We start from the raw sequence: 247,116 nt of genomic DNA on the forward strand, positions 1-247,116 counted from the left end.
AAGAAGGAGCTGGGTCAGACAAACTTACCAATCGTGCTATGGGACAAAGGCTAGGAGAGTGGCCATACTGCTCAATAAGAGAACTCTCACAGTGATAAAGACGATTTCAGACCCAGGAGGACGGTATGTCATGGTTAGCGGTATCCTGGAAGGGGAACCAGCAGCCTACGTAAACATGTATGATCCTAACTGGGATGATGCGGAATTCATGAAGAGAACATGGCAGAAATCCCCGACATAAACACCCACCCGCTTATTATGGGCGGGGGGTGGGGGTGGGGTATTGGACCCATGGACGATCAGATCCAGCCCAAAAGCAGGGAAACTATCAAGCATGGTGAGAGAGTTGAACGCCTTAATGGAGCAGATGGGGACTCCTGGAGGTTCACGCACCCAAGGGAGAAGGCGTTGTCCTTCTCCCAGGCCCACAGGGTCCATACTAGGATCAACATCTGTGTAGTAAGGAAAGCGGTGCTTCCAGGGATAGTGGGAGCTGAGTACTCCGCAATAGTAATCTCCAACCATGTTCCACGCTATGTAGATGTGAGGTTGGAGATCATCCGGGCTCAACGCCCTCCATGGAGGGTGGACATGGCCCTCCTCACCGATAAGGAATTCTGCAAACGGATACCACAAGCCATTGACAGGTATGTAACCAGCAACCAGAATGGGGAGGTTTCACATTTCCACAAGTTCTGGATACTTCAGCTACACAGAGGAATGAGGATGCCTCTGTGTAGCTGGAAGTATCCAGAACTGGTGGTGTTTATCCATTACCTCATAATGGGAGCGCTGGACAGTAGCTTCACCCAAGAGATCAATCCTAGCCCAAACCCAAACTTTGTCCAGTCGTGGGCTATTTGGATGCCCAGGTAGCGGAATTTTGATCTGGGCAAATTTGAACACAGTCTCCCCAACACTAACCCTTCCCTCTGCGGGTTCATAGAGAAGATTTTGCTCTTGCTCAGGTTAAGTTTGTAACCTAAGAAGGCTCCGAACTCCTTCAGGAGTTTCTTTATTCCTTCCATTCTAGCTAGCATGTTCGAGATGTAGAGCAGCAGGCCATCTGCATAGAGTGAGACTCAATGCTCTGTCTCCCCTTTAGATAATGCTCCATCCTTTCGCCACTCTGAGTGCAATTGCCAGTGGCTCGATTACCAGAGCTGGCCAATCACACTTCAATCCCCCCGGCCGATACTCAAAAAGCCCAGTAGTAGTAGCCATGCTCCGAACAGGGAATCAAATGAGACAGCACTTCGGACTAACCAAAATGTCCACCATGGCCCCCCATCTCCAACAATCACAGCTTCACTCCCGCAACAATGAATGCCTCCTTCCAAAGGCGGAGACAGAACGAGGGGACACTGATGGTTAGGGGCATGTACACGGACAGCAGCGTAGCGACCCTGGGGGAACTCACAGAGAAATTCCAACTCCTGAGAGGGAACAACCTAAAGTACATACAGGTTCCTCCGCAACAAAACGTTGTACCTCCAGATACCAGGACATTTACTACTATAGATACGACTGAACATGGACAAACTGAGAGGGGGGAGCTGTGCGGCCATGTATGGCTGACACTGGAGGAGGAACGGTTACCTCTGTACAAGACAAGGCAAGGGAAAAGAACGTGTTTCAAGACCAGCAACCAAAGTGAGGGGAAGGTGGGGGAGATACAGGACAAATTTTGGAAGGTGGGGGAAGAGCACCAGGACACACACAAATGCACCCAAGAACATGGGACAGGTGGAGAAGAAGATAACAGCAAGGGACTGGTTGCTTGCAAGACTGGCTGCTTGAACCACACTGTATGTAATTTTTTGTGAATACTGTTTTGGTCCATTCTTGCCATGTGAAGTTTTCAATGAAATGTGAAAAACCCTCTGCGGAAGGTCAGCACTGCTGCTTCACGGCGTTGAGGTCCCAGGTTCGATCCCGGCTCTGGATCACTGTCCGTGTGTAGTTTGCACATTCTCCCAATGTTTAGGTGGGTTTCGCCCCCACACCCAGAGATGTGCAGTGTAAGTGGATTGGCCACACTAAATTGCCACTTAATTGGAAAAAATGAATTGGGAACTCTAAAAAAACTTTTAAAGCCTCAAAACTTAAAAAAAAAAAATCATTCTCCCACTTTAGTCATGATGAAGAGTCAAGCAGACTCAAAATGTTAACTCTGTCTTCTTTCCCGATAGATTCTGCCAAACCTGCTTGGTTTTTCCAGCATCCTCTGTTTAATTAAGATTCCGGCATCCAGCATTTTGCTTATTTTAGTGTCAATCTATATTGGCTGCTTGAAAGAAAATGGCAACTTGTGATTTATATACCAAATCTCTTTTCTTTTCGATTTGAATCTTGATTCATGTGATAATGGAATTTTCATTATTGATCTTGGAAGCTCCAATTGACCCCGGATCCAAACCAATTCAGGGAGGTCATTCTCCAGGGGCTGGTTTAGCACACTGGGCTAAATCGCTGGCTTTTAAAGCAGGCCAGCAGCACGGTTCAATTCCCGTACCAGCCTCCCCGAACAGGCGTCCGAATGTGGCGACTATGGGCTTTTCACGGTAACTTCATTGAAGCCTACTCGTGACAATAAGCGATTTTCATTTTATTTCATTTCAATTCCCCTATGACAATCAGGTTTGTGGCGTGTCTTGTTCCTGATGACGAGTATCTTAAGGGCTGAAGCTCATTTTTAAAAAAACAAATACAAACGAAAGCAAAAACAATGAGGGTCACATGGAAAGAATGCATTTTGTTTAATTATGCTTACTAACTCAAAAGGTAATTAGTACTGTGTCATTGAGGTTGGAAACACTATTCACTGATAGGATGAAGCAATTTATTAAAAATGCTGATATTACAATCTTAAGATGAAGTGGTACATGCATTGTTTGGTCTAGTGTAAACTTGTGGCAAGCAACAATCACCAAAATACCCCATTCCCCAGTATTTTCCACAAAAGCAAAATCAGAGTCAAAAAGCACCCAGAAATCAAACATTTTTGCTGCGCAGAAACCGTGCTTGCCCAAGCAGAACTAGAGTGCGGCGTGTGGGTCCTTGCACTGCCATCGTGTGCAGGAGTTAAAATCTACAAATTATTGTTGGGAGATTTTGCAAATAAAACATGTAAAGCATTCTCAACTCGTTCTGCTATTCATTATTTTAATGCAAGCGTTCCAATTTAGCTCAGGTTAATTGCTGGTGTCATGAGAATGTCGCTTTAAGAAATGTTTGGCTGCTCATGTTACTGCAGTGATGTCAGAGCGTGGGTGGAGTTGAGCTCCGAAGCTCAGCTTTTTAGTTTCACTTTGAGAAAAGCTTGGGTGTGTCTGTGTCTTTTTGGTTTCGTTTTCAGTGTTGGAGCTGAAGCCAGACAAAGCAGCTGTACTGCTGTTCTCTTTGCCATGAAAAAACTATCTCTTGATCATTTGGTGAATTCAGAATTATAAATGTTTTCAGTAGTGACTTTAACCTGATGTGATTCTGTTAAAGGTTTTGTTTTTAAGTTGTATGGATGTTAAAAGGAAAGCTTAAAGGATTACTTAGTCTTTGGGGGTTGTATTTGAATTAATGGTTGCTAAGATGTTCAGTGTATGTTTTAAAAAGGTTAATTTGAGTTCATGGAATAAACATTGTTTTGCTTTAAAAAATACTTTTCCATTTCTGCTGTACCACACCTGTAGAGTGGGCCGTGTGCTCCCCATGCCACAATCGAGTAAAAGCTGTGGGTCAGGTAAACTCCATGATACACTTTGGGGTTCTCTAAACCTTGGCCCACAACACTAGCCTCAAGTACATCAGAAGTCAATGGCGGAGATTGTTCAAAATCTGGTTATTTTACTGACCACATGAATCACAGCTGCATGAACAAAATAAAAAGGGCCAATTGGTGAAGATTATGCAGGTGCTTTGAATTTTTCATACTACTGAACAGAGCAGATAAATATTTAATACAGCCATGGTAGGACTGTAATGAGCAGTGTTGTGCCGATTAATGTTTTTTTGTTTTCCTAAGAACAAGGTAATAAAAAACTCCAAGCAGCTAACCACATTACTTTTATTTAGTCATCATTTCAAGGAACATAAGCACATGAAAAATAAATAGTTATTTTATAACTGTTTCCTGCAAAGCCTTTTGCTTTCAAGTTGAAGCATCATTAGATTGGAAGCTGGAAATTCACATTGACTTGAGCTTCTTTGGCCAGTGAAACGATTTCTGAAAGTTTTACAACCTGCGTGGGGAAAAGAAGATAAAAGTAAGGTGATTCCAAATATATATGTTCCATAAATTGTAATGACCACAGATTTCTACAAAAGCTGTTTGAAAATGTGACGAGTTCTTTTAACTTATGATAGGTTTGCTTTTTAAACTATGGATACAGAATATAATGATGCTGGCAGCTGTTCTTGGAAGCTTTGATTGTTTGCATTGAAAAGAAAATAACTACTGTTACCATCTCATTGCTAATGATTACTTATGATCTTAATTAATGGAATCGGAGAATGACACATCACACAAGGTAGTCTTTTGGCCCAGTGTGCTTATGCTGGCTCTATGGTAGAGTTATAAATTCATTTTCTGCTCTACCCCACAGCCTTGTTTCCCCCCCATCCTTAAAATATTGATCCAAACTTATATTGAATGTTACTATAGAATCTGCCACCAACAGTGAGAAAGGAGCAGCAGAGCCATTCACAGCGAGACAGGAGTAATGCAGCTATTCACAGCAAGAGGCTAGTGCTACCCATATGATGCCACCACTGCACTTTATGAATCCGAGGGAGAGACGTTCTATGGAAAGGAGAAAGGACAGTAAGAGCATGTGTGTTTGTATGTCCTAGAACCATACAGAGGATCATGGTCTCCAGTCGTCTTGGATCCCCTTGCCAATGGACCAATGCCTTCCTCTATCAAGTCGGAGTGGTAGTTGGTGTAGAAGGGCCACCCCATGTTAAAAGAACTCACGCACAAGCATCTTTCACCCCTTAAAATTACGTTTAGGACCCTCATGGACAACCTCAACAGAGACAGACCAGTACAGCATTGCCCAGAAGCTCAGACATTTTGAAATTGTCACCCAAAGCAAGACCTGGCGGGCAAGGGAAGGCCATCTCAAGGAACAAGGTGATTGTTACACCTTCTTCTGGGAAGAAGATGATGGTCACCTCCACATGGTAGGCGTCGCCATTATAAACAAGCTCATTTGCAGTCTCAGAGATTTATCCCTTGAAGGATAAACTAACACCTCATGACCCTTCAGCTCACTCTAGCTCAGAACAAGTGCCCTACAATCCTCAGCATTTATGCCCCAACATTGGAAGCTACAAAAGAATTCAAAGGGGAATTTGACTCCAATCTTGAACAATCCTTGGCCTGAGCCCCAACGGGTGACAAGCTGATCCTCCATGGTAACATCAACACCAGAGTTGGAAAGGACAGAGACCACAGAGGAGTTGTAATTTGCAGCGACGGGTAGGGAAATCCAATAACAACATATGCTGCTCACCCGCACTATGACAGCATGCTGCGACTACTGGATGGACCACCGTCTAATCTGCTCTGAGATCAACATCAATGTAGCCCCAAAGCAGCGACGGTAACTGAAAAAATGCCACAGTGTCGAGGAGCCGGGTTCGATCCTGGCCCCAGGTCACCGTCCATGTGGAGTTTGCACATTCCCCCTGTGTCTGAGTGGATCTCGCCCTCACAACGCAAAAAAGATGCGCAGGGTAGGTGGATTAGCCTCATTAAATTGACCTTAAAAATATTTGGATACTGTAAATTTATATTAAAAAAAGAAACAATGCCACAGGTAAATCAACACTGAAGCACTCAAACCCTATTCAGCTTGCATCTCACTGCCAACTTCATGACTTCCAGTGACCCAGACGAAGAATGTCCATAGCGCCTGGTCAGTCCTCAAGACCTCCATAATCAGTAGCTGTGAGGAGACTCTTTGTCACTTGACCAGGAAATACCAAGACTGGTTTGATGAAACATTGAGACGGTTGAAAGTTGGGTCCTGAAAAATATCCGTGACCTAAAGAACAGATGGTGGGTGGAGAAAGTGCAGGAGAACCAGCAGTGCTTTAGCACATAAGTTATCCTCGACTTGGAGGGACTGCCGATTAAGAGATGACTATGGAACCTACTTACATCATGTTATCAAGACAGTTGCATTGCAAATCACAACAGCTCCAGTGTAGAAAAATGTTTCTTCATGTCCTCTCTGGTCTTTTTCTCAAACTCCTTAAATGTGTGGCCTCTGTTCACTGAACCTTCTGGCACTGTAAACAGTTTCTCCTTATTTACTCTAGGAATGCATTGATAAAATCCTCTCTTAGCCTTTGCTGTTTTCCAGCTCAGTTTCTCCAGTCTTTCCACATATCTGAAGTGCTTCATCCCTGGAACCATTCTAGTAAGTCCCTTCTGCACCCTCTCCAATGCCCTGAGATCTGTCCTTATGTGTGGTGCATAGAATTAAACACAATACTCCAACTGAGAACTAACCGGTGTTTGCTCAGCATACTTTCCTTGCTTCTTTGCTCTAATCTTTGAATAATAAAGCCAAGGATCCTATATGTCTTTTTTGAAAAGGTTTGAAAATTTGTTCTGCCTGTTTGTGCACACACACCTACCTTCCTACACCTCCTTTAAAATGTACCATTTAGTTCATATTACTTCTCCATGTTCTTTCTACCAAAACATATATTTCACAATTCTTTGCTTTAAATCAGCCATGTGCAAATCCATTTTATTAAATTCAGGTCACTGATATATACAAAAGAGAGCACCGGGATTAATACCAAATCCTAGGAAACACTGCTGTATGCTTCCCCCCTGGCTAAAACAGATCTGTTAATCTGTTCAGGTACAACCCGCCCACCTTCAACAGATACTTGCTGCCACAAAAGTAGGTTGTACAAATGTTTTTTTTTGGTTCATCAATATAGCCAAAACAATGAAAATCATTGCAACACTAGTAGTGAGCACTGTTTATAATAATAACGTATCGAAATGGGAGGACGACCTGGGGATTGAAATAGGGTGGGGACTCTGGAGCGAAGCACTGCATAGGGTCAACTCCACCTCCACGTGCGCAAGGCTCAGCCTGACGCAACTAAAAGTGGTACATAGAGCCCACTTAACAAGAACCCGTATGAGTAGGTTCTTCCCGGAGGTGGAAGACAGATGTGAACGGTGCCAAAGAGGCCCGGCCAACCACGCCCACATGTTCTGGTCTTGCCCCAGACTCGTGGAGTACTGGACAGCCTTCTTCGAGGTTATGTCCAAAGTGGTGGGAGTGAGGGTGGAGCCATGCCCGATAGTGGCGGTCTTCGGGGTTTCAGAACAGCCAGATCTATTCCTGGGGAGGAGGGCGGACGCCCTTGCCTTTGCCTCCCTGATCGCCCGCCGTAGAATCCTGTTTGGCTGGCGGTCAGCAGCACCGCCCAGAGCTGCGGACTGGCTGTCCGACCTCTCGGAATCTCTCCAAATGGAGAAAATCAAATTTGCCATCCGAGGGTCGGACGACGGCTTCCACAGATCGTGGGAGCCATTCATGCAACTGTTCCGGGACCTATTTGTGGTCAATGTACAAGAGGAAGAATAGTCGGGGGAAGGTAGCGGGGGGGGGGGGGGGGGGGGGGGGGGGGGGCTACAGGTTCGGTACGGGGGTTCGATGGCTAGCTAAGGCCCAAAACCAAACTAAATAAACATGTTGAGGGGGGGGGGGGGGGGGGGGGGCGCAGTTACTACTACGAAGATGCTTACCTGTAAATATGTATGTTAATTTTTGCGTGTTTGTTTTTTTTCCTCTCCTAACAATTTGTAATTTGTTCAATATAAAATATGAAAACTGAATAAAAACATTTATAAAAAAAAAATAATAATAACGTATCTTCTGAGCAGAGGGTGTGTATTTAATAAACTTCACAGTACATCAATGCAACTACTAAATCATGTTGCAAGCTCTGCAACACATCAAGAAGCACTCCGACTCGATGGGCCGAATGGCTCTTTCTGCACTGTAAATTAGTGACACAGTGGCACAAATGTTAGCACTGCAGCCTCACAGCACCAGGTGCCCGGGTTCAATTCCGGCCTTGGGTGATTGTGTGGAGTTTGCACCGTCTCCCTGTGTCTGCGTGGGTTTCCTCCGATTTCCTCCCACAGCCCAAAGATGTGCAGGTTAGGTGGACTGGCAAAGCTAAATTGCCCCTAAATGTCCAGGGTTATGCGGATTAAGCGACGTTACGGGGTTGTAGTGATTTTGCTCACACAACAAATAACTTTTATTGCTAATTTTAAAAGTTAATACCAGAGTCAACTACTCCACAATAGTTTGTTTCATTTTAATTTAAATTGGTTATTACAGACCAGCGAACTGAGGAAGCACCATTAGAAAATTAGAGGAAAATAAATCTAAGGACTGAAATATAATTTTTTATTTAAAAAAATAATAAATTTAGAGTACCCAATTATTTTTTTCCAATTAAGGGGCAATTTAGCATGGCCAATCCGCCTACCCTGCACATCTTTGGGGTTGTGGGGGAGAAACCCACGCAGACACGGGGGGAATGTGCAAACTCCACACGGACAGTGACCCAGAGCCGGGATCGAACCTGGGACCTTGGCGCCGTGAGGCAGCAGGGCTATGTAATATAATTTTAAAAACATTTAGTAATTAAGTTGTCCAGATGTATAAATAAATTATTCAAGTAGGAATGAATTGATGAAGCGATCTCGACACAGATTAAGTACTTTCACGCATAAATAAATTACATTTCTACCAGAATGCTCACTGTGACACTGAGAGGACTTAGCAGTCTGGGGAAAGCTCATAAATAACAAGAACCAATTCTGCTTTCAGTCAAAACTATTGTGAAGGAACAATTATTATACAGAATCCCAAAAAATCTTTTGTTTGAATTGTTTTTTGCTGACTGCCTCAGTTTGTGTTTGTTTAATTCACGTTTTAGGAGAATTTCATCTGTGATGGCTCCCTGTTTACCATGTTCAAATTGGCTCCTTTAACCTGTTAGCAGAATCCTAGTTTTGCCACAAGATTTTGCACGATTCTGCTGAAGGGCTGAGTGTGCTGGTATGAGTGGTTTAATTCACGATGGGAGGAGGGCACACACATGTAGCTTTCCTGCTGATCTATGCAGCATATTACAGTCAATGCCAAATTTCAAAGTTTTGCATTTGTGCAAGGAATATTACCATTCGAGCGGCATCATCTAGATCATCACAGGCAAGGATCTTCAGACTGCTCGCAGCAATTATTGCTTTTGCATCATCAACACGTGTGCCTGAATGACAAAGAACCCAATAAAGCTGATTAAAAACAACCTTTTAATAAAATAATCAATACAATTCATAAAATAAAATTCACTATTTGTTAATTGGCACCAATACACTGTAGTTCACCACTCTTCTCTCCACTACCCAGGATCATATTGTCACAGAACATGGTCATTGGTGGCAAACAACTCCCATGAGTAAATTGCCAGTTCCACTGATGACTTGGCCACAACCACAGTATTAATCAATTCAGCTAACTATCAGCTTTCCACCAAATAGATAGAATATAGAAGGAGCAAAGAAAGCTATAAATTATCCAGGTAAAAATCGGGGATTGGTGCATTAACTCTATTTCACAGATCCTGTAGTCATATGGAGATGCAACCTAAATATACAACAGGAATCTTCTTTAAACTACTTTATATGTTCAAGTTTAATAGCTTTTAAGCTGAACAACTCCAGTGAGACTTACTTTACTTGTTGGAGCTGGTAAGACATTTGGAATTGGGTTAAGGAATGACTAATAATGAGGGCTTGTGAGAAGAACACAAAGTTAATCATGGGTGATTTTAATACGCATATTGACTGGATTAATCAAATTGACAAGGGTAGCCTCGAGGGGGGGGTTTCATATAGTGCACAAGGGATTGTTTCCTCAAGCAATATGTTATGGAGCCAACCAGGGAGCAGGTTATTTTAGATTTAATATTATGTAAGGAAGAAGGGCTGATAAATAGTCTTGCCATTAAGGATCCTCTTGGAAGGAGTGATCACAGCATCTGGAATTTCAAATTCAGTTTGAGCGAGATAAGTCAGAGTGCCAAACTAGAGTTTTAGCGTTAGGCAGAGGTTATTATACAGAGGAAAGAGTTGGTCCAAATAGACTGGGCACAAATAATTGAGGGTAGGACAGTGGAGGAACAATGGCAGATGTTCAAAGAGATATTTAGTACATCTCAAATAAAGTGTATTCCTAAGAGGAATTGTAAAAGGGAGAAAAACATTCCATGGCTAAACAAGGAAGCCAAGGAAGACATAAAGGCAACAATTGGGTGCACCATACTGCAAAAGCTGGTGGTAAATTGGAGGATTGGGAGAACTTGGAAGGTTTAGCAAAAGGCTACTAAAAATAAACTAAGAGCTAAGATGAACAAAAAGGAAACTAGTAGAAAACGTAAACACTGATGCCAAAAGCCTCTATAAGCAAATAAAGAGGATGATACTGGTGAGGATCACAAAGATGGCAGAGGCACTAAACCAATTTTTAGTTCTGTCTTCACGGTAGAGGACAATAAAAATTTTCCAAAAATTGCAGTTAATGCAGAGGAACTTTTGTAATAGCCATCACTAGGGAGACAGTATTGAATAAACTAATGGGATTAAAGGCAGATAAGTCTCCGGGACCTGATGGCCTGCACCCTAGGGTATTAAGGGAGGTGGCAGCAGCGATAATGAAAAAATGAAATGAAATGAATGAATGAAATGAAATGCATTGGTTATGATATTTCAGAATTCCCTGGATTTTGGAAGTCCCGATGGATTGGAAACAGGCTATTGTGACGCCCCTATTCAAAAAGGGAGAGAGGCAAAAAGTCGGAAACTATAGACCGGCTAGCTTGACAGCCATGGTGGAGAAGTTGCTGGAATCAATAATTAAGGAGATGACTGAACATTTGGAAAGACAAAGCTCAATACACCATTTTCAGTATGGTTTTATGAAGGGTAAGTCATGCTTGACAAACTTGTTTAGTTTTCTGAGGACGTAGCCAGCAAAGTGGATAATGGGAACCTGTAGATGTGATATATCTAGACTTACAGAAGGCGTTTGACAAGGTGCTGCATAAAAGACTACTCCAGAAGCTGAGATCGCAGGGAATTGGGGTGGAGTACTAGATTGGATTGTGGATTGGTTGACTGACAGAAAGCAGAGGGTTGGGATGAATGGGTCCTTCTCTGGCTGGAGAACTGTCACTAATGGGGTGCCGTAGGGGTCAGGCCTCAGACCTCAACTGCTTACAATCTATATAAATGATCTGCAAGCAGGGAAACAGTGTAACATAACAAAATTTGTGGATGATACTAAAATAGGTGGGAAAGCAGGCAGGAAAGAGGAGATAAAGATTTTACAGATAGATATACATAGGCTAGGAGATTGGGCCAAAATTTGCAGGTGGAGTTTAATGTGGATAAGTGTGAGGTTATCCATTTTGGCCGAAAAAATAGAAAGACAAATTATTGTCTAAATGGAAAGCAGATTCAAAATGCTTTTGAGCAGCGGGATCTGGGTGTCTTTGTTCATGAATTGCAGAAAGTTGTTATGCAGGTACAGCATGTAATTATTTATTGCAAAAAGGACCAGAGCATAAATGCAGAGAAGTATTGTTGCAATTGTATAGGGTTGCAATTGCAACCCTATACAATTGCAATTGGTGAGACCACATCTGGAGTGCAGGAGGCCATTCAGCCCATTGAGTCTGCACCAGCACTTGGAAAGAACACCCTACCCACGCCCACACCGCCCCATCCCCGCAACCCAGTAATCCCACCCAATCTTTTTGGACACTAAGGGCAATTTAGCGTGGCCAATCCACCTAACCTGCACGTCTTTGGACTGTTGCTGGAGTTTAGAATGAGGAGAGGGGATCTGACTGAGGGACATCAAATACTAAAAGGGTTTGATAAAGTAAACACAGACCAAATGTTCCCCTTGTGAGGCATTCTGGAATGAGAGGTCACAGATATAGGTTGAGAGGTAGTAGATTTGGAACTGAGATGAGGAGGAACTACTTCTCGCAGAGGGTGGTGAATTTGTGGAACTCGCTGCGCCATATTGCGGCGGAGTCAGTCAGTAAATAGTTTCAAGTTTGAGATAGATATACTTCTGATTCAAAAAATGGGTTAAAGGGAGATGGGGAACAGGTAGGGAGGTGGATTTGAGAAAAGGAAGAGATCAGCCATGATCTGATTGAATGGTGGAGCAGGCTCGAGGGGTGAATTGCCTATTTCTGCTCTTAATTCTTATGTTCCTAAGTATACAGCAGACTGTGGAATCTTTTGATTACAATTAAAAAAATCTCTTTTCATCTTTCAGTATAATTTTTTTCCATGCCTTCAGGATTGTTGATTTAATTTATAGCAATGTTTCAGAGTGGTAAGCACTGCAAATATCGAGTGATAGAAATGCCTTCCTGGATCGTTGATGATAAGCATTGTACTGGAGGTCTAACACTGTGCATCATTGTTTCAAAAGCAAAGAAGAGATAAACAGCACTTACACACCATTCAGCCTAACCTCTGTGGTGAGCAAATTATTGGAAACATTTCTGAGGGACAGTATAAATCCTCATCTATAAAAGCACAGATTGGTAAAGGGCAGTCAGCATAGATTTGTCATGGGATGTTCATGTCTGGCTAACTTGACAGTTTTCTGAGGAGGTAGCATGGAGGATTGATGAAGATAGCACATTTGATGCAGTCCATATGGATTTCAGAAAGGCTTTTGACAAGGTCTTACATAGCAGACTGTCAGAAAAGTAAAACCCATGGAATCCAAAGGAAAATGGCAAGTTAGATTCAAAATTGGTTTTAGTTTTGTGAATGAAGGCTATTTCCAGAAGGGTTCCGCAGGGTTCAATACTAGATTCCTTGCTTTTCATGGTATAAAATCAATGATTTCGCATTAAATGTAGGGATCGTGATTAAGAGAGCATACAGGTGATCCAAAAAATGGTTGTGTGGTTGATAGTGAGGAAGAAAGCTACAGGCTTCACAGACTAGTCTGGTGGCCAGAAAGGTATAAAATGAATTCAATCAGGAGCAGTGTGAGATAATGCATTGAGAAAGGGCAAACAAGGCAAAGGAATACACAGTAAATGGGAGGTGTGGAAGAACAGAGAGATGACTTTGAAGTACATGTCCACAGATCCCTGAAGGTAACGAGCCTGGGTGCCATGGTAATGGCACCGTTGCCGCTCTCCCCTAAGAGGTTTACCACGAGCCCGGTGGTGGCGGCGACCCTAAGAATCTGGGGACAGTGGAGATGGCATCGGGGGGAAACAGGGGGCTCGATGGAGGCTCCACTGGGTGGCAACCATCGGTTCATCCCGGGGAACACGGATGGGGGATTCAGGGGGTGGCAAAGGGCGGGCATCAGCAAATTGAGGGACCTGTTTATTGACGGGAGGTTTGCGGGCCTGGGGGAACTGGAAGATAAATTTGGCCTTCCCCAAGGGAACATGTTCAGATACCTACAGGTAAAGGCGTTTGCTAGGCGACAGGTAGAGGGATTCCCTTTGCTGCCCTCGCAGGGGACGATGGACAGAGTGCTTTCAGGGGTGTGGGTAGGAGAGGGGAAGGTGTCTGACATCTATAAGGTAATGCAGGAGGTGGAGGAGTCATCAGTGGAGGAGCTGAAGGTGTAAGGGAATTTGTACTGGATATTGTATGAGTTAGATACGAAGTTTAGAATCATAGGTTTTAGTGAAATAATAAAGTAAGATTTAGGTGAGTATTGAGATGAGTGTGAACTCAGGATAACTTTGTGTGACCTAATGTAATCAAGTATAGTTAATATGATTAAAGCAGCAGACCCAGAGAAATAGCATTTAAAATACAAACAGTCACTTGGAAGAACAATGAACAGCTCAGGGCTTAACTAAAATGGTTGGCCATAAATAAGGGCCATAAAAAGACAGGAATGAAGGAAGCCTGTTTTTGTATACATTCGGCCTTGGTCAGCAGAACTGTCTGTTTCACAAGAAGAAAGTTTAGACAAAGATGAGATAAGAACTGACTTATGGCTGCTAGGCTGAGAGGCTTAATGTAAACAATAGTGGCCAAAGTAAGGAAAGCAGATAAGACGGCTGTAAATTAAGATAAGAGCTTGCATCATGGGGTTAAAATGAACATAAAAGGCGGTAAGCCCTGAAGCTTTTTAGATTGCTCCGGACAATCTCAGCTCTGTTTTTCTTATGCTAAGAAAAATAAAGTTCACTGCTTGGAAGATCGCTCCTCAGACTCTCTGTGTTTTAATATTTGAATAGGTACAAACAAATTGTCGTCCTGGGGAACCACGACAAAATTGGCGCTGCGAAGCAGGGTTGGTGAGAGATCGCCCAGAAAAGCATCTGGAAGGAGTGGCGGAGGCGAAGGTTCGACCGGGGCTGGACATCCCAAGCCGGCATTCTGACAGCAAGGTAAGCAGATTTGTATTGCACGTAAATCCTTGTTGTCAGAAAAGGGATCTCGAGGCCCGGCGCACTCAGCTCTTTGCTGGTCTTGAATCTCCCCAACCACAAAGATATCCTGCGTGACTAAAACCAAATTGGGTAAAATAGTTTTGAGAGACTGAAACTGATCTGAAGAGTAGAGTTTTGCATGCAAAGCGCACTGTAATACTGTATTGTCTGTGAGTGGGTAAAAAGGGAGACGAGAAAAAGGCCGAACGCTAAGGTAATGCAATTAGGTTAAGTCAACCGGTTTGGAGCGGGTTTTTCCAGGATACGACTTGCCCAGAAGAGAGTAAGTGTGGGGAAAATCTGCCAGTCCAAACCTACCCAGGACCTCGGGTAAGAGACGTCAACCGAGAGGGAGAGAGATCAGTGAGAGATCACTCTCTGACCTAATACGGTAGTCAAAAGCATAGGAGGGGAACCTAACCCCGGAGGGGGGGATTAACAGCTAGAATAGAGAAAGTAAAAGACCAATTTGAACAAACTGGTCTGAGACAGCAGCGTGGAGGGCAGAAATAAGAAGGAGAGTCGGAACACAGGTAGGGTAATAACTAACAACGTGGAAAGGTCACACTGACAAAACCGCCTAGCGGAAAGAGGGGTATAATCGATTGGGAAGGAAGATTAGTTAGGGGATTAAGACGGGATAATAATAAAAACGGAAGCAACACTGGATTGGGGAAAAATTACACATATAACTAACTTAAAAGAGGTAGAGAACGAATGGCCGTATGTAAAGTGGGAAAGAATAGCCGATAGGAATTGGATAGACGAAATAAACTTGGAAACTCTAGGGAAATTAATAAAGGAATCTGATCGATATAGGGTTTCTATAGACATAGACAAGCACGTAAAAACCTACTACCCTCTAGCCCGGGAAAGGAAGATAGAGCCGGGACAGGGGACTACGGGGAAGTGGATATCGAGACCCCGGTTAGAATTACAGATATTGTCAAGAGAAACCCAAGAGAAAGGTAAACAGGGGACTGAACACGGAAAAACGACACAGCAAGTAATAATCACTGTAACACCCAACTCTGACGGATTAAGTGATAAAAATTGTGACAGTAATCCGAAAAGACAAGTAATGGCACACCAAGTTAAAATACCAGTGGAAACATTAGGGGATAAATTCCCAGCCCTCAGGGGAGACATAAAACACGTTTCTAAAAAATGGGCCAACAGAACAAGTAAAACTAATACACCGTGGCCGGAGGAAGGCACTTGGTGCGTAGAGAGATGTGAGGACCAGAAGGGAATGATAAAGAACTACAAAATAAAAGATAAATCTAAGAAAAGAAAGGAGAAGCGAGAAAAAGAACTAGAGATACTGGCATTGTTTGAAAAGGAAGGGAAAGAAAGGAGAAGGGCATGGAGGGAAATATGGATGCAAATGCCAGTGCAACTTCAGGAAAAAGCAAAATTAGAAGATCCAAATGTAGTCCCGCCCCCATACTCAGAGGAACAGGGTTCCACGGGACTGTACCCAGTTATATCAGGCACGATGAATTTTGAGGGAGCATTTGACACAAAACCGATGACGATGGAGGATTGGGAACGAAGGGAGCTAGAAAAGAAAAAAGGTGTAGAGGAAGAGACGAGGAAAACAGAAGAGGAGTTGGATGAGTTAAGCCAAAAGAGAAAGCAGTTGCAGGACGAAGTAGATGTAATAGACCTTTTGGAATGGGCAAAAAAGGGAATGGAAAAAGAAAAGGAACGAGAAGAGGAGGGAAAGAATGATAGAAGAAAAGATGAGGGAAAAACAAGTCCTGATCCTTGCGAGGGTGAAAGTGAGGCGTCACAGGGAAAAATAGAAGGAAAGAGGGTCAAAGCCAGCAGAAAGGAAAGAGAAAGAAGAAGAAGCATAGAGGAAACATGTGGGAAAAGGCGCAAAGAGGCAGAAAGACGAGAAAAGGGGGAAGCGGAGATGGAGGCCAGCCCATCGTAACCTATAACATTTCTGCCTTCCCACTGCCCATAAACCCAGAAGCCCACAGCCTAAATTATCAAAACCGATACGCCCTACAAAATCAGACTGACTGGAATAAAAATGGGAAAGGACAGGGAGGTGGTAGGCCACCCTTTCAGAATCAGAGAGGACAGGGACAGGTTAATTATCAAACTCCGAGACAGGGACCACTGCCTGGCCCTCCAGGTGTGTGCTGGGGGTGCGGGGAGACAGGTCACATAAAAAGGAATTGCCCGCGGAATTCCACCAGACAGGGAGAAAACCAGCAACAGGCAGGCCAACAGCTGATCCAAGGGTCGCCGAACAGCGTCCTGATGTTTCAAGGGCCGGGGAACCATCAGAGTTTCGCATAGAGAGGCCCAGAGAACCCCGAAATGGTAGGACAGTACGTACAAATAACAGAAACCGCAGAGCAGGAACCTATAGTTAATGCTAGAGTAGGCAGGATCGAGGTCCCCATGATGATAGACACCGGTGCCACCTGTACGTGCATACAAACGAAATATGCGGATCACCTACCATTGTCAAACCGGTTTGTAAAAACTGTGGGGTTCTCGGGGAAAATAACACTAGCTCAAATGACGATGCCGGTGCCTATTACCATTGGAAATAAAACTACCCATGTACCTATTTTAGTATATGATAAAACTCCTTTAAATCTATTGGGAAGGGACGCAATCCTAGGTCTGGGACTGAAATTAGAATGTACCGAACAAGGAATTGATTTGATGGGAATGTATTCACTTGAGGTACCAGGAAAGGAAGGGGTTAATGTATATTGGCTGGGAGATATAGAGGAACAAATTAAAAGACAGATCTGGACAGTCTGGGGAAAACTTATAGACACTTGGGTTCCACAAGCCAAGTGGCCGAGAACAGAATTACATAGTACAATGATATTTGATGAAGGACAGGCACCTGAAATACAAGAGAAATGGGAAAAGGAGGCAGGACGAGAACAGGAAATAAAGTCAGGAAGTATTTTAATTGGACTAGAGGGAGTGGCCCTCGCAATCGTTAGGAATGAATGGATTGACAAATGGTTCTCGGTACCTGGGGCGGAGCCACATGTCACATTGAAAGTTAATCCGGGATATAGATCAAAGGACCTAGGACCCATGGTGTTATGAGCGCAAGACTTAGAATTTGTACAGACAGATAGTGCAGATATTTGGACGTCCAGCGATGGACAAATGACAAAAATAATTTTGGATGTTAGGATGCTTGGGACACCAAAGCAGATAACAATAGGAGTGCAAAGTGAGAAACAGGAGCGGGAATGGAGAGAGAGCTTAGAGCAGGATTTGAACTCCCTCCCACAGGAGTTGTGGTCCAGACAGGACACGGATGTAGGGAGGGTTAAAAACGCTAATCCAGTTGAAGTCAGACTAAAGACAGGGCGCCAGGGGCCCTATAGACCGCAATACCCAATCAAGACAGAAGCAATTGAAGGAATTAGAGAAACGATTAAGGGATTGATAGAAGCAGGGGTATTAAAGGAAACCCGGAGTAGGTGTAATACCCCGCTCCTACCAGTAAAGAAGGCGGACAGAGAAAAATGGAGATTGGTGCATGACCTAAGGGCAATTAATGAGGTAGTGGAAGATATGCCCGTAGAAGTTCCAAACCCTTACACCTTGCTGACAAATATACCACCTGAAAGTAGATGGTTTACGGTAATTGACCTATGTTCAGCATTTTTTAGTGTGCCACTAGCTCCAGAAAGTCAGTATCTCTTTGCATTTACGTACGAGGGGAAACAATACACATACAATAGAATGCCCCAAGGATTTAAACATTCCCCACATGTATTCAATCAGGTGTTGAAAGCAGATTTAGAAGGAATACAGTTGGAAGGAACACTGCTACAGTATGTGGATGATTTACTATTATGCACAGAGACACAAGAACAATGCAGGAAGGATAGTTTAAAACTTTTGAAAAGACTAGCAGAGGGGGGTCATAAAGTATCCTGGAAGAAGCTGCAGCTGTGCCAGAGACAGGTAGAATACTTGGGGAGAGAAATATCAGCAGGACAGAAGGGGATAGCTCCACAGCAAATAGAAGCAGTACTGAAAATTCCGAAGCCACAGACGGTGGGACAAATGATGACATTTTTGGGAATGACAGGCTTCAGTTCAGAATGGGTGGAAAACTATGCAGAAAAAACGCAGGCACTACGAAAGATAATGAAGGAAGCAGGGTGTGACGAATTAAAAGCCAAACTAAAATGGGACAAAGATGCGCTAGAAGCATTTGAGAATATAAAGAGTGAAATGGCACAGGCACCAGCATTGGCTTTACCGACCTATGACAAGCCCTTTGATTTATTTGTGAGTAACAGAGAAGCCGGATTTGCTACAGCAGTGTTAACACAGGAAAGTTGCAAGGGAAGGCGAAGGCAGACTGTAGCATATTATAGTACCAAGCTAGATGACGTAGCAATGGGATACCCGCCGTGTTATCAAGGCCTGGCAGCAGCTTGGTGGGCGTACGAAAAGGCAGCTACGGTCACAATGGGATATCCGATAAACATACATGTATACCATAAAATAGCTGAATTGATTGAAAAAGGGAAGTTTGTTCTGACGCCGGCTAGAATTCATCATTTTCAAATGCTGACCACATTCCCGGACATTACGATAGTAAAGTGCAATAGGGCCAACCCAGCTGACTATATGCCATTGCCACATGAGGGAGAGGAGCATGAGTGTGTGAGAGAGACAAGAGCGTTTATGAAACTGAGGAAAGATCTGAAGGCAGATAGGTTAAACACAGAAGAAAAGAGAACGTTGTATGTTGACGGCTCGTGCCATAGGGATCATAGGGGAAATCATGCTGGCTATGCAGTAGTTGAACAGAAAGGGAAAACATTTGAGGTAGTGGAGGCAAAAGAATGTGAGCAGCCATGCTCAGCCCAGTTAGCGGAGCTTGAAGCACTGACCAGAGCATGTGAATTAGCAAACGGGGAAGCAGTGGAAATTTATACTGATTCGGCCTATGCCCACGGGGTTTGTCACCTGTTTGGGGCAATATGGAAGCAAAGGGGATTTATGAAAAGCGGAGGAGGACCAATTCAACACGAAGTTCAAATTAGGGCTTTAATAAGGGCTATGATGGGCCCAAGGGAATTAGCCATAATTAAGTGTCAGGCGCATAAAAAGGGAACAGATAGCATCACACAGGGAAATACCAAAGCCGACAAGGCAGCTAAAGAAGCGTCAGGATACATTGAGGCTACGATAGCCCCAGTAGAAATAGCAAGGCCGCACCCAGGGCCAGGTGTGGGGAATATCGAACCTCAAATCACATTAGAAGATGTGGCACAATTACAGGAAGAAGCCCCTGTAGCAGAAAAAACAATGTGGAGAGAGAGAGGAGCATTACAGGGACAACATGACAAAATATGGAGAAATGGGGAAGGGTTGATCATAGCACCCACATCGTTACTAACCGTACTAATTAGTGAAGCACACGGGGTGGATCACTGTGCGAGAGGAGAAGTGGCTAGGAAGATTAAGAAAGAAGGATTCTGGTCACCATACCTGCAAAACTCAATTGACTACATACTAGGTCTGTGTGAGGTGTGTGCTCAGAATAATATCAGGAAGGGCATTACTGCCCCAATAGGGCACATACCCATTCCAGAAGGGCCGTTTAAACATCTATGCATGGACTATGTGGATATGGGAAAGGTGGTAAGAGGGAAAAGATACATGTTAGTGATTATTGATAGATTCAGCAGATGGATAGAAGCAACGCCATCCAAAGATCAAGGATCTGGAACGGTAATTAACTTCCTGTCAAAAGAAATTATCCCAAGATTTGGCATACCCATGCAATTAAGTTCAGACAATGGATCTGCTTTTATAGGGAGGGCACTGAGAGAGACACTCTCAGCACTCCGTATAAAGCAGAGGTTTGGATGTGTGTATCATCCTCAATCCCAAGGAATGGTGGAGAGAGCAAACGGAACCCTCAAGGCTAAAATAAGCAAAATTTGTAGTGAGACAGGAAAAAACTGGATAGATGCTCTGCCATTGGCTTTAATGCAGTACAGGAGTCAGGAAAACAGAATCACACATTTAAGCCCGCATGAGATGATGACAGGAAGAGTAATGCCGGTGCCAAAGATCGGGGGAACAGGGGGCCCCACATTGGAGTGTTTAGATCAGGATGCAAGAGAGTATGTACGACAATTAACTTTTATACATAGAACTATTTTTGAACAGGAAAAGGCCAAGGAGGAGGAGAGCCCTGCCACGGAACACCAGATCACACCGGGAGATCAAGTATACATCAGAAAGTTCCGGAGACGTTGGCATGAACCCAGACGAGAAGGGCCGTTTGAAGTCACCAGAGTATCTCCCACGGCGTTGCAAGTAGAAGGCAGTACACTGTGGTATCACTTGAACCATTGTACCAGAACGGTACCTGGGGTAGGGGAGAGAAGGGAGACTGAAGTTAGAGGTAGGGTGGATAGAAGTAGCAGCGAGGAAGAGATAGCACTACACGAGGAGAATCGTGAGGGGGAGGAGCAGAGCCAAAGTACAGCAGAAATAATAAATGATGATGAGAGTGGTTCTGTGCATGAGCTGGCTGATGATACAAATGCCCAGCCTGAGCCTGTTAGTCACGGTGCCGAGGGAGGTGAGGACGGGGAAAGGGCCTCGTTCCCCACATGGGACTTGGAAACTGTTTCCCTGGGGGACTTCCTTGACCCGTAACAAGGGAAAGCGGGATGCAGATGATATAGGGGTGCGGAATCAGGAAGGTAGAGTATTAAGACAAACAAGACGTAGGCGATCAGTGAGTACGGATGCTATTTGGGAGAAAGGAGGGGTCTGTGTTATGTTTGGAGATCAGTGTTGCACATTTATCCCTAACAACACTGATCCAGAGGGGTCGTTTACACGGGCCATGAATAAGTTGAAGAATCTTAGGGCAGAAGTGAAAGAAAATGCTGGGTTTGGGCATGAAGCCTGGAATTGGTTGGATAGGATGTTTGGAAGATGGGGGGCATGGTTCGCCAAAGCTGGAGCTGTAGCAATCACAATCATAACCGTTCTAGGACTCATATTTTGTTGTTTTCTACCCGCCCTGAGATCCTTCCTTACCAGAGTTGCAACACGGCAGATGATGGTTACAAGCAGCTCACGCTCGCGAGGAAAAACAGAGGAACGGGAAAACCTTGAGCTGCCTCCGATGAGCGGATTCACCATGACCCTGGTCGAGATGGAAACTCGTCACTCTGTGAAAGGACTATAATAATGGACGATTGCTTTGTACCAACAACAGCACCTGACTGAAATTCGCAAAAGACTTGGAGAACTTAGTCTGTACACAGGAATCAGTCTTTTTTCCTTCCCTTGACAAGGGTGGGAAGGTTTTTGGCTGATGGCTGTTAGGAGCAAGCAATCTGGGGGAGCGACCCGAGAATTCGAATCTGGATAGATGAATTATGATAAAGAAGAATTAGGGGCGTTGTTCCCTGACCAAAGTATTCGGCTCCTCCACATTGCCTGCAAAAAGTGTTTAAAATAAATTGTAAATGGGATCCAGTAAGGGGATTATTTGAGCTTGGTAATTTGTGTGAGGCTAGGGAATAGCCTCAAAGGGGGGACATGTAAGGGAATTTGTACTGGATATTGTATGAGTTAGATACGAAGTTTAGAATCATAGGTTTTAGTGAAATAATAAAGTAAGATTTAGGTGAGTATTGAGATGAGTGTGAACTCAGGATAACTTTGTGTGACCTAATGTAATCAAGTATAGTTAATATGATTAAAGCAGCAGACCCAGAGAAATAGCATTTAAAATACAAACAGTCACTTGGAAGAACAATGAACAGCTCAGGGCTTAACTAAAATGGTTGGCCATAAATAAGGGCCATAAAAAGACAGGAATGAAGGAAGCCTGTTTTTGTATACATTCGGCCTTGGTCAGCAGAACTGTCTGTTTCACAAGAAGAAAGTTTAGACAAAGATGAGATAAGAACTGACTTATGGCTGCTAGGCTGAGAGGCTTAATGTAAACAATAGTGGCCAAAGTAAGGAAAGCAGATAAGACGGCTGTAAATTAAGATAAGAGCTTGCATCATGGGGTTAAAATGAACATAAAAGGCGGTAAGCCCTGAAGCTTTTTAGATTGCTCCGGACAATCTCAGCTCTGTTTTTCTTATGCTAAGAAAAATAAAGTTCACTGCTTGGAAGATCGCTCCTCAGACTCTCTGTGTTTTAATATTTGAATAGGTACAAACAAATTGTCGTCCTGGGGAACCACGACAAAGGCTAAATGGGAGGAGGAACTCGGGGAGCAGATAGAGATCGGGACTTGGGCGGAGGCCTTGGAGAGAGTCAACTCTTCCTCCTCATGTGCGAGGCTTAGTCTCATCCAATTTAAGGAGCTGCACCGGGCCCACATGTCCGGGGCTAGGTTGAGTAGGTTCTTCGGGGGTGAGGACAGGTGCACCAGATGTTCGGGGAGTCCTGCGAACCACGCCCATATGTTCTGGGCATGCCCAGCACTGGAAGAATTCTGGAAGGGGGTGGCGGGGACGGTGTCGAGGGTGGTTGGATCCAGGGTCAAACCAGAGTGGGGACTCGCGATTTTTGGAGTTGCAGTAGAGCCGGGAGTGCAGGAGGCGAAAGAGGCCGGTGCCCTGGCCTTTGCGTTCCTAGTAGCCCGTCGAAGGATTCTGTTACAATGGAAGGATGCAAGGCCCCCAAGCGTGGAGACCTGGATCAGTGACATGGCGGGATTATAAAATTGGAAAAGGTCAAATTTGCCCTGAGAGGATCATTACAAGGGTTCTATAAACGATGGCAGCCTCAGAGATAGGTAACTTGGTCAATAGAAGCAGCAACCCGGGGTGGGGGGGGGGGGTGCATTATTGTAGTGTTTATTCTGTAACTTTATAGTGTGTTAATTTGCGTTGTTGTTAAAATGCTGGGTTGTTCATGGGGATGGGGCGAATGTATATGATTGTTAATATTATTGTTATTTTCGGTATTTTACTAAGGTGCGTCAATAGGGGCAGCACGGTAGTTAGCATAAATGCTTTACAGCTCCAGGGTCCTAGGTTCGATTCCCGGCTGGGTCACTGTCTGTACGGAGTCTGCACATCCTCCCCGTGTGTGCGTGGGTTACCTTCGGGTGCTCCGGTTTCCTCCCACAGTCCAAAGATGTGCGGGTTAGGTGGATTTGCCATGCTAAATTGCCCGTAGTGTCCTAAAAAGTAAGGTTAAGGGGGGGGGGGGGGGGGGGGGGGGGGTTGTTGGGTTAAGGGTATAGGGTGGATACGTGGGTTTGGGTAGGGTGATCATTGCTCGGCACAACATCGAGGGCCGAAGGGCCTGTTCTGTGCTGTACTGTTCTATGTTCTATGTTCTAATGTATAAAATCAAAATTTTTCAATAAAAATTATTTTTAAAAAAAGATCCCTGAAGGTAGGACAGGTGGATAACAAAATTAGGATGACATGCCTTGTTACCGGATACTTTCCTTGAATGGCCGAGGCATAGAATATCAGAATAGTGAGGTTATGCTAAAATTGTATAAAATACAAGATAGGCTTACGGTCAAGTTCTGGTCACCGCAGTAAAGGAAGGATGGAGTCGTACTGAAGAGGGTACAGATCATTTATAAGATTTCTGCTAGGAATGGAAAATTTTAGCTGTAAGGAAAGATTAGGTAGTTTGGGATTGGTTTCTGTGGAACAGAGGAGGTTGAGGGAAGATTTAAATGTCCTGTACAGAATTATGAGGGACCAAATTCAAGTAGATCATAGGACATACAGTGCAGAAGGAGGCCATTTGGCCCATCAAGTCTGCACCAACCCACTTAAGCCCTCACATCCACCCTATCCCCGTAACCCAATAACCCTTCCTAACCTTTTTTGGTCACTAAGGGCAATTTAGCATGGCCAATCCACCTAACCTGCACGTCTTTGGACTGTGGGAGGAAACCGGAGCAACTGGAGGAAACCCACGCAGACACGGGGAGAACGTGCAGACTGCGCACAGACAGTGAAGGGCAGCAAGTTCCACAGATAGAAAGGGTCTATTGCAGGGCAGCACGCTGGCCCAGTGGTTAGCTTTGCTGCCTCACAGCGCCGAGGTCCCAGGTTCCATCCCGGCTCTGGGTCACTGTCCATGTGGAGTTTGCGCATTCTCCCCATGTTTGCGTGGGTTTCGCCTCCATAACTCAAAAGGTGTGCAGGATAGGTAGATTGACATGCTAAATTGCCCCTATTAATTGGGTACACTCAATGTATTTAAAAAAAGAAGGGCCTATTTCCTTTAGCAGAGAGGTCATTAACCAATGGGCAGAAGTTTGAAGTAATGGGCAGTAATATTAATAATAAGAATAATCTTTACTGTCACAAGTAGGCTTACATTAACACAGCAATGAAGTTACTGTGAAAAGCCCCTAGTCGCCACATTCCGGCGCCTGTTTGGGTACAAAGAGGGAGAATTCAGAATGTCCGAATTATCTAATAGCACATCTTTTGGCATTTGTGAGAGGAAACCAGAGCACCCAGATGAAACCCACGCCGACACAGACAGAACATGCAGACTCTGCACATAGTGACCCAAGCCAGGAATCAAACCTAGGACTCTGGTGCTGTGAAACAACAATGCTAACACTGTGCTACCATGATTAGAGGGGAGTTGGGCAGAAATATTTTCACCCATAGGATGATTGAATCTGGAACTCATAGTCTAAAAAGGTGATGGGAGCAGAAACGCTCATCACATCAAAAAAAAATTTGCATATGCACTGGAAATGCCATGGCCTACAACATAATGAATCAAAAATGTGCAACATAGATCAAACTAGATAGCCTTTTATTGATTGGCACGATGAATGGTCTCTTTCTGCAATATTAATTTTCTGTTTCTAACTTAAAGTATAAGCTTGAAATACCTTTCATTAGTTAGATTTTTATTGCTGGAAGTTAAAGAGGATCTCATACCCATGAACCAAAACACATGGAGTTCTGCTGCTTCTATTTTTTCTCAGTAATGGTGTGAATTGGATGTACTGATGTCTGGAGGAAAAGCAGCAAACAAGGATACCACGAACAAGTCCAACTGGTCTGGGAATGGGATCAATCACAAAACTAAACTAGCCAGATACCATAAAAGAAATTATTTCCTGGTAGGCACATTTAGCTTTGCATTATCACTGAAAGAAGGATATCTATGTCTAGTCCCAAGATCTAAAGAAAGCTCAGAAGTCTGACAATCTGGCCGTCAAAACCCAGGCCATGTGCTACTTATGCCGTTTTCTTATTTGCTGCCTAATTGATGGATAAATGTCACATTGGTACACTAAGATCTGTTAATACCAATAATTTGGACACACACACGCACACATACACAACAGAGGCAATAAAGACAAGTGTTTAGATGTCGCTGAACTAATGCATCACTGTAAATTTCCAGAAAATTCATTCTGTAGCAATTACAAAATGTATGCATTTCAAAATCTAGTAAAAGTCATTTGGTACTCAAAAGATCAAGCTACAACTGTATTTGTGTAGCTCAAATTTATCAAGTGAAATTTCATAAATGCCATACAAAAACTCAAGAATTCATTCAGTGTTAAATCATAAGACCATAAGACATAGGAGTGGAAGTAAGGCCATTCGGCCCATCGAGTCCACTCCGCCATTCAATCATGGCTGATGGGCATTTCAACTCCACCTACCAGCATTCTCCCCGTAGCCCTTAATTCCTCGCGACATCAAGAATTTATCTATCTCTGCCTTGAAGCCATTTAGCGTCCCGGCCTCCACTGCACTCCGCGGCAATGAATTCCACAGGCCCACCACTCTCTGGCTGAAGAAATGTCTCCGCATTTCTGTTCTGAATTTACCCCCTCTAATTCTAAGGCTGTGCCCACGGGTCCTCGTCTCCTCGCCTAACGGAAACAGTTTCTTTGCGTCCACCCTTTCTAAGCCATGTATTATCTTGTAAGTTTCTATTAGATCTCCCCTTAACCTTCTAAACTCCAATGAATACAATCCCAGGATCCTCAGCCGTTCATCATATGTTAGACCTGCCATTCCAGGGATCATCCGTGTGAATCTCCGCTGGACACGCTCCAGTGCCAGTATGTCCTTCCTGAGATGTGGGGCCCAAAACTGGACACAGTACTCCAAATGGGGCCTAACCAGAGCCTTATAAAGGCTCAGTAGCACATCGCTGCTTTTATATTCCAACCCTCTTGAGATAAATGACAACATTGCATTCGCTTTCTTAATCACAGATTCAACTTGCATGTTTACCTTTAGGGAATCCTCGACTAGCACTCCCAGATCCCTTTGTACTTTGGCATTATGAATTTTCTCACCGTTTAGAAAGTAGTCTATGCTTGGATTCTTTTTTCCAAAGTGCAAGACCTCACATTTTCTCACGTTGAATTGCATCAGCCATTTCCTGCACCACTCTCCCAAACTGTCTAGATCCTTCTGCAGCCTCCCCACTTCCTCAGCACTACCTGCCTGACCACCTAACTTCATATCATCGGCAAACTTTGCTAGAATGCCCCCAGTCCCTTCATCCAGATCATTAATATATATGGTGAACAGCTGTGGCCCCAACACTGAACCCTGTGGGACACCGCTGGTCACCGGCTGCCATTCCGAAAAAGAACCTTTTATCCCAACTCTCTGCCTTCTGTCAGACAGCCAATCCTCAACCCATGCCAGTAGCTCACCTCGAACACCATGGGCCCTCACCTTACTCAGCAGCCTCCTGTGTGGCACCTTATCAAAGGCCTTTTGGAAATCCAGATAGACCACATCCACTGGGTTTCCCTGGTCTAACCTACTTGTCACCTCTTCAAAGAATTCTAACAGATTCGTCAGGCACGACCTCCCCTTACTAAATCCATGTTGACTTGTTCTAATCCAACCCTGCTCTTCCAAGAATTTAGAAATCTCATCCTTAACGATCGATTCTAGAATTTTACCAACAACCGAGGTTAGGCTAATTGGCCTATAATTTTCCATCTTTTGTCTTGATCCTTTCTTGAACAAGGGGGTTACAACAGCGATCTTCCAATCGTCCGGGACTTTCCCTGACTCCAGTGATTTTTGAAAGATCTCAACCAACGCTTCCGCTATTTCTTCAGCCACCTCCCTCAGAACTCTAGGGTGTAGCCCATCGGGGCCAGGAGATTTGTCAATTTTAAGACCTTTTAGCTTTGTTAGCACCATCTATTTTGTAATGGCAACCATACTCAACTCAGCCCCCTGACCCTCTATAATTTTTGGGATATTACACATGTCTTCCACTGTGAAGACAGACGCAAAGTACTTATTAAGTTCTCCAGCCATTTCCTCGTCTCCCATCACTAGCCTTCCGGAATCAGTTTGAATTGGCCCAATGTCTACTTTGGCCTGTCGTTTGTTTCTTATGTATTGAAAGAAACTTTTACTATCATTTCTTATATTACTGGCTAGCCTGCCTTCATATTTGATCCTCTCCTTCCTTATTTGTCTCTTTGTTAACCTCTGTTTGTTTTTGTAGCCTTCCCAATCTTCTGATTTCCCAGTGCTTTTGGCCACTTTATAGGATCTCTCTTTTTCTTTGATACATTTCCTGACCTCCTTTGTCAGCCATGGCTGTCTAATCCCTCCCCGGATAATCTTTCTTTTCTTGGGGATGAACCTCTGTACAGTGTCCTCAATTATGCATACAAACTCCTGCCATTTTTGCTCTGCTGTCTTCCCCACTAGGGTCTGCTTCCAGTCGATTTTCGCCAGTTCCTCTCTCATGCCCTCGTAATTACCTTTATTTAACTGTAACACCATTATATCCGATTTTGCCTTCTCTCTTTCAAACTGCAGACTGAACTCAACCATATTATGATCGCTGCTTCCTAAGTGTTCCCTTACTTTAAGATCTTTTATAAAGTCTGGTTCATTACATAGCACTAGGTCCAGAATAGCCTGCTCCCTTGTGGGCTCCATGACAAGCTGTTCCAAAAAGCCATCTTGTAAGCATTCCATGAATTCCTTTTCTTTGGATCCACTGGCTACGTTATTTATCCAATCCACCTGCACATTGAAGTCCCCCATGATCACCGTGACCTTGCCTTTCTGACATGCCTTTTCTATTTCCCGGTACATGTTGCGCCCCATAGTCATGCCCTGGAAAAACAGTTTTGAATTTGGCTTGCGCTGATTTCCTGGGTAAGAATTACAGTTCATACTCCTGTGAATTATTAGAATTGATGACTTCAGACCATGTGAATGGTCATTATGCCATTATAAACAGAGATGCAGATATGCTTGAAATTTCCCAAACTGGAACACAAGAACATAGGAATTTCTAGATTATGAAAAGATCAAGGCCCATCTAGTTCACCTTCTACTATGTAATACAATATTAATGTGGATGACTAATCATTACAATCAATCTCCATCATCTAATCTACAATAGATGAAGTGAGGAAAGTTTTGAGTGTTGAAAAGCTTTGGGAAATATAGATCCGAAGTCATCTGCTCGTCCCAGGCATGCTGCACTTAGCACGTCATGTCTCAAATTACTCATAGTGTATCCCAAAATATTATCCATTGAAACAAGTCTAACAAATTTGCATATGAATGTGTAAGTATCATCTGCTTCCACCATCTATCTCGTGAGCCTGTACAGCAAGATGTACCATGCTTGGACTGAAATAATGCTTCCTCGGATATGTTCTGAAATTTAAACTCAGGCCGTGGGTTCTGATTGTATCGTTCTGGCCAACATTATTTAGTCCCTTTAGGATTGTAAAAACAGCAGTGGTATCACTTTGTAGCCTTATCTCCTCCAGTGACAACATGCCCAGTTCTCACATTTGTTCTTCTTGATTGAATATTGCTGTCCCCTCAGCCATTCTCGTTGTCCAATTCTGCAACTTTTCAATAAGTACAATATTATCTTATAATGCGGCCAACAGGAACTGTACAAAATAGTCAGTACCCCTTGGTTTATAATGTTACAGGATTTCTTGGTTATTTCAGTTCAACATTGGTCTTTTAGTACATCCCATGAAAGTAGCCCAATCTATCACGCAATCCAGCCTCTCATCCATTGACTCGGTCTACAATTCCCGCTGCCTCAGAAAGGCAGCCAGCATAATTAAGGACCCCACGCACCCCGGACATACTCTCTTCCACCTTCTTCCGTCAGGGAAAAGATATTAAAGTTTGAGGTCACATACCAACCGACTCAAGAACAGCTACTGCCATCAGACTCTTGAATGGACCTACCTCGTATTAAGTTGATCTTTTCTCTTCACCTTGCTGTAACTGTAACATTATATTCTGCAGTTTCTCCTTCCTTCCCTATGTACAGTATGCATTGTTTGTATAGCATGCAAGAAATAATACTTTTCCTGTATACCAATACATGTGACAATAATAAATCAAATCAAATCCCATAAAATGACTCTTCCCCCCCACCCACTCTCCCCAACTCTTTCATTTTCCATGCTCACTGTTGTATTTCTAGCCCCCTCTTCTTGGATCTTCTGTCATTTGCACCTCTTTATATTGAATTTCATCTGCCACTCCTCTGCCCAATTTCAAATCCTCCTGTCATTTATCTTGTTCAGCTTCACAGTCTACCACACACGTTAAATTTGAATTGTTTGAAATATAACCATAAATGAACATCATATTCAGAAAATATTGCACAAAGAACCCAAAACAGAACATTCACTGTAGATTACAAAATATGAGCTAATCTTCTCTATATGAAATTCTTAGGAAATTATGCTTCCTAAGAAATAATTACAGAAAATAATAGCTAAACTGAAGAAACATGATTTACAGGGTAGCTATAAGTTCTTGCTGAAAGAAATAACTTGCATTTATAATCGCACCTAATCAGGTCCTCAAAACTTTCTAAAATACTCTACAATGTTGCACAGTCTTAAAGGGTAAATCTAATTTTATTATGTGCATTTAAAGTTTTAGAGATATCTATGTACCTGTGTCTACCTTAAGTAGACCTTAAGTATTTACCTGACATACCAGTCTAAATATTCCTTGACTGTTCTCATTCTAATAGTTGGTGGTTGCTACTCTGGTCATAAGTTTGAATTCAAGACCATTCTGCTGTCAGTTGGGTTATTCTGTAATGTTTTTTCTTCACTTTTGTTCAAAGAAACAGTAAAATTAATCATCATGTAGCCAGACATAAACAATCAGCAAATTGATCAAAGACAAAATATTCCAGAGTTTTAAAATAACAATGTCTTAAAAAAAATGATTAAAACTGTAGACAGATCAATATAATTGCATAATCTGATATGTACAATCATAAAAGTTTCCCTCTACAGCCGTACAAGCCGTACAGATGGTAGGTAAATGAGAGAATGCATCAATACACTCTACTTTGAGGAGATTCTAAAGCTGACACTGCACAGATAGCCAGCAAAGTAAAGGAACTCAAAACAATCATACACCCTGCAACAAATGCAAACTCCTCGGTTGTCAAAAGAAACCAAGAAGGATATTTCTGAGTCACTGGTTTCTGCCAAAGGATGGAATTGTACTCTTTAAAAAGGTTGACAAAACTGACCGAGACAGCCACTGTCTTATTAACCTACCATCAATTGGAGATGAAATTATGATATAGGCTGGAGGAATACCTACAGAGCAATCATTTACTCACAGCAGACATACAAATTGAAGGGGAGGATTTTCCTTAACAAACCTCTGTAAAAATTAAGCACACCACATGATTATTCAGAAAAAACTTCCGTCAATGACTTCTGATTAAAGGAATTGGAAGGAAGTCACAAATAGAATCCCATAAGGATCAGTCTTTTGACCTTCACAGTTTCTAATCTAGAAGTGATCTGGGTATTGAAATTATTTAGCAGAATTCATTACACCGAACAACGACAACAGCAGTAAGACTGATCATAATTTTAAGGGGAGTACGCTTGAGGAAAGTTTAAGTAAGCTCTACGGTATAGAAAGAAGGCTGTTCTTCAAAAGGCATGACAAAGTTAATGGCCAACATGGATTATTATTTCAAAGTTTATCAAGAAAATAGGACCAGAGGTCATAAATGGAAATTTAGCGAAAAATAAATTTAGAATAGATAGAGGGGAAACACTTTCCCACAATATAAATATTTGGAATGATTTATCCGAAAAGGAAATAAGCAGATGCTTGAAGGGGAATTTCACTTAGAGGGGATGAGGTTCCATGGGCATAATAACCTCATGAATTTCATAATTTCTACAATTCCTGCCTCAGTTCTTTCTCCAGACCACACTCCAAAATGTTTTAACATTTTCCCCTGCCTGGAGTCAATGAGACCCACCACATGCTCCCACCAAGGCCTATGTTCGCCAGGCTCCTCCTAATCCTTCAATTTCCTTTGTGATGGAAACATCGCTAATACCCCTCACCAGATGTTGTTTTGCCACCTTTGAAACTGATAAAATTTCCCTGTTTAAATAGACCTCTCGACCTACCATTCTCTAAAGCTACTGTGCATGTCCCCTCCCACTTTCTTTTTAAAGTGCTCAGCATTACCCGGTCCTGTTAATCCTCTTTACTGTACTGACACTAGACTGCTCAAAAGTAGCCAACGTTCCACATGACTGTGAGAAACAGCCTTTCTTGACTGATCTGCAAGTGTCAGAACAGTCAGTCCTTCTATCCACTCGATTTGTTCAATGCACTAACCATCATCTGCCCCAATTCTAATGTAAATATCTTATCTATTACAATGTCTTTCTCATTTACTGCCACAGTTCCAGTCAATTTCTCCTAGTTCCAATTTCCCCAAGGCAGTGACCAAATATAGGAAATGCCAGTCAGTACCTGCACAGGGAAAAGATAAGCAAAGGCTTCAGGTGCAACTCTTTGTTACAAATCTGGCACATACTGATAAGCAAGGGTTTGAAATTTATTGATATTCTCACCTTGCAATCGAACAACAATGGGAACTTTCATGTGCAGATCTGACACAGCAGTAATAATTCCTTGGGCAATTATATCGCAACGCATAATGCCACCAAAAATGTTCACCAGAACTGCTTGGACCTGCAAGCGAGACAAATCATCAGGTAACTATCCAGCAGTTTTCCTGAAACAAATACATCACAGTAAACAAAAGCTTTTGATTTATGACTTTAAATAATAAGTCTCTGCACAATATAATCTTAAGAAAACAAAAACAAAGTGGCAGCAGCTCCCTCCATTAATGAAAGGCATAAATATATACAGATAATGTAACATTATAATGACATTAAATTATAATTTCACAATGTATCTTTATGATTGTGGGACTAAAATTTTCTTGAGTAATGATGCATTTCACTAAACCAAAATCTGGGTAGGTGTCCGTTCAACAAAGTTTAAATAGTAATTATCTGAAGTTAGTTCTTATTCAGCAATTTCATGATAATCAAAATTTCCAGCTTGCTTGTTTTAAATGCTGCACTGTTGTGATATGATAATTGAAGTATCGTCAAGTCTTTAAGAAAATTATTAAAATCATTAAACAATTTGAAGCAATATATAACAGAATGATAAAGTAACATTTAATAGGATGGTATTTTAACATGGAAAATGCTGCTATATTGCAGTTCATCTAAGCAATCTGATCACAAAGGAATTCTCAAATACCACTAAATTTACATTGGTAAATAATGTGCAGTTCCCAAACTAATTAAATCAATTGGCACAGATATAAACTGCTGTCTTTTCCCTCCCTGAAAGAAAACATCGGGATTTCTGTGCTTTCCAGCTGAGGATGTATTGCCTGGACAATCAAAATTTCATTTTAGGCCACTCAAGTTGTCAAAACAGAATGTGGCCAGATCAGGTATAGCAAAGCCAGATGCAAAGTAAGAATGTTAACTTTATCATTAAGAAGACCTTTGCCAGAGTAAATAAAGATAAACGGTTTCCTCTGGCGGGAGGATTCAGTAACGAGAGGACACAGATTTAAGCTAATTGTCTAAAGAACCAGAGGAGAGACGAGAAGTCTTTTTTTTATGCAGTGAGTTGATGCGGTTGCAAATGCCCTGTCTAAAAATGTGGGAGAAGCAAACTTAATAGTGACTTGCAAAAGTGAATTTGATATTGGGCTGTTTGCACTGCTGCCTCACAGCTCCAGGGACCTTAGTTCAATTACAGCCTTGGGTGACTCTCTGTGAGGACATAGAACATAAAACAGTACAGCACAGAACAGGCCCTTCGGCCCTCGATGTTGTGCCGAGTATTATCCAAAACCAAGATCAACTATCCCACTGCCTGTCATTCTGGTGTGCTCCATGTGCCTATCCAATAACCGCTTGAAAGTTCCTAAAGTGTCCGACTCCACTATCACAGCAGACAGTCCATTCCACACCCTAATTACTGAGTTTGCACATTCTCCCCATGTCTGCGTGGGTTTCCTCCGGGTGCTCCTGTTTCTTCCCACAGTCCAAAGGTGTGCAGATTAAGTGGATTGACAATAATAAATTGTCCATTAGTGTCCAAAATGTTAGGTGGGGTTACTGGGTTTCGAGATAAGGGTAGGGGCGTGGGCCTAGGTAGGGTGCTCTTTCAGAGGGTTGGTGTAGACTTGATGGGCCGAATGGCCTCCTTCAGCAATGTACGTATTCTATGATATGTGCTTCAAAAAAAAAGGGAATAATCTACAAGGAATTGAAGAAAGTGAAGTTAACTGGATCACTCGTTCATAGAGTCAGACATGATGGTCCAAATGGCCTTCTTCTAGATTTCAAAGATGCTTTAGTTCCAAGCTCGAAACAACAACCTCAACTGGACCAATGGATTTCTTAACTGAAGGTAGTATCGCAAAGTAAGATTTTTGTTGTTAATTTGACCAATTATGGTGGGCTTGTACGATATGAACTAACGGCTTGTAAATGGCTGCTCCACTTGATTTTCATTCTTGGGAATTTGTACGCAGAGGGCCAAATGGGGCAGAATAAAAGTGATGCGGATGAAAAGTCACAGTGGAAACAAGTAAAAGTATATAACATTTTGAAATGTACATGAAATGAACGAGGAGAGCTGTAAACCTGCAAGAGAGCCAAGAAACCAATGAGATAATGTCACCATGATTGTGAATCATTCACTGCAGTATAATTCTACACCATTTTTTTTTAAATCCAAGGAAATAGTGCAGGAAAGCTTCACTCAAGTACTTATCAGTAGTAAGTGAAGAAAGACTTCTGACAAGCCAAGAAAAACAAACATTGATTAAAAATCTTATCTAACAGTTATTGTTCCTTCACCTCGAGTCCTCCAGGATATTCTTCTCTCTTTCAAAACTTCTGATCCTCCTAATCAGTCAGGTTACTGTGCCTCTGCATGAGCTCATCTGCTGCTGAAACCATACTTTGGGTACACTTGACTATTTCAATGTACACTGTCTTCCGTAAACCTCAGGTCATTACGTTCTGTTAGTCCTGTTAGGGCAGCACTGTAGCACAGCGGTTAGCACAGTTGCTTCACAGCTCCAGGGCCCCAGGTTCAATTCCCGGCTTGAGTCACTGTCTGTGCGGAGTCTGCATGTTCTCCCCGTGCTCCGGTTTCTTCCCACAGTCCAAAGATGTGTTGCCCATTCGGCTCATCAAGTCTGCACATAAATTGACCTCAGTGTTCAAAAGAAAAAAGATTAGGTGGGATTACGGGGATAGGGTGAAGGTGTGGGGATAGGGTGGAGGTGTGTGGATAGGGTGGACGTGTGGGTTTAGGTAGGGTGCTCTTTCCAAGGGCTGATGCAGACTTGATGGGCTGAATGGCCTCCTTCTGCACTGTACATTCTATGATTCTAGTCCATCATTCCTTAATTGCTGGTTTACACTGGCTCCCAGGTAAGCAACGCCTCAACTTTAAAATCCTAATTGTTGCTTTCAAGTCCTTCCAGCACCTCGCCCTTCCACATCCCTGCAACCTCCTCCCACTCTCCAACCCTCCAAGATATTTGTGTCCCTCCAATTCTGGCCTCATGAACATCGCTAATTTCACCATTGGTGGCCACAACTGTCAAGGCCCTAAGAGAATTCTCTCCCTAAACCAATGGGCCCTCTCAGGTCCACCTGTGAACAATCTGCAGTAATCTTAAATGTCCCACATATGCAAACAGGTCAATCACAACAGCAAGTTTGAGGCAGAGCTGAACGTCAAATCCCAGGGGCAAAAGCCCAAGTATCTACAGGGAAAGAAGGAAAAACTGAAGTTGTGATTAGAAGAGACGCGATCATGCAAGAGAGGGAATCTGTGATAAAATGGGCAACAAGCTGGAGTGGGCAGCTGGTGGTAGTTCGAGTGTTCAGATGTACAGCATGTGGTGAGAAGGGCAGGAGGCAAGGAGCCAGAGAGGGCTTTGAAGGCCGGGAGAGGCTGACGGAGAGACCTCTCCAGATTCATCCTTCGGTCCAGGGTTACAGTTGGGGCAAGGGGAAAGAGACTTGGAAAAATATCTCAGTAGCCAATTGTCCTGTGAGGGGAGGGGAAAGGAGGGGTTGAGCCAGGTGAAAGAGATGGGATCTGCAGAGCATCTGATTGCCAGACCTGCATTAAAGCAAGACTCAGGAGTGCCCTATTCAGTAGCTCTCAAGCTTTCGGTGCCCTAACATTTATTTGTGGCTCAGTGCCAAATCTGACTCTATAATACTCCTATGAAGCACCTTGAGACATTTTATTACATTAAAGGCATTTCATAAATATAAGTTGTTGCTGTTGTCACACCTCCTCCTTCTCCCACTCAACTTTCTATCAATAGGAACCAAGTACTTGAATGACGGGTATGTTTCCTTAGCAACTAACTTAAGAAATAAAAGCTTCGAACTCTGGCAATGCTGTATTAAATCATATCCACACAACGGATCACACAGTAACAATTACAAAACTAAATACCAATTCTGAAGAGAAAGCATTACTTTACAAAAATCTAATGAGGTCTTTTAAATTATTGACTGGTTTAAGGAGATCAAGAAACGTCAACACATTTAATTACATGGATTCTGCATTTCCATCCAATTAGACCCAGGAATGGAGTTCTATGCAGACCGAGAAGGAAACACCACTTTATAAAATATATTTGGTTGCATTTTATGATGTCACTATACAGTTTTGTTATGCTATACATAAAAACAGAAGTTACTGAAGGAGTTTATTGTAGTGAATAGGGTCAGGTTAATTTGGCAGCATCCCTCAGGTTTAGCTGAGGCAGGGAGATCTGAAGTATCCTGCCCGTGTAGAAGTATCATGCAACCCAAATGAATGGAAGTGAAGGCTTCAAACTGATTCTCCCTCTTCTAACAGTCTGGGTCAAGTAGATTTCCAGGATGAGCACAATCAGTGTTTGAAGCAACGTTTGCAGGCACACTTTTCTAATTATTCAGATCAGGACAAACTTACATATCAAATTTAGCAAGAAAATTCAGGTTTAAAATATTTATCAAAGAGGGCAGCACGGTGGCGTAGTGGTGAGCACTGCTGCATCACAGTGCTGAGGACCCGAGTTAGATCCCAGCCCTGGGTCACTGTCTGTGTGGAGGTTGCACATTCACACCGTGTCTGCGTGAGTCTCGCCCCCACAACACAAAGATGTGCAGGGTAGGTGAATTGGCCACCCTAAATTGCCCCTTAAATGGACAAAAAAAGAATTGGGCACTCTAAAAAATGAAAAACAAATTTATCAAAGTTTAGCTTCCAATCACTAATGCTGTCCAAAATCGCGAACAAATGTAAATAAATCCGTAAGCAAAATCAAAAGTGAGCACACAAGATATTTATCAAAAATATCAGAGACATTACTCTTCCAAAATAAATTTGAACTTAGCTTAAAATAGCATTTGCCTGACTTCCGGTTGTGGCTATGCCAAGGTAGGTCGCAGGGTCGGCAGCTCCCACCGATAACGGTCTTTTGGGCCCTTTTACGGAGCTCCAGCGGTACTTGGACGATGATTCCCGGTGTGGGAAGGAAACAGTGAGGGTCCCCCAGCGCTGTCTGGAGTGGATCAGGAGTGGGGCGATCAAAAAAGCGGCTTTGGAGAAGACAGGAGAACGGGCGCAAAAAGACAAGATGGCGGCCAGCGGGGATTAGGCAGCATGGGCCCAGCGGTCATGGGAGCAGCAGGAGTTTCTCAGAAGCTGCTTTGCCGAGTTAAAGGCGGAGATGTTGGCCCCTATGAAGGCTTCTGTTGAAAGGTTGGTGGAGACCCAGAAGATGCAGGGAACGGCGATCAAGGAGGTGCAGCAGAAGGCTTCCGATAACGAGGATGTTATGTTGGGTTTCCTCCCCGTGTTCTCTTTTGTTTTTGTTGCTCCCTGTGCCCTGGGCCCTCGGGGTTCTGGGTTGGGTCGCAGTTGGGAAGAGCTGCGTCAGAGGTGATGGGGTCGGGCCAGACAGTGAGAGCAGTTTATTCGCTCAACGTTGGGGGTAGCATCCGAAGTTTATTTGTTTGAGAGAGTTGTGTTTTTTTTTTCTTTTCTTTCTTTTCTCTCTGTACACCCAGGTGGTGTTAGTGAATGTGTATGCTCCGAACTGGGACGATGCAGGGTTCATGAAGCGGATGTTGAGTAGGATTCCAGATTTGCAGTCAAGCAGTCTGGTAATGGGGGGGGGGACATCAACACAGTCCTGGACCCGGCACTGGATCGGTCTAGGTCTAGATCAGGTAAGAGACTGGCAGTGGCCAAAGTGCTGAGGGGGTTCATGGACCAAATGGGGGGGGGGGGAGTGGATCCGTGGAAATTCGCTAAGCCAAGGGCGAAGGAGGAGTTTTCTTTTTTCTCCCATGTTCACAAGGCGTACTCGCGGATTGACTTTTTCGTGGTGAGTAGGGCGCTAATCCCGAGAATGGAGGGGGTAGAGTACTCAGCCATTGCGATTTCGGACCATGCCCCGCACTGGGTGGAGTTGGGGCTGGGGGAGGAGAGAGGCCAACGCCCTCTGTGGAGACTGGACGTAGGACTATTGGCGGATGAGGAGATCTGTGGGCGGATTCGGAGGAGTATCCAAAACTATGTGGCGACCAACGATACTGGGGAGGTTTCAGTGAGTGTGGTCTGGGAGGCGCTGAAGGCAGTTATCAGGGGGGAGCTAATTTCAGTCAGGGCCCACAGGGAGAAGAGGGATAGGATGGAGAGGGAGAGGTTGGTGGGGGAGATACTTAGGGTGGACAGGAGGTATGCGGAATCCCCCGAGGAGGGGTTGTTAAAAGAGCGCCGGAGTCTGCAGGCAGAGTTTGACTCTTACCACAGGGAAGGCAGAGGCTCAGTGGAAGAAGGTACAAGGAGCGGTGTACGAGTATGGGGAAAAAGCAAGCAAGATGTTGGCGCACCAACTATAGAAGAGAGATGTGGCCAGGGAAATTGGGGGAATTAGGGACGGGGGTAACATGGTGCTGAGTTCGGCAAGGATCAATGAGGTCTTCAAGGATTTCTATGGTAAACTGTATGAGTCAGAACCCCGGGGGAGGGGGGGGGGGCCTGAGGTGGAGGAGGGGTGGGTAGAGGGATTGGGGGCCCCGGTTAAGATGGAGGAATTGGTTAAGGGTTTGGAGGGTATGCAGTCGGGCAAGGCCCCGGGACCGAACGGATATCCCGTAGAATTTTATAAGAAATTCTCAGAGCTGATGGGCCCGTTATTGTTGAGAACCTTCGAGGCTAAGGAGAAGGGAATCCTTCCCCCAACAATGTCACAGGCAATGTCACAATCTTGCTCATCCTTAAGCAAGATAAGGACCCGTTGCAATGTGGTTCCCACAGGCCGATTTCGCTCCTTAATGTAGATGCCAAACTGCTGGCCAAGATCCTGGACCAGAATTGAGGACTGTGTCTTGGGAGTGATCAATGAGGATCAGACGGGGTTTATGAAGGGCAGGAAGCTGAACACGAATGTGCGGTGGCTCCTGAATGTGGTTATGATGCCCTCGGAAGGAGGGGATGCAGAAGTGGTGGCAGCAATGGACGCGGAAAAAGCCTTCGATCGGGTGGAGTGGGAGTACCTGTGGGAAGTGCTAGACAGGTTTGGATTTGGCGAGGAATTCATAGGGTGGGTTAAATTGCTGTATCATGCCCCTGTAGCGAGTGTGTCGACGAACCAGCTGCGGTCGGAGTACTTTAGGCTGCATCGAGGAACGAGGCAGGGGTGCCCCCTGTCCCCCCTGCTGTTTGCCCTGGCAATTGAGCCGCGGGCCATAGCGCTGAGGGAGTCTAGAAACTAGAGGGGGCTGGTTCGGTTGGGGGGGGGGGGGGGGGGGGGGGGTGGAGAGAGAGGAGCATCGGGTTTCACTGTATGCGGATGATCTGCTCCTGTACATTCTGGATCCGGTGGAAGGGATGGGGGAGGTAATGAAGATCCTTAAAGATTTCGGGACTTTTCGGGGTGTAAGTTGAATGTCAGGAAAAGCGAGCTTCTCGTGATACATGCGAAGGGCCAGGGAAAGAGACTGGGAGAGCTACCACTTAAGATGGTGGAGAGGAGCTTTCGCTATTTGGACATACAGGTGGCTAAGAGTTGGGATGCCCTGCACAAGCTCAATCTAGCTTGGCTGGTGGATCAGATGGAGGAGGACTTTAAGAGGTGGGACATGCTGCCGCTTTCCCTGGCGGGCAGGGTGCAATCCTCCGTGAAGATGACGGTCCTCCCCAGGTTCTTGTTCGTCTTCCAGTGCCTTCCCACCCTCATCCCCAAGTCCTTCTTCAGGTGGGTGAACAGGATTATTACAGGGATTTGTGTGGGCAAACAAGATCCCACGTGTTAAGAGACTGTTCTTCGAGCGCAATCGGGGGGGGGGGGGGGGGGGGGGGGCTGACGCTGCCGAACTTCTGCAGCTATTACTGTGCAGCGAATATATCCATGATTCGGAAATGGGCAGTGTGGGGGTGGGGGGTGGCGTGGAAGCAGTTGGAGTAGGCATCTTACAGGGATACTAGCCTGAGGGTATTGATAACGGCACCGCTGCCGCTCCCGCCGACACGGTACACTACGAGCCCAGTGGTGATGGCGACATTGAGGATTTGGGGCCAGTGGAGATGGCACAGGGGGGAGGTAGGGGCCTCAGTTTGGACCCCGATAACAATCACAGGTTCGTTCCAGGTAGAATAGACGGTGGGTTCCTATGCTGGCACAGAGCGGGTATCAAAAGGATGGGGGACTTGTTTATTGACGGGACTTTTGCTAGCCTGAGGGCGCTGGAAGAGAAATTTGGGTTGCCCCCAGGGAATACCTTTAGGTACCTGCAGGTCCGGGCTTTCGTGAGGAAGTAGGTGGGGGAATTTCCGCTGCTACCGGCCCGGAGGATAAAGGATAGGGTGGTCTTGGGCATGTGGGTAGGGGACGGAAAGGTATCGGACATATACCAGGAGCTGCAGGAGGTGGAGGAAGCCTCGGTGGAAGAGCTGAAGGGCAAGTGGGAGGAGAAGCTGGGTGAGGAGCTGGATGAGGGCCTGTGGGCAGACGCCCTGGGCAAGGTTAATTCCTCCTTATCTTGTGGCAAGCTTAACCTGGTTCAGTTTAAGGTGGTGCACCGGGCGCATATGACAGTGGCGAGAATGAGCAATTTCTTTGGGGTGGAGGACAGGTGTGTGAGGTGCTCAGGGAGCCCAGCAAACCATGTCCATATGTTTTGGGCATGCCCGGCACTTACAGAATTTTGGAGAGGTTTTGCAAAGGCTATGTCCAAGGTCTTGGACACTCGGGTAAAGCCGAGCTGGGATAGCGATATTTGGGGTGTCAGAAGATCCGGGAGTGCCGGAGTCGAAAGAGGCCGAAGTCTTGACCTTTGCCTCCTTGGTAGCCCGGAGACTGCTCTTGCTAATGTGGAGGGATGCAAAACTCCCAAGTGTCGAGATTTGGGTCAGTGACATGGCTGGGTGTCTAAGTTTGGAAAGGATAAAGTTTGCCTTGAGGGTCCTTGCAGGGGTTCGCCAGACGGTGGCAATTGTTCCTTGACTTTCTCGCGGAAAGTTAAGTGGAGATCAACAGCAGCAAACCAAAAGGGGGGGGGGGGGGGGGGGGGGGGGGGAGGAGGTATAGGTGTTGGATTGATTTTACTTGTAAAGGGCAGATACCCACCTTGCTTTGTTAAGTTATTAATCTGTTTTTCTTTATTATTACTATTATGTTTTTTGATGTTTTCTTTCTGTAGTGGTTTGTAAAATTTTGTAAAAATTTTGAATAAAAACAAATTTTTAAAAAATAGCATATGCCTGCTTTAGTACAAATGAAGCCAGCATACAGCTGATATTGATCTGACTACAATTTAACAGAAGGAAATTTAGCAATAACTGCTCAGCTCAAGACACAAGTAGGAACTTGCATTTTTATAGTGCCTTGTCATGTCCTCAGGATCGCTAAAATATCGGGGGGGGGGGGGGGGCAGTTAATTGAGCACCGTCTTCTTTGAAGTTTACCTGTTTCTCAGCATCTTTTTTGGGGCACTATAAATGGTCTATTGGAAGGAATATGCGTGGTTGGCAAAAGGCCTTTTTTTCCATATTGCCCTCAATTCTTGCCCAACTAAAGGTATTCTTCTCAGATTGGAATGTAAGTACATTACTGAAACATTACACAAGGGGATTTACTTCACATCCAATTAGTGTCACACTTGGACTTAATAGCACTGGATACTGACAATGGACACAAAAATGCTGCATTCCTCTCCCCCATCAAAATCTTCACATCAATAAGGATTTTTTAAAAAAACAAGCCCAAAAAGGGATCAAAGTTCAATAGGACACGGAGAAGCTTTTGTACAACAGTAAGCTCTATGGTGCCTCTGTGCCCTGGTTTTGAACAGCATGTCAGTAGTTATCAGAATAAGGGTCAGAACATGATTAAATTCATCACAAACTTTGAAGACAAAATCCCTTCAACTAGAACAAAACCAGTATCATCTTATTCAGACTTTATACCTTCTTTAACATTCTCTAATCAATAGCTTTACGTGTACAAACTGCACAATATACTTGTCTGCAGTAAAAGTCTTCACACCTAAATAATCTAATTCAGCGACAGTGAGCTATCACTTCAGTCTATGAAGATCCCATGTGCCTTTTCCATCAATGGAAGATTAAAGATCCTTCTCACATCATTTCACATAATGAGCACAATGGTTAGATAGTATTTGCTCTCCAGTCAATAAAATCCTCTAATAGAGCAAATATCATTGTGTTAAATCATATCAAATAAAGCTAGTCAAAAATTGAAGAAAGCGAGTTTCAAAGACTTCAAAAAGATACAAAAGCCATACTTTGACTGTATGTTAATCAAAAGCTGTGAGGCGTGAAAAATTATTGTTTAAGCAACCCACATGAATATAAACTTTTAATTTTGTCTGGTATTTTTTCACTATATTTTAAAAACTTGTCAGAGCAAGTTCATAAAATAAGTCTACCGTGAAGTAAAAAAGCTTTCTATCTATTACTGACATGAAAGTTTGATTGCTCTGGCAGAATAAAACAATTTCATATTGACAGCTGACATATAATTCTAGTAGTCTGCAAGATGCAAGGTTAGTTGTTAAGTTAGATCACAATCTGTGTTTTATCAAGCTACTAAAATGAAGTAATGCTGCACTGCAGAGGGTTTGAAAATTATTCAAACAAGCTAAAAATGGCAAGAAAAGTATCTAAAGGCAGACAAGTGCACAAGGAGAGGAAAACAATCCTTGTAGGTGGAGGGAAAGAACTCCAAAACATTTGATTTTATGCACACCATTTAGATCATTATAAAATAGTTTGTAAGAATGTGCCTGTTATTGTTTACAAGATGCCTAATTAAACTTGTGTAATTTGATAAAACTGTTGAATTTATCAGGGTTCATAACGCATCACCTAATTCTGATATAATCAATAAGAACACAAAACAAAAATCATGTTCCTTTCAAATCTCCAAGTCGACAATTTTCAAGCACAGCAAAGAAAATCAAGAAAGAGTAAAGCACAGCAAGAACTAAACTGCATTGGAAATGAATGCTACAACAGAGTAACAGCCATCATTTGGGCACCACAATTCATTGCATTGATGTGCACTATTTGCACAGAGATTTGAGTGCAACGGTTCTATGGATATCATATCAAGGGCTCACAAGAGGCCATAATTGGTGAAACAAAGTTCTCGGACGGATGTAGGAATGGACAAGGTTATAGACATAAGGAGTGAGGCCATGGATGGATTCAAATGCAAGGATAAGAATTCAGAATTTGAAGCACTGCTGGACCATTCCATCTGTGCATGTTGCACCAGTTTAGAAACACACCGTGCCAACTCAATCCCAATTCTTATCACATATTCACTATCTGGGAGGGGAGGCAGTAGCGTAGTGGTATTGTCGCTGGACTAATAATTCAGAGACCCAGGGTAATGTTCTGGGGACCCAGGTTTGAATCCCACCAGGAAAGATGGTAAAATTTGAATTCAATAAAAATCTAGAATTAAAAGTTATAAAAGTTAAGATGGCCATGAATTGTCGTAAAACCCACCTAAGTTCACTAATGCCCTCTAGGGACAGAAATCTGTCAGCCTTATTGGTCTGGCCTACATGTGACTCGAGACCTACAGCAATGTGATTGGCTCTTAAAATGTCCCCAGGATGGGCAATAAATGCTGACCCAGTCAGCATTTCCATGAACAAATTTTTTAAAAAACACCTTCCAGAGCAGCTCAGAAGATGGAGGGAGACTCAAAAAAAATAGAGATTGTATAGCTCACAGAAGTTTCCACAGATATGGATTTTGAAATATGGGGATCTTAGGTACTCTTTGATCCAACGGGTACAGCCACGAATGCTTCTATTAGCAGCATGGGTTTATTAAACTCAATCAGTATATGCAAAATTGATACTTAACAACGGCAGTAGTTGTAACAGTAAACTCTGGAGCTTGCACTCCAAAGCCATTGGGACATGTCTGCTGGGTTATGTTCTGTGTATCCTCTTTCTGTGCTGCAAATGACTATAACTGCATAAGTCAGCTTCGACATGATGTCAACCCAATAGAAAAGAACATTACTGTGGATGCTAGAATCTGAAAAGTCTGGATGCCAAGCCACCAGGTTCTACTGCTCCACCATTTCTATCAACCCTTCCAGAGATGATACAGAAAATGAGACCATCTAATTATCTAGATTTCCAACTAATCCCACTCTCTCAATCTTTCCCAGGAAGCTATATTTCAAGTATTTATCCAATTCTCTTTTGCAAAATATTATTTAATCTGCTTCCACTACTCTGTAAACAATTCATTCATACATATGACTGCACAGAAAAAGTTATGGGGTCATTTTTGATTCTTTTGCTCACCACCTTAAATCTGTGCTGTCTGGAAACGGACCATTCTCCCATTGGAAACAGTTTCTCCTTATTTACTCTATCAAAATCATTCATGTCTTTGAATATCTCTTAACCTTCTCAATCTCTTAAGTTTGAACTGAGGGGAAGGATAGAGAGGTTCTACAATTCATGGGCATTATTCATTATGCACTTTCAAGAACTGGATATCAAACATTAGTTGGGGGGTGGGTGGGAGGGGCGTTGTGTGTTAATGGTGGCTATGGGTGATTCCTGATTCCTTTTTGTCATTTGTTTATGTGAACATGCGGGCGAATGTTTGGGGTTTGGTAGGAGGATGGGATCGTTGTTATTGATATGGGAATTGACATCTTTGTTACTGATTATTGTTTATTGTTGGAGGGTGTAAATTGGGGAGAAAATGTGGAAAAGGAGGAGAATAAAGAAATATTTTTTTAAAAAAACCTTCTCCTTCTCCAGAACAACTCCAGCTCCTCCAGTCTCCCCACAGTAGTCATCCGTCTCTTTTACCATTCTCAGAATTGTTTTCAGTTTAGTTCTATCAGCGCTTGTGTGTCTGGTTTGAAATTGCTTACTTTGCTTTAAGAGAGTGGATCTAATGATTGGGAAATACCTTTTTATTTTGATTATTACACTGTGGTCTGATAGGTACATAAATCCTAAATTAGAATATCTTACTTTCTTTGATTCATCAGCTTAATACATATGCAAGTTGGGAGCACTCATTTAGACTTTGTGTGTGCCTTATGAGGTTCCAAGTATTCTTGGTATACACCCAAGTGATCCATAAAGTGGAAAAGCTTGGATGAGCTGCTGTAGGTCTAGTCACAGCATTGTTATCTCTTTCACAATGTGATTGTTGGCTTGTGGCAAATTTGTCGCAAAATAAAAATCAAAACTTCCAGGTTCAAACTTAAATGTCTTAAGTTTTTGATTATCTCAGAAAACTGCTGGCAGCAAAATCCTATTATCATAGATATGCATTGCTAACCCAGGTTCCTGCTGTACCATGCAGATTATACGAGAATTTCAAGTGCATCATTGAAAATAAATGAAATTATGCCCAGTGGGCATTTGGAAGTGTCAGCTCTATACAAAGCACATGGGGCTCTGTAATGTCACACAGAACCCTGTTAATCGGATCTGGTATTATTAAGTTTCATTTTGTAAAACATTTATCTTGGGTTTTGTACAAAATACACACTCCAGGCTTACATTTTACCAACATCAATCTTGGCATAATCAAGGAAAGCAACTTAATTTTAACTTTGGAATGAATACATAGAAGGAATCCAAAATAAATAAAGATTTTGTTTGGACATTTGAAATGAGAAATGGTTTGTGTCCTCAGTAGGATCTCTTCTCGCCCTTCCGCGTGCGCCGCCCCCCCCCCCCCCCCCCCCCCCCCCCCCCAAATTGCAGTACCTAAAAACAAGGTATTTTGTACAGTTTACCAGTTGTTTGAAGATTTTGAAGTAAAGGTAGCTTACTGTGAGCCATTTGCAAATGGAGAAACATTGTATTACCCACACTTGTCACTCTAAATAACAAACAGACCAACAACTTAGAAAAAAAAACTAGACAGTCCCAAAGTAATGACAACTCAAATATAGGCCTGAAGATACAACATTGCAGAAACAAGTAGTTCCGAAGCTCAGCTTAATTTATTTAGGCTGTCATAATTTGAGCGGCACAAACACCCACTGTTTAATCACATGTGCCAAGTTAGAGAAAATGGACTTGGACGAAAGTATGGTTTGTAACAGTAGAGGATTTAGAAATTTCTAAAAAGAAAATAATGTCAAAGGCATACTTATTTTCTAGAAGAGCAGGACCCATTTCCCCTCAGAAAATTTCGACTTCCTTTAGATGCATTTTGGCATCTACCAAAAGTCTGCCTTTCAAACCAAAGATAATTTGTCCTCAAAGTCTTAAATGATATTTTGAATGTGAAACTAAAATAGTTGCATAGATTTCAACATGGCGTATGACCATGAAGTTGATTAATAAACTGAAATATTTCACAATGCACATCTATAATTAAAAAAATAAGCTTTAAATGCTCACAGCACTCACCAGTGCAAGTGTCAGCTTGGTTTTGTTTGGTTGATGGGACTCACATTTGCATCAGAAGATATAGCTACAAGCCCTCTTCAGGACTTCAGTACAGAAACACGGTTGGAAATTGAGCACAACAAAGTGAGTACATCGCTGTTGGAGATGCTAGCCTTCAGTTGTGATGTTTTAAACCCATGCCCCATCTGCAGGATACTGTTGGAAGGACAGAGTTTTTTGGTATTTCCACCAATTTTGCTTTCAACCAACACCATGAAAAACATTAATTGTCTTTCAGTGTGGAACTTTGGTGGGATTTTATGACGTGTAAGATTATAACAAAAATCTAATGCTAGTACTTCAATCAGCATTAGGTTTCCATCTTTAAACTACAGTATAACCTCAAGAACTAATCTGACTTAAATTCTGCATTTATTGTTCAGCCCTAGTTTTCCTGAAATGGTGGTGATGGGCCTTCTTGATCCACTGTAGTCCACTTGGAGGTGGTGCTCTCACCAGTGTTATTCTGTAGGGATCCCAGGCTTTTGATAATAAAGAAATTCAAACAACTGCTCAGTCAGAGGAGGCCATCTGGAAAAGCTATTAATTCTTCCAGGTAAAAGATTAAAGTGTTTTCTTCAGGTGATTTATTTTTGGGTGCAGCCATCTTATACAGAAAGAAATTCAGAAAAGTGAACAGAAAAGCTGCAATGAGCTGATAGCAGGACGTTGACTGGAATACATAAAAGCAAAAAATTCAACTCCGACTATGCTGTATCCTAATTCTCAATGTTGTCAAGATTCTGCTGAGGTTCTCGGGTAAATGTAGTCCAAACTTTGACAAATCCTGGATCCCAATTACTTGTTTTGTCATTCCTACAATGTAATCAATTCTTAGCTAATGCCAGGAGTTGCAGATACCTTGCTCTGGGCTGTAAAAGCTTGTGTATAGAGCATGAAACAAATCAAAATATTCAATACAGTTTTTCCATTCTGGACCTCAGCTTACAGCCTGTGAAAGTTAGAAAGATACTACTGTTACGTCTGGCACACCTTACACCTGGCAGGATCCTTCTGTTCTCCAATCCTAAATAAAATAAATTAAGTTGAGGGTACTACGTAGCCCAATTGTACTAATTTTCAAAAAGCTAATTGTAAAAATAAATTAAGTCACGGTGCAAAGAAATCTCCCAATTTCATTTAATTCTTTTAGTCGTGCTACTGCTTGGTTAGCAACACACAGAGGCCAGAGTGGGGAAACCCTTTTCCCCTCTCACCAAAAGGCAAGAACATTAGATTGAGGAGAAACAGATGTTATGCCCCGTTGAAACTGCTCTGTCTTTCAATATGAGCATGGATAGGCTTGGACTTCAACTCTATTACCTCTCCTATTCCCCAAACGCCTCAATTCCCTGAGGAAACTAACTCAGCTTTCTATATATATCCAATGTTAAAGGATCCAATACTCCCAGAGGTACAGAATTCCAAACATTCACACCCTTTCGAGAGAAGAAATGCCTCCTCATTTCCATCCTAAATGATCAACCCTTTATCCTCAAACTGTTTAGATTCCCCAGCCGGCAAAATCTTTCAAGGAGTGACAATCACTGTCAGATTGCCACTCCTCTATTATTTTAACTTGAACTGGAGCTTCAAGTATCTTACCTTACTTCTAAACTAGGCCTCTTCGGAAATGCAGAACACCTTGTTTTGTATTAAACAGTAACTTTCAAGACATTACTCTCTGTTTTCGTCTAAGTGTTTAATATAGACTGTAAATAACTGAGGCCCAGGACTGAACCTTGTGCCACTTCAATAGTCACAACCTGCCAACTTGAAAGTCTCCCACTTATCCCCACACTCCTGACCATTAACCAATCCTCCATCGATGCCAATATATCACCATCAACTCCATTTGCCTTATCTTTGTGTGTTAACCTTTTGTGTGGCATCTTATCTCACGCCTTTTGGAAATCCAGTGTACCATATTGACAGGCTCCCCTTCATCTACCTACTAGTTACATCCTCAAAAATATATACGCTTGTCAAACACAATGTCTCATTTGTGAAATCATATTGACTTGTTCTAAGCATTTTACACTTTTCTAAGTGTATTGTTAAGACTTCCGCAATAATAGACTCCCAACATTTCCTTGATGGCATCTCATAGGCCATTCGGCCCATCGCATCTGCACCAGCCCTTGGAAAGAGCACCCTACTTAAGTCACGTTAACTAGCCTGTAGTGCCTATTTCCTTTTCCTCCATTCTTGAAAAATGGTATTACAACTGTTGCTTCACAGCGCCAGGTTCCCAGGTTCGATTCCCGGCTTGGGTCACTGTCTGTGCGGAGTTGTCCCCACGTCTGTATGGATTTCCTCTGGTGCTCGGTTGTTAGACGTGCTGTTAGGTGAATCGGACATTCTGAATTCTCCCTCTGTGTACCCAAACAGGCGCCAGACTGTGGCGACTAGGGGATTTTCACACTAACTACATTGCGGTGTTAATGTAAGCCTACATGTGACAATAATAAAGATTGAATTAAATAATGACCAAACTGCTTGGACCATTCCAGAATCTAGAGAGTTATTGAATATGATAGGTAGCACATCCACTATCTCAGCAGATATCTCTTTCGAAACTCAAGGATGTAGGCCATCCTGGGGATGTCAGACTTTAGTCCCTTAAGTTTTTGTGGTATTCCGGGGCAGCACGGTGGTGCAGTGGGTTAGCCCTGCAGCCTCACGGTGCCGAGGTCCCAGGTTCGATCCTGGCTTTGGGTCACTGTCCGTGTGGAGTTTGCACATTCTCCCCGTGTTTGCGTGGGTTTCACCCCCACAACCCAAAGATGTGGTGAGGTGGATCGGCCATGCTAAATTGCCCCTTAATTGGAAAAAAATAATTGGGTACTCTAAATTTATTTTAAAAAAGTTTTTGGGGTATTTTTATTCTGATTTTAATTACTTCAATTTCTTCATTTTATTAGCCCCTGATTTCAACTTGTCTTCTACTGTGAAGTTGGACACAAAATATTTGTTTAATGTCTCTGCTCTTTCCTTATTCTCCATGATAATTTCTCTTGCCTCTGCTTCAGAGGGACCAATGTTTACTTTAGCTTCTCTCTTTTTATTTACTTGTAAAAATTGTTTTAATATTCCTGACTAGTTTATTTTTCCATCTTTCTTTTTCCTTTGTTAAAAAATATTTTACTTCTCCATCTTTTTAACATTTTCTCCCAAATTTACACCCACCAACAATAAACAATATGCAGTAACAAATATAATGTCAATCATCATATCAACAACAACAATCCCATCCTCCCACCAACCCCCAAACAACTGCCCACATGTTAACATAAACAAATGACAAAAAGGAATTAGGAATCACTCATAGTCACCATTAACACATACTGTCCCCCTCCCTCCCACCACCCCTCCCCACTAATGTTCAATGTTATTAAATTCTTGGAAGTGCATAATGAATAATGCCCATGAATTGTGGAACCCCTCCATCCTTCCCCTCAGTTTAAACTTAACATTCTCAAGGGTTAAGAATTCTAACAGGTCCCCCACCACGCCAAGGCACAGGATGGAGAGGTTGCTCTCCATCCCAACAGGTTCTGCCTTTGGGTGATCAACGAGGTGAAGGCTACAATATCTGCCTTCGCCCCCGTTTCCAACCCCGGCTGGTCCGACACTCCGAATATGGTCTCCCGAGAGCCCAGGTCCTGTTTCACGTGCACCACTTTAGAGATTCCCCTAAAAACCTCCTGCCAGTAATCCTCCAGCTTTGCAACAAAACATATGAATCTGATTTGCAACCCCCCCCCCCCCCCCCCCACACCACGTTCACACAAATCCTCTACGCCCTCAAAGAGACAGCTCATCCTTACCCTTGTGAGGTGTGCTCTATATACCACCTTCAGCTGTATCAGCCCCAATCTCGCGCAAGAGGTGGAGGCGTTCACTCTCCGGAGCACCTCACACCAGAACCCCTCCTCCATACTCTCTCCCAACTCTTCATCTCACTTTGCTTTGATCCCTTCCAGTGGTGCCTTCTCCTCTTCCAAAATAGCCCCGTAAACTGCCGACACTACCCCCTTCTCCAGTCTCCCTGTCGTCAGCACCTCCTCCAGCAATGTGGAGACTGGCTCCACTGGGAAGCTCCGTATCTCCTGCCTGGCAAAATCTTGAACCTGCATGAATATAAACATTTCTCCCTGCTCCAGCCCATACTTCGCTCCCAGCTCCTTCAATCCTGTACGCCAACCCCCAAGAAACAAATCTTTTAGTGTCTTAATCCCCTTCTCCTCCCATTTCCAAAACTTTCTATCCCACTTGCCTGGTTCAAATATGTGGTTCCCCCGAACCGGCATTTCCCTTGACCCTGCCCCCAACCGAAAGTTGGCGAAACTGCCTCCACATTCTCAATGAAGCTATTATTACCGGATTCTGAATATTTCCCTAGGGCCATCGGGAGCTGCGCTATTGCTAGCGCCTTCAATACCGACCCCCTGCACAAACTCTCCTCCATTCTGACCCACTGGGTATCAACCCCTCTGGCCCAGCTCCGCACCGTCTCTACATTCGCCGCCCAATAATAATACATCAGGTTCGGAAGACCCTGCCTTCCCCTCTGTAGCAGTACCTTTCTAACTCTGACCACCTTCCCTCCCCATATGAATGAGGTAATCATTCCTTCAATCGCTCTAAAAATTGCCTTTGGCAGGAAAATCAGCAGGCATTGGAAAATAAACACAAATTGCGAGAATACGTTCATTTTAGCCACATGTACCCGACTTCCAGTGGCAGCGGGAGTCCATCCACCTTGCCAGATCAGCTTTCGCTCTCCCCACCAAACTAGAAATGTTGCACCTACGGAGGTGCCATAATCCCCCAATCCCAAATTACCTGCACCCCCAGGTATCTAAAGTGAGTCCCTACCCTACGGAATGGCAGCCGCCACCCCCCCCCCCCCCCCCACCCCCCGAGACACCACTAAATATAATTTGTACCCCAATGCCACAACCACCTCAGTTTCCTTCCCCTCCGCTGGTGCCATAACCAGGTTCTATACACTCCAAACGTCGAAAAGAGTTGTCTTCCTCTCACAAACCCCGTCTGATCTGCATCTATCACCTTCGGGAGGCACTCCTCCAGCCAACTTGCCACTACCTTCGCCAATACTTCTGTGTCCATATTTAAAAGTGATATGGGACCTATACGACCCACACTCCGTCGGATCCTTATCTTTTTTAAGCAACAGGGAAATCGATGCCTGCCCCAAAGTTTGTGGTAACACCCCCTTCCCTATAGCCTCCTCAAACATCCCCACCATCAGGGGTGCCAGCTTATCCTTGAATTTTTTTATGACACTCCACCGGAAATCCATCCGGCCCTGCCGCCTTCCCCGACTGCATCCTCCCAATCCCATCTTTTATCTCCTGCTCCACTATCGCTCCTTCTAATGTAGCGCTGTCCCCCTCCCCTAACCTCCAGCTTTCGTTTTCCTTTTTAAAAATTATTTTTATTCAAATTTTTATCAAAAACATAATTTTTGCATAACCGTTCACAACAATTAACATAACAAAATAAATGTTAACCATATATCCAGAGAAAAGAACAACCAAACCCCCCGGGATGTTGCTGCTGCTGACTTTACTGCTCTCCCAAGAAAGTCGGGGAACGGCTGCCACCTCCGAGAGAAACCAGTCATGGACCCTCTCAAGGCAAACTTTATTTTCTCAAGAATGAGGAACCCAGTCATGTTACTAACCCAGGTCTCTGCACTCGGGGGCTTCGAGTCCCTCCACATTAACAGGATCCGTCTCCGGGTTACCAGTGAGGCAAAGGCCAATACGTCAGTCTCCTTCGCTTCCTGAACTCCAGGATCGTCTGACACACCAAAGATCGCTATCTCTGGACTCGGCACCACCCGCGTGCCCAAGATCTTGGACATTGCCGTAACAAATCCCTGCCAGAATCTCTTAAGACCTGGGATTGCCCCGAACATATGGACATGATTTGCAGGGCTTCCCGCACACTTATCCTCAACCCCAAAGAGCTTGTTCATCCTGGTTGCCGTCATGTGTGCCCGGTGTACCACCTTAGACTGGATTAAGCTAAGCCTGGCACATGATGAAGAGGAAATTGCCCTGCTTAGGGTATCCGCCCACAGGCCCGCATCCAGCTCCCTGCCTAGCTCCTCCTCCCATTTGCCCTTCAGTTCCTCCACTGGGGCTTCCTCCGCCTCCTGGAGTTCCTGGTAGATGTCCTACACCCTCCCCTCCCCAGGTGTCGGAGACCACCCTATCCTGTATCCTGCGTGGGGGTAGCAGCCGAAATGATACCATGTTTTTTGAGTTTTTTGAGAAAGGCGCACACCCGAAGGTATCTGAAAGCATTTCCAGGGGGCAAATTGAATTTCACCTCCAGCGCTTTCAGGTTGGGAAAGGTCCCATCTATGAACAGGTCCCCCATCCTTTTAATGCCTGCCCTATGCCAGCTTTGAAACCCTCCGTATATCTTGCCTGGGACAAATCCGTGATTGTTGCGTATCGGGGTCCAAACTGAGGCTCCCTCCACCCCCCTGTGCCTTCTCCACTGACCCCAGGTCTTTAATGCCGCCACCACCACCTGGCTGGAGGAGTAGCAGGCTGACGAGAACGGAAGAGGTGCCGTTACAAGTGCCCCTAGGCTGGTACCTTTGCATGAGGCTGCCTCTAACCGCTCCCACGTTGATCCCTCCCCCAATACCCATTTCCAAATCATGGCTATGTTAGCCGCCCAGTAGTAGCTGCAAAAGTTCGGCAGCGCCAGCCCCCCCGCCCCCGACAGCACTCCAGGCACAATCTCTTTACACGTGGGGTCTTATTTGCCCATAAGAATCCTGAGATGATCTTGTTCACCTGCTTAAAGGAGGACTTAGGGATGAAGATGGGAAGGCACTGGAAGACGAACAGGAATCTGGGGAGAACCGTCATATTAACGGCCTGCACTCTCCCCGCTAAAGATAGCAGGAGCATGTCCCACCTTTTGAAGTCCCCCTCCATCTGCTCTACCAGCCGAGATAGATTAAGCTTGTGGAGGGCATTCCACTTTCGAGCCATCCCTAGGTACCGAAAGCTCTTCTCTACCATCTTCAGCGGAAGCTCTCCCAGTCTCTTTTCCTGCCCCTTAACATCTCGCTTTTCTTCTCGTTTAGCTTGTACCCCGAGAAATTGCCAAAGTCGCTCAGAATCTGCATGACCTCCCCCATCCCCTCTAGTGGGTCTGAGATGTACAGGAGCAGGTCATCCGCTTAAAGTGAGACCCGATGCTCCCCGCCCCGCCCCCCCACCCCTCCCCCCCTGAAACAACCCCTGCCAGTTCTTTGAAGTCCGCAGCGCTATAGCCAGCGGCTCTATCGCAAGGGCGAATAGTAATTCCCCCGATGGAGCCTCACCCTGTTCGTGTAAACACTTGCCACGGGGGCCTGGTAGAGTAGCTGGACCCAGCCTATGAACCCCTCACAAAATCCAAACCTTCTTAGTGCTTCCCATAGGTACTCTCATTCCACATGGTCAAAGGCTTTCGCTGCGTCCATCGCTGCCACTTCTTCTGCCTCCCCTCCCTCTGAGGGCATCATGATGATGTTCAGCAGCCTCCGTACATTGGAGTTCAATTGTCTGCCCTTGACGAAGCCTGTCTGATCCTCCCCATCACCCCAGGGACACAGCCCTCAATTCTAGCAGTCAAGATCTTGGCCAGCAGTTTGGTGTCTTAAGTTCAGGAGCGATATCGGTCTATAAGATCCACACTGTAGCGGATCTTTCTCTTGTTTGAGGATGAGTGAAATCAAAGCCTGTGACATTGTTGGGGAGATGGTCTCTCTCTCTTTGGCCTCATTAAAAGGTCCTTAGCAGGGGTGGGCTCAGCAGCTCCGAAAATTTATTGTAGAATTCTACAGGATAGCCGTCCGGCCCCGGGGCCGTGCCCGACTGCATGTTCCCTAGACCCATCTCCTCCAGCTCTATCAGGGCTCCCAGACTCTCCACCAGACCCTCTTCCACTTTTGGAAACCTCAGTTGGTCCATGAATTGCTTCGCCCCTCCCCTCCTGGCGGGGGCTCGGACTCGTACAATTGACCGTAGAACGCACTAACGTCTTTATTCACCCCCTCTGGGTCTATGACCGTGCTGCCTTCCTTATCCCGTACTTCCCCAATTTCCCTGGCCGCCTCCCTCTTGCGAAATTGGTGCGCCAGCATTCAACTCGCTTTCTCCCCGTATTCGTAGACAGCCCCTTAGGTATTCCTTAGCTGTGCTACCGCCTTCCCAGTGGTCAGCAGGCCGAATTCCGCCTGCAGCCTCCGGCACTCTTTCAGTAGCCCTCTCTCGGGGGTCTCCGCGTAGCTCCTGTCTACTCTCTCTGAGAAGTGGTGGAACCGTACCACCATGGCACTCGGCTCTTCATTCGTTTTGGGCTTCCTTGCAAGGACTCTGTGCGCCCCATCCAGTTCCAGAGGCCGAGGGAATGCTCCTGACCCCATCAGGGTCCTCAGTAACGTGATTTCTTTTTCCTTTTAATCAACTTTTTGGTGTTGGTTTCTAAAGCACCCAATCCGCCGATTTACGAATGTTATTTGCAACATTCTAAACTTCTTCTACTAATCTAATACTATCCTTAACCTCATTAGTACGTCAATAATCGATCTTTATTGCTGAATTTTGGTTTCTGAATGGAATGTATTCTGGTGAACATTTTGAATTGTCTCTTTATATGTTTCCTGTTGTTTATTTGCTAACATACTTTTTAGTCTATTTCCCCAATCACCCTTAGCCAGCTAGCCCCTCATATCTATGTATCTGGTCTTGCTTACGTTTAAGATTCTTGTTTGTGATTGGATTAAGTTGCTTTTAAATTTAATGTGGAATTCAGTTGTATTATGGTCGCTATTTCTCACTGGATCTTTTAATATTAACAATTCACCCCGCTTCTTTGCATAATACTAGATTGAAAATAGGTTCATCCCTAACTGGTTTCACAATGTATTGCTCCAGAAAACTATCATGAAAGCATTTTACGGGCGGCACGGTGGCGCAATGGAGCACTGCTGCCTATGACATGGAGGGCCCGGGTTCAATCCCGGTCCCGGGTCACTGTCTGTGTGGAACTAGTACATTCTCCCAGTGTCTGTGTGGGTTTCACCCCCACAACCCAAAAATGTGCATGTTGGGTGGATTGACCACACAAAATTGCCCCTTATTTTGAAAAAAAATAATTCGGTACTCTGAATTCATTTTTTAAAAAATGAAAGCATTCTACAAACATCTCCCAGACGGCCTTTGCCAATTTAATTAGCCCAATCTGTATGAATATTAAAGTTCCCCACATTACCTTTGTTTTGCTAAATTTACAGCCACCGGGGATGGGCCGAGCGGCCGTACTGAAAAACCCGAGTCCCGCCTACTCTGTTCTAACCTGGTCTTACCCGGCAGGACCTCGGCGTGGAAGGGTCCAGGGGCGGCCTGTGAGGGGGAGCTCCACTGTAGCCTGGCCCCCGATCGGGACCCACCGACCGGCAGGCCGGCTTCTCGGGCTGTGGGCCTCCTTTGTTCCGCGCCAGCCCCTGCAGCCCTACGCTATGTTGAGTCGGGGCCGGCGTGGAGAAGGGAGACACCACGCATGCGTGGAAGTCACGCCGGTCCCACTGCGCATGCGCGGACCCCACGGCGCCCATCTGACGCCGGGATTGGCAACTGGAGCGCCGTGTGTCGCTCCAGTGCCGTACTGGCCCCCTGTAGGTGCCAGAATTGCTGATCCTGAGGCCATTTTGACGCCGTCGAGAAACGCGATGGCGTTTACGACGGCATCAACACTTAGCCTCAGGATCAGAGAATCCCACCCAGGATCTTTAGTGTCCAGTTGAACTACAATATGGAGAAGACATTTTGGTCTAATTAAACCTGTGAGTGATGGTACATGCAAAAATTGAGCATCAGTTATGGAGTTTATTATTTAATAATATACTAAATCAGTATCTATACAGCTGAGGGCGGCATGTGGCACAGTGGGACTGCGGCGCTGAGGACCCGGGTTCGAATCCCGGCCCTGGGTCACTGTCCGTGTGGAGTTTGCACATTCTCCCCATGTCTGCGTGTGTTTCACCCCCACAACCCAAAGATGTGCAGGTTAGGTGGATTGGCCACGCTAAATTGCCCCTTAATTTGGAAAAAAAAATAATTGGGTACTTTAAATTTATTTTAAAAAAAGAAAGAAAAACAATCAGTATCTATGCAGCTGCGGGTTGAAGGTTATGGTGTTACATGTAGATCTCTCTAACAATTAGGCACAGGAGTTAGTCAGGTATGATTAAAGCAGCCCCATTTTTTTCACCGAGACGGGGTTTCATGTGGGCGAGGTGATCCCAGTTATCTAGCATGTTAAATCAACAAAGTCTTGATAAAGCTAACATGACCATCTAAATGTATCTGTCCTATCTTACATAAACTGAAGCACACAGTTCTGGTTACCGTATCCTTGTCAAATCAACAGATTTTTAAAAACAGAGTTTTATGAAAAACAGCACCCACAGTATTTTGCTTTTATTGATGGGAAAGAAACTTGATTTATGTGACATCTTTCATTTCCTTTACAGCCAATTAAGTACTTCTTCAAGGCTGACAATCTCCATTTCTTTGTTATTTAGGGTTTTGGTCAAGGGTGGCATCATGACCGGTAGTCGTGGGAGTGCCGAAGGGCCTGTTCCTGTGCTGTATTATTCTTTATACCATACAAGGTCCACACTGCATTTGTGGCAATGGTCGTTAGGCAAGATTTTGGCAACTATGAATTAGTCTGTTTTTCTTCAAATCGCGTCACGGGGTCTGTTCAATCCACTTGAACAGATGAAGTTTACCTATATCTGCGATTATTCCTCAGTATTGCAGTGAAACATCAGACTAAATGATGCACTCTTGTCCACAGTGGTGTTCGAATCTGAGCTAAGCTGACACGAGTGTACCTGACACCTATAAACAAAAATATTTTGCCTCAAATCTTTCTATGCTTTCTTTATTATTAGAGGTGCAAGATATAACATTTAGAGAAAATATAAATAATTCACTTCAAAAGTATCTATACTAATAAGCAAGTTTCAAGTTGCATACATTTATAGTAAGGAGCAATAAATATAGGAATTCAATGAATAAGCATCTAATCTTTGTAATTAGATCTGTTGCAGACTAAAAAAATGCAGTTTAAATGCTCCACTTGCATTCAGGTTCTATAAAGTTCACCGTAATTAGTTTTTTAAAAAACTGGATGGTGAAGCTGCCTCATCTTCAAAATGGATTTTAAATGCTGATTTTTTTTCTCCAATTCCCTTTGCAATTGAGTCAGGCTTTGCATTAGTCATCAAGGGGTACTTGAAATGCTAATTTTCAAAATACTCGGCTTCTGCACACAGCAGTAAACCAAAAGTGAACGATTAATTCCTTAATGTTAGGAAAAAATAGCTCAGTGTTAGTGACCCCACAAGTCTACAATGGGCCTGCCAATTAGCACTCTTTCCTCTTGGTTTCTCTGGCTATTAGCACCCGGTTTCCCTGGGTTTCTGTGGCTATGACTCATCTTTCATTCTCACTCCACAGTATAAATATTTCCCACTTTCTCTGTCAGTTAGCTTTGACAAAGAGTCATTGGACTCGAAACATTAGCTCTTTTCTCTCCCTACAGATGCTGCCAGACCTGCTGAGATTTTCCTGCGTTTTCTCGTTCGTTTCAGATTCCAGTACCTGCAGTAATTTGCTTTTATTATTTTACTCTACACTGGGCACTCTGTCAGTGACCGATGGGAAAGTAACGTCATCGGTGGATGATATTCAGAACTTTGCACCTCTTTAAAATATACTTACAGGGTACAAAACGCACCTGTATGTATATATGCATGTTTGACCTTTGCCTGTTGTTTTCTCAACCCACCAGCGGTTTTTCAACTCTATTTCCAGCCCATCCCTTCTTTTACCCCCAAAAGACTTTCTGTAACACATTTGTGCTTCAGTGCTAACAATTCACCCAGAAGCAAGGTTTACAGTGTTACAGTAACACAGATTTGTTTTGGGGGAGTAGAAAGTGTGTGAATGGAGCGGGAGGAGCACACCTCAAATGGTTGTTCGCGTCATTGTTCCAAAGAATACAGAGAAATATCCTGTTTCAAAATTATCACCAATACTGCTTCTTATTTGACCATGAGAAGCTATGCAACAGTACAGTAGTCCCCCGTTATACCGCGCTCCGCAATACCGCGGTTCGCGATATACCGCGGGGGGGGGCTTATGGACCCCAACTGTCAGTTGTGTCAATTTCAGCAGCCGGCTGATTATTTCAGTGAGAGCAGCTTCCCTCTCTGGATCAAAGTGAGCCGGCCGCTGAAATTGACACTGCCCGCTGCTCTCTCCCTCTAATCAGAAACATTAAAACTTAAAAGTTGGATTGGAGGGAGAGAGCAGCCGGCAGTGTCAATTTCAGCGGCCGGCTCACTTTGATCCGGAGAGGGAAGCTGCTCTCTCACTGAAACAATCAGCCGGCCGCTGAAATTGACACTGCCGAGGGGGGGGTGGGTGTTGGGGGGGGAGAAGAGGGGGGGCGGGTGTTGGGAGGGGGGGCGGGTGTTGGGAGGGGGGGCGGGTGTTGGGGGGGGGAGAAGAGGGGGGCGGGTGTTGGGGGGCGAGAAGAGGGGGGGGCGGGTGTTGGGGGGGAGAAGAGGGGGGGGCGGGTGTTGGGGGGGAGAAGAGGGGGGGCGGGTGTTGGGGGGAGAAGAGGGGGGGCGGGTGTTGGGGGGGGAGGGGAGGGGGGCGGGTGTTGGGGAGGGGAGAGGAGGGGGGCGGGTGTTGGGGAGGGGAGAGGAGGGGGGCGGGTGTGGGGGAGACCCCCCTGTGGGTGTGGGGGAGACCCCCCTGGGGGTGTGGGGGAGAGAGGGTGGACCTGCGGGTGTTGGGGGAGAGAGGAGGGCCCTGCGGGTGTTGGGGGGGGGAGAGGAGGGGGGCGGGTGTTGGGGAGGGGGGAGAGGAGGGGGGCGGGTGTTGGGGAGGGGGGAGAGGAGGGGGGCGGGTGTGGGGGAGACCCCCCTGGGGGTGTGGGGGAGAGAGGGTGGACCTGCGGGTGTTGGGGGAGAGAGGAGGGCCCTGCGGGTGTTGGGGGGAGAGGGGGGCCCTGCGGGTGTTGGGGGAGAGAGGAGGGCCCTGCGGGTGTTGGGGGAGAGAGGAGGGCCCTGCGGGTGTTGGGGGAGAGAGGAGGGCCCTGCGGGTGTTGGGGGAGAGAGGAGGGCCCTGCGGGTGTTGGGGGAGAGAGGGGGGCCCTGCGGGTGTTGGGGGAGAGAGGAGGGCCCTGCGGGTGTTGGGGGAGAGAGGAGGGCCCTGCGGGTGTTGGGGGAGAGAGGAGGGCCCTGCGGGTGTTGGGGGAGAGAGGAGGGCCCTGCGGGTTTTGGGGGAGAGAGGGGGCCCTGCGGGTGTTGGGGGACGGGGGAGGAGAGGGGGTGGGGGACGGGGGAGGAGAGGGGGTGGGGGACGGGGGAGGAGAGGGGGGGGGGGACGGGGGAGGAGAGGGGGGGGGGGACGGGGGAGGAGAGGGGGGGACGGGGGAGGAGAGGGGGGGGACGGGGGAGGAGAGGGGGGGAGCCGGAGGGTGTGGGGAGGGGGGGAGCCGGAGGGTGTGGGGAGGGGGTGAGCCGGAGGGTGTGGGGAGGGGGCGAGCCGGAGGGTGTGGGGGGACAGGGGGCGCGCTGGACGCTGTGGGGGAGAGCAGGAGGGTGTGGGGGAGAGGGGGAGAGGGAGCGAGCCGGAGGGTGTGGGGAGGGGGCGAGCCGGAGGATGTGGGGGGAGAGGGGGCGAGCCGGAGGGTGTGGGGGGAGAGGGGGCGAGCCGGAGGGTGTGGGGGGAGAGGGGGCGAGCCGGAGGGTGTGGGGGGAGAGGGGGCAAGCCGGAGGGTGTTGGGGGCGAGCCGGAGGGCGTTGGGGGGGATGAGGGGGCGAGTCGGAGGGTGTGGGGGGAGAGGGGGCGAGCCGGAGGGTGTGGGGGGAGAGGGGGCGAGCCGGAGGGTGTGGGGGGAGAGGGGGCGAGCCGGAGGGTGTGGGGGGAGAGGGGGCGAGCCGGAGGGTGTGGGGGGGGGAGAGGGGGCGAGTCGGAGGGTGTGGGGGGGGGGGAGAGGGGGCGAGTCGGAGGGTGTTGGGGGAGAGGGGTCTAGTTGGAGGATGTGGGTGGAGAGGTGGCAAGCCGGAGGGTGTGGGGGGAGAGGGGGCGAGCCGGAGGGTGTGGGGGGAGAGGGGGCAAGCCGGAGGGTGTGGGGGGAGAGGGGGCGAGCCGGAGGGTGTGGGGGGAGAGGGGGCGAGCCGGAGGGTGTTGGGGGGGAGAGGGGGCGAGTCGGAGGGTGTGGGGGGGGGAGAGGGGGCGAGTCGGAGGGTGTGGGGGGAGAGGGGTCTAGTTGGAGGATGTGTGGGGAGAGGGGGCAAACCGGAGGAAAAAAAAAGAAATTGACACTGCCGGCTGCTCTCTCCCTCCAATCAGAAACATTAAAACTTAAAAGTTGGATTGGAGGGAGAGAGCAGCGGGCAGTGTCAATTTCAGCGGCCGGCTGATTTCAGTGAGAGCAGCTTCCCTCTCCGGATCAAAGTGAGCCGGCCGCTGAAATTTTAATTGGATCCACGATGGGGGTTTTAAATTTATTTAAAAATCTATGCTAGCGCTTCCCATTGTGAGTCTACGGGGGTCTGACCTCTCCCCCCGCCCCCCCGTAGACTCTCAATGGGAAGCGCATGCATAGATTTTAAAATAAATTTAAAACCCCCATCGTGGATATCCGCGGCTCGGTTACAAAACGGGTGGCTGTCTTGGACCCCAACACCCGCGTTATAAAGGGTGTAGTCTACTGTAGTCTAAAGAGCACCCCACCACCCCCGCATCCTTTTAATTCCCGAGCAACTCAGGTCAAAAAATAAAGTGAAGTTGAGAATTATCTTTGCCCTCCCACTCTGTGGTGTTCCAAATCTTGGAGGTACTGCACCACTAAACTGATTAGATTTTTAATGGAGCTCTAAGTTTTCTTTTGAATGCATTGGCGTGTTTCCAAGTCCAAATGAGGTTTGACTTTGATTTCTCTTCTGTAATTTGTTCCTTAAAATGACTCTTGAATTTTACACAAGATTATCACAAATCCTACTGCAAACTGAATGCTCAGAAATCTTTAAGACAGACAGCCCGCAGATCACTTGTCTTACCGACCAGTTGCTCAGTCATGGGAAATATTGCCCCTCAAAACATTCACCTTATCATTGGTAACTGCCCATTAATAACTTTCAAAACCTGAAATTTAAATTAATTCGAAACCCGATTAAATCATCAGTTTCGTATAAATCTCCTGTCCGTGTCAGCAAGCTCACCAAGGGAGTTAAATTAAATTAAGAAGCTGATCGAATTTAATTTCAGGCTCATAATTAGGAACTTTGGTATCATGAATACCAATTATTACAGCCAAGCAAAACAGTCACCCTGCAAATTACTCACAGAACAAAAACATTTAAAAGAAAGTACTAAATTTAAAGTTTGATAACTTAGTTGTCCTTGTTGTTTAAAGTTAAGAAACACACAGAAACAAGTGTAGGCCATTCAGCCCCTTGAATGTGTTCCAAACTCCAATTACATCATGACTGATCTGTACATCAATTGCATAACCCTGGTAACTCTTAACCCACTGACAAAACCTGACCCAACACCCACAACTTTTTAGGGGTACAGATTTTCAAATTAATACCACCCTTTCAATGAGGGAAACATACAATGATCTATCTTCTGCCAAATAATCTTGGTCTTGGAAGTGGCTCCTTGGAGGGAGCAACAACTGCCATCAGCGCCTTGGTAAGAAGAACTGGGCAAGGTTCGAACCACCGATCACAATTTTGCAAAACCCAGGAATAATAATAATCACTTATTGTCACAAGTAGGCTTCAATGAAGTTACTGTGAAAAGCCCCTCGTCGCCATATTCTGGCACCTATTCGGGGAGGCCGGTACGGGAATTGAACCCGCGCTGCTGGCATTGTTCTGCATTACAAGCCAGTTTAGCCCAGTGTGTTAAACCAGCGTATATGCATTTACATTTAGCAAGGATGGAAATGGACTAAGTTGTGACACCGATACATGCTCATTATTAAGGTTCACATAATGAATAACAGTCAGTTGAACAACTGAGCCATATCCCAGTAAAGGGAAATAGCAGAGGAATAAAATTGGCAGCAGAAAGATGCCGTGCCACAAATTTGAAGCACAGATCTCAAAACAGGCTGTTCTGATTTCTGATTAACAATTAGTATCAGTATAATAGCAATTTATCTTTACAAGGCCCCGAATTTCTTTCTATTATCATGTCTAGCTAAATATATTTCTATCTCCTTAGTCCATAGACAATAAACTTACTTTCCCTTTCAAACTGCCAAATCTATTCTCTTGCTTTTCCCCTTCTTCACCATATCACCTTAAAGCAGAACAAGGTTAGCAGTGTGGATTCAATTCCCGTACCAGCCTCCCCAAACAGGCGCCGGGATGTGGCGACTAGGGGCTTTTCACAGTAACTTCATTTGAAGCCTACTTGTGACAATAAGCAATTTTCATTTCATAAAGTCTCCCTAATGGTTCCAGTTAGCTCACCTTGTGTAGGTGATTCCATTTGCACTGTTCACTTCCACTCAAGAACTAGTCACTCCTGCGCTGTGGTTATAGCCTCACATTTACCTTCTAATCTGGCTGGTCCTGGATTACCTTGCAATTGACACAGAATGAATCGGGAGATGACTTCTTCTGAGGCCACCTTTTCCCAAGGACTGTTTATACAAGACTGGAATCTATTCCTCCCTATGTCACACGACCTAACATGAATGACTAATTCGAATGGTCCAGTTCTATCTCCAGATTCCCTTGGCTCAGCAATAGTACTCGAGTCACACGATGGTGCTTTCATATCCCATTCCAGAACTGGACACAACCTCAGGTGACATTTCACTGCAAGAGGAAATGCTGCAACTTGGATGAGATGGTAAATTGAGATCACAACTGCCCTCTCAGGGATGTTAAAGGATCTCACATGGTGCTTTTCAAAATATTCACATAGCTTTTCAAAAACATGGAATAATTTGAGAAGATAAAGGGTGAAATTACTGGCCCATACCTGCCTCAGAGTGGCAATTAGCGGCGGATTGCCACTCCATAACAATTTACCTACACTTAAAACAGAAAGAGTCTGCCTTACCCGACCTTCCTGATTCAAACCGGGTGAGACTGAAGAAGTGAAGTGCGAAAGCAGCGGAGCAAAAGGAGGACATGCCTCCTTTTTACGGCAACAGCTTTCATAAAGTAGCTGAGTTTAAAGGTCCGACTGAAAGGGAGAAGGCACGTTTCCAAGGTTTGATGGGGGTGGAGAAGAGAGAAGATCCCTCCGGACATGGGGTGGACCCAGACCCGGATAGGCAGACATTGGAGGCTTGGTGGTGACGGTGGGGCAGTGTGGAGAAGGGAAAGAGGCATTCAGGTTGGAGGGGTCGCCAGGGTGGTGGTCAGGCCCCGTTGGTTCGGGGGATCAAATAGAGGGATGGGGCTGTTTGTTGGGAGGTGGGTCTCGTGGACATAACGGGGATCAGGGGTGTACCGCGCAGGAGTAAGCCTGGATGTTTAGAATGGTTACTCTTACTTAAATCTTTTTGTGTAAGCATGTACCTCTTACTTTGTCCTCACTTCCCTCACTCCAACCCTACCCATGTGCCTTTCTCCTTTGCGCTACCAAAGATTTCAATCTGCCCAAGTAGCGATAGAAGAACAATAGGTGAAAGATCAAGAAGACAGCGGTGATGAAGTAACACCATCATTCAATCTCATACTTACATCCACCAGCTCAGTAACTAACAATCCACATACTTTCAAGGACAGCTTAGAGGTGGGACATACATGCAGTGAGACTCTGGGAACAAGTGGACTGCAGTAAGGACAGGTGCCAGCTCCATGGTATGTCAAAATGAGTTCTGTTACAGAGGGCTCAGATAACAATTCTGAGAAGGAAGGCCATGGAAGGCAGCAAAGAAGTATGAACAAAAAAATGTTTGGTGCATTGGCAAACCTGCGAGAAAACACACGTACAATGTCAAGAGTCATGGAGGAGTCTGGCATCAGCTTTGTGCATGCACAGAGTTTGGAGCCCGTCTTCTCCAGCATAGCAGTGGCGGCCAACACCGTTAGCATACTATGGGATTGGGCGGCATGGTGGCACAGTGGTTCGATCCTGGCCTCCAGTCACTGTCCGTGTTGAGTTTGAACATTCTCCCTGTGTCTGAGTGGGTCTCACCCCCCACTACACAAAGATTTGCAGGGTTGGTAAACTGGCCACACTAAATTGCCCCTATATTGGAAAAAAATAAGTGAGTACTCTAAATTTATTTTTAAAAAGCATACTGTGGGATTAATACAATGCAGCATTGGTGATGCAGGGTGAGCAAAGCCTTAGCTTTCAGTACAATACAAGCAGAAAACACCCAACATCTGAATGCTGCAGTGGAAGCTTGGACTTCAATTATAGAAGGTAAGCTACTGCCATGTAAACTCACGACTTTTGTGGCTGCAGATACCAGTATTCAAAGGGGGTTTTCAAAATGAGGGCAACAATCCAGCTAATTGACCTCCAATCGATTGCTAGAACAGCTGAGACAGTGCCCAAAGGAAGTGCCAGTGGCTCCGTAAACCACAAACCTGCTGTCCCTCTTAAGCAAACAGCATTCTTTCTTCCACCACTGCCATTCCGCCAATGCCTTTTCAGTCAGCCTGCCCAGACTGTTTCTGCCAAAGCCAAGAAGATGCAGTCTGCAGTTTGACCAGTGTAGCTCAATGTCGTCCTCCAAAGCCATCTGCATCTCATCCATCCCACAGAATATCAGCAGTCGTCCACCAGCAGGTTATAGCCATGGCGGAGCACCAGTTTACAGCAAAAATACACAGGAGAGAACCACAAGGGAATGCACAATGGTGAGTTACTACCTGCGTTGATGTAGCCTCCTCTTGAAAGCTCCTCTCCATCTCAGCCCAATAATCTTTTTCTCTCTCCTCTGCCCTCTTCTAACAACTTGCCCTGTGATGCATGCCCTCAGTTCATTCTCCCAGTTAAGCTGAACGTCAAGGGGAATGCCCACTATTGCATCAATAGATTCCTCCATCACCTGCCACACCACTCCCTGTACACAACCTTAACTTTAAAAGAACTTTAGAGATGCCAAAAATTGGTGCAATCATAGCTATAGTCAGCAAAAATCAATCAACAACTAAACTGAAAGTAACTGATACTGCAATCCTTTTAAGTAGAAATGGCAGGAAATCCTTCCTGCTGTTGGAACTCATGTACAGTCAAATGATTAAGATAGGACAATGGCTGTGACATGAACTTCAAAATGACAGCAATAGCATTATTAATGTCTTGATCGGCCTAACCTACATACTTCCAGTGAACGCACACTGTCAGGCACAATGTCCTCTAAAACAACGTCCTCTACAGATCACACCAGAAGCGCATGCACCAAAAATCTGGCCCCACCTAACTGTGAGCTGGGAATTCTTTAGCCACAAGTGGCTATTGAAGAAAATACTATAATATCAAAAGTTTGGAACCAAAAGAGCCAACTCTTACCATCTACCTACGTTCTAGCATATGCGTGTTTGGTCCAACAGACAGCTAGTGCACGCTGCCTACTCACAGCTAGATGGCGTTGACCACAAATATTTGAGGAAAATATCTGAGGGACAAAAGAATTGCAATAAGTAATAATTATCTGCAACTAGAATTAAAAACCAAAATGTTTTAAAAGTGCGAGCTCTTCTAGTGGGACTATTTGAGGCTCTGCCCACCAACTTTCGGATCAGGTTTTCACTATTAAGCTGAGGATTGAGAGGGAATAAACAATCTTCATTACTCACCAAAACAACACAAACTCTAGGTCACAGCTCTAATAGGCAAGCCTTATAGCCATGATATCTCAAAGCTTTCCTCATGTTTAGTTGTAACTACCTTCCAAGAAGAAACCTCACCTCTGCTCACATATAGCTGCCACTTAATGATACACAACTATCTGTATATTGCTGACTAACGCCATAAGGATCAATCCAGAATGAAAAGCTTAACTGGGGGAGGGCCAACTTCAGTTGAAAATGAACAGATCTGTCTGAGGTAAATTGGAATCAAAGATGGTGGGCAAATATGTAACCAAATAATGTTCTGCCTTTAAAAGGGGCATAGTTTGGGCACAATCAGAGGCATATAAATACTAAAAGGCTGGCAAAATGAGAAAGTGGGCCAAAAGAGAATATATGCATAGTGGAGAGGTGCATTTTTATGGTATTAAATGAGCACTTTGCATCTGTCTTCATCAAGAAGGAAGATCTATCTCAGTCATAGTGAAAGAGGTAGTTGAGAGATTTGATGAGTTATAATAGTTTAAAAGCATTAGATAAAATGGCTGTTCTTAAAAGTTGATAAATTACCAGGAATTGCTGAAATGCATCCAAGGATAGAGGGAAATAAGAGAAATATTGCCCAGGCCTTGGCCGTAATCTTACTCATTCACAATACAGGGGTAATGCCATCTAATGAAGAACTGTAAATATTTACCCTTGTTCAAAATAGTGTACAAGGAAAAGTTCAGTAACTAAAGGTAAGTCAGTTTACCTTGGTAGCAGAAAAGCTTTTAGAAACACTTATTTGGGAGAAAATTATCACTTGGATAAATGGGAGTTAATTAAGGAAAGTTAGCACAGACACAATGAGGAAAAATTAAGTTTTATTCACTTGAGTTTTTTGTTATGGAAATAGAGAAATGTGGTCAATGTGGTACACAAGGACTTCCAAAAGGCATTGGATAAAGTGTTACGCAACAATTTTTAAAATACATTTTTTAATTAGGATTTTTAAATTATACAAAACAAAGGCAATTGTGAACGTACATTAAAAACAACAGAAAAGAAAAAGAAAAAAAAAAGAAAAATTATAGATACATCAGTTGCCTTTTTCTATTTACATCGGTTGCGGCTTCTTGTTTTACGTTCTCCACTGGGTGCTTAATCTAAGCCAGGTCTCCAACCATCCATCCCAAACCCCCTTTCTTCTCAACCACTCTCCCCTTCTAAACGTCTGGAGTGCCCTGTTTTCACTTCAGCTTCACTATCTCGTGATGCGGTGTATTTTGTTATTTGCTGAGTCTGGTTGGGTTCCCTGCTTCTTTGTTCCCTCCATCCCTCCCCATTTCATTGGCGTACATTGTTGTGTTGTGGTTTTCAGCTCCCTCTGGTTTACTGGCTGTTGGCTGCAAACAGGTCTTGGAACAACGGACTGAATGGCTCCCACGTTTTGCGGAAGCCTTCTTCCGGCTCCTAGATGGCGAATTTGATTTTCTCCATCTGGAGAAATTCCGATAGTCGGACAGCCTATTTGCAGCTTTAGGTGGTGCTGCTGATCGCCAGCAAAGCAGGATTCTCCACTGGGCAATTAAGGAGGAAAGGCAAGGGCGACGGCCCACCTCCACATGAAGAGATCTGGCTTTTCTGAAATGCCAAAGACTGCCACTCTCGGGCACGGCTCCACTCTCATCCCCACCACCTTGGACATTGCCCCGAAGAAGGCTGTCCTGAACCTGACGAGTCTGCGGTAAGGCCAGAACACGCGAGTGTGGTTGGCCAGACCTCCTTGGCACTGTTCACATTTATCCTCCACCTCAGGGAAGAACCTGCTCACTTGGGTTCCAGTTAAGTGGGCTCTGTGTACCACTTTCTGCTGCATTAGGCTTAAGAGGAGGTGCAGTTGTGTTTGCCCTTCCCAGTAGTCGCCCATACAGGTCGCTGCAGTTAGTCTTCCCCAAGATGTCTGCGTTCAGTAGGTCCGCTAGCAACGACTGTTGTGGTGATCGTGGATATATCTTTGTTTCCCTACGTAGGAAGTTTTTGACCTGCATATATCTTAGTTTGCTCCCCCTGTCAGCTGGAATTCTCTGTTAGTTCCTCGAGTGTTGTCAGTCTGTTGTCAGTGTAGAAGTCCCTAACTGTCAGGGTCCCTCCGTCCCGTCTCCATCTTTTGCAGGCGGCCTCCATTGTCACGGATGTGAACCTGTGGTTATTGCAGATGGGGACCGTATCAGATATTTTGGTTCGTCCGAAGTGCTGTTGCAGTTGGTTCCATGACTGGAGTGTTTCTATGACCACTGAGCCTGTTGAGTGTTCGTTCGGTGGCTGGGGCCCGGAGGGAGGTCCGCTGCAAGAGCCCTCCTCCAGATGCACCCACTCGGCTTCTGGCTCTTTTTTCACCCCTTTACCCTCTCCGCAGTTGCTGCCAGTTCCCCCCCCCGCCATGGCTCTCGTTCACTGCGACACCTTTTTGGGGATCCTTGATTTCCCCCACACCCTGGGGTAGTAGATCGGAATGGATTTGAACAGTAAGAGGAACCTGGGCAGCACGTTCATCTTGATCGTCGATACTCCCAGCCAGGGAGAGTGGCAGTGTGTTCCATTTCTGCAGTTGCTTTTTAACTTCCTCCTACAGACTGGTCAGGTTCCATTTGTGGATCCCTGTCCAGTCATGAGCGATTTGGATCCCCAGGTAGTGGAATTTGTGCCAGGTCTGTTTAAATGGCATTCCCTTCAGATCTGTCCCTCCCTCTTGCGGGTTTATCAGAAAGATCTCACTTTTGCCCAAGTTGAGTTTGTAGCCCGAAAAGGCTCCAAACTCTCTCAACGATGCTGCTTTGTAGGTCCGAGATGTTGAGGAGCAGGTCATCAGCATAGAGCGAGACTCTGCACGCTCTGTCTTCTCTCCAGATCCCCTTACAATTCTTTGCCGCCCTGAGCGCTATTGCTAGTGGTTCGTTCACTAGGGCGAACAGCAGCAGGAACAGCAGACATCCCTGCCTTGTGCCTCTGTGCAGTTGGAAGTACTTAGAGCTGGTGGTATTTGTCCGTACGTTCACTGTGGGAGTACTATACAGGAGTTTCACCCAAGCGATGAACCTTGCTCCAGGCCCGAGCCACTCCAGTACCTCTATGAGGTACTTCCATTCGACTCTGTCAAAGGCCTTTTCTGCATACAGGAAGACGATCACCTCAGGTGTTCTCTCCCTGGATGGGGTCATGATCACGTTCAGCAGGCGCCTGATGTTTGATGTTAGCTGTCTCCCTTTGACAAAGCCCAATTGGACTTCTTCTACCACCTCTGGTACGCAGTCCTCCAGTCTCTTGTCTACGATCTTGGGCAGTAATTCCGCGTCCACGTTTAGCAGCAAAATGGGTCTGTAGGACTCACATTCTGTTGAGTCTGTCTCTTTTTTGGGCATCAGCAAGATTGAGGCTTGTGCTAGCATAGGTGGCAGGGTGCCTTCGCCAGCGAGTCCGTGATCATCTCCCACAGGTGCAGGGCCAGTGCTGCAGCAAATTCTTTGTTGAAGTCCACCGGAAATCTTTCTGCTCTTGGCGCCTTACCCGCCTGCATGGAGTTAATACTCTCCATGACTTCTCCCAATTCTAGTGGTGCTTCCAGCCCTCATATTCTGTCCTCCCCCACAACTGGCATGTCCAGTCCATCGAGGAACTGTTTCATCCTCAAGCCCCTGGTAGAAATCCTCTTTGTTGACATTTTCCGGCTCCGCTATTAGTTTGCCCTTGCTGTCTCTAATCTGTGCTATTTCCCCCATGGCTGCCTGCTTACTTAGCTGGTGAGCCAGCAGGCGGCTGGCTTTGTCTCTGGGCTCGTACAGGGACCCCATGCCTGGCGGAGTTCGTGCGCTGCTTTCCTCGAGGAGAGCAGGTCAGAGGCCTTTGTGGCATTTTCCTCTCCAGCAGGAGCTCTACAGCTGTGGCCTCGAGTATCGCCGGTCTACTTCTAGTATGGAGTCACCCAGCTGTTGCCTAGCCGTCCTCTTTTCCCTATCTCTTCATGCTTTGTAAGCAATAATTTCATTCCTGATAACAGCCTTCAACGCCTCCCAGAACCTGGAGAGCGAGACCTCTGCAGTCTAGTTATTAGTAATGTAATCGACTATGGCCTGTGATATTTTCTCACAGAGAGCCTCATCGGCCAGGAGGGTCTTGTCCAACCTCAATGGGGGCAACCTCCAACCTCACTTTCAGAGAGTGTGCAGCGTGGTCAGAGATTATGATCGCGGAGTATTCTGCTCTTACTACCCCTGGAAGCACCAATTTCCCCACTACAAATGTTGCTCTGTGTATATACATTGTGTCCCTGGGAGTAGAAGCCGAACTCCTCCTCCCCTGGGTGGGTGAACCGCCATAGGTCAACGGCTCCCTTCTGTTCCATGAATATGCAGCGTTCTGTTGCCATGTTGGAGGTCCTCTCTGTTTTGGGATTCAACCTGTCCATCCGTGGGACCTGTACACATTTAAAGGTCCCCTCCCCTGATACGTCAATGTGTGTCGATATCGGAATTTTCGCCATGGTCCTCTTTACAAACTCCGTGTCGTCCCAGTTGGGCATGTACATTTGACCAAGACTATCGGTGCCCGTCTAGGACACCACTGACCATGATGTACCTTCCCCTGCGTCCCTAACCGTCCTCATTGCAGTAAACATCGTCCTCTTATTTAGCAGCATGGCCACTCCCCTGGCCCTCAACCCTTAGCAGGATCGTGGGTCAGTCTAACCCAGCCCTTCCTTACCCACACTTGGTCCTTCTCCTTCAGGTGCGTCTCTTGGAGGAAGACTATGTCGCCTTTCATACTTTTCAGATGGGCGAAGACTCTGGATCTTTTCACTGGGCCGTTAAGTACCCTGATGTTCCAAGTGACTATTCTGATGAAGGGCTTTTGTCCTTCCCCACTCCTGCGGGATCAACCATATTTATCTAGTGGATGCACCCTGCACTCCAGGGTTTCCCTTTGTTTGGGGGCCATCCAAAATGGCCATGGTCACCTTTCTCCCCATGAGGTCTGGCTTCTGCGCTCCAGGGTTTCCCTTTGTCCAGGGTGTGGTGAATGTGATTTACACCGGATTATAATCTTTATATACATGTGTCTATATTGTAAGTGCAGTTGCACTACCTGTCCTCCAGGGGGAGTAGCTCTGGGAATGCTCGAGGTGTACGGGGCTTCTCCCTTGGCTCTGCCCAGGACTCCTCCCCCGGAAGCTGCTGTATAAAGATCAATGCCACACGGTCAGCCGGCCAGTTCACCGAAAGTTCAATGGCTAATATGCTGGCTCTGTTGTGAGTATATTAAAAACCGCTATTTTAATCCTACAAGCACGTGTCCGTAGAATTGTTGGTTCCAACACAGGGTCCGTTCAATATGGCCGCCAACTGTGTACGCCATGCGACACAGTAGCACAGTGGTTAGCACTGTTGCTTCACAGCTCCAGGGTCCCAGTCTTGATTCCCGGCTCGGGTCACTGACTGTGCGGAGTCTGCACATTCTCCCCATTTTGTGTAGGTTTCCTTGGGGTACTCCAGTTTCCTCCCACTTTCAGGTGTGCAGATTAGGTGGATTGGCCAGGCTAAATTGCCAAAAAGGTTAGATGGGGTTTGTGGGGTACGGGGATAGGGTGGATGCTAGTGTGGTGGTCCACTCCTGGAGCTGGTTCTGTGCCCTCTCGTTGCCCGTTCTCTCTGCTCTCTACCCGCTGTTCTCCTCACCCTTTCATTCACTCTGCTACCCTCGCTCTTTCTTTCCGCGATTTCACCTGTCCCTAGAACGAGGCAGCGCAGTCCAGCACAAAAAGTGTTAATCGAGTTGGTTAACATTTAGTAAATAAATAAATAAAGCTTCTTCAGATGATCTTTTCACCACTGCCCCTGCGGCCGTTTCTCCAGCCCATTCTCCAGGAGCAATTTGTCCACGTCCGCAGAAGCAGTGCTCCCTGCCTTGGAATGTGACCCAGAGTTTGGCTGGCTACAGCATCACAAATGTTACGCCACTCTTGTACAGGGCTGCTTTCACCATGTTGAACTCTGCCCGGCGCTTGGCCACGTCAGCCCCAATCCCCTGGTAGATTCTGATCCGGTGACCTTCCCAGTTACAGTTCTTTGTTTGCCCTGCCGAGCGCAGGATTATTTCCCAGTCTTGGTAGCGGTGCTTTTTCGCAATTATCGCCATGGGCTGTTCCCCCAGCTTTGGGTTTTGGACGAAGCGGCCTGTAGGCTCCGTCTATTTCTGGTGGGTTGGGGAAGCTTATCCCTTCCCACCAAATTGCCCAACATTTAGGGTACATAGTCCTTGTGGTTCCTGCCATTGATCCCCTCAGTTTTCCTGATCCTCAATCTTTCTTTTCAGACTCCCCTACATCACGACCAACCTTGATATTTCCTTTTCCAGGGCAACAACCCAGTCACCCTGGTCTGTTGAGGCCTTCTCTAGCTCCTTTATGGTGCCTTCCTGGGCTTCCACTTGCCTTTCCGCCTTGTCCAGGGCCACCTGCGTGGTCGCCAGAGCTTCCGCGACCGCCATCCTGACCACAGTCTGGATGTCGGTTTTCGTCTCCTCGGTGTGTTCTTTCAGTCCTTTGAGAGAAACATCCTCCAACCACTACCTGGTGGGGCGGGGTTGGGGGGGGGGGGGGACTCCTAGTGCGGCGGTCGGTCTTTCTCACTCTGGTTAGGCCCGCAATTTGATGCCTTGTGCTTAAGCCAACTCAGCCATTTGCTTCTCCTGACTTTTTCCTCTTCTTGTTTCTACATGGCCTCTGGAGTGGCTGTTGTTCGGCATCTCCCTTCACACCGAAGGTCATTGAAATGTGGGATTTTTTTCCCTTCGTATTAGCAGGCTATTTCAGGTGAAAATACTATTTTTGGGTTCGTAGGTGGAGAACCACCTGATATGCGATTTCTCAGCACATCCCCGTCACCGGAAGTCGTTACGCAACCGGTTTGACAGCATGGTTAGAGGCATGGGGCAGGATTTGCATGGATACACTTCCTCCACCACCGACTCAGTGGCAACAGTATACCATCTACAGATGCACTGCAGCAACTCACCAAAGCTCGTTCAACGACATCTTCCAAACCTGCGACCTCTATCACCTAGAAGGGCAAGAGCAGCAGATGCATAAGAGTTACCCTCCAGGTCACACACCATCTTGACCCTGAAACTGTTTCACCATTACCACTGGGTCAAAATACTGTGTCTCTCTATTCCTAACACCACATGGACTACAGCGGTTCAAGGTGACTACCACCTTCTCACGGACAATGAGAGACGGGCAATAAATGCTGATCTAGCCAGCAATGCCCACATCCTGTGAAAAATAAATAAAAATAAACAAAATTGGCTGTGTAACAAGAGAGTGCATTGGTGAACGGTTGGTCCTAGGACCAGAGGAAGGTTTAAAGCGGGGTTCCCAGAGGTCGGAGTTAGGATCTCGACTTTCCTTGATATATATCAATAACTTAAAAACTTAAGTGCGCAGAGTTTAGTTTGAAAATTTATGGATGATTCAAATCTTGGGAAGTATATGAACTATGAGGTGGATAGTGATAAACTTTAAGAGGACATAAACAGGACTGAGGAATGGATTGATAAGTAGAAAGTTAATGCAGAGATGTGATACAATTTAGCAGAAAGAAGGAGGAAAGACAATATAAATTAAAGATTACAATTCTAATGGGGGTGCAGAAGTCGGGAAACTTGTGGGTACATGAGCACAAATTACTGAAGGTGGCAGGGAAGGTTGATTTTAAATTAAGGAAAACACACACTTTCAATAGAACATAGAACGATACAGCGCAGTACAGGCCCTTCGGCCCTCAATGTTGCACCGACATGGAAAAAATCTAAAGGCCACCTAACCTACACTATGCCCTTATCATCCATATGCTTATCCAATAAATTTTTTAATGCCCTCAATGTTGGCGTGTTCACTACTGTCGCAGGTAGGGCATTCCACGGCCTCACCACTCTTTGCGTAAAAAACCCACCTCTGACCTCTGTCCTATATCTATTACCCCTCAATTTAAGGCTATGTCCCCTCGTGCTAGCCACCTCCATCCGCGGGAGAAGGCTCTCGCTGTCCACCCTATCTAACCCTCTGATCATTTTGTATGCCTCTATTAAGTCACCTCTTAACCTTCTTCTCTCTAACGAAAACAACCTCAAGTCCATCAGCCTTTCCTCATAAGATTTTCCCTCCATACCAGGCAACATCCTGGTAAATCTCCTCTGCACCCGTTCCAAAGCTTCCACGTCCTTCCTATAATGAGGCGACCAGAACTGTACGCAATACTCCAAATGCGGCCGTACTAGAGAAAGTGGTTGGTTAGCAGAATAGCTGATCTTAGAACTCTTGTATAAGTTATGTAAAGTCAGTACCATAACAAATCTAAGTTAGCTCACATTGGTTAACAGTGGTAGAGAATAATAAAATATTTTGCACTTAGTGATATCAGAAAATTTATTCTGTTACATGAGAATTGGCAGCAATTGGTGAATATCCAACAAATCCAACAACTTTGCAACACTAAATAATAAAATGTCAAGTTTAAATTCCTGGTTAGTACTGAATTTATTTGTTGTATCTTTAGACTAACAATACAACTCCTGTTTCCAAAAGTCTCAGTAATTCTGCTTCAGCCGTTGCCGACGTATTGCATAGGGTACATCTCTAGCCTTGAGATGTTTTGGCTGGCTATTTTACTTAATCTTCAGGGAGGCTTGTGCTTCTGTCATGGACCCCAGTGTGTCTTCAAGGGCACTGCTATATTTTTCCATTATGGTCTGTAAGTCTGACTTTGAACTAACTAAGTTGTTGACAGTGCTCCAATTCAGTTCAATCCTTTCCAACCAAGAGTGACCAAAGAGAGCTGGAAACCTCGCACCACTTGTGTGGTAACTCTACAGCTTGTCCACTAAGCTCAACATTGACTCTGAGGTGACCTCTTCAGTGGTACTCTCTCTTCAGTATATGTCCTCAAGGTCACATCTGCTGGTTTTAAAGGCAGATGATTAAGTTTCCGGTCTCAGGAATTAGGGAGACGGCAGCCACCGTATCAATCTACATTTTAATACGGTGCCCATTCAACTTTGGCACTACCCAACCTCACCCTGGACTGATAGCATGTTCAACTGTAATTCATTTTTTTAATAAACATTTTATTCAGGCATTTATGATTTGATAACAACAAATACAAATGGAAACATAATTCAGTACATAACACCACCCCCACCCAACAACCATACTCAGCCAACATGGCTTATACATGAAGGAGCGTCAGAGGCTACAGGTGGGAGTTTGGTCTGTTATCCACAGGGAAGGTGGTGGGCAGTTGAGGCAGGCCAGGTGTATGAATATATGGGGAGGGGGGGGGGGGGGGGGGGGGGCGAAGGCCAGCAAGATAGTAGCATACCAGCTCAGGAATCAGGACGCGGCTACGGAGATAGGAAGAGTGAAGGATAGAGGGGGGAACACAATCTTGGACCCAGCTGGGGTGAATGGTGTGTTCAAGGAATTTTACAGTCGGCTGTATGAGTCGGAGCCCCCAGCAGGGGTGGAGGAGATGAGGCAATTCTTGGAGGGTCTGAAGGTGGAGGAAGGGTTGGTGGAGGGGCTGGGAGCCCCAATTGGGCTTGAAGTAGTAGGGGGATTGGAGGCTATGCAGTCGGGCAAGGCTTCGGGGCCGGACGGATAAAATCCACCGTAAATCGGGGAAAAGCGTCCAAAAGGTGCACCACAAGCGGGAGCTACCAAATATGCGACCACTCACTCCATTCAACTGTGATTCTTCATCAGAATGTATTGTTTGTTTCATTGTGGTTGTTATTCTTTTCTATCACATTAGGAATTTTCTTAGTTGAAATTTGTTTGTTTCTTCCTTTGAATTAGTTCTGCATCTTCCTTTGAGTATACTTTTACGGAGAAGTTATTTTACTCCAGAAAGTTCTTGCTGTGCGGCCAGTTCTGCCATAATTTTTACATTGGCTGTCCTTACTCCAGCAATGAGCCTGTGAATGGCTCATTTTTGCACTGCAATGATACGCCTGTTGCTGGGTAGCTTTAACTTGCATCCAAGTTATGGTAATCTTTTGTTCTCTGCCCCGCTCTACCACCGTGCCTCACTGTACTGCATGTGGTGAGCCTCAAAGCTCGACTCCTCGAATTGCCGGTTTAAAATCAGTATAGGCCCTTCCTTCGAATTTTTGCCCCTGAACCTTACTGGTTCCGATGTCCGCGATTTTGACCTTTTGCTAATTAGTTGATCAATTGATCTGTTGAAGCAGTTCCACTCCAACAACTTTTGAAAAATAAACATTTTCTTCTTTCTTCTGATACCACTCTCGTCGCCAGCTTTCTTTTTGTAAACTGTTGTATCTTTAGACCAACAGTGCAAAAGAAATAGGATCACAGAACCGTGGGTTTGATGCAAGATTAATACAGGTTAACTTGTACAAGGTTTGGCACTAGACTTCCTAAAAGCCCACGAAGTAGATGACATCACGTCAGTTATGTAATTCGGTTCTGAAGAGATATTACACACAACTTCAACAAACATATACAGCATTATGGATATTAGCTGAGGATAGGAACATTGTGATTTTTAAAAAACTGCACCCAGACTAGAGGAAAATTCAGCAAGAATTTGATACAGACATTCTCTTGATAGCTAGTCTGTGACTCCCACTGCAAAGTGTATGTGCATTAATGAACATGCATGACTTTGGATACCAGACACAGACAGGATTGCATTGACCTGTGATGCTCTTCACAGCCAATTAACGTGAAGATAATAACAATAGCTGCACAAGTCAATAACTTCAGTAAAACGCAAGGCAAGACTTAACTATTTGAATATTTTACATCTTTTACACCTACTTTTTTGTCTGAAGTTATAAGTCTGAAAGCTTCTGTAACTTGCTGGGCTGTTGCTCCACCGCCTACATCCAGGAAATTAGCTGGAGTGCCACCATGAAGTTTGATAATGTCCATGGTTGCCATAGCCAGTCCTGCACCATTCACTGTATAAGGAAAAGCAGGTTTAACCATTTGAAGCAATGCACTAGTACTTATGCACAAAAAAACAAAACATTAAGAATAAAGTTGTTTTATTTATTGCTAATGATATGACAAGTGAAGACATTTTCACTGGGTCCGAACACAGACATAAATTTACTTCATCATTAATTAAAATTTTTCAAATTATTTTACCAGACATTTGAGACAAAGAATTGCTTCTTTTGTAAACAGAAAACCTCTATTTCTGCTCAGAGGGATACGCTTCAGGTATTTAGCACTGTAAAATCGAGAAATGTTTAAAGTACAGTTTGTAGGGCGATAACAAACTGGGGGTTAACAACATACGGCTCATTCAACAGCTGGAGCAATGGTAAGAATGTCTTTAAGGAAACAAAAGATGCATTGTTATTGAATGCTATAGATGAAATTGGGAAACTAAGTACTGAGAATAAGTCAACCCATAGTTCAAATGGGTGGTAGAAAGTGGGGGTGGAGATGCTGTAGGAATCAGAATTAGTCTGGGAAGGGTGTATACAAAACAGATGGTTGGAATAGTTGATCTCCATATATGTTCCCAGCTTTATTATTTTACGCAAGATCATTATATGACAGAAAGGAAGTTATGCAACAACACCAACGGCTCTATTCTAAAGGTGCTATGCAGTTGAGTAACACAAGTAAAATTCCTAGTCTCTGGTGTTTGTAGTCAGGTTGGCAGTAGGTGCGCTACAGTTGATCTCAATGTTCATCGCATAACTAATTTGGGGAGAGAAAACTGACGCGGGAAGAAATTTGTCAACGTTCCCACTCTTGAGCACAATCTGGTTAGACAGGAAAAAAATTTGTGGACACTTGACAAGGGAAGATGAGATTTAGTTGTAGAAGCACTAGACAGTAGTTTCCCAGTTGTGATGATCAGAAGGCGGCAAAGGAAAGCTACAATTGTCAAAATAAGAGGAGTTTTGGAAAGATTTGACAAGATGGTTAAAATCCAACTACCGTAACCAATTTATTTTGAAGTTCACAATCTTTCCTACCCAAACAGCCTATGCTGCCATCTAGTCCAATGTAGTTAAGATCTGCCTTTGCTGCTTCTTGGTCTCTTTCATCTTCTTGGCTCCAGTCTTGCAAATCAAACACTTGTTTTTGACGGTATGCAGCATTGGAATCAAAGGTGATTTTTGCGTCCATGCACATCACTGAAAAATAGGATTCATATTTACTAACCTACTAAGTTTACAAAAATGGCAAGTGAAAATCAACAGATAAAGCTAATAAATATCAGTGTAAAAATAATGAGCATTGTCACATGACTTCAACATCTTGGAAAAACTTCACGAGGTTTGCAAGTTCTCAAAATGTGGTCACATGAGCACATCAAAGTAGCATAGTGGTAACAGTGCTAGACAAGTAATCCAGAGGCCTCTAGGGACATGAATTCAAAACCTACCACAGCAGCTGGGGGATTGAAATTCAATGAATTAATTAATTTGGCATGATGGTGAGCATGAAATACCAGAACTCATGTCCTTCATGGAAGGAAATCTGCCAGCCTCACCTGGTTTGGCCTAGATGCGACTCAAGATCCACAGCACGGTGGTGACTCATAAGTACCCTTTGAAATGACCTAGCAAGCCACTCCGTTGTTTCAAAGCACTGTCGCACTGCTGAATAATTTTCTTCCAATCAGGCAAAGGAAGCAATGAACAGCATTATACAGTGAAGTACTTGCCGAAATGTTAAAATTCTAACTGGCCCAATCAGAAAGACAAGCAGAATAGTATGTTTGTATATAGAAGATAACGTATATTAAAAAAATGAAGAAAACCTGCTCCAAAGAAGTCATACAGACTCAAAACGTTAACTCTGTTTCTCTCTCCACAGATGCTGCCAGACCTGCTGAGCCTTTCCAGCATTTTCTGTCTTTATTCAAGGAATCCACAAATAATGTAGGCATCTGTGGGCATTCCATTACCTTAAAGAATACAGTGGTTCAAGTCCACCACTGCCTTCTCAGGTTTCTGCGGATGGGCAACATTCCACGAATACAAAAAAAGATTTTTTTTCAACATTTATTTATCCATCACAGAACATTAGTGTCTGCAACACAAGTGGCAGACTGCTTGATTTAATATGCAGCACTAAGTGTATAACCTCACTTGAAGATAGGTCTAAGCAACAATTCTGCATGATCCACTGTTCCACAAATTACTCTAACACTAAATATAGAACATAGAACAGTACAGCAGAGAACAGGCCCTTCAGCCCTCGATGTTGTGCCGAGCAATGATCACCCTACTCAAACCCACGTATCCACCCTATACCGTAACCCAACAACCCCCCCTTAACCTTATAAATATATCTCATAAATATATGAGATTCTTTTGAAATCCTACCCTCCCAGAAGCCAAATGTCACTTCACATTTTTTCTTGCTCAGGTAGTTTCATTTTCTTTCTAACAGAACACTTCCATAAAATCTGATACCAAACCACAGCATGGCATTCTTAATTCAGAACTTTGTTGGGGGGAGAAAAGGCGAGAGCTACACATGTTGGGTTTTGCTGAGTAGGGCCGCCAAGAGCATGTAAATATGCTAATCTTTTAGCAGTTCGATTACTTGTGCAAAACTGGTCAGTAAAGAACTTATCTAATCCATGGATCTTATGGAACATTGAAGAGATAGGTTGGGCAAAGCAACCAAACCAGAGACAGGAACGTGACTGACAAAAGGTTTTATATTAACGTTCTTTAACCAGGGGTTACACTTGTGAGCAGAGAACAGTGAGAATTATTTACCCACGCCTGATGAATCTTCCACCATCGGGTTTATCTCAATCAAAGTAGCGTCATATTTCATGAAGAGCTCATACAAACGTGCAATGACATTCGCAGCATCGTCTGTTAGTGCAGCTGGAAAATCCATCTGTTGAGCAACCTAATGTATATAAAAAAAACATTACACTTACAAAACACAAACAATGTCTCCAAAGGCAGTTTACTTCATCAGCTCTCTCAAAAAACAAAGTAAATCTGAAAGCAAGAGTCTTGGTTGTGAGTTGGCAGGAATAAATTAATGCGCTATTATAAATCACAGTAATTTTCAAAATGATTGCGGTGAATGACAGAGCAAGCGTGAGATAACTAAAACACGAAGGGCAGTTTTTGTTAAATATTCAGTTGCTCCTCCTGCACAAACATTCAAGCGCTGAATGACTGACCCCAAGGGAATACCAAAACTCAAATTAGCAGCTGAGTTGAAGTAGGGCCACGGCCAAATTAAAAACTGCACTCTCATATACTTCAGTATAACGCATCTTTTTGAATTTTTATTTTCAGGACACTAATGGCAATTTATCCCACGTACAAAGCATGCTATGTATAGAGACATTAATCATGCAATGGTGGTTATCCAGCTTAATCACCATATCAGTTTGCCGATGCACCAAGCTAATTCCACACACAGACATCAACTTTAATTCCGCCATGGGATCGCATGGCTGTAACATTTGACTCCCTCCTATTGTATCCTCACTGCTCTACCAAAACTGCCACAACAGTATTATGGTTCATAGCAAGCCAAACCTTGTTCTATCTCCTTACTCTCTTCATGCTCCTTCTTTGAGCAGATCTCTTTGATCCACCCCTTTTGCTTCTCATTTAAAATCCTCATTTTGTACTAAGTACCACTCCAACTTTTGCACCAAGATATCTTCATTTCTTTCCTTCCTCAGTCCTTTCCCCAAGCAGCTTCTGATTCTTGATCTCAACTCATCGTGCTCTCTCTCTCTCTCTCCTGAGTTCACTCTCCTCATATCCTCCCTTAATCTCTCCATCCAAATAATAACACCCCACCCATACTTTCACAATTATGAGACATAAAAGATTGTGTTTTTAAACGCGCAACTCGGAAAGGGGGGAGGAGAAAGAGAAAGGGCTGGAAAGACATAAAAGAGACAACGAGGGAGGGAGGGAGGGGGCAACACCACCCCCCCCCCCCCACCCCCCCCCCACAGGGGAAACACGGCCAAAGCTGACGGGGGAAGAAAAGAAGGGGGAAGGGGGAAACACGCGCCCCCCCAGACCAACCAAGGGGACAGAAGGGGGTGGGCAGGAGGGGGCAAGGAGGGGCAGGCTGGGGGTGGGGGTGACGGGAGGGACCACATGCTGAGCCAGGTGGCGGCAGACTATATATAGGAAAACTCATATTGTACAGTGAATAAACACGACTAGCGATGTACATAACTGCTTATAATTCTTGAAAATACCAATAAAAAGATTTTTAAAAAAATAAAAGATTGTGTTTTGGGACTGTACTTTAAATTTTGAAAAAAATGAAGGGGTCATGCGACCTGTTCTGAAATCTTGTCTGACAATGAGCTTGGGTAGTTTTGAGATCAAAGAAAGATTGTTTTACTGGTAAGAAGGTGCAAGGATTTGACACTGTATTAACAGTAGAGGTTGAGAGTCTCGACAGTCCCAGACAAGTGCTGAAAATGTTAGGTTCTAACAGCTGCGATTTAGACTGCCTATTTAGTTCTAAGATGAAAGAAAGTTGCATTGTCAAGGATAGCAAATTAGCATTTCTACCTTCATACAAAGCCCAACTGATTTATATTGCCATGGGGAAGGATGCAAAAGAAGCTACTATGAAAATAAGGTTACAGGCTTTCCTGGAATATTAAATGGACATCTTGTGACTCAGTGATAGCTTCTCTGCCTCTGAGCCAGAAGCTCCAAGTTCAAGTCCATGTCAGAACTTGTTGGCCACAGAAAGTGTGTTCATGGCACAGTTGAAAGAGTTAATAATTTGCCTAGGAATGCTACCCCACCTCCTCGTTATTACCCAAAGGAAAAAACAAGTGTGAAAATGCGCGTTTAAAAAACCTAAATATCATAGACAGTATCCCGGGGTCAGCCTTTCTCAGGTTAGCCTGTAGGAATGTGAATGGAAGCTCAGGCTCAGATCAAAAAGTTCATGGGGAATTAAAATAAGGCTGGAAGAGTCGCCTAGCTTGAGCTCGAGGAAGGGGTTTCAGGGAACAGAAATCTTATTGTGAAAACCAGTTCTCAGATTGCAAGTGACCAAGTTGAGAAAAAGAACAGAACAGGGATAAATGCGCAGGAGCTGGAATCACTTTGGATTCAGGAAAAATTGAAAGTCTACGCCATTGTTTAAGAAAGAGGCAAAGGATAACTCAGGAAACTCAGTATTGACGTCAGTAGTGGGTAAACTGATGGCAGCCATAATACAGGATGAGATAATATACACTTGAGAAAAATAAGTTCATACTAGACAGTCTACATGGCTTTGTCAAAGGCAGGTCATGTCTGACAAATTTAACTGAGTTCTTTGATGAGGTGACACAGGCCGTAGATGAATGTAGTGCCGTGGATGTAGTATGTTTGGACTTCCAGACAGCATTTGATAGTGCCACATGGCAGGTTGGTTAGCAAATTAAAAATATTTGGGATTGATGGGTTCTTGGTATGGATTAGAAGTTGGCTAAGAGATAGGAAACAGAGGGTAGATATAGATCAGCATTTCTGAGACTTTAGACAAGTTGAGAGTGGCTCAGTGTTGGAATCCTTGTTTTTTCTGATTTATATAAATGATTGAGAAGTGGGTGTTGAGGGCAATATCATCAAATTTTCAGATGACACTAAGCTAGGGAGAATAGTGGATGATGCTGAGCAACTTCAGATGGACATTGACAAGTTGGCCAAATGGGCAGTCACATGGCAAATTAACTTCAATACGGGGAATGTGAGGTCCTGCATTTTGGTTGAAGAAAAATAGGGAGACAATATAGGCTCAACTTTGAGGGGAGTACAGAAGCAGAGGGACCTTGGGGTTCAAGTGCACAATTCTCTGAGGGTGGCCAGGCTATTTAGAACAGTTGTTAAGGCAGCTTATAGATCCTTAGGTTTATAAAAAGAGGCATAGAGTATAAAAGCAAGGAAGTGATGCTGCACCTCTGCAAATCATTGGTCAAACCATATTTGGAGTATTGTGTTTAGTTCTGGGCACCTTATTTAAGGAAGGATGTTAAATCCCTGGAGAGTGCCAAAGAGGTTTACTAGAATGATACCAAGAATGAGGATACCAGGAATGAAGAATTTTAGATGCAAGGAAAGATTAGAGAAATTGGGTGTGTTCTCCTTGGAACAGAGAAGATTAAGAGGTGATCTTACAAACATGTTCAAAATTCTGAACAATTTTGACAAGGTAAAGAAGGATATTCTGTTTCCACTACTTGGTATGTCAGTGAATAGGGATCACAATTTCAAGATGGTCAGCAAGAGAGCCAGGAGTGAGATGAGGAGAAACGTACTTCCTCAGAGTTGTTGGGGTTTGGAATGCACTGCCTGGTGAATTGTGGAGAGGATCATAACTGTATTTACTATATAACGGCACACAAGTTGGATATGACTCCTTCCCAAACCTGTCTTGTTCCTTCTGCACATTATTCAGATCTCTCCAGCCTTGAAACATACATGGGCATAGGGAAGATGGTGACATAGTGGCAATGTCAATGGTCTAGTTATCCAGGCTAATGCTCTGGAGACATAGGTTCAAATCCCATGGCAGCTGGTGGAAGTTGAAAGCAGTTCATAAAATCTGGAATTGAAGCTAGGCTCAGTAGTGGTTCACTAATGTCCTTGAGGGAAGGAAATCTGCCAATCTTAGTTGATCTGGCTTACCTGTGACCATGTGGCTGCTTCTTAACTGCACTCTGAAATTACCTATCAAGCTACTCAGTTCAAGGGCAATTATGGATAGGCAACAAATACTGACCTTGGCAGCGACACCCACATCCCATGGAATAAAGAATAAAAAGATTGATTCAAATGGAGAGGAGGCTCAAAATGTGGTTATCAAGTTCCAAACACTACCTCAATGCCAGAGAACTGGACAGCTCACCTTCTGCTTCATAAGAACTAGCAAAATATCTCAAAATTTGTAATATTACAATGAGCCCAAGAGAGATTTGTACCAATAGTAAATACCAATTAAAGGAAGCCCAGTTACAACGCTGGGATATTTTTTTATTAAGAATATGCATTTGTGTATTAATTATGCTAATTGAACTGTTGCCAGTTTGATTTTTAAGATGACTTTCTTGACACAATTTTGGTTGTGCTATTCTGTAGAAGCAGGTTGTGCATTACCATGCAATGGACTCAGCCTTTGGCATTTCAATTAAAATATTTCTAGCCTTTTTTTCAAAAAGACAAGCAAATGGTTAAATCTGTTAATGAGTTTCTTTTTATCACCCAAGGCAAGCTTATAGTTAAATGGATCAACATGTTTATTTTCTGGACACTTACAAAACCATTACTATTAATTAAAATCAGGGTCTGCCTGGATTCTTAATGTAGGTCTCCTCCAGATAAGGACTTATTGTTATGCATTTATGTGAAGAAACTATTCTACACAACTTATTAGTAAGTTTAATTTTATTTTACAAACTTTTCATCTTTAATGAATTTCTGAGGCTAGTTAATGAAATGTGAGTCTTGGATTGTTGCAGACTCGATGGGCAAATGGCCTCCTCCTGCACTGTAGGGTTTTCATAGAATTTACAGTGCAGAAGGAGGCCATCCAGCTCTTGGAAAGGGAACCCTAACCAAGCCCATGCCTCCACCCTATCCCTGTAACCCATTAGCCCCACCTAACCTTTTTGGACACTAAGGGCAATTTAGCATGGCCAATCCACCTAACCTGCACATTTGGACTGTGGGTGGAAACCGGAGCACCCGGAGGAAACCCACGCAGACACGGGGAGAACGTGCAGTCTCCGCACAGACAGTGACCCAAGCCAGGAATCGAACCTGGGACCCTGGCGCTGTGACACAACTGTGCTAACCACTGTGCTACCATGCTGCCCATTGGGGGTGCTCATGCCATGGAAGGGACAACATCGAGCTCACTGATTTACAGTGATTGTCAAATATTTATTTATGGGGAAGTGGTATTCACCTGCAGTGGGGATAGTCCTGAGCTTTGGTTGCTAGTCTTGGTGGCATGAAATGTATCTTTTGGTCAGATAGAACTATAGAAGGGTATGAATGTTTTACCCAATTAGTACATCCTGGATTCTAATTCAGTGACTGGATAAAGCGAGTATTTTGCTTGCCAGTGGTTAGTGTAGCCATCCGAGGTGGCCACCTGCAAAGGACCATGGGAATTATGGCCAACCCAGGACTCAGACAGATAACAGAGCTTCTGTATATTTGAACGCAGGTAGCTAGACCTGATCGAAACCCCCGCTTGTTTGAATTCTACTGACCCATTTCCCCAGAACAATAGGACTGCACTCAAGAAACCGATACAGACACAGACTGATCAGCGCCATCCACCTTTGTTGAGAGAGCCCAACAGCCAAGGTCAATGACCGCTAAGGACCCGCCCAGCCACCAAGGCACCCGCCCCCTTATTGGCCAAAATCGAAGGCAGTGATTGAAGCCTGTCGAATTATTGGGCCCAAGATTAAGGACCGCCCCTAAGAGCACAAAATCCCAGAGGGATAAAAGGGGACACAGCCATGTGCTCAGTCTCTTTTGGACCCGGCCTGTGCCAGCCTCTTTTGGACCTGGCCTGTGCAAGCCCCTTTTGGATCCAGCCTGTGCCAGCCCAACTGCAGCATAACGACCAGCCAGCCAAGTTCAAGGCCAACAATCGCTACCTGACGGATGAGCCCAGCAGCGACAGAGCCACTTCTTCAAACCAGCCACGTGAGATCAAGATAATGGCCTTATCAATCTGCACAGCGCCGGTCGCCCTGAAGTTAAGTATAGGTTATTGTAGCTGATAGGTGTAGTTTAACTTGTAGTATATTGTGCTTGCATGTCGAAGTGACCCTTGTGTGTAAATAAACCATCTTTGAACTTGAACTGACTAACTGGTTATGTGGTCATTTGACTGATATACGGGAAAGCCTTGTGGTTCAGTAAGAGAAATAGAAACACCCACAGTGCTGGTGACGCTGTTGGCACATAACATCATATCATAAATAGAGCCTCATCACATAAAGAGCAACATTATTGGTGACGCTGGTGGAATAGTATTCCAATTGGCAACATTAGTTGGACCATTTTTATGTTCAGCAAACTGAAGGTGTAGTATACTCTCAGTTAGTGTATGGTCAAAAACATATATGTAATGACATAGAATTAAATTAAACAAATTAAGATGTTATAGTTAGGAGTCTTTCTGCTATCAGTTAGGCTTAGTGGATTGGTGCATTCAGCACTATTTCGCATTAAGTTAACTGAAACCAAATACCATTGTGGTACTGAAAACAGGCCGAGAAGATACACATAAGCCAGGAACAGAAACTGTCTCATGAGATCCTGGCTGGAACCAATACTGGCCATCTGCAAAAGCACACAAGTCAAGGCATAAACCTGTTATTGCGATATGGGCTTTGTGGTTACCCACTCCAAAGACTATGAATACGTAACAAACTTCCAGACACAGGTGATCAACTTTGCAGCAGGACAAAGAACAGACAAAAGAAGTCATCAGGCTCCATAATGAACTGATGGCTGGTCAGACGAGGGAGTTTCAGAGGACAATGGCCAGTGGTGGGCATATACTGGAAAGTCGATCTCACCAGCATAAAGAAAGGAACATTGGACAGATCTTCAGTGATAAACTGGGAGTCCCCCAGGCAGAACCATCGCATGAAGAAAGGACCTGGGTTTCGAACCCAGAGAAGACATCAACATCGAGTGATCGAAGCCTGCCAGCCCCCTTTAATAAGTGTGGGTAAAACCCAAAGCTCAGCTGTGAGTCTGAGTCATATTTTGTTTTTTCAAAAATATTTTATTGAAGCATTTGTAATTTTCACAATTTAACATAGACATTTCTAAAACAACCGTGGGGGGTCGACGCACAATTTACCCCCTAAAATAACAAACAATAAACCACGTACCCAACTTCTCCCGCTCTATCCCCAATTACCCGTATACTAAATTCCCTGTCCTTATTTAACATTACTATGCCTCCTATTTTCCTCCCCCCACTTTCTCCCTTTCCCCGTTACTGCTGACGTTCAGTTTTGTTAAAGAAATCTATGAACGGCTGCCAACTCCGGGCAAATCCCTGTATTGATCCGCTTAGAGCGAACTTGATTTTTTTTCCAGACTGAGAAACTCTACCATATCGCTGACCCACACTCCTGATTTTGGGGGCTCCGAGTCCCTCCATCTCAGCAAAATCCATCTCCGGGCCATCAGGGTGGAGAAGGCCAGAATATCGGCCTCCCTCCCCCCCCCCCCCCCTTTGACCCCTGATGTTCCGACACCCCAAATATTGCTAATGCTGGACTCTGAGTTACCCTACCTTCCAGAACTTTCAACATAACCATCTGCAAATCCCTGTCAGAATTCCCTCCGTTTCGGACATGCCCAAAACATATGAATATGGTTGGCCGGGCTACCCCCACACTGCCCATATCTGTCCTCCACCTCCTCGAAGAAACTACTCATCCGAGCTACCGTCATATGGCCCCTGTGGACTAACTTGAACTGAATCAAGCTAAGTCTAGCACAGGACGAGGATGAATTTACCCTTTTCAAGGCTTTCTCCCACAGTTCAGTTTCCAGCTCCCCTCCTAGCTTCTCTTCATCTCTCAGATAGGGGCCCCTTCCCTCTCTTACAATTCCCTGTATATCTCCAAAACCTTCTCACCTCCAACCAGCACTTTTGACAGCACTTTATCCTGTAGTCCCCTCAGGGGGAGGCGAGGATAGCTAGGGACCTGCCTCTGTACAAAGTCCCGCACCTGAAGATACCGAAACCCGTTGCCACCCAGAAAATCAAACTCCTCCACTAATGTCTCCAAGATCGGAAAGCCCTCCTGGGTGGATAGATCCCTAAACCTCTCAAACCCTGCCCGCTGCCATACCTTAAAACCCCCATCCATCCCCCCAACGACAAACTGGTAATTGTCACAGATCGGTGACCACACAGACGCCCCCTCCAGTCTCATATGCTGCCTCCATTAGCCCTGCACCCTCAGGGCTGCCACCACCACAGAACCTGTGGAGTACCGAGCCGGCGACAACGACAGAGTCAGTAAAGCCTCCAGACTCGTACCTTTGCAGGATGCTGCCTCCATCCGCTCCCAGACCAACCCCTCCCCAACTATCCACTTCCTGACCATCGATATGTTGGCAGCCCAGTAATAGTTAATAAAGCTCAGGAGAGCAAAGCCCCCTTCTCCGCGGGCCCGTTCCAGGAGTGTCCTCTTTTCTCTCGGGGTTTTACCCGCCCATATAAACCTCGATATCGCCACATTCATACTTCTGAAAAAAGCCTTTGGGGCAAAAATGGGGAAACACTGAAAAAAGAAAAGCAGTCTCGGAAGGACGGTCATCTTCACCGCCTGAACCCTCCATGCCAGCGTCAGTGGGAGCATGTCCCATCTACAAAAATCCCTTCTCATTTGATCCACTGCTTTTGCCCAAATTTAACTTGTGAAGCTGCCCCCAATCCTTGGCCACTTGAATCCCCGAGTTATATTTTGTTGAGTAATAGAATTGTGAATAAAATTGCATTAAGCTGTGAATCTGTTATGTCCTTTGTTCACGTTGCAAATAAGGGCACCTGTAAAACTTTTGAGTAAGCAAACTGGTTGAACATATCAGAGGTTTTGAAGGTAAAACATTGTGTATTGTAACCTGCTTGTTAAATAAATATCTTTAAATCGGTAAAAGCAGAGATGTACATAAATTATATACAGGCAAGCTTAGATTGTTGGAAGAGTATCTTATGTCATTTTTGAATAAACTGCCTCAAAACTGACAGCTGAAAATTAGAGGGCTTCAATTTGAGCCTCAGCTCGGACTTCAATACAAAGTTGCAATCTTTTGATAAGGAGGACACCATTTCAAAATGGAACTAAATGCTGCCTTCTGCTATACTTAAATCTGATGAGGCCTGTAGGTGTTTTTTCCCCCTACCTCTGTGTAATACTGAGAAACAGCATTAATCTAGCAGAGGCAGGTGTTGCACAACTATTTTATTTAATGAAATATCATTGCTCTTGCAGAATACTAATGTGTGGAAAACACTAACAAATGAAATGGAATTTTTCATGTTTAGTGTAAATACTGTAGGTCAGCTGGATCCAGTTCACGTTTTGTTTATCTCCTATGGTCCTTTTGGTGAAAATCTGCATGTTCTCTCTTCTTCTGTATTTCTTGAAACAATCCTCATGTTTGAAGGTTGCACTAATATATGGCTACTTTAGAACCCCAAATGTGCATTTGTAAAATTGAACATTTAACGAGTATATTCAAAAGATGCTGTTAAATCTGATTTTAAAAACAGGTTGCGAATAAAATTTCCCAGAGTAGGCTGCAAGATCTAACACACACATTCGATTTCAGAAACAGTAGCTGAGGTTGAGATCACTTCTTTCTGCATTAGAAAGCTCAATGCTACATGAAAATAATTTTGGCTCCAATTCATAATCATGGCACTCTGCTAAAGACCAGTAAGAATCTTCCAAAAAATTGTGAGACATGTTAAACGTCTGTAATTTGTGGTTTCCTAGATCACAACTGGCTTCACTTGTTCCTGCTATTGTAGTGCGTTTTGTAATGTGCTCAGGATACAAAACCGGGAAATTTACTTTGGATTTTGCATTTTATACTTGTTACCATTATGAGGTTTAGAAAGTTATGGGGCGGGATTCTCTGTGCCGCCGCATCCGTTTTTGGCTTCAATAAAATATTTTCTTAAAAAAAGACTCAAGACTCACAGGCGGAACAGCACCTGGGGGGTGGGGGGGGGGGGGGGGGGTGGGGGGGGGGGGGGGGAGAAGGGGGTCTCCCAGACTATCGGAAGCCCCCTGGAATGAGGGCACCGTGGCACTGCCAGGGTGGCAGTGCCAAGATGCCCAGGTGGCACTGCCAAGCTGGGAGGAGCACTGCCAGTGTGTCACGGTTACAGTGCTAGGGTGATGCTGCCAAGGGTCAGGACCTGAGCAGGACCATGTCCATGAAGGGAGGGTGGAGGGGGTATAAAGGGTGGGTGGAGTGGGGGTCCTGGAAGAGGGGGAGAGAGGTCCGAAAGTGGGTGTCAAGGCCTCAAAAATGCAAGGCCCTCAGCGAACCCATAGTGGGGTGTTATCAATTGGGGGCTGTGGGGTAATGCCCATGTGTGTGTGTGGGGGGGGGGGGGGGATGACATTGCCCATGGGGAGGTGACATTGCCCATGGGTGGGCCCATACGCCCACTTAGAGATCAGGGCACCCTTTCAAAATGGTGGGCCGATCTCTGTGGAGCCAGTCTAGCCAGTGACTTCTAAGTGTGGGCTAAACCGGTGAGAAACTCCCCAGGGCCCAAATACGTGACTAAATGTGGTTAGATAACGGTGGGGAATTCACCAACAGAGCCAGGGAGAAACTCCCAGCAAAACCCACCACAAATGACACTTAGAAGCTTTTCCTTACATCGTGCCCCAAATTTGTTAGAAATTAAAACAAAGCTGGAAGAAATGCCGAGATTATGCTAGATGCAGGATCTCCAGTAATAATCTCACCGTGAAGGACAGCTCTGGGGTTGAAGTACCAAACCCTCGGGAGCTACGAATTCTGGACTGATTCTGGGAGAATTGAATGTCTACTTAAAGGACACTGTAACATACACCGGATAGCGGATTGTCAAAAGTTCTGTTCTGTATTTTAAAGTATAAAGATGCTTACGAAAAGTCATTTTTCATTTAGTCTGTTACAATAAACGTCTTAAAATGTGAAATCTTGTTGTATCACCCATTCAGCTACTAAGCTGATGTTCGAATTTCTCTTTTTAAAAGTTATCGATCTCTACCGAGATCGCACATACCAGATCTATATAATGCCTTTACAGGATTTTCCACGTCTTGAGCAGAATATCACCAACATCATTATAGGCTCTAACTGCCAATTAAACAGTAATGTGTGTGTAAATTATCATAAATGTTGAATTATGCTAATCTCCTTGCAAAAGGAAAATAACAAACGGTTTGCAATGTCCATATTAAATTGCATTCATGAATTTATTCTTTGATAATTATATTCTAAGCAAAGGTGGGAGTGAACTGGCTTGACCAATTCTCTCTGAATGAATTGACCTAAAGGTTACTGAACAACTTAGGGTCATAAACAACCCCATGACATTAAATTCACATATAATAATGATAATCGCTTATTGTCACAAGTAGGCTTCAATTAAGTTACTGTGAAAAACCCCTAGTCGCCACATTCTGGCGCCTGTTTGGGGAGGCCGAATTGAACCCACTCTGCTGCATTACAAGTCAGCTATTTAGCTCAGTGTGCTAAACCAGCCCCTGAATGACCGTCAACTAAATTTAAAAAATAACCTTGAATGATAGACAAACCTTGGCTTATCCCTCAAACATCGAAACACAGGTCGGGCCTCGTATCACTTGCATTGAATATGCCTGGGGCCATGTCCTGAATGCAGCTGGTCTTTTAACTTCTTATATAGTATAACCATTAAAAGGAACTATCACCTAGTTAAACTAGACAAAAAAGCTTAATTCTGTCACATCTCATCATTCATTTGGTCTCAAAAACAGGTCGCAGATATGAGTACTGCGGTAAGAAAAAACAGTTAATTTATTTAAGCTGACATATTTGCTGGCCATTCTTTTGATTGTGATAAGGATGGGGCTGTAATACAGCTATAAAAAAAACACTGAAGGAACTACAAAAAGACAGACCAATTTCTTCTAATCTTGCATTTAAAAAATCTTAACTATTTGAAATAGTGCAGCTTTGTTTTGATAAAGCAAACCTTTATTTGTTTTTGAGTGCAGCTTGATTTTACATTGAAATGCCCTTCAAATTCTCATGATTTCCAATTTCATTTCACTAATGCTATCTGGGTCATTCAATTGTCTCTTGAGAACCTTTGAGACTATTTACAAGTAATGAGGTACTTTGCAAGGTATTGGCACAAAATATAAATTTACTTTACCTCTCAAGCGTGACTTTTAAGAAATTAATAATTAAATATCTATTACAATTACTCACATAAAACAGCTATGTGTGTTTTTGCTTATGGAAAATGCTAATAAAACGATTTTTTTTTCATTATTGGAGTGTGGTGTCATTTATTGCCCATCCCTAACAGCCCTCAAGAAATTGATGGGGAGTCACCTTCTAGAGCCCCTGCTGTCTGTCGGATACAGGTACATGCAGAAATCAGTTATGAATCAATCACTAAGGTCAACTATTATGATTCCCCTACCGAAGGTGATAGGTGAAGATCAGACGGGGTCTGCGAGAGGGAGGCAGCTCTTTTCAAATATTAGAAGGGTATTGAATGTCATTGTGCCACCGGCAGAGGGGAAGGAAACAGAGGTGGTTGTGGCATTGGACGCTGAGAAGGCGTTTGACCAGGTAGAATGGGGGCAGTTCTGGAGCGGTTTGGGATTGGACCAAGATTTCTGAACTGGGTAAAGCTACTATATAAAGGAGCTGAGGGCGAGTGTCTGCACAAACAACATCAGCTCGAGATACTTTTCTCTCCACCGTGGGACTAGGCAGGGATGTTCTATGTCGTTGAGCCGTTGGCCATCGCATTAAGAAGTTAAGAAGTTCGGGGGTATGGAAAGGAATAGTGCGGGGGTGGATGGAGCATATGGTGTCCTTATATGCCGATGACTTGCTGTTATACGTGTCGGAACCGAGTGTGTCGAGAGGGGGAATATTGGAGCTGCTTTGAATGTTTGGGTCTTTCTCGGGATACAAACTAAATCTAGACAAGTGTGAGTATTTTGTGGTGTCTCGGTCGAGGTGGGGGGTGGGGGGGGGGGGGGGGGCTGCCATTCCGTAGGGCAGGGACTAACTTTAGGTACCTGGGGGTGCAGGTTGCCCGGGTGTTTGGGGGGGGGAGGGGGGGGGGGGGGCTCCGCAGGTACAACATTTCTAGTTTGGTGGGGAGATTGAAAGCTGATCTGGCAAGGTGGGATGGTCTCCCTCTGTCACTGGCGGGTCAGGTACAGGCGATTAAAATGAACTTGTTGCCACAATTTCTGTTTATTTTTCAACGCCTGCCGATTTTCTTGCCAAAGGCTTTTTTCAGAGAGATTTAGGGAAGGATTACGTTGTTCATATGGGGAGGGAAGGTGGCCAGAGTTAGAAAGGTGCTACTACAGGGGGGAAGGCAGGCAGGGGGTTTGGGTCTTCCGAACCTGATGTATTACTACTGGGCGGCGAATGTGGAGAAGGTGCAGAGCTGGGTAAGAGGGGTTAATTGCCAGTGGGTCAGAATGGAGAAGACTTCGTGCAGGGGGTCGGGACTGAAAGCACTAGCAACAGCGCCGCTCCCATTAGCTCAGAGAGTCCGGTAATAATAGCTTCATTGAGAATTTAGAGGCAGTTTCGCCAACACTTCGGGTTGGGGGCAGGGTCAAGGGAAATGCTGATTCGGGGGAACCACAGATTTGAGCCAGGGAGGTGGGATGGAAATTTTCAGAATTGGGAGGAGAAGAGGATTACACTAAAATATTTGTTTCTTAGGGGTTGGTTTGCAGGACTAAAGGAGCTGGAAGCAAAGTATGGGCTGGAGCAGGGAGAAAAGTGCAGGTTCGAGATTTAGCCAGAAGGGAGATACAGGACTTCCCGGTGGAGCCGGCCTCCACATTGTTGGAGGTGGTGCTGACGACAGGGGAACTGGAGAAGGGGGTAGTATCAGCGGTTTATAGGGCTATTTTGGAAGAGGAGAAGGCACCACTGGAAGGGATCACTCAGTCTCCCTATTTTCATTTTAGGTGTTGCCTTTGGAACTTTTGATCTCTTTTCTTTTTTCAATCTTTATTTAGCAATGTTGTTACAAGTTAAATGCAAAATACAATATAAACATATTTCAGAAAAGAACTTTCTAGGCAATTCCCATGCCACCTCTGTGCAGTACTTCCAAAACTGTGCAGATCGATCAGAATTTTCAAGCTCATACCTACCAACGGTGGTGCTTTTTGCTACGTAAATAATGGCGCATACCTTCTGTTGCCCAGAGGGTCATATCCTGGAGTTACTCTAGAAGATGCACTGCATAGGTTTTGTGCACAGGTTTTGACTCTCTCAGTAGAATAGTTAGCCAGGAAAGGTTAGAAGAATTAAAACCACATCTAATTGCAATACTAAAGCCACCCGCTCTCCCTCTTAGCACCCAACCAGAACCTGACTATCCTCCTGACCACCCGCCCCTCCCCAGCTGCCCCCCACCACCTTACTGTGCACCCCACCCCTCCACATCAAGACTACCCCTATGTCCCTCCGATATCCTGACTTCCCCCGAACACCCCGTCCAGTAAACCTCAACCCTGACTTCCCAACCCACATCCCCAAACCACTCAACTCACTGCAATCACCCACTTGCTCCCATTACATACTTAGCTTCTGGCCGGGCACAATGGCCACGACCTTTAAACTTAACAGTTTATGACAGCCAGTGCTATATAAGAGGGGCGTGCTTTCGGTTCCCACAACTATCCCGCACTCTATTGAATGCCTCCAAGAGCAGCTGTGCTGCACATTTCTCAGCAAGCCTGGGCCGGAAGTCTGGACGAGAAATGTGCTGTCTCAGGTAAGTAAAAAGGGGATTGGCAATCCCAAAGTGATTGCCACTCCGCGAAAGATTTGGCCCAATTTATTAATCAACCAATAAAAATGGACAGGAACTGGCCTTTGAATTGGATTAGACAGCAACCTTCCACTTCTAGAGATCGAGTTCAAATCTCGCCTGGACTGAAAAGACCCTTGTAGCCAGAAGAGACTTTCACCCTGTGTGAAAGGAATTTGAGCAGTTTCAGCCTCTAATACAAAACTCTGCATCAAACAGCCTATCTCACTCAATAAGACCAAAGGGTTGCTTGGCTAACAAATTACAAAAATACCATCCTGGACTTTAGAGAATATGCTGCCAGCAGTAAGGCTGAGACAAATTGTTTGCATACAGCAGGAGCGGAGCGTTCCTCTATGCCAGGGTTGTTCAAAGTGTGGGTCATGACCCGTGGGTGGGTTGCGGATGGGCATCCAGAAGGTCGCGGAGCGTTTGGTTGTGGCATTCCCATAGTGGTGCCAAGCATGGGAGAGGCGCCCAATGCCACTACCAACATTTAAATTGAGCATGTCAGCACTACCTGCTTTAAAATGAGATGAAATGCAGTTGTGTGCAGTCAGTTATTAACTTACAGCTAACTCCAAATGAAAAGACCAAGCTGCTGTACCTGGTCTGTGACAGCACATTAAAAACATGCCAAAAGCCCATGCACCTGTTCACATTCTGTAGTCGCATCTCTCAGGAATATCCAGTGCCGAGTAAAACAAGCATTTTGTTGCAATTGCCCTTCACGATTACACACATGTGCAAAGTTGGATTTTCCGTTCTTAAAAATATGAAGCCGGCAAAAAGAACTGGCTGATCTCTGCACCTGATATGCTCATTGCCCTCTCCTCCTATGAACCTAACTGGAGTGAGATCATGAGGACCAAGCAAGCTCCTCCTTTGCATTAAAGGTAAGTGAATATGGCGTGTGTCGTCAAGATGAGCTGGCGTGAGTTGCGAAGGTCAGCCAGTGAGGGTGGCAAATGTTGGCTGGTTGGCAAAAGGGAGTCTCGCTGGGAAAAAAAGTTTGAAAAACGCTGCTTGGTACTGTTTATTGTATTGTGCATGTTTTGTCTTACGCCAAAACAAGCCTGAAATGGAAATGTTCCACCCCTCAGCTTAATATGTGGCAAACAAACTGACGGTCTAAAAAGAATTGCATATTAATATAGCTCAAACTTTTTTTCTAAAAGAAAATGGCCATGACATTGAGAAGAAATACAAATTTGAAAGTATAATTGTCTTTGCAGTAATGTACATTAAGGTTTACCTAGAGCATGTAGGGGCTGGCAGTTTTGTTTCTTGTTTGCTACTTTTACCTCCTTCTCTAATCTCCTATTGAAACTTGCTGAAATTATTTCTGAAGTACAAACTTATTGTAGACAGTCTACTTGTCATCACCCACAGAGATTCATCAGTTCAATTTATTTTTAAGTTTCTCTTTCTCCAATGTTGTTTTGCTGGAGATTGAACCAAATAAAGGCTGTGTCGGAAGCAAGCAAAATAACACATCTGCATTTATTTACTTAGAACTAAATTCATTTCAGAAGGCTTGTATTCTGACCATAATCATTTAAAAAAAATGAAAAACACCATTTGGGTATTTATAATCTCCTACCATTTTGGTGGGAGGTGAAAAATTCTCTAGAACCAAAATCAAATGATATTAGTTTAATGAGCAGTCAAAGTGCTTACTTCTTCATTCCTTTATCAAATAGATAAGCAGCAGTACCTTGAAAGCCTGCTCTCTTTTAATTCCCTCCATAATGTCCACAGGTTCCTTGATGATGGCGTCTGGAGTCTCTGCTGCCACATCTTCAATGTTTACCCCTCCGTGACTGCTGCCGATAAGAACAGGGCCCTTTGAGAAAAACAATCAGAACACATTTTAACAAAGATATCCCACAAACTCATGGGAAGTTTTCGTTTTAAATATAGATAAAAGATCATTCCTTTTCGGGTTGTGAACTGAAGTGCATAGTGTGGTGTGCCCGTGTGAAGTCATTTGCTTTAGCTTGGGGGGATGGGATTGGGAGCTTGGGAGAAAGGAGAAAAGGAAGGGGGAAATATCAACCAAGATCCCTCAGTCTGCATCACAATTGCGCCATACATATTAAAGTGCATTATATGGATTTCAAGTGGTGAAGCTGTGGTGACCCCAGACAACCCTCAGCACCAAAGCTTATTTGGGTGAGTGGAGGCTAGGAGGGGTGTCTTGTCCCTCTGAGGGTCACAGAGGGTGAGCCTTAGGCAGCCAGTGCTGCCTGGGACGAGGTGGCGGCAGCTGTGAGCTCTGGGAGTGTGTCCAGGAGGACTGGCCTCCAGTGCCAAAAAAAAATGTCAATGGCCTACACCGGGCAACACGAGTGCATGTACACCAATGACGCCGCCCCCAACCCCCGAGGGAGCATCCACCCCCCCCAACCTGTCAAACTTGAGTTGTTATTGCCTTACTGACTGACCTATCCCGCCCATTAACTACATGTCCATTCTCCCACAGGTCCTCCAACCATCAGTGCCAGCCCATTCCGAGCGGCTCCTGCCTCCCACAAGACCAACTCGAAGGGGAGTTCCAAGAATGCAACCGTTATAGTCGCGGCACAGCTGTCATCTCCACCCTCCACCAGCACCGATACACACATTTCAGTGGGACATGTTAATGGTCAGACTTCGGGGGCACAATCTGGTAAGCACAACACTGCTGCTGATGCACATCAGGTGGACGCAGGAACCACAGGCGCGACAGCAGTCGGAGGGCTGCTGGATCCCAGGATCCAGCTGGGTCCCAGCCTAATGCTGAACCTGTGGTACAGAGGTATCCGGAGCTGATAGTGATGATAGGGAGCAGCTGGGACATTAGAGGGAGATGTCAGCATCACTCCAGCAGATCCATAGCTGCTTGGAAGAGACCCAGAGGCTAGGAGCACAGGATATGCCGTCGGCAATGCATGGCACTGAGTCCAACACTGCTAGGGTGGCGACCGTAGTGGAGAACCTGGTGCACAATGTCAGCACCATTAGTGAAGGTGACCAAGGCGTCACATAGTCGGTGATGGCCAGGCTGACTTTGATGAAGTTCTGTGGACATGTCCCGCTCTCCGATGGGTATGACCGAGGCACTGCGGAGCTTGTCAAAGGTGGGCATTGCCAAGGCGCTGCAGAGCATGTCCCAATCACAGAGGAGCATCGCCGAGGGCATCAACACAATGGTGCAGACCATGGGGAACCGTCAGGTCTGGCAGAGTCCGATGATGCAGGGGCAGCCGGTGCGCAAACCAGCTTCCATTCCATCCCAAGGTGAACCCCAGGGTCCTATGGGCACCGAACGGGAGGACAGGGTGCTGGGTACCAACCCGGATCAGTCGCATGGAGTGGCGACGTTTGCTACCAGATCACCCGAGTTCCATACCTCTGATGAGTCCACGTCTCAAAGTCAGCACACGGGACAAGGCGGCATGGCGGGGCCCTCCAGCCTCAGAGCCCCCAGAGGATGCCCGCCAGGGACATTGAAAGCCACAAGTCGAAGAAAGCAGCTTCCGGCCTCCACCTCTGATGTGTATCCTGCGGAGACACCTAGACATAGCAGTAGAGCTAGGAAGGCAAAGCTCATCAAGGATCACGGAGGGCATCGGGGGACGGGGCGGGTACGAGGTAGGTTGGGGTGCTGCACTATCGGGAGAGAGCGGACTTGTAGTAAACATTAAAAACCTTGTGGATAACAATTATGATGCCTCTCTCATGTTCTTGTACAATGCGGGCTGACCTCCAATCCTTTGGTCATCTCTCCAGGCATCTCTCCCTCCCCGTGGTACCTGCCCACCCTCAGGCGTAGACATGTCCCTGGAGCTGTGACCTATCCCCTGGGTTTTCAGATGTTGGCTGCTGTGTGTGTGTGTGCGTGGTGTTGGTTCCCTGTTCAGGCAGAGTGTCCAGGCATCATTGTGTGATTGGGATGCCAGGCAATGGCTCCCAGATGCTACATGACCCACCCACCCACAGGAATCCACTTGGGATGTGTGAAGTGCTCCCTTAACTACGACTGCCAATTCCCAATTAGCAGTAGCCTTCAGCCACACGATCAGAGGCCTCAGCAGTCGGTGGGGGTTATGGGTGGTCGTTGGGGCAGACAGAGAGGGACAAGGGTTGCCCTCGGAACGGGTACACACCATCCAGGGGTTGGCATGATGGTGCCGTGACTGGTTGGCCCCGGTTGTCGCCCCCCCCAGTGCCTCCCCTCCACCCTCCTATAGGGGCCCACCCCAGCAGAGGGTCCCCCACCCTCAGCTGAGGGTCCCCCAGCACTCCTGGGCTCTTTGCCTGTGAGCAAAGATGTCTCCTCACCTTGGCTCCCCACAGAAGCCCTCTTCTACCAGGTTTTAAGGAGTGCTAATCGGCGCCAGTGTGACCACTTGCTGGGGAGACGGCAGAATGACAGGAGGCCATTGGATATGGGGTGGCGCCCGTTAATTGTATGGAAATAGGGCTTAAATAGTGATAATTTGTTTCTCGCTATGCTAAGGCGAGATCCCGATTTCGCCTATGGGAGCGGATCAGTTGCATCACAAACTGATTGCCGCTTGCCGTTTCTCGTTTTTGGCCTCTCCCGCTGTTCACTGGCCTCATTTTGCTTGAGCGAGAATGTAACGAGGCCGGAGAATCGCACCCATCGAGTGCAGGGTCGTGCTGAGCTGTGCTGCCCTTCATAGACAAATAGCCTCCTAACTCTTGATCTTACGTTCACACAAGACCTAAACCACATTCTTGAATTCTAAGAAAACCAGCAACGGCAACGTTAAAATTCTGGGAACGTAGATTGAACAAATTTTGAAACTGCCAGCTATTTTCAATTAGCACCTGGTGCCAGGTAAATCTAGATTAGCCACGGTAACAGTATCACTGGTTCATCTTGTCTAGATAGTTAAGGAATACTTAGGCGTTTCCCGAAGGTCCTTTCCAACTACTTTCTGATAATTGCAATTTAAGGCATCTTCCAAGCTGGAAACGCACACAAGATCTGGTAGCTTCGGTGGAGGCAGAAAATAAGCTTTCACCAGAATTCTGATCAGGGTTCTAATGAAAGATCATCGGCCTGGAATGTTAACTGTTTCTCTATCTCCACAAATGCTGCCTGACCTGCTGAGCATTTCCATAATTTTCTTTTTATTTCAGGTTTCTAGCATCCGCAGTATTTTGCTTTTGCACCTAACAAGTTACTGGGTTATTGTCGACTAATTACAAACTGGACTCATAGGTCCAAGATGAATGAATGAATGAATAAACGAAGGAATTCACTTGATAAAATTAATTGCCTCAGATCATCAAATAATGATGCAAATGGAAAAAAGGGCTCAGATATCCTAAAATCATGTGCTTTTGTTAAGAACCCCGCTGATGTTAAATGTGAGGGTATCCCAGCTGCTCTTATCAATTTTCCTTTTGATTTTATCCCAATTTCATTTCTTTAATTTTAATTTTCCCCAATTTGTAGCATATGAAGCTACACTTTTAACAAAGCAGGGGATTTAGGATGTTGTAATAATTGAAAAAGCAGATCCACCAATCCAGTTTCACAAGAATTACTCAGAAATTACAACATAGAAACAGGCACTTTGTCCAATCTATTCAGCGTTGGTTCTTATCCTCTACAAATGGTAGTCCTAATCCCACCTGCCTGCCCTATTGTCAAATGCTTTTATCCCTCTTTCTTTCAACCATCTATTAAACTATTAAATGTTGACACGGTATCTGCTTCACATTGCACACCTTCACAGCCGTATCTAAAACTAATGTCCAGTCCTCTTGTCACAAATTTCTTGTATTAAAATCCTTTGTTTATAAACCCGATGTCTATTTCCCCTTCTGCTAACCTTTTTTAACACTAGAAAACAAAATCAGTTTTTCAATACTCTAACCCATTCTTTAATCATTTTAAGCAACCCTATCAAAATGACCTCTTACTCTCTTTTGCTGTCATCAATTGTCCTTGTTGAGGTTTTTCTATTATTTGATCACATCGGCAGTATAGCAGTTATTGTGAGTTATTACTTCTCTGTTGTTTTAACATTCTTTCTGTAGTGTGCCCAAACTGTACTCCAACTGTAATTTCACTTTGCCATTAACTCTCAACTTTTATGTAAGAACTTAAGAAATAGGAGCAGAAGTAGGCTATATAGCCCTTGGGCTCACTGCTCCATTCAATATGCTCATGGTCGATCTTTTGCCACAGCTCCACATTCCTTCCCAATCCCCATATCCCTCGATTCCCTGAGAGACCAAAGATTTCCCTGAGAGACCAAAGATTTGTCTACCTCAGCCATATATAATCTCAAAAAAGGAGCATGATTACAAGTTCAAGGTGAGGGGGGATAGGTTCAGTGGAGATGTGCAAGGGATGTTTTAATTACAGAGGGTGGTGGTGGCCTGGAATGCACTGCCAAGTGAGCTGGTTGAGGTAGATATGTTAGCGACCTTTAAAACTTATCTAGATGGATACATGAACAGACGGGGTATAGAAGGATACAGGTCGTTGGTCTAGTTAGGACACACGATCGGCAAAGACTTGGAGGGCCGAAGGGCCTGTTCCTGTGCTAAACTGTTCTTTGTTCTTTCTGCTTGTTGGATTTTGTTGTGTGCAAATTGACGGCCAGATTTCCTAAAATACAACAGTGACTTAATTTCAAAAGTATTTCATTGTTTGTAAAGAGCTTTGAGACATCCGAGAGCTGTGGAAAGTGCTCTATGTATGCAAGTCGTTCTTTCATTCAGTCTTTTCACTTAATCATCTGTACAGAAATTCATCTGGGATACATTGCTCATTTGTTGAAAATAATTAATAATAAAAGAAATAAAATGACCCTATCAACTAGGTCTGACTTTAATTAAATATATATTTTAAAATTTCAATGCCTTAAAATAATTAGTCAAAGTCCCAGCCTGAGTGCAGACACCTGTCCATACATCAAACTCGGGTTAAAACTTCTTATGGAAAAGCGCAGAAGCAATTCTAGGAACTGATTTGTCTTGCATCTGAGGGATTATAGATTTTTAGGTAAACACATCCAACAGCAATACTAAGACAGGGGGTAATTCTCATTGTTGATGACGCGCCTCGCTTTCAACAAAATCTTTAGAGAGCAGATTTCATCAAAAAAGATCTGCTCATCAAATATCTTTCCTGCTGGTTCAATAATCTCTGTACCCTTAAAGAGTTTGCTTTCCGACCACAGCAAAACCAAGCGAGCCATTTGAAAAAGATAGCACTCTTAATTACAGCCATATAGAAGAGTCTCATGATTGAAGGATCTACTCGAAAACATCTTAATTTTCTGAGGTAGTATAATTGTGTAAGTCCCTTGGTCACCGTCTCTGCACACTCTTCCCTCCAATTCAATTCATCATCTATTTTGAAACCTGGATACTTGGAGCTAGTAACTAAGGTTCAAATCATGAATCTTCACAGATACGATATTAACTGGCTTTTTCCAAAAGTCTATCATAATTTATTTGGTTTTGTTTTCATTCATTAGGAGAATAGTTATCGCACCATCTTACAAACTTTTCCAGGGTCCCTATAGTTTACTTCATCATTCCTGATGAGACCCACAAGTACCACATGTTTCGCATACTTTAGTACAATTATTTTGTTATATTCTGGATCGACAATCCTTCGTATGGAGGATGAAAAGTAAAGGTGACAGTACACAGCCCTGAGGAGGTCCAGTATTCATTAAGAACGACTCTGAGTAAATCCCAGGGACTAACACCTGTTGAATCCTGTTGTGAAGGAAATCAATGAACCAAAGTAGGAGAGCAGGATTGACATAAATGTTTTTCAATTTTTCAATAAGCCTGCAAGTTGCATGGTATTAAAAGCTGAAAAAAAATCAACAAAGTTAGCATGAGCATAGTTGCCTAATCTATGTGCTGTTGGAAGAGAAGGACAAAGGTCAGAACAGCATTGTGTGGTGAGTGTAGGAATTTCAGATACATGGTATCGTCATTTGGTGCAGTCAGTGTTAAAAGTCTGGGTTAGTGTGCTTATGACTGCTGCAGTGGTGTTTTTAAAAATCCCAGTTTGCAAGAAAGCCAGGGCGCGATTCTCCGCCCCCCACGATGGGTCGGAGAATAGCGGGAGGGCCTTCCCGACATTTTTCCCGACCTCCCGCTATCCCCCCCCCACGGCCGCCCCACGACACGAATCACTGCTCGCCGTTTTTTTACGGCGAGCAGCGATTCTCCTCTAGCCGATGGGCCGATTTCCCAGGCCTTTACGGCCGTTTTCACGAACTCCAACACACCTGCTCTCACAGTTCATGAAAACGGCTGCAAAGTGCCGTTCTGGAGAACCATGCCACCGATTGGCACAGGCCCGCGATCGGTGGGCACCGATCGCAGGCAGCGGGTCCGAACCCCGCGCACTCTTTGTTCCTCCCCCGCCCCGCTGGATCAGTCCGCGGGGCGGCTGAGGGGCATAACGGCCCGCGCATGCGCGGGTTTCACGCATGCGCGGGTTTCACGCATATGCGTGATGACGTCATCCGCGCATGCGCGGCTGACGTCATCGTTTGCGTCAGCCGCCGTTAACCTTGGCGCGCGGGCTTAGCAAAGTTTTTTTTTTATAAATGTTTTTATTCAGTTTTCATATTTTATATTGAACAAATTACAAATTGTTAGGAGAGAAAAAGAACAAAAAAAAAAAAAAAAAAACAACAAACAAACACGCAAAAATTAACATACATATTTACAGGTAAGCATCTTCGTAGTAGTAACTGCGCCCGCCCCCCCCCCCCCCCCCAACATGTTTATTTAGTTTGGTTTTGGGCCTTAGCTAGCCATCGAACCCCCGTACCGAACCTGTAGCCCCTCCCGCTACCTTCCCCCGACTATTCTTCCTCTTGTACATTGGCCACAAATAGGTCCCGGAACAGTTGCATGTATGGCTCCCACGTTCTGTGGAAGCCGTCGTCCGACCCTCGGATGGCAAATTTGATTTTCTCCATTTGGAGAGATTCCGAGAGGTCGGACAGCCAGTCCGCAGCTCTGGGCGGTGCTGCTGACCGCCAGCCAAACAGGATTCTACGGCGGGCGATCAGGGAGGCAAAGGCAAGGGCGTCCGCCCTCCTCCCCAGGAATAGATCTGGCTGTTCTGAAACCCCGAAGACCGCCACTATCGGGCATGGCTCCACCCTCACTCCCACCACTTTGGACATAACCTCGAAGAAGGCTGTCCAGTACTCCACGAGTCTGGGGCAAGACCAGAACATGTGGGCGTGGTTGGCCGGGCCTCTTTGGCACCGTTCACATCTGTCTTCCACCTCCGGGAAGAACCTACTCATACGGGTTCTTGTTAAGTGGGCTCTATGTACCACTTTTAGTTGCGTCAGGCTGAGCCTTGCGCACGTGGAGGTGGAGTTGACCCTATGCAGTGCTTCGCTCCAGAGTCCCCACCCTATCTCCATCCCCAGGTCGTCCTCCCATTTCCTTCTTGTTGCGTCCAGTACGGTGTCGTCCCTATCTACCAGTCGGTCATACATGTCACTACAGTTCCCTTTCTCTAGGATACTTGCGTCCAGTAGGTCTTCCAGTAGTGTCTGTCGTGGCGGTTGTGGGTACGTCCTTGTCTCCTTTCGTAGGAAGTTTTTGAGCTGCAGGTACCGTAGCTCGTTCCCCCCAGCTAGCTGAAACTTCTCTGTCAGTTCGTCCAGTGTTGCGATCCTGTCGTCCGTGTATAGGTCCCTGACTGTCAGTGTCCCCCCGTCCTGCCTCCACCTTTTGAAGGTGGCGTCAGTCAGTGCTGGTGTGAACCTATGGTTGTTGCAGATGGGAGCCCTGTTCGACATTTTGGTCAGGCCAAGTTGCTGCCGCAGTTGGTTCCAGGATTGGAGGGTGGCTGTCACCACTGGGCTGCTGGAGTGTTTTTTGGGTGGGGATGGGAGTGCTGCCGTGGCGAGGGCCCGGAGGGAGGTTCCCATGCAGGAGGCCTCCTCCGCACGCACCCACTCAGCCTCTGGCTCCTGGATCCATCCCCTTACTCGCTCGGCTGTTGCTGCCCAGTGGTAGAATTGTAGATTCGGGAGGGCTAGCCCTCCCCTGGTTTTTGTTTTTTGTAAGACCTTCTTTGGGATCCTAGCATTTTTACCCCCCCATACGAACGCCATGATGAGTTTGTCCAGCGCTTTGAAAAAGGCCTTGGGGATGTAGATCGGAATGGATCTAAACAGGAAGAGGAACCTGGGCAGTACGTTCATTTTGATCGTCTGAACTCTCCCCGCGAGGGAGAGCGGGAGTGTGTTCCATCTTTGCAGGTCCTTTTTAACTTCCTCCGTCAGGCTGGTGAGGTTCCATTTGTGGATCCCTTTCCAGTCATGGGCTATTTGGATCCCCAGGTAGCGGAATTTATGTCGGGCTTGATTGAACGGCAGCCCCTTTAGTGCTGCCCCCCCCCCCCCCCTTGCGGGTGTACTGGGAAGATCTCACTTTTGCTCATGTTGAGTTTGTAGCCCGAGAAGGCTCCAAACTCTTTCAGGAGCGCGATGATTCCGTCCATGCTGCTTTGTGGGTCCGAGATATAGAGGAGCAGATCATCCGCATAGAGTGAGACTCTGTGCTCTCTACCTCCCCTTCGGATCCCCCTCCAATTTTTTGCTGCCCTGAGCGCGATTGCTAGCGGTTCAATTGCTAGTGCGAACAGCAGCGGGGACAGTGGGCATCCTTGTCTGGTGCCCCTGTGCAGCTGGAAGTATTGGGAGTTGGTATTGTTGGTCTGTACACTCGCCATGGGTGCGTTGTACAGGAGCTTTACCCAAGCGGTGAACCCTGTTCCAAGCCCGAACCGCTCCAGTACCTCTATGAGGTATTTCCACTCGACTCTGTCGAAGGCCTTTTCTGCGTCCAGGGAGACGATCACCTCTTGTGTTCTCTCCCCGGAGGGGGTCATTATCACGTTCAGCAGGCGCCTGATGTTCGCGGTAAGCTGTCTACCTTTGACAAAGCCCGTCTGGTCCTCTGTGACCACCTCAGGTACACAGTCTTCTAGCCTCTTGGCTAGGATTTTGGCCAGTATTTTGGCGTCTGCATTCAGCAGAGATATGGGTCTGTATGACCCACATTCCGTTGGGTCTTTGTCTTTCTTAGGTATCAGCGAGATTGAGGCCTGTGCTGGGCTTAGCAAAGTTTCACGACTTCACGACTCTCCGCATTTGCGGAGAATCGCGCCCCCAGTCTTTTTGTGAGCCAGGTGAGCAACTAAAGCATTATAACAGCTTGGGCTAATTGACTTTTGTTTAGATTAAGATGGTTTTCTGGGGAGTAAATAGTTGGAGACATTGGGAGCGATTTAATGGCCGCACTGCGTTTAAGTCAGAGCGCGACAAGGCCGTTAAATCGTGGGAGAGGCCAAAATCGAGGACCGCGCCAGGTGTCGACCTGTTTGTAATTTAACCGATCCACTCCATCGGTGAAATCAGCATGCGGGAGTTACTCTCTCGCATCTCAATCAAACAGTAATGCCTGGACACTGTGTCTGAACACTGCGGGAGGCAACACCATGGAAGCAGCAGCCAACATCTGAGCACCCTGGAGCTTTGCCCCAGCATTGGGGATATTTCAGTGACCAGAGAGTGGGTGCGTGCACTGAGGAGGGGACCAGCGCACATTCCAGGTAATGTTACACGCAGTTATCTGGGGTCCACTGAGCAGAGGCACCCGCTGCAGCCGGGGCAGGGCATGTCGGATGGCACGGAATGTGGTGGGGGGGGGGGAAACAAGCAATGGGGGAAATGGAGGATACTGGGGTGGAAGACACCGCTGGTTGTCAGTTTCACACGCTCTCCCAATCCCTTACAAATTGCACTGATCATTTTAGCACTCCTTCCAGCCTGTTAACTTAAATATGGCCCATTATCCCTGCCCATTAACTGATCCTGAAGATGGCCATTTCTTGCATCCATGGAGTCATCAGTTGTGCATTCTAACATGGCTGTCAAGCACCACTGCAGACCTCCATGCCTTTCCAGAGCACGGGCAAGAATGCATTGTCTGATTTAGGACTGCCCAGTCTTTCTAGCTTCCCTTTTGTCCAAAGCTGCCTGTATTGTTTGCTGTTGGAGGGAAACAATGCCACAATTTGAGATTGCTCCCCAGGTAATTCATTCTTGTGCGTTTTTCTCGCAGTCTTTTGTGTACATGCCACATTTCCTGAGGCTCACCTTCAAGGAGTCCTTGCACCTTAATCATGGGCTACCTCGCAGGTGGTGTCCAAGTTTAAGTTGTGAATACATGATGCCTTATACCAGACATTTCCACATTTCGAAGTACTTCAGTATGGGACACTTTGTCCTCCCATTTGTTGGCCACAATGTTCTGAATGCATTTCAAATGGAATCTGTCCAACTGCTTAATATGTAAGGGGAAGCAGGGTAGCATGGTGGTTAGCATAAATGCTTCACAGCTCCAGGGTCCCAGGTTCGATTCCCGGCTGGGTCACTGTCTGTGCGGAGTCTGCACGTCCTCCCCGTGTGTGCGTGGGTTTCCTCCGGGTGCTCCGGTTTCCTCCCACAGTCCAAAGATGTGCGGGTTAGGTGGATTGGCCATGCTAAATTGCCCGTAGTGTCCTAATAAAAGGTTGGGGGGGGGGGGGGGGGGGGGTGTTGTTGGGTTACGGGTATAGGGTGGATACGTGGGTTTGAGTAGGGTGATCATGGCTCAGCACAACATTGAGGGCCGAAGGGCCTGTTCTGTGCTGTACTATTCTATATGTTCTATGTCTGGAGTAGGTAGCCACTGCCTCACAGCTGTATAGGATGGTTGGGTTATATAACAGCTTTTATACCTTGACTCCTCCACAGTCTCCTGTGAACAGGCAAATCCTGAGTTGCTCTGGCAAATATATTTGCCACCTCACTGTCAATGCAGACATTTCTGGAGATTGTGCTTCCAAGATAGGTAAGGTTATCTACGGCCTTTTGGATTGTATCATTGATAGTTATAGCAGGTGGGGTATAGTCAGAATTTGATAGAAATCCTTTGAAGATCATGCTCACAGTATGATACTGACACTGTCATTGGCAAGCAGCAATTTCCTACCCTGATCTCAGTTACCTTAGTTGAGGATTCCAGTCCTCACAGGTTGAACAAATTGCCATCTGTTCTGAATTGGGTATATATTCCATCAAATGCCGTATGAGCACTGCAGCAAAGAATATACTGAAGAGCACTGGGGACCTGACACACCCCTGCTTCACATCAAAGGGGTCATCACATTCACTGACTCTGGACATCGCTCCAGAGTGAAACAACTGTAGCAGATTTATAGGGCATCCAAGTTTGGCCAAGACGTCCCACAAGGCCTCTCTATTTACAATGTCAAAGGCCTTCATCAGGTCAGCAAAGGCACTGTAGAGTCCCATCTGTTGTCAGTGGCATTTCTCTTACATTTGCCGAATAGTGAATATCATGCCAAAACTGCCTCTGACATTCCTCAACCCACTCTCTGGCAGTACACATTCTACTCTGTGGCTTACCAGTCTGTACAGTACAACGTATGTTCGAATCTTACCAGTTATAATGACATTGAGATTCCTGTCTTTTGTCTCACACTCAGATTTTTGTCCTTTTACCTTGTACAAGTGAACAATTATGGCATCCTACAACTCTTGAGGATTATTAATCCCACACTCTGTGATATAATTTTAAGAGTTTTATGGCCAGTTGGGGGCTCCCAGGTTTGTAAATTTCTTTTGGAATTCTGTCTGAGCCTGGAGCTTTCCTTGATGTTAGGGATTTGATGGCTTTGTCAACCACCACATCAGGGTTTGCTGCCCAGGTTTTCATATTTGGGCCAGTCTGGATTCCACAATTGAGCAACACTTGCTGAATAATCGTAAATGTGTTAATAGCTACAGTAAAAACAGTTGAACTTGTAACGTGATTTATTTAAACTTGCTAGAAGCAATATACATCCATATGAAGGACCAATTCGCTACAAACAAAAGAAACGTGTTCAACCATTGTACCTTTTTTGAATTACCCAGGAGCTTGGGGAGCCTACAGTTCCCCCGTTGCTTTCTCAATGACAATGCTTTGGCCAATCGCAGTCAACTTGCCAAACATTAGCACCCTATTCTCTAGTATAAATTGTGATTATTTGAAATTTGTCATTTTTGCATCTGTTCTGATGAGTGCAAGGTGAAAAGCTTCAGCAACATGCCTCTCTTCTCAGTAACATTCAATCATAGCAGTTCTACCTATGTCGTAAGTGACATAACAACTGGATCCTCCGCCAACCTCCAGTCCAAGTTGATCTCCATCTACAAGAGATGTCTTTGGCCCTTTCACCAGGCAAGCAATACAACCGTGGCAACTGCTGGTCAAGGCTGCAGAGTACAGTATCTATCCCCCTGACCATACCGTCTTCTGTCATATTCCTTTTCACTCTCCATCCACCACAGTACGATGCTAAGTTTGCCCATTTCCTTTTGTAGCTCTCATTCACAGAAGGAGCAAAAGCCTTGTACCTGTTGGTCAAAGTCAAGGGCCATAGCTCCATTGCTGCATTGCTGCATGCTGGATCCCCATACTTGCTTGATTCACAATCACACAATCATGTCTCTGAACAATGACCAAATCTGAATGGGTGTGACTGGCCCCTAGACCAAGGGTCCAGGAAACTCACCGCCTTCCTAATGTCCCGCAATGTCTGCAGCTTGGGTTCTGAATATACTGGATCATTAATTTAATAAAAGGAAAGTACTGAGGTACATCATTCCTGAGACTATGTTCCAGATTTAATCATCAGTGGGAAAGGGGCAGCCTTGTCGCTAGTCTTGAAGATAGTTAGCCACAGAGATTTAATGGGCTCTGGAATGTAAATTTCCTCTCTCCTAAAAGATATTTGAGTTGGGCACAATTGATTGGCATTCTGTGATGTCCTGCAATGGGCGGGCAGTCAGGTTAATCAGCCAATCAGATTGAAGTGTTTTCACAGAGAGCTAAGCAGGAAATTAAAAACATGGAATATACTTTTCTAATTGTAATCATTTAAGATTAGGATATAAAAATGGGGTTGAGAGAGGAATGGAAATATCAAAGTTTTAAAAAAAAAATTTTTAAATTTCAGTTTAAAAATCATGAATCAAAAACAGCTATTCTTAATTGAATAAGTTTGAACATTTTCATTAGTTTTAATGAGAATAATTTGTTCAAAAAAGATGACATCTGCAAGAGATTACTGATTCTCTGTTGAATTCATCTGTGATTATTGACTCTGCTGATTTCATTTGCAAACACTGCAATAGCACACCCTGTGGAGGAACAGGGTTAACAGCAATTTCCAGCTTTCGGTGTTTAACTATACACAGAAAGAAGCCAGAAGTTGCTGAGTTCCGACAGTGTTAACAACTTCAACGTCCTTACAACCACAAACTTCGAGCCATTATTACTTGAATTTGTAATAATGCCAACTCATAATATACTGTATTAAGAGGACTCGAGTACATTGTTGAGGGATCTTGTTCTGTTTGGTCTTCTTGTTCATAATCTGAATGAACTGAGACTGTTTAAACAGCCCAACTAAAGCATCCAGTGGCTATAAAGTTTCATTGCATAAACTTTTTAGAAATCACTCTGTGAATGCACTTTGCTATATTTAAATCATCAAAGCAGTTCTAAAATTAGTGGAATTGCAACTCAAGTCAGTATTACAAAAATAAGAATGCCCGATAAGATGTTATTTACCCCCAGGCGATGTGATCTCACTTTGATATTACAGTAGCTCCTCTCTAATAGAAGCCAACAGAATACTTTGAAACTGATCTGTATGCAAGTGTGTCAGACCATTAACCCTTATATCCCATCTACACCCGAACCCTGGCTCATATAACTGTGCTATTAAGTAAATGCCAGTATGCATAGCTGGGTAAAGCAGGCGGTAAGCACTGGACATGGGTTTCTCAAATTCAAATCACTTAAGCATGGTAAATACTTGTGCATGCGTACTCATTCTATGAGATTTGGAGAAACTGGAAAATATAAGCTGCATCATTTATGGGATGTGTACAAGAGCAAGATTATATTCTTAAAACTCGAATCGAAAAAACGACTGTGGTCAAATGTACCTATAACATTTGTGTTAAGAGTGTCATTTTGAGTATAGAGTGTTCTTATACATACGCCTTTCTACAATATAATTGTTTTTGGTGTCAGCTAAAGATTGAGTATGTATGGGCTTTTCTGTCTGCAAGAGGGTGACCTGTAAGCAAGACCTGTTTTTCTCGTGCTCCTGTTTTCATAGCTATTATTGTTACTACTGCTCTGCTGAGTTACTCTTATTGTCAAACTTGGTTATTTATTTACATAAAGAAGTTTTTTCTTTTAAACAACATTCAACTGCTTTCTTTGTGGCCTCAAGTTACCACATTCTATAAGCAGCATTTGTTTTCCAGCAAGGTAGAAATTTTAGTTACTCAAATTTTAAAATATTAAAATGAGAGGTGGATTGGCCGTGCTAAGTTGCCCCTTAGGGTCAAAGATGTGAAGTTTTGGTTAAGGGGTTATTGGGATACGGCGGGAGAAATGGGTTTGGATGGAGAGCTCTTTCCAGAGGGTCTTTGCAGACTCGATGGACCAATTAGCCTCCTTCTGCACTTTAGAGATTCTATGATTCCATAGGAAGGCCTTCGTGTTATTTAAATTATTCATCGTCAGGATAGGGGGCCCCTTTCAAGGACATTATTTTTTGCCCATACCCAGTTGTCTGGAAAAGGTGATGCTGAGTGGGTGCCTTCTCTGCAGTAGTGTGACACAATTGAATGACTTGCTAGACCACTTATCAGTTAAGAGTTAACTACTTTTGTGTGGGTTTGGACTCACATATGGACCAGATTATGTAAGGATGGTGGGTTTCATTCCTGAAAGGGCATCAGTGAATCAGGCGGGTTTCATGACAATCTGACAGTTTCGCTGTTACCACTGCTGATATCAGTTTCACTTATAATTCAAGATTTATAAAACAAAATTCAAATTCTTAAATGGCCACAGTGGGATTTTAACCCACTTTCCCTTGGGTTATTATTCGAGGCCTCAGGATTGCTAGTCAGTATCATAACCACTGCAGTACTGTTGATTAATTTTAGCTGAGTAGAAGGAATTTTTCTTGATTCATTTCAGAAACAAATTTGGGTTTGTTTCTGGATAGCGCATTTAAACAAGAATTTTCAGAAGAGTTTTGATTTTGCATGATTTTTACTAAATCGTTTTGTGACAGAATCAAAATCATTTTTCTTTTAAATGAAAGGCACTTTACGGTGAACATAGTGCACCAAATGCACACTAGATCTACAAGTATATCTGCAGCTATATTAAGAACTGTCAAAACATGATGGCAAGTGAACTTCAAACATAACTTCAGAGCAGAGAGAACTTGGTATCGTGACAGCTGTTCAGAAAGTTATGCAGTAGAGTGAAGAGATTAAGGTGCCATTAACTCAGCAAGAGATTTTTGGAAGGGAAAAGACTTATAAATAGATATTTGTTAGCAAAGTAAGGGAAGTCAATGTTAAAATCAGCTGAAGGCTCTTCCCACTTTGAGAATCTAGTGAAACAGCAAGTACTCTCATGGTGGTGTAGCAGAGGAAGATGCAGAGTAAAGTTTCCTTGGCTCTGACAACAAATGTCAGCCACAAATTCAGTTCCCTAACTAAACCACTGTAAAATGTTTATTCCACCCACCAATTATACCTGTAGCCATTCAGAGTATGTTTAAAGAAACCAGTGTAGCTGATTTGCAGACAGGCAGGGCCCCTGCTTAGAAGACATCATTACTTACACACAGGAGCAGAACACTCTCCCAACATTTATAATGTGGAGATGCCGGCGTTGGACTGGGGTGAGCACAGTAAGAAGTCTTACAACACCAGGTTGGACTTGAACCTGTTGTAAGACTTCTTACTGTGCCAACATTTATAGGAAGAGAATCCAAGCTCTCTCTGAAAAAAGTTTTAAAGTGAGGTTGTAATAAGTTTTAAAGGAGTGTTTCAGACATCGAATATAAACCCCAGATCACTTTGTTAACCAAGCTGAGGCAAAAGGGCAGTGTAGCAACGTGATACACCATTCCTGCTTTATAAAGTTCTCACTCAACAAGGGCTGAGAATGCAAATTATATATCGTTATTGGGCAGATAATGGATTTTTCCAGAATTCACCGTTCAACTTAACCTGGCCTGTCAAGTCGCATGTCACAGCACCATCATGCATGTAATCTTACAACACAGAAGGAGGCTGGTTGGCCATTCATTCCTGTAACCACTCTTTGAAAGAGCTATCCAATTATTCTTACTCCTCTGGTGTTTCCTTGCAATTTTCTCCCTTCAATTATTCAGAAAATTCCTTTTTGAAAGTTACTGAATCTGTATCCATTGCTCTTTCAGGCAATGCATACCAAATGACAGTATCACGCTGCAAAAAAAATGTTCCCCGCATCACACTGCTGGTCTTTTAGCAATTACATTAAATATGTGTCAGGTGGGTACTGACCATTCTGCCAGTGGAAACAGATTCACTGTGACACCCTATCAAATTCCTTCATAATACTGAGCACCTCACTTCACTGACTCTGCTCGAAGAACGACCTCAGCTTTTCTAGTCTCTCCACATAATTGAAATCACTCATCCCTGGCACTATTCTCAGAAATATTCTTTACAATATCCAATGAGCTGCAATACTAAAGAAAAATAAAACATATTAGGTGCAGCAGAAATTTACAGACACAAATCTGGTCAAGGCTCGGTGAATAATAAAACAATGTACAGCAGTAAAAGATGGGATTATGCCTTTGGATTCTACTTCGATAAATACACTTTCCTAGTTTATATGATTGACTACCAAATTAAACAATGGACACAAAATGGGGAAACAAATCGGCAATTCCCGTGAATTATACCTATTCAGAATTTATCATAATTATTGAGGAAAAGTTGGAGGCAACGTCAGCACATTGTTTAATTTGGCCTCACGGTAGCATGGTGGTTAGCATCAATGCTTCACAGCTCCAGGGTCCCAGGTTCGATTCGCGGCTGGGTCACTGTCTGTGTGGAGTCTGCACGTCCTCCCCGTGTGTGCGTGTGTTTTCTCCGGGTGCTCCGGTTTCCTCCCACAGTCCAAAGATAGAACATAGAACATAGAACGATACAGAGCAGTACAGGCCCTTCGGCCCTCGATGTTGCACCGACATGGAAAAAAAACTAAAGGCCATCTAACCTACACTATGCCCTTATCATCCATATGCTTATCCAACAAATTTTTTAATGCCCTCAATGTTGGCGAGTTCACTACTGTTGCAGGTAGGGCATTCCACGGCCTCACCACTCTTTGCGTAAAAAACCCACCTCTGACCTCTGTCTATTACCCCTCAATTTAAGGCTATGCCCCCTCGTGCTAGCCACCTCCATCCGCGGGAGAAGGCTCTCGCTGTCCACCCTATCTAACCCTCTGATCATTTTGTATGCCTCTATTAAGTCACCTCTTAACCTTCTCTCTAACGAAAACAACCTCAAGTCCATCAGCCTTTCCTCATAAGATTTTCCCTCCATACCAGGCAACATCCTGGTAAATCTCCTCTGCACCCGTTCCAAAGCTTCCACGTCCTTCCTATAATGAGGCGACCAGAACTGTACGCAATACTCCAAATGCGGCCGTACTAGAGTTTTGTACAACTGCAACATGACCTCATGGCTCCGGAACTCAATCCCTCTACCAATAAAGGCCAACACACCATAGGCCTTCTTCACAACCCTATCAACCTGGCTGGCAACTTTCAGGGATCTATGTACAGGGACACCGAGGTCCCTCTGCTCATCCACACTACCAAGAATTTTACCATTAGCCAAATATTCCGCATTCCTGTTATTCTTTCCAAAGTGAATCACCTCACACTTCTCCACATTAAACTCCATTTGCCACCTCTCAGCCCAGCTCTGCAGCTTATCTATGTCCCTCTGTAACCTGCAACATCCTTCCGCACTGTCTACAACTCCACCGACTTTAGTGTCGTCTGCAAATTTACTCACCCATCCTTCTGCGCCCTCCTCTAGGTCATTTATAAAAATGACAAACAGCAACGGCCCCAGAACAGATCCTTGTGGTACGCCACTCGTAACTGAACTCCATTCTGAACATTTCCCATCAACTACCACTCTCTGTCTTCTTTCAACTAGCCAATTTCTGATCCACATCTCTAAATCACCCTCAATCCCCAGCCTCCGTATTTTCTGCAATAGCCGACCGTGGGGAACCTTATCAAACGCTTTACTGAAATCCATATACACCACATCAACTGCTCTACCCTCGTCTACCTGTTCAGTCACCTTCTCAAAGAACTCGATAAGGTTTGTGAGGCATGACCTACCCTTCACAAAACCATGCTGACTATCCCTAATCATATTATTCCTATCTAGATGATTATAAATCGTATCTTTTATAATCCTCTCCAAGACCTTACCCACCACAGACGTTAGGCTCACCGGCCTATAGTTACCGGGGTTATCTCTACTCCCCTTCTTGAACAAAGGGACCACATTTGCTATCCTCCAGTCCTCTGGCACTATTCCTGTAGCCAATGATGACCTAAAAATCAAAGCCAAAGGCTCAGCAATCTCTTCCCTGGCTTCCCAGAGAATCCTAGGATAAATCCCATCCGGCCCCGGGGACTTATCTATTTTCACCTTGTCCAGAATTGCCAACACTTCTTCCCTACGCACCTCAATGCCATCTATTCTAATGCACAGTAAGAAGTCTTACAACACCAGGTTAAAGTCCAACAGGTTTGTTTCAAACACGAGCTTTCGGAGCACGGCTCCTTCTTCACCTGAAGAAGGAGCTGTGCTCCGAAAGCTCGTGTTTGAAACAAACCTGTTGGACTTTAACCTGGTGTTGTAAGACTTCTTACTGTGCTCACCCCAGTCCAACGCCGGCATCTCCACATCATGGCATCTATTCTAATAGCCTGGGTCTCAGCATTCTCCTCCACAATATTATCTTTTTCTTGAGTGAATACTGACGAAAAGTATTCATTTAGTATCTCGCTTATCTCCTCAGCCTCCACACACAACTTCCCACCACTGTCCTTGACTGGCCCTACTCTTACCCTAGTCATTCTTTTATTCCTGACATACCTATAGAAAGCTTTTGGGTTTTCCTTGATCCTACCTGCCAAAGACTTCTCATGTCCCCTCCTTGCTCGTCTCAGCTCTCTCTTTAGATCCTTCCTCGCTTCCTTGTAACTATCAAGCGCCCCAACTTAAACTTCATGCCTCATCTTCACATAGGCCTCCTTCTTCCTCTTAACAAGAGATTCCACTTCTTTGGTAAACCACGGTTCCCTCGCTCGACCCCTTCCACCCTGCCTGACTGGAACGTACTTATCAAGAACATGCAATAGCTGTTCCTTGAACAAGCTCCACATATCCAGTGTGCCCAACCCTTGCAGCCTACTTCTCCAACCAACACATCCTAAGTCATGTCTAATGGCATCATAATTGCCCTTCCCCCAGCTATAACTCTTGCCCTGCGGGGTATACTTATCCCTTTCCATCACTAACGTAAAGGTCACCGAATTGTGGTCACTGTTTCCAAAGTGCTCACCTACCTCCAGATCTAACACCTGGCCTGGTTCATTACCCAAAACCAAATCCAATGTGGCCTCGCCTCTTGTTGGCCTGTCAACATATTGTGTCAGGAAACCCTCCTGCACACATTGTACAAAGAACGACCCATCTAATGTACTCGAACTATATCTTTTCCAGTCAATATTTGGAAAGTTAAAGTCTCCCATAACAACTACCCTGTTACTTTCGCTCTTTTCCAGAATCATCTTCGCCATCCTTTCCTCTACATCCCTAGAACTATTAGGTGGCCTATAGAAAACTCCCAACAGGGTGACCTCTCCTTTCCTGTTTCTAACCTCAGCCCATACTACCTCAGAAGAAGAGTCCCCATCTAGCATCCTTTCCGCCACCGTAATACTGTCCTTGACTAGCAGCGCCACACCTCCCCCTCTTTTGCCCCCTTCTCTGAGCTTACTAAAACACCTAAACCCCGGAACCTGCAACAACCATTCCTGTCCCTGCTCTATCCATGTCTCTGAAATGGCCACAACGTCGAAGTCCCAGGTACAAACCCATGCTGCCAGTTCCCCTACCTTATTTCGTATACTCCTGGCATTGAAGTAGACACACTTCAAACCACCTACCTGAACACTGGCACCCTCCTGCGAAGTCAAATCTGTGCTCCTGACCTCTATACTCTCAATCTCCCGTACCCCAAAACTACAATCCAGGTTCCCATGCCCCTGCTGAATTAGTTTAAACCCCCCCCCAAAGAGCACTAACAAATCTCCCCCCCAGGATATTGGTGCCCCTCAGGTTCAGATGTAGACCATCCTGTCTATAGAGGTCCCACCTTCCCCAGAAAGAGCCCCAGTTATCCAGAAATCTGAATCCCTCCCGCCTGCACCATCCCTGTAGCCACGTGTTTAATTGCTCTCTCTCCCTATTCCTCATCTCACTATCACGTGGCACGGGCAACAACCCAGAGATAACAACTCTGTTTGTTCTCGCTCTGAGCTTCCATCCTAGCTCCCTAAAGGCCTGCCTGACATCCTTGTCCCCTTTCCTACCTATGTCGTTAGTGCCAATGTGGACTACGACTTGGGGCTGCTCCCCCTCCCCCTTAAGGACCTGGAAAACACGATCCGAGACATCACTTACCCTTGCACCTGGGAGGCAACATACCAAACGTGAGTCTCTCTCGCTCCCACAAAATCTCCTATCTGTGCCCCTGACTATTGAGTCCCCAATTACTAATGTTCTACTCCTTTCCCCCCTTCCCTTCTGAGCAACAGGGACAGACTCCGTGCCAGAGGCCCGTACCCCATGCCTTACCCCTGGTAAGTCGTCCCCCCCACAAGTATCCAAAACGGTATACTTGTTACTCAGGGGAACGACCGCAGGGGGTCCCTGCACTGACTGCTTCTTCCCAGTCCCTCTTACAGTTACCCATCTATCTCCAGTCTTTGGTGTAACTACTTCCCTGAAGCTCCTATCTGTGACCCCCTCTGCCTCCCGAATGATCCGAAGTTCATCCAGCTCAAGCTCCAGGTCCCTAACACGGTTTTTGAGGAGCTGGAGTTGGGTGCACTTCCCACAGATGAAATCAGCAGGGACACTGACGGCGTCCCTCACCTCAAACATTCTGCAGGAGGAGCATTGTACTGCCTTCCCTGACATCACCTCTAGATTTAAAAAAAACAAGAAAAAGAAAAAGAAAGGAAGAGCTTACCTGATATTACCTCAAACCCTGCTCCCGCTGAAAGTTAAGCAAATTTAAAGGCACTCACTCACCTTCACGACAGGCCCCTGCTCCCGCTTCCCAACCACCGTGGGGTGGGGGGGTTGGTTAGAGGATGAGGTAGGGTGGGAAACACTCACGAAGTGTTTCGGGTTTAACTGTCACTTGCCAACAGCCCCTCCACAAACCACCTTCAACTTAGGCTGACCGCACTGCACGTATGCAAATTCCCCCAGAACAGCTGATCAGTAGCTCTGCTCTGCTGCCCTCTGTGCGGGTTAGGTGGATTGGCCATGCTAAATTGCCCGTAGTGTAAAGGTTAATGGGGGGATTGTTGGGTTAGGGGTATGTGGGTTTAAGTGGGGTGATCATTGCTCGGCACAACATCGAGGGCCGAAGGGCCTGTTCTGTGCTGTACTGTTCTGTGTTCTATGTTCTAGAAGTGCATCTGTCGACTGTATACAATTTCAAAACCGTTCAGTAAATATGTCAGTTTTCTGCAGAGGGTAAGCTTTTTGTCGTTGACCACGTCTCATTACACCCTTGGCAGCTAAATCATGTTGAGTGATGCTTCCAGGATACCTCTACGATCTAATCCAGAAATTTGTTCTTGGGGCTGAGATGCAACTTTTGAGGTGCACAACCTATAACCAGTTGAATGGTTACACAGCACTATCCAAGCAATATTCTGCACTGACAGCTAAATTATTACAAAGTGTCACATTTCTAGTTTAGTCTATTAATCATTCTCAAGAAGTCACTCAAATATGATTTTAAAAACTGGGGCTATCCACAATGGCTGAGAGTAGATTTCAGGGTGAATTGATAAACATTCATGAATTGAAGAACTAGATTGTGTTTCTATAGGCACATTTTTTCCAATTTAATAGGCTGGGATAAGACCAGGAGCCATAAATTTAAGCTATTCAAAGTTAGGCCTTGATTAGATAGTCGGCAGTTTTTCAGAGGATTGTAGTTCTTTTGGTGAACGTCGACTCCCAGCAAATCTTCAAATTAGTTTGTGATTGATAAAGGTTATGGGCTGGATTCTCCGTTTCAGCAGCTAAGTTTCAGCACCGAACACTCACCGATTACGGTACCGGTGGGGGGCTAGCAGCAGTGTCGCACAAAACTCTCAGCTCCCATGCCATAAACGGCAGGATAGGCCGGATCCGTGGCCTCGCATGCGCACGGCGACGACCTCCAGCAGTTGCACCGTGCAATATGGTACCGGCCATGCATGGACCCAACCCGCCAAATGCAACCCCCATGGCCACCTCTGGTCACGCCCAACCAGCCCTCACGGAAGGCCCCCCGGCCAGCGGCACGAATCCCGGCCGGGTGTGGCAGCACTGGACACAGTCCGCAGCCGCTAAGCCAGGATCGCGACCGCTTGGACCATACGTCAACCGTGCGGTCGGGAACTCGCCCATCAGGGGCGGAGCATCGCAGGATGGCCTTCCAATGACGCATCAATGCCGTTTCAACAGTGTGCGGAGCTTGACCCGATGACGCCATTTCGGAGGGTCAGAGACTTGAAAACCGGCATCAAACCGCCACCGGCCCCGATTTGGGCGTCGGAAGGGGTTCTCCGCCCAATCGGCGATTACGATAGTGCCGCCGGGCAGCGGAGAACCCCCCCCCGTATCTTATAAACATGGAGAAGAAGTACTCGACAATAGAATCGCAGCCGATATGGTTTGCTGGACTAGTTTGAGATCACCGAGAAGTATCAGAGAGAAATTTTCCAGCTCCCCCATGCACCCACTACTCCCCAACACCACCTCCCCTCTTCCAAATAGGCCTTTGAAATTTATCCGTTTTTGTGCCTCTCCAAGGAGATTGCATAACTACTGCTGGGTCAGAGATATCCAATCATAATGTTACAACTATCAGAACTGGGTGAGACAGCTTTTTAACAATCTTGATTGTCACAAGTAGGTTTACATTAACACTGCGATAAAGTTACTGTGAAAAGCCCCTAGTTGCCACATTCCGGCGCCTGTTCGGGTACATGTAGGGAGAATTCAGAGTGTCCAAATTACCTAACAGCACGTCTTTCGGGACTTGGGGAGGAAACCGGAGCACCCGGAGGAAACCCACCAGGACACAGGGAGAACGTGCTGACTCCACACAGAGAGCCAAGCCTGGAATCGAACCTGGGACCCTGGAGCAGTGAAACAACAGTGCTACCCACTGTGCTACCTGCTTTGAAGGAACTGATAGACTTTTCACATCTGCAATTGTATTTGCATGTAAATTGATGATAGATACAGCCACAACCTGCATTAGATGAGCTCCAATTAGTAAACTGCTACAAAACTCCAACAAAAGTGATCTAAATGAGAGCTCCATGATCTACGTAGGAGCCCAACTGCAATATTGAGGAACAAATGCACAGATCCACCCCTAGTTACCAGGCACTGAGCAACCTAACTAGCAAACCTTAAAGGGATTCTGGAAGCTGGTTAGAAAATAGTTGACATTTCTTTTTAACTTTTATTGGAGCTTATGGTGAAATCGCTCCTACTGCCACTGTAGTTCTGTCAATGTCTAATAGCCTTCCTCCCCAAATAATTTGAATGATAAATATATGTTTGATGACTCTTTCAAAAATGTGCATTTGCTTTTAAAATGACAATGTAAGTTATTTATTTACACATGGAAAGTGTCAGGGACAAGTGCCTAATTTTAAAAGCAGGGAAGCAAAGTAGCAAGTCTGAGCAGTAATTGTGGATCGTGGGAAATAATTACATTTTTCATAGGAATGTAAAATGAACTTAGTTTCTTAAACATGTCAAACACACCAATATATTCAGGCAGTGAAGGGAGAGATTTGTAAAACAGTATAAGCCTGCCAAATGGATGACATGTGAGGCCAAATATAGAGGCTATGACTAAGCTGGAGAAAATATTCTTCAATGCTCTACCCCTGGAACTTGATCATTCCCACCCAGAAAAATACATCACTTCATTGCACGCAGCACTTTTTCATTCATGGTATTTACATAAATTGCTTTCTTGCTGCAATTGAGATGACCTTTCACGCAGAAGTGGCACAGTGAGGAAAACTTGCAGTTTCTCTAAAACATCTGTGCAATCTGTGATTAGTTTCTAGACTAATGTTTGAACACCACATTTAAAAGATTGCATCAAGTGTTCTTGAATGTTGACTTCCGGTGGTGGCGATGTCCGAGTGAGCCGCACATTCGGTGGGCTCTCACTCCGGCGGGTCTGAACAGCTGTTTCCCCGCGATAGCGGGACCACGGAGGCGGCAGAAAGGCTGCCGGGAATAGAAGAGGAGAGCGGGCTGCAGAAAATGAAAGTGTGGGAGGCCAGCAGGTGAGGAAGAAAGAGAGAGAGACGGAGGCAAGGAGGAAGCTGACCTGAAGGGTAAGATGGCGGACCCACGGACCTTCCTTCCTCCAGGACAAAGGGAAAAAAAAGTTTGGAGTTGCTGAGGAGGGACAGCTTGGACCCACTTCAGATGCCCAGGAGGGGGTAAAACTTTAAGGTGCTGGGCAAAGGAAAGCGGCAGCGAAGGCGCTGAGGAGCGGGCTGCGGCATATGGAACAGCGGGATTCCAGAAGGCAGAAGAAGAAGGAGAAAAAGGGACAGAGACAAGGACCTGAAGAAAATTACCTGGGACCTAAGATGGCGGACACACGGACCCCGGACTCAGCAATCCAGTTGGCGCTGGATAACATGCTCCAGGTAATGAAGTCCAGTTTTGAAGCGCTGAAGCGGGACAGCTTGGACCCAATCCAGAAAGCGGTGGATCAGCTGAACCAGAGGATGGACGCCCAGGATGTTAAAGTTAAGGAGCTGGGAGAGGCGGTGGAGGAGCAGGCGGATGCGCAAACGGTTGCAGCGGTAGAAGTGGACGGCCTGAAAGAGCGGCAGAGAAGACTGCTGGACAGAGTGGAGGAGCTGGAGAATAGAATCCGCAGGAACAATCTGAGGATGGTCGGCCTCCCGGAGGGGGCGGAGGGAGCTGATGCTGCAGCGTTTGTAGCAGACCTGCTGAAGCAGCTGATGGGAGCCAAAGCCTTTTCACGACCGTTGGAGCTGCAGGGGGCACACAGAGTGCAGGCAAGGCAGGGGCGGCTGGGCGGACCCCCCCGCCCGATGGTGATTAGGTTCCACAGGTTCGCGGACAAGGAGCGGGTGCTGCAGTGGGCAAAGAGCGCCAGGAGCAGCACGTGGAACAACAGTGTTCTCCGCATTTATCAGGATCTAAGCCAGGAGGTGGCTCGGCGGCGAGCAGCCTTTAAGAATGTCAAGGAGGTGCTGTTCAAGAAGCACGTGAAGTTTGGTCTGCTGTTCCCAGCCCGGCTATGGGTCACGCACCAGGGTCAACACCACTACTTCTCCGAGCCCGAAGAAGCGATGGATTTTGTGAGGGACCTGGGGCTGGTCCCGAAAGGAGGCCCCAAGGACGCGAGTTAGGGCCCAAGGATTTTTGTGGGAAGGAACGCCGAATGTGCCTGGACCGCTGCTCAACGGTTTGCTGGGCCAAAGGGGCCAAGCGGAACATTTGAGACTCTTTCCTTTGTTCATGGACATTTATGTGCTTTTTCTCTTTTTTCTGTGGTTTTTTCCCTTTTTATGTTTTTTTTTCCTGTTTGGGCTTTTTGTGCAGCTCGTGGAAGACACTGGAACCGGCTTGCCCCAGTGGGGGGGGGGGGGGAGGAGGACGGGGGAACAAGGGGAATGGGACAGGAAGGCGCCGGAGTGTTGAGTCACCGGGCTAGCAGATTGGCTAGTCAAGGAAGTCAGATGGGGGGGGAAGTAACAGCCAGTAGATGGCGGGGGTGGGGGTATCGGGGGATGGGGTTAGGGGAGGGGGGGGTTGTTCTGCTGACGGGAGAGGGACTTGAAATAGGCACTGGAAAGGAGGTCGAGGGTGGAGGCAGCCAAAGGGCGGGCCAGGAATGGCGCGACGCACAGGTCAGGGGCCGGCCCGAGAAAGGCTATGGCTGACCGGCGGGGTGGGGGGGGGGTGGGATGTGCCCCCCGACCAGGCTGATCACCTGGAACGTCAAGGGACTGAATGGGCCGGTTAAGAGGGCGCGGGTGTTCGCGCACTTGCGGGCCCTGAGGGCGGACGCAATTATGTTGCAGGAGACACATCTGAAAGTGTCAGACCAGACCAGGCTAAGGAAGGGCTGGATTAGCCAGGTCTTCCACTCGGACTTGGACTCGAAGTCCAGAGGGGTGGCAATCATGATCAACAAGCGCGTGCAATTTGAGGCAGAGGGCATATCTGCAGACAGGGGGGGCAGATACCTGATGGTACGGGGCAGACTGGAGGGGAGAAGGGTGGTGCTGGTGAATATATATGCCCCGAACTGGGATGACGTGGACTTTATTAAAAGAGTGCTGGGGAAGATCCCGGACTTGGATTCTCGCAAGCTAATAATGGGAGGGGACTTTAACATGGTCCTTGACCCGACTTTGGATCGGTCGTGTCCCAGAACGGGTAGACTCTCAGCAATGGCAAGGGAGCTGAAAGGGTTTATGGGGCAAATGGGGGCAGTGGACCCCTGGAGAGAGGGACAGCCAACAGGAAGAGGCTACTCGTTTTACTCGCACGTCCATAAAGTATATTCCAGGATAGATTTCTTTGTAATAAGCAGGGACTGTATGGGGGAGGTAAAGAACACGGAATACTCAGCAATTACCATTTCAGACCATGCCCCGCATTGGGTGGACCTGCAGTTCGGGGGAGCGAGTTATCAACGCCCGCAATGGAGGCTAGATGTGGGACTGCTGTCGGAGGAGGGGATCTGCGAGAGGCTTCGGAAATGTATAAAAAATTACCTGCAGGTGAATGACACTGGGGAGGTCTCAGCGGCGACCGTGTGGGATGTGCTAAAGGCAGTAGTTCGGGGGGAGCTGATTTCAATTGCAGACCGGGCAGAGATGGATAGATTGGTCAGGGAAATGGGCCGGATAGATGAAGAGCACGCGGAGTCCCCGGGGGAGGTTTTACTCAGGGAAAGGCGGAGGCTACAGGCGGAACTGGGGGCACTATCCACGAGCAGGGCCGTGGAACAGCTTAGGAAGGCGAGGGGAGTGGTGTACGAGTATGGGGAAAAGGCTAGCAGACTGTTAGCGCAGCAACTCAGGAGGAGGGAGGCGGCCAGGGAAATAGGTAGAGTGAGGGACGAGGGGGGGCGCAAAGTGGAGGATCCGGCAGAATTGAATAGGGTATTCCGGGACTTCTATCGTAAGCTGTATACTTCGGAGCCGCCGGAAGAACCGGAGGGGATGAAAAGGTTTCTGGACGGGTTAACATTCCCAACAGTTGGGGGGGGGCAAGTGGAAGAGCTGGGCGCCCCGATTAGAGTAGAGGAGGTATTGGGGGGCCTAAAGGCCATGCAGTCGGGGAAGTCCCCGGGGCCGGATGGATACCCAGTAGAGTTTTATAGGAAGTTCTCTGAGCTGGTGGGCCCGGTCTTGGCGAGGGTTTTCAATGAGGCAAGGGACAGAGGGACCCTGCCGCCGACAATGTCACAAGCCACCATATCTCTGATATTGAAGCGGGGTAAAGACCCGGAGGTGTGCGGGTCCTACAGGCCAATCTCCCTGATTAATGTAGACGCCAAGCTCCTGGCAAAGGTACTGGCGGAGAGAATGGAGGACTGTGTACCGGAGGTGATTGGGGAGGATCAAACTGGGTTCGTGAAAGGTCGGCAGCTGGCGGCCAATCTGAGGAGATTGCTCAACGTGATAATGATGCCCCCGGCGGGTAGAGAGGTGGAGGTAGTGGTGGCAATGGACGCCGAGAAGGCCTTTGACCGGGTAGAGTGGGACTATCTATGGGAGGTGCTCGGACGGTTTGGGTTCGGGGAGGGATTGGTGGATTGGATCAAATTATTATATCAGGCCCCGAGGGCCAGCGTCAGGACCAACAGAGAAGTGTCGGAGTACTTTAGGTTGTACCGAGGGACCAGGCAGGGCTGCCCGCTCTCCCCGCTGCTGTTTGCGCTGGCCATAGAGCCGCTGGCGATGGCGCTGAGAGCCGCAGAGGGTTGGAAGGGGATGGTGAGGGGCGGGGTTGAACACAGGGTTTCTCTTTATGCAGACGACCTGCTCCTGTACGTGTCCGACCCAGTGGCCGGGATGGGAACTATACTGGGAATGCTGAGGGAGTTCGGCCAGTTCTCAGGATACAAATTAAATACGGTCAAGAGTGAAATGTTTGTGGTCCAGGCAAGGGGCCAGGAGAACAGATTGAGAGGGCTACCGTTTAGGCTGGTTGAGGAAAATTTCCGGTATTTGGGAATCCAGGTGGCACAAGACTGGGGCAGGCTGCATAAGTTAAATTTGGCCAGGGTGGTGGAGCAAATGAAGGGAGAGTTTCGGAGATGGGATGCACTCCCGCTGTCGCTGGCAGGGAGGGTGCAGACTGTAAAGATGACAATCCTCCCTCGATTTTTGTTTATTTTTCAGTGCCTCCCGATCTTTATCCCACAGTCCTTCTTCAAAAGAGTTAACGGGCTGATCATGAGCTTTGTCTGGGCGGGAAAGTCTCCGCGGGTAAAGAAGGCGATGTTGGAGAGGAACCGCAGCGAGGGAGGGCTGGCTTTGCCGAGTCTGGTCAATTATTACTGGGCGGCCAACATCGCTATGATAAGGAAGTGGATGGTGGGTACGGGGTCTATTTGGGAGCGGGTGGAGGCGGCTTCGTGCAGGGGCTCCAGTTTGGAAGCCCTGGTCACGGCTCCTCTACCGCTGCCGCCGGCCAAGTACACCACCAGCCCGGTAGTGGTGGCAACCCTGCGGATATGGGGCCAGTGGAGGAGGCATGTGGGGGAGATGGGGGCGTCTGTCTGGGCGCCAATCTGCGACAACCATCGGTTTGCCCCCGGCAGTATGGATGGGGGGCTCCGAGTATGGCGGCGAGCAGGGGCGGGAAGGGTGGGTGATATGTTCCTGGAAGGGAGCTTCGCGAGTTTGAGGAGCTTGGAGGAGAAATTTGGGGTGGTAAGGGGAAATGATTTTAGATACCTACAGTTGCGGGACTTTGTTCGTAGACAGGTCCCATCTTTCCCACGCCTCCCGCCAATGGGGATCCTCGACAGAATAGTCTCTGGGAGGGATGAAGGGGAGGGTAGAGTCTCGGGTATTTATAAGGTGCTCATGAGGGAGGAAGGGTCCCAGACAGAGGAACTGAAACTTAAATGGGAGGAGGAGCTAGGCGGGGAAATGGAGGATGGGCTGTGGGCAGAGGCCCTGAGTAGGGTAAACTCGACCGCGACATGTGCTAGGCTCGGGCTGATCCAATTTAAGGTCGTTCACCGGGCCCATATGACGGTGGCTCGGATGAGCAAATTTTTCGGGATAGAGGACAAATGCGCTAGGTGCGCGGGAGGACCAGCGAACCATGTTCACATGTTTTGGGCATGCCCTGAGCTGAGGGGGTACTGGGAGGGATTTGCGGGGGTCATGTCCCAGGTGCTAAAAACAAGGGTGGTGATGAGCCCAGGGGTGGCAATTTTTGGGGTTTCGGAAGACCCGGGCGTCCAGGGGGAGAAAGAGGCCGATGTGCTGGCCTTTGCTTCCCTGATAGCCCGGCGACGAATATTATTGGCGTGGAGGGACTCAAAGCCCCCGAAGACGGAGTGGTGGCTTGCGGACATGTCGAGTTTCCTGGGGATGGAAAAAATCAAGTTCGCCTTGAGGGGTTCTGTGCAGGGGTTCACCCGGAGGTGGCAACCATTTATTGACTTCTTTGCGGGAGAGTGAGCGTCAGCAGGGGGGGGGTTAGAGTAGAGTAGGAGGGAAAATATGGCGGGTAGTACCGGTGGGAGGGGAGCGGGCTTGTGCAATATGTTACGGTGGAAGTATTGAAAGTACGTGGATGTTTGCACATTTTTGCCTTTTTTGCTTCCTTTCCGATGATGTCTTTAACTGTTTAAAAAGCCAAAAACTACCTCAATAAAATTGTTTATTAAAAAAAAAAGTGTTCTTGAATGTTAGGAAACACTGGTCCATGTGACCTGGCAATCCTTGACCTGGGAGCAGTACCAACAGGAAGGAAGTTAAAACATGAAAGCCATGTGGCCAGACAGAATGGGGAGTGGGGCAGGCGAAGTACGGTGGAGCTGGGCAGGCGAAGTAAAGGGGGGCGGGGCAGTCGAAGGAAGGGGAAGCGGGGCAGGTGAAGGAAGGAATAGCGGGGCAGGTGAAGGAAGGGAGAGCGGGGCAGGTGAAGGAAGGGAGAGCGGGGCAGGTGAAGGAAGGAGGAGCGGGGAAGGCAAATGAAGGGGGAGCGGGGAAGGCAAATGAAGGGGGAGCGGGGCAGGCAAATGAAGAAAGCAGGGCAGGCAAATGAAGGGGGAGTGGGGCAGGTGAAGGAAGGGAGAGCGGGGCAGGCAAATGAAGAGAGCAGGGCAGGCAAATTAAGAGAGCAGGGCAGGCAAATGAAGGGGGAGTGGGGCAGGTGAAGGAAGGGGGAGTGGGGCAGGTGAAGAAAGGGGGAGTGGGGCAGGTGAAGGAAGGGGGAGCAGGGCAGGCGAAGGGAGAGGGAGTAGGGCAGGCGAAGGGAGGGGGAGCTCAAGATCCACCCAATGGGAATCCCAGTCCCATCAGCGGATAAACGGCTCGGCTGACACAATTCAGTCCCAGATACAGCAGTTCCACAATTCCCAAGAACAGAAAAGGCACATTTAGAAGCAGCTGTGTGCATGCAATTCAGTTAAACAGGGCAGAAAGCCAATGGCAGGACTCAAGCACAAATTGTCAATTGGACAATTTTACTGCTGCTGTTTCAGCTGGATCAGACAACAAAGTCCCTGGAGAACCTGCACCATCAAGATTGTCGTCAACTGAGCCTAGGCTCTGCAAGAGTGTACCGGTCGAGTGACAACCGGTAAATGTGATTCGAGGGTCAGATCCTACAAACGAAGGCCCAGTTAGAGAACTTTGGAACTGAACATGGCGCCACATGTCTGTACGGAGTGATGTGGGGGCTTGCGGTTGCATTAGGTATTTCTTTGTTCTATTTACCATTTAAAAGTAAAATTTACCTTTTTCATTTGAAATATCATTTGCCTGTTAATTAGTGTTTAATCTGCATAGTTGAAGTAAAAGTTACAAAATTTAAATCTTGTTCTAATTTCTTCATTTGATTATTTTGGTTAATGTCAGCCCCCCCCCCCCCCCCCCCATGAGGGTCGTAACACAATATTGAAATATGTATATCTGAGGAATGCCTGCCTTTAGATTCAACATTCTATGCATCCAAAGGTTTGTTTTCCTGAGCTTTAACTTGCTGAACCAAATCAATGTAAAATGAGGAAGACTGTTCAATACATCCCAGTATATTCATTCCTAAAGGCCCCACAGTACTGATCCTTACCCATGCTAAGAATGTAACTGCCTGAGATTCACTCATGACATCAACACATTGACTTTTCCCCCTCTAATAGAACATAGAACAGTACAGCACAGAACAGGCCCTTCGGCCCTCGATGTTGTGCCGAGCAATGATCACCATATTCAAACCCACATATCCACCCTATACCAGTAACAATAAGTTCCGGGCAGCTGCAGGAAGAAAATGCCATACACTCACTGAAACACGCAGGCTAACGGTGATGTGAGTGGACCATAACTGCATTTATTATGTCCACAATATCACAGCATTATAGAGTCTGACTTGCCTGTGACATATCCATATCAGATTGTGCGTTTTATTAGAACTCTTCATCTCATCTCTATATTCTTCAGTTTTCACAACCAAATCTTTTTGACAATGTCTCCAAAAACCATGAATGAGAGACTCACTACTGTAACACCATGAAGCCCAACTGAATAATGCTAATCGTTTTACATTGTTCTGCCTACTTGAGCAGGTTTGACAGTGATACCCCATGTCAATTCAACAATAGAGAGCTTCCTAGAAAGCAACAGCAAACAAAAGCATGCAAGTGCAAATTTAAGAATTGCTGCATGGAGATGCTGTGTATTTATTTTAAAACATCAATCTTAAAATGTACAACTTTGAATCACACAGCTCCTTTGTTCCTCGATTTCAAAACTGCACATCTCTTCTCATATTCAAAACAGATAATCACATATTTCTTTACAATTTCTTCTAACTGCCCAATCTATTAACCTGCTCGCGTCCTCCTGAAGTCACTTGGAATCCTCAAGAAATTATACACCTTATTTTCCGTCACCTGCACATCTTGATTTTATACCTGTTATTTCCAAGAGAAGATTTGATATGCAATAAGAGCAATGATTCTACACTGATCCCTAGTGGATGCCAGCATACATTCATCCTCATGCAAAAAATATTCATTAACCAGCATTTTCTGATTTCTGTCCTTTAACCAAAATCTCATTCATGCTTTCATATTTCCTTTATTGTCACAAACCATAATTTTATCAAGGCTTCTGTCATGTGAGAGTGCCTTTAAGAATTGGATGTTTAAGAAATATACCTTTAAGAAATGAAGCTGATCATATTACTGAAGTGACGTCACAGGGGAGGGGAGCTGAGCTCACTTCTGCTTTTTGGGAGTTTTAGTTTCAGTCTGAAGAAAGCTTGCGTGTGGCCGTGAGCTGCATTGCTGGCGATCTCTGCCATGAAGGACTATCTCTTAATCCTTTAGTGAAATCAGAATTGTAAAAAGTTCTCAGTATTGAATATAAATCTAATGTGCTTCTGTTTGAAGGATTTGTTAAGTCTTTTGGATGTGTAACGGAATAGTTTGCAGGATTGGGTAGTGCTGTATTATTTTCGGGGTTATCTTTGAAGTAAGGGGTGTTAAGAGATCCAATGTTTATTTAAAAGGTTAATTTGAGTTCATGGAATAAACATTGTTTTGTTTTAAAAACCACGTATCCATAATTGCAATACTACACCTGGGGAACAAGCCTTGTGCTTCAAAAGCAACAATCCATTAAAGGTGGGGGTTGGTTGAACTCCATGATACATTTTGGGGTTCTGAAAGTACCTCTCCCATAACACTTCTATGCAGCACCTTATCAAATACACCTTAAAAACTCACATACATTAATTTCCTTTATCAATACTGAAAGGGTTAATATATCAAATCATACAAGTTTATGCATAAAACCTATAAAGGTTCTAAAATAAAACCCAAGGGCTCAAATAGGCTGCAACTTGCCATAATTGGGAAGTTTGAATTCCCACAGACAGAACAAGCTAGCAGCAGACGCCTGTGGCCACAGCAACAGATAAGATTCAAGGATCTTTTAATTACAAGGATATAGTCACACAGCTTGCATACAAACATTCAATAGATCATGCAGCTGTGAACTGTAGAAACACGGGACAATGGGATGGGAGTATGGGATACCACAGATAATGCATACCTCATGTATGTCTAGTAGCTAATAGATAAGTAGAGACACCTCCATGCTTGGCGATATTTCAATTAATGCGTATGTACCGTGCACTGGATGTGGTTTTGGAAAAGGGGGTGGCCCAGAAGCTGGGGTGGAGAGTGGATGTGAGGTTATTGGTGGACGGGAGCTTCTGTGACAAGATTGGGAAGGTGATCGAGGAGTATGTTGGGTTGAATTGCATGGGGGAGGTCTCATGGTTGGTGGTCTGGGAAGCTCTGAAGGCAGCAGTAAGGGGGGGGGGGGATTTCATTTAAGGCCAAGGTGGATAGGGAGGAGATGGAGGAACACCAACAACTGATAGAAGAGATTTTGGAGGCGGATGGAAGGTACGTGGGGGCCCCAGACCAGGGTCTCCTGACAAAGAGGAAAGAATAGCAGGCATATTTCGACCTATTGTCCTTGGAGGAAGCGGTGCATCAGTTGAGAAGGTGAGGGGAGCAGTCTCTGCTATATCCTATGTGACATTGTCAGCATTTTGGAGGCATGTCCCAAACTGCTCTAATTAATCCCCAAATCCCATAAATACTGAGGCAGAGTAATGTAGTGTTTCTACCATTCCTTTAGTTTCCATGAGGATATTTCCTCTCAACTTTCTAAATCAGCACAACATGCTCATGATCCATTCACCTACTTGTATTCGTAAAATCCCTATTTCCCTTTATATTCCCTAGAACTATAGAAACAGCACACAGGGGCTGGTTTAGCACAGTGGGATAAACAGCTGGCTTGTAATGCAGAACAAGGCCAGCAGCACGGGTTCAATTCCCGCACCGGCCTCCCCGAACAGGCGCCGGAATGCGGCGACTAGGGGCTTTTCACAATAACTTCATTGAAGCCTACTTGTGACAATACGTCATGGTGCTGTGTGCATCAATGGGTAATGTCTGCCAATGAGGATGCTGTTTTTGCTGGGGGTTCGGCTCTGCTCTGCAGGTTGTACGGGCCCAGTGCCAGAATTGTCAACACTGTAGATAAAATCATTGGTAGACAGCAGGCACCAATAATTTATCAACACAGTTAAGAGGACAGCTCAGGCCATCATCAGTGATCCCTCTCACTCTTATGTCATCGATTTGAAAGGGTCCCTTTGAGTCGTCACTTTAGAATGTCTATTGCCAGGAGAAATCTGTTTGAGAGGTATTTTGTTCCTCATACCATAATCTTACTAAATAACAACGGAAATTGAACTTTTTATTTTTATTTATGTTCACTGCAGCAAATGCTTTAATAGCAGAGGGCAATATGTTATGTTTGTATGGTATGGATGCATGTTGCACGTGCACAAATGTATGAATGTAGGTATACGTTAAATATTTACTGTTTTTAACTGATTATTATATGTTATACTAAAGGTGAAGTCCAGGACAAATTTCCACTTTTGTATGGACAATAAAGCTTTATTCTGCTCTTCACAGTCCACCATCTCTAATTTTCTGTATTCTGCTTATTTTTTCCTGTTCAGATCTGTTATGTGCCTTGGAGTCTCGCCTTAACCTTAATTCCCACAAGGAATTCAGCATAAACTCAAGGAAAATAAACTGGGTGACTAATGGTCCGAAATAAATAGAATAAGAAATCACCCTCTGAAGGTTTGCTTCTATCAAACTTACTTAAGTTTTGTTAAGCAAAAACTATGTGTTGCCGGAAAAATCTTCATTCTTTAACAAAGTGTCCATTCAACAAGACAGAAGAGTGCCGTTTTTCAGTGGTCCATATCCAACTGATCATTAGGCACAACGGGAAGCAGACCACCTAATATGACAGAGTTCCTTAGTCAATGCCAGCTTATTTGGCCTCATCAAGGATAATGATGGGGAGAGCTACAATTGAAGTCTTAGGATACAAAGAGCATAGAAACTAGGCAGGAGTTCCACTCATCGCTCCCATGCTGTAAAGAGTCCTTGAGCAATCGTTGTACTATTTGGGGTGACACACATTCTGCCATTTCACAGAAGGAAGACTTCCTTTGGATAATGATGCCAGCAACAAACAAGTCTTCAGAACGAGTGTTAAAGATTTAATGGAATAAAGCAACACTATAATGTAACAATAACAAACTGGAATCAGTAAATTTGTTACTCACTTGAGAATCCCTGTCCATAGTGATGGCAAAATAGTACTCTCTTCTTGGATACCTCCGCTCGCAGATAAACACCTGGTTACATATTCTCCCCTTCTCTCCAGTTTGTTTGGTGAATAGTTTTTTCCCGATCATCTTTGAAGCAATATCCCGGACTTCCTCTGGGCTGCAACAAAATTCATGTTTTACAGAAAAGCTGAGCAATAAAGCAAAACCAAAACTGATGGTCATGGATACAAGAAAATAACTTTTCTTCCCTTTCGAAACTTAAATATCTATGGCACCCAAACATGCATGCATGAAACAGCCTAAAAGATTTTAGCTCAATTGTAGAATCATACGAATCCCTACAGTGCAGAAGGAGGTCATTTGGCCCATCAAGTCTGTACCAACCCTCGGAAAGAGTACCCTACCTTGGCCCACACCTCCACCCTATCCCCGTAACCCACCCAAACTTTTTGGACAGCAAGGAGCAATTTATCATGACCAATCCATCTAACCTGCACATCTTTGGACAGTGGGAGTACCCGGAAGAAACAGGGTCAAAGTCCAAACTCAACAGTCTCCTGAGGCCAGAATTGAACCCGGGTCCATGGAGCTGTGAAGGTAGCAGTGCTAACCACCATGCCACCCTTGAATGCAACAGGCAAAAACTGTAATTCCACAGACTGGCAATGTTCTGGCGAATGTGGCAGATTACTTGTGCTGTTTACAATAGTCAATATAACCTTGCCTTCTCACAACTAACAAAATCTGAAGAACAAGGGCAGTGTTAAGGTCAAAAATTCTGGGGTAGAGTTGACAAAAGTGAAAAGTGGTATCACAGTGATTCCAAACAGAAGCTTTAAATCTTATAGATTGCAAAAAAAAAAAGAAAAAAGAATTGGGTACTCTTAACTTTATATGAAAAAATAAATAAACCTTACAGATTTCAAAAAGAAAATACGCAAAATGAAAATACACGGTAAGCAAAGAAGTTCTGCAGAACTAGTTACGAAAGAAAGTATGCAATTAATCTGCATTACAACACAGTGAGCATTCAGGGAGGTGGAAATACGTGCCATTCAGAATATTTGGTTTTCCACATTTCAGCCACAGCAATGTAGTTGTTATAAAATTAAGCCAGCAACCGAGATATCATGAGTTTAAATTCCACCATGGAAATTTAATTCAATAAATCTGACTAGTCCCAGAAAACTTTACAAAATTAAATCTGTAGACTTTTTTCTGAAAATTCAACTAGCTCACTAACCTCCTTCAGGAAGCGCAACCTTAACTCAACGTGGTCTACATGTTACTGACGCAACCACAACAGTGCAACAGTTGCAGAACAAACTGATGCAATGTCCCACACTTAAGACAATCAAAAATACAGGGTGCCAGAAAAACTCAGGAGGTCTGGCAGCATCTATGAAGTGAGAAGACGGAGTTAACGTTTTGAGTCCTTTCACTCTTTGTCAGAGCTGAGGGGAGGGAGAATGTGTCAAGAGCTGTAAGAAATTGCAACAAAAAAATAACTATAAGAACAAAAGGCAGATGGAATTGTATGGGGGGGGGCAATCAAAGCAAAAACTGTCAAACTCAACATTGAGCCTGGAGGACTGCAACATAGCCAATTGAAAGATGAGATGTTGGTTCTCCAGCTTGAGCCAGGCTTCACTGGGGTATTGCAGTAGGCCAGGGACAGACATGCGGGCATGAGAGCAAGGTGCTGAATTAAAATGTAAAATGGCACGCAACAGGAATGTTGGGCTCATGCTTGCAGACTGAGCGAAGATAGCCAGGCCTACCATCAATGATTCATGCATGGATCAGAAGAAGACTCAGCCCAACTGAACGTGCAGTGTTTCTAATTAACATCTAGGAAAAGATGTCCAAATGGAAAGTTGGCCACAAACTAACAAGCAGCACCCTGACATAGATATGGTTCTACAGATATGACTATCAGCCGCCATCACAGTCTCCATTGCTATCTCAGGGCATCTCCTTCCCCACAACGGGGTTGGCCCACAAGAAGTTGGGGCAACAGTAGTATACAGGATCCTGGAAAATGGATCTGGATGAAACAATTCCAAGGAAGCCATCTGGTCACTCCCTACTAACCACTTTAATATTCCACTGCTAAATAAACAGTCATTGATGATGACCAGTACTTCGAGGAAGCACCAGGTCAGGTTTGGGGAAACCATCAACCAGGTTTCTTGATCATTGCCAACACATCTAGACTGAATATCCTTCGTTGGTTCAGAATGTTAATAGAATCACCTGAAAGACAGAACAGGAGGAAGCTATTGTCTTACTGGGTGTTCAAATAGACCTTACTACTCCAATCCCACCTACTCGTTCCTATTTTAATACTCCTACCCTTGAAACACTTATTCAATGCTGCTTTAAACTATACTTAAGTTTATCCAATTCAAGGAGATCCACCACCTGTTCCCTCAATTTATATTCAGATTCCTTGGCCTGAACCCATTGCTTCCAGGTATTTTCTAAAATAACAGTTTGACAACATGCATTGCTATTACCAGTGACTGCAATTGATTTGAGAACACACTTCAAATTAAACACTTAAAAGTTGGAAATAAGGAAACTCCAGGTAACCACCAATTATGCCCCTCACTTGGAAAGTTGTTTGATTTGGAAGGATCTGTTTCTTCTATTCTAAATAGGGTCACATCACTTACAGTCCTTGGCTCAAGCAACTTGGGCAATCAGGGTGTAATGAGTCAGAAGCAACGACTGCTCACGTATAATTGAAAATGGTGCCTGCAGAGCAGCAAAGGGGGAAAAAAAAATCAATGGCTAAAGATAATAAAAAAAAGAGAGAAAAAACACACATTATCAACAGCACAGTAAGTACAGAGAATTACGCACATTATTCTAAGATGCTTACCCCTGATACTGAGCACGGAATTTTGGTTCATGTCAATACCATCCCATATCTAGAGTTCCCATATTTTAGTTCAAAAATTATAGAAAATGCAACAGGGACTGATTTTTTTTTGCATTAAATATTCTAAAAATTTTCACAATTTGTCATCTGGCAGTCCTATTATTAAAATGAACTAAACAAGAAAGTATTAAAATATCAACATCACAGAGTACTAGGCTGCTGTGGCATAAAAGGTGATCATTCAGCTCATTGAGTTCCTGCCGGCCCTCTGTAGAAGAATGTCACATAGCCCTAGATTCTGCTGAAACCTAAATAGAAACAACAGAATTCTAACGCTGCTAACCAAAAGTACTCATCTTTGTTACGGACAGGAGAGGGGTCAATTTAAACGGCCCTCATTTTATCTTTCAGCCCCTGTCCGTAAACAGAAAGGTGTTTTGATTTGCTTCCCAACCCCTCAGTTTTGGTGCGGTCCAATTTTCTGTTAAATTCGTATAGAATGAACTCAGACGTTTGGCACATGCTCCAACGTGGGAGAAGGGTAGCAACTTTGCCTCCATTTCACTCATACAATAAAAGTGAGAGAGAAAAGATTTACAGGGCAAAGACCAGAGAAAATAACTACTGTTTCACGTGTATCCAGAGTCCAGCATCAAGATCCAATCGTGACTTCCTTCACAAGAGGTCAGATGGCTGAACTGATGCAGGGTAAATTCACTTTACCAGTAGAGGAGACTTCTTCAATGTAATAGGCACACAGAGATGAATTAGTCAAATAGAAACAGCGCAGATGGGGCCAGGCATTCCAACGTGGACCGAGCCCCTTTTCTGTGCTGCTATTTGGTGGATGGAAAAATGGCAGACTGAGCTTTGCAATGCAGCAAGACAGTATAATGAGTTCTCCCAGCTAGATTTAGATTTGGTACAGTGAAATGTATTGTTCTACGTACAGTTCAGGCAGAACTTCCCATACGTGAAACAAATAGGACATACGATAAATACACAATGTAAATACATAGCCATTGGGTGAAGCATACGGAGTGTAGTGCTACTCAGTAGAGAAGATGTGTGGAGGTCAATTCAGTCCATAAGAGGGTCATTCAAAAGTCTGGTAACAGCGGGGAAGAAGCTGTTTTTGAATCTGTTAGTGCATGTTCTCAGACCTCTGTATCTTCTGCCCCATGGAAGAGATTGGAAAAGAGAATAACATAGGATGGAGGAGTGTTTAATTATGCTGCCCGCATTCCCAAGGCAGGGGTTGGTGTAGGCAGAGTCAATATATGGGAGGTGGGTTCACGCGATGGACTGGGCTGTGTTCATGACTCTGTAGTTTCTGACGGTCTTGGGCCGAGCAGTTGCCATACCAGTCTGTGATGCAGCCAGATAGGATACTTTCTATGGTGCATCTCTAAAAATTGCAAGAGTCATGACATCCCAACTTGCCACATCACCTTTGGCAAAGGATGTGTTTTCCTCATCTGGGTCCCCAAATTTTTTTAATATCCCAGCATTCTCACCGTGTCTGCATGGGTTTCCTCCGGGTACTCTGGTTTCCGCCCACAAGTCCCAAAAGACATTCTGTTAAGTAATTTGGACATTCTGCTTCTCACTCCATGTATCCGAACAGGCGCCACAATATGGCGGCGAGGGACTTTTCACAGCAACTTCATTGCAGTGTTAATGTAAGCCTACTTGTGACAATAAAGATAATATATTTTTAAAATTACTAATTGAAAGGAAGGTTGCAGGGCTTTTTCTCCAAGCAGACTCCAGTTGGCCAGCCTGGGTTCTGGAATGCAGATGGCTTTTGAATAGTGCACTTTGAAGATGGTCACTGCAGACCACAGTCATTGGTATCTCTTCAGACATAATGAGGTATGAGTTTCTGCCACACTGCCATAGTAGTTCTTCTTGTTCGAGGATCACAGACACAGCTTCAACCATTTTGAAAGGGCCATTGACCAGTTTCTAAATTTTTAAAAATTAGCCATGATATTATCTTCATATGTATATTTTTTTTAAAATGAGATCTTAGTCCTAATTCACAACAAAGAGGCCACACTAGTAATAGACCATCAACGTCAAAATAGTTTGAAATTTCACTGAAGTAGTTTTATCTGCCAGGTGTTTTGTACAATGAATGTTCATTTCCAGCGCGACAAGATGTTAGCATTGTAGGAACAAAAACATAAAATTAGTGTTGCATGACAGTATAATAACTGCTAGCAATTGAGGTAAATTCCCAGTCAAATCCTTCCACTATTTGACAATTTTTAAATATACAGTAGTATGGTGGCAATATCAGGATTAGTAAATAACCAACATTTGTAATCTATCAGTGTGAATTAATCTAAAATTAAAATGCTACTATGGCAGTTCAGAATTTTATTTTATTTTAAATCGGGAAATAAATATTTGGTATCAGTAAATGTGACCATGAAGTTGTTGAATTGTCATTAAACAGCACACTGGCTGATGAACATCTTTTGATGAAGGAAGCCTGCCATCATTACCCAGTCTCATCTCTATATAACTGTAGGTCCCAGCTCAATTTGGGACTACCATTAAAGTGATCAATCAGTTGTATGAAGCAGCGAAGAACCTCACCACATGAACTGCAGCAAGTGCAAGGCAGCAGCTAACCATCACCACCTCATCAGAGCAGGTAGGGATGGGTAATAAGACAGAAAACAACCCAATAAACCTCGACTCGTCAAATGATTAAAATATACAATTTTACTTCACTGGCATAATTGAAAAATAAATCCATGACTAAGTAATGCAAATTATTATAAGAATAGTTCATTTTATGTGAAAACAATTTTTAAAAATAGATTAAAATGGACAGCAAGTCAAAGAAACAAATTTTAGTGGAGGTGACGAAAACTTGGTCAAAAAAATGATTTTGAAGTCGTAAAGGAGGTGATTCAGATGGAGAGATTAAAGAAGGGAACTCCAGAGTTTAGTGGCCACCAATGATGGAGTCAGCTGAGTCAGTGACTTGGAGAGTTGAGTGGCATTCCACAAACTACAGGAAACAGGACATCGGACTCACGTAATCTACACTGTGCAGGGACTAGCGTGTTTTATTACTGATTGCAACTCCACGGTTCTTCATAGACACACAGGTGCAGGCCAGTCAACCCATCGAGTCTGCTCCGCCATCCAGTATGATCATGGTTCATAATCCATATCAATGTCCTTTTTCCACACTATCTCCATATTCCTCTTCGTCATTGGTTTTGAGAAATCTGTCAATCTCTACTTTTAACATACTTAATGACTGAACTTTCACAGCCCTTTGGGGAAGAGAATGCCAAAGATCCAAAATCCTCTGGGTAAAAATATTTCTCCTTATTCTGAAATTGTGTCCCCTGGTTCTAGAATCCCCAACCAGCGGAAATATCTTACCTGCTTCTACCCGGTCTATCCCTTTGTGAAGTATTTTGTAGGTTTCAATGAGATCACTTCTCATTCTTCGAAACTCTCGAGAATACGGGCCCAGTTTCCCCAATCTCTCTTCATAGAACAGTCCCGCCATCACGGAAAACATCATTGCACTCCCTTGATGGTAATAATATCCTTCCTAAGGTTAAGGGAATCAAAACACACTACTCCAGGTGTGGTCGAACCAAGATTATACTCAATTGAAGAAAGACTTCCCTACTCAAACCCTCTTCCGAAAACGGCAGCATTCCATTAGCCTTCCTAATTGCCTGTGGCACCTGCATGTTAGTCTTCAGTGACTTGTTGATGAGAACATCCAGGTACAGGATTGGATACAGAACTGGCTCGGTCACAGAAGGCAAAGGGTAGCAGTAGAAGGGTGTTTTTCTGAATGGAAGGCTGTGACTAGTGGTGTTCCACAGGGACCCGTGCTGGGGCCTCTGCTGTTTGTAGTATACATAAACGACTTGGAGGAAAATGTCGCTGATCTGATTCGTAAATTCGCGGACGACACCAAGGTTGGTGGAGTGGCAGAGTGTTTTGAGGATTGTTAGAGGATACAGCAGGACATAGATAGGTTGAAGACTTAGGCAGAGAAATGGCAAATGGAGTTTAATCTGGGCAAATATGAGGTAATGCATTTCGGTAGGTCTAACACAGAGGGGAAATATACTGTAAATGGCAAAACTCTGAGGATTATAGAAAGTCAGAAAGATCTGGGCGTGCAGGTCAACAGATCTTTGAAGGTGGCAACACAAGTGGACAAGGTAGCCAAGAAAGCATACAGAATGCTTGCCTTCATTGGACGGGGCATTGAGTATAAAAACTGGCAAGTCATGCTACAGTTGTATAGAAACTTGGTACGGCCGCACTTGGAATATTGCGCACAACTTGGAATATTGCGCACAATTCTGATCACCACACTACCAGAAGGATGTGGAGGCTTTGGAGAGGGTGCAGAAGTTTACTAGGATGTTGCCTGGTCTGGAAGGTGTTAGCCATGTGGAGAGGCTGAATAGACTCGGACTGTTTTCATGGGGCAGCACGGTAGCTAGCACAGTTGCTTCGCAGCTCCAGGGTCCCAGGTTCGATTCACAGCTTGAGTCACTCTGTGCGGAGTCTGCACGTTCTCCCCATGTCTACGTGGGTTTCCTCCGGTTGCTCTGATTTCCTCCCACAGTCCAACGATATGCAGGTTAGGTGGATTGGCGATGATAAATTGCTCTTAGTGTCCAAAAAGATTTGGTGGGGTTACTGGGTTACGGGGATAGGGTGGAGGTGTGAGCTTAAGTAGGATGCTCTTTCCAAGGGCCGGTACAGACTCGATGGACCGAATGGCCTCCTTCACTGTAAATTCTATGATATGATTCTATGATTAGAAAGGCGGAGGTTGAGGGGTGACCTGATAGAAATCTACAAGATTATATGGGGCATGGATAGAGTGGATTGGCAGGCATTCTTTCCCAGGGTGGAGGGGTCAGTCAACGGGGGTATAGGCTTAAGGTCCGTGGGGCAAAGTTTAGAGGAGATATGCAAGGCAGGTTTTTTTTTTTTTACATAGCACTTGGGGAGTGCCTGGAAATCGTTGCCAGGGGAGGTTGCGGAAAAAGATACATTAACGGTGTTCAAAACGCATCTTGACAAAGACATAGGGTGGTTATTGAGGGACAAGGCACAAGGAAGTGCTGAGGGTTTTGGGCAAGGGTGGTATCATGACCGGTACAGGCTTAAAAGGCTGAAGGGCTTGTTCCTGTGCTGTATTATTCTTTGTACTTTTCTACATCTCTACTTTCTAATCTCTTACTATTTAAGAAATACTCTGTGCATGCATCTGTTCCTCCTATCAAATTGAACTACCTCACATTTTTCTACGTTACATTCCACCTGCCACATTTGACCAAATGCTCTTGAAGAATATCATTAACTGCCAGTAAATGTGTACGGTAATTCAGTTACAAGCATTTGTTACATCTCCACTCAGTGGGAAAACTAGATATTACAGCTGCCTAACTAATAGCTGAGCAGATACTGGTGGAAAAAAACTCTTAACTTTACAAAAGCAAAATCCTACAGATGCTGAAAATCTGAAATAAACACAAAATGCTAGAAATGCTTCACAGGTCTGACAGCGTCTGTTGAAAGAGAAAGAGTTCACTTTTCAGGCCGGTGACCTTTCATCAGAAACCTTTAATTCACTGCCACTTCTGTTCCAGCAATGTCAACCATGAAAAAGTTCCGTGTTCTCTGACGGAATTTCCATTTGTACTTTCAAATTATTTAAATTTAATACGACAGTTTGAGCCCCAAGGTACAACTCTAGGCAACCTTTAAATTTCAAATATTCAAACCCAAAAGTCTTCCCAGGGGCCAGGTTACTAAACTCTCCCTCCAATGTCAGACCAAGCCTAACACAAGAAAACAGATCACTGGCTCGCTCCTCAGCCTGAGCACTGCCAGTGACTTTAACACGTCCAGGCTGTGTTGAGTGGGTCGGTGAGGGAGCATGGAGTGAGAGGGAGAAACTCGGGCTGGGTTCTCACAAGTTTCTGGCATCACCACTGAAGGGAGCATACAAGCAGGTGTCAATTTTGGCAGTATTGGACTCAGCGGTGGTCCCACTGTGGTGTCACCCATGGAATTTTAGCCCTGTCTAATTCAGCACCTTCAAGTGAAGATGAGCAAAGTTTGAAGAGTCAAAAATAAAACGCAGCCTTTTTCCTTATATTAATACAAATTTCTCCAACACTAAAACATTAGTAGTCAGAGTTCTGTGTGTATGATAGAAGAATTAAAGCACACATTGCTGCTTTGTTTGACCAGAAAGCAACTTGGAACTCTCCCTGTGCATGAAGCTCAAAAGGGATGCCATCCACAGCGCAATCTTCCATTTTCACAAAAATAGAAATAGAAATGTTCAAGACACCCGAGGTATCACTCGTGGCTGCACAAGATAGGAGACTGCCAGACTCACCTAACTCCTATATCTTGCCTTTTCCTGCACCTAAACAAATCTTTTCTCTTGAGATAATAATCCAATTCACTTTTGAATGCCTTGATTAAATCTGATTTACCCTGCTTTCTCAGGCAGTGCATTCCAGATCCTAACCACCCACTGAGACAAAAGTTTTTACTCAGGTCACCGTTCTAGTCTTGCCAAGCACTTTAAACCGGTTTCCTTTGGATATCGATCTTTGCACCAATGGGAGGTTTCTCCTCATCTACTCTGTGCAGACCCCTCATGGGCTGGTTTAGCACAGGGCTAAAGAGCTGGCTTTTAAAGCAGACCAAGCAGCGTGGGTTTAATTCCCGTACCAGCCTCCCCGAACAGGCGCCGGAATGTGGCGACTAGGGGCTATTCACAGTAACTTCATCTGAAGCCTACTTGTGACAATAAGCGATTTTCATTTCATTTAGAGCACCTCTAAACCTGCTTAAAACAGTCCCAGTTTCACCAGCCCACCCACATACCTCGAGTTCCTCATCCCTGGAACCATTCTCGTGAATACTTTCACATCCTTTCAACGGTGGCGTACAAAACTGGACACAATACTCCAGCTGAGGCCAAACCAGTCTCTTATACAACTTTACCGTAACTTCCTCGCTTTTGTACTTTTTGCCTCTATTATATAGCCCGGGATCCCTTACGCTTTATTAATCGTGCTCTGAACCTTCAATGATTTGTGTACATATTTGGGGCAGCACAGTAGCACAGTGGATAGCACTGTGGCTTCACAGCGCCAGGATCACAGGTTTGATTCCCCGCTGGGTCACTGTCTGTGTGGAGTCTGCACGCTTTCCCCATGTGTGCGTGGGTTTCCTCCGGGTGCTCCAGTCTCCTCCCACAGTCCAAAGCTGTGCAGTTTAGGTGGACTGGCCATGCTAAATTACCCTTCCTGTCCAAAAAGGTTAGAAGGAGTTATTGGTTATGGGGATAGGGTGGAAGTGAGAGCTTAAATTGGTCGGTGCAGACTTGATGGGCCAAATGGCCTCCTTCTGCACTATATGTCCTATGTTCTATACTCACTGGTCCCTCTGGCTCCTGCATTCCCTTTAGAATTATGTCCAGTATTTATTATTGTATTGCTCTGCATTCCTCCTACCAAAATGCATCACTTCTCAACATTAAATTTCATCTATCTGCCACGTCTGCTCATTCTATCAACCTATCTATCTTCCTTTGAAGATTTACACGATCCTCCTCACAGTTAACAATGTTTTCATGTTTAATATCATCTGCAAATTTTCAAATTGTGCTCTGTACCATTCGAGGTCAGTAATATATATCAAGAAAAGCAGAGGACCTAACACCAGCTCCTAGGGAATCGCACGTCTAATCTTTCCTCTAAAAACAGCCATTCACCAAACTCCATGGCTGGGATTCTCCGCGCCTCCGCTTCAAAATCGCACTCAGCGATGGGGGTGGAGAATGGGGCATCAGACCCGCAACTGGGTCCGATGCCAGGACGCGAACCTCCGCCAACCGGAGAAGCGATTCTCCACGGTCGGCCTGCCAAGTTCCTGCCAGCGTGGTTCACGGATGGTTCCACCCGGCGGGAGCTCGGCATAGCGGCTGCGGTGGCCGTCCTGGTTGGGGGGGGGGGTGGTCAGTCTCTGGGGGCGGGGCTCCACAACAGCCAGGCCCGCGATCGGGGACCACCGATTGGTGGGCGTGCGCGATCTGGGATGCCTACCTTCTTCCGCACCAGCCCGCTGTGTGGGTCCGCCATATTGTGCGGACCCAGCCGCAGCCGGCCGCCGAGCGCATGCGTGGACCCGCGGCAGAGAGTGCAGGGCCGCGTATCGGCAGCAGGAGCTGCGTGGAACACTTCAACGCCGTGCTGGCCCCCTGTGGGCCACGGAATCGCTAGGCCAAGAGGCCCGTTGATGCCGGCGTAAAACACTCCGGTGTTTACTCCGGCGCCAACATTTAGCTGTGTTTTAGGAGAATTCCGACCCATGTTTCCTGTCTTTTAGTCAATGTTGTATCTTTGCTGCCAATGTGTTTTTATTGCACGAGTGCCAACTTTGTTCATAGTCTGTTATGCGGCAATTTAACTCACTATTACCTCATCAAAAAACTCAAAGAAGTTAGTTGAACACAATTTGCTCTTAATTCATGCCTTAGTAAATTGACATTTGTCCAAGTGGCTACCAATTGTGTTCCGAATTATCACCACCAAAGTTAAACTACCTGTCATTTAGTTGCTTGGATTATCCTTAAACACCACCATTTACAATTCTCCACTCCTCTGGCGCCACCCCTGTACCTAAGGAGGATCGGAAAATTATGACCAGCGCCTCTGCAATTTCCACCCTTACTTCTCTCAGTATTTTTGGATATATCGCACTCGATCCAGGTGCCTTAACAACTGTAAGTACAGCCAGCCTCCTTACTACATCCATTCTTAATCAATTTTTAACCCATCCAGTGTGCCAACTATCTCCTCTTTCACAAATGACTTGGGAATCATCTTATTCCTTGATAAGGTTGGATGCAAAGTACCATTTAGTATCTCAGCCATGGTTTCCCTGCCAGTGTGCCCCTGCCCCACCCACCCGTATCCCCGATCCCCATGCATAAATCCCCTTTTTGGTCCATAATCGTCCCCACTCCCCTCTTTACCACTCTTTCACTATCTTTTTGTCTTTAGAATACTTTTGGATTCCCTTTTATCTGGACTGCAAGTCTCTTCTCATACTCTCTTTTGCTTCCCTTTCATTTTTCAATGACCCTCCTTCTCAGTTGTACTCTCACCTGACATCTGTCATATGGACCATTTTTCAGCTTTATCATATTCACTATCTCCCCCATCTTCCAGGGAGCTTTAACTTTGCTTGCCCTACCTTTCAACCGGTGAGAATGTACCTTGACTTTACATGAGTGATCGCCCCCAAAAAGGCAGCCCATTGACCTGATACAGCTTTGTCTGCTAATTTTGAATCCAATTTATCTGGACCAGATGCTCCACACCCCAGTGAAGTTAGCCCTCTCCTAATTAATTATTCTTACTCTGCATTCTTCCTTGTCCTTTCTACAACCAACCTAAACTTTATAATACTATGATCACTATTCCTCAAATGTTCCCCCACTGACACTTAATACATTTGACCCACCTCATTCCCAAGGACCAGATCCAGCAATGCTTCCCCTTCCTTGCTGGACTGGAAACATCCACAGAAAATTCTTCTGAACACACTCTAGAAACCCTTTCCCCTCTCCTCCCATAACACTATTATTATCCCAATATATGTAAGAATAATTAAAGTCGCTACTATAGCTACTCTGTAATTCTTGCATTTCTCTGTAACTTCTTTGAAAGTTTGTTCTTCAATAACGTTTCCACGAGCTGGTGGCTTGTAGACTATACCCAGCAAGATAATGGCGCCTCAACTGTTTCTCAGCTCTAACCAAGTAGGTTTTGTCCTTGACCCATCAAGGACATCCTCTCTTTCATTTATTAATATGTTCGTTTAATCAACAGTGTCCCCTCCTCCACTCTTCGTTTTCCTGTCTTTTCTGAACACATTGCATCCTGGAATATTTGGTCCTAGTCCTGCCCTTTATTGTGCGCCATGACTTTCCTCTCTAATGTTACCTCCTGGTTCCCTCACCCCTATCAACTTAGTTTAAATCATTCTAAATAGCATTAGCAAATCACTCCAAAAGGAAAAATTGGCAATAACTCTATTCATGTGCAACCAGTCTGATCTGTACAGGTGCCATCTCTCCCAGAACTCGTCCCGATAACCCAGGAATTAAAGCCCTCCATTCTGCACCATCAGCATGCTTGCCTGCATCAATCGGGACATTGAGTTTAAAAATTGGCAAGTCACGCTGCAGCTGTACGGAACCTTACGTTAGGCCACATTCGGAATATTGGATATAATTCTGGTTGCCACACTACCAAAAGGCAGTGGATGCTTTGGAGGGCCTACAGAAGAGGTTTACCAGGATGTTCCCTGGTCTGGTGGGTATCGGCTAAGAGGAGAGGTTCGATAAACTCGGATTGTTTTCACTAGAATGACGGAATTTGAGCTTTACAAAATTATGAGTGACATGGACTGAGTGGATAGTCAGACGCTTTTTCCCAGGGTGGTAACATCAATTACTAGGGGGCATAGGTTTATGGTGCAAGGGGAAAAATTTAGAGGAGGTGCGAGGCAAGTTATTTTTACACAGAGAGTGGTGAGTGCCTGGAATGCGCTGCCAGGGGAGGTGGTGGAAGCAGACACGATAGCAGCATTTAAGAAGCATCTTGACGAATACATGAATAGGATGGGAAGAGGGATATGGACCCGGAAGTGCAGATGGTTTTAGTTTAGACAGACACCACGATCGGAGCAGGCTTGGAGGGTCTGTTCCTTGTACTTTGTATTGCTTAAGCCATTGTAGGTGACAGCACTTCCTGCACATAGAGTTACCCAGGACATAAGAAGCATTCTGCAGTTCGCATGTGGTACAGGATGCACAATCGACAGGTCTGAGCTGCACTGTATTTTTAAATATAAATTTAGAGTACCCAATCATATTCTTTATCCATTAAGGGGCAATTTAGCATGGCCAATCCAACTTGGGTTGTGGGGGTGAAACTCATGCAGACACGGGGAGAGTGTGCAAACTCCACACGGACAGTGACCCAGGGCCGGGATTCAACCCAGGTCCTCAGCGCTGCAGTTCCAGTGCTAACCACTGCGTCACATGCCACCCTATGAGCTTTGCTGTTATACCTCTATTTATAAAACAATTAAATTGATGACTTAAATAAATAAGACTCACCAGCAGTTTATCAATAAGCTGCTTACTCCACCATCACTTTATTACATAGGGAGGTAAAATGAAGTGATTTCACTTAACCTGTAGTATCTAAAACCCTGAGCTAGAACATAGAACAGTACAGCACAGAACAGGCCCTTCGGCCCTCGATGTTGTGCCGAGCAATGATCACCCTACTCAAACCCACGTATCCACCCTATACCCGTAACCCAACAACCCCCCCTTAACCGTACTTTTTTTTTAGGACACTACGGGCAATTTAGCATGGCCAATCCACCTATCCCGCACATCTTTGGACTGTGGGAGGAAACCGGAGCACCCGGAGGAAACCCACGCACACACGGGGAGGACGTGCAGACTCCGCACAGACAGTGACCCAGCCGGGAATCGAACCTGGGACCCTGGAGCTGTGAAGCATTTATGCTAACCACCATGCTACCGTGCTGCCCACTTATAACATTTTGAAAAATTCAGTCTTTAGTTTCACTTTTCCCCATTATTTAAGCGGAACTTTACCCCAAGATCAAGCACTGATCTTGATAAAATCAGTTTTAATTTTAAGTTTTCATGCTAATTAACTGATCATGTCTCAATTCATAATTGATTACTTCAGATTAAATCACCAGTGTACCCACCCTAGCTTACTTTCCATTTCCCTTTGCTCTTTGTTGGTTGTGAATCAAAGAATGGTTACAGCACCGAAGCAACTTAGCTAATTCCACTCCCTTGCCCCTTCCTCATGGCCCTACAGATGTTCTCCCTAGTGCTTATCCAACTCCCTTTTAAAAGCAATGATCAAATCTATCTCCACCATACTCTTGGACAGTGCATTCCGGATACTAACTACTCACTGCATAAAAATATTTTTTCTCATGTTGCTATTGGTCCTTTTAAAAATATCCCTAAATCAGTGTCCTCTGGTTCTCAGTTCTTACCCAATTGGAAATAGTTCCCATCTAATTTATGTTAACCCCTCATGATTTCGAACGCATCTTTCAACCATTTCTTCTCCAAGGGCAAGAATCCCAGCAGCTCCAACTTATCCGTATAAGTGAATTCCCTCATCTCTGGAAGCAGTCTTGTAAGTCTTTTGCGCACCCTTTCTAAATAAGATTGCCTTGTGTTCAGAAAGCATGCCAACAATTCACACTTTCAGGGCAAAGTGAGAGAAAACTGGTGAGGAAAACATATTGACCACAAATATTGCATCTTTTCTTCAGGAACCCCAAGTTTAGATTGCAGATGTTCAAAGACTGTACATTCACGTTTTGGAGAAACTCCCATAAATGAAAAACGAAGTTTCAAAAGCTTATTTTCTTGTGACTTGTAAAGCTCACATGAATAACAAATTACAACCTGAGCAGTCAGTAGTTCTCCATTAAGAATCCTCTAGTATTAGGCATGTTGCAGAGAATATTCAATCTCACACCTGAAGGGTTCACATTACTAAGACTGTGAAACTATTACCATATTGACTTTATTTGACAGGAGGTCATAATAAATTTCTCAAACTGTACTAGGCTGCTCAGTGCTATAAACAGCTTACATTATATCCTTTCTCTGATTTCTATAAATATTTTTAAGAAAAGATTCACAGGCCACATCATGAAGCCATATAGTCATATGGCACAGGACGTGGCTTTCGGCCCATTTACTTCATGCCAGCTCTCGCTGAGCAAACCAGTCCACCCATTCCCCTGCTGTATATCCATAGACCTCCAAGTTTATTTCCCTCATGTGCCTATCCAATTTCCGCTTAAAATCATTGATTGTCTCAGCTTCCATAATCCTCGAAGGCAGTGCATTTTATCATTCACTGCATAAAATATTCTTTCTCGCATTCCTCCAGCATCTCCTGCCGTCCTTATACCAGCAGCTAATGGAAACTGCTTTGTCTACCTGAGCTGAACTAGTCATCACCCTATGCACCACTATATGCAATCTCCCCTCAGTTTCCTTTGCTCCAGGGAGGACAAGCTCAGCTTCTCCAACTTAAACTTCTAGCTAAATTCCAACATTCCTGGACCATTCTGACAAATCCCCTCTGCATGCGCTCAAGTGTGGTGACTAGAACTGGATGCAAAGCTCTAATTGCAGCCTAACCAGATCTTTATTAAGGTTCAGCATAACCTCTGCTTTTGTACCCAATACGAATTTTGTGAAGCCCAGGGTTCCACGTGCTTTGGTATGTCCTGCCATCTTCAAAGAAGTATGCATATAGATTTCCAGGTCCCTCTGACCCTGCACAATCTTGAAATCTCCGCCATTAGTATATTTTGCCTTTCCCTATCCCTTCTGCCAAAATGCATCACCCCACACTTCCATCTGCCACTTTGTCTGCCCGTTCTGCTATGTGCTGCTACAGTCAATTAATATCATCCGCATTGTTCGCCACACCTCCAAGTTTGGTATAGTCAGCATATTTTGAAATTCCGTATTCCAAAATCAAAATCATTTATAACAATAAACAGTTGGCCCGAGCACTGACTCTTGGGAAACATCAGTGTCTATTCATTATCCTGCAGGCTGATAAACAATTTTCTGCACGAAGGATCACTAATATTGTCCTGCAAGGAGAGTCAGAAGGGATGAGGTGAACTCCCTCCTGCGGGTGCAGGTAGTCCATCCTCCTCTGCCCTTCCTCCATTAGGATCCCCAGTGTTGTATTTCATAACCGGTGTGTCCTTTTACTCAATTCCTGAGCCACCCTGAAAACTGCCACTATGTGCCTGTTGGTCCACTTCACAATAGAATTGGGTGCAGGGAGCCCACATATACTGCTCCATGAAATAATATCTAATCAGCAATTTAGTGTTAAATCTGCAGGTTTTTGGTTTGGCATCTCTGGATAAGTTCAAAATTATGGCAATAAGCAATTATCAGTTTTCAGAAGAATGCATAGTACAAAAATAAAGCTACTGCAGACATGTAAACAAACAGATATGCCTTATTAGCACAGCATCCACTTAGTCCATGTATCCTTCTTAAGGTGGTGTTTGATACTGCCTGACAGAAGAGCAGCATTGCATTGAAAGACTGCATCCTCAGCGAGGGCATGATTACCTTCACCTCTGACTAGCTGAAACCCTTGGACCAGTTTCAAATTATCTTGAATAAAAACAGAGACTGAACTCCTCACCCCCAAAAAAGTATATACATTGTTTCATTCAGCATGTGCCAAGAACACCAAATTACTCACGCAAAAGCAAAACTTCAGCCACTTAAAATATTTTTATTGCAATTTTATTTGCAACTTAGTATCAAAATGTACACAACGCAGGGCAGCACATTGGCGCAGTGGTTAGCACTGCTGCCTCACGGTACCGAGGACCCGGGTTCGACCCTGGTCCCAGGTCATTGTCTGTGTGGAGTTTGCACATTCTCCATGTCTGCGTAGGTCTCACCCCTACAACCCAAAAAGACGCACAGGGTAAGTGCATTGGCCATGCTAAATTACTCCTTAATTGGAATAAAAGAATTAGGCACTTCATTTTTTTTTTAAATTACACAACACAAATAAATAAACAAACAACAACCACATCAATAACATATATATCTCAGGTTGTCACCGTATCTGTGACCATAGTCTTCATAAATACGTTCCTTTATTTACAATAGTTACAAAGAGGACATTTATCATGACAGGAAGAGTCATGTTGAACCGTTGATTTTAGAGGATAAGTACAATGTTCTGCTTTCCCAGTTCTTTATGCGTTTGAGGGGCCTGTGCCCATGCAGACGTAGGGCCTTCCTCCCCATCTCTCCACTATGTTGTGGGTGTATACTCGTCTCCCCGGCGCTTCTTCCCTCCTCCCCTCCCACCACTGTCCCACTGTGCCCTCCCCACCTCCCTTTCTGGCTGCCACCCCCCCCCCCCCCCCCCCCCGCCGCCACACCTGCTGGTTACGAACAGGTCCTCATAAACGGTTGGTAAACATTCTTCACATGTCATAGAATTTCTCCTCGGACCTCCTGATTTGAGAATATTATTTTTTCTAGCTTCAGGATTTCAGCCAGATCTGAGAGCCATTCCGAGGCTCAGTGTGGTGCTGCTGACTTCCATTCTAGCAGTGAACTCTGCCAGGCGATCAGAGAGGTGAAGGTCAGAACGTCTCCTTTCCCTGTGAAGAGCTCTGGATGCCCTGACATACCGAAGATCACCACAAGTGGGCACGGCTCTATCTTAATCCCCACAGCCATGGACATAGCATCGAAGAAGGCTGCCCAGAACCCATTGAGCCTGTGTCTACCACGTGTTTCCCCCTCCTGGTCTCTCCCCATCCTTTGGCTCCACCCCCACCCCGGGCCCTGTTCCACTGGCTTCCTCCTCCATTCTTGCTCTTTGTTTCCCCTGAACATCTGTTTTTCTCCATCTCCTGCCAGACGCTCCCTCCCTCTGGGTGTTACTATGTGGCCTCCTCCTTCGCTGAACTTTGTACACCAACCTGTTCGTTAGTGTAGCAGCTCCCTTCAATGATCAAATTCCCCAATTTAACCCCATCCTCCTTCCCTCCCCCTTCACCCCCCACATATAATCGCACTGTCCCTCAAATGCATAAAACCCACGATACGATCATTCCTTCTACTACTATTTCCCCAGTTCATTTCTGTGCACAAACTTGTTGGCCTCCTCTTGAGCAACAAAGTACTCCTCGCCCTGATAGATCCCCCACACTTCGGTGGGATAGAGCATGCCAGCTTGCTTTTCTACAGTACACATTTGGCGCTGTTAAATTCTGCCCAGCGTTTGGACAGGTCTGCTCCAATGTGCTGGCACAAACGGATAGACTGTCCTTCCCTCTTGCACACTTTCATGCTTTTCGCCCAACTCAGGATCCGCTCGCTCCTTATCATAGAATTTACAGTGCAGGAGGCCATTTGGCCCATCGAGTCTGCCCTTGGCAAGGGCACACTACTTAAGCTCATACCTCCACCCTATCCCCAGAACCTAGTAACCCCACCTACCCTTGTTTTGGAGACTAAGGGTAATTTAGCATGGCCAATCCACCTAACCTGCACATCTTGGACTGTGGGATGAAACCCACGTAGACACGGGTAGTACGTGCAGACAGTGACTCAAGCCGGAAATCGAACCTGGGACCATGGAGCTGTGAAGCAACAGTGCTAACCACTGTGCTACCATGCCGCCCTTATCCTGGTATCTGTGGAGCCACACAATGCCCGCGGTGGTTCCCCAGCCTTGGGCCGTTGCCGGAGAGACCTGTGGCCGTGGTCTACCACAGGGGGGCATGGCGAAGTCTTCTTCGGTAACCCACTCCCTAGCATCACCGCTACATACTCCATGGGGTTCCTCCACTCGGTGCCCTCTGGTAGCCCCGCGATCTGCAGGTTTTGCCGACATGATCAGTTTTCCTAGTCGTCGACTTTTTCCCTCTGCCCTTTCTGCATCCTAACCAGCCTCGTCACCTCAGCTTCGAGTGCAATCCAATCACCCTGATCCGTGGCTGCTTTCTCGAGGTCTGGAGTTGTTACCTCTTGGGCCTAAAGCCTTCGCTCCATTTTGCCCATAACTTCCTTCATGGAGTTTGTCACGGCCTCCACTGTTCCCCCACGGCTGGCATGAGGTCCTTCTTCATTGCGTCGGTGTTTCTGGAATTCGGAGGTGACGAAACTCATCATTTTTTCCATTAGCGCCTGGGTCTGCGCTGGAAATTCTGTGAGGTCGGCTGGCGCTGGTTGCTCCAAGGATGAGGTTTCTCTCTCATTTTTATTACCTTTTATTACCTTTATTACCTTTTCGGCCGGGTACTGGATCTTCAGCATGTTGGTCAGCACTGCGGTTGGTTTAGGGGATTTTCTGTCATTTTGTTGACCGTTTGGTGGAGTTAAAGGGCCTTAACCAAAGTTCTTAGACGAGAGTCACCTTTTGTGCAACCACAGAGATCATGGCAACCATGGGAAATTATAGCCACTTAAAATATACGTCTGTTTTACAAAGTCGTGATCAGTTTAGAATTAATTTAGTGGTGCAAATTTAAAAAAAAATTTAGAGTATCCAATTCACTTTTTTCCAATTAAGGGGCAATTTAGTGTGCCAATCCATTTACCCTACACATCTTTGGGTTGTGGAGGCAAAACCCACGCAAACACGGGAAGAACATGCAAACTCCACAGACAGTGACCTAGAGCCAGGATCGAACCTGGGACCTCGGCGTCGTGAGACCACTGCTAACCACTGCGCTTCCGTGCTGCCCATAGTAGTGCAAATTTAAAATTGCAACAAGAGTTTTCACTATGCTAAGTCTCAACAAATGTAGCGCAAAATTAGATTAGGTTTGCTGAAAGCAGCTGAAGCGTGGAATAATACTCATGGTTCCGAGGACATAATTGAAATGGTGAATTTTAATAATTGCAAAGAAAACAAAAGTGCATCATACATCTATACGAACACAAGCTTGCTTAAGGGTAATTCTTCTGAATAACCAAACTAGTTTTTGTGCCTAGTTTTTGGCCACATATGCAGTAGCAAGCAATCATATACAGCAAAGTTAAATGTTCTTAGTTGGAAAAGCATAGATAAATTTCCTAAATATTGTTCCCGACTTCAGGTCAAGTTGTAAAAATAATTTTCCCCATAACTGGAATTATCACTGCTTGATGACTTTTATGGAACATCCTCTAACAGGGTCTGGTTTAGCACAGTGGGCTAAACAGCTGGCTCGTAATGCTGAACAAGGCCAGCAGCACAGGTTTAATTCCCGTACTTGCCTCCCCAAACAGGCGGCGGAATGTGGCGACTTGGGGCTTTTCACAGTAACTTCATTGGAGCCCACTTGTGACAATAAGTGATTATTATTATTATAATAGAGTGCACATTACTACTTTGAGAAGTAAATGAAAGCAATCATACATCCAATGATAGCTTGTTAAAAACAGAATTGAAGAGCATCAAATAGCTGGTTTTTGAAATGTTGCATTAAAGCTGGGTAATAATCATGCCCTTTATCAATTATGTTAACAGGGAGTATTAAATAATCTATACTACAAAAATATAAATGACTGCATGTGAACTCAACAAATCATTATCACTTTTTGGAAGAATATATGGTATAAAATCAATAATCTGCATCCAACAGAGCGATTTTGCAAATAGACCACGTGTTCACTCTTTTCTGCCACCGAGTGGCATTTCAGGGAGTTGACAAATACATCTGAAATGCTGATGCTACAATCAAACACTGTACAAAATCACCGATTAGTGATCTAATGGGAGAGTTCTGCCATCTGTTTGATGAAATTCAGACAGACATAACACCTACTACAATCATTTGAGGATTGAATGGCTTTTAGCAGAATAAATTTACACCTTCAGTGTCAACAGATGGAAGATTAAAGTGGCACCACAACTGGTTCTTAGAAGTTACCAGATAATGGAACAAATAAACCTCAGAGAGAATGGAGCAGAAACAAATATGGACGGATTACGGACAGTGTCCAGGGCAGTAGGGCTAGGCTGTTGAAGGGTGGGGAAGAATTAAAACAAAGTCAAATCACACTTCCTTTTTAACACATAATTGAAATGTCATTGAGGTACTCAACATTACAAGGGAAATCTCAAGGTCACTGCCATGTTTGTGCTGCAATGCAACCAAGAATGTGTGTTACCAAAAACCTCTGTGAAAATTAGCCAGAATTCTTTCTTTGGATCAGTATGCCTGTTGGAAAGTGCACATTTATAAATGTTTGGTAAGGGCATATCTTAAGAATTTCAAATCTCTCTAGGCATACGGCATACTTGCCTTCATTGGCCAGGGCATTGAGTATAAAAATTGGCAAGTCATGTTGCAGTTATAGAACCTTAGTTAGGCCACACTTGGGAGTATAGTGTTCAATTCTGGTCGCCACACTACCAGAAGGATGTGGAAGCATTGGAAAGGGTGCAGAGGAGATTTACCAGGATGTTGCCTGGAGGGAAGATCATGAGGAAAGGCTGAAGGACTTGAGGCTGTTTTCGTTAGAGAGAAGACAGTTAAGAGGTGACTTAATTGAGGCATACAAGATGATCAGAGGATTAGATAGGGTGGACAGTGAGGGCCTTTTTCATCGGATGGTGATGTCCAGCACGAGGGGACATAGCTTTAAATTGAGGAGAGATAGATATAGGACAGATGTCAGAGGTAGGTTCTTTACTCAGAGAGTAGTAAGGGCGTGGAATGCCCTGCCTCCAACAGTAGTGGACTCGCCAACACTAAACGCATTCAAATGGTCATTGGATAGGCATATGGACGATAAGGGAATAGTGTAGATGGGCTTTAGAGGGGTTTCTCAGGTCGGCGCAACATCGAGGGCCGAAGGGCCTGTACTGCGTTGTAATGTTCTATGTTCTATATTCTATTTGGTTCATTCGCACCAGTCCCTTCCATAAGTGGATGCCATGACTCTTACTGTCAAGAGTTTCTACTTACTGTTCATGCGTCAGTCCTACGATAGTAAGATGACTTAATATTATAACAATGAAAGCCCGCATTATTATAACTTGCATGTGCGATACTTTAAAAGGTGGACTGATCCAGAGTATGCAAAAGACTGCAATTGCGTGAAACATAGCTACTGATTGACAGTCTGATCTGTTTAATAGGCTGTGATGACTGTCGGCATTCCGTCAGGTATCAGCTATGGGAAGCTTCTTTTTCTCTTTTTGATTAATTTGCTCTGCCTTCTGCAGCGTTTTACTAATGCTGAACGCTTAATGGTAATACAATTTTAATACGACCAGAAAAGTTTGAAGGACTCTAATTATGATGTTGCTAATTGTAATAACAGTTTCAGTGAAGGAATGAAATCGGACAGACCATCCAGCATCGACCTAGGCACCGGAAACGACAACGATAAACTTAGCCCTGTCGACCTTGCAAAGTCCTCCTTACTAACATCTGGGGGCTTGTGCCAAAATCGGGATAGCTGTCTCACAGGCTAGTCAAGCAACAGCCTGACATAGTCATATTCATGGAATCATACTGAGGGTGGCAAGTGCATAGAATGTACTCTGGTTGGGGGACCTGTCTCGGTAGGACCACCACGGACTGAGTTGGCCGGGTCCTAAAAGACATAGCTGCTAGACTGGCTGCGGCAGATGGTGAGGGAACCAACAAGAGGGAAAAACGTACTGGACATCATCTTCATCAGTATGCCCTGCTGTGGATGCAGCTATCCATGACAGTATCGGTAGGAGTTATGGAGACACAGCAGTCTACACATTGAAGATACCTCCATCATGCTGTGGGGCACTATCACCGTGCTAAATAGGATATTTACCTTTCGCCTGAGGAAGGAGCTGCACTCCGAAAGCTAGTGATTCAAACCAAACCTGTTGGCATCTCCACATCATGGCTAAATAGGATAGACTTTCAACAGATTTAGCAACTCAATACTGGGCATCCATGAGGCGCTGAGGGCCATCAGCGGCAACGGAATTGTACTCAATCACAATTTATAGCCGCACAGCCCAGCATATCCCCCAAACAACCATTACCACCAAGTCAGGAGATCAACCATGGTTCAATCAAGAGTGCATTAGGGCATGCCAGGAGCAGCAGCATGGCATACCTAAAAATGAGGTGTCAACCTGATGAAGCTACAACACAGGAGTACTTGTGGGCCAAACAGTATAAGCAGCAGGTAATAGACAGAGCTAAGCAATTCCACAAGCAACAGATCAGATTTAAACTCTGCAGTCCTGCCACTTTGAGCCGTGAATGGTTGTGGACAATTGATCAACTTAGTGGAGGAGGAGGCGGCTCCACAAATATCCCCATCCTCGATGACGGAGAATCCCGGCAGACCTGTGCCAAAGATAAGGCTGAAGCATTCGCAAAAATCCCCAGCATCACCAATTCGATTCACTCCACGTGATATCAAGAAATAACTGAAGGCACTGGATACTGAAAAGGCTATGGATTCTGACAATATTTCTGCAACAGTACTGAAGACTAGTGCTTCGAAACTTTCCATGCCCCTAGCCAAGCTGTTCAGGTACAGCTACAACACTGGCATCTACTCGGCAATATGGAAAATCGCCACAAATGTCCTATAGAGAAGAAACAGGATAAATCCAACCCAGCAAATCAATGTCCATCAGTCTACCCTCAATTATCAGTAGTGATGGATGGGGTGACAAGGCGGAACAGTGGACAGCACTGCTGCCTCACAGCGCCAAAGGTGACTGTTTGAGTGGAGTTTGCACGTTCTCCTAGGGTCTACGTGGGTTTCGTTCAGGAGCTCCAGTTTCATCCCACAGTCCAAAGATGTGCAAGTTAGATATAGATTTATTTTTGCGTGTATCGAGGTATGCATACAGTCCAGGCAGATCGCTCCATACATGAAAACATACAACATACGATAAATACATGAGAATACACAATGAAAATACATAAACATTGACAGCAGGTGAAGTAAACGGTATATAGTGATAGGTGGATTAGCCCTTAAGAGTGTCCACAGGTTAGGTGGAGTTACGGGGATATGGTGGGAGAGTGGTACGAGGTTAGGGTGTGGAGGGTCGATGCAGACGCGTTTGCACGAATGGCGTCCTTCTCCATGGAAAAGATTCTTTGGTGTTCTAGCAACAGTATTATCAAGCAGCATTTACTCAACAATAGCCTGCTCACAGACGCTTAATTTCAGTTCCACCACGTTCACTCAATTCCTGACCTCATTACAGCCATCAGATATCAAAGCCGACCCTAATGGCCACTGTGTGATTCTATCTAGTTTATTTAGCAAACAAGTAATTCTGGCCAATCTGTATGCGCCTAATTGGGATTCCTCCTCTCTGCCTAACTTGCTCCATCATCACCTCATTGTGTTCAGAGTTCCCAGCTTGTATGAGACGCTCTGTAGCCAGGTGCGGGTCTCACCCGTGCCTGACACTATGTCGCCCCTCACCTCCTCTGGGGAACTCCCAGAATCTGGCACATCATAATTGAATGTTCTTTTGGTTTTCTGCCTGTGTAAATAGTTCAGGCAGTGCCCTATTGGGCCCCCCCTTCACCAACACTCCCTCCCTCCCCACCACCCTCCTTTCCCCTCTATTCCCAGCATCGCCCTTCCTTTCCCTTCTGTAGGTAAAGAGACGACGGCATCTGGTCTCTCCAGCGCAAAGTTCAGTGTTTGTGCCATTTGTTTTTTTGTAGAAACGTGTTGTGAACTGTTTCAATAATTAGAGTATTCACCCCCCCCCCACCACAGTACATTGGTACTGAGGGAGGATATCCTGTTTCTCCAACACAAAATGAGTGTTTGTACTGTTAGGCCTTGGATATATTTTACTGTTTTAATAAAAAGATATGTATGAATCGCTATGCTAGTGCGGAGTTCCCTTAAAATATGGTCCCAATTCTGAAACCACTTTGGATTTAAGCCTGTTGTTCCTTCTCTTTCTATCCAATCTAACCATTGTTTTCCAACTTCTCGAATTGATTCAGCCTCCCACTTTGGTACAGATACGGTTTGAAAATTTTAGGGACCATTTTTCTGAGGCTAGGTTTGCTTCTTTTGATTATCTAGTAATTGAGCATTGTGCTCCCAAATCTCTTCTTGTTTAGGTACCTACAGGTTTACAGTTTTGCCACTCAATATTTTTTTTCTTTTCCTTTTCTATCTCCTGACAGTTCCCTTGATCTTTGTTTAGAAGCTAAGCCCATTTTAAAGGGCTCTGTTCACACATTTATAACATTATTCAAAAACCCTTTGATCCGTCTTTAGCTAACATTCAGGCATCTTGGGAGCAGGACTTAAATACTGAACTTGCTGGCGGTCTACGGCAGTCGATTCTTTTCGGAGAGCATTCTTCAACACCGTGTATTAGATGTGGTTCGCTTCAACTTAATTGGCTGCACCTTTCTCAAGCTAGACTTGCTAGGATGTACACTGGGCTGGATCCTGCCTGAGCGAGATGTAATTTGGCTTCTACAACACTGTTTCATACATGTCCAACGCTGCGTCCTCTGTGTTCTCACCATTTTCATAAATGTGCGGCAAATCTATTGATATTAAACCTAACGTTGGTATTTTTGGGGTAATCCCTGACGAAGTAGCTGTAGATCACCACCAGTCAGATATCTTGGCCTATGCCTCATTGCTTGCACTTTAGTTTCACTAGCACAGTGGTTAGCACTGTTGCTTCACCGTGCCAAGGACCTGGGTTCGATTCCCAGCTTGGGTCACTGTCTATGCGGAATCTACACATTCTCCCCATGTCTGCGTGGATTTCCTCCGGGCGCTCCTATTTCCTCCCACAAGTTCCGAAAGATGTGCTTGTTAGGTGAATTGGACATTCTAAATTCTGCCTCATTGTACCCAGACAGGCGTCGGAGTGCAGCGACTAGGGGATTTTTATTGCAGTGATTAGGTAAGCCTACTTGCGACACTAATAAAGGTTATTATTCTCTTAATCAATTGGAAGTCTGTGGTTCCATCTACCCACTTGCAATGGGTCAGGGATTTGATGCTGTTTCTTAAACACCTTACAGGGATCGATTTAAAACTTTTATTCAGCCTGCCAATGTTTTATTCGCTATTTTGACAGCCTTTCTTGTCCTCTACGAGTTGAATAATTGCCTGTCCCTCTTCTTTACTTTCCTTTGTCTCTTTTTTTCACCCCGTTTTCTTCTGGCTTTTTCTTTGACCATATTTCATGATGTACCTCTTTGTAAAAATCAATAAATAATATTTGAAAAAAACAATTGCAGGGCTGTAGGGGAAGAGCAGCAAGTGGGACATGGTCAGTTGCTCTTGCAGATAACAGGCAGATGATCAACAGGCTAACTTTTTGTGCCATACTATTCTATGTTGCAGTCATTTTATGACTTCTTAAGGATTAAAATAATAGTTGTGATCACTAATTGTAGATATGAATGGTAGCAAACAAAATGAATGCTCGCCTTCATACTTATCTGAAGGACTGCAGTACATGCACAATGAAATGAAAAGAAAATGAAAATCGCTTATTGTCACAAGTAGGCTTCAATGAAGTTACTGTGAAAAGCCCCTAGTCGCCACATTCCAGCGCCTGCTCGGGGAGGGTGGTACAGGAATTGAACCATGCTGCTGGCCTGCCTTGGTCTGCTTTAAAAGCCAGCTATTTAGCCCAGCGTGGAAGCATCATCAAAGAGTAGGGCAGTCTCAGTCCTGTTCCTGTAGAGATTCACAGCACAAAACTGCGTAATTTGACATTACATTTGTAATCTCAGTGGTGTGGGCAGCACAAAACAAATGCAGAAAGAAGTGTCCTTCTCATGCAGCTAAGATGCAATGCTGAACTAGACTAGAAAAGGCCATGCACTTGATCACAGAATGGTTTATGCTAACATTAAATAACTGACATTTGAAGTGTTCAATTCCCTAGTTCTATTATTCCTCATCTTAATAAGCATACAAAAAGACTTTTAAACTGTTGTGACTAGAAATCTGTAAGTAAAACTCTTGAGGAACACTCAAGTCAATAATGTTTCTAAGTGTCTATTTTTTTCTACTTTAAGTTTGAACAATAAGTGTTGTTCAATCATATAATCTTTTCTAACATTAGATTCTGAATTTTGAAAGCATGAGCCAGTTGAATACGTGAAGTGACATGCTGTTTGATACGATCCACCAGTCTTAGGGACATACGGTCCGCACATCAGGCATTGCACCGCACAGAAATTCATATACCACATTATTCATTAACATGGTAGGCAGAAGGGGTTTGGCAGCATCCTGTTAGTGGAAATTACCACTTCCGCTTCTACTGCATAGCAACAGCATGAAAAGACTAGCATGAAAAGACTAGCATGTTGCACAATTTTTTGAGATACTGTCCCCTTCCAGGGTAATTTAAGGCAGTCACAAACTTTTCAGGTCCAAAGTTGACAGCCGTAGGTCCATTTGTGAGTATGCGGGATACACAGTGAATGATAATCTGATCGGGGTAGCCATTATTCCACAGGATAGCTTTGATGCTTCCTATTTTGGCATCAAGCTTGCATGGTGAGCAAATGGCTCGGGCCCTATTTACGAGCTTGTCAATAAAGGCAATCTTATAGTGAGTGGAATCGTAGGAATTCCAATGCGTATATTGACCAGTGAAGGTGGATTTGTGGTAGGCAGTAGTAGAGAACCTATTAGTGGATTTCTCAACTAGCACAATGGAAAAAAGGGAGCTTAGCAATATACCTGGGTGTATAATGAGGTAGGAATTAGATCACTCAAAGACAAATAAGGATGAGCGATTACCAGACTTACGAGTAAACGATTTTCACTCCTCCCTTTAGGCCACCTTCAAATTCGCCTTTGCCTCGACCACCAGCAAGAACCTGAGCTTTCACCACTACATCTTTTGACCCTATTGGAACAAAATTTTAAATTATTCAGTCACTTCTGTAAGCACAAATGTGTGTTTTCTGGTGAGTTAAGGAAGAGAGAGGAAGGAGCGAGTCAATCCATAATCAGGATTTGTTTACATTTGATAAACTTCGTGTGTAAACATGTGAAATCAATCACTCATGCACTTCAAAGCTGATGAAAAAGGAGACCCACCATGAGATCTAAGAATTAAGTAGCATTTTAAATTAAATGCACACAAGGTATGCCACAAATGTAGAAAAAAAGGATGTACTTGCATTTATCTGGAGCTTTCACAATCCCAGGAAGTGCTTTTGAAGTGCACTCACTGTTGTCAGAAATGTGGCAACAAATTTCCAGATTACAAAACTTCACAAACAGCAGTGAGATAAATAACAATCGAGGGAAAAATATTGGTCAACAATGGGTGAATGCCCACCACCTCTCCTTCCAATAGTGCCATGAAACTTTGAGTCCACCCAAGAGAGCTGATGAGACCATGGTTTAAGGTCTCACCCATAAGACGATCCTTCGCCTGAAGGACTCTTTTGACCTATTTCATTATGCTGCAACTAAAGATGATTAGCATTGTTAATTGCTTCTCTCATGTCACGTGCATTTTTTTTCTTTCTGATCCTAATCTACACTCAAAAAGTAACCTTTAAAAGAAAATCCAACAAAGCATTTTCTTATGTAATCCTATCATATATAATGGTCTTTCCTGTTGATTATCTTAGTTCCCATTTATTTTGTTTTGTCTTTATCGTTTTTGGTTGCTGGATCATTATGGAGACATAAAGTCGAGCAGTGGAAGTAAGGAAATCAAAGTGTCAAAATAGTACATGGTGTTATAAAGCTTTGTATTTTGGGCAGAGAACCACGGTTTTATGGCACCAAGAGAATGGAGGGATTTGTTTCGATTGGTTGGCTGGTAGCCAATGGATTGGCCAGGGTACATTATTCTGCCCAGCAACAAACAGTGATTGGTTCCTGACCGTTGGGGTTTTCGGAGCGAACCTGCGAGAAGCCACTGGACCCTCAAGGTAAAAGCAGCTCACTCTCTTCTGCCTACTGTCTGAAGGGAGAAGCTTCTAGACCCTAAAAAAGATGCGTATCTCTCAAATGCTGGCTGCCTGCTATTTCCCTGAGTCGACAGTGAAATCCATTATAAACTGAAAGAAAAAATAACATCCATCTGAAAGCTTAGATTGAAGAATAACTGGATGACGTCCATCTGAATCAAACTCTTATCATTTTACTTTAAACCCCTCTTTCACCTCTGTGTAAATGTGGATAATATATTATATATATATATTATATAAAAAATAAAAAGTGTGGGGCGAGTTAAAAGGGAGGGAGGGGAGAATTAGAGATTAGATGGTAGTTAACCAGTTGTATTTGTTGCCTCTTTAATTATAGTTACTATCAATAATAAAAAACTGTGTTCAAATTTACAAACCTGGTGACTGAGTTATTGGGTAGCTGAAGACCTTTGGTATTTTAAAATAAAAGTTAATTTCAACCGTGTTGCAACTCTGGGTCAAGTGGGGCTGGAATTGACCGTGCGTTGGCCCAGGGTATAACACTATCAACAAAACACTCAAATCAAATTAAACCATGACACTCCGAGGAAGCATCCCTCGCACCAGCTACTATATTTACAAAGTTCATATTTGAAATTAATGACCAGCCAACATGTAACTTGAGCTCACATAGACAGAGAGGAACAGCACATTTAAGGTCAATGATCTAGGGTTTCCACAGGAAAAAACTGATGACGCTCAATACATGCATTAATTAATGCAACAAAATTTAAATAATAACATTACAAAGCAAACAATCCTTTGTCACATACACTGCTTCCCACACCCAAACCAAATCAGAAATTTCAAAATGTAAGTTTTGCTTTTAACTTTTACTCTAATTGCAAGGATTTCTGATCTTTTTAAATTTAATATACGTTTCTCTCTACCTCATCTCACTCTTCGTGATGAATATTAATAATAATCTTTTTTTAAATAAATTTTAAGTGTCCAATTCATTTTTTCCAATTAAGGGGCAATTTAGTGTGTCCAATCCACCTACTCTGCATATCTTTTGGGTTGTGGGGGCAAATCCCACGCAAACATGGGGAGAACATGTAAACTCGACACGGACAGTGACCCAGAGTCGGGATCGAACCTGGGACCTCGGCGCCGTGAGACAGCAGTGCTACCCACTGCACCACCGTGCTGCCCATAATAATCTTCATTGTCACAAGTAGGCATGTATTAACACTGCAATGAAGTTACTGTGAAAAGCCCCTAGTCGCCACATTCCAACGCCTGTTCGGGTACACAGAGGGAGAATTCAGAATGTCCAAATTACCTAATTGCATGTCTTTCGGGATTTGTGGGAGGAAACCGGAGCACCAGGAGGAAACCCACGCAGACACAGGGAGAATGTGTAGACACCACACAGACAGTGACCCAAGCCGGGATCAAACCTGGGAACCTGGAGCTGTGGAGTAACAGTGCTACTCACTGTGCTACCGTGCTGCCCTAGAATTACTTAAATCAGCTACAAGGGACGTGCCAGAAGCCCAAGTATATTTCCTTCCTCTGGTTTGGAGATTTTCTGAGTAAAGACCCAAACCCCACTCCTCCCAAAATATAATAAGAGCACAGAGATCTTAAAGCACATTTTAATGATAAGGAAAATCTATGCATTTTCTGCACTACGTGCTGGAATTTAGGGACAAATGTTGAATTATTTGATGTGAAACAAAGCCATGGAGATGGCAGCAATTAGATGTCATATGGGGAAAAAACTAACAGGCCTCACAGTCTGTTCCAGTTCCTGATATTTCTTATGTTCATGTTTATTTATTCATTTCCTATTGCCCACACATTTTCCAGCATATGTCGTTCTGTGCTCAATCATACCACCTAGTGGCCAAAGATTGGCAATTCTGAAAACAGCTGTATTTGTGGAGAGAATGGAGGTTGTCATCACATCTACCTTTTGAACATTAAAAACTGGAATCCTAAATGGTTACATCAAAGGAGAAGGACATTCAGCCCGTCAGCAAGAGCCACTCAGTTTGCCTGACTCCCTTTTCTCTCCCCATTGTTCTGCAAATTTCTTTTCTTCAGGTATTAATCCAATTCCCTTTTAAAATTGAACCTTTTTCCGCCGCACACAGCAGCAGTTCATCCAGATCCTAAACACTCACTCTGTAAAAATGTCTTTGCCCATGTCACCATTCGCTCTTTTGACAATCATCTTGCAATCAGTACCCTCTCGTGCTCAACTCTTCTGCAAAGGGGAACAGTTTCTCTCTACTCATTCTGTCTAGACCCTTGAGAGCTTCGTATTGTCATGTATGCGAAATAAACTCCATACTCCATTCATTTGAATAGACAAATATATAATTTCCGTGAGTACCAAAACAAAACTTGAGCAATGTGGGAGGCAGGGTGGGGAAGAGGCAGAAAAGAACTAAACAGAAAGCTGCAAAGACAAGGGGCGGATTCTCCATCCTGCGACGCGACCCCGGGATTCTCCATCTCGCCAGCCAATGTGGTTTCCCATTGTGGGCAGCCCCACCCAGTCGGGAATTCCCCGGGCTGCCGGTGCAACGGAGAATCCCGACAACAGAGAATCCAGCTCCCGGTGTTTACCTCAGTCAGGAATAGCAGCTGGATATTTCGCCTGATGGGGCAGTGGGAGGAGGATCAAATAGTGGCAGAAAGCCAGGCAGTCATCTACCCACCCCTCCATTATAGCCAAGACTTTCGTCTCAGCTAGAGGCTTCTAATAGCTGACAACTTGCTTCCACCCATGTCCCAAAATTCCTCTGTGGGGGAAGAAGCATTTGAACGGAGCTCGAATTTACCATCCAAGCCCTTGCCAGTCCCCTCGCCGAAGAGGTGGCCAGATGGAATTCTGCCTTCTCTTCATCCTTCACCCACCTAACTTTTCTTTTATGACTTAATGCTGTTTCCTGATTATCCCTGTGAAGTTCTTTGGGATGACTTGCTTGTGTTAAAAAGTGCTATGTAAATGCCAACTGTTGTCTTTATGTCATGAAAAAGGCCTTCTTCTAACATAGCAACCACCCATATTCACATATTTTTCAGCAAGTCCGTGGATAAAAAAAAGTTTCATCAAAAAGGCAATCATTCTCTCTGGATTAGGATGCAGAGGCCAATTTCAAACCCTCATATTCCTGTCACCGAGGTCAACTAATACAGCAGAATAAGGATTTGACCCTCAAATTGCTGAATTCAATATCAGGTAGTGCTTATATTCACTGGGCCATCTGTGGAGTTATGGATACTATTATAAATATATAATCGAATCCAATGAAAAGATAAGTCTCAATTGAAAAATGTAATACCATAACATCAAGCTTCTTTGATAGCTTGCCCTTTTCACAGTACAATAACGGATTATGATAGAACTTAAGTGAACACAAATTGACAGGATTAGGCCATTTAGCCCTGAGTCTGTGCCATAACAGATGTTAGCCCACTATGGAAAAAAAAAAGCAGAGCTGAAGGTTTCGCTGGCTATAGAACAGTAAACAGAATACTGTATTAAGTTTCAAATGCCATGCACCTATTTAGATTAGTTTTTCCAACTTCTGGGACACTGAAGACAAACTGAATCAGTATGATGTTCAAAAAGGTAGGATTAGATTCCGCATGATATTGGTCTGATATCTGAATTATATATTTCTTTAAAAACAAAAAAATAAGCAACACAATTAAATCTTCAGTTTTATGTTTAATTTTCAGATCAAGTATTTTCAGTATTTACAAAGATCTCTGAGGGACAGGTAGTATTGAGGAAGCAGAGGGGATGCGGAAGGACTTGGACAGGCTAGGAGAGTTTCAAAGATGTGGCAGATGGAATACAATGTGGAAAAGTGTGAGGTTATGCACTTCTGTAGGAAGAATGGAGGCATAGACTATTTTCTAAATGGGAAAAGGCTCAGGAAATCAGGAAGCACAAAGGGACTTAGGATTCCTTGTTCAAGATTCTCTTAAGATTAACATGCAGGTTCATTCGGTAGTTCGGAAGGCAAGTGCAATGTTAGCATTCATGTCGTGAGGGCGAGAATACAAGAGCAAGGATATACTTCTGAGACCGTATAAGGCTCTGGTCAGACCCCATTTGGAGTATTGTAGGCAGTTATCTACTCAGAAAGGATGTGCTGGCCATGGAAAGGGTCCAGAGGAGGTTCACAAGAATTATCCCAGGAATGAAGAGCGTGTCATATGAGGAGCAGTTGAGGGCTCTGGGCCTGTACTGGCTGGGAGCTTAGAGGGATGAGGGGGGATCTTATTGAAACTTACAGAATGCTGAGAGGCCTAGATAGAGTGGACATGGAGAGGATGTTTCCACTAGTAGGAAAAACTAGAACCCGAAGCCACAGCATCAGACTGAAGGGATGATCCTTTAAAATTGAGATGAGGAGGAACTTCCTCAGCCAGAGGGTGGTCAATTTGTGGAACTCATTGCTGCAGAAGGCCGTGGAGGCCAAATCATTGTGTTTTTAAGAGAGAGATAGATAGGTTCTTGATTAATTAAAGGGGATATGGGGAGAAGGCAGGAGAATGATAATGATAAATATATCAGCCATGATTGAATGGCGGAGCAGACCCGATGGGCCAAATGGACTAATTCTGCTCCTATGTCTTATGGTCTTATATGCGAGGTGAGACATACCTAATTCTTTGGCAACATTGAAGGCTTCATCAGCTGAACTGGCAACTTGTCCTTTTGGGATACTTATCCCTGCATTCTTCAGTAAATCCATACTCAAATACTCATGAAGAGAGAGATTTCTTTGTTGTTGCTGCTGGATTTCATTTCCAAGTAGATTCAGGGTTCCACCAAAAATCTAGAAGTAAAAACCAAAGCTGATATAACAGTGGTATGCTACAATATAATGTTCTAACTGTAATAGAAATGGAAAATGTTGGAGATTCTCAACAGGTCTCTCAGTATCTGTGGAGAGAGAAACACGGTTAATTTTTCAGGTTTGCAACGTATCAGAACTCTATCTCGGCCTCTCAGTGTCCTGTAGGTTTCAATAAGATCCCACCTAAGAAATGTTAGTTAGAAATGCAATAGGTCCGGAGCAAGTTAAAGGAGGGAAGGTGGGAAGAAGAACAAAAGAAGAAGAGATCCTCTGGACCAACGATAGCAAGGTAACAGTGGGGCATTAAGCTGAATGTACAAATGGCACAAGCCCAGTTTTGTGCTGTGGTTTAGAACTCATAAGCTTCCTTCAGTTGGAGACCAAAGGGGGCAGAAAGGAAGGATTGTGATGGAGAGTGACCAGTTGAGGTCAATCGACCTCACATGGGCATAACTCTTGCCAAAGTTTCTATGAGGACCTGGATTCAGCAGCTGGTGACAAGGAATCCAAAAGCATGGAGTTTAGACTGCCTCAAACACTTCTGCACTGTCTTTCCCCAATGATGAAGTCAGTTGCCAAAATAGCTTAAGAGGGACCTCTCAAGCTTCCTCCAGCATCTGTTCGAAGGGTTGACTTGAATATGCAAGTGTTTTAACATGGAAAATAAACCAACAATATTATCAAGCTTGACATTATTATGCAAATTTTGTTGAACGAAAATCAGTATCAAAAACAATATCAATCACACATGGTAAATATATATTAGTCATCAGAATGGCATTGTCATTGATCCTGTTCACTGTCAATGTAAACAAGCTGTAACAATAGCAAGTATTTACACGGCACCATATAACGTAGCATAACAGCCTACGGCACTTCACAGGAACACTGTTGAGCAAAATTTTATGTCAAACCACATAAGGAGGCAGTAGGGCATATAACAAAACGCTTGATTAAAGAGTAAAATTTTAAGGAGCACCCTAAAGGAGGAAAGAAAGTTGGAGAGATTTAGGGAGTAAATTGCAGAGTTTAAAGCCCAGTCAGGAGGTGCAGCCACCAATCATGGAACAATTAAAATCAGAGGCACTCATAAGGCCAAAATTCAAGGACTCCAGATATCACAGGGACTTGCAGAGCTGGAGAAGGGAGTAGGGAGAGGAAAGAGGGAAGAGGTCATGGAAGGACTGAAAAACAAGGATGTGAATTTTAAATTAAGGAATTGCTCATCTTATGGCCAATACAGTCAACAAGCATGGGTGTGTTGGCCAATGGGACTTACTTCGAGTTAGAACAAGGAATAGCAGAGTTTTGGATGTTTGAATTACTGTGCATTTAGACATTTTAAATTGCAATTGAAATCACTTTGTTGCACTAAGCGCCCCAGAGAACTCAGCTTTGCAAAATGACAGCAACAAAGAGGACAAGAAAGATCCAAAATTGTCTAGAGTCATTAGCTTCATTCACAATAAGAAAGCATGAATTTCAATACTCCTAAGTTGGATGGAAAGTTAGTTTGTCAACAAGCTGTGGTCATGACTGGTCCAAGCAATATTTCCCAAACCCCCAACTTCCAATACCTTGATGGGCGAGGGCAACAGTTGCATGGGAGCAGCATCACCTCCTAATCACACACCATCCTGACCAAAAACATACATTTCTGTTCCTTCATCACGGCTGTATCATGTGCACTTAATTGACACAATTTTGTAATTAATAAGGCATAAGTTATCAAGTTTTACTGTAAATAAGCTTTGTGATGAAAACCCTTTGTTTGCATGCATCACTGGGATGTTGTGAAGAAATCTAAGTTGGCATATCTGCCAAAATACTGAAATGTAGCTTTAAGAATAATCACATGGGGTTATAGCTTGATTAGAGTACATTTGGGATTCAGTATACAGAAGCCAAGACTGCAATATTAATTGGCTAAAAGAATGGCGTAAAGGCTTAAATTGTATGTAAAGGATGCAAACTAGGATTAGTTTGGTGGATGGAATCCAGAAGCACTCTTCCCATTCGTTAATAATTGCAAGTATTTGGTTAGAGATTATTAGTTGCATTGATGCAGGTTCACAGATTTGGGCTGAATGTTGCGAAGGAAGTATAAAATTAGAAGAGCATCACAAAAGTGTTTGCACTTGCCAAGGGATAGCATTTGTCAGAGGACACTTACCAGGATATTTTTTGGGACAGAACAATTAGGAGTAGGACACCGGCTGGGAAGTTAGTATTTGTATAGAACATTGCCAGTCGATGGATAATTGCCATAGGTTGGGGGTTACTTAAGAACTCAGAAGTGACTAAAATAATACAGTATGCTACAAGAATCCAGTATAAAGATGCACATTAGAATCCAGTATTAGGGCTAAGGGTAATTGTCTTAAGAGGGAGTGGACAGTCTGTTCAAAAGTTACTTTAAGCTTGAAAGAAAAAAAAGACTCAGCAGCAGCTTGAGCTTGTGTAGCTTGAAAAAGAGAGAGACAAATATGCAGCAAGCAGCCGAGAAATATGCAGCTTCAGCAGTTAAGGTGGACTGAATGCTACAACAGTTAAACTAGATTGGGAAACTAGAGCTGAGATCTTCAAGCTGCAATGGGGTTTCTGTGTATATTAGAGTTAAGTTGACTATAGTTGAAATCTTTAAGGATATCATGAATCAAGAGATCAGGTTCAAGGAACCAAGAAGAGAAGCCCAGGATCCAGGGAAAGACAGAACACATGTTGAAATTGTGTATCGTGCCCATGCTTCGTCAAATGGAGTGTTAAGTGTTAATCATTTTTGTTGAATAAACCTGGTTAGTTTGCATTCAAAATTGGGCAGCACAGTTGCACAGTGGTTAGCACTGCTGCCTCACAGCGCTGAGGACCTGCGTTCGATCCTGGCCCCGGGTCACTGTCCGTGTGGAGTTTGCACATTCTCCCCGTGTCTGTGTGGGTCTCACCCCCACAACCCAAAGATGTGCAGGGTAGGTGGATTGGCCACATCAAATTGCCCCTTAAATTAGAAATTTAAAAAAAAGTTTGCATTCAAAATTAGTAATTATCTTTTTTGCGAATAAGGTTATTCCTCGACAAGAATTTTCTTACTCTGGGATTTAGTATGAAGTCAAACTCCCTACAGAACTCCCAAATAATGCTGTGGTAACACCTTCACTAAAGTGACCACAGCGGTTCAAGAAAGTAGCTCAACACCACCTTTGCAAGGGATGAGCAATAAACAACGGCCTCATCAGCAATGCTTGTATTAAAATAGTGAATTTTTAGTATGATCTGAAAGAGCTGGGAGCAAAGAAAAAGATGTGCACATTTCACAGACTTTTGAACAGATTTATGACTCAATGGGGAAAAAGGTATTATGATTCCAAAGGTATACAACAGGACAAAGGTTTGTGCAATGATTAAGATATTGGTAAGATATTGGCATGGATAGAGGGTGTCTGACTGGTAGAAGGCAGAGAGTGGCAATAAAGGGATATTTTTCAATGGCACGTGGTGTGCCTCAGGGGGCAGTATTTGGACCAGAACTTTCAACAATATTCATTACCGATCTGGAAGGAGGAACTGATGGCACTGTTGCTACGTTTGAAGATGATACAAAGATATGCAAAGGGAAGGTAGCATTGAGGAAGCGGGCTGCAGAAGGATCGGGAGAGGCTAGGAGAGTGGGGAGATGGAATACAATATGGAAAAATGTGAGGTTATCCACTTTGTTAGGAAGAATGGAGGCATAGATATTTTCTAAATGGTAAAAAGCTGAAGAAATCAGAGTACAACGGGACTTAGGAGTCCCAGTTCATGATTCTCTTAAGATTAACGTGCAGATTCAGTCGGCAGTTAGGAAGGCTAATGCAAGAATGTATTCATGTCGAGAGAGCTAGAGTACGAGAGCAGGGATGTACTTCTGAGGCTATATAAGGCTCTAGCCAGACCCCATTTGTAGCATTGAGTAGTTTTGGGCTCCGTATCCAAGGAAGGATGTGCTGGCCTTGGAAAGGGTCCAGAGGAGGTTCACACGAATGATCCCTGGAATAAAGAGATTGTCATATGAGGACCGGTTGAGGGTCTGTACTCGGAGTTTGGAAGGATGAGGGCGATCTTATTGAAATTTAAGGACACTGACAGGCCTAGATAGAGTGGATGTGGAGAGGATATCTCCACTAGTAGGAAAAACTAGAACCCGAGGGCACAGTCTCAGACTGAAGGGACAATCCTTCAAAACTGGGATGGCTGAATTGCACCAGAGTGGTGAATCTGTGGCAATCTTTGCTGCAGGCGGCTGAGGAGGCCAAATCACTGTCTTTAGGGCAGAGATAGATAGATCCTTGATTAATAGGGGGATCAGGGTTTACAGGGAGAAGGCAGGAGAATGGAAATGAGAAACATATCAGCCATGATTGAATTGTGTAGCAGACTCGATGGGGAATGGCCTAATTCTGCTCCTATGTCCCATGGTCCAATTAAAATAAATGTCAGTTTAACCAACTTAAGACAACAATCCAGAACCTGGCTACTTCTTAAATCTCCTATCACAGCATACAGAAATCAATCACAACAGAAATTCATTCAATAGCTAATATCGATAAAAGAAAAATACATGGCTTCCGGTGGCGGCGATGTCCGAGTGAGCCGCACATTCAGCGGGCTCTCACTCCGGATGGGCGTTTAGGGGCTGATTCCCCGCGATAGCGGGACCACGGACCTGAAGGAAGGCGGCAGCGAAAGTGATGAGGAGCAGGCTGCGGCACATGGAACAGCGGGAGTCCAGGAGGCAGAAGAAGAGAGAGAAAAAGGGACAGAGACAAGGACCCGAAGAAACTTACCTGGAACCTAAGATGGCAGACACACGGACCCCGGACTCAGCAATCCAGCAGGCGCTGGATAACATGCTCCAGGTAATGAAGTCCAGTTTTGGAGCGCTGAAGCGGGACAGATTGGACCCAATCCAGAAAGCGGTGGATCAGCTGAACCAGAGGCTGGATGCGCAAGATGTTAAAGTTAAGGAGCTGGAAGAGGCGGTGGAGGAGCAGGAGGACGCGCAGACAGTTGCGGCCGTGGAAGTTGACGGGCTGAAGGAGCGGCAGAGAAGACTGCTAGACAGAATGGAGGAGCAGGAGAATAGAGCCCGCAGGGACAACCTGAGGATGGTCGGCCACCCGGAGGGGGCTGAGGGAGCTGATGCCGCAGCGTTTGTAGCAGACCTATTGATGCAGCTGATGGGGGCCGAAGCCTTTCCGCGACCGCCGGAGCTGGAGGGGGCATACAGAGTGCAGGCGAGGCAGGGACGGCCGGGCCGACCCCCCCCCCCCCCCGCCCGATGGTGATTAGGTTCCACAGATTCGTGGACAAGGAGCGGGTGCTGTGATGGGCAAAGAGCGCCAGGAGCAGCGCATGGAACAACAGTATCCTCCGCATTTATCAGGACCTAATCCAGGAGGTGGCTCGGCGGCGAGCAGCCTTTAAGAATGTCAAGGATAGAATAGAATAGAATAGAACAGTACAGCACAGAACAGGCCCTTCGGCCCTCGATGTTGTGCCGAGCAATGATCACCCTACTCAAACCCACCCTATACCCATAACCCAAACAACCCCCCCCCCCTCCTTAACCTTACTTTTGAGGACACTAAGGGCAATTTAGCATGGCCAATCCACCTAACCCGCACATCTTTGGACTGTGGGAGGAAACCGGAGCACCCGGAGGAAACCCACGCACACACGGGGAGGACGTGCAGACTCCGCACAGACAGTGACCCAGCCGGGAACCGAACCTGGGACCCTGGAGCTGTGAAGCATTTATGCTAACCACCATGCTCTGTGCTGCCCCGAAGGGTGCTGTTCAAGAAGCACGTGAAGTTTGGTCTGCTGTTCCCGGCTCGTTTATGGGTCACGCACCAGGGTCAACACCACTACTTCTCCGAGCCTGAAGAAGCGATGGACTTTGCGAGGGATCTGGGGCTGGTCCCGAAAAGAGGCCCCACGGACACGAATTAGGGCCCGAGGACTACCGTGGGAAGGTACGCCGAATGGGCCTGGACTGCTGTTCAACGGTTTGCTGGGTCAAAGGTGCCAAGCGGAACATTTGGGACTCTTTCCTTTGTTCATGGACACTGGTTTGGGGTTTTATTTTGGGTTTTTTTCTCTTATGTTTTTGTTTTTTCCTCTTTTTTCTGTTTTTTCCTTTTTGGGCAGATTTGTACTTTTTGTGCAGCTCGCGGAGGACACTGGAGCCGGCACGGTAACGAAGGGGGGGCCGGTCAGCAAGGGGGGGGCCAAGGACGTGGGTTGGGGTTTTTTTTTTGTTTTGTTGATGTCCATACCTTCCTGGCTCTGAGGGCGGACATAATTATGTTGCAGGAGGCACATCTGAAAGTGTCTGACCAGACCAGACTAAGGAAGGGCTGGATTTGCCAGGTCTTCCACTCAGACTTGGACTCGAAGTCCAGGGGGGGTGGCAATCGTGATCAACAAGCGGGTGCAATTTTCGGCGGAGGGCATAGCCGCAGACAGGGGGGGGCAGATACCTGATGGTACGGGGCAGACTGGAGGGGAGAAGAGTGGTGCTGGTGAATATATATGCCCCGAACTGGGATGATGTGGACTTCATTAAAAGAGTACGGGGGAAGATCCCGGACCTGGACTCTCGCAGGCTAATAATGGGGGGGACTTTAACATGGTCCTTGACCCAGCTTTGGATCAGTCGTGTCCCAGAACAGGTAGACTCCCAGCAATGGCAAAGGAGCTGAAAGGGTTTATGGAGCAAATGGGGGCAGTGGACACCTAGAGAGCCAGACAGCCGACAGGAAGGGGCTACTCGTTTTACTCGCACATCCATAAAGTATATTCTAGGATAGATTTCTTCGTACTAAGCAGGGATTGTATAGGGGAGGTAAAGAACACGGAATATTCGGCAATTACTATCTGAGACCATGCCCCGCACTGGGTAGACCTGCAGATCGGGGGGCGAGCTACCAACGCCCGCAATGGAGGCTATATGTGGGACTGCTGTCGGAGGAGGGTATCTGTAGAGGCTTCGGAGGTGTATGCAAAATTACCTGCAGGTGAATGACACGGGGGAGGTCTCAGCAGCGACCCTGTGGGAGGGGGGAGCTGATTTCAATTGGGGCCCACAGAGCCAAGGCAGACAGGGCAGAGATGGATAGTTTGGTCAGGGAAATGGGTCGGATAGATGAAGAGCACGCGGAGTCCCCGGGGGAGGTTTTACTCAGGGAGAGGCAGAGACTACAGGCAGAGCTGGGGGCACTATCCACGAGTAGGGCCGTGGAACAGCTTAGGAAGGCGAGGGGCGTGGTGTACGAGCATGGGGAAAAGGCTAGCAGACTGTTAGCACAGCAACTCAGGAGGAGGGAGGCGGCCAGGGAAATAAGTAGAATGATGGATGGGGAGGGGCGCAAAGTGGAGGACCGGCAGGATTGAATAAGGTATTCCGGGACTTCTATCGCAAGCTGTATACTTCGGAGCCGCCGGAAGAACCGGAGGAGATGAAAAGGTTTCTGGACGGGTTAAAATTCCCAACAGTAGGTGAGGGGCGAGTGGATGAGCTGGGGGCCCCCATTAGAGTGGAGGAGGTATTGGGGGGCCTAAAGGCCATGCAGTCGGGGAAAGCCCCGGGGCCCGATGGATACCCAGTAGAGTTCTATAGGAAGTTTTCTGAGCTGGTGGGCCCGGTCTTGGCGAGGGTTTTCAATGAGGCATGGGACAGAGGGACCCTGCCGCCGACAATGTCGGCAATATCACTTATATTGAAGCGGTGTAAAGACCCGGAGGCGTACAGGCCAATCTCCCTGATTAATGTTGACGCCAAGCTCCTGGCAAAGGTACTGGCGGTTAGAATGGAGGACTGCATACCGGAGGTGATTGGGGAGGACCAAACTGGGTTCGTGAAAGGTAGGCAGCTGGCGGCCAACCTGAGAAGATTACTTAATGTGATAATGATGCCCCCGGAGGCAGGGAGGTGGAGGTAGTGGTGGCGATGGACGCCAAGAAGGCCTTTGACCGGGTGGAGTGGGACTATCTATGGGAGGTGCTCGGACTGTTTGGGTTCGGGGAGGGACTGGTGGATTGGATCAAATTATTATATCAGGCCCCGAAGGCCAACGTCAGGACTAACAGAGAAGTGTCGGAGTACTTTAGGCTGTACCGAGGGACCAGACAGGGCTGCCCGCTCTCCCGCTGCTGTTTGCGCTGGCCATAGAGCCACTGGCGATTGCGCTGAGAGCCACAGAGGGATGGTGAGGGGCGGGGTAGAACATAGGGTCTCTCTTTACGCAGACGACCTGCTTCTGTACGTGTCGGACACAGTGGCCGGGATGGGAAGTATACTGGGAATGTTCAGAAAGTTCGGCCAGTTTTCAGGATACAAATTAAATACAGCCAAGAGTGAAATGTTTGTGGTACAGGCAAGGGGCCAGGAGAACAGATTGAGAGGGCTACCGTTTAGGCTGGTTGAGGAAAATTTCCGGTATTTGGGAATCCAGGTGGCACGAGACTGGGGCAGGCTGCACAAGTTAAATTTGGCCAGGGTGGTGGAGCAAATGAAGGGAGAGTTTCGGAGATGGGATGCACTCCCGCTGTCGCTGGCAGGGAGGGTGCAGACTGTAAAGATGACAATCCTCCCTAGATTTCTGCTTGTTTTTCAGTGCCTCCCGATCTTTGTCCCACAGTCCTTCTTCAACAGAGTTAACAGGATGTCCATGAGCTTTGTCTGGGCGGAAAAATCCCCGCGGATGAAGAAGGCGTTGCTGGAGAGGAACCGCAGCGAGGCAGGGCTGGCTTTGCAGAGTCTGATTAATTATTACTGGGCGGCCAACATCGCTATGATAAGGAAGTGGATGGTGGGTACAGGGTCTATCTGGGAGCGGGTGAAGGCGGCTTCGTGCAGGGGCTCCAGCTTGGCAGCCCTGGTCACGGCTCCTCTACCGCTGCCGCCGGCCAGGTACTTCACCAGCCCGGTAGTGGTGGCGACCCTGCGGATATGGGGCCAGTGGAGGAGGCATGTAGGGGAGACGGGGCGTCGGTTTGGGCGCCAATCTGCGACAACCATCGGTTTGCCCCCGGGAGTATGGTTTGGGGCATGGCGGCGGGCGGGGGTGGGAAGGGTGGGTGATATGTTCCTGGAAGGGAGCTTTGCGAGTTTGAGGAGCTTGGAGGAGAAATTTGGGCTGGTATGGCAAAATGATTTTAGGTACCTACAGTTGCGGGACTTTGTTCGTAGGCAGGTCCCATCTTTCCCACACCTCCCGCCAATGGGGATCCAAGACAGAATAGTCTCTAGGGGGGAAGAAGGGGAGGGTAGAGTCTCTGATATTTATAAGGTGCTCATGAGGGAGGAAGGATCCCAGACGGAGGAACTGAAACTTAAATGGGAGGAGGAGCTAGGCGGGGAAATGGAGGACAGGCTGTGGGCAGAGGCCCTGAGTAGGGTAAATTCGACCGCGACATGTGCCAGGCTCGGGCTGATTCAATTTAAGGTCGTTCACCGGGCCCACATGACGGTGGCTCGGATGAGCAAATTCTTTGGGATAGAGGACAAATGCGCTAGGTGTGCGGGAGGACCAGCGAACCACGTTCACATGTTTTGGGCATGCCCTAAGCTTAGGGGGTACTGGGAGGGATTTGCGGGCATCATGTCCCGGGTGCTAAAAACAAGGGTGGCGATGGGTCCAGGGGTGGCAATATTTGGGGTTTCGGAAGACCCCGGAGTCCAGGGGGAGAGAGAGGCCTATGTTTTGGCCTTTGCTTCCCTGATAGCCCGGCGACGAATACTATTGGCGTGGAGGGACTCAAAGCCCCCGAAGACGGAGTTGTGGCTTGCGGACATGTCGAGTTTCCTGGGTATGGAAAAAATTAAGTTCGCCTTGAGGGGATCTGTACAGGGGTTCGACCAGAGGTGGCAATCATTTATTGACTTCTTTGCGGGAGAGTGAGTGTCAGCAGGGGGGGGGATAGAGTAGGAGAGATAAAATGGCGGGTGGTACCGGTGGGAGAGGAGCGGGCTTGTGCAGTATGTTACGATTGAAGTATTGTATATATGTTGATGTTTGCACATTTTTGCCTTTTTTGCTTTCTTTCTGTTGATGTCTGTAACTATTTACAAAGCCAAAAACTACCTCAATAAAATTGTTTATTAAAAAAAAAGAAATATACATGCAGTTATATAGCAGGGTTCACAACTAACAGATCTCTCAAAGTGTTTTACACTCAATGAAGTGTTTTTTGAAATGTAATCACTGTCAAAATGTAGGAAACACAGCAGCCAATTTGCAGAGTAAATTCTGCAATGTGATAGCAACCAGATTATCTGTGTTTCGCAATACTGATGAAGATTAGCTGGGACACCAGGAATAACTTTGCTGCTCTTCTTTGAAACAGTGCTTTGGGATCTTTCACTTCACCCGTGCAGCCAAACCGTGCCTCAATTTAGCATCTCATCTGAAAGACTGCACCCCCAACAGCAAGTACAATGCTTCCTCAATACTGTCCTGGAGTGTCGGCCTTAATTTGTGTGTTTAAATGTTTGAGTGAAATTTGAACACAGAACCTTGTGATTCTGCTCAGTGTGTTGCCAACGGAAACGGAGCTGACCCACAACTTCATTTATACAGCACCTAATTTAACCAAATAAAATGCTGTATGGTGTTTTATAGGAGCTTAATCAATCAAAAATTTCACAAAAGCCAAAGAAGGCAAGAACAGGTGACCAAACTCTGCTCAAAGAATGTCACAAGGAGCATCTTTTTTTTTGTTTATTAATCTTTGTCACACTTACATTAACACTGCAATGAAGTTACTGTGAAAAGCCCCTAGTCGCCACATTCCAGCACCTGCTCGGGTACACAGAGCACGTACGAACAGACTCAAAAACAGCTTCTTACCCACTGTCACCAGACTCCTAAATGACCCTCTTATTAACTGACCTCATTAACACTACACCCTGTATGCTTCAACTGATGCCAATGCTTATGTAGTTACATTGTATATCTTGTGTTGCCTATTATGTATTCTCATGTATTTTCTTGAATTTTGTTTAATTCCCTTTTCTTCCATGTACTGAATGATCTGTTGAGCTGCTTGCAGAAAAATACTTTTCACTGTACCTCGGTACACGTGACAATAAACAAATCCAATCCAATTCAATTCAGAGGGAGAATTCAGAATGTCCAAATTACCTAACAGCACATCTTTCAGGACTTGTGGGAGGAAACCAGAGCACCTGGAGGAAACCCACGCAACACAGGGAGAACGTGCAGACTCCGCATAGACAGTGACCCAAGCCAGGAATCAAACCCGAGACCCTGGTGCTGTGAAGCAACGGTGCCAACCAGTTAAGAGAGAGAGAGGCACAGATGTTTATGTTGGAATTTTTTTCCTTCTGAAGGCATGTTCGCCAATGTTGGGATGAAGGAAGCCAGGGTGGACAAGAGGCCAAATTTGGAGAGACAGAAATCCAAAAATGTTTCAGGGATGAGGGGGTTACAAAGATAGGGAGGAGCAAAGCCATGGAAAGGGCAGGGGGGAAAGAGTCGGATTTGAAAATGAGAATGTTCAATTCCAGGTGCAGGTCGTCAATGTACAGCAGCGGGCTCAGGGGAGGATGGGGAAAGTGTGATTGGAAGAGCTGTTGAATACGGTACGGCGTAACACAACAAAGTATGACTTTATCAGCGCAATAATCCCGTCGTGACCTTTACAGGAAGCTTAGAGGTGAAGACCGATGTTTAAAACCCCAAACTCTCTGAGAGTGAGTGAGGCAGTTATCGTGATCTGCATAGCGTGAGGGTTTGATTGCAGTCCGGAGGCGCCCCACTCCCGGTCAAGAGGACCGCCGGTTTGGATGGGGGGGGGGAGGTGAAGAAGGAAGGGGTTGCCGGGGGCGGGGATGGCCATCACGGGGTGGGTGGGGACAGACAGCGCCCGAGCCCCAACCGCCAGCCCAGAAACCGTGAGGGGAGGTCTTCCCCAGAGAGGTCCCCAGCCCGGCATGACGGTTCGATCCTTACCCTGCAGACGGAGTGGGCCGCGACTCTGCCGCTGGGCACCAGCGACAGCCGACGGAGGACAGACGCAGCCATGACAGTCCGGGGCGGAGTGCGCAGGCGCGTCTGGAGCTGCGCGAGCGGAGGGGCCGGCAGCCAGGAGCGCAGTGCGCGTGCGCACATGGATATACGGGGCAGTGCAGGGCCGCCGTCGCCCCCCTGGAGTGTGATGGAGCCCAGCCCAGCTGGCAGGGTTCTGGTTTGATTTGATTCATTATCACATGTAACGGAGTACAGTGAAAAGTATTTTTCTGCGGAAACGAAAAAAAAGAATAATCGACAGAGTACATTGACAAATGGTACATTGACAAACAGTGATTGGTTACAGTGTGGAACAAGACAAAGCAAATACATGAGCAAGAGCAGCATAGGGCGTTGTGAATAGTGTTCTTACAGGGAACAGATCAGCCCGAGGGAGAGTCGTTGAGGAGTCTAGTAGCTGTGGGGAGGAAGCTATTCCTTTGTCTGGATGTGCAGGTTTTCAGACCTGTATATTTTGCCTGATGGAAGGGTCTGGAAGAAGGCAAAGCCTGGGTGAGAGGGGTCTCTAATAATGCTGTCTGCCTTCCTGAGGCAGCGGGAGGTGTAGACAGAATCAATGTGCGGGTGGCAAGCTCATAGTCTCATTTCAAAGTATACCCCTTAAAGAAGTATTGCACGGGTTTTAATTGTTTGTCTATTTAAAATACACTATTTAAATACTGGGATTTATTGGCAATGGGATTCTATTCCTAATGGTAAATCAAAGGTTAATCCAATGTTGTAGGTCTGCCATGTGGCATTTTTCAACAGAGGGGTTGTTGCTAGTGAGCACACGTGTGTTTATACACACACACATTAATTCTCAATAGAAGATATTTAAAATTAAGACCCAACCTTAAAATGAGAATTTCGACAACAGTCCGCAGGCAGACTCGAAATGTCAACTCTGTTTCTCTCCACAGAGATGCTGCCCCACTGGCTGATATTTTCCAGCATTTTCTATTTTTATTGCAGATTTCCAGCATCTGCAGTATTTTGCTTTCATTGTAAAATCGAACAGTTACAAAGAATTATAATTAACTCGAGCATTCTTGCAATGTGTTCATTTGCTTTGTACATTTTCCAGCAGTTAATTTAGATTTACAGAATGGCAAAAACATAAGAACATAAGAACTAGGAACAAGAGTAGGCCATCTGGCCCCTCGAGCCTGCTCCGCCATTCAATGAGATCATGGCTGATCTTTTGTGGACTCAGCTCCACTTTCCTGCCCGAACTCCATAAACCTTTATTCCTTTATTCTTCAAAAAACTATCTATCTTTATCTTGAAAACATTTAATGAAGGAGCCTCAACTGCTTCATTGGGCAGGGAATTCCATAGATTCACAACCCTTTTGTTCCTCCTAAGCTCAGTTTGAAATTTATTTCCCCTTATTTTGATTATGCCCCCTAGTTCTGCTTTCACCCGCCAGTGGAAACAACCTCCCTGCATCTATCCTACCTATTCCCTTCAGAATTTTATATGTTTCTATAAGATCCCCCCTCATCCTTCTAAATTCCAACGAGTACAGTCCAGTCTACTCAACCTCTCCTCGTAATCCAACCCCCTCAACTCTGGGATCCAGCACAAGTACGTCCTTCCTCAGGTAAGGAGAACAAAACTGAACACAATACTCCAGATGTGGCCTCACTAACACCTTATACAGTTGCAGCATAACCTCCCTAGTCTTAAACTCCATCCATCTAGCAATGAAGGACAAAACTCCATTCGCCTTCTTAATCACCTGTTGCACCTGCAGACCTACTTTTTGAAAAAATCAACTTGATGAAACTCATATTTATGGGTTAAGCACTGAATATCCTACTTATGGTCAGCCCACTGCCTACAAGTCCAGAACATCCATTAATTATATTAGGGAAGGTGGTTTGTCATTTTATCATGCACAAATGTCTATATATGTTCACTTAAGCTTACACAATTTTAGTCAGCTAACATGGTGGTAGGTCAACTTAAAAGTTTTCAGACTGATTCTTTATATTATTTCATAGTGTTCTGCAAGATGAACCAAGCCATGTTGATATATATAATATATAGTCACAGTACATGATCATTAACAATATCTTGTCACTAATCATATCCATTTCTCAACATGAGAAATCAATGGCCAGCTATTATTGCAGTGGCAACTGAGAAACCATTTAAAGGATTACATTTAGGAACATGGTTAAAGTGCTAGGTTTCAAATTCTTGAATTTATTCTATTGTTATTCAAACTTCATTTCTTGTACTGCCATTAGATGCACCTTTTTTATTCTATCATGGAATGTGGGTGTTGCTGGTAAGGCCAGCATATGTTGCCCATCCACAATTGCCTTCAGAAAGCGGCGGTGAACCACTTTGTTGAATTGCTACAGTCCATCATGTGCAGGTACACTCATACTGCTATTGCCTTGCAAGTTCCAGGATTTTTATCCTACAACACTCCAGGAACAGCGATTATAATTGCATGTCAGGATGGTGGGTGACTTGGAGGTGAACTTGCAGGTGGTGGTGTTCCCTTGTGCCTGCTTCCCAACTCCTCGGTGGTAGAGGTCACAGATTTGGAAGGTATTGTTGAAGAAGTGTTGGCAAGTTGCTGTGGTGCATCTTACACAAAGTTGCCACTGCATCAGAGTGAATGATTAAGATGATGGATAGGGTACCCATCAAGTAGGCTGCTGCCCTGAATGGTGTCAAGCTTCTTGAGTGTTGTGGAGCCACACTCATCCAGGCAGATTTCCATCATGCTGATGTCTCCTTTGTAGGGCTTTATTTTTGTGGGGTGATGGGGGAAGAGGAGTTACTGACCTTAGAATTCCTAGCCTCTAACCAGCCCCAGTATTTTTATGACCAGTCCAGTTCAGTTTCTGATCAATGCTAACGTTGTGTGTGGCACAGTGGTTGGCATTGCCGCCTCACAGCACCAGAGACCCAGGTTCAATTCCAGCCTCGAATGACTCGAAAGTTTGCACTTTCTCCTAGTGACTGCATGGGTTGCCTCCCACAGTCGGAAGTTGTGCAGATTAGGTGGATTGGCCATGCTAAATTTCCCTTTAATGTCCAAAGATGTGCAGGTTAGGTGGGGTGGCGGGGATAGGGTGTTGTGTTTGGTCCTTTGTACTTCACAAAGGAACGCACCAAACACTTTGACTTGTCCAAACCAGAATCTTTTATTGAGTCTCGTGTGGCAAGATAGCAATCTGATACAGAGCATGGGGACAATCATGGAGTCTGCTAACTACTCCTCTGAAACTTGCACCTAGCACTGACCATTCACATGTATGCCTTGTTACCCTCTCAATCTTCTTCTGGAGATGGCCAGATGTGTCTCCCTTTATATCTGAGTCACAGGTCACATGACCTTGGTCTAGAGACCACATGATGTGTCTGTACAGCCACCTGCTGGTTTCAGGTCGCACACAATCCAACGATAATATAGCCCAGTGTTTTTCAAACTTTTTGTCCAAGGACCCATTTTTACCAACCGGCCAACCTTCGGGACCCACGCCGGCCGACCTTCACAACCCACTATTTTCTCAGCACGGTAGCATAGTGGTTAGCACAATTGCTTCACAGCTCCAGGGTCCTAGGTTCGATTCCCGGCTTGGGTCACTGTCTGTGTGGAGTCTGCACGTTCTCCCCGTGTGTGCGTGGGTTTCCGCCGGGTGCTCCGGTTTCCTCCCACAGTCCAAAGATATGCAGGTTAAGTGGATTGGCCATGCTAAATTGCCCTTAGTGTTCAAAATTGCTCGTAGTGTTGGGTGGGGTTGCTGGGTTGTGGGGATGGGTTGGAGGTGTGGGTAGTGCTCTTTCCAAGAGCTGGTGCAGACTCGATGGGCCGAATGGCCTCCTTCTGCACTGTAAATTCTATGAAATCTATGAAATTAATGCAAGATGTGAGCCTGCTTGGTCCTCATGTACTTGTTTGCTGCTGACAAAATGGAGGATTCACAATCATGACCAAAGCACGTGACATCAGCATTCGGGGTGCGTGACCTGCTCTCTGCCTTGCTTCAGGAAGGAAGATTAAAATGAATTTTTAAAAAACTCTTCTCCTGCGTCAGTGCACTGACGTCAGGAGCAGTGCTTCTCACGTTGTTCTGCACATGCGCACTGATGAGCGGGCATGCATGCGCATTGTGCCTGCATTTTTTTATATGGTTGCGTCATTTTCAAAGCCACTCGCAACCGGCATTGTTAAAAGCCGGCTGCTAACTTCCGGTGGCGGCTATGAAGGAGTAAGTCGCACATTTGGTGGCTCCCACTCAGGTCAGACTTTTGGACATTTTCCCCCGATTTTCTACCGAACTTGATTTGTAAAACTGATGACAGAAGCAATTGTGTACTGAATTCCCACATCGGTGCATGGAGAGAAGGACTAGAAGTGCTCGTAAAGGCAGAAACAGAAAGACAGAGAAGGTTTGGGCTGAAGCTGCAGCAGGAGACAGCATGGCAGAGGACCGGACCTCTGGTGTGTCGACCCAGTGGGCAACAGAGCAGCTGATGCAAGTTATTCAGAAAGGCTTTGCTAAGCAGAAACGGGACTCCTTGGACCCGATGTCAATTGAGCGGCTGGAGCTTAGATTGGACGCCCGAGATTGGGCGATCCAGAAGGGGGAGAAGGTGCTGGCTGAGCAGGAGGAACGTCAAACTGCAATGGAGTTGGAGGTGGGGATGCTGAGAGACCAGCAGAAGAAGCTCCTGGAGAAGGTGGAGGACCTAGACAATAGGTCCTGTTGGCAGAACTTGAGAATCGTTGGGCTCCCGGAGGGGTCCGAAGGAGCAGATGCTGCGACATATATCGCGGACATGTTTGAGAAGCTGCTGCGGGATGTGGCATTCTCCCGGCCCTTGGTGGTGGACAGGGCTCCCAGAGCACTCACAAGGAAGCCGCGAATGGGAGACCCTCTGAGGGCAATGGTGGTGAGATTCCACAGGTACTTGGATAAGGAGCGTATTCTCAGTGGGCCAAGCAGACAAGGAGCTGTAAGTGGGACAACAGTATCCTGCGGGTTTACCAAGACCTGAGTGTCGAGGTGGCCAGGAGAAGAGCGGGCTTCAACCAGATTAGGTCGATCCTTTTTAAGAAAAAGGTGAAGTTCGGACTGTTGTATCCGGCTTGTCTCTGGGTCATGCACGAGCAACAGCACTTTATTTCGAGTTGCCTGAGGATGCGCTGGACTTCGCGAAAAGGAAAGGACTGGTGGTGGACTGAGAACTTTTGAACTTTGCTGCAACGTTCATGCTTTTTTTCCCTGTTCTTTTCAAAAAAGTTTTTCGTTTTTCATTTTCTGGAAGCTGGAAGCCTTTTGCATTGATTTGGGACCCGTGGCAGAACTGAGTGAGTTAAGGTTATCATTTGCAATGTTGGGGGATGGAGGTGTGCTTGTTTAGATCTTGGTGTTTTCTGTCAGGCAATTGTGTGGGGATTGTTTGATATTGGAGTATGTTTGTATGAGCGGGGGGGGGGGGGGGGGAGGTTGGGGAGGGAACAATAGGTGGAAGACAATCCGGCGCCTGGGATGGGGGCCACCAAGCTAGCTGGGCGGGCTAGCTCACGGAAGCGCAGTAGGGTGTGTGCATATTTTCGTTTTAGTAAAGGGGTTGGATTACAGAGTGTTGTTACTAGGGAGGGTAAATGTTCTGCTGACGAGGGAGGGACTTGTGCTAAGGGACAGAGAGGAGGTTGGGGGCAGAGGCTGCCTAGGGACGGGCCGGTAGAGGTGCGGAGCATGGGCTGGAGGTGGGCCCAATAAAGGGGATGGCTGATCGGCGAATGGGGGGAGGGGGAAATGAGCCCCCCAACTAGGCTGATCACCTGGAATGTTCGAGGGTTAAATGGGCCGGTCAAGAGGTAATGTGTGTTCAAGCATTTAGGGGACTGAAGGCGGACGTGGTAATGTTGCAGGAGACGCACCTTAGAGTAACTGACCAGGTTAGATTGAGGAAAGGCTGGGTCAGTTAGATCTTTCACTCGGGACTTGATTCAAAGACTAGAGGGGTCGCGATCCTGATCAATAAATGGGTGGTGTTTGAGTTGGGTAGAATAATCTCGGATGTGGAAGGTCGGTACATTATGGTCAGTGGGAAACTGGAGGGGTCCAGGTGGTATTCGTAAATGTGTATGCACCAAATTGGGATGATGTGGAGTTTATAAAGAGGATGCTGGGGACGATACCGGACCTGGATTCGGACAGGTTGGTCATGGGAGGGGACTTCAACACAGTTATTGACCCTGGCTTGGACCGGTCAAGCTCAAAAACGGGCAGGGTGCCAGCAATGGCAAAGGAACAAAAAGGATTCATGGAGCAGATTGGGGGGGGGGGGGGGAATCCATGGAGATTTGGGAAGGCGAGGGTGAAGGCGTTCTCCTTCTACTCTGCATAAAGTGTACTCCCAGATTGATTTCTTTATTTTGAGCAGGGTCTTACTGACAGGGGTGGTGGACACGGGATACTCGGCGATCACAATCTCAGACCATGCTCCGCACTGGGTTGACCTGCAGGTTAGGAAAGACAGTAACCAGCGCCTGCACTGGAGGTTAGATGTGGGACTTTTGGCTGACGCTGTGGTGTGCGAGCGGCTGAGGAAATGTATTCAGAACTGCCTGCAGGTCAATGGCACGGGGGAAATTTCAGCAGCGGTGGTCTGGGAAGGGCTGAAGGCGGTGGTCAGAGGGGAGCTGATCTCAATACGGGCCCATAGGGTGAAGATGGACAGGGCAGAGACGGGCCAACTGGTAAAGGAGATACTACAGATCGATAGGAGGTATGCGGAGACCCCAGAGGCAGGGCTTTTAAGGGAACGGCGGAGGCTACAGGCTTGTTAACCACAGGGGAGGATGGTGGAGCAGCTGAGAAAGGCGAGGGGGGTGATCTATGAGTATGGAGAGAAGGCCAGCAGAATGCTTGCACAGCTGCTTAGAAAGAGGGAGGCAGCCAGGGAGATAGGGAAAGTAAATGACGGAGATGGGAACCTGGTTGAAGATTCAGCAGGGGTGAATATGGCGTTTAGGGATTTCTACAGTAGGCTGTATAGTTCGGAACCCCCTACGGGGATGAGGCACTTCTTGGAGGGGCTGAATTTCCCAAAGGTGGACGGGGAGCTGGTAGAAGGGCTGGGGGCCCCAATTGGGTTGGAAGAGATCATGTAGGGCATGAAGGCCATGCAGTCGGGTAAAGCCCCGGGGCCGGACGGGTACCCAGAGGAGTTTTATAAAATTTCTCTGGGATATTGGGGCCGGTGTTGATGAGGATGTACAATGAGGCAAGGGAAAGAGGGGTGCTGCCCCCGACTATGTCATAGGCCACAATTTCGCTGATTCTGAAGAGGGACAAGAACCCGGAGCTGTGTGGGTCCTACAGGCTGATATCCCTGTTGAATGTGGATGCCAAATTGCTGGCCAAAATTTTGTCCTCCAGGATTGAGGATTGTGTTCCGGACATTATTGGGGAGACGGGGTTTGTTAAGGGTAGACTGTTGGTGGCTAATGTAAGAAGGTTGTTAAACATGATGATGATGCCCCCGGAAGGTAGGGGGGTGGAGGTAGAGATCGCAATGGATGCAGAAAAGGCCTTTGATCGGGTCGAATGGGATTATCTGTGGGAGGGGCTGGGACGGTTCGGATTTGCGAGGGGCTTTATTGACTGGGTCAGTTTGCTGTATCAGGCTCCTGTGGCAAACGTATGGACGAATAGGCCAACATCAGACTATTGTAGACTGCACTGGGGGACAAAGCAGGGGTGCTCCCTCTCCCCACCGTTGTTTGTGCTAGCTATAGAGCCGTTGGCAATTGCTCTGAGAGCCTCAGGGGGCTGGTCTGGAGCACAGTCTCTCTCTATGCAGACAACCTGTTTCTGTGTGTATTGGACTCAATACAGGGGATGGAATAAATCATGAGGATTCTAGGAGAATATGGGGAAAAGTGAGATGTTTGCAGTCCAAGTGAGGGGATAGGAGAGGCGATTGGGGGAGCTGCCATTTAGATTAGGAGGGGGGAAGCTTTTGGTACCTCGGCCTTCAAGTGGCGCGGGAATGGGACTGGCTGCATAAATCTGGCCTGACGAGTGAACCAAATGAAGGACGATTTTCGGAGGTGGAACACGCTTCCGTTGTCACTGGCTGGGAGGGTGCAGACGGTGAAGATGACAGACTTCCCGAGATTCCTGTTCGTGTTTCAATGTCTCCCCATCTTTATTCCACAGTCCTTTTTTAAACGGGTCAACAAAGTGATCACTGGCTTTGTTTCCGCGAGTAAGGAAGGTAATGCTTGAGCGGAGTCGGGGGGAGGGGAGCTGGTGTACTAAATTTTAGTAACTATTACTGGGTGGCAAATATAGCCATGATCAGGAAGTGGGTGGTGGGGAGGAGTCGGCACGGGAGCGTATGGAGACGGCTTAATGCAAGGGGACCAGCCTTTGCTTCCCTGATAGCCCGGAGACGGATACTCTTACCTCGGAGGGACTCAAAGCCCCTGAAATCGGAGACATGGCTATTGATGGCTATCTTTCTGTTTGGAGAAAATCAAGTTCGCTTTGAGAGGGTCACTGTTAGGGTTCGCCCGGAGGTGCAACTATTTGTCGACTTCTTCGCGGAAAATTAATCGTCAGCAGAAGGTGGGGGATAGTTTAGCTTAGACTAGGGGGTTAATGAAGGTGGGGCCTGTAAGGGAGGGAGACGGCTTTTGCACTATGTTTATAGTTTTATGTACATTGTTTATTTTGTTGTTGCTATGATACCAAAAATACCTCAATAAAATGTTTATTAGGGCAGCACGGTGGCAGTGGGTTAGCCCTGTTGCCTCACGGCGCCGAGATCCCAGGTTCAAATCCCGGATCTGGGTCACATTCCGTGTGGTTTGCACATTCTTCCCGTGTTTGCGTGGGTTTCACCCCCACAACCCAGGTGGATTGGCCCTGCTAAATTGCCCCTTAATTGGAAAAAAATGAATTGGGTACTCTAAATTTATTTTTTTTAAATGTTTATTTAAAAAAAAAGCCGGACGCCACAATGGACAGCTCCGTGACCCACCCGCGGGCCACAACCCCCACTTGAAAAATGCCTGATATGCCCACAGGGTAGGGTGCTCTTTTAAGAGCGTCAGTGCAGACATGACAGGCCAAACGGCCTCCTTCTGCATTGTAGGAATTCTATGCTCTCAGAATATTGGTATGAGGCATTGACTGATGGTGGTACCATTCAATGATGTTTAGATTTTCTCTTGTTGGAGATGGTAATTCTCTGGCACTTGTGCACAGCGAGTGTGACTTGTCACATAATCCCACACCTCAATTGCTGTATATTGCCAAGGACTGCTTCAGTGTGAGGAGCTGCCAATGGTACTGAACATTGTGCATGTATCCACAAACATTCCCTTTGGACTTAATGATGGGAGATGGAGCAGCTGGAGATGGTTAGACCTGGGATACTACCTTGAACACCTGCTGCAATAAACTGGACTAAAATGATTGGCCTCTATCAACCCCGCCCATTTACATTGACTTGTTTTACTGGGGCCCATAGTGCCTTACTTGATGAAATGCTATCTTGATGTCAAGTGCAGTCACTCACTCCTCGAGTTCAGCTCTTTTGTCCATGTTTGGACCAGTGGTATAATGAGGTCAGTAATCGAGTGGCTCTGTTGGAACCCAAACGGAGCATCAGCGAGCAGGTTATTGTTGTTGGTGCCACCTTGATAGAAATGTCAAGAACACCTTCCATCACTTTACTGTTGAATCCAGATTGAATTTGTCGTTTTTTGTATACAGGACATACCTGGGCAATTGCCAGTGTTCTGGCTGTACTGGAACAGCTTGGCTAGGGATACAGCTAGTTCTGGAGCTCAAGTCATCAAACGGCCAGACAACCTAGTTCAGCCAGGCTGTAAAATTCTGACCTTGTCCCTCAGTTCAAACACAGAAAATGACTAATTTAAAACTGGTCAAGATATTCCTCACACATTCCCTGTAGAGTAATGCAGCTCAAAATCCTGAAATCCCTTCAGAAACAAGTGATGGAGGACTGAAGGCTTAGTTTGAGATGGGACAAATAGCCTTCCTCATTGGTTTATGCACAGAATCCAGGATCACATTCCAGTGTAAAGACTTGCATTTATATAACACTTCACTACCTCAGCCCTTCACAAAGTATTTTTTTGTAGCCACTTGTAAGATAGGCAACACTTTGCCAATTTCTAACGGGCAAGGTCCCACAAAGAGAAATGTGATGAAACAGATTATGTTTCAGCAACTTTAGTTGGGGGGGGGGGATACAATTTCCCCAGAATACTGGGGGATTCCTAAATAGTGCTATGAAACCTTTTAATTCCCCCACCCCGAGATGGCATAAACGGCCTTGGTTTAAAGTTTTATTCAAAGGAAGCATGGCAATCCGTGCAAAATACACTGCATTGAAGTGTCAGCTTTGCGTATGTGCTCTTAAATGAGACTTGGAAGCATTATTTTCTGAGGGAAGAATGGTACCAACTGAGACACAGCTAACAATCATAGTGCAGGACCAAAGGAGTGCTGCAAAATCACAGGCAACATCATTCTGATGTGGTAGTAGATGGAAATCTCATCTGCTTCAGGTAAAATAGCTCAAGCAACAGTGTTAGCATGGCACCCATTCCTTCCTCATTTGCAACTGCCAAGAAATTAATTAATTCATCTCATAGAATCACTGCAGTGCAGGTCATTTGGCCGAATGAGTGTTCACCAACTGTCTGAAAGAGCACCCCACATAGGCCCACTCACCCACCCTCTCCCTGTTACCCTACCTAATCTGCACATTTTTGGATGCTGAGAGGATATTTTAGCATGGCCAGTACACCTAACATGCGCATCTTTGGACTGTGGGAGGAAACCAGAACACCTGTAGGAAACCTTCCCAGACATGAGAAAGTGAAACTCCATACACTCACCCAAGGCCGGGATTGATCCTGGGTCCCTGGCGTCATAAGGCAGCAGTGCTAACATCACTGTGTCACCGTGCCACTGAAGCAAAACTGTATGTCGTTATTAGGTAAAGTGGTGACTACCTTCTAAAACTAAAAGTTATAAGAAACACTACTGAAATATTTTTAAAATGTAAAAAGTTACGATACTACTGAATCTCTCTTTTTAGGGAAAAGTAAACTTCCTTGCTGATTACAAGGAACTTGATCACATTAGTATAGTGAGGGAGTGAGATGAAATGGGAATAAAAAGATAAAAGGTGGCTGAGCAAAGAAATGGGAAAATACCAACTGATCTCTCCAACAATTTGGTTATGGCACATTGTCTGGAGCACAGGAGATAATTCTGCATTGCACTCTGCACTTGGCCACAATTCATGCTGAAGGTGCCTGAAGGGGGAAAAAAAATGCTTCATCCCGGAGGCAAAGCTCAGACTGATAAACATTGGGATGGTAGCTACATTTTGAAATGTATGTTGATTGGAAGCTGTCGTACATTTTATATATGTCAAAATTAAATTTTATAAACTTAACTATATAAAAAACAAATATTTCAATATATTGTGCCTTAAATTCTGGAGAAATATTAACCATGAGAGCTAAATAATGTGAAAACAGAAGAAATGCAGTCCAGCACTGTTATCGATTAAATGGTTCACGTTGCCAGATATTACTATTAGTTTGAATAACTCAAGTTTTTTTGTTAGAATATACACCATTGAAAAATACAACGTATAATCTACTGTTTGACAGCTGTTCAAAAATAATTCTGTTGTATGAAACTAAACTCATAACAAAACTACAATAAATCTAGATTGCAAAGAAACTTGCTTTTCCATTATGTACAGACATGAAACCAAGTGGCAATTTCAGAAAATCTGATTCATTATATAAACATTTCTTAAAATACACAACTGGCATATTTTGAATAATTCTATAAAACAGCACAAAAATGTAAACTTAATTTTGTGTTTTTGTTACGTGAAGCAAGTTTGACACAACGCTGGCAATCTCTAAAGTTTTCAAGAAACAAAAGCAGAAAGCAACTACGTACACCAATCAAATAATGTAAAAACATAATACGTAGAAACCAGTGTCCAAAGGTAACTCAGGAAATGTGAATTTTTCACATTTAACGGAATTGTTGAAATACAGGAAGCTGATGTTCATGAAAAGCAATTTAGAAATAAGCTAATGTCCAGTAGGGACCCCAGGATTTAAGCTGCTGACTGTTTACAGTACAAGAATGGCACATTTACTGAACATGAACAAGACAATTTCCACATACTGTTCTCAATTCTGCAGAGACCATATAAACGACAAGCACTTTTATATATTCGCTTCACATTAGTGGATGTACAGTTCAGCCTGTCCAAACTGGACGACTTGCAATCAATCCCAAGCAGAAATTAGCAGGTGTTCATCGTGTGTATCTGGGAGTCTCAATTAATTAGATTAATTCTGAGTAACCTTGCAAGACGATGGTCAGATCCTTTTAGGAAGCATCATAATCATCATCATCTTCGTGTTTCCGTTTCAATGGGTTTGTCTCATTGGTGCTGCCCGACGCCGAGACCATGTTAGTTGTGATAAGGATATTTTTTGAGCCAATCAAAGATGGATTGATCAAAACATTTTGGACTGAGGTTGTTGAGGAGATGCCTGTAGCTGTAAACATAAACGTGTGCAACATATTTAGAAATTCTGCCCAAAAGAATACACTTACAGTAAACAAATGTTAGTAAAGCTAAAACACAAATCAATTTGATTATACATTTAAATAGTCAGCAGATTTGTATTTAAAAATGAACAAAACTTGCTCTTGGACCAAATAGAAATCTTGCTCTATTAGGTCAGTAATTTCCATTTCAAATGATAGCTTTTTGAATATTGCAGCTTTAATTCAAAAAAAGAGTTTTTGGGTGTTTTGCAATATTGAAAAAAAGAGAACAGGAAAGAGAGAGAAGGGGAACGAAAAAAAAGAGGAAAAACATTGAACTGATATAGAGCCTTTTCGACAACCGGACATTTCACAGCACTGTTGTAATGTTGTAATCAGCTAATTTGCACAGTAAGATCCCACAAATAGTACTGTGATGATAATCAGATAATCTATCTTTGTGATGTTGCACACGGGATAAATACTGGCCAGGCCCCAGAGCTGACTCTCCTGCTCTTCTTCAATATAGTGCCATAGGATCCTTTACATCCACCTGAGGGGGCAGACAGGCTCTCGGTTTAACATCACATCTGAAAAACGGCAAGCCTAACGGCCAGGCACTCCATCAGTACAGTACTACAATGTCAGCCTTAATTTTTCTATGTGCATGTCCTGAAGTGAGACTTGAACCAATAACTTTTTACCTCAGAGGCAAGACTGCTGCCTACTGAGCCACGGCTGACATGATGAGTTCTCTGAAGCCAAGTTCAGTGATCCGAACAGTTCAATCATACAAAAGTCAGCTAATTTAAATAGTGCGGAAGTACTTTCATAGGAAATAGTCCATAGTTGCATTTAATAGGGTAGACTACTTGTAAATATTTACTTGTAAATATTGTTAACATTTAATCTACATGATAAACCATTTTTGAAATCAAATAATTCCAAATATCGCCAAATCCTGTCACTTGTATTTTCTTCTACCAGTCCCATCAATGGCTGCTTGAGGTAAATTGTCACAAAATCTATTACTGCTCAAATATTTGTAAAATTGCAAACTGCTGCTGTTGGAAGTACAGCCAAAAAGCACACTGGAAAGTTGTGCTTAATCATAGGAAACCAATCTATTTTTGTAGATTTAATCAAATAATCTGCCTATACATTGACAGTCACAACTTTGTTTTTGTTCATCCCCTTTCTCATTCCTGAGTCCAGGAATGGTCTTTCACAGCATGCCATACATGCAACCCATTGGAAAAGGAACCCAGTTACAACTGCCACTTGTCAGCTCTTCTCCACCTTGCCAATAAAGACTTATATTGAATAAAAAACAAAACTTCTTCCCAAAAATTAAAAACAAATGAGACAATCTTTATTCACGAATCAATACACTGTCTTAATTTGAAGGGTGGAAGAAAGAGACAGTATTGGGACCGGGAGGAGCAAGAAAACTCACAAAACATCAAGGATCAGAGTTGGAGCCAAATACATTGTGGGGCGCCACGGAAATGTATTATAGCAACACTACACATTCACTTTCCCTCATTCATTAGGTGAAAGATAATCTAATTGTTGATTTGTTGATTAGGGGCTGGTTTAGCTCACAAGGCTAAATCGCTGGCTTATAAAGCAGACCAAGCAGGTCAGCAGCACGGTTCGATTCCCGTACCAGCCTCCCCGGACAGGCGCCGGAATGTGGCGACTAGGGGCTTTTCACAGTAACTTCATTGAAGCCTACTCGTGACAGTAAGCGATTTTCATTTCATTTTCATTTTTCATTTCATTTCATTCATTCATTTTGTTCTCAGGATGTGGACATCACTGGCATGGTTGTGGTTATTGCCCAGTCCTTGTTGCACTAAGAATACGAAGAATCAACCATATAGTTTGGGACTAGAGGCTAGACAGGAGAGGTATGGTAGATTACCTCCCCTGATAGACATTAATTAACCAATTGGGATTTTACAAGACAGCAGCTATCATTGTTATTTTATCTGGTGCCAGCCGTTACATCATTAGATGGTTAATTAATTTATCATAATTTATCGTGGTAAACCTTGACCTCACCAACTCTGCCATGACCAAGAGGACATAGCACTCCCATTTAAAATGTTTTTATCGGATCCACTAGATATTTAACATGCTACTGTCAGCACTGAACCAGACGGTTCTGGATTCAACAGCCATTAGCCCATCTTAGTTGCCACTTCAGTACAATGCTGAGGGAGTGGTGCAACAACAGATGTGCCATCCTTTAGACAAGATGTTGAATCAAATGAAGGACTGTATAGATACCCTGATAGAAGAGCTCTGAATGGATTCTACTCTCACCCACTCAATCACTCTTGCACAACAGACTAACCAGTCATATCTTATTTGCTACCTGTGGGACTTTGCTTGTGCAACCGAGCTGCCAGAATGACAGCGGCCATCAAATACATTCCAACAGAAAATAGCTTTTGATAGCCTGAGGATGTCATTGGTGATGTATAAAAGGGAGTTTTTTTTCTTTCCACCATTATGGTGGGGTGGAACTAGTAAAAATAAAAGCCATGAAGTTCCATGCACAAGATAAATAGAAGCATTAATTTTGAAGTCTGAAACTGACTTAATTTGGGAATAAGTTATTCATTAATGCAGTTTGATAGATCACAAGTTTGTAATATTACCAGATTTAACATTAGTTTGAGAGGAAGGGATTTGCACTGTAAATCTCTGTCCAGCCAATGACACAGGCGTTCCAACTTTTGTAGTAACAGCCACTGTTTGCGATGATGGCGTACCTACAAATGCAAAGTATAACACAACAAATTCCAAAAACCTTTGATATACTGTGCAAATTACATTAAAATAAAATCTCCGTTACATTAATACACTGCAGCGAACGACACAGACTTTTTAAATTACAAGATGAAATCTGTAATGAATAGCTGTTTTCTATTTGAGTACTCCGAAAACAGAAATAGACTAGTTTTTTTTCCAAATGCAGTTGACACAATCTACCTCAAAATGACATAAAAAAAACATGTTAAGGTTGAAACTTCATGCAGTTAAAACTAAATATTGAGTTAACCATGGCACAATGCAAACTAAAGCAAGTTGTACAGGAACACTAAATTCCATACAGTTTATTATAGCACAATCAGTACTAATTGTAGATGCTTCAGTAGCTATGGTCGAGATTATAAATGGATTGAGGATGCATGTACCTATGCAAATAGGTACAATGATGGTGTAAAGCTAAATGGCACCAATCCAACAGGAAATTAATGGTATTGCCAAAAATCAATCAGAATTTAAAACATATGGACTTCCGGTGGCGGCTATGAGGGAGTAAGTCGTGCATTTGGTGGCTCTTGTCAGACTTTAAGACCTTTCCCCCCCGACTTTTTTGAACTTTTGAGTGCTGGAGTGAAAAACAATAGCACTCTAGATCTGAATCCATACAGAGTTGAATGGACTTAAGGAGCAGAAGGGAGCGAAAACAGGCGAAGAAGGGGCTGAACAAAGGTGGTGTGGAAGCTCAAGTGGGAGGAAAGATGGCTGATGAACAGACCACGGAACGGACGGCCCAGACAGCACTGGACAACATGCTGAAGGTCATGAAAGAGAGCTTCGCAGCACTGATGTGGGATAATTTGGAACCGCTCCAGAAAGCGATGGAGCGACTGGACCAGAGGCTGGACGCTCAGGATAAGAAGGTCCAGGCATTGGAGAAGACAGTGGAATAGCAGGCGGATTTCCAAACGGTAGCGGACGTGGAAATTAGAAAGTTCAAGGAGCAACAATCAAGGCTGATGGATAGGCTGGAGGACCTGGAAAACAGGTCTCGCCGGCAGAATCTGAGAATCATTGGGCTCCCGCAGGGGGCCGAGGGAGTGGATGCCACGGCATATGTAGCAGACATGATGCAGAAGCTGGTGGGGGATGATTTCTTCCCGCCTCTGTTGGAGCTGGACAGGGCACACAGAGTGCAGGTGAGGCAGCCGCGAGGGGGGGCCGCGGGGGATGGTGCTCAGGTTCCAAGGTTCGTGGACAAGGAGCGGGTTCTACAGTGGGCCAAGAGCACGAAGAGCTGCTCATGGAACAACTGTGTCCTGCACATCTACCAGTATCTGAGCCAGGAGGTGGCCAGAAGGAGGGCAGCCTACAGACAAATTAAAGAGATCCTGTTTAAAAAGGTCAAGTTCAGGCGACTTTTCCCGGCGCGGCTTTGGGTCACATACCGGGAACAGCAACATTATTTTGACGACCCGGAGGAAGCGATGGGCTTCACTAAGGAGCATGGACTGGTGCCGAACTGAGGACCCATGGACTCAAGTTAGTGTATTAAGGGATGTTTGCATTTGTTTGCAGATTGCCCTTCGTGTTAGCGATGTCGTTCGGCATGCTCTTTTACTTATAATTTGGGGTGTTCTTGTGTTTGTGTTTGCCTGTTTGAAAGTTTGATAGTTAAAGTTTAAGTTATTGAGTGCTGGGGGGCTGTTCGGCTTCTTTTTGCTATTTTTCTGGGAATGTTGGGAGGGGGGTGGGTGGTAGCGCCCACCTCATTACACAGTTTGAATTGCACTATTGTGGGGGCGAGCTTTGTTCTTTGTTTGTTTTCTCTCTGTTTCGGTCCCAGAGCGATTGCTCGAACAGGGCTGTTCTGGGGAGGTGGTGTTGATGGGCGGGGGATGGGGGGAGTGGGGGGAGTGGGGGGACAATAGGTGGGAGACATGGTGGCGCCGGAGTTGAGAGCCACCAGGCTAGCTGCTTTGAGCTAGTCAATGGGAGCGAGGTGGGGGTGTGTATACAGCCAGTATATGGCAGGGGTTAGGTTACAAGGGATTGTTGGCAGATGAGAGGGTGTGTGAGAGAGTGGGGAAATGCATGCAGGACTACCTGCAGGTCAACGATACAGGGGAAGTCTCAGCAGCGGTGCTCTGGGAGGCGCTGAAGGCGGTGGCGAGAGGGGATCTGATCACAATCCGAGCCCATAGGGACAGAACGGATAGGGCGGAGATGGACAGACTGGTGCAGGAGATGATACGGACGGATAAGGAATATGCGGAGTCCTCGAGGACAGAGCTACTTGGGGAATGACGGAGACTGCAGGCGGAGCTGGGGGCACTATCCACTGGGAAGGCCGTAGAGCAGCTCAGAAAGGCTAGGGGCACAGTGTATGAGTATGGGGAGAAAGCCAGCAGAATGTTTGCACAGCAACTTAGGAAGAAGGAAGCAGCCAGGGAAATAGGGATGGTAGTGGACGGGGCAGGGAACCTGGTTGGAGACCCGGCAGGATTGAACAGAGTATTCAGGGACTTCTACAGCAAACTGCATACCTCGGAAACCCCCACGGGGCCGGAGGGGATGAGGCGCTTCTTAGATGGGCTGACCTTCCCAAAGGTGGGCAGGGGGATGGTAGAGGGGCTCGGGGCCCCGATTAGAGCTGAAGGTCATGCAGTCGGGTAAAGCCCCGGGGCCGGATGGGTATCCAGTGGAGTTCTACAAAACGTTCTCGGGGATAGTGGGGCCGGTGCTGGTTAGGGTGTTTAATGAGGCGAGGGACAATGGGGTGCTACCCCCCCGACGATGTCGCAAGCCACCATCTCGCTGATATTAAAACAGGACGAAGATCCGGAAGTTTGTGGGTTCTATAGGCCAATCTCCCTGATTAATGTGGACGCTAAACTGCTGGCCAAGATCCTGGTGTCCAGAATCGAAGACAGCGTACCGGACGTGACTGGGGAGGACCAAACGGGGTTTGTTAAGGGCAGGCAGCTGGTAGCCAATCTAAGAAGGCTACTCAATGTGATTATGATGCCCCCGGAGGGCAGAGAGGTGGAGGTAGTGGTGGCAAAGGATGCCGAAAAGTCTTTTGACCGGGTGGAGTGGGACAATGTATGGGAGGTGCTGGGACGGTTTGGGTTTGGAGAAGGCTTTGTGGACTGGGTTAGACTGCTATATCAGGCCCTAGAGGCTAGTGTAAGGACAAACAGGACGACATCTGAGTATTTTAGACTACACCGCGGGACAAGACAGGGATGCCCCCTCTCTCCACTGCTGTTTGCGTTGGCCATAGAATCACTGGCAATTGCTCTGGGAGTGGCAAGGGGATGGAAGGGAATGGTCGGGGGGGGGGGGGGGGGGGGGGGGGGATAGAACACAAGGTCTCGCTCTACGCGGATGACCTGCTTTTGTACATGTCGGATCCAGCGGCAGGGATGGACGGGATTATGGAAATCCTAGGGGAATTTGGCCGATTTCCGGGCTACAAGTTGAACATGGCAAAAAGCGAGATGTTTGTGGTGCAGGCGAGGGGTCAGCAGAATAGGCTGAGGGAGCTACCGTTTAGGCTGGTTGGGGAAAGTTTTCGGTATTTAGGGGTACAAGTGGCGCGTGACTGGGGCAAGATCCATAAGTTGAACTTGTCTAGGCTGGTGGAGCAAATGAGGAGCGAGTTTCGGAGGTGGGGTGCGCTCCCACTGTCACTAGCGGGGAGAGTACAGATGGTGAAGATGACGATCCTCCCGAAATTCCTGTTTATTTTTCAGTGTCTCCCTATTTTCATTCCGCGGTCCTTCTTTAAAAGAATCAATAAAATCATCCTGGGATTTGTTTGGGCGGGGAAGTCCCTGCGGGTAAAGAGGGGGATGCTGGAACGGAACCGTAGTGAAGGGGTACTGGCGTTGCCGAACCTCAGCAACTACTACTGGGCGGCTAACATAGCCATGTTAAGGAAATGGATGGTGGGTACGGGGTCGGTTTGGGAGCGGGTGGAGGCTGCTTCGTGCAGCAGCACCAGCTTGGCAGCCCTGGTCACGGCTCCTCTGCCGCTCCCGCCGGCCAGGTACTCCACCAGCCCTATAGTGGTGGCAGCTCTGCGGATTCGGGGCCAATGGAGGAAGCAGGCGGGGGGGGGGGGAAGTTTAGGGGCTGGTTTAGCTCACTGAGCTAAATCGCTGGCTTTTAAAGCAGACCAAGCAGGCCAGCAACACGGTTCGATTCCCGTACCAGCCTCCCCGGATAGGCGCCGGAATGTGGCGACTAGGGGCTTTTCACAGTAACTTCATTGAAGCCTACTCGTGACAATAAGCGATTTTCATTTTTCATTTCAAGTGGGAGCGTCGGTCTGGTCCCGAATATGTGACAACCACCGATTTGTCCCGGGGAAGATGGATGGCGGGTTTCGAGCGTGGCGGAGGGCGGGGGTGGGAAGGATGGGCGACTTGTTCCTGGAAGGGAGCTTCGCGAACATGAGGGCGCTGGAGGAGAAGTTAGGACTGGCGAGGGGGAATGACTTTCGGTACTTGCAGGTGCAGGATTTTGTACGTAGACAGGTCCCGTCCTTTCCACCAAGGGGGATCCAGGTCAGGGTAGTTTCCAGGAATGAGGTAGGAGAGGGGAGAATCTCGGATATTTATAAGGAGCTTATGGGAGCGGAGGACACAGGGCCCGAGGAACTGAAACTCAAGTGGGAGGAGCAGCTTGGTGGGGAGTTGGAGGGAGGCGTATGAGCAGACGCTCTGAGGAGGGTAAATGAAACCGCAACATGTGCCAGGCTTGGCCTGATTCAGTTCAAGATAGTTCACCGGGCCCACATGACGGTGGCCCGGATGAGCAAATTCTTTGGGCTGGAGGACAAGTGTGCTAGATGTGGGGGAGGACAAGCGAGCCATGTCCACATGTTCTGGGTGTGTCCAAAACTCAGGGGATACTGGCAGGGATTTGCGGACGTCATATCCCGGGTACTGAAAACAAGGGTGGCAATGAGTCCAGAGGAGGCGATTTTTGGGATGTCGGCGGATCCGGGAGTCCAGGACGGGATAGAGGCTGACGTTGTGGCCTTTGCTTCCCTGATAGCCCAGCGACGAATACTGTTGGCCTGGAGGGACTCAAAGCCCCCAAAGACCGAAGTATGGCTGTCGGACATGGCAAGCTTTCTCGGCTTGGAAACAAATCAAGTTCGCCTTACGAGGATCACTATCGGGGTTCGCCCGAAGGTGGCAACCATTCATCGACTTCTTCGCGGGGAACTAATCGTCAGCAGGGGGCGGGGGTAGAATAGTGTAGAGTAGGGGGGAAGAATAGGCGGGTCTATTTGCGAGAGAGGTACTGTTATTTGCACTATGTTTTTTGTAATTGGTATCTGCACACTAATGTATATTGTTACTGTTTACAATGCCAAAAAATACCTCAATAAAATTGTCTGTTAAAAAAAAGAATTTAAAACATATAGTCATATGTGGGAACTGAAGTTTATATATCAGCCATTCCAATGGCCAATTCAATCTCGGAAAATATAGCATTACAGTACTGAAGGGAGCTATTTGGCCCACTGAATCCATGCCGACTCTCTGTTGATTAATCCAGTCATTCCCCTTTCTCCACTCTATCTTTGTAGTCCTTACCATGGGGCTAGCACTGCTGCCTCACAGCTCCAGGGTCCCAGGTTCAATTCTGGCCTGTGACTATCTGTGTGGAGTTTGCACTCTCTCATGGTGTTTGCGTGGGTTTCCTCCGGGTGCTCCGGTTTTCTCCCACAGTCCAACGATGTGCAGGTTAGGTGGATTGGATATGCTAAATTGCCCTTAGTGTCCAAAAGGTGAGGTGGGGTTACTAGGACATGGTGGAAGTGTTGGCTCAAGTAGGGCGCTCTTTCCAAGGGCTGGTCTAGACTCGATGGGCCGAATAGCCTCCTCCTGCACTGTAAATTCTATGATTCAAGTTCATTTCGTTTTGAAATCATTGATCATCTCTCCTTCCACTATTCTGATATGCAGTGTTTGGTAATGAACTGGTTGCCTGAAAAAGTTCTTCCTCACATCCCGTGCATATCTTTCCCAAAACCTTAAATTTATATATGCTAGCTCTTGGGCCTTCATCTAATGGGGACAGCTTTTCGTTTATCAACATGGTGCATCTGCGTCAGATCTCCCTTCAACCTTCTTTGCTCCAAGAACATACAATCATGATTTAGGAAGAGTAGGCCACTCAGCCCTTCGAGCCTGCTCCACCATTCAATGAGATCATGGCTGACCTGATTGTAACCTCAAACTCACATTCTTACCTACCACTGATAACCTTTCACCCCCTTGTTAATCAAGAATCTATCCACCTCAACCTTAAAAACATTCAAAGATTCTGCTTCCATTGCTTTTTGAGGAAGTGAGTTCCAGACTCATGACCCTCAAAGAAGAAAATCCTCATATCGTCCAGGCAACAAGCAACCCGAAAGGATACCACATTGGACATTTACCATTATGCATTAAAATAACAATAGGGCTAAAACCACCAAACCGAGTTAAAATGCACAATGCAACTATAGTCACTGAGTGGGTGGGAGGAATTCCTCACGTTGGTTACGTTCATAGAAATCATAGAATCCCTAGTGCAGGAGACCATTTAGCCCATCGAATCTGCACTGACCCTTCGAAAGAGCAGCCTACCGAGGCCCACGCCCTATCCCCATAACCCCACCTCACCTTTTGGACACTAAGGAACAATTTTAGCATGGCCAATCCACCAAACCTGCACATCCTTGGACTGTGGGAGGAAACTGGAGCACCTGGAGGAAACCCACGCAGATAAGGGGAGAATTTTCAAACTCCACACAGTCGCCCAAGGTTGGAATCGAACCCGGGTCTCTGGCATTGAGGCAGCAGTGCAAACCACTCTGCCACCGTGCCGCCAAGTGTTTAAAACGTAACAACGATTATGGCTTGGGCAAGACTACTGCAGTTATCAAAGAATTATTAATAGTTTGCAACCTACCCAGTGTTGGTGTGCTGGGCCGACTGGTAACACATGTGCCAACGCTTAACCTTGGTACAGTTATTCTTCCAGCGGATGATGTCACCTTTAAAGTTGGAAATACAGAAGAGTTCTTAAAATCTAGACAAGGCCTAATTAGTAAAATTGTGTCAGCGTCAATTCCGATGATGCTATCATGAAGCATACCTTCTTATGTAGTGACTTCAATTTGTAGTTTGGAGCTGTTAGACAATATCTGTCTGGTGGCAGTCTGGGCCCAGCATATGGCTTAATCAATGGTAATGGGTTCTGATTCTTCTGTCGTGCAATCTCCAGCAGAAACTAAAGGAGAGATAATGAACATTTAAAATTAGTATATTTGATTATTTCAGTGCTGTTTACCATCATGAATAAAATTGTTTCATTGAGCAATACTTACATCTCTAGGAGGAGGGGATGTAAATGAATGGTCCATTCGGCACTGAATAGCCAGTCTTACATCGTCTGCATCAACACTTGCTTTTTTAGCATGGCTGGAATATATTTTAGCATCCTCTAGTATTGTGGTAACGTATCCTGAAAGTAGAAGGATAATCAAGTGATCACTTCCGATGAAAATTGTTGCAATAGTGCCCATCTTTTTTTGTTATAAATTTAGAGTACCCAATTCTTTTTTGCAATTAAGGGGCATTTTAGCATGTCCAATCCACCTACCCTGCACATCTTTGGGTTGTGGGGCTGAAACCCATGCCAACACGGGGAGAATGTGCAAACTCCACATAGACAATGACCCATAGCCGGGATCGAACCTGGCACCTTGGCTCTGTGAGGCAGCAGTGCTAACCACTGCACCACCGCGATGCCCTATAGTGTCCATCTTACATGATAGAGATAAATGTAACCTTCACCCAGGGTGGGTGGGAAGTTAAAAATAAAATAGAGGGAAAACAGGCCATTTCTGGTTGTAAAGAAGGCAACTTGAAGGCAGGAAAATAACGCTTTCTTGGGAGGTAGGTCTGTCACTTAAACCTTATAAGGAGATTCTAATTCCAATTCTCTTCCTGCACCTAGTGGTGCACTACACCAGACTTTTGTCTGTTTCCATAGCTAGTTATTCCTGGAACAGACCGCTAATCTGTCACCAAAGGCTTATAGCTTGAGGGGCGACACTCTCCCACTCTGACCGTCAGCCGTTGGTGTGTTTGGAAGGATTTGCACATTGACACACTCAACCTATCTGACTGTGTTATGAATGCACCTTCCTTGACCATCAAGTCCTGGGGTGGGACCCAAGCTGGAGCTTCTGGCTTAGAAGGCAGGGGCGCTATCCACTGCGCCACAAGACCATTAAAGAAAGTGTATGTCCTTAGTTTAATTCAAGTTTGATTTTAAACACCTGTAAACCTTGTAAACTCCAACAGATGAAAGATCTGTGCCTTTCTTGCTTTGTTTATGGGTCTGGGCAGGAGTGCTTCCCCTGCTCCACCAAGCTTAAAAATCATCATGAAAGGAACCGACAATAAGCCAACAACTCCAATATCCTCCTCAATGTCAAGCTTTGCCACCAACCCGTCAGTTTTCTGTCCACACCCTCCCCACCACAGTACTGCCAAGTCTACCCAATATCCATACCCTGGCTGCTTTCAAATCAGAACACATAATGAGCCTGTCAAACTGGTTGGCAGCTGGGTGGGAAATCTGTGGAATAAAATTTCCTATTTGGAAGGACATGTGTGAAACCCATACTACAGCTTTTCCTGTCCAAAAATCCACTTTGCTGCTCTTTTCGCGGCTCAGTTATTATCAAGCCACATATGCTTACTTACGGTAAGTGAACTCCAACATCTGATTAATAACTCGTGGTTCATATTCCGTGATGCCCATATCTTTTAGAATCTGGGCCATAACCTAAAGAAAAATGAAGCAGAAGCACAAATTTTCCCTGGATGTTAATTATTCATAAAGAATGCATCCAACACATCAAGTCACCCTACAAATGAATCAAAAGTTAGTCACAAACTGGTTTCAGTGCATTAGCACAATAAAGTCACATTTACATAAAAATAAAGGTAACTAGGCAACCAGCAAGTTTTGAAGACAGAAAATAGAGAAACAAGCAAATTATCTTAAAAGATAAATACGGTGGATGATGGAATCTGAAACAAAAACAGAAAATACTGAAAAACCTAGGTCTGTGGAGAGAATATAAGAGTTAATGTTTCGAGTCTGTATAACTCTTCTTCAGAGTCCTGGTCATACAGGCCCAAAATGTTAACTTTATTTTCTCTCTCCACAGATGCTGCCAGACCTGAGTTTTCCACCATTTTCTATTTTTAAAGCAGATTTTCTTAATAGCTTTAACAATCTCATACCCAAATCAGCATTATCTGCAAACTAGTAGGGGCTGGTTTAGCACAGAGCTAAATAGCTGGCTTTTAAAGCAGACCAGCAGCGCAGGTTCAATTCCCGTACCAGCTTCCCCGAACAGGTGCCGGAATGTAGCGACTAGGGGCTTTTCACAGTAACTTCATTCGGCGCTTACTTGTGACAATAAGCGATTTTCATGTCATTTCAAAGCTAATCAATTGCCAGTTTTGAAAAAGCCATGGCAATTCTCATAATTAATCTAACTTTAATATACAGTAGAATAGGCAATTTAGGCGAGCTGTGAGGAAAGATTTTAAGTAATGAATTCTAATGCCTATTCACGTGTATATATATATATATATATATATATATATAGATAAATAAAATGTATATGGGATTGAAATGATTAACTGTAATATCCACTAACTTCCATCACAAAGTCAGTGTTAAAATTACTTTTCAATGGCATATTTCCAACTAAACAGGATAATGCTGAATTATTTTTTTTTTTAATGTGCAATTTATTTTAGGTCTGGATGAGATGAACCTGGTTTGTTGTGCAAACAAATCAGCCAAAGGCATGTACTCTGTTATACCTGAGGTTCAAATGAAATGCTCCTTCACCTGTTTGGGCCTTTGGATAGTGAGAATATAAAGGGGCAGGTGTTGCACCTTCTGCGATTGCATGGGAAGGTGATGAAGGATTGGGGGCAATTGAGGAACGGACCCGGGCTCTACTACTATTTAGATAAACTATCTGCAAACAAATCAACACTAACAATTTTATAAACTCATTCTATACATGTTTGTGGCAGAGAAGTCTTCTGCTTCTAGTAAGGACTGAACATATGTTTTCAAATTTTGTGCACCACTATTATATGGGATCAAAGATTCCACACAAACAATAAACACAGGTGATGACTTATAGGGTTGAAAAGACAACAGTCCACATTGGCTGGAGTGAGCAAATTCCATTTCCAGTCAAAGTAAACTTCAACTAAAATAATTTAAACATGCTCAACTGCTGCTGTGGAAGGCACGAAAGAGGCTGAATAACAGTGCGATTCAATGCACTATTTTGAAGGCAAAATATTACAAGATTTTTTAAATATTTAAACCATTTTAACAAGGGGAAGAGTCAATCACACACTTGTTCATTCAGATATTTCCAATAAAGTGATATTCCGATGGACTAATAAGTCACCCACTGAAGCCAGGACTCCCATCCCTTTTCTGTGGCAGGGATTCTAAAGAAAATTTAATGCAATGCATATTCAGTTTACCTTCCATTAAACAATTTAGGATTGTCTCATACCATCAGTTAAAGGAATGAAAAATAAAGAAAGCAAACAAGGCTGTCACTAGGACAGCTGAAATGCACTGCAAAGTTCAGGCAAGGCTCATGCCTGATTCAGCAGGTTGTGGGAGCAACTCCCACACCTGAGTGGAGTACTGTCGAAGGTGCTGCATTCCAGATCTGACTCCTGCTCCTGTGGGTGCATCTGAGGAGCAGGGAAGTTTCCCCCGCCAATATGTTACCCTGTTTTGTTTAAATCTGGCTACAAGTTGTGGGGATGTTGCTGCTTCTCTGTTTCTCATAAACAGGCACTTCATGCGCTGGGAAGAGATTTGCGACTTGAGCTGCTGTCAACCTCCAGGTGTCTATGTCTTTGGTGCTCTGCAGGATGGGCAGCGGTGAGTCCGGACCTGGGTTTGTAGTGAGCGGGTGCGGACTCACTCCAGGGGCAGGGACCAGAATCTCCTGCTGGCTGAGTGTGTGTGTGGGGCGGCTTGGCGGGAGAAACTCTACCTGTGCGTCCCGGGGAACGCTCTTCGGAGCGGCCATCTTGCCCCCTCGCCGCTCACTTCCGCCGGTGGCTCGACGTCACTTCCTGAAGTGCCCGTGAGCCGCAGGAGCAGCAGCAACGCGGGCGGCGCGCGCGCGCGAGGGGGGAATAGTCGAGCGCCCGCACGGAGGAGAGTCGGGAGCGTGCGCCGGCTCCGACAGCAGAGAGGAGCAGCATCAAAATTCCTCCGCAGTATCTTAACGGAGTAAGAAGTCTTACAACACCAGGTTAAAGTCCAACAGGGTTGTTTCAAACACGAGCTTTCGTGTTTGAATTCACCTGAGGAAGGAGCTGCACTCCGAAAGCTCGTGTTTGAAACAAACCTGTTGGACTTTAACCTGGTGTTGTAAGACTTCTTACTGTGCTCACCCCAGTCCAACGCCACCATCTCCACATCATATCTTAACGGAGACACTGGACCGATTTACTTTAACTGATCGGGAAGGAATCATCGATTGGTTACCGCGGCGAAGGAGGCCAGTCGCCCCGTCCCGCCTGTGCCGGCTCACTGCAGGAGGGCGGTCCACCTCGACCCACTCCCCTTTCGCCCCTTTTCGGATATTGATCCTATTCCCTGTTGAAATCTTGGCTTGAGTCAGCCTCCATCCAGCACACCCTCCGGAGCAGGGACATTATTGGCATGTGTCCTGTGGTACTGACAAAAGCTGCCAAGGGTCAGGTCATACATTGCCCTGAGGCGGCTGGTATCCACCCTCCTCACCAACACGGAGCAGCAATATACTGCTGCATCATTCATTTTTATAGTCTTTACTTTTACATACGAGGCATCATCCTCAATCACACATAATCCTATATTTTATTAACTTCCCTCTATGATTGGGAGGCTAACATCCCTGTACTCTTGGATAAGCTTGGGTTGTTTTCGCAGCAGCAGGTAGACTGAGGGGGCAACCTGGTACAAGTTTTATGAGAGGCATGGATAGGGTGGATAGGGAGCAGCTGTTCCCCTTAGTTGAAGGGTCAGTTACGAGGGGATACAAGTTCTAGGTGAGGGGAAGGAGGTTTAAGGGGGATTTGAGGGAAAACATTTTTACCCAGAAGGGGGTGACGGTCTGGAATGCACTGCCTGGGAGGGTGGTAGAGGCGGGTGGCCTCACATCCTTTAAAAAGTACCTGAATGAGCAATTGATGTCATAACATTCAAGGCTATGGGCCAAGTGCTGGCAAATGGGATTAAGTAGGCAGGTCGGTTATGTATCCACCCATCGCCTGCAGTCTACTCTCCCTATCTGCCGGGCCCCCATCTGCAACAACTACAGTCATAATGGACGCCACCCTCAAAAGTTGAAGACAGGATGGGCGGACATTGACAATTAGGGATTTCTGCACAGACAAGAGACGGACACACCGGAGGAAGTAACAGAGAAGTTCCAGCTGACTGGGAGTAACAAGCTAAGATACATTCAGGTCAAAAACTTCCTACATAGGGAAACAAGAACATACCCATGGCCATCGCAACAGTCGCTGTTGGAGGACCTACTGGACGCGAACATAGTAGGGAGGGGGAACTGCGGCGACCTGTATGGGTGACCAATAGGTAGGGCAGGCACACCACTGGACGAGGTAGGGAAAAGTGGGATGAAGACCTAGGGTTTGAAAGAAATGAACGCCTACTGGAGAAAATAAAACAACCCGTAACCATTGTAAATAACAAAAGTCAACTGGTGTAAATGAAAGGTGACCCACGTGTATATATATATATTTTTTGTTCTTGATGTGTGGTCACACTAGCCCTTGTTTTGTACAAAATATGAAAAATCCTTAATAAAAACATTTTTTAAAAAAAGAGGTGGTGGTGAGTTGCCTTCTTGAACCGCTGCAGTCACTAAGTGTAGATACATCCATAGTGCTGTTAGAGCAAATTTCCACAATTTTGACCCAGTGATAGTGAAGGAACAGCAATATATTTCCGAGTCAGGATCGTGTGAGGCTTGGTGGGGAACCTCCAGGTAGTGTTCCCAGGTATCTGCTGCCTGTCATAATATACACCAGTATATCATGGTGCAGACACACACTGATGGACACACACAGGGACCAATCAACATGTACAAACACTGCAGCCAATCACCAGTTAGAATACACATACTATAAAGGCAGAGGGCACCACGGTTCCCGCTCATTCTGGGTGCTGCCTCTCAGTGTAACAAGAACTTATCCAGCCCAGCACTGACTTACACCACGTGCTGAGAGAATCAACTGGTTCGGACAAGGCTTAGGTCTCTAGTTTAAGTTAGCATCATTTAGACCCACAGTCATCGTGTGTTAGTTAGTTAGAAGTAGTTAATAAAATTGAGTTGGACCTTCATCAGTGTTGGAAGTGTCTGTTCATCTCTCAAGTCTACACTAGCCAACACTTCATTATACCAGGAGTTTTTTTTCTAATAATTTGTAATTTGTTGGATATAAAATATGAAAACTCAATAAAAAACATTTTTTAAAAAAATGATACCAGGAGTTGAGGGATGCTCGCACTTCTGAGACCTACCTTTCAGTGATTTGCCTTCCACCAGTCTCCAGCTCTCCTACAGAATGGACTCCGTTCGCCCGCCGCCGCCTCTCCGCATTGCCGGGAATCTGGGCTCGAACTGGAAACTTTTCAAACAGCGCTTCCAGCTGTACCTCGAAACCAGGGACCTGGAAGCTGCCTCGGACGCACGGAAGATTGCTCTCTTCCTCTTCACAGCTGGTGACCACGCTCTGCACATTTACAACTCGCTCACCTTCAATGAGGGGGAGGACAAATCGAAGTTCAAGACCATAATTCTGAAGTTCGACAGCCACTGCGCGGTCGAGGTCAACGAAAGCTTCGAGAGATACATGTTTCAGCAGCGAACACAGGGTAAGGACGAGCCTTTCCAGTCCTTTATTACCCACCTCCGCGTCCTTGCGCAGTCCTGCAACTGCAGGTCCTCCTCTGACTCCATGCTCCGTGACCAGATTGTTTTTGGTGTTCAATCTGAGTCCCTGCGCCAGCAGCTACTAAAAGTAAAGCAGCTCACTCTCTCCACGGCCACTGAGACCTGTGTATTTCATGAACATGCCTCCATGCGCTACTTCTACATCCTGGCTGCTGAAACGGCGTGGCAAGCCCCTTACGAGGCAGAACGAGTCCAAATAATTAAATCTTTTCAGGCTCTGAATCTGAACGATGGCGGCCATTTTGTGTGCTTTTCACGGAGTCCCGCGCTTACACGTAGCGAGCGTGCTGACGTCACGGGTCGCCCCGCGCATGCGTGGTGGCACGATGAACGTCCCGACACTCCGGCGTGCGGCAACTGCGGCTCCGCCCACTTAAAGCGGCAATGTCCCGCGAAGTCCCGACACTGCCTGCAGTGTGGCAAACGAGGCCACTATGCTGCAATGTGCAGATCTTCCATGTCTGGTGTTTTTCGAAGGTCCACCCAGCCCCACAGAGACGTCAGGGCTATCAAGCGTGCCATCAATGAACCTACTTGAGACCTTGATTCCGACTGTGCCTGCGATGACCCACAGGTCCCGTTCCAAATCGGCATCGTTACTACGAACAGGATGTCCTCCAAGCGTGGCACTGAACCCGTCCACGTCCACAGCGTCAGCCAGGATGATGAGTGGTGTGCCACACTTACGGTCAACCGGTCCCCTGTCAGTTTCCGCCTGGACACTGGCGCTTCTGCCAATCTCATTGCGTCGTCTGATTTTCGCAAGCTCTGCGTACAACCTGCTGTCCTGCCATCTGCATGTAAATTGCTGGACTACAATGGCAATGCCATCGCCGCCAGCGGCTCCTGCCGCCTTGAGGTAACACATCGTGCTCACAGTCATTCTCCCGTTCGAGATTGTTGATGCCTCAAAAGCCACCTTGCTTAGTGCCCAGGCATGTAAGCTGCTCCAGTTAGTGCAGAGAGTACACTCTCTCTCTTCAAGCGATGTGTCTGCGTCCTCTGACCCAGACTTCAGGGCGCAACTCGACTCCATCATCCAGCAATACCATGATGTTTTCGAAGGCATGGGCACACTCCCCTACACGTACAAAATCTTACTCAAGCCCAACGCCACACCTGTCGTCCCAGCACCCCTCAAGGACTGCCTCAAGCAACAGCTCCAGGACCTCCAGGACCAAGGAGTCATTTCTCGGGTCACGGAACCCACAGACTGGGTAAGCTCCATGGTCTGCATCAAGAAGCCTTCCGGTTAGAGTAGGAGGGAAAATATGGCGGGTAGTACGGGTGGGAGGGGAGCGGGCTTGTGCAATACGGTACGATGGAAGTATTGAAAGTACGTGGATGTTTGCACATTTTTGCCTTTTTTTGCTTCCTTTCTGATGATGTCTGTAACTGTTTATAAAGCCAAAAACTACCTCAATAAAATTGTTTATTAAAAAAAAAAAGAAGCCTTCCGGCAAGTTGCGGATCTGTATTGATCCTAAATATCTGAATCAGAATATCATGTGGGAGCACGACCCGATTCCGAAACGTGAGGAGTTCACGTCCGAGATGGCCCACGACAAACTATTCTCAAAACTGGATGCCTCGAAGGGTTTCTGGCAGATCCAACTAGATGAGTCAAGCAGGAAGCTGTGTACATTCAACGCACCATTTGGCAGGTTCTGATACAACCGGATGCCATTCGGCATCATTTCTGCGTCCAATGTTTTCCACCGCATCATGGAGCAGATGATGGAGGGGATCGACGGCGTCCGGGTATATGTCGACGACATTATTATCTGGTCAACCACCCCGCAGGAACACATTGCCGCCTTCAGTGTGTTTTCAGGCGCATCCACGAACACGGCCTCCGCCTCAATATGGCCAAATGCTCCTTCGGCCAGTCAAGTATCAAGTTTCTGGGGGATCACATCTCCCACCAGGGCGTGCGTCCGGACGAGGACAAGATTGCAGCCATCACGGCCATGAAGACGCCCGAGGGCAAGAAAGCGGTCCTCCGGTTCCTGGGTATGGTTAATTTCCTTGGGAAGTTCATCCCGAATCTCGCCTCACACACCACGGCCCTCAGAGACCTGATTCGCAAAACCATAGATTTCCAATGGCTCCCTGCTCACGAGCGTGAATGGCAGGAGCTGAAGGCCAAGCTTTCCATAGCCCCAGTGTTGGCCTTTTTCGACCCGACCAAAGAGACCAAAATCTCTACTGATGCCAGTCAGTCGGGGATTGGTGCCGTGCTCCTGCAACGAGACGAGGCCTCGTCATGGGCCCCCATTACGTATGCGTCGTGGGCGATGACTCCCACAGAGCAGCGCTATGCACAAATTGAGAAAGAATGTCTCGGCCTTCTCACTGGAGTCGTGAAGTTCCACGACTATGTCTATGGACTTCCGCAATTCACGGTTGAAACTGACCACCGCCCCCTTGTAAATATTATCAAAAAGGACCTGAATGACATGACGCCTCGCCTCCAGCGTATCCTACTCAAGCTGCGCAGGTACAACTTTCAACTGATCTATACCCCTGGCAAGGACCTTGCCGTTGCCGATGCCCTCTCAAGGTCGATCACAACTCTGTGCGATCACGACGGCTTCATTTGCCAAATAGATGCCCACGTTCAGTTTGCAGCCTCCCATTTGCCAGCTACGGATGCACGACTGATGCAAATTCGCCGCGAGACAGCGGCTGATCCACTTCTGCAGTGGGCGATGCACCTAATGTCCGACGGGTGGCTCAAGGGCCAATGCCCGCAATTTTACAACGTCCGCGATGACCTGCCGGTTGTCGACGGGGTGCTCCTGAAATTGGATTGCATCGTCATTCCACAAAGCATGCGCCAGCTAGTGTTGGAGCAACTCCATGAAGGCCATTTAGGAATCGAGAAGTGCCGCCGCAGGGCCAGAGAAGCAGTCTACTGGCCGGGCATCAATGATGACTTCGCCAATGTGGTGCTCAACTGCTCTACCTGCCAGCGTTTTCAGCCCCCCCAACCACAGGAGACCATGATGCCTCATGAGCTCGTCACATCACCTTGAACCAAAGTGGGCAGCGACTACATCATCATCATCGACTACTTCTCCAGTTACCCAGAGGTCATCAGGCTGCACGATCTCACATCCTCGGCTGTGATCAGAGCTTGTAAGGAGACATTTGCCCGCCGTGGCATTCCGCTGACGGTCATGTCAGACAATGGCCCCTGTTTCGCGAGCCAGGAATGGGCCGGCTTCACCCGACACTACAACTTCGAGCACGTTACATCCAGTCCCCTATACCCCCAATCCAATGGGAAGGCGGAAAAGGGGATCCACATAATTAAGCGGCTCCTCAGCAAGGCCGACGACGCCGGCTCAGATTTCCATCTCGCTCTGCTGGCCTATCGCTCCGCACCGCTCTCCACCGGCCTATCGCCTGCTCAGCTGCTAATGAACCGCAGCCTCAGAATGACGGTGCCATCAATTCTCGCTCCCAACCTTGATTATGTTCCTGTGCTCCATCGCATGCACATGTCTCAACTGCAGCAGAAAACTTCCTACTACTCACGGGCTGCTGACCTTCCCGCCATCCATCCACGCGACAAGGTTTGCATCCACCTCCCGGATGGTGGCTGGTCTGCGCCTGCTGTCGTTCTAAGGCAGGTGGCCCCCGCTCCTTCCTGGTCCGCTTACCGGATGGATCCATTCGGCGCCGCAACAGGTGTGCTCTTCGCCTGGTTCCAGGGTCGTCACGGAATCCTCCGGCCAGCTCTTCTACTGCTCCCGCCGTGGACTGTGTGGCGCTTCCGGTCACTCTGCCTGCCCCTGACAGTGCTGCAGCCCTCCCGGCTCCTGAGGCGCCAGCCATTGCCCCACCCTTGAGGCAGTCAACCAGAGTTCGTCACCCATCTCAGAGACTGAACTTATGAACTCTGTACACATGTGGACTCTCTGAAATGTTTTTTTTTCCTATATCCTTTATTGTGCATTCGTTATCCAGTGATTTGTAAATAGGTTCGTTGGTTGTTCCAGTTCATGGTAGTCATCTGCACCAGGCACCTTCCTCTGTAAATAGTCTTGTTCCCTGTATATAGCTTTGTACATATGTCTTCGCACTTCACACGTAGCTAGGTACATTCTCCACACACCCACACTATTTATTAGCACATGCCTATATCAACATTTTTTATAAAAGGGGGGATGTCATAATATACACCAGTATATCATGGTGCAGACACACACTGATGGACACACACAGGGACCAATCAACATGTACAAACACTGCAGCCAATCACCAGTTAGAATACACACGCTATAGAGGCAGAGGGCACCATGGTTCCCGTTCATTCTGGGTGCTGCCTCTGAGTGTAACAAGAACTTATCCAGCCCAGCACTGACTTACAACACGTTCTGAGAGAATCAACTGGTTCAGACAAGGCTTAGGTCTCTAGTTTAAGTTAGCATCATTTAGACCCACAGTCATCGTGTGTTAGTTAGAAGTAGTTAATAAAATTGAGTTGAACCTTCATCAGTGTTGGAAGTGTCTGTTCATCTCTCAAGTCTACACTAGCCAACACTTCACAGCCTTTGTCCTTCTAGATGGTAGCAGTCATGGGTTTGGAAGATGCTGCCTAAGGAGCCTTGGCAAGTTCCTGTAGGGCATGCTGTAGATGGTACACACTGCTGCTTCTGTTAGTCAATGGTGGAGGGAGTGGAGGTCTTTGGAAAGTGTACCAATCAGGCGGACTGCTTCGTCCTGGATGGTGTCGAGCTTCTTGAGTGTTGTTGGAGCTGCACTCATCCAGGCAAGTGGGGAGTATTCCATTACACTCCTGACTTGTGCCTTGGTGATGGTGGACAGGCTTTGGGAGTCAGGAGGTGAGATACTCATCATATGATTCCTGACCTCTGATCTCTGGTAGCTGCAATATTTATATGGTCAGTCCTGTTGAATTTCTATCAATGTTAATCCCTAGGATGTTGATAGTGGGGTTTTCAGCAATGGTAATGCCTTTGAATGTTAGTTAGATTCTCTCTTGTTGGAGATGGTCATTGCCCGACACTTACGTGGTGCGAATGTAACTTGTTACTTGTCAGTCCAAGTCTGGATATTTTCCAGGTCTTGTTGCACTTGGACATGAGTCATTGTGAATGGTACTGAAAGCTGTGCTGTCATCAGCAAACATCCCCAATTCCTACCTTATGATAGAAGGAAGGTGATGAAGCAGCGGCACTTGAAGCTCGGATACCAAGTTCGACTGAAGAAGGGATGGGTCGGACAAGTGTTCCATTCGAGATTGCACTTTAAAACAAGGGGGGTGGCAAACCTGGTTAATAAAAAGGTGGCATTCGAGTTGGGGAAGATAGAGGCAGACCTGGGGTGTAGATTTATTACAATTAACGGGAAGCTTGAGGGAATGGCTGTGGTGTTGGTCAATATATACACCCCAAACTGGGATGATGTCACGTTTGTCAGGAGGGTGCTGGGGAAGATTCTGGACCTCAACTCGCACCGGCTGATTATGGGGGTGAATTTTAATACGGTTCTGGACCCGAGGCTAGACCAGTCGAGTTCCACATCGGGAAAAGTATCAGCTTTGGCTCATTACTTTAAAGGCATATAAATTGGTATAAGTAGCAGCTTAAGCAGGAAAGCATAAATCAGAAAGCATGATAAGATTGATTGGGGCTGGATTCTCCAGTCCCCCTGCCCTGTGCTCCCCGACGGTGCGGGATTCTCTACCCAAGATGCTTGTCAATGCGATTTACCATTGAAAGGGCAGCACGGTGGCGCAGTGGTAGCACTGTAGCCTCACGGCGCTGAGGTCCCAGGTTTGATCCCGGCTCTGGGTGACTGACCGTGTAGAGTTTGCACATTCTCCCGGTGTTTGCGTGTGTTTCGCCCCCAAAAAGATGTGCAGGCTGTTATGGGAGTGGTGTTTTCAGAACCCCAAAATGTATCATGGAGTTCAACCAACCTCTCCCTTTAATGGATTGTTGCTTTTGAAGCACACAGCTTGTTCTCCAGGTGTGGTATTACAATTATGGCCACGTGGGTTTTTAAACACAAATCAATGATAATTCCATGAATTCAACTTAACCTTTTAAATAAACATTGGGTCACTTAACACCCCTTACTTCAAAGAGAACCCCGAAAATAATACAACACTAAATAATCCCTCAAAATGTTCCTTCAAACCTCCAAAATACTTCACCTTTAACAACAGAAACACATCAGGTTAAAGACATTACTATTCTGAGTTTAAATCACCCAAATGATTCAGAGATAGTCTTTCGTGGCAGAGATCACAGCAGATCAAGCTCATTGCAAACACAGACACACCCAAGCTCTTTTTCTCAAAACTGAAAGTAAAACTCCCAAAAAGCAGAAGTGAGCTCAGCTCAGCTCCCCCCACCCTCTGACATCACTTCAGTAATATGAGCTGCTGCATTTCTTAAAGGTACATTGCTTAAACATCAATTTCTTAAAGGTACTCTAACATTACACCTCCCCCCAAGAAAAAATAAATAAACCAACTTCAAGATGGTTTTATTTTTCACTTTTGCCCCATCCACTAAGAAATGTACACAGTAAATATACTTTTTCGTTTCACAAAAAAAAACAACACACGCAAACAGGCATAATAATAAAGTCCACCTTTCCCGTTCTTCTTCCTCCAACCAAAATCCTTCTCGATTGACAGTCTCTTTGAACAAGAAAGTCAATGCACAATCTATCCATTCCTCTACGCCTCGGCAATTCTCTTTAAAGTTAGATACTTCAGTTCAATCTGATCACAGAGACCCTTGCAATTCTTCAATACAGGAGCATCGGTTATCACAGCTATCAGGCAGTCACATGCCTATTGAAAGTCCGCTGTCCATTGAAATTTTTGACGTTTCTTTGGCAAGTCCATCAGTGGAGTAATCACGCCACAAAACCTTTGCACAAAGGTTCGATCAAATCCACTCATGCTAAGAAATCGCATTATTTCCCTTCGTCTTGAGGGTATCGGAAACTCCTCAAGAAAAGTGATTCAGGCTTCTCCAAATTCACTTTCGGCTAGGTTCATCACCAAACCCGCCTCCTGAAGTCGATCGAAGGACTCCATACGATGTTTTAAATATTCTTTCCATGTCTGGAAGATGGAAATAAAAGCAGATTGTCCCACTTTCTCAATGCAATCCTTCAAACGTGGGATAGGGTAAGAGTCCGTTCTTGTAACTGCATTCACATTTCAATGGTCCACATACAACCGTTGGGTACCATCTGGTTTAGGTACCATCACTATGGGTTAGCTCCATTGGCTGCAACCCACTTCAATTATGCCATTTTTCAGCATACTCCTAATCTCTCTGTTAACCTGTGCCAATTTTAAAGGATTAAGTCTATATGGATGTTGTTTGATAGGAACAGCATTTCCCACATCGACATCATGTATAGCCATTTTAGTACTTCCCAATTTATCTCTACAAACTTGCCCACATGATATCAATAACTCTTTCAGGTCAGTTCGTTTTTCCTCTGGAAGGTAACTTAACAATTCATCCCAATTTTTAAGAACATCCTCATTTTCCAATTTAATTTGAGTTATGTCAAATGCACAGTCATCTGGATTTGGTTTGTCACTTTGAGTTAGAATCATTAAAATCTCCTTTTTCTCTCCTTCCCTTTCAAAGTACCTTTTAAGCATATTCACATGACACACTCGGTGAGTCTTCCTTCTATCTGGTGTTTTTACCACGTAATTCACCTCACTTAATTTCCTTTCAATCTGATACGGTCCACAAAACCTAGCTTTTAAAGGCTCACCTACCACTGGTAAGAACACTAAAACTTTATCCCCACTGGCAAAACTATGAACTTTGGATTTCTTGTCCGCTACCCGTTTCATCACATTTTGTGCAACTTTCAAATGTTGTCTAGCCAATTCACCTGCTCTATTTAATCGTTCCGTAAAATTTGACACGTAATCCAATAGTGTAATTTCCGATTTCTCACCCACCAATTTTTCCATAATCAATTTAAGTGGTCCTCTTACCTCATGCCAAAAATTAGTTCAAAAGGACGAAATTTGGTAGACTAATTAGGTGCATCCCTAATTGCAAACAATACGAATGGAATTTCTTTATCCCAATCCTTTGGATAATCTTGACAATACGCCCTCAGCATTGTCTTTAATGTCTGATGCCACCTTTCTAACGCTCCCTGCGATTTTGGATGGTACGCAGCTGATTTAAATTGTTTTATTCCTAAGCTATCCATAACTTCTTTGAATAACTTTGAAGTAAAATTCGATCCTTGATCTGATTGAAGTTCTGTGGGTAGTCCATATCTAGTAAAGAATTTAAGTAACTCCTCCACAATCCGTTTAGCTGTAACATTACGTACTGGAATGGCCTCTGGAAACCTAGTAGACACATCCATTATAGTCAAAAGATATTGATTCCCACTTTTTGTTTTAGGAAGCGGTCCTACAAAATCGATTAGGACCCTTGTTAAAGGTTCCTCAAATGCTGGAATGGATATTAAGGGCGCTGGTTTTATCACTGCTTGAGGTTTCCCTGTCACTTGACATGTGTGACATGATTGACAAAATTTAACTACATCTTTATGTAGTCCAGGCCAATAAAGATGTTTCTGGATTTTAGCTTGAGTTTTCCTTATTCCCAAATAACCTCCCACTGGTACCTCATGTGCAACTCGCAACACCTCCTTTCTATACCCTACCGGCAATACTACTTGATGAACTTATGCCCACTTTTCATCCGCCTGCATATGTACAGGTCTCTATTTTCTCATCAAGACATCACTTTTACGGTAATAACACTCTGGTTTACTCTCAGATTCCTCTTCTGTATATGCTTTCTGATATATCCGTTTTATTTCTACATCTTTCTGTTGTAACTCCGCCAATTTTCCTGAATTAAAAATATCCGCCTCATCCACCACCTGTTCTTGTTCTTTTTCAACTATCTGATCAAAAATCATTTCTGATAATTGCACTTCAACTTCATCTTCATTCTTTGATTTCTCCTCTTGTCTTAACCTGTGACTTTGTGACCGGGTTACTACACAATCTGGAAAAATCCCAGGATATTCGTCTTTCAACCTTTCAGTTGTCTGATTTTCCACTGGCTTATCAACCACAGTAGGTATCACTCCCACCTGCGATCCAGCTATATCATTAGCCAAGATAAACTATATTCCTGGACAAGATAGTTTATCTATTACTCCTACTACCACTTCACCACTCTTCACTGGACTTTCCAACCTTACCTTATATAATGGAATGCTACTCCTCTCACCCTGAATTCCACATATCACCACCTTTTCTGGCAACATTCTTCGCAAATTACATAATTCCTCATCTCTTACCATTAATGATTGACTACCCCCTGTATCTCTTAAAATTGTGACTTCTTTACCTGCTCCTCCTGATACATATGAGTAAACTTTACCTACACAAGTAAATTCTTCAAAGTCATCTGGCATCTTCTTAACAATTACTTCTTGAACAGGCTGTACAATCGTTTGCACCTCCTTCGCTTCCCTTGGGCTTTCCTTTACCACTAACAAATCCCACTGTCTTATCCTGTTTTACCACATCAGCCTTCCTAGTGCTTTTCTTCAACCACCAAGACTGTGACTTTACATGCCCTACTTTATTACAGTGAAACCATTTGAAACTTTTCATTTCTTTTCCACCCTCCTCGATTTCTTTTTTAATCTGAAGTACACTCTCTTTATTGTCTCCCATCAGATCACCTTTACCTTTACCACTTGAGTATTTCTCACGTTCCCAGTTTCTATCCCTCACCGGCTGAAACTGATGTCGGAAACCAATCTTTGATTTATGAACTAATTCATAATCATCTGCCATTTCTGCTGCTAATCTCGCAGTTTTAACCGTCTGTTCTTCCACATGAGTTCGCACTACATCAGGAATTGAATTTTTAAACTCCTCCAAAAGTATAATTTCTCTGAGAGCTTCATACGTTTGGTCTATTTTCAAAGCCCTTATCCACCTATCAAAATTACTCTGTTTGAGCCTTTCAAACTCCATGTATGTTTGACCAAATTCTTTCCTTAAATTTCAAAACCTTTGTCTGTAAGCTTCAGGCACTAGCTCATATGCACTTAAGATGGATTTCTTCACCTCCTCATATGTTCCAGATACCTCCTCCGGTAGTGATGCAAACACTTCACTAGCTCTACCTACCAGCTTTGTTTGAATCAGTAATACCCACATGTCCTGTGGCCATTTCATTTGTTTAGCTACCTTCTCAAATGAAATGAAAAAGGCTTCCACTTCCTTCTTGTCAAACCTTGGCAATGCTTGGGCATATTTAAATAGATTCCCACCAAGCCTTCGACTATGACGCTCTGTCTCATTATCCTCATCACTATCATCCAACTGTACGTTTCCCTTTACGTCTGCCAATTTTAATTGACTGTCATGTTTCATGGCCATTTTCCGAAGTTCAAACCCCTTTCTTTATCCTTTTCCCTGATCTGTATCTCCCTTTCTTTTTCTTCTCTCTCTCTTTCTTTTTCCTCTCTCTCTCTTTCTTTTTCCCCTCTCTCTCTTTCATATTCAAGCCGCTTTAATTCTTTCTCATGTTTCATTTGTTTAATTTGCAACTGAATTTTTCCCATTTCCAATGAGTCAGACTCTATCTCAGGCATTATTCCATGAATTCAACTTAACCTTTTAAATAAATATTGGATCACTTAACACCCCTTACTTCAAAGATAACCTCGAAAATAATACAACACTAAATAATCCCTCAAAATGTTCCTTCAAACCTCCAAAATACTTCACCTTTAACAACAGAAACACATCAGGTTAAAGACATTACTATTATGAGTTTAAATCACCCAAATGATTCAGAGATAGTCTTTCATGGCAGAGATCACAGCAAATCCAGCTCACTGCAAACACAGACACACCCAAGCTCTTTTCCTCAAAACTGAAACTAAAACTCCCAAAAAGCAGAAGTGAGCTCAGCTCAGCTCCCCCCACCCTCTGACATCACTTCAGTAATATGAGCTGCTGCATTTCTTAAAGGTACATTGCTTAAACCTCCATTTCTTAAAGGTACTCTCACATGACAATGCGAACAAAGCACAAAGAAAAGTACAACACAGGAACAGGCTCTTCGTCCCTCCAAGCCTGCACCGATCTGCTGCTCGTCTAAACTAAAATCTTCCACACTTCCGGGGTCCGTGTATTGGCCATGCTAAATTGCCCCTTAATTGGAAAAAATGAATTGGGTACTCTAAATTTATATTTAAAAAAAAGATTTTCCATTGAAGCCACCCCACTCTGCCAGGAAACCTGCTGTGAGCTAGAATAGACAATCCCAACAGCCGGAGAATTCCGGTCCTGATTTTGAAATTTAATCTGAGAACTGAACGCACAGTAACCATTGGTGGAGCATTATAATTACTGCCCCCTCTGACTTTTTAAGATATTTCTGCTTTCCTTAATGAAACCTTAGAAAGTAATATGTGTAGTGAATTATTTTCAATGTATTCTTTCACTTAAAATGGAGCTTACTTTATGATGCTTTTAAATATTTACCATCAGATGTCACTCAAAGAACATAAAAACTAGGAGCAGGAGGAGTCGGCAATTCACCCCCTCGAACCCCCTCCGCCATTCAATACGATCATGGCTGATCTCCTCTCGGCCTCAACTCCACTATCCTGCACGTTCTCCACATCCCTACAGCGCAATAGTAATTAAAAATCTTTCTATCGTGAACAGCACGGTGGTACAGTGGGTTAGCCCTGTTGCCTCACGACGCCGAGGTCCCATGTTCGATCCCAGCTCTGGGTCACTGTCCGTGTGGAGTTTGCACATTCTCCCCGTGTTTGCGTGAGTTTCGCCCCACAACCCAAAGATGTGCAGGCTAGGTGGATTGCCCACGCTAAATTGCCCCTTAATTGGAAAAAATGAATTAGGTACACTAAGTTTATTTTTAAAAAAATCTTTCTATCTCCTTTTTCAATTTACTCAAAGTCCCAGCATCCACCGTACTCTGGGGTAGCGAATTCCACAGATTCACAACCTTTTGTACTTTCTCCTCATCTCTGCTTTGATCTGCTAATCCTTGATCCTAAAATTATTTTTAAAAAAATATTTTTATGGAGTTAGGAAACAACATATAAGTGACAATACAAAAACGATGGTAAGTAACAAAACGATAAAACATGAGCCCCCTCTGCCTCTCTGTCACCATAACCGTGACCAAGGACCCAGTACCGTTTTATATTTTTACAGTAGTATTAATTTTTACAGTAGTTGGATAGATTCTTAATGGGGCTCCTACTGCTTGGCGGCAAGAGTTGCACCCAGCTTTACCCACTTATTTACAAATATTTATGGCATCCCGCAAGGCTGTGTACTAACCCCCCTACTAAACCCCCGAAACACACACAACTGTCTGGCAAAATTTGGCTCCTACTCCATCTACAGGTTTGCTGATGACACGACCAGAGTGGATCAGATCGCGAACAACGATGAGAATACAGGAGGGAGATAGAGAGCCTTGTGGAGTGTTTTAATGACAACAATCTCTCCCTCAATGTCAGCAAAACTAAAGAGCTGGTCATTGACTTAAGGAGTCAAAGTATTGTACACACTCCTGTCGGCATCAATGGTGCTGAGGTGGAGATGGATAGATTTGTTTATTGTCATGTGTACTGAGGTATAATGAAAAGTATTGTTCTGCGTGCAGCTCAAGCAGATCATAGAATTTACAGTGCAGAAGGAGGCCATTCGGCCCATCGAGTCTGCACCGGCTCTTGGAAAGAGCACCCTACCCAAGGTCAACACCTCCACGCTATCCCCATAACCCAGTAACCCACCCAACACTAAGGGCAATTTTGGACATGAAGGGCAATTTAGCATGGCCAATCCACCTAACCTGCACATCTTTGGACTGTGGGAGGAAACCGGAGCAGCCGGAGGAAGCCCATGCACACACGGGGAGGATGTGCAGGCTCCGCACAGACAGTGACCCAAGCCGGAATCGAACCTGGGACCCTGGAGCTGTGAAGCAATTGTGCTATCCACAATGCTACCGTGCATGAAATGCCATTCCATACATGAAAAGAAAATACATAGGGCAAACATAAACTACACAAGGAAATGCATAGACACAGGTATTGGGTGAAGCATACAGGGGTTAGTACTACTCAGTAGAGAAGATGTGTGAAGAGATCTGATCAGTCCATAAGAGGGTCATTTAGGAGTCTGGTAACAGCGGGTAAGAAGCAGTTTTTGAATCTGTTGGTGGGTGTTCGCAGAATTTTGTATCTCCTGCCCAATGGACGAAGTTGGAAGAGTGTGTATGCCGGGTGGGAGGGATCTTTGATTATGCTGCCCGCTTTCCCAAGGCAGCGGGAGGTGTAGCAGAGTCAACTGATGGGTGGCGGGTTCGTGTGATGGACTGGGCGATGTTCACGACTCTGTCGTTTCTTACTGTCTTGGGCCGAGCAGTTGCCATACCAGGCTGTGATGCAGCCAGATAGGATGCTTTGTATGGTGTATTTGTAAAAGTTGCAGTTACTGGCTTCCCATAAGGCCTCTCCCTCACACCCTCATGCATGAATCATTGAAAGCTAGTGTGCAGGTAATAAAGGAAGGCAAATGGAATTTTGGTCTTTATAGATAAAGGAATATAAGAGTATAAGGGATAAGAGTATAAAAGTAGGGAAGTGTTGCTGCAACTGTACAAGGCATTGGCGAGACCACACCTGGAGTAGTGTGCACAGTTTTGGTCTACTTATTTGAGGAGGGATGTAGTTGCATGAGAGGCAGTCCAGAGGAGGTTCACTAGGTTGATTCCAGTGTTGAGGGATTTGTCCTCTGAAGAGAGATTGATCAGTTTAAGTCTATATTCTCTCGAGTTGAGAAGAATGAGAGCAAATCTAATTGAGATATATAAGAAGGTAAAATGTATTAACAAAGTAGATGGAGTGGATGCTTGCTCTTGTGGGGCATTCTAGAACAAGAGGATAAGGACTTCCAGTGGCTGCCATAAGCTGAGCGGTGGCACGAAAGGTGGCCCTCGTGGGAAATCCTCAGATGCGACCTTTTAACTCCAGCAAACGGGTACCAAAAATATCTACAACCGCTCCCCCCCAAGCCTAACCCCCGTAAGCCACAGCTACAAAACAAGTTGGGAAAATGTCAGCCGCCCAGGTGAAAAGCCAGCAAAGCCGAGAAGGTAACCTCAGACTCAGTGTCAACAGCCACAAGAGGCAGCAAAGAACCAGGATCGGCCGACCACACAGAGCTCCCCAGCGCAGACCTAGGCATTGATGAACAAACTCATGGTCTTCATCCCTCTGAGCTCCAAAGACACAGGGAGGAGCTGAAGAAAGACTTCCTGGCAGCCGTTGAGATAGCTCTGGAGGCAGCAATGGCTCCCACGAGGGAAGCAATGGGGAAGATGGAACAGAGGCATGAGTCCCAGGAGGCAACAGCAAAAGACTTCGAGAAGGCCACCACAGACCAAGGGGACCAGTTCGTGGCACTCCAAGCCGAGGTGGTGAGACTGATCAGGACCTGGAAGGGGCTAAAAGAAAAGTTGATGACCAGGAGACAGGAGAACAGATCACATCAACAGAACCGAAGAATCATTGGGACAGACCTGGCCAAGCGCCAGGCTGAGTTCAAGTGCCAAATCCGCCCTGTACAAAAAGTAAGGTGAGGTTTGGCATGCTCTACCTTGCCAAGGTATGGGTTATGGACCAAGGGAAGGAATACTACTCCCCCCCCCCCCCCCCCCCCCCCCCCCCCCCCCCCCCCCCGGAGGAAGCCAACAAGTTTGTCCAAAATAACCACCAGGATAAACAGGGATAGAACACAATAGGCAGAATGCAGGCTGCGAATGTCAAGGGGGTCAGGACGAACACAGGCAAAGGTGTGGGGAAAGCGGTGGCGGGGAGGCAGATGTGGGTTAAATAGTGGAGCCTGATCAATTGGGGAGCCGCTACACGAGCGAGTAAGCTGGTGTACGGGAGTAAAGTGAAGGAGCAGACCGCGGCGCGCCTCCCAGGAGCGAGGGAGTGCCTGACATAAGGGAGGGGAAAGGCAGAAATTCAGGGAAAACAAAGGGCAAAAAGAGGGGGGGGGGTTGCAGAGTAGGGGGTAAAGCCAATGGGGGAGGGAGGTACAGAGGGAGAAACAGAGGGGAGGGTGAGGGGGTGGAGAGAGCGCTGGTTGCAACAGATGACGCGTGGAGATGGCGGGAAAAGTTGGTGGTCATTTTGAACAGCCCGTGAGCGAGATCAGATTTGGGTGAGGGGTTGACCAGTGGAGGTTTCACCATCCGAGAGAAAAATAATTCTCTTTCTTCTCCCATGTGCAAAAGGCCTTCTCACGGATAGACTTTTTTGTGGCAGGGAAGAGGGTAAAAAGGGTGGAATACTCCAACGATTGTAATCTCCAACCACGCGCAGCACTACATAGACGTCAGGTGGAGGTGCAAAGGTCAGGAACTACAGGTAATGGCAAAACTACAAGAAATATACTAGTTAAACCAGAAGAGAAAAATAATAAACAAGCAAACAAAGCATCAGTGCTGAGGGACAGGTTAGCAGGTATGGCCCAATTAAGAGTTCTGTATACTAATGCGTGGAGTGTAAGGAATAAACTAGATGAGCTGCAAGCACAAATGTAGTAGCCATTGGAGAGATATGTTTGCAGGATGCTCGGCACTGGGATCTAAATATATCTGGTTATAAAGTTTACAGGAGGGACAGGAAAGATGGCAGAGGGAGTGGAGACTTACTGATAAGAAAAACTATTACCTCAATGGTGAGGGACTATGTAACATGGGGAAAGCATCCAGTGGGGACCATATGGGTGGAACTGAGGAACAAAAATGGATCTAAAACTGGAATGGGTGTTGTGCATCAACTCCTGGTAGCAGTTCTGAGGTATTAGATTGTATAAATGCAGAAATTAACAGGTGTGTAGCAACGGCAGAGTAATATTAATGGGGGATTTTAACTTACACACAGATTGGGAGAGGCAGACAAGCACCTGTCAGAAAGGTAGTGAACTTCTGGAATGTGTTCGGGGTCGCTACCTGCAGCAATATGTTCTAGTTGTGGGAGACGAGCAATACTAGATTTAGTTGCGAGTAATGAGCCAAATTTAATTATAGCCCAGCTGTGCGCGAACATTTATGAAATAGTGATCACAACATGATTGAATCCAGTGTAATGTTTGAAAGTGAAAAGCACGATTCAGACACTAGAATTTTAGACTTGGGTAAGGTTGACTTTAAAAGAATGAGACAGAGACTGTCCATGGTGTGGTGAATGTGATTCACACTCAAACGGTGCTTGGGGCTCTTTTCATACTACGCCCAGTGGGTCCCCCAACATGCGGATAAAGCCCACCCACTCTTCAAGGCCACCTGTCTGCTGAGGCGCGCCAAGCCTTCAGCTGCATCAGGGACGACATCGCCAAAGCAGCCATGCGGGCAGTGGATGAATCCACTCCCTTTCAGGTTGAGAGCGACGCCTCAGAGGTAGCGCTAGCAGCCTCTTTAAACCAAGCAGGGCGGCCCGTTGCATTTTTCTCCCGTACCCTATCCGCTTCAGAACTCCGACACTCCTCAGTCGAGAAGGAAGCACAAGCCATTGTGGAGGCTGTCCGACACTGGAGGCACTACCTCGCAGGTAGGAGGTTCACCCTCATTACCGACCAACAGTCGGTCGCCTTCATGTTCGACCACTCGCAAAGGGGCAAAATTAAAAATGACAAAATCCTTCGGTGGAGGATTGAACTCTCCACCTACAATTACGATATCAAATATCGACCGGGGAAGCTCAACGAGCCCTCGGATGCCCTATCCCAGGGACATGCGCCAGCGTGCAAATCAGCCGCCTACAAGCCATCCATGATGACCTCTGCCACCCAGGGGTCACCCAGCTCGCCCACTACATCAGAGCCCGAAACCTGCCTTTCTCCAACGAGGAGGTAAAAGTGGTCACCAGGGACTGCCCGATCTGTGCGGAGTGCAAACCGCATTTCTATAGACCAGACAGGGCCCACCTGGTCAAGGTTTCTAGGCCCTTTGAACGCCTTGCGATCGATTTCAAAGGGCCACTCCCCTCCACTAACAAAAACATTTACTTCCTTAACATTATTGACGTGTTCTCCCAATTCCCCTTCGCCATCCCATGCCCCGATATGACCTCTCACACAGTCATTAGGGCCCTGCATAGTGTCTTCACCCTGTTCGGTTTCCCCAGCTACGTGCACAGCGACCGGGGTGCATCCTTTATGAGTGACGAGCTGCGTCAGTACCTGCTTGACAAGGGCATCGCCTCGAGCAGGACTACCAGTTACAACCCCAGGGGGAACGGACAGGTGGAGAGGGAGAACGTGACGGTATGGATGACCGACCTACTGACACTCAGGTCCAGAAAGCTCCAAATTTCCCAATGGCAGGAAGTCCTCCCAGACACGCTCCACGCAATTAGATCCCTCCTGTGTACAGCTACCAACCAAACCCCTCATGAGCGGCTCTTCATTTTTTCCAGGGGCTCTACCACAAGGGGTCTCACTTCCGGCGTGGCTGAGGACGCCAGGCCCAGTTCTCCTAAGGATGCACGTCAGGGTGCACAAAACCGACCCCATTGTTGAAAAGGTGCGCCTGCTTCATTCCAATCTACAGTACGCATTTGTTGAGTTCCCGGACGGGCGCCAGGACACAGTGTCCCTCCGGGACCTGGCACCCGCTGGATCCAGCCCCCCATCTACCCCCCACCGAGGAACTCCTTTCCCCGTTCCCTATGTGGCCGACCCTTGCGCCCCCGATTCTGCGAGCTCACCCCACCAGTCCCGAGCGCCAGCATCAGCCCGCCCCCCGCGCCCCCAGTCTCCATTCGACCAGGAGGTGTATGAGGCTCGGACAAGACTCGCCCCGGAGCCGGCAACCGTACCCCAGACCTCGACGCCTGCCCAGCCACCGCAAGAGGCTGCAACCCCGGTGCTCCGCAGATCAAAATGGACAATTCGTCCACCGGACAGACTGACTCTTTGAGCCATCATCCCCGCCGGACTTGATTTTTTAAACAGGGGGTGAATGTGGTGAATGTGATTCACACTATATATAGTTGCCAATATCACTCCATGTATATATGTTCGTTATCTACCCGTTGTAAGATCAATGCTGAAAATAGTTGCCAATATAACTCCGTGTATATATGTTCACTATCCACCATTGTCAGTGCAGTTGCACTATCCGACCACCAGGGGGAGTCGCTCTGGGAGTAAGCGAGAGTTTGTACTGGGCTCCTCCCTTGGCTCCACCCAGGACACCTCCCCCTGGGACCGATGTATAAAGATCAATGCCTTAGAGCCAGCCTGCCATTTCATCTGGAGTTCAACGACGAATAGGCTGGCTCTGTTGTAAGTGTATTAAAGCCTCTGTTCAGATCCAACTACACGTGTTCGCTGAATTGATGGTTCCATCACATGGTAAACTGGAAAGATCTGTTAATGGATCTAACGATTAAAGATCAGTGGGGAATATTTAAAGGAACATTTAACAAGATAGAGTGAGTATGTACCCCTCAGAAGAAAGGGCTCCACTTCACAAAAGAAAAACTGCCGTAGCCAACTAAAGAGGTCAGGGAAGCATAAAACTAAGAGAAAGGGCTGACCAAAGTGCAAAACATAGCACAGATCTGGACAATTGGGATAGATACAAAGACCAGCAAAGGGTCACATAGCAGCTAAGAGCTATGTAAAGGGATTATGAAAGTAAACTTGCAAGGGACATCCAATAATTATATAAAGGGAAAGCGGGTGGTGAAGAGCAATGTGGGCTGTTAGCGGACAAAATTGCGCTATGTGTCAGGATTGGTATAATAAAGATGTCTCAAAGTATTGTAATAGCACAGGTCAAGGACAAACCAGCAGGCAAGGAGTTAAACATATACCAAGGGAAAACCAGCAAGCAAGAGGTAAAAGTCACCCACATTGGAAATGATTTAATCATCTCACAGAGCATTTGAATATGAAAAGGGAAACACAGGAGGTCCCAGTAAGTCTAAGGGATCCATTGTCCAACACATTCACACCTCTTCCTGAAATTAAATATGTCAAGCAAAAACCCATGAGATTGTAAGAAACATTGTATTCTTTAATCATTTTCCCATTACGGGGACCAGGAAATATGCATACTGATCATTGTTCCGAATGATTCAGTGACGTCAATACCTGCTTGTGACTCCGAAGAACTTTAAATATATATGCATTTAATTCTGAGGACAGGCAAAGCTGGCTTTTGCGATGTAAAGCTGGCAGCAGAACTTGCCTGTCCTGTGTGCACACAGCTATTCCAAAATAAACCCAACTTTTACAACTCCACGCGGTCGAGAACAGACTCTGAGCTTTACTTCCCTCCAACAGTTGGCGTAGTCAGGGCAGGAGATCAACACAGGACGACCAGCGACTATGTGGCTCCAAATCGGGTGAGTGTCTTTTAATCTACCACCCATAGTTAGGGAGCGGTTCCACGTTAGTCATTGGCCGTAAGTTGCGATTTTAAAGAACAAAACGGAGGAAGAGTCTGACCGCGCGAGGTGAAGTAAAAATCGTTGGGGAAACCGGGGTGTGGGTTCGGGTAGTTAAGTTAAGGAAAACTTGCTAAGGAACTTGCTTTAGAGATTGAAGTGCCTGGTCAAAGGTAAAAACCTGTCGGACGAAATACCATGGGAGAAAGAGTTAGAAGGATCTCACCTAGTGTGAGAAAGGAGTAGCCGCAGGAGTAACCGCGAGAGGGTAGAGCTGCGGAGGAGGAACCCCACAGAGTGGTGTGTGTGTGTGTGAGAGAGAGTGAACGGCAGACACGGCTGAATCAGATGATACAGGCAGCAAGAGAAAGGTAGAGCAAGATAGACGGGGCCCGAGGGATCAATCGTGCAGATGATTGTAACCCACAATGGTTAATTAATTACAAAGATGAGGGAGAAAGGATACAACCCAGACGCATCCGCAGCTGAGCAGAAGGCCTGGCGGGCAGGCCAAACCAATAATAAGTATGAGAAAGGGGTAATAATTGCAATTGCAATTTTAAGGAACATAGGGAGCAAAGAATTGCAGGAGGCAAGAGTAGTAGCTGTAAGACGCGCGCAGGAAACGGACAGGAGAAAACCGCAGGGCGGGTTTGTGGGGACTGTGACCCCGACCGCACCGCGTGTCATGGAGAAGAGTGACTATGGGGATGACTGGGACAGTGCTGATAACCCCTCCTTATGAGGAAAAGGAGGAAACGTTGCCTGTAGCTCCAGTGCGTGTAGTGAGGAAAACAGTGGAGGGGCAAACCACTGAGCAGCATATTCAAACGCCCTTCACAGCTGGGGAAAAACAAATGATCTTGAACGAACTGCCCTCTCTAAAACAACAGGATGATAATGGCCATTTTTGGAATAAACTGGACGAATTACGGGAATTTATTGTTAAAGGCAAAGATTCCCGCACCGGCAGTGGCGTGCAGAGGGGGGGGGGCGACGGTGCATTGGCCCCGGGCATCCATTGGATGGGGGCATCCAATCAGAGAAGGGAAAGAAAAAAAGAAATTTTTTTTTTTTTAATTTTTAAAAAAAATTTAGATTACCCAATTATTTTTTTCAATTAAGGGGCAATTTAGCGTGGCCAATTCACCTACTCTGCACATTTTTTGGGTTGTGGGGGCGAAACCAACGCAGACACGGGGAGAATGTGCAAACTCCACACGGACATTGACCCAGAGCCGGGATCGAACCTGTGACCTCAGTTCCATGAGGCGGTTGTGCTAACCACTAGGCCACCGTGCTGCCCCAGAGAAGGAAATAAGATAGTAATTTTAAAATTTCAGCGGTGATAAATCAATTTTTGGAGGCTCACCACACTGCAGAGGCAGTTGTTAGCCCTTTATTCCTTTAACATGGTGTACCCTTTCTGTCTAGAGAAAATGGTCCTTCTCTCCATCCCCCCACACGCATGCGCATGATGTACGTGGTGAAACCATCAAAAGCAACAAGCAGACGTGGCTGTTCGTTCCTGCGTTTCCTCGAGTCATAACTCGTCTTTTCTTCAGCTTTTTGTACATCTAGATTAGTTCTTTTACCTACTCAGGTCAGTGAATAGCTCTAGAACAGGTGCAACTACGGTTTTTATACGTTTTTTGGCGATATTTAATGAAATATTTACGTGGGATGTAGTAAGAGTGAAGCCTGGATGATCAGAGGACTGCTATGGCATTTAATCTCGGAATAGGAGACATTTATTCCTTAACATGCTAATATTCGAATACAGATACCACTAATTTGCAAGTCTATGATATAAATTGCACAAAATTATCAGTGGAGAATCAGTGTGAAATAATTTGATACGAAGGAACAAAGAAATGAAATATGGTTTATCCGTCTGCAACTGACCGATTGTTTACCATTTTCTTCCCATTTTCTCATGCGTCTTACGGTTTTTGAGATAGAAAATGAAATGTTACGAGTATTTCGTGTACAACCGAGTGGAGCACAGAACAGGAAAAAAAAGAGGGCCAGAGTCGAAGAAGAGTCCCATCAAAGAGGGGCATTAGATGCATGGATAAAAAGAAGTAAAGAAGAAGTAGGAGAACCTGGAGAAGTAAAAGATGATGTGGGTGCAGAGAAGGATTTTTCTGATACGGATTCAGCTCGGTCAGAACATAATACTCTCCTCAGTCTCGTTGTCAGGATGATGATCCATGTGAAGAAAATAAAGAAGATATTTGCATATTTTTGCAAAGAAGCGATTTTGGCTGTTTGAAGAAACCGATTCCAGATCATTTGAAGATGACAATATTACAACATGGCCCTGAAAGATATCAGAATAAAAGTGGTCCATTTGCTGAGAAGGATGGGAGATCATTTTCCAAACAGTGGTTTGATAAAGTTTCCACAAACGGAGAAATTGTGGAGAGAAAATGGTTGTTATACTCTCCATATCGGAAAGCATGCTACTGTTTTGTTTGCTTTTTGTTTTCAAAGGAGCATTTGTTGTCTGTGTCAAAGTTTGGAAAGGAAGACGGTTTCTCCACTTGGAGAAAATTAAATCCAACAATACCTGACCATGAGAAAAGCCCTTCTCATAGAGCTCACATGAGGGAATACCTGAACCTTGTAGTTCGACTCCATCATTCAACTACGATAGATGCTGAACTTCAACAGCAAATGTCTGCTGAAAAGAAAAGATGGAAAGCTATAACTGAACAGATTGTCGAGGTTATATCCTTTCTGGCAAAACAGAATCTGGCCTATCGTGGACATCGAGAGAAGGAATATCTGGGTTATCAGAGCCAGGGGAGAGAGTCAGTGAAAATACAGGAAACTTTCTAGCAACAATCAGACTTTTGGCCAAATATGATGACATCTTAGCAAAACACTTGCAGAGAGGGAAAGAGAAACCAAAAAGTGTCACCTACTTGTCCAACAGAATTCAAAACGAAATAATCAATCTTCTTGGTGAAACTGTCAAGAAAAATATAATTTCCGAAATTAAGGACGCAAAATATTTTAGCATGATGCTGGATTCAACTCCAGATATTGCCCATGAAGATCAGGTTTCTGAAATTCTGCGTTACGTTCATATTGATGAAAACAGAAAAGTAGAAATAAAGGAGACATTTCTGGGATTTTTTCAAGTCAACAAGAAAGATGCAGTCAGCCTGGTAAATAAAATTCAGGAAAAATTGGAAGAAGACAAAATTTCCATGAATGACTGTCGTGGTCAAGCATATGATAATGCAGCAGTTATGGCTGGAGTGAGAGGAGGTGTTCAACAAAAAATTCTTGAAGTTAACCCAAAAGCTGTGTTTGTGAACTGCGAGAACCACAGCCTCAATTTGTCCTGTGTCCATGCAAGTGAGGTGCAACCTGTTGTTGTTACATTTTTTGGCATTCTAGAAAAACTCTACCTTTTTTTCTTCATCTACTTCTCGTTGGGAAGTGTTAAAATCATTTGTCACTCGGACTGTGAAAAGACAGTGTGACACAAGATGGAGTTCCAGCCATGATGCTGTGCAAGTAATCCACGAAGAGTGTGACAACGTTATTGCAAGCCTTCAACACCTGCTGGAAGGAGAATTTTCAAGGGAAACTAAATCTGATGCAGGATCGCTACTGAACTCTATTCAACAGTTCCCGTTTATAGCTTTATTAAATTTTTGGTACTCAGTTTTATCATCAGTGGATAAAGTCTCAAAACGTTTGCAGGATCCGAAAATGGGGTTCCATGAAGCTTCTTGTGATCTGAGAGGACTTATTCATATCTTGAATTTGAAGAATTATGAAATTATCCACAATGCAATAGATTTAGCCAATGAATATTGTCAAAATTGGGGAATACCAATTGCACGAACAAGGAGAAGAAGAATAATGCCTGGAGAGTCAGCAAGAGATAGTGGACTGACGTCACAAGAAGAAATGAATAGAGTAATGGTAGAGATTGCGAACAGATTAAAAACTGAAATTGAAGACCGCAGTGTCCGTCTTCAAAGACTCAGTGACCGATTTTCTTTTCTTCTGAACTTGAATTCAGGAGTGATTGAAGATGAACAAGAAAGAGAGAAATTAAAAAAGGAATGTTCAGACTTTGCAAATTATTATGACAATGATGTGGTTGCAATTCAGTTATATGACAGAATTATTGATTTTGTGATGCTCCTTCGAGCTGGAGGGAATAGAGTTCCCCCTGACCCTAAAGATGCTCTGGAGTCTTTACTGCAGTATGGGAGGGATGTCTTTCCGACGCTGTGTGTTTCATACAGATTACTGCTTACAATCGCATTTTCAGTCGCAAGCTGTGAAAGGTCATTTTCAAAACTGAAATTAATAAAAACATATCTGAGGTCTTCTATGTCACAGGAGCGACTGACCAACCTGGCTTTAATAAGCATTGAAAAAGAATTTCTCACAGCTGATGTAAAAAGTGAAGTAGTTCAGGTGTTTTGTGACAGGAGGTATCATTTGGGGAAAAGAACTTAATAAATTTGATTGATTTATGTTAAAATCGAATAAAGCGTTTATTTCATGTTTCATCTGTGTTTATATATTCAAAATGTTTTCCTTTCTCATAATATTTCTCAGTATATTAGGCCTTATACTTGAGTCTTTGGGGCATACAATCAAGATTTGCCCCGGGCATCACCAGACCTCTGCACGCCACTGCGCACCGGTATGGGCAAGCATGTCACAAATATAGAGGGATCGCACGTGGGTCACGCAGAGGGGTGGGGGAAACAAAGAGGCCCGCTTTGCAACCTTTAGCACGGCAGTGCGAACTGCCCGAGGGAGAGGTAGCCCAAATTGGACATTGATCACCTTACTTAAACAGGGACCAAAGTAAAGGGTCGAGGATGATGCAGAGAAGACATTTGAGGCGTTTAAGCATCATTCAGGGACAGTAGCCCCCAGTAGAGATGACGGAATCTTTAAAAAAATGTTAACGGATGGAATGGGTCAGCACCCAACTAGGATCGTAGATATGGGACTTCCGGTAGGGAACGTCTTTAATCAGGTCTTAGCATGGGCTATGAAGGCAGAGGTTAACATTGGAAAGGGGTCCAAGGTCAGCTCCGTCGGAAAATTAGAAGGAGGAATGTAGTGCTACACCTGCGGGAAAGAAAGGCATGTCGCAAGGGAGAGTAGAAGCAAGAAAGAACCCAACCAGGGACTCCCGAGGTGCCTGAATTGCAGGAGACCAGGGCACGAGCAGGAAAATTGTTGGGCAAAGGGAGGGGGCAAGGAAGGTCAGGGTCCCAAAGCCCTAAACGGTAGATTTAGCGAAGATGTTCAGTGCCCTAAAGCAATGACACGTTTCCACCCTCACTGGTAAAGAAAGGGACTCCCGGATATTTGTTGATGCGTTGTTCGGGGGCCAGCCATGCACAATGTTAATACCCAGGCCGCAATATTCATCACCGATATAGATTTACCCTTAACCGGTCACACAACTCAGATCGGGGGGGTGGGGGATGGGGTCCGTGTAGCCACATTAAGCGAACCCACCCTTTTAGAAATCAGGGATTTTAAGGTTAGAATCCCAATCTAGGTATGTAAGACTGCTGAGGGGACTATATATTAGGAATAGACTGGCTAGAGCAATTGGGAGCAGTAATAAACACTAAAACACAGGCCATTGAGTGGAAAGGCTTGGCATCGCATCCACAGCATGGCTTCAGTCACCACTGACTGGGGGCAGCAGGGCATGTGGTGAATAATAGCACAAGTATATCCAGCAGTATGGGCCAGAAACAAGCAAGATTGTGGGAGCCTGGAGGAGACTCCAGTCACCATCACCGGAGACCCACACCCACTACATAAGCAGTATCCCATAAAACGGGAAGTGACCGAGGCAGTAAGGGAGATAGTGCAAGAATTAGAAGCTTAGGGGACAGTAAATGAGACCCACTCATCCACTAACTCCCCAATTTGGCCAATGAGGAAGCCAGGCGGCTCGTACCGGGTACTGACGGTAGATTACACCAGTTTAAACAAGCACGCGGTAAGGGAATACCCCATTGTGGCAAATCTGACCACTATTTGGAATAACCTTCGCCAAAAACAGAATATGTTCTCAGTCATAGATCTAGCCAATGGGTTCTGGTCTATTCCAGTGGGGGAAAAGCACGGTAGCATTGTGGATAGCACAATCGCTTCACAGCTCCAGGGTCCCAGGTTCGATTCTGACTTGGGTCACTGTCTGTGCGGAGTCTGCACATCCTCCCCGTGTTTGCGTGGGTTTCCTCCGGGTGCTCCGGTTTCCTCCCACAGTCCAAAGATGTGCAGGTTAGGTGGATTGGCCATGATAAATTGGCCTTAGTGTTGGGTGGGGTTACTGGGTTATGGGGATAGGGTGGAGGTGTTGGCCTTGGGTAGGGGGCTCTTTCCAAGAGCCGGTGCAGACTCGATGGGCCGAATGACCCCCTTCTGCATTGTAAAATCTATGAAATCAGGACAAATTAGCTTTTACTGTAGGGGAAAAACAGTATACGTGGACTAGATAACCACAAGGCTTTCACAATAGTCCGGCCATTTTTCATAGGCACATGGCCGAGGTGGTCGCCCAAGTGAATCTTAGCGGGACACAGAGTACCATACTTCAGTATGTAGACAAATTCCTAATAGCTTCAGTAGGGGATCAAGACCACATCATCACCCTCACCCGGACCTTAGCAACCATACAGCGAGTTGGCCTTAAGATCAACCCCAGGAAGGCCCGGTTAGGGCGGGGAGAGGTGGTGTACTTGGGTTACCACATTATACAAGGGGAGAGAAAGATTCCTGGGGATCGGAAAAAAGCTATTTTAGAAATGCCCAAACCCCAGACCATAAGAGGAGTTAGGCTGGCATTGGGGCTATTCAACTACTGTAGGAACTTTATCGAAAATTACTCCGAGCTTGCGGAGCCATTCAAGGATTGACCAGGGGAGGGAGGCAGTCCCTGGAGCGAGTCGAGTGGGGCCCAGAGCAAGACACAACCTTTAACCAGAGTTGCCAGATTCGACTCAACCTTTTCACCTCTACTGTGACAATCAGGGGAGACATTATACACCGGTGGTAGGTCAGAAACATGGGGACAAGATGCGGCCAGTAGCCTGTTACTCATGTAGACGGGGTCCCGTGGTGGCAGGTTTACATCAATGTGCGCAGGCCCTGGATTGTGCCACGTGGGTGATAGAGGCAGCAGAAGCAGTGACTCTCTTAGAATCCATTATCCTTCACTCCCCTCATTCCATAGTACAGCTAATAGAAGCAGGGAAATTAAGGGCAGTTTCAGATAGTCGCCGAGCTGAATGGGAAAGCATTTTACTCCCGGCAGACAAAAGAATCCAGATAGTTAAAGATTCAACCCTTAACCCTGCATCCATGATGGTTAAAGAAGGTACGGAGCATAATTGGGTGGAGGAAGTCGATGAGAGCGAGACTGTCGGGATACCAGAGGAACCCCTGGGAGGGAAGAGAATTATTTGTGGGGGGTCCCGGAAATATGAGGGGGTGCCCTGTACCGCATGGACAGTAGTGAATAGGCAGTAGTAGGGGAAGCCAGATTCCAGGGACTTGGTTAGCTCAGGTAGCAGAATTAATTGCCCTCACAGAAGTCTTAAGATTAGCAGCAGGAAAGAGGGTGAACATATATACAGACAGCCGGTATGCTTTCGGAGTGATTCATAACTATATGGTAGCTAGGGCTAGGCGAGGTTACATAAGGTAATCAGGGAGCACGTGCAACATGAACAGCACATACGAGACCTGGTAGAAGCAGCCAGAGCCCCAGCAGAAGCCGCCATAATCAAAGTAGCAGCCCATAAAAAGATACAAACCCCGCAACAGCAAGGCAATGATTATGCCGATAGGGCAGCAAAGGCCCTTACCAAGCAGATCCCTGAGGGACCAGGGGAAGTAGTGTCAGCCAGTGCGGCACCTGAACCAGACCCAGACAGCATGGGAAGGTAACAGGCAACAGCAGGGGAGGAAGAGAAAGAGGAGAGGGAGCAAAACACGATCCAGATGAAATCTGGAGAAAGGAGGGGCGCGTAGTTGCACCCAAATTATTAAAGGTTTACCATGGAATAGCTCAGATTGGTAGGGACAAAATGATCGAACAAATGTATAGGTGCTGGTGGTGGAAAGGGAAGGTCAGAGAGATAGCAATACACTGCCAGCAGGGTATAGTCTGCACCCAATGCGAACCAGGGAAATCCCCAAAAATAAGAATGAGGTTTCAGCCCAGACTGCAGGGGCCATGGGAGCAACTGCAGATAGATTGCACCAGACCACTCCCGCAGTCACAAAATAAAAGATACTGCTTAGTTATTATAGACAGATTCATCTGGTGTGTGGAGGCATTCCCTTGCAGGGATTGTGCAGCAGGGACAGTGGCCAGGATTTTGGCAGAAGGAGTAATTCCGTGGTGTGGAGTCCCATTGCAGCTAGCTTCAGGTCAGGGCACTCATTCCACGGGCAAGGTAATGAAACAGGCTTGTGCCCTGTTCGGAGTCAAACAGCGATTTCACATCCCATATCACCCCCAGAGTTCCGGCATGATTGAAAGGACAAACCGCACCCTTAAGAACAGTCTGACAAAATCTTTAGTAGACACAGGACAGGGTTGGGTAAAGATTTTACCTGCCGTATGTGGTGATATGTATCACTGTAAATATACAAGGGGTTAATGCAAATACACTAAGTTTAAGTGAACACTAGAGGGAGCACCAGAGACATTATGACATGCAGACATACAGCTAAGGAACACATAGAATAGGACACGACCAATGGGCAGTCAAGACACCCAGAGGTGACACTACCACAAGGGGGCAACCCATATAAAAGGACAGGGCACACATGCTCTTTCTCTTTTGCACAGGTGACACTCAGAGAGACGGGCAGATCAGAAGCATCACACCCACCGCACGGCTTAGAGCAGACTGGTTAGTTAGACCGAGTTATTACAGTAAGATCAGCAGGAGAGTCTAACTCAAGTAGGAGAATTATTAACTGTTCAATAAATGTATTAAACATATCTCCAAGTCTGAACCTTCCTTTGTCAGAGTATACATCAAGGAAGCAGCTTTTGCTACATGAAGAAGCATAACACAACATGGTACCAGGAGTGCCTGTTGAACCTATATAATTCAACTCAGCGAGATCGTGACTACCAGCAACAGCACCCAGGCAAGATGTTCGAGATTCCGGTTCCACAGCAGCTCAGGTACCACGGCAATCTCAGTGCAAACTGGCGTGCATTCAGGCAGAGATTTGAGATCTACCTGGTAGCGTCTGACCTAGATGGAATGGCGAATGCAGAGAAAATAAAGCTTCTGCTCACCACTGCGGGTGAAAGTGCAGCAGAAATCTGCCAGACCTTCAAATGCTCCAAAGGGCAAGACAAGAGAGACTTCCAGACAGTCCTGGAAAAGTTTCAAACATACTGCGAGGAAAACACAAGAGAGAACGGTAAAAGAGGCGCCAATACTCACCACGAGGCGAAGGTAGGCCTGCAAATGCAGAAAACGGCAGTTTTAATTGGCAGCCATCCTGGGAAAGGAGCCGCACTTGCGAATGAAGCATATCGGCAAATCAGTGCGCGAGAAGCCACACATGCGCAGTTTTGCAAAAGAAGCATATTGGCAAAACAGTGTTTTACGCATGTGCGGTAGTTGCGAAAAAGGCGCAAAGTAAAGGAAAAGCGATCTGCGCATGCACAATCCATTCCTACGCTCTACGTCACAAGTGTCATGACGTCAGAGGCCCCAGACAATGCCCACAAAGGGAAATGTCCCAAAACAGAAAAGAAAATTATAAGCCGGAAAACACAATTCTTTCACCTGGAACAACAGCACAGTGCTTGAACTTTCAGCTTTTTTAGCTGAAAGTAACCTCCACAGAACCCTGCAACAAGCAGTTAGCACTGCCCTAAGAGATGATTTAGTCCTTGAAGACTACGACTCAGACGTTGATGACTTCTTTGGACATGGCGACCTCAGTACCAGATCCGAACCGCAAAGAGATGTGTTGTCCAGTGAAGAATCCGACACAGACACGGACGAGTTCTTCGGATTTGAGGATCCTCAGCCCAGCACAGACGACATCCTAACCCAGAAGTACCGGATCCTCTGCAGCCTGACACCAAGAGTCAGAGAGAGGTCCAAGCCCACAGAGAACGCCTGACTCCACGCCAGTGGACCACGCACCACGAAGAGTCCCCGACTCCACGCAGAGAGTGGTCCGTGCATCACAAAGAGTCACCCGACTCCGCACAGAAAGCAATGACGGAATCCATAGCGAGTCCACTGCACGACTCCATTGAGAGCGCACAGATCGACTCCATAGCGAGACCACTGCATGACTCCATACAGGGAACGATGCCAGACTCCACAGAGAGAGCGGTACAAGCCTCCACGGCAAGCTCGTTGACAGACTCCACGATGGAAGCAATGCAAGACTCCAGAGTGCAGTCCTTGCATGAACAAGACCATGAAGGTCTAGCAACCTTATCTGCGCAAGCAACCAGCACCAGACGATGCAGGTCTGCCACACTCAAGTGCACAGCAAGACGACTATGACAGTCTACCACGCTGAAGTGAACAACAAAAAGACTATGACAGTCTACCCAGATTATTTGAGCCACCAGAAGACTCTGACAGTCTACCCAGCTCATCTAACCGACAAGAAGACACTGAAGGTCTACCCACTGTATGTGCAACAAGTGACAACGGCTTCACAATTCTCATAGAAGATGTGTAACATCTCAGCGGAAAGACAGACCTCAGCTAGTATGTACAGAGGCACTCAACGATCAAAGTGAGCTTACTAGTGACTCCAGTGACACCACGTTAATTCAAACCTCATCCATTCGAGCCTCTCCACAAGAAAATGCATTCCTGAATGTTTTGACTCCGGACGGGGAGCATCAAGACACCTCAGATGATTCAAGTGACACCTCGGAGGATTCAAGTGAATCTGAAATGACTCCGGACAGGGAGTGTCAAGAAACCAAAGCTGATTCAGGTGAACCAGAACAGACTCCAGACGGGGAGCATCAACAAGCCAAGGATGATTCAAGTGAACCGGACATGACTCCAGACGGGGAGCGCTGAAGAATCAGAGACGGCACGCTCAATGAAACAGCAGATGCCACAAAGGACACTGACACAAGTAACTTTGTGAAGGATTCTAATTGTCCACTTGGTGTGGTCATCGAGCGCAACGAACACAACAACAAAACCTACAAAAACACCGACAATAAGAAGCGTACCAAAGGCACTAATGTTAACAACAAGCACAACAGAAACAACTACACTGGATCAACGACTGGTAAGACATGGTACAACTCTGCAACTGCAGGACAATGTAACAGCACAGCTCCTAACACTGGCAAGAGTACAGCCATACCATGGCACGACAGCAAGTCACACCGACCCAAGTTTGCTCCACTGCAAACCAGCAAACCAGCTTTCAAGGCAGATGAGTTTGCTCCACTACAAACACGCAACACAGCTTTCCAGGCAGATGACATACTGCATCAATATCGCAATCACAAGAAACAGTCCAGGCGGACGACACAGATTACATACTGCATCGCTACCACAAGCATAGAAAAAAAAAAGAGTCCAAATCAGACAACGAAGTGCTTTGTCCATTTGCACACCTCCTGATTACTTCTTGGTTCCTTAAGCACAGGGACACTGACGGCATTCATAAGGACATACCACCATCAACATCACCACTTCACCAACAAAACAAGAAAGCCACTCGACCATATTAATTCATGAACTTTGGACTCGTACACATTATTTGGTATAGTGTAATCATCACTGTCATCATGATTTGTACATGTCACTACTTATCTACCTATTGTGTTCAATTTTCTTTACCACTGTACAGAAAATATGTAACACGAAAAAAGGGGGGGGGGAATGTGGTGATATGCATCACTGTAAATACACAAGGGGTTAATGCAAATACACTAAGACGAAGTGAACACTAGAGGGAGCACCAGAGACATGCAGACATACAGTTAATGAACACATAGAATAGGACATGATCAATGGGCAGTCAAGACACCCAGAGATGACACTACCACAAGGGGGCAACCCATATAAAAGGACAGGGCTCACATGCTCTTTCTCTTTTCCACAGGTGATACCCAGAGAGACAGGAGCAGATCGGAAGCATCACACCCACCGCATGGCTTAGAGCAGACTGGTTAGTTAGACTGAGTTACAATGGCAAGATCAGCAGGAGAGTCGATCTCAAGTAGGAGAATTGTTAACTGTTCAATAAATGTGTTAAACCTATCTCCAAGTCTGAACCTTCCTTTGTCAGAGTATACATCAAGGAAGCAGCTTATGCTACATGAAGAAGCATAACACAACATCGTACTCATGACAATGCAAGCCACAAGAGCAAGGGGGACAGGACTGACACCATTCGAATTAACAACCGGGAGAGCTATGGCACTCCCAGAGGACATAGTAACAGGGGGGACAGAGAGCTGAAATGCAAGGGAGAGAGTGTCTAAATTTATCAGGCTCCTAGCGGAGCAGCTGCACAGTTTAAAGGGAGAAGTGATAGACACAGAGTGAGAGATTGGGAGAAAGAAAGGGATTGCATCTGCAGCCAGACCCCAAAGGCTGGGGAGAGTCTTGAACTTCCAGAAAGGGCAGGCTTACAGCCCAGATGGGTGGGACCGCATGGAGTGATTGTTGCAAGAGATACATGTGCCTTAATTGAAATGAAAGGCACGCCAAAGCGGAAGCATTATACTCAAATTAAAATGACAAGGAACCAAAGGAGATCTAACTTCCCCCAGTTACGAGGGGTTCATACCATCTTTTGTTATTCCCACTTCCATGGATACGCCTAGGACAGACCTGGAAGGCACCCATGGTATTCATCAGCGACCACACATGCTTGCACCCGGGGAAATATGTACAACTCCCCACAGAAGGAACAGGAGAATGGATAAAGAAACCGACCACGTGGATCTCAGAGAAGGTCACACCGGATAGCCATCGAACCCAAGTGATCACGACCGTATGGGGAAGGGCGGTGGCAGAGCGCACAGTTTCAGTGCCCCTTGAAAGACCCGGTACACCCATCAGACTCAAAGATCCAGGCTGCGACTGGGCCAACACCAACTGGGGGACAAACAGCATTAAGTGACCCACAGGATGGCACTTTCTGAAGACATGCACGGGAGGAGGGTGGTTTGCCACCCCTTCCGACTTGGGACTAAAAACTGAACTGGACACTGAAGGACATTTGCTTATAAAGGGGATTTATGATGTACACACGGGTTTGGGAATGTGGGGATATACATGCAATGTAACAGGATCACAAGGGGAATCTTGGGTATTTGGTCCGTATTTAAATATAACAGTCGGATGGGTCAGTCTGCCCCACTTTGTGTGGGAGCCTGGCCTTGGAGGGTTGAACTGTCAGGAATATTGCACACGTGATAGATTAGGATGTAAAGATGTAAGATGCTACAATCTCAGCACTTGTGGATATCAAAAGCCCACAAAATGCCCCCATATGGTTGAACTTCCCCCGGACGGGTTAGTTAGGATTGGGCAGCCAGAATTACTACTACATGATGTCACCATGGTGTCGCTAGAAATCACATATAACGTTACAAGGTTATTGGATGTTTTGCGCTCCAAATGTTTTGATCACCCTAGTGCTGTAATTTGGGCAGGGACCAGACTGCAGAAAGCCATAGACGGCTATATCTACAGGATCGCCCCAGAATCAAAGTTATACAGGCGCAGCAAACGCAGTATCCTCGGGGACGTTGGCGGGTTGTTTGGCGGCGCAAATTCGGTTATGAATTCAGCACAGTTAGCGGAGGCCAACAGTTATGCCTCCTGGGTAGCAGCCGAAGTAGGAAAGGGGTTGCAGTACGGAGCTTATGGGACTGAATATGCACTGACTGCCATAAACCTACAAGGAGAAGGGCCAGTGCGAGTCTTAGATATGCTAGCAACAGGAATAATTAACACCACAGAAGAACAAGCGAAAGGCAGGGCTTGTGATACATTGGCAAGGGATGCAATTGGCGGCATCAAAGCTGACATCACAGACTTACGATTTGGAACCATCACGCGGTTCGCCTCCCTACACAGGCTAAATCTCTCAAATTTGCATAGGGACATGCATGAGCTTGTGGTCACCAGGCCAGGCGACGAACTAATTGAGGGAGGGATGAGACTCATAATGGCGGTCCCTCAGGAAAGTCAACAAAGGGCACCTTTGAGTACAGTTATACAGGTTTGAATCCCTGGAGTAAGTACAGGAGGTCTGGGTCTATCGAACTGGATCCAGGGGGTACATTGCACACAGTGAAGGTTTGGCATACATAAGCACTGCAGAGTGCTGTTCGGAATCAATACATTATATTGTGTGTGCATGTAAAACTCTCAAGCCCCTGTCCAATACCAGCAAAGTGATGCGTCAACATACTGCCTTTACGGGAAGCCTTCAAAGCTGTACAGGTGGGGCCGTCACAGTGGTGCTTCATAACGCTGGAGACGGAGGTCATCTGAGGGGTTTACTCTGTGGTAGCAGCCATAGCTTCTGTTTTCAAGTCACAGACTCATTGACAATGGGAGAACTTCACCTGCCAGGTAGCACATCAGGGTATTTATTCGGAGCCTCGTGGGTCGATTCCCTGTACATTGACAAGACACTGGGCAGTATAATTCGTGAGGCAATGAAACGCGCCACAGAATTAGCCCAGGATTAGACCAGGCAGTCTGCAGAACAATCTAGCAAGGGGTGAATTCAGGTGAACTTAGCGCTCCAGACCGCCATCAAGATAGGACTCTCAGGGGCACACCACTGGTGGAACATATTCGGAGGGGGTCGTTCAGCAGATGTATGGGAGACAGTGAGGTTAGGGATAACCCTGGGGACATGTGCTGTACTGATATGGGCAATAGTTATGTGCTGCAAGCAAGGGAAAGGCCAATCGCCTCTCAGTGCATTCCACTGGCATTTGTACGAAATGGTGGTGGTGGGGGGGAAGGAAGGAGTGGCTGGAATTTACAGCCATGTTGTTTAGGACACGTGGAACCAGAGGGCTGGCCACCCAATGGGATCAGGTGCGGTCGGTGTCTTTAACAAATAAGTAAAATGGTAGGAAGTCACCCATGGGCGAGCAGGCATAATAAATCCACAAGATAGCTATAAAATATGTTTTCAACCAAAGGAAGCACACAGAGAGAAGGGAGTGTTTATATGGCTTTCTTGGGTATGTATATTACCAAGAGCCATCACATTACAGGGACCAGAAAATATGCATACTGATCACTTTGTATTGTTCCGAATGATTCAGTGACGTCAATACCTGCTTGTGACTCCGAAGAAGTTTAAACATATATGCATTTAATTCTAAGGACAGGCAAAGCTGATTTTTGCGATGTAAAGCTAGCAGCAGAACTTGCCTCTCCTGTGTGCACACAGCTATTCCAAAATAAACACAACTTTTACAACTCCACGTGGTCGAGAACAGACTCTGAGCTTTACTTCCCTCCAACATGGGCCCACTAAAAGCTGAAAATGGAGATATTGTTAGTAATAATGGGAAAATGGCAGACATGCTGAACAATTACTTTGCCTCAGTATTTACAGTTGAAAAGGAGGATAACTTGCCAGAAGTCCCAAGAAAGTTAATAGTCGATAGAGACCAGGGACTTAATACAATTAATGCAAGTGCAGCATCAGTAACTAGGACATTACTAGAACTAAAGAGTGACAAATCCCCATGACCTTATGGTTTCCAACCAAGGATGTTAGAGGACGTCAGGGAACACATTCTAGATGCCCTAACTATAATCTTTCAGTGTTCCCTCGATTCAGTAGTCCCTCTGAAATGGAAAGGAAAGAACGGTTAGCCTAACATCTGTGGTGGGGAAATTTCTGGAGTCTATAATCAGGGATGTGGTAGCTGAACACCTCAAGGTTGTGGTCGATCAGGGAGAGCCAGCATAATTCGTGAAGGAAGGGCATGTCTGACTAATCTCGTTAAATTTTTTGAAGAGGTGAATTAGGGAATGTCTAGATGTTATCTGCATGGACTCCAGAAAGCACTTGATAAAGTCCCATGTAAGAGACTGTTAACTAAAGTGGAAGCTCATGCAGTTGAGGGCAAATTATTGACATGGTTAGGAAATTGGTTGAGTGGGTGACAGATTGGGGGTAATGAGTAATTACGCTAATCGGCAGGAGGCGACTAGTGGTGTACCACAGGGATGTGTTGGGGCCTCAATTATTCACATTATTCATTATTTAAAAAAAATAAATTTAGAAGGGCAGCACGGTGGCGCAGTGGTTAGCATTGCTGCCTCACGACGCTGAGGTCCCAGGTTCGATCCCAGCTCTGGGTTACTGTCCGTGTGGATTTTGCACATTCTCCCCGTGTTTGCGTGGGTTTCACCCCCACAGCCTAAAGATGTGCTGGGTAGGTGGATTGGCCACGCTAAATTGCCCCTTAATTGGAAAGAATTAATTGGGTACTCTAATTTTTTATTTTAATTTAGAGTATCCAATTCATTTTTTTCTTCAATTAAGGGGCACCACACCTCAGGCAAGGGGCAAGAATGAGAAGGCTGAGCCCTCACGAATAACCTCTGCCAGTAGGGGAATTGAACCCACACTGCTGGCCTTATTCTGCATCACAAACCAGTTCTCTAACCCACTGAGCTAAACCAGCCCCCACAGAATTGAAGATGCTGACCAGATGTTTCCTTGGGTTTGAAATTAAGTTGTGGTGGGTGTTTGGAGGAGCCCCGGTAAAATATTAGCTGAATACCTTGAAACTGTTCTGTCAAATAAGATAATTTAGACATACGAAACCGCATTAAGTAAATGCTAAACCATGAATTAATTTGCCAATGTGAAAAAGCAATTTGCATTTGTATGCTGATGCAAATTTGCATTTGCATCAGCGACCGTAGAATGTCACAGAGCCCTTTACATCCAATTAAGTACTTTTGAAGCATGGTCACTGGTAATTTGTTTTTCATTCTAATTTTCACGGTACATGGGCCTCACTGGCGAGGCCAGCTTTTGTTGCCCATCCCTAATTGCTCTTGAGAAAGTGGTGGAGAGTTGCTTTCTTGAACTGCTGCAGTCCATGTGGTGTAGGTACATCCACAGTGGTGTTAGGGAGAGGTATCCAGGATTTTGACCCAGCCAGTGAAGGAACAGTGATATATTTCCAAGTCAGGGTGGTGACTGACTTGCAGGGAAACTTGCAAGTGATGGTGTTCCCAGGTATCTTGTCCTTCTAGATGGTAGTGGTCATGGGTTTCAAAGGTGCTCCCTAAGGAGCCTTGGCGAGTTCCTGCAATGTATCTTGTAGATGTTAAACACTGCTGCGACTGTGTGTTGGTGGTGGAGGGGGTGAACATTTGTGGAAGAGTTGCCAATCAAGCAGGCTGCTTTGTCCTGGATGGTGTTGAACTTGAGTGTTGGAGCTCCACTCATCCAGCCAAGTGGGAAGCATTCAATCAGACTCCTGACTTGTGTCCTGTAGGTGGTGGAACAGCTTTTGGAAACCAGGTGGTGTGTTACTCGCAGCAGGATTCCTAGCCTCTGACTTGCTCTTCTACTACAGTATTTAGATGGCTAGTACAGTTTAGTTTCTAGTCAATGGTAATCCCCAGGATGTTGATAGTGGGGGATTCAGTGATGGCAATGCCATTGAATGTCAAGGAGTGATGGTTTGATTCTCTCTTACTGGAGTTGGTCATTGCCTGGCACTTGCGTGGCACGAATGTTACTTGCCACTTGTCAGCTCAAGCCTGGATATTGTCTGAGTCTTGCTGCATTTGGACATGGGCTGCTTCATTATCTGAGTCGTGAATGGTGAACATTCTGCAATCATCAGCAAACATCCCCACATGTGACCTTATGTTGGAAGGAAGGTCACTGATGAAGCAGCTGTAGATGGTTGGGCGTGGGACACTCCCTACCCTGAGGAACTCCTGCAGTAATGTCCTGGGAATGAGATGAGTGACCTCCAACAACCAAAACCATCTTCCTTGCAGGGACAGGAATTATTTATCTGATATCCTAAAATATATAGGCACATTGAACATTTTCAACACCAGGATTCAGGCGTATTATGGCTACTGTACAATATTTGGTGTACTGCATGTCGTTATTTAAAAGTCATAGTTAAGCTAATTTACATTCAGAATGTCAAGTGACTTAGTGGAGCACTCTATAAATAGTTGTTTTCTTCCTGCAGAGTAATTTTGTATGTAACATAGAACAGTACAGCACAGAACAGGCCCTTCGGCCCTCGATGTTGTGCCGAGCAATGATCA

General features: G+C 45.5%; 2 protein-coding genes and 1 long non-coding RNA gene across 3 annotated transcripts; 1 reads left to right on the top strand and 2 right to left on the bottom strand.

Moving 5' to 3' along the window:
- Nucleotides 1–4,043: 4,043 nt before the first annotated feature.
- LOC119952476 (succinate--CoA ligase [ADP-forming] subunit beta, mitochondrial-like) lies at nucleotides 4,044–179,824 on the bottom strand. The gene is made up of 11 exons (XM_038776271.1): nucleotides 179,684–179,824; nucleotides 167,474–167,648; nucleotides 161,660–161,759; nucleotides 133,305–133,467; nucleotides 97,223–97,351; nucleotides 80,658–80,796; nucleotides 78,897–79,058; nucleotides 77,719–77,861; nucleotides 32,456–32,576; nucleotides 9,230–9,318; nucleotides 4,044–4,235 (listed from the first exon to the last, which is right to left on the bottom strand). The coding sequence occupies exons 1-11, from the start codon at nucleotides 179,753–179,755 to the stop codon at nucleotides 4,161–4,163; spliced, it is 1,368 nt and encodes a 455-aa protein (XP_038632199.1). The 5' UTR covers nucleotides 179,756–179,824; the 3' UTR covers nucleotides 4,044–4,160.
- On the top strand, nucleotides 111,249–133,274 carry LOC119952477. The gene is made up of 2 exons (XR_005457867.1): nucleotides 111,249–111,461; nucleotides 132,684–133,274. It is a non-coding gene; the product is annotated as an uncharacterized LOC119952477 (long non-coding RNA).
- Nucleotides 179,825–191,323: 11,499 nt separating the features above from the next.
- taf9 (TAF9 RNA polymerase II, TATA box binding protein (TBP)-associated factor) lies at nucleotides 191,324–206,337 on the bottom strand. The gene is made up of 7 exons (XM_038775436.1): nucleotides 206,267–206,337; nucleotides 203,916–203,997; nucleotides 202,529–202,665; nucleotides 202,297–202,431; nucleotides 202,111–202,195; nucleotides 195,024–195,137; nucleotides 191,324–192,362 (listed from the first exon to the last, which is right to left on the bottom strand). The coding sequence occupies exons 1-7, from the start codon at nucleotides 206,300–206,302 to the stop codon at nucleotides 192,190–192,192; spliced, it is 762 nt and encodes a 253-aa protein (XP_038631364.1). The 5' UTR covers nucleotides 206,303–206,337; the 3' UTR covers nucleotides 191,324–192,189.
- Between the last annotated feature and the right edge of the window lie 40,779 nt (nucleotides 206,338–247,116).

The sequence above is a fragment of the Scyliorhinus canicula genome, chromosome 17 (genome assembly GCF_902713615.1).
Source record: "Scyliorhinus canicula chromosome 17, sScyCan1.1, whole genome shotgun sequence".
Classification (NCBI taxonomy): domain Eukaryota; kingdom Metazoa; phylum Chordata; class Chondrichthyes; order Carcharhiniformes; family Scyliorhinidae; genus Scyliorhinus; species Scyliorhinus canicula.

Bases quoted from the DNA above. Each gene is read 5' to 3' on its own strand.
- LOC119952476 (XM_038776271.1), bottom strand. From the start codon at position 179,755: ATGGCTGCGTCTGTCCTCCGTCGGCTGTCGCTGGTGCCCAGCGGCAGA. The intron at 79,059-80,657 runs GTAAATAATTCT...CCTATTTTTCAG, and splicing joins GGAAGATTCATCAGGCGTGG to TGATGTGCATGGACGCAAAA. The intron at 4,236-9,229 runs GTAATATTCCTT...TTCCCCACGCAG, and splicing joins TAGATGATGCCGCTCGAATG to GTTGTAAAACTTTCAGAAAT.
- taf9 (XM_038775436.1), bottom strand. From the start codon at position 206,302: ATGGCCGCTCCGAAGAGCGTTCCCCGGGACGCACAG. The intron at 203,998-206,266 runs GTAGAGTTTCTC...ATTTTTCTTTAG, and splicing joins GCGTTCCCCGGGACGCACAG to GTTATGGCCCAGATTCTAAA. The intron at 202,432-202,528 runs GTAAGTATTGCT...TCTCTCCTTTAG, and splicing joins CATCCCCTCCTCCTAGAGAT to TTTCTGCTGGAGATTGCACG.